Raw genomic sequence first — 288,358 nt, 5'->3', positions numbered from 1 at the left:
AGTTAGTTTTTCTTTGACATTCTTTCGGGAGCAGCGATCTGTGACGCTCCAAGGTCGTTACTGTGGGAAGTAAATTACAATTATATTGATATAATATTACCTTATTCAGACTTACAAGCACAACGCAACGAACAATTGTTCGAAATGAACTTTCCATCTCCATTACAACACTATTTTTTTTGGTGCTAGTGAAGTAAAACTCGTCAAAATATTGCGCACTAAAATTACTTGCCATGGTGTACAAGTAATAGATACTTTTTTATAATTTAAACATGAAAATTCCTATTTGAGTTATTCCTATACATAAAGGTAATTTTTGCATCACCTTGTTTTCGGCAGTGGGTAATTTATAACGAAGTTCAAATCTCAAACGCAACGCACATTTTCAAAAGATAAAAATAAATACAACACGATTAGTTTATTTAAAGATGCTCTTTATATATATTGTGGCGGATTTACTGTTATACATTTATTTTAATATCGACGTATGTTTTAGTTAAATATGTATTTAAAATTGCATGTAATTTATACAATTAAATTCTCTTCTATTCGCTAAAGTTGTATAGGAGATTCAAGTGTAGAGGTCAACAATGTACACATGTAAATACCAGTATTATTTAGCTTTAATTTCTAGAATCTCGCCTAACGCTAATAAACCAACGCGACGCGCCAAGATACAGTATATATTATTGGTTTGCTACTATTAGCATACTATAAACCTTGGCAGATATAAATAACTAATTAACTTTTATTAATCAGAAGCTTCAGTTATTGACCAGAAGCGTTTATAGATTTTGATCATTAGAAACAGTTTAACTCCAGTGAATTAATACTGGACGTTAGTATTTTTAGAAAGTCATTATATAATTTCAGTAGTGAAAAACTCACGTGTGATCAGCAATGAGTTACCTAGTTCCCCGTTAAGTGAATTTTGCATATAAACTCGAAATTAATTTGTTCATTGTGAACCCTCGATAGGATATAAATGAAGTCCCGGAACAAATGGAAGACAATATTATTGATACGTTTGTATAACGCTTCTATATATAAATCATTATTTGTCATTATATTTGTCAAATCATTATATATATATAAATCACTATAAATTTTATTACTGTTTGTATATTAAACTATTTGTATTAAGAAAACTGTGTATAAATCTTACTGGCAAGTATCATAAATTCAATTCAACTCGACATGTCATTAACTTCTAAATTTAAATTATAATTTAACTCAGTTCCAGGCTATTTGAAATTATAATACGCAACAATAAATTGGAATCTCTTCCGAGATAAATTATAATATGTAACGTAAGAATATAGTGAGATTTATAAGGTTAAGGAATACAGGGGTACAATTTTTAATAATAACAGCATTTAGTAATTCAGTAACTGGCTCCAGTGAAATCGGCTCCCATGGTATCACTAGAACTGGTGTTGATGGTAAAAACAAATTTAAATTTAATTCAGTTTTATTAAAGGTGTATTTAACTAAAAAAAAAACAGTCAATTATTCACATCCCTATACAACTCAAACAAGAAACTGCTATGCCCTTTAAAGGAATTGTCTTGGCTAACACAAACTAGACTGTTGCCAAAAGGAAGACCTTTGCTCTTGACAAAAGACTAATTACGGTATAACAAAGGTTTAATATGCGGAAGCTCACAGTACCAAAAAATATACGAGAATACTGTACAAGTTTTTCTGCCTTTTACTAAACAAAATGTTTATTACTTATTATTATCAACCTAAAAATGAACTTCAGTTAAATAAAATTTGGCAACAATGTTGGTTTGTTTTTGTTGATGCTGCTGTTGTTCTTTGGGGAGGGGTGAATATTTAAACATCTTTTCAACCAATCACTTATTGTTGGAAAACAGATGCAAGTTACAGTTAAATGTAAAATTCAAGTAAAATAGTGTTAAAAGCAAGAAATCAATATGTTTTAACTTTAATTTATCATTGATTTAAACCTAAAGCGGATTTAATTAAATGTAGGGACGTGCCATCCTAACATATTACCAATCATCCTGGTCTATACGACGAGCTATCTTCGCCAACAATGAATATTTTGTATAAAGTATACACTTGCATTTTGATTCGTCACTTTTTTATGATTAGCAACGTTTAAAATATGTAATAAACTTTTGTGTGACTAATTGCACATTTACAAGTTTTAAAAATAACCACAGTAATAATTTAAATGTGTGTGTTTTTTTACTGGTATTAGTGTTAACCAAAACTATTACGATTTTATTTCCCAATTACGAATCCACCTATTCGGTGCCATGCCTATAGGACCCTAAGGACTATCGGTCCTATAACTAGTTTTTTTTTTTAATGGGATGAGGGGTGATGGATTTAATTTTTGTTCTGTAGTAAGTAGCAGGTTGGGAAAAGCAAGTCGAAGAAAAAGACCAGTAAGTCCAGTAGCAAGTTAGTATTCTGTTTCATTTCATAATATATCAAGTTGTCAATAAAACAAATGACATTTCTTACCCTTCTCTAAAATATTTCGATTCTGTGTAGCAATTGCAACAAGATCATTCAGAGTATCTTTTGTAAGTTGCATGTTATCTGATTTGATTTTCTTTTAACGTTACTAGTCCCTTTAATAAGTTAAAATCAGTATTTCGGTCTTCATTCTAGCAGATACTGTGAATATATCTAATAAATGGTTGCACTAGAATTTCTTAATAAATCTCACTGAAATGTGTTCACTTGATACACTACAAAGTATGCAATTCCATACTAGTTAATTACCTTCTTTTCCTTTTTTTTTTTCTTTTTTTTTGCTTCCACATGCAGAAATGCACCTTTATTTATAAAGTCGGAAGAAAGACTAGATTACATACTAACGTGAATCCTAATTACAGCCAATGGATCTTAGGGTCAATGGTATCTAGATATATAGGACAGTTCCCTATATTACACCACCCTTAATTTTGAATTACTAGCTATAATGTAGGCGCCTAACCAACCAACCGTCTCTATCATATTTGTGACATCGCACGGGTTTGAACCAGCTTCGCCAACTCCAAAATTTTGAGCAAGTTAAAAAAGGAAAAAGAGGTAATAAGCGAAAAAGCTTTTATTATAAATTATAATTTATAGCGTCAAAAATTTTCGTTTCCTTAATATCTGTTAACTTAATTTCTGATTTATATTCAAAAGAACATGCTGAAATTCACCCAATTACTAAGCATTTACCACTTATAAAGTTTGATATGCCAATTTTACACACGTAAACATTTAGTGACATTAAAAGCAAATCTTACACAACAACTTTAGTCTTTAGATTTTACTAAGAAAAAAAATCTTCGATAAAAAAAGAAAGAAAAAAGGTTCAGGTGAACATAGAACGACACACAAGTTTTAGTCTATTTTAATATTATAAAAATAAAAACGTACAGACAAATTCTAACTTACCTATTCACTTTCTTATATGTCATATTTGAACAGAAATTAAAGACTCAAGCTTCCCAATGAATGTTTAGATCTAATTTTTCTGAAAAAAAAAAAAATTCTTTGCGCCTATTTTATGTTCAATATTATGAGCTCACCACTCCCCAAGCCACTGATTAGTTATTTTACAGTATCTTATTTACGAAATAAATCGTGTGTGAATGGAAAAGATAGTCCTAATACGCTTGAACTTTGCAATTCCCACTCTCACATGCTATCATCTGGCGTTTCACGAGAGAACATTCAAAAATCAAGCCTACACTCATGCTACTAGCAACAAGTCCTATGTTCGCCAGCCCAGTGACATACTTCCATTTAGGGGCAGGTGGCGCTCTACGTTCATAACCAAATAGGCAACCTGTTATACGTAATCAGACGCGCTGCACGATTTTACCTTTTTTGTACACAACCTGCTCCCGCTCTGTGAAATGGAAAGACGATTGGTCCAAATCTACAAGTTATGGTGTATATCGTCTACATCCCTTCCGCACTAAGCGTCCAATCGGTACCAGCCTAGGTTTTCTTTAACCTGTTAACATTTATATTTTTTATTACAAAAACAAGTCGTCAAAAATATAGTGAAAGCTTGAACCAATTCAATTAAAACACAGATATAAACCATTTGTCATTTATTTTTAATCCAGGAAAAAACCGATTCATTCGAATATTATTACTCAAAATCGTAATTTTCACACTATGTATTATCTCAACTGTAGATAATTAATTAAAAATACTATAAAATAAGTCGAAAATATGGCGTTCTTTTGCGAAGGTAACTTTGTTTTATTTAAACTAAACTACTTGATATACAGGTTCTATAAAGTAAAGCATGCAGGGTTAAAGATGGAAACTCAAGTGAGGTTGAAACAAAGGTAGAGAAAATGTAAATTTGTAAACTATCTAAAACTTTTTGGTTTGTTTTGAATTTCGCGCAAAGCTACACTAGAGCTATATGCGCTAGCCGTCCCTAATTTTGCACTGTAAGACTAGAGGGAAGGCAACTAGTTATCACCACCCACCGCCAACTCTTGTGCTATTCTTTTACCAACGAATAGTGGGATTGACCCTCACATTATAACGTCCCAACGGCTGAAAGAACAAGCATGTTTGGTGTGACGGAAATTCGAATCCGCGACCCTAGGATTACAAGTCGAGTGCCTTAACCACCCAGCCATGCCGGGCCATCTAGAACTTAGGGCATTTGAACTGTACGATCAATACGTATACCGTTATCACTAAATTTGATAATTTGGAACAATGGTGACAAATAACACTCAAATGTGAAAAACTAAAAAAATATCTTAAGATATAGTTTACACGTATATTTTATTTATCTGTTCATTCGTAGTATCAGAAAAAAAAATTCAACAGGCAATACACTGTTTAAGAAAAAAAAAATCGAATTTCCAATCTGAACGTCATCTTATGCATCATGTGGAACAAAGGCCAACTACCTTTCAGATGGAAGTATAAACGTTGTTAATTCTTAACAAAGGTTTTGTCCGGCTCCTTAACACAGTAATATAACTTAATGTCAGTTCTGCAGCACGTTTCGAGCTCTGGATCTTTAGATACGCAGCTTACCACGGCAACCAATAGATCATACCTACGTCTAAAATAACGAAACATCACGAAATAGAAAAAAAAAAAAAAGCATAAGAATTCTTAGCGAATAAGAAACAACCTATTCATACATGCAAACATCACTCTCAATCATCATTTAACCCTAGTGAGAAAACACCACTGGCATTAATTATTTTCCTTAATTTCTAGAAGTAAAAGTGTGAATTTTGTTAATATTCATGTGGATAGGTTCCGAAAGCGTTGACATCAGGCGCAATTTAATAACAAATCAGTAAAGATACTAAAAATGAAGGGGAAAAAACTTTAAGATAAGAAAACTAGTTAACTTCACCCAGATCTACAAAACGACACTAAACTTCATGTCTTTAGATGTCACACACCAGCGAACCTTGAATCCTTGTCATTCTCTTCCCACTACCAGCATATTATCGATGTACTCAACGACACTCTTGGAATGAAACATGTTCCAAAACTAAGACATGAATTTTATTTCTTTCCTATTTATAGAGAAAAAATTGTTAACGTTCAACCTTTCTTCACGTGATGCATCGAGACACTCGGTGTAACATTTTAATAAAAATAATTACTATGCGTCACATTTAGCATACAATACGATTATCTAAGTCCAATTAATTACTTTTTTAACTAATTAGTTTACACCCTACTTTGCTTTTGACACTAATCTTTTGCCACTTCCAGAGAAGTTTTGAGAAGCGCTTATTTATGCATTGATTGCAGGTGCAGAGAACCGATTCTACATCCTTGTTAGAAAATTTGATGAGCTACATGTTCGTAAGTTAGATCTTAATAAACTAACGACCATCTAAGCGTCATTATTAGTTCGTTTTTTATTGTTTTGTTTTACTACACACTAATTAGTATCTTATATATCAGTTGGTAATTTACTGCTGTCTGCATGAAAATTCCGAAGGGTGTGCGCGGTGGTACGAGACAAGTGTATAACCAGTTAAATAGATTTAAAACATTCTTTAATCTTTGTTTGTGAAGTTTGATCCATATCGACTGAAATTACAAAGTTGAGCAGTGGATTCAAACTGGTTTGATATCAAGTTATTTTGAATAAACTGAAAATAATGAAGGTTGATTTCTTTTAAGTTGCACAGTTGTGTTTGAGCAAAATATAAGTACATAGCCCAAAAGTCTGTCCACGAAGAGAGATTTGTTTTTCGGAAATTATAATTTTAATATTATGGGATGTTAAACCTAACACAAATTTTGAATAAAGTTCCATTGCCCGTTATCCAAGTTTGATTCAACTTTGGGATCACTTTACAACTAATATAAAATTACTTTTATGTCAATCTCTCTGATATATGGGTTGAACTATAAAAAATGAAAATTACTAATAACAAGGTATAAAGTACAAGTTGTTCCTGGCAGACGGTTTTCTTTGTATGATCGGTAGTTAATAACTGGGGAACACACAGCCTTGTCTGGCTGCGCAATGTCAAACGTGCTGTAATAGAACTCCTCACAACTGAAAGGAGGAGAGCCTGTGCTAACTCTTCTGGTGTGTATGTATATATATATATAACCACAAATTGTTCATTTTTCAAATTCATTTTTATTACATTTGGCATAAAACTTTGGACAGTTACTAGTGTTGTTCTGTGAAACTATGCATAGTAGACACAATAAGTATATTTGTGAACTTTACAGACTGCTTAAAGAAAAAGAGAAAATGTCTCAGCTTCCACATTGGAGATTCTTCATCGGTGGTCCATTGACTCCTTGGGGGTTCTACAGAAAGGCTTCAGGTGGTCTGTGAACTGAGGGCAAAAAATTTATTTTTTTTCCTCTATTATTTTGTTGGTATGTGTTTATGTGCATTTTTCTGGGGAGGAGGATCCACAGCTTTCGAATTAGATTCTTAAAAGGGTCCATGACCCAGAAAAGGTTAAGAAACACTTCTATACTGAGGCATTCCTTCAGGTTTCATTTTCATTCAACAGACAGTTGCAGTTCATTAAAGTTATTAGTGATGACAATAAACATAATACTCTATATCCAACTGGCACATTCCAACATAAAGCTCCAAATAAAGAAAATAAATTATTCTCCACATGCACATGAATATTAATGAAATGCAACGATTTTAGGATATGATACATTAATTAATGTTTATTAATTCACTGAGAAAAGAACACAACAATAAATACCAGTGTCTAAATTCTGTTTGTATAAAACGAAGTTATTAATAAAAAACGTAAATTTTCTAGACTTATGTACAATAATGAAATTGTAATACTGTTCATAGAACTTAATATTTTTATACCTAATGTACTCCCTGAAGTAAATATTGTTCTGAAGGTTAAAAAAAAAAGACTTGTTCTAAGAAATTACTGAATGCAATGAGTAAGTTTGAAAGTTAAAAATACAAGAGTTATATCAAAGTTTAACTTATCAGATCATAAAAATATTGTGAGGTGAAGAAAACAAGTTTTTTTAAGAGAATGTAAAAGTTGTAAGTAGTATTATAAATTGAAAAAAAGTACTGGCTTACATTGGTTAAACAGGCCAAACACGAAGTTAGGCATTGATTTAAAGATGCATCATACAGTGACTGTTGCTTGTAAAAGTATGGAACATGCTAAGCCCATTAATTCTATTGTTTGAAATTAAGCAAAAAGCTACACAAAGAGTCACCTGTGCTTTGCTCACCATGGGTATCAAAACCCAGTTTCTAGTGATGTAACTCTGCAGACATATTGTCATGCCACTGGGGCTGGGTCCATTAAAGGATTTAATTTTTGATAAGACATGCATACATATTGAAGTTTATCTAATGTATGGTATTTACTAAGAATTTAAATGCAACCAACACTTTCAACTGTATATGTCTATAGCTTATATCCAACGTTACAATATATTCATATTTCAAAAAATAAAAAATTTCATTTGACATGAACACAAGAAAAAAATATATACTAAACTAGATAGATATTACAAAGTTAATTTACAAGGTGTGAAAGTATAAATATAATTGCAAGTAAAAAATTAATATTCAATTTTTGTAATACATTGGCAAACAATAATTTACTATGTTGATACAAGTGGTTTAATTTGTACCACTAAATACTTCTTACAGTACATGTTTCAACATTAAAAACAAGAGCACCTTATTCTTGAATGGACAAACCAATACAAAATTTTAGTGATCAAAAAGAGTAGATCCATATGAAACAATTGTTATGCTTACAGTTCAGATTATGAATGTATGTGTTAGAGTTCATCATCGAACTTGTGAGTGTTATACAAGTGTTCTCCAAAATCTGTAACCTCACTTCCAACAAAATTTTCGTGGTGGTCTAAAATTTCCTGAACTGACAATTTCCCATCTTTGTTGTCATCAGACTCTTCAATCAGGTGATCTGCCTCATTCTCTGCCACTTCACTGAGAAACAAACTTTTATGTAATATAACAAATTACATATACTGATTAGGTTCTCTATGAGTTTAATAAGTGTTTTCTACTATAGTTTTGTTGCTTTAAAACTAGCTAATAAAAGTTGTTATGAAATCTGCAAAAATGAAAAAAGATGCAAGAAAATTGAAGTTCAAATTTGCTAATATTTATACTGCTTTAAAAACATAACTTTCCAATAAATAAAAGTAGTATGCCATGATATAAATTAAAAAAGGGTGTAAATGTTGCCATTATTTGAAAATTTTCAAATATTATCAACTAGTTGGAGTCAGACTTTAACCTCATAAACCCTTTGCTAAATCCTTATACAAATATAAATGTATATATTACAGCAAAAACCTAAAGTATGGCCAGTACAATTTATGTTATGGCCTGCCATTATGAACAATGGCCAGAAATCTTGACCAATGTCTGATATAATTAGAAAAACCAAGAATTTTGATTTTTGCCAGGTACTATTTCTAATGACCAGCTTTTATCAGCAAAAGTCTGAAATGTTTGAGGCTAAGGTAGATTGAAAGTTTTATTTTTTATGTTGAATATATTTATTTTGTTTTTTACTTATTGAAATATCTTTCTGTATTACATCACTTGTTGTAACAGGCACTTTGTGGCACTTTAAATTATGCAAATCGCAAAGAAACAATACAAGAACTTAAACTGATTAATACACGTGGTGTTTAGTCTTAGCACCTGACATGTTTAGTTACCAATACTTGTGCTATTGAACTGCACATCCACACAGAAACATAGCATCTTTGAAAATTAGTTTGGCCAGTGGATCATCAGCACTACTGATAATGGCTTACCAATATATCCAAAATAACTTATTTAAAACTCACTCACTGACTCTGTGTGTGTGTGTGGTAAAGACCTAAGTAAAACATGAATTAACCTTCAACAAGTACATATTAATGGTTGCTGTATAGTTTACAAATCTCTTCATACTCTCTACAATCTCATACAATAAACAAGTTTCACAGACACAGAAACAATATTAAAACAAAATAAACTTCATAAACAACAAAAGAAGAGCAATAAAAACACATCATATAATAATTGTGAATGAAGACCTAAACAGCTAAATGTAAACACTTTCCAAAGGTAAAAATGTGACAAGAGCTTTTATCCAGCAAAAACATCAATGATTATTGAAAAGCTTACCATGTAATTTTGGGTTATGTTCACATCTATTTGGTTAAAAGTACTTTAAAAATTAAGAAGTTGATAAGGAATGCATTGTTTTTTTTTAATAGTAAACAGGCTGTCTACAAGATATTTGTTTAGTGATTGTTATACATTTAATTAATTTGCTTAGTCTAGTTTCCATATATCTGCTCAACACCTTTCTCATCATTGGAGGTGTACTTAGTGCACCTACTACTTCTCTTTCAAAGAATCAAATTGATATACTTTTATATAAGTGTTTATCATAATGAATCCAACAATATATTGATCGTAGAATCTTTTTTTCCAATAAAATACACAATAAATAAACCACGTATATAATTGTTTATATTTCACCAAATGTTTCTATACTTCCTGAGAATAGAAAATGTCTAGTTGTTACATAGTTAATATTAACCTAACTTCTCTTCACTTGCAAGACAAGTTCATGGAATGTATTAACATCTGCATATAGGGATAAACACTATATCAAAAAAAATTACAATTTTTTTTCCCTGTACCTACAACAAAAAGGCTCCTAAAATTCTTCCCTAATAATTCACCTTGTTTCACAGGTTGAGAATGGTATAACAGCAGCATGGCTTAAGCAGCAAAACCAAACAGTAAATGTACATTTAATTTTTCCTAATTATCTTTATTTTTCTCCTCAATGTTTGCCCTTTTCCTTTTTTTTCTCCATTACCATTACCCAAAATTCTTCCCAAGTTTTAAAATCTTAATTATTCCAATACCTCTTGGACAATTATTTGAAAAAATCTTTATCCCTGTCTACATATAAATAAAAGAATATTTATACCCATAAAAACACAATTTCAGATATAGGTTTTTCAGAGTGGAAATGTTAACAAAAATGCTATGAAAATAGATTAATAAATATACTAAAAATGAAACAGTTTCGAAAAAGGAAGAAAGAAGTTTGGAAAAAAAAATTGTACAAAGATTTTTTCAACATTTCATTCCTAGTTCTTGAAGTAGGCATATTAAACTGATATCCAACTTACTTGTTGTCTGGTACAAGCCATTTCAAGACTTCTACTTGGTCAAGTTTTCCATCACGATTAACATCAAATTCATTTTCAAACCGATCTTTTTCCACAAAATAATTTTCAGATCCAACAGATGGAGGATTATTTGAGCCATCATTAAGAAATTCTTCAAGTGATAAATACCATCTTTACTTGTGTCTCGTTTCTCCATTGTTTGTTTGTAGAGAGTCTGAAAAAGCAAAAAAAACTATCAGAAATTGCATTAAATGCATATGCAACATACATATTCTTTCTCTTGATTCAATTATTTCAGCTTTGACAAGTGCATCTGTGATCATTGAAAAAATAGTGTATTGTGTTGTAAACACACTGAATTCTAGATTTCAAAAACAGTATAGAATCTGCACGTTTTGAAACAGCTTCTTCATCGTGTCATACCCAACATCTCATGCAGCATACAAGTTAAACATATGAACACTCTTTGTAATTATTCAAATACAAAATCATAGCAATTTGAAATCACAAACCCACTTTTCCAAATAAAACTGTCACAAAAGTAAGCCTGAATTTTCAAAATTAACCCTATTAGTAGATACCCTGACAGTGTACAATTTTGTATAAACTACTCAATAAATGATAAAACATTATTTAAGATATAGTATTGTTACTTAGATGGAGCTTTAAAAGTTTTATTTTTATAAGGATTTCAAATTGTAAACAACCTGCTTTAAAATATCCATTAAAAGAAATTTTGAAATAAAATTGATATAGCTTTTTCACTTGTATTATCTCTAAGATTATGTTGAAACAATACATAAAACTATTTAATTTCTGTAGCAAATGTTGGCATACTAGCAATAAATGACCTTATAACACCAAAATATGTTTTAGTTTGTGTTTTAGTGACTGCTCCTGAATAAGTCATAAAGCAAAATGCTGAGTGTCTAATTAAATAAAAACATTTTGGTGTTGTAAGGTTATTTACTTCAAGTGTTTAGAAGTTATAATTACCCTATACACAAAATTTGTTTCTGATAGGCACTTCCTTCCACTCACTTTCAATTCTGCCCTTTATGTACACATTTTCTTCTTTACATATGCTACAAACCTTATGCTTTTGCCCTAGTGGAAGCAAATTATTCCAATATGTCTCTCATGTAAACTATCATGTGTCACTTCTCCACCAAAAGAGCATGATATACTCACGTTACACATGTGATTCCCTCTATATGCTCTATCAAACTATCACTTTGTCATTTGGCAGAAGACAAACACCAAAGGAAAGCAGGGAGAAAGGATGGTAAGTGTGAGAGAAAGGGTAGTAGAGAAATGTATTTTCTGTAGAGAAAAATTATAATTTCCAATAAAGTACTTCTATCTTTTCAGAAGATCAGCTAGAATCCTATACTGAATAAGAGGTGGGATGGTGCAAGGAAATGAAGCAGCCCCCAAAAGCTTCCAAAGGATAACCCTGGAAAAGAGAATGAGATTTGAAGATCTGACGAGGGGAATCACACCACTTCTGAAGTCTTACCCCATCCATGAAATGTGTAGTAAATAAGGGTGGAACAATATAGAAACACATCCAAGTGGGAGAGGACAATGGAAGGATCGTGATATACAATTCAATCCTGTAAAGTACACAAGTGGATTAATTGATGGATGTGCTCCAACTTTTACAGTAACTAGAAAGTGGCAGACTCTACTCAGTAACTCAACTATATTCAAAACCCATACTGCTAGGAACCAACATCCACACATGGGGTTGGATAGGAATCATATCATATTCACCTCAAGTTCAAGAGAACAGAGGAAATCCAAAACCATTTAGACTCCTGAGCAACACAAGAAATATCTTTGATCTATTACTCTGGGGACATGATAATAGTATTGAGAGAATGTGTATAACAACACTCCCCCACCAACGAAACTAACTAGAACAATCCAAAAAGCAATAACATCCTAAGAATAACTCCTTTGTGACTGTATAATGGAGTATATCACATCACCTATACCTGCAGAACACAATTGCCCTTCTTTGTACTGAATCTTTATAGCTATCTTTGTGTGGAACCTATTCATAAGGGTGTCTATACAGTCTACCAACCCAGTGACTTGGAAATAGAAATTTGTAAGGACTCCTATATTCCATTTGAAGAAGGGAGATGAGAACATGTTGGAGAGTCTGGAGGAGCATCATCACCTGAGACAATACAATTGGTGACTACAAAACCCTATTTTGAGAAGCAGACCATATCAGGCAGGGATGAGCAACTTTCCACCTTCTGCTTTATCCATGCATTCCATGGGTGGTACAGTCTGTAACACAAGGTTATTCATCTGGAAGTGATCTTGTGGAATGCCCCATCTCAACAGTAAGTATTATGATGCCACAGAGTATAAAGTTGGAGTAAACGTGGCTTTACAGTGCAGATTTGAAATTGAAGAATATCTCCTCAGGCATTATTCACCACAGAGTAGAATCCATATATGGAATAAATAAAGCAAGGGCTCTTAAAATGATAAGAGAGCATAAATATAAACTTATGCAATCAAAATTGCACTGAGGCTCAAAGAACAGCCACATGTGGCAGATGAAAACCTCACAAAGTAAAAACTGTAATATGATGTAAGTAATGAGAGACAAACATATTAGATGTAGCCCACATGCCCAACTGTAGGATTTCCTTCAAAAACCAATGACGATGAGTTGCAAGGAAAAAGGTGAAATGTGGAATCTAAAGAGAAGACACCATGAACAATTTTCAGTGGGAATAGGACAAGTAATGTGCCAATTGAATCAAAAGTCAATTCCAATTGATGAGGATAAAAGGGAAAAAGAACACGAAGAGAGGAAGATTGCCAATGGATAAAGAAACAGGAATGAGTACAATGTAAGGTCAAGAGAAAAAGGAAATATGTTTCTGAGCACAACCATTACCAAACAAGAAGTGACAGTTTGGTAGAGACATACAGAGGATGCCAGATGTCACTTGAGAATGTCACACTCATTAGTGGAGAAGTGAAGAGAGAATGGAAGGCTTGTGACATGCATAAAAAAGTTTGCATATAGAGGGCAGCACTAAACAAGAATAGCTAGTCTTGTGAGCAGTGAGCAGAAAAATGTACCATATTTGATATGAAACTACATTTTCATTAAACATCATACATGGTAAAAGGTTAACTACAAAAATGGCTGCCTGAGAATGAAACTACATCTTGGGATTTATTAAACCAAATACTTGATGCATGTGTTTAAACTCCTCTGGCACAGCAAAAGCAGTAAACTCTGTTTTATCAAGAACACCATCTCCATTCAAGTCTGCTGCTTTAAACAGCATTCGATCTTCTTTTATCATCTGAAACAGGTAAGTTCCATTATAGCTATTTTGTTTGTTTTAAAAGTTATTTTTAGCATTTATCTTTTGTCTTATTCAAATTTTAAGTAAAATCTATGGACTACTACACAAAAAAATAATATGATATTACATCATCACAATGCATAATATGTACTTGTTCTCTAATACTTGCATTTCAAAACAATGCATTCCTGTTTGTACAATAAAAAGCAACACGTAGAGAGCAAAACAAAACAATCATTATTTATGACTAATAATGCTTAACCCACTAAGCATTAGTATCAACATATAAATTCACATAACCATAGTAGGAATAAACATCAAAAAACAAAACTATTAGCAACAGTGCACAGTGTAAGCTATTCAATGTATACACTGGGTCTTATGCTGTGTGTAATTTATATTAATGACATTGATTCTGGAATGACTAACAAAAGTTTTAGTTTGCAGATGACATTAAGATTTTTTTGGTGGCTAAATGCATCATGTGGTACAGATTTAAAGTAAAATTTAGATCATCTGATGCACTGGGCCAATACATGGCAAACAATGTTTAACTATCCAAAACATAAGACGATACATGTATCTTTTCATACTTTAAAGTATTGTTACAGTCTAAACGGAAATATGTTAAACACTACGACTGAAGAAAAAAATCTTGGTGTTGTGATTGAAAAATCATTTAAATCATCTAAAAAGTGTATTTTAGCTAGTAATAGGGTTAATACAATTTTGGGTAGCATCTATAGAAATACTGAATACAAGACAAGGGATATTAATGTTCCATTGCACAGATCACTTATAAGACCTCAGTTAAAGTACTGTGTATGGTTTAAAGCTCCTTTCCTGAAAAAGAACATTGAATTGTTGGCAAAAGTTCAGAGAACAACCACTAGAATGACACCTGGGATGTTGGGATTATCCTACAAGGGGAGTCTAAAAATCTCTATATATTTGTGTTCTCTGGAGAGAAGGGTTAGAGGAGAGTTGATTGAAGTGTTTAAGATTATTAAGGGTATTAATAATATAGATCCATTAAACGTTTTGTGTTTAGCAGTGAAAACAATAGGATAAAAGGTCATACATTCAAATTTTGGCAACACAGGAGTCATGTGCAGTTTAAACAATAATATTTTTTAAACAGAGTGTTTAGCTTTTGGAATAAGAAGCTTTTAAGGATGGTGGAATGAAAAACACTTAACTGAGTTCAAGAAAAAAATTGGATAAATACAATAACGGATGGTTATAATTGGAAGCTGGAAAGGACATCCTTGATGAGTTAATAAGCTTCTTTTGTCACTTCCAAACTTTATGAATTTATATTGTTATAAAACATAATGCTTTGCTCATGATAAAATACAACAGAAACAAGCTGCTGTGAATATGACAATGGATAACTGCATTATCCAACATGCAGTTCAAGCCACTCCAACTACTCCTAAAAAAAGACAATGGATAACTGTATTCTAATTACATACCCATCCTTTTAGTTGTTTCTGTTTTACCAACACTTCCAATCTCATCATTTAGTAGAAAAAAAAATTCTCTGTTTGGTGGTTTCTAAAGTGCACTTCTTCCTTTGTTTGGAGGTTTTAAAGCACATTTCTACATTTGTTTGCTTACAAATATTTTATTCTTATATTTAGTGATTTATTAGCAACCATAAATATCTAAATTTCATTTTATTAAGGAACATGAACATTAAGCAGAAGGTTCATTTTGCAACTTTTATTTTGCTAAAAGTTAAATTCTATTAAATTGTATGTATAGTTTCTTAATCCATAGCATCACCTTTTGTATGTGTTTAGCTGAAATCCTTTTAACCAACCACAACAGTTATGGCTGAACAGCTTACACAGTAAGATTTTGTATTAATAACTGCATTTGTAATCAAACACCAAGAAAATTGTAACTTGTTTAAAGCTGGCTGTCCACATTTAAAGTACATGTACTTTTATTCAGCTAAACACTCTGCAGTAGTTAAGTTTAATGAGTTGATTTATGTTTCTAGTGGGAAAAAAAAGAAAACAATAATACATATTTATGGTAAAATTTTCTAACAATGGATTTGTATATTTCAAAATATCACAAACAACACAGGGTTCTTCCAGTACATGCACAACAAACTTTTAACACCAACTACTAACATTTTGCTTGAAAGCTATTAACAAAATTCACAAACAAGGACAGAGAGTAGTAACTTTAAATGGTGGATTCATGTATGGCTATTATGCTTTATTTATTGTCTAGATATTTAGGTATATTGTTAAAACTACATTTACTAGATTTCAATGTTCATGACTCATCTTAAATTTTCATTTCTGAATGAATATTTTTATCACAGCTTATAATTTTGTCATCCATTTATTATTGTTACTTTCATTGTTGATAAAGCAATCATATGTCAGACAATACATAAGAACATGTTTTTATTTTGAATTATATCAATTGTTTGTTCATCTTCAAGTGATCTGATTAAGGTATTTAAGATTGTTAATGGAAGTGTGTTGTTGGATCATCTTTTTTGATATTTAATGATAAGAATGGCAAGATTAAGGCAAATATAAATTTTAACAGAGAAGTAACCTTCAGCTAATGCAGCTTTATGTTTTTAATTTGGTCGATACAATACATTTAATGAAGTTTAAGTGAAAACTTAACTATTTAACTAATGAGGGCTGAATTCAACTTTATTTTTCTTTAATTAAAAGTTTAGTTTTATTTACCAGATAGCACTACTTAGGTGGACCAAAAGGTCTCTTGCTGTCCTGTAATATTACATTATATTAAGACTATACTTGTGTTCAGTAGTGTGTCTACCTCTTGGTAAAACCATAAAGTGAAATACTGTGGAAATAAAATAATTTTCACTACCCAAAGCCTTTTGAATATTTTAATTTATTTCTAAAACTTTTGAGATACTAGCAGAACTTTTAAAAATCTGATGTGTTCTGCACATACCTACTTGTGTTATGTGTGAGAAACTTTTATTCCTCAGTACTCAAGTTTATGAAACAGCTATGGAAAAACATGGTTTGCATCAGTCTCTAATAACGTAGAACTGGTTCTCCATACTATAACATTAACACTTAGCAGTGTCTGAGAAGTAGGAGAAGTAGAAGAAAAAACAGAGAAGCAATATTTAATCCTGCTTTATACAATCAAAATTAGTCCATAAAAGTGTAAACCGCAAACTGAAAAACAAAATAGATTACTAAATAAAAGTTTTATCCATTAAAAGAACAACACTGCCAGCCAATCATGGGCAATTCCAAGCACATAAGAAAAAAATCAAGGTGAATACAAAGCAATCCATACTACCTACTAAAAAGTGCATATATAAAAAGATAAAATAAAGCCTTTCAAAAATAGATTGTTTAACTTAATAAGAGAAATTTTCATACATATCCCACAGAACATGTGTATACATATGGACACTTCTTATCACAGAGCTTAAACAAAAGGGAATTCTCAAATAGCCATGGTACTTGATTCTTTTAGGAAGGATTATAGTATATTAATCTGCAATACTTCTTTCATTTTCAATTCTATTAGCTATATTTTTGTGCACTAGAAATACTAAACCTGGGACATACATACACCTGATACAATTTTATTTCTCATCAGGATCTCTACCAGCCTACCCTCAAATTGAAATTATTATAGGCAGGATTAGAGTCAATTAATCTACGAGACCTTGAGCATGATCAAATACATCAATCAAAAGGGTGTGAACTGAGTCCAAAACTGTAATCAGATCTCAAATTGGTCAAGAGATGACAGAAAAATGAGCTAACAGTTTATACCTGAAAAACCAAACTTGGAGTCATTATACAAGTCACTATGTTGCAGCTAAAAAAACCTAAGACATGAGTTAACCTTATGAAAGACTGTACAGTAACTGACTGGAAAAGGTCTTTGAAATTAGGTCAATGATGAACCACAGATAAAATATTTGTGAAAAACAAATTTTACAGTCAATGTTATTACTTTATGTTTTAAATAAACTTTTAATTATGCTTAAAATATTGATATATGTTGTTGTATACAAGAAATGTCTCATATAAAAGAACCTGGTTTTCTTCAATAGTTCCAAGACGATCAGAATATTCATCTTCAGTTTCTAAGTCAATTCCAAAAGCTTCAGCTATATGCTCTTTCCATGTAACTTTTCCATCTCCATTTTTATCCTCTTCCTCCATTCGTTCTTGTCCTTCTTCTTCTGTTAGCATTCTATATAAGAGTGATTTTGGATGGCCATCTATCTGAATTACAGACTACGTTTAAAGTAAATTATATTTTTCTAATTATTATTATACAGTTCTTTTTCTATGTGAGTAAGAATTTTTAAAGATTTTTAATGACTTTCATGAAATGATAACCTGCATAGCACTTTGCAACTTAAAAGCAATACAATGCAACATATTTACAATATAAAGTCAAACAAATATTGTTTATTCTCATTATACAAAAAACTCACAAAAAAATGCTCAATACTAAAAACTATTTGAAATGTTCCCATTCACTACAACAAACATTGCTGGGTCAACACTTAATCACGATTATGTGAGGTAAAAGAGCAACTATTTTGTGATACATTGAAATCTATGGCACTAGACCACAGAATTACATTAAATGTATAAAAAAGAAAACTAGTTATTCAGAGTAAATAAGAGAAACTAACTTACTGTTCCTTTACAATAAATAAAAGCTTTCTGAATCTTTGAAGTAACATACAGTAAATACAATATATGTCTTTCTTACCATTTCTTATGTAGTTTCTCAAAGTTCTGAGCAAACCTCATGACTTAAAGCTATTTTTTTCCAACACTTAAAATATACTTCCAATAGGTACTTACTTAATAGTTTCTCTTGTTCAGTGCTGCACAAATTATTTTTTAGCATTGGAACCCCACCTACCCAATGTTCAACATGGTTCTATTGCATCTTCACATATATAAGCATCCCCACCAACTGGAGCAAGACACGTTCTCCTGATGCTTTCCCATACTATTTAGCCTAACCTTCACTTCAAGATTAGGCACTAATGAAGCATCAGAAGTGGAGAGAAAACATAGAACTTGTGGTATAGGTAATTATGTGTCAAACATATTTCCAGTGTAGGAAAATATTAACTTCCAATATGGAATTTTTCTTCCACTCATATCATAGTTGGAATCCAACATTAAAAAGGTTGAGGAACCAGTGCAAATATTATCTAGAAAACACCCTTCAGAAAGCATTCAAAAAATATCCATGGAGTGGGACCTCTGTCAAGAGAAGTATACATTTATAGGAGGCCACATCACATCTGTACCAGATATAATCTTTGCCCAGTGAGGTAATAAGCATTACATAAAAGGACAGAAATTAGTTACAGCACATCCTTTACTGTATACTTGTTTGATCTATCACCTAATATAAACATATGGGAATTGAAAAATGGGAGATGGCATACAAATATAGTAATGATGTAGAAAATGAAACAGATATGCCCTACGGTGTGGAATGGCTAGGGTGTGTCAGACCGTATTCAGGGGATCAATTTCAGTTCAAACCAAGGAGCCATCAATATTTATCACCTGTTCTGTGGTAGGATGAGGATCCCTACTGTCTTCTCTTCAAGCCTATGAGATAGAAAAGAATATGTTTCATTTTGTCCAAGTAAACAAAACACGTGCTCAAATCCTCAACCAACACCAGCCACTCAGGAACCAAATATCCAAACAATGGTAGGAATGGAAATACTTGTGTGGTATTCACTCAAATTCAAAACCAACCAGACTTCTAGTTCCTGGTCCAACTCCATGCTCTATGAGAACATACGAGATGCATCTCACAAGTGGCATGCTGGGGGTACCCCAGCCAACTAGAGTACCTGCCACTCAGTCCAGCTCCTTGCAATATCAAACACTCAAGCCTCAGCTTGATGGAAGGGATATGTTGGGGGTACCTCAACCAATTAGAATATTGAATCCATAGTAGGTCACATTTATGAGGATTTATGTTGCTTGGTCCAACTCTAATCCAAGCCCTTTCATCCATGAACTGACATTTAAGTGATGGTAAGATAAAGGATCCCAACCAGAAGAGAGGGGACCACAATATGGTGAATCAATTCTGGTTACAGATTTTGTAGGAAGATTACTTCAGCAGCACACCACTGCCTTACTCCACTGAATGGGAATGAGCATGTTCAGGAGGAAACCTTCTTTGCCCATCACTCCAGCAGCTTGGGACTGGTAAACAGTAAGGACTCCTGTACTCCACAAGAAAAGAGGAAAAAAATGCACTGAGAAATCCAGAGGAATACCAACACTGAAAACTGTGCAGTGTGTGACCATGGAAAGACTATTTTGACAAGCAGACAACCCCTGATTTATTGAATCAAAGGAACAGCAAAGATGCACAGCTATCCCCTTTTGCATTGATCATTATAGTCCATGAGACAGTATAGTCTGGTATGGGCATAATTATGAAGCAATACACCATGCAGAGAGCCTACCATCAATCTTGTGGAACACCCTATCTCAACTATCTGGAGTGAGGTGTATCCATCTATATATATATATATATATATACTTTAAAATTATTTTTATTATAAAATTTCGTTGTCATTTTTCAATCATAGTTTGAAAGTCATAACGGAAATTGTCTGTGGTGATAGCACTCAAAATCCAAACACAGATGAAAAAATCATTAGCAGTCATGGAAAACCAAAACTAAATGTGGAGTTGAGTGCTTATACCCACAACATCTCAGCTCCTATTGCCTTTCACTGTCTGAAGCCAGCAGTGCACAAAAATTCAAACAATAAAGTAGAAATAAAAATATCACACTAAAATATAATGTCTAGATGAAGAAGAAATGGCCATATAATGTAAGATGAAAGTGTTTTGTGCAAATCCTCATGCCTGACTGGATGATCTCTTCTAAAGAATGACAAAAATCAGCTGCCAGGAAAGAGGTAAATTGTCAAATCTGGCAAGATGTCACCTAAAATAGACATTAGGAATCAAGACATAGGGATGTATTAAATGGTTTGGTAATATGGATCCAATCCATGAGGGTATAAAGTGAAAGGTCTCAGAGAGGATGGGTTCCAGGTAGTGAATAGCTAGGAGCAAGACTCATGGAGGGAAGCTATGGGGGCATTATAACAACAAAGAGCACAAACTCAATAAAGAAGTCTATCCAAATCAGAACAAGAGAATAGCTGGGAAATGGAAGGCAGAAAAATCATTGTAAAGGAAGAATTACCCTCATGAGCTACCAATGTTTGGGGAAGAAAAGTACAATTTGGATAGAGGAGAACATAAGTGTAGTGGTAAAGTGTACACAGAACTTTAACGGCAAATATGTCTGACCTCTATAGCTCACAAGCAAAACAAAGTTGAAATTAGGTTTTAAGGGAAAGATGATACAGGGAACACATAGCCAAAGGTTCAAAGGGAGGAAGAGTAAGGGTGTGGAGAACAACATTACTACCCCAATATGGCAATACAATAAGATGAGGAAGATGATTAATCTCGAATGAATGTAATAAAAAGAAAATGGTGGGAGAAGAAAACACATTACAGTACATGGGAAAACAGAAGTGCTAGACAAGGCTGCTCAATATCCTGCAACAGAATATAGTGATTAATTTTGATCAAACAGACAGGAAAGGAATTCTGCAACATGAGGCACAGTTAGTTGGGAAGGACAGAATCAATGGTACATAGTCAATCAGCAAAAGACTACCACTTTTCCTAATAAACCATGAGTGAGAAAGGGATAATGGAAAGAGATGTAATGGATGTTATATAAGTGGATAGTGTAAATCACCTTGTGAGAAATCAGATAAAAGTTGTGCATGAAGACAGAATGTAGAATCAGTGACTGAATTTAACAGAGGGATGATAAAAGAGGAAGAAGTAATGGGATTATTAGTTAAAAGAGCATGAAAAGTGAGAACCAGAGATGTTCCAACCAGAAAGGTGCAGTAAGAAGGACCCAGTACAGAGCAGACTGGATGTTAGATATCACCCTGAATAGGAGACTGTAGGATAGTCAAGTAGGTACTAGTTGATCCAATTCTGACTGAAAGCATCTACAGCCAAGGCCTGGAGACCAGAACAAAAGAAATTTGGAGTTATGAGGTGTGGCAAATGCACCCAAATGAGGAGTATTTCATTATGTACACAGCCAATAAAAAACTTAAGGGTCGATGGACCATTCTGCGAGGAAAATCTGGTATGGGAGAGACAGACAATCTATAAACAGATGGAAAACACCTGGAACATAACACACAATGAGATGTGTGAAAAGTGTGGGCTCAAAATAGCAATTCCAACACACTGAACTTTCGCAAAGAGAAATAGATGCCACCATTTCAACTGATGTATAGGACAACTATTGAACTACTGGAATGGATCATGACCAGTTTGCCCAAAACTGAGAGAAGGAAATGATACAAAGCTTGACAAATGGCCAGTAGTTCCAAGATGTTGATGTGGAAAGTCATCTTGGTTGGAGACTAATGACTTGAAATATCCTGATGCTTGAATTTGCCCCAAAATCCTAAAGTGAAGCATTTGTGAATAAGCGTAATTTGGGACAAAATGACAGAAGAGGAACACCTAACATGGTGTTGTCTCTGTGTAGCAACCATATGAAATCACCCAGAAGGGAATGTGGGAGCTAGATAATGGAGGCCAAGGGACCCCTGGCAACATTCCACTGATCATGCAGTGTTCATTGAAGGTTTCATATGTGAGCATGACCTAAGGGCATAAGTGCTTCCATGGAAGCCTACATTCCCAGAAGAGAAAAAACCTCACATGCAGTAACAGAAGGTGAGATAAGGGCCTTGGTAACTAAAAACTCCAAAGACAAAGGGGAAAATGTTAAACTTAACTCAGATAGGAGCTAAAAAAAAAAGACTAAAAGAAGGACAAGATATTTGGTAGGTACAAGGAATAGCTTTTCCAACTTGATGATCCAACCAATGCGAGCTGCACCTCTCAAAAACAGCTGTGTTTGTGGTGTGTGCTACAAGTTATACTGAAACCAGCAGAAGACAGTCTTCTATGTAATGATGGGTGTGCAAGTCCTGATCATTTGATAAACTACAAAGTGCTGTGGCCAGCCCAAAGGACAAAACACAAAATCTAATATATTTGACACCTGTGAAAAACCTGAAAATCTGAACTGTAGATAAATAGGGATGTGGAAGTAAGCATTCAAGACATCTATCTTGTCATGAAGTCAGAGTAAATGCCCACTGTCGAGTGAGAAAAGATTCCATGGTAAAATAGGAAAGGTCTAAGAAATGGTTTAGCTGAGATACATTTATCACTGAACACCAGTTCCTGCTCTTTTTTGGAATTACAGCCAACCTAGCCAACACAGGAACTAGTGACAACAGTAGGGGGGAAAGGAAGTAGATGAAGAGCCTTTTGGAATAACATATGAAAAATTGGAAGTGAATTACAGCCATTGGTGAACAAAACTGGATAGGTGTGCACTTACCCTGCCAGAACCCAGCACATAAATTTCTGCAGCAAAAAATACAATGACTCATCATTTAAATTCTGGAGAGAGAAAAGGGTAAAAGTTGAGAATGTGTGGGATGAGTAACTGGAGAAGGAGAAGGAACAGATGAAGATCAAGACAAACTGGAAACCAAAGAACACAGACTCCACCCATAAATCCAAAATAAAATCTCCATACAAATGGTGTCATTCTAACCAAATATTCAAATTAATCACTAATAAATTTAGAGACAACTTACAGATTTCACAAATACTGAGGGATTTGATCAGTTTTATATCATTTATTTACTCATGTATTACCTGTCTCTTTAAGTAAAACAAACAATCCACATTCTACGTTGTCTTTACAGATGATATTCTGTTTCATCAGCTGATTTGCATTTCAAAAATATATTTACTTACTGATGATAAGCCACATTCCTAGTATGTAATTCAGTAACTTACTTGAATGACCTCTGAATCCACTGTGTAAGTTCTTTTCTATCAACAAGCCCATCATGATTTCTGTCCATCTTATTGGCTAGAACACTAAGACGAGCCTGAGACTCTTTAGGACTAAGATGGTCATACTCCTCAGCATCATGTCGGTTTCCTATTATAGGAATCAGCATACATCATATATTAGCCACATTATTTTTCAGATAGTATATAATTCACTCTCTTGTGAAACTCCTACGGTAAAAACATTACAGCAATTAGCTTTTATAAATATTTACAGAGAAACATAAACAGTCAATTGATTCAAATTATATAACTCACTTAAAAAGAAAACGTATAGCTCTAACATTTTCTGTTTTTAGGTGGATTTGTTTCAATTATTTAGTTAGAATAATGCCAAGTTCAGTTCACATAACAATAATGGCTTATTACATGCCATGTTTAATGAAAGACCTAATTTGGCAAAAAAATTCAAAACAAGTCACATACATCTAGCATACTCCTAAATGTGCTTGCACAATTTCCTCACCAAGTAATCAACAAAACTTATTGACTAATCATAAACTAACTAAATCACAGACAAAGCAGCTTTCTAATGATTCAGTAAAACATTGAAAACTTCACCAATTTACTGACTCTGGTATTTATGTTACCCTCTTTTTCTGTTTACTACAAGAAATTTACATTATCATCATCACCAGCTCTCTCTGTAGCAAACAAACATTTAAGGTAAAATACTATAAATATACACAAGTGAATAATATAACAATGTCATAAGGTTAAATTATGGATAAAACAAGATCAGCAACATTACTTTTACCACAAAAATTACAGAACAAGTTAGCTTTTGTGTATTTACACATTCAACAAAATAACCAACAACTTCACATGATATTTTAAGTTGGTTGATTGGTTGGTTTGGTGTTGTATGGCACAAAGCAACTGGGCTATCTGTGTCAAATGTCCAGTAAAAAGTTAAAATTAAAGTAAAATTAGTAAAATTCATAAAAGAAAATTAAGATAAAACAAAATAAAGTTTAAAAAGCAGAATTAGTATAAAAACCATAAACTGTTACATCTAATCTACAGTAGTAAGAGAAAAATTAGAGTAATACAAGTTGTAAAGGACTTTCTGTAGCATAATCACAATTATCATAACTCACCAGGAAGACTAACAGGTAAGATCAAAAACCACTGTTAGTCACCTGAAGTTGGCCTTTCCAGTCCTGGTTTCAACTTATTTAACGTTATGGCCATTTTCTAACTTCAAATCAAACTAAATGTACTTTGATTCTTAAAAGGGAATCACATTAAAAAAGGTCTAATGTTTAAATTAAAAAAATTAAATGGCATTAAAAAGATTAATGGCCTTTAAAAACTAAAACCTTTATCAAGGTGGATAGTGTCACAATCACCAATAACACTGTCCAATGTTACGGATAAACCTGGGACAGAACATGTTTAAAATGGTGCCGCTATTGAGAGTCATAACAGCAGCAAAACAGTAAAATATGGCTTATTGTTACCTGAGTGTTACACAGAAAACACACTGGTCCATTAGTCCCAGATAAAAGAAAATGATGAGTTAAAAAACTGTGACCAATGCATAGTCTAGTTAGGACAACTTCCTCTTTTTAATCCTTACAAAAGTAAGATGGCCAAAGTCCAATAGAGGGTTTTATTTGGAAAAGCTTATTTTCACATTGCTCACTCCAAGTTGACTGCCAACTGGCACAGAGCCAAGCCTTGAATACAGGACCATAGTCCATGTATGGAACAGGCACAGCAATGATAGTACCAGAACAAACAGATTTAGTTGCAGTGTTGGCAAGCTCATTCCCATGAATACCAACGTGGCTCAATATCCAAGAAAACTGGATAGAAGTAGATGTTAAAGAGAAATGGGTGAGTCGGTTTGAATATTAGTGAGAACAGGGTGTGAACTAAAGTGAAGCGATTCCAAGTACAGTAGAGAACTAAGTGAGTCAGTATAAATAGGGAAATATGAGTACTGCTTAGCTTCTACATGATCCAGGGCAAGAGAAATGGCATACAGTTTAGCAGTGAATGCAGAAGCTGTGGAGGGGATTCTATGTGCAACCATTGAATTATGGCAGAGCCCACACAGTCACCTAATTTTCAAACCATCTGTATAAATAGGAATGGAAGGATGGTTCAAAAGATGTTCAGCAAATAACAAACAGTATTTCCAATCAGGAGTGTCTGCTTTTCACAGATGACTTAATGATAGGTCACATTTGGAGACTAAAAAGCCATGGTAGGATGGGCTGACCAGTGGATAGAGCAATGTTATCCAAGGACAAACCCAATTCATCCAACTGTGCCTGGATACAAAGGCCAAAAGGAACAATGGCAGATCATTTGTTCTGAAAAAGTATAGCCCACTGAGGAAGGAAAATACAACCCCAGGTGGGATGCTTTGGTAAGGAACAAAGTTTCAAAGCATGTAATAAAGATAGTTGCAAACAGCAGAGCTGCAAAGAAGGTTCATGAGACTATGTATAAGCTCTGAACTGAAGAAGTGATTGATTGATTGATTGATTTAGTGTTTTATGGCACAAAGCAGCGAGGCTATCTGCACCAGACATTCGGTAAAAATGTAAAAAATAAATAAAAAATAAATAAATAAATGTAGTAATAGACATAAATGGAAATGAAGGTAAAACAAAAAAGTATAAAACCTATGTTGACACCTAGTCTACAATGTTAAGATAGAAGGCAGAGTATAAGAAGTTGTAAGGTATTTACTCTAGCAAAAAGGTAATGATCATAACCCACCAGGAAGACTAACAGGTAAGTTCAAGAACCACCGTCAGTCACTTGAAGTTGGTCTTTCCAGTCTGGTTCCGGGTTATGTGTCATAGCAACCAGTATCAAAATGTAAAAGAATAGAAGTTTTAAAAGATACATAGCAAAATTGTAACAATGAGTAGCCAAATGTCCAGTAAAAAGATAAAGTCAAGCAAATGGAGTAAAATTGGTAAAAGTAAATGAAGGTAAAAACAAAACAGCAATTAAAACAGAAAATGGTGTAAAAACCAATGGTGACATCCAGTCTTCAAAGTTGTAAAATATTTACTCTAGCAAAATGGTAATGATCATAACCCGCCAGGAAGACTAACAGGTAAGTTCAAGAACCACCGTCAACGCACCTGAAGTTGGCCTTTCCAGTACTGGTTCTGGGTTGTGTCATAGCAGCTATTATCAAAATGTAAAAGAATAAAAGTTTTAAAAGACACTCCGCAAAATCGTAATAATGAGTAGCCAAATGTCCAGTAAAAAGATAAAAGTCAAGTAAATGGAGTAAAATTTGTAAAAGTAATTGAAGATAAAAGCAAAACAGCAATTAAAACAGAAAATGGCATAAAAACCAATGTTGACATCCAGTCAACAAAGTTGTAAAGAACTACCTGTAGCAGAATGGTAATGATCATAACCCGCCAGGAAGACTAACAGGTAAGTATAAAAACCACCGTCAGTCACCTGAAGTTGGTCTTTCCAGTCCTGGTTCGGGTTATGAGTCAATATGGCCAGTAATAAAAAAGTGAAGTAGTAAAAGTGTGAAATGATATGCAGCAAAAGTATAATAACAACTCGCCAGGATGACTAACGAGTAGTTCAAACGGATAGTTCAAACAGTAGCGTTAGTCACCTGAAGTTGGCCTTTCCAGTCTTGGTGTCGAGTTATTTAATGTTCTGGCCATTGTCCAATGTCAAATTGAAGGAGAGAGATTAAAACTGTAAAAAAGGAACCACAATTAAAAAGGTGTAATGAATAAATATACAACACTTATATGAGATTAAAAAGATTAATGGCCATTAAAAAATTAAAAACATTATCAAGATGGACAGAGTCACCATCACCAATAACTCTGTCCAATGTTACAGACTGACCCTTGGAAAAAATATGTTTAAAATATTGCCGTCGTTGAGAATTGTATCGATGGCAAGAAAGTAAAACGTGGCTGATAGTGATTTGAGTGTTACACAAACTACACATTGGTGCATCAGTTCCAGATAAAAGAAAATGATGAGTTAAAAAACTGTGACCAATGCATAGCCTAGTGAGAACAACTTCCTCCTTTCGAACTTTACGGAAGCTAGATGGCCAAAGTCCAATATAGTGTTTGATTTGAAAAAGTTTGTTATCACGTTGCTCACTCCAAATGGACTGCCAGCTGGCACGGAGCCGAGCCTTGAAGACAACACCATAGTCCATGTACGGAATAGGCATAGGAGTGATGGTACTGAAGCAGACATGTTTAGCTGCCATGTCTGCAAGCTCTTTCCGCGAATACCAACATGGCCTGGTATCCAGAAAAACTGGATTGAAGTAGCTGTTAATGAGAAATGGGCCAGTCGGTTTCAAATAACAGCGAGAATAGGATGTGAGCTAACGTGTAGCGATTCCAAGGCAAGTATAGAACTAAGCGAATCAGTATAAATAGTGCAGTTGGAGTACTGCTCAGCTGCAATATGATCCAGGGCAAGAGATATGGCATACAGTTCAGCAGTGAATACAGAAGCTGTAGAAGGGATTCTGCAAGCAACTACTGACCCATAGCAAACCATAGCAGAGCCCACTGAATTACCTGATTTGGAACCATCTGTACAAATGGGAACTGAATGATTGTTTGAAAGATATTCATTGAATAAAAGACGGTACTTCCAATCTGGAGTATCTGCCTTTTAGGTGACTGAAAGAAAGGTCACATTTGGGGCTGTAATAAGCCATGGTGGGATGGGCCAACCTGTGGAATCTGCAATGTTATCCAAGGACAGACCCAATTCATCCAATTGCCGGATCACGAAGGCCAAACGGAGCAATGACAGATCGTCTGTTCTGAAAAGTACTGCCCACCGAGGAAGGAAAACACATTTCCAGGTGGGATGCTTTGGTAAGGAATGAAGTTTCAAAGTATATTGCAAAGATAGTTGCAAACGGCGAAGGTGTAGAGAAGGTTCATGAGATTCAATGTATATACTTTGAATTGGAAAGCCCCAGTGCAGAGCCAAAGTCCTTGGTGATGAATGGGGTCCAGCATCTTTAAGGCGAGGGGTCTGGCAGAGCCATAGACCATTGATCCATAATCGAGTTTCGATCTAATAAGAGCACGATATACCTTTAACATTGAACAGCGATCTGCCCCAACTGGTAGAAGAGAGAATACGGAGGATGTTCAGTGCATTTGACCCGAAGCTGCTTTAAGTGTGGTATAAAGGTCAGTTTACGATCAAAGATAAGCCCCAAGAACTTGGTCTCGGGACCACTGGCAGCAAAACTTCACCGATATGAAGTTCAGGATCAGGGTGAATACCCGTCGACAGCAAAAGTGCATGCATACAGTTTTGGAGAGAGAGAAATTAAAGCCGTTCGCCAGAGTCCACTTCCGTACACAATTGAGGGCGATTTGTAGTCGCTGCTCAATAAATCTCATGTTTGACAACCGACATGAGATGTGAAAGTCGTCGACATACAGCCCATTCGCAACAGTGAGAGGGAGTTGTTCAGTGATGGCATTTATCTTTATACTGAAGAGTGTAACACTCAATACACAGCCTTGAGGGACTCCAAGTTCCTGTACAAAACAACGGGAAAGTGTCGAACCCACACGAACTTGGAATCTCCTGTCCATTAAAAATTTTTTAATAAACATGGGTAGATGGCCACGTAACCCATATGTATGGAGGTCTCGAAAAACGCCATACCTCCATGTTGTGTCGTAAGCCTTCTCTATGTCAAAGAATATTGATACAAGATGTTGGCGGTTGAGAAAGGCTTCTCTGATAGATGTTTCAAGATGAATTAGGTGGTCTGTGGTGGAGTGCTGTCGACGGAATCCACACTGGGTGAGCGAGAAGAAGTTGTTTGATTCAAGGAACCAAACAAGACGAGCATTAACCATCCTTTCTAATGTCTTACAGAGACAGCTCGTCAAAGCAATTGGGCGGTAGTTTGAAGGAATCTTGGGATCTTTCCCTGGCTTAGAGAAAGGTAAAATAACAGCCTGGTGCCAGGCATCAGGAAAAACATTCTCCTGCCAGATCCGTTTGAAAACAATCAGAAGGACATCAAGAGAAGCAGGAGATAGATGGTGCAGCATGTCATAATGAATATCATCAGGTCCAACAGACGTACTGGCAGACCGATGAAGGGCCATTTTTAGTTCCACCAGGGTAAAGGGACAATTATAGTCAAAGAAACAGTCAGTTCGAAAGGAAAGAGGTGATCGCTCTGCCCAAGTCTTGATTGCCAGGAAGGTGGAGGAACAAGCAGAAGTGCTAGATACCCGGCAAAAGCTTTCACCTAAAGTGTTAGCGATGTTCCGAACATCAGTCACCTCCTGACCATCAGAGAGTAAGATCGAGAGGGGATAGAATTGTAGTGTCCATTAACCTTTCGAATCCTGTCCCATATGATCTTGGAACTGGTGGTATAAGATATGCTGGTTGTGAACTTAATCCAAGATTCCTTCTGGCTTTGACGTCTTACCCACCTAGCATATGCACGGGCCCGTTGGAAAGCAACCCAGTTTGAAAGTGTGGGATATCTACGAAAAGTATCCCAGGCCTTCTTCTACTCAGGAAAAGTATATCTTTTGAGCCTTCCATGCTAAGTGGCAAGCAGGATTCCACCACAGACAAGGATATTGTGGAAAACGTGTCGAGGTTTTAGGAATACACTGAGCAGCTGCATGTGTAATACAGTCAGTTACCACTGCTACACAGTCGTCTAGTAATGGCTGATTTACGATGGCAGGATCAAGTTATGCGAGAGCAGTGAAAGTGGACCAGTCTGCCTGATCCAGATTCCACCGGGGCACGCGAGTAGGGTGGCATCGACCACAGCCAGTCTCTCTCAAAAGGATCGGAAAATGATCACTGCCTAGTGGATTACTGGTAACCCTCCATGAAAAATGGGAGAAGAATGAAGGGGAGCAAACTGAGAGATCAATAGCAGTAAAGGACTGACTAGGTGCATGAAAGTAAGTGGAAGAACCAGTATTGAAAAGAGAAAGATTGTGATCAGAGAGCATCTGCTCTACAGATCGGCTCCTCCCATCAATAATAGCACTTCCCCAGAGGGAATGATGTCCATTAATATCCCCTAGGATTAGAAATGGAGATGGCAATTGTTCAACGAGAGATCTGACTGACCACAGGTCTCTCCAGGCGACAGGTAGAGAAAACAAACAATGGTGGTACGACCCCTCCATGTACTCGACCATCACACAACCTGTCATTTCTGTACAGAGAAAACTGCCAAATGGAGACAGTATCAGCAGTTTTGAGAAATGTTTCTTGTAAAGAAAGACAAACAGGATGGTAGGAAGCAATCAGCGTTTTGATATCATCCAGATTAGAACGTAAACCTCGACAGTTCCATTATATCAAGGTGGCCAGTTTTATTTACGGGTATCTGAAGTGGCTGGAGAACCCTTCTGTTTACAACCATGTCTATTTTCTTTACTGTCTTTATTCAAGGGAGATCTTGACCTCCATGGATCCTGCTCTGGGTCGGGTGGGAAGGTCTTTGCTATTGGAAGGGAATTCCAGTGACTGAAGACATGAACAAATAATTCTCTTCCATCTTGGGGTGGGAGAAGAAGATGTATCCATGGAAATGCCTGCATTTGAAACCAAAGGACGGGGATCTTGAGGTTTGTTGGAAGGTATGGGAGGAACACAGAGAAATGCTGAAGTTGATTCATCAACCTTTCTAACCATGGAGGTCAAAAGGCTTTTTAACTGTTTTGAGAATGATTCTCTTGGAGGCACAGAGAGATCTGTCTGCACTCCCACTGTAGTAGTGGAATGAAGTGCAGCAGCATATGTCCGAAATGAAGTAATGAACAGCAACTTTCGAGCCTCAGGATAACTAATGTTATGTGTCATTTTCAAATGTGGCACCTCTTTTTCTTCCAACCATTTTGGGCAAGAATGAAAATAGGATGCCACTGCAGTTTATGCAATGTGGGTCCATTTCACACTCATAGGCATTGTGGTCCTTGCCACCACAACGAGCACATGTCAAAAAATCACAACAAGATGTCTTTGAGTGACCAAATCACTGACATTGGAAACACCGAAGAGGGTTTGGTATGTATGGCGAACCCTGCAATTAAGATAACCTGCCTTGGTGGTGGCAGATGAACGTGGTGATATAAATGTCAGAATGAGGACACTGATTGGCAGTGTAACTCCATCTTTGCAAGTGGAGATACTCCTCACTGCAGAAACTCCTTGGGTGGAGAAACCAGCGAGAATCTCTGACTCAGGGATGTTCTTCAAATCCCCTCAACAATAACTCCTCGTGATAAATTCAAAGCAGCATGGGGTGTAACCTCAATAGGTATATCCCCAATCGCATTTAAATGCAAGAGGAGTTCACCGTGTTGAGATGTGGATGTTTCCACCAATATGTCACCAGATCAAAGTTTCTTTACTGATTTTGGAGAGCCAGCAAGTCCCTCTAGTCCCTTTTGAATGAAAAAAGGGGACATTTGACCTAAAGGTTTGTCTGAAAGAGAATGTAATATAAGAAAATGATGTGCGTGTGTTACTGATGTTGAAGATTGCTGTTCTGAATATTCAAGATGTGGTCGATTTTAACTATGAACTGTTTTTTTACAATTTTATTTTTTTTTTGGAGGATCCATAATAAAAAAATGAAAATTTCGGTCCCCACTGACCCCACCCACCATGGAGCCCTATGAGGGGATGCACTACAATGCCAAACAAGGACACTGCAGCAAAGCCAGGGTTTTGTGAGCACTATACCCAAACACATCAGCATCTGTTGAGAACTTCCAGCACTGGTGCTTGGTTGATTCAAGCCCAAGTGGACCAGCCAACTGACTCAAGGGAGGCCACCCTAAGGCTGCCTGTCTACAGGAATTCAAGGCCAAAGTGGTGTGTTAGGGTTAGACCCCTCAACCATCAGGATCCTCTCCTCCCCTTCACAGGTTGCCATGCATGGCAAACATGTGGATGGATGTTTAGATCCCAGAGAAGGTAAATTGAAAGAACAATCTTCCCTGGGAGGTCCCTCATCACGCACAGGAATCCACACTGAGGGGCTGAAGAAGTGAGGAAAGCCTCAGTGCAAAGAAGGTTCGTGAATTCCGCGTATAAGCTCTGAACTGGGGAGGTGCAGAAAGCCCCAGTGCACTCAAAGTCCTTGATGATGAATGTGGTCCAGTATCTTTGAGGTCAAGATTCTGGCAGAGCCATAGACAAGTGATCCATAGTAAAGTTTTGATCCATAGCTGCTTGATGTGTGGTATAAAGGTCATCTTATGGTCAAAGATAAGCCCCAAGAACTTTGTCTCAGAGACCACAGGCAGCACAACATCACTGATACAGAGTTCAGGATCAGAGTGAATACCCTGTTGGTGGCAAAAGTGTATGTAAACTGTTTCAGAGAGCAAGAAGTTAAGGCCATTTGCTGTGGTGCACTTCAGTAAATGATTGAGGGCAGTCTGTAGCTGCTGCTCAATATACAGTGGAACCCCTCTGAAGCATCCACCTTCAGAACCGAGACAAACTGGCCTGATTAGAGGGGTGACCTGATTGGAGGTGTTCCACTGTACATAATTAGGGATTATGTAAACAAAAAAGGGACTGTAATTGAATGACCGCTTTCAAGGGGTGACCGAATCTGAGAGGTGGCCGCTTAGAGGGGTTCCACTGTGCCTCACATTCGACGACTAACATGAGATGTGAAAGTCGTCAACATAGAGCCCATTTACAACAGTAAGAGGGAGTTGTTTAGTGATGGCATTAATCTTTACACTGAAAAGTGTGACAATCAAGACACAGCCCTAAGGTACTCCAAGTTCCCGTAGAAAAGAGGGGGAAAGTGTTGAACCCACACAAACTTGGAATCCCTTGTGTATTAAAAATTGTTTCATAAAAATGGGCAAATAGCCACATAACCCATATATATGGAGGTCTTGCAAAATGCCATAACTCCATTTTGTACCATAAGCCTTCTCAATGTCAAAGAATATTGGTACAAGATGTTGTCATTTGAAAAAGGCTTCTCTGATTGATGTTTCAAGTTGAATCAGATGTTCCATGGTGGAGCGCTCTCATCAGAACTAAAACTGAGTGAGCAAGAGGAGGTTGTTTGATTCAAGGAATCAAACAAGACAAGCATTAACCATCCTCTCCATGGTCTTACAGAGACAGATCATCAAAGCAACTAGATGGTAGCTTGAAGAAATATCCTTCCCAGGCTTAGAGAATGGTAGGACAATAGCCTAGTGCCAAGCATCAAGAAAATATTCTGCCAGATCTGTTTACAAACAATCAGAAGAATAGCAAGAGATAAATGACACAACATTTCACAGTGTACATCACCATGTCCAACCGACGTACTGCCAGACCAATGAAGGGTCAGTTTGAGCTCCACCAGTGTAAAGGGATGATTATAGACAGAGATAATCAGCTCAGAAGGAAAGAAGAGATCACTCTGACTGAGTCTTGATGGTTAAGAAGGTGGAGGAAGAAGCAGAAATGCTAGATACCCAGCAAACGCTTTCACCTAGAGTACTGGCAATGCTCTAGTTATCAGCTACTTCCTGGCCGTCAGAGAGCAAGATCAAGACAGGGACAGAATTATGTTGTCTACTGACCTTTCAAATCTTGTCTCATATGACTTTGGAACTGGTGATAGAAGATATGGTGGTTGTGAACTTAATCCAAGATTCCTTCTGGCTTTAACATCTTACCCACCGAGCATGTGCACAGGCCTGCTGGAAAGTGATACAGTGTGAGAGTGTGGGATACCTGTGAAAAGTATCCCAAGGCCCATTTTTGAGCCATCTGTGCTATGTTGGAGGCAGGATTCCACCGTGGATGAGGATATCATGGAAAATGTGTCGAGGTTATAGGAATACACTGAGCAGCTGCCTGTATAATACAGTCAGTTACTGCTGCCACACAATCATCTTTTGATGGCTTACAGATGATGGCAGCATCAAGTTCTGCAAAAGCAGTGAAAGAGGACCAGTTTGATTGATCCAGCTTCTACTGGGGAATGCAGATCAGGTGGCATCAACCACGGCCAGTCTCTCTCAAAATTATAGGAAAATGATCGCTACCTCGTGGATTATTGTCAACCCTCCATAAAAGTGGGTAAATAGTGAAGGGGAGGAAACTAAGAGATTGATAGCAGAGTATCAATAAAGGACTGAGTATGTGCATGAAAATAAGCATAAGAACTGCTACTGAAAAGAGAAATGTTGTGATCAGAGAACATCGCTCTATGGAGCAACCCTTCCCATCAATATGAACACTTCCCCAGAGGAAATGATATCCCTTAATGTCCCCCAGGATTAAAAAGGAAGACAGCAACTGTTCAATGAGAGCATCAAGGTCTGACTGACCACAGGTCTCTCCAGGCGACAGGTAGAGAAAACAAACAATGGTGGTACGACCCAAGAAAACACAGATGGCTACGGCCTCCAAGGGTGAGTCGAGTGGCAAAGACAGGGTGGGCACATGCTAATCAACCAACAGTGCCACCCCTACATGCACTCATCCATCACACAGCCTGTCATTTCTGTACAAAGAAAACTGCCGAAAGGTGACTGTATTGGCAGGCTTCAGAAATGTTTTCTGTCAGTTAAGACATACAGGATGGTAGGAAGCAATCAGTGTTTTGATGTTATCCAGATTAGAATGTAAACCTCGACAGTTCCATCATATCAAGGTGGCCAGTTTTATTTATGTGTAGGCAAATTGGGTGAAGAACCCTTCTGTTTACGACCATGTCTATTTTCTTTACTGTCTTTATTCAAGGGAGATCTAGACCTCCATGGATTCTGCCCTGGGTCGATTGGGCAGGTCTTTGCTATTGGAAGAGAATTCCAGCAACTGAAGACATGAACAAATTGATCTCTTCCATCTTGGGGTTGGAGAAGAAGGTGTATCCATGGAAATGCCTGCACCCAAAACCAAAGGAAGGGGATCTTGGGATTTGTTAGAATGTATGTTATAAACACAGAGAAATGCTGAAGTTGATTCATCAACCTTTCTAACCATGGAGGTCAAGAGATTAACTGTTTTGAGAATGATTCTTTTGGAGGCACAGAGAGATCCATCTGCACTCCCACTGTAGTAGTGGAATGAAGTGCAGCAGCATACGTCTGAAATGAAGTAATGAACAGCAACTTTCGAGCCTCATGATAAGTAATGTTTTGAATCATTTTCAAATGTGGCACCTCTTTTTCTTCCAACCATTTAGGGCAAGAACGAAAATAGGATGCCACTGCAATTGATGCAATAAGGGTCCATTTCACACTTGTAGGCATTGTGGTCCTTGCCACCACAATGAGCCCACATCAAAAAATCACAACATGATGTCTTTGAGTGACCAAACCACTGACAGTGGAAACACCTGAGAGGGTTTGGAACGTATGGCCGTACCCTGCAATTAAGATAACCTGCCTTGGTGGTGGCAGATGAACGTGGTGATATAAATGTCAGAATGAGGACACTGGTCGGCATCATAATTCCATATTTATGAGTGAAGATACTCCTCACTGAAGAAACTCCTTGGGTGGAGAAACCAGCGAGAATCTCCGACTCAGGGATGTTCTTCAAATCCCCCTCAACAATAACTCCTTGTGATAAATTCAAAGCAGCATGAGGTGTAACCTCAATAGGTATATCCCCAATCGCATTTAAATGCAAGAGGAGTTCACCGTGTTGAGATGTGGATGTTTCCACCAATATGTCACCAGAGCAAAGCTTCTTTACTGACTTTGGAGAGCCAGCAAGTCCCTCTAGTCCCTTCTGAATGAAAAAGGGAGACAACTGCCTTAAAGGTTTGTCTGAAAGAGAACGTAGTATACGAAAATGATGTGCAACAGGCTTTACAGATGTTGAAGGCTGCTGCTCAGAATCTTCAAGATGTGGTAGATTTTAACTATGAACTGTTTTTTCAATATTTAAGTTTTTATTTGGAGGATCCATAATAAAAAAATGAATATTTGGGTCCCCACTGACCCCACCAACCATGGAGCCCTATGAGGGGATGCACTACAATGCCAAACAAGGACACTGTAGCAAAGCCAGGGTTTTGTGAGCACTATACTCAAACACTAGCATCTGTTGAGAACATCCAGCACTGGTGCTTGGTTGACCCAAGCCCAAGTGGACCAGCCAACTGACTCAAGGGAGGCCACCCTAAGGCTGCCCGTCTACAGGAATTCAAGGCCAAAGTGGTGTGGTTAGGGTTAGACTCCTCAACCATCAGGATCCTCTCCTCCCCTTCACAGGTTGCCATGCATGGCAAACATGTGGATGGATGTTTAGATCCGAGAAGAGGTAAATTGAAAGAACAATCTTCCCTGGGAGGTCCCCTCATCACGTACAGGAATCCACACTGAGGGGCATGATGTTTAAGACAGACAAAAGCCCAATATTACTTATAATAAGTAAAGAACAAAAGTATGACATACTGTTATTACTTTTAATAGATATCTGTCTCTCAAATCACTAGTGACTTATTCTGTTTCAATATCTATTTAAAATATTTGAGTGTTAAAAATTAATATAATGTTTTTCATGAAGTCTTTTGATATATTCAATAGGAGAGTTGGCCCTTTCCAAAGATATTTACACCATGCAAATGTCCTCCTTTCATCATTTGAGAAAATGTGCAAGTCTATCAGTACCTTCCACACTATCTATGACAAAAATGGATCATCTTTGCACCAAAACCTTGTAGAATGTTAGTTTAGCAAAACCATAATAAACGGGGAAGAAAAACATAGCATGAGAAAGGAGGATATTTAAAACATAAATTTTTCCAAAAATGAAGTATTTAAATATGTTCCAGTTAAAGTACAATGAAAATGAGCAGAGACCATAAAAAACTTTAGTCAGCCTAAAGTTTACCTCATTAGCCACACTAAACTAGATTGCTTGTAAAATCTGAGAGCAACCAACAGTAACTACAATAATTACTTCTTATTACAATGTAGCCAAAGGGGACTTTTTAATTCACATCAAATCAACTAACCTACATGGTTATGGTCTGTGAGCTTGAAAATACCACAGGTTTGTGTAGACCATAACCAACAGCAACTACACTAATTACTTCTTATTACAATATAGCCAAAGGGGTCTTTTTAATTCATATCATATCAACCAACCTACATGGTTATGGTCTACGCAAACCTGTGGTATTTTCAAGCTCACAGATTTTCTTCATAGTAGTCAGTTAGTACCCAATTAACTGAAGATTCAAAGTATACCAAGATAAAAGTATGTGTCTGTTTATCTCTCAGATCCTTAACTCAGTTCATTAGGAAGAAAGAGTCAACTCATTCACACAAAAAAACCTTCATTAAGAAATACAAAATACAATCACCAATAATACAGTACATGAGGACATGTGGATTTGTTGTGGCTGCATTGGTCTCACAAGAGAGCAAAAAGAAGTGAAACCTCAATAAACTCTTCTTCTCACTACTCTCGGGTGTAGTTCCTTTTCAAGTTAACTAGAATCATGTAATATTCAAGTTAAGTCATGTGGTTAAAATAATACAAAATACTGAACCACTAATTAAAATAAAAACACTTTACTAGAACTAAAAGGAAGTTAAAATTAGAATTTTAAAAATCTCACAAGAGGAAAGTTCAAAAATATATTACCAATATTTCAGTTCCATTACAATATATATATAGACACACACACAATGTAAAACTAAACTTTCTAGGAATACATCAATATATAGGTAGATTATTGGTCGGGAAAATCTGTATCATTGGCTATCGATCATTTTCGTTGTTGTAGCCAATAAAAAGCACCAATGCTTTTGCTTGTTGTCACACAGAATATTGTGATGCATAAACAGTTGAGACAAGGTGTTTAATGTATTGTGCAAGATGCAATCACTATATGCTGTAAATATGTCTCAAAAAGACTATGGTTTAGAATATTTTTTAAGGTGTCTGAAAATAACAGGACAATTGAATGCAAACTATATGCTGAAAAAATGTCTAGTGAAGGTATCACTGTGAATAAGAAGAGGAACGAATGTGCAGTAATGTATAATAAGACCGACCAAAAAAAGCCACTCATTTCACATTCCTTACCAGTAGAGAATAAAACTCCATCATTGCACATGGAGGATTCATACACAGTTAAGTGTCCATGTGACAGTTTTTTTGAAAAAGCCACAGTCAGTATGACACAATCAAAAGTACTCAGATAAGAGAATACGATTTTTATGAAATACTGAATTACCATTTTACAAGGTCTCTTAATAGCTTAAAAAGCAAGGGTCACTAAGTCTTTCCCATTATCAATTTTTTTGCCAGTAACTGTTATGGCTGTGAAAACTAAGAGGTAATTTTGTAATGTACTGCATGTATCATATGTCCCACTACCACCTAATGACTTGAAAAGCAAGAAATGTTATGACCTTTCATACTGTATAATCATCATAGCTTTGTTCTTCAAGTAATCATCATAAAATGTTGTCCACATATTTTGTCTAATTATTGCTCAGTACTTCATAGAAAGAGTTTCAACACCATCTCAGTCATTAGTTGTTTTGACTAAATCAACATGCTAGTTGACTTGCTATTTCAAATAAGCAATCAGGAGGTCAGCATCATGGTTGACCAACGTAACTGTAAAACTGTCTCTTTGTATTTACTGCTTGATCAAATCAAGCTCAGAACTATGTAGATTCATATACACGGTCCTGTCCTATACCATATCTCCACTCTAATGAAGTACTTACAAAGTCACTGGAAACACTTCAACAATAGAAAGCTTGGTGATTAGTAGAATTTGATAACTGGTTAATTCCTGGGCTCTCAAATAAAATAAATTAAAAGATCTATTCACATAAAATATCTCTTCCAACTAGTGGAAGTTGCTCTCCTCTGAACCTTTTACAATAAGTCATTATCATTTCTCTGATGACAAAAGCAAACCTATAAATAATATTAAAAATGAAGCCTAACTAGTAATCATTATTTACACACTATTACCTCTTGGGATTTGTGAATTGTATCTCTATAAATTCATCCTATAATTTTATTAGCTTTACCATTAGCTACAGAGCACTGTTTCAATCATTCGACCAAATTATCTATGACTATGTTAAGGTCACTTTTCTTTTGCCATGCTATTGAAGGGGTTCTCATATATAATAACCATATGATCCACATTATAACCCATATGTGTTACCTTGCACTTACACTAATTACAGGTCATTTAATTACCCAATTCATTTATTACAATTAAACTTTATATACACAAAAAAACACGCATATATATCATGACACTCTACCAATTATAGCTTCATGGTCAAATTCTGATTGGTGTTTTCCTTCCTTGTAATGATGATAGTCACGTGGGCTAAATGAACCATCTTCTCGCTCTCTGTTCAGTTTCTGCCCATTAGATTGAATATAACTATGAGATGAAGAATCACTTACTATTGTATGTATATGTATAGCAAAGCAGAGGAAACAGGAAATTAACATCCCTCCAGAGTTTCAAACCTTCTCTGTTTCCCCTATAGTATAAATAAAGAAAAATACATATATTTAATAAATATTATTATTAAAACATACTGTAGTCTATTGCAAGCTTATACATATCTGCATGTACATATGACAAAACTAATGCTGAAATAGTAGAAAATGTAAAACATGACTGACATTATTAAACAAATTATGTTACATGTACTTCTTGTTTCAGTGATGTCGAGAAACCCACTTGTTGAGAAATTTATATGCAAAAACGGCTCGTTTGGGTTGAGAATATTTTCTCAACCCAAACGAGCCGTTTTTGCATATAAAAGTACTTCTTGTTTATTTATCGGTGCACCATAAATATACTTCTTTTACATATCTGCATGTATGAAGACACTTCTTGATAATATATACCACGACAAACAATAATACATAAACCTACTAATACAATTTTTTATATGAATTTATGATTAAATTTCACTTTTCATCTTTTATTTCTTTGACTAATTTAAGTTTTGACAACAAATATTTTCACATGTATGCTCACTGTAAGTAGAAAAGTTCCCCAAAATTATAATTGGCTGTAAATGTTTCAAGCTACAATAATACGAATTAAAACTTGTTTGTATTATGAATGTATTGACTTTAATTAAGTGTGTCAAGAAATTAAATGAGATAAAAATTCGTCAGTGATTGGTTTAGAGATTTATTTTGAAAATGTTTATTCCAAAAATAAAATAGTGGTTGTTGGCATTTTTCCAAACGTTTTGCAAATTGATATAACTATAAATCATATTAACCCATTGAACTTTAAAAATGGATAATACGAAGTGATATCAGATGCTGGAATATCACATAATAATATAAAAACGCAAGTTTCAATAATAACTTTTAATTAAAACATGTAAAATTATTAAACAACTCACAATAATTTAGTTTTTACTAGCTAATAATTATTTATTATCATAAAAAAATATCAAGTCTAATATAATAATAATATATATAGCGTTATAAAATTTGAAATTATTAACTAATATACTTAAAATTATAGACAAATGAACCTCTCTTTTTATACCAAATAAATCAATGTAAGTTGAAGCGGAATACTGCTAATTTATTTCGTTCAGTAATATATATTTGCAATACTACTGTACTATTAATAATAATAATATTAATAGTGCAATGTAATTTGTAATTGTATCATATATGTGCACATAACGTCTCAATAATTTCTAATGCTAGCAATAGCAAAATACCAGTAATAATACTAATACAAATAAAGTTAACATGTCACTATGACTAGCCTTACCAAATTACAAACGTAATATCCACAACACCCACCACTGCTACCAGCGTATGAGAATTCAACGTTTGCACTAGATTTCTACGCTACTACCTCTCAGGTATCAAACTGGCAAATCGACACGTTCATCAATGGCGCATATTTACCTATCTGTCATTTTTCTATCTCTTTGTCATTACAATATATGTTTGAATATATGAATCATAGTACTTATTTAACTTATATATACGTATAAAACTGTATTTTTATTATTCACTTTCTACTTTTTGATACAAGAAAAACTAGCCTGGGATATTAGCAATAAATTATAGAGCATTAAAAGGTCAGATTCCTTGTCTTTATTAGCAAGGAAATACACTCTATATGATAAATATTGTATCCAACTTTATCTAAAATTTTGATAAATTTCAAGAAAATACAATTCGTAGATGAAATAAATCAATTTAGTGAGATGCGAAATTAGTATTAAATATGTTAAAAGTAAATAATGTTAACAAAATTTACGAAAATTAGCTCTGTTGCATTCTGTAATGCTTTGAGATTCCATATTTAAAAGAATGAAAATCTATTAAAGTATTAGAATAAGAATTAATATCGCTAAAAGCACATTCCAACGTATTCATGTATAACGAATAAACAGAGACTTCCAGAATTATATTTCAGACAAGGTTTTTCGATAATGTAATCTTATATATTGCAAAAAGGAAAACCGACTGGAGGCGTGAACTTACCGATAATTAACTTACACCGTTTTGGATGTGTATTATTTGTTACTAAAGGTGGTTCAATAAATTTTTGCATTTGGATCGCAGAGTAAACCAATGTGTTCTTTATTAATTTAAAGTGTAACATCACTTCAAAACGTAGTCAAAAAAGACTAATATTTTAAACTTATCAAGTTAAGAAAATTGCACATTAAGTTTGTTTTAGAATTATGCACAAAGCTACACAATGGGCTATCTGTGCTCTGCCCACCACGGGTATCGAAATCCGGTTTCTAATAGTGTACGTCTGCAGAAATTTCGCTGTGCCACTGTGGGATTGCACACTAAGAAACATTATTAAAGAATGTAAGACGGTAAATCACAATCTTCGTTGGTAAAAAAGTAGCCCAAGAGTTGACGGTGGACGATGATGATTAGCTGCCTTCCCTTTAGTCTTATACTGCTAAATTAGGGACACCCATCGAAGATAGCCCTTCTATAGCTTTACGCGAAAAATTCAAACAGACTATTATGTTTATATAGCTACATAATATTAGAGTTTCAGTGAAACGTATAACAATATTTAAGTATCGTATATTAAAACATTGCATGCTTTTTATTGCTCCATTGTGTTAGGTCCTCGGTTGGGTTCGATTCCCCTGGGTGGAATCAGCAGATAGCTCGATGTGGTTTTGCTATAAGAAAAAGGAAAAAAAAACAACCTCCTTTGGGACAGCAATAAGTCTACGAATCAGGGGTTTGATTTCCCTCTGTAGACACAACAGATAGTCCGAGATGGCGTTGCTATAAGAAAAAAAACCCAATCAAATCATTGCATTTCTCTCATAAATCTGACGCAAATATGTTGCAATATATGTGATAGGTCCGTTAGTACAACTGTTTCAGTGTAATAGAGGTTTACTGATTTACAATCTAAAATTATAAAACTGTTTTTCATGTATCGCTTACTTATTTTGAAGGCACGTGGTCGAGGGCTATCTGCGCTAGCCGACCCTAATTTTGCAGTATAAGACTAGAGGGAAGGCAGCTAGTCATGACCACTCACCGCCAACTCTTTGGCTACTCTTTTACCAACGAATAGTGGGATTGGCCGTAACATTATAACACCCCCACGGCTGAAAGGGCGAGCATGTTTGGTGCGACCGGGATTCGAACCCGCGACCCTCGGATGACGAGTCGAACGCCTTAAGACGCTTGGCCATGCCGGGCCCGCTTTGGAAAATGAAAACGGTAAGAGGGGTGATGCTGACTTTTCATAGTCTGTTTTTTTATTCAAATAACTCAAAAGAAGACTGGTCTTGGGCAAATTAAAAAAATTCTCAAGTCCATGTCAGGTCATCTGACTGTAATCATTTTTTTAAAAAGTAAACTTTCCAAGTGCATTTCCCATTTGTTATAACAAGTAAACCAACCATGGCTCATTTTATAGCAAAACGTAATCACAAAACTTTCTTGTAACGAACAGACAGTAGAAACCAGTCTTAAAATTTGTAAGCATTTTTATACAGGTGCAATGGGATTTCAAATAAAAATTCACTTCCTCGCCTGTGTTCCATTTTAAAAATTTAGTGTGTTACTTAATTGCAATACTTAATTATCGCTTACTTATTTTGAAGACACGTGGTCGAGGGCTATCTGTGCTAGCCGACCCTAATTTTGCAGTCTAAGACTAGAGGGAAGGCAGCTAGTCATCACCACCCACCGCCAACTCTTGGGCTACTCTTTTTACCAACGAATAGTGGGATTGCCCGTCACATTATAGCGTCCCCACTGCTGAAAGGACGAGCATGTTTTGTGCCACGGGGAGTCGAATGCCTTAACCCACCTGGCCATGCTGGGCCCTATAGTTATAAGCACTTAAACTTACCGCTTAGCCAACAGAGGATACTTTATCGAGTAACTTTTAATAATTTTGTCCATCTCACATTTAACTAGCTTAATAACGTTTACTGTAAGAAGACTGTACAAGTAGTACTTTAACTGCGCCTTTTTGTTGTTTGTTTAAATCGCGTTTAAGACTTTTTGAATGCTAATAGTTTTTTGTGATACGCAAACATGTGATAATAATACGTTCGTTATCTTATAATTTTAATTTTTTTATGTACATTTATTCTAAGTCTACGCAATTTTTTGCATAATGCGTGATCTAGACATTTATGTTCATTTCGTCGTAGCTGACCTCGTTTCTTATTATATGGGGAAACATCTGTTCTGCCCATGCAGAGAATGGCTGTGAAATTGCACAATGTGCAAGAATGTTGTCAGTCAGTATCTTCAAATAATAGGCCAAAAGATATCTCGAGGTTATAGACTTCCATATGTTCAATGAGAATGACTAGTTAGGTGTTAACACTAGACGCTGCCGATCTCCACTTATAAAACGGACTTACCTGACACTCTTTGAGGAAATTAGTTTAACCTGGAAATACCACAGTAATAAAAATTGATAATGTTGATAATAATAACAATGTATTAGTATTAAGCCCTATTATTAGTACTAAATTATTTGTCGTGAAGAAGAAACCTCTATAAAAATAATAGTGGTGTCTATTGTCTGTTGTATGTCCATGTAACGTATATATTTGGCTCCATTTTGATTAATCTTCATCTAATTTGGCACGAAGATTTGTTGAGTCTATTCGAAAATACATACAAATATTCAATTTGGATTTTGCGTTTTGCATTTTTACGGGCGTTTTTGCCATTTTTACAATAACATATAAGGGAAGCAACTTTTTTGTCCTAAGATAACTTTTAATTAGTCATGAATTTACATAATTTACGCCCAGAGGACGAGTACTCCAGCTAGTTTATATAAATATGATAGTACTGTCTGTTGTATGTTCATGTAACTTTCGCAGAGTATGAATGAATTTTCACCGAAATTGGTAAGGGAGTTCATTAAGTTCCTTTGATGAGTAGTTTTGCATTTTACGTTTTACGATTTTTATGGGCATTTTCGTGTTTTTTACCTCTGACTTTCTCCGTGTTGATGGATCTATCTTCACCAAATTCGTCATGAAGGTTTATTAGGTCCATACAAATACACATGCAAACTCGCCGTTTCACATTTTGTATTTTGCAGTTTTATAGACGTTTCTTACAATAACGTATAAGGGAGTGTATATGTTTTTCTTATAGCAAAGCCACATCAGGCTATCTGCTGAGTCCACCGTTGTAAATCCAAAGACTTGCCGCTGTACTAGCGGGGGGCGCATATAAAGGAAGCTACTTTTCCTGTCCTAAAATAACCTTTCCTCAAATAACTTTGTAGGCCCAGCATGGCCTAGCGTGCGACTCGTAATCCGAGGGTCGCGGGTTCGCGCCCGCGTCGCGCTAAACATGCTCGCCTTCCCAGCCGTGGGGGTGTATAATGTGACGGTCAATCCCACTATTCGTTGGTAAAAGAGTAGCCCAAGAGTTGGCGGTGGGTGGTGATGACTAGCTGCCTTCCCTCTAATCTTACACTGCTAAATTAGGGACGGCTAGCATAGATAGCCCTCGAGTAGCTTTGTGCGAAATTCCCAAACAAACAAACAAATCAAATAACTTCCGTCCAGGGAAGGGGTACTCCACCTAGTTGTTTAATATAATAAGTTAAATCTGTGTAACTGTAGAGTTTTTCTAACAAATGACAAAATTAATGTAATTTAGTTTCAGTTTCATTATGAACATTGTTAATATTACTTATAACAACGAATAGATTTTCTACGTTTGAAATAGGCCCGGCATGGCCTAGCGCGTAAGGCGTGCGACTCGTAATCCGAGGGTCGCGGGTTCGCGCCCGCGTCGCGCTAAACATGCTCGCCCTCCCAGCCGTGGGGGTGTATAATGTGACGGTCAATCCCACTATTCGTTGGTAAAAGAGTAGCCCAAGAGTTGGCGGTGGGTGGTGATGACTAGCTGCCTTCCCTCTAGTCTCACACTGCTAAATTAGGGACAGCTAGCACAGATAGCCCTCGAGTAGCTTTGTGCGAAATTTCCAAACAAACAAACAAACGTTTGAAATAGCCCCCAAAAATAAAAGAAAAATGAACATGATACTGTTGTAAGTATAACTGTTAGTTATAATTTATTTACTTTCTATAGAGAGCTATTATTAGTGATAATGATAATGATGCAATACAAATAATGTTTGAGAATCTTAAGAATTGAAAAACTTTTTGAAATATCCAAAAACAAAAATATGTTATAAATACGAGTAACGAGTACAAAATGAGAAGATAATGCGTATTCAGCGGATTTATGAGTTCAATGTTAAAGTTTGTTTTATCTCGTCTGTTCAATTTCTTGGAAAATTTAGTAGGTAATTCTATAAATAATTTTTCGTAGTCATACTCTTACCATTAGTCTCTAAATTTCGGTTGAAACGCTATTTGTGCACTTAGGCCCATAATAAATTAATTTGTTATTGTCAAATGGAAAGGATTTCGGGTTTTGTTTTATTTTGTTGTTGTTTTTTTTACAAATAATCTAAAAGAGCCCGTTCAATGAGAAAATATGTTACAGCACTGTTGTCAGAAGGAAAATTATTTCAGTAAAAATGAAATGAACTTTGATTAAACTTCAACTTTCAAGATGGGCACACGGACAAAAAGTGTGATAAGAAACCTACTAAGGATAATAAAACATTGGAAAAAGAATAAAGAGAAAGACTGGTTGATTGAAATTAAGCACAAAAGCTACACAATGAGCTATTTGTGCTAGCCCACTACGGGTATCGAAATCCGGTTTCTAGCAAAATGAGTCAAAAGTCAAAGAAATACATGTACTTTCAGTTAGGCTTAGCGCGTTAAGGCGTGCGCTTCGTAATCTGAGGGTCGCGGGTTCGCGCCCGAGTCGCGCCAAACAAGCTCGCCCTCTCAGCCGTGGGGGCGTTATAATGTGACGGTCAATCCCACTATTCGTTGGTAAAAAGAGTAGCCCAAGAGTTGGCGGTGGGTGGTGATGACTAGCTGCCTTCCCTCTAGTCTTACACTGCTAAATTAGGGACGGCTAGCACAGATAGCCCTCGAGTAGCTTTGTGCGAAATTCCAAAAAACAAACAAACAAAACAAACTTTCAGTTAATGTAATTTCTGTTTGATTATTGAATTTTTCTGAAAATCAAGACTTAATATATTTTACTGGCAAGACAGTAATATCTTAAATTGTTGTGAAATGAGTACCATTGTAGTAATGTAACTTTTCCTCCTTGTATTTTCTCGCCTCGGAGTCAAACTCGAGCCTTGATAAATACTACATGAATCCCCTAACGACTGAGCTAAAAAGTAAGTTGTCAGTCAGCCAGTTTTTAACAACGCAAGTTATCATATCACGTATAGGCAACAGTAGTGACTCCGAACAAGTTAGCTTATGCAAGATGATGCTTTTCGCCAAATGTGTGGTTTTGCTACAACTGCTCCAAATGCTGTAATGCCACTACTATTATGTTTCTAAAGAAATTTCAATACTCTTACATCATATTAGAAAAAACAGTTTCATTTCTATTTTAGATTAAGAGAAGCGAACAATCAAAAAGTGGTAAGATTATGGTTGTTGTTCACCTTCACCTTCAACAGGCAAAACACATAGTAAACAATGAAAAACTGAAATGAAACAAAAAATTTTCTTAGATTTTAACCTGAACTAGACGTTAAGAACTGTAGCACATATATTTTAATGTTTTTGTAATTTTATTTGGATAATCTTAAATTGACTACTATCCACAGCCAGTAGGTTAAAACCAAATACTTAAGGGTTTAGTAAGAGATGGAAAATCAGAAACCAGGGAATGGTGTCGTAATGTAATGAGCTGCTTTTGTGTTGATAGATTTCACAATAGCTGGAGTTCACATCCCACTTCGGATAAACCCTTAAAATAATAATTAAATCAAAAAGTACTGATATCTGATTGAATAAGTCAGCTACGTGAAAGACGTGATATTAAAAAATAAAGAGTCAAGTTGTTCAGAGACCGAGAACTTTATATTAAAACTATGTTGGAGACTCACCAAATCTTTGCATTACGTGTTACCATATTTGATCATTTTCTATCTGATGACCGTTCGTCCAGATAATAGACTTGCAGGATAGTTTTTATTGCGAAACGTTTTTTCGTAAGGATGCCACATCTAAATCATATACTCCTTCTACCTGTTAGTCTTCCTTAAGCCACGTAGTTTATAACAATGACAATTTCCAAGTGCCCAGTTCAACAGTCCAATTACACAGAAATCCATATACTCTACATTTGGCAATATAGCTATTATGTCCTCGCATGAAATAACGTGAATATCCATTTCATTCCATAACTGTTTGAGATATCCATGGTTAAACAAATATATCACAGAAGCAACTTCTATCACTTTTCCAGATGGCGATCCACACTTTCTGAAGTTCATAATCCGGGAGAAGAACAGGTACCTTAGTTTGTTATACATCTTTGAATATTTAAATTTTGTTAAAGCTCTTGCTTATAGAATTCATTTTTTATATTCATTTGGGAGGAAGGATACTTTTCATATAAAAATTTGTAATTGAACAAACATTCTCAGTTTTAATTAGATTGTTATTGGAATGGTATTTTAAGATAGTTTTAATTTTGAAATATGTGATTATTAATTCCATTATTACCTCCGCCACCTGTGTGTGTTTGTCAGCAAGATTTCTCGAAAACAGCTGAGTGGATTTGGATTAGGCCCGGCATGGCCTAGCGCGTAAGGCGTGCGACTCGTAATCCGAGGGTCGCCGACGGCTAGCACAGATAGCCCTCGAGTAGCTTTGTGCGAAATTCCCAAACATACAAACGGATTTGAATTATGACCCAACTTAAAAATGATTAGTTTTGGAAGGTTAAGATCACAGTAAGGTCAGGAAAATAAAAAAATAAAACGCTATTTGTTAATATGTGAACCGATTTTGACACTATTTTTGCTCTATAACTCAGTCAAAAATTATTGTATTTTAATGAAATTCGGTGGAAATATGTAGAATATTATTCCTCATTTTTCTGCCAAAAATGGTTCGTGTGTATTAGAAAAGATGGACATAAGGACACGTATTGGTTTTTTTTAGGGCCGACGGTGGGTGGCGAAGGTGTGTGCTCTACTAGGTGCTCATCTAGTTCGATTTATTTTCTGTAAACCTCACTGTACGATTCTTAAAAATTACATATTTCCAAGACAAATGATACTGCTGAATTCTGTACATATATTATAGGATTCACAAGCTAGATTCAGTCTAGTAAAATACTCACTGATTAATTATTAACTTCTAATTAAAGCAAGGTGTTACCTCCCTGTTGCTACTAAAATCAATCCAAAGATTTCTCCGAAAGGGGATCGAAAGCCGCTTGGATGGGTCACCTGCTTTAACAACTCGCACTAATATATAATAGTGTGTTGTCTGTTAGTCAATCAATAGACAATAAAATAGCGTTACATAAGGGACGTTTAACATTGCAATTTATACTGTCGTGACGTCAGTAGAACGAGCAGAAGCCATGAATCACGAGAACAATTATGCATTCTGTAGGCTACAACACAGCATAATATATGAGCTTCAAAAGCAAGAAATAAACATATTTGTTACTCTTACTCTGAGTTGTATTTATACTTGAAACTACTACCTTTCGGAGACCCTGCAGACGTACTTCAAGTAATAGACGGTTTTTAGCTGTGTGAGTCCGTAGACATATAGCTGTGCCACTGGTGGTAGTGGTAGGGAGGGGAGGCTGAAGTGTATTGTTGGAAGTTAATTCCCTATGGCAAAATGAATATGTCTGTAGGTGAGAAACGTCTGGTAATGCAGCTTTCGTATTTTTCAGCATAATAAAAACATACAAATTTGTATATAAATGCCATCTTATTTCTATTTATTATATTCTTGAAATGAAAACTGGAATATTTGTTGGCGTTCAGTTCTTACTGAGAGAAAGACATAATGTTTCTGGTGTTTTCGCCACACCAGACGGAAAACATGATTGGCCTATTTATTGCTTTTGTTTCCTAGTGGGACAGCGGAAGTTTTCATATTTACAACTCTGAAACACACGCACACCTGTTGTTTTTATTGATAACGGTGATAATTTATCATTCAGTTTTGGTAAATCAGATGTTTTTACATCATGTTACCCAGTTTTTATGAGGTGAAGTCACCACATGGTCACTTCTTCATTCGAAAGGAAAGAAAATATGACATATTTTTAGTAGTTTTAATTTATAAATGTACAACTGAACAGTTTTTGTACTTATATCACTAAATATTTTATCTCGATATGATTCTTGAAGGGGTATATTGTAATTCACGATCCAAATATCATGATAATAATTCTTGTTTAAATCGTTTGATTCTAAACTCAAAGTTTATTTGTAGTCAGGGGCGAATTAAACATAGCTCTATCCCCGCGAGGTAGCAACTCAACCACGAAGCTTCTCTATATCTCAATAGACACGCTGCAGTATATTCCATCATTATAATGTTGTACTAGTAAACTGTGGGTCCTCTTTAATCAAGCCTGGGCTCCTGGCGGCCGCTCACCCCTAATCCTACTCAGTTTATAATACAGTCATTGAAGGGTTAAACTTGGGAAATATTATTACTGTGATGTTTTTGGTACCGTTAGAATCGATTTGTTTGTTTAGTTTGAATTTCGTGTAAAGCTACATGAGGGATATCAACGCTAATCGTCCCTCATATAGCAGTGAAAGAGTAGAAGGAAAGCAGCTAGTCATCACCATCCACTACCATCTCTTGGGCTATTCTTTTTACTAACGAACAGTAGGACTGAACGTCACATTATGATATCCCAATAACTGAAAAGAAAAGCATATTTGGTGGAACGGGAACTCGAACCCACAACCCTCAGATTGCAAGTTGGGCGCCCTAATCACTTGGTGTCTAGAACATATTTAAATTCGTTTTGGGTAATTTTTGTTATTCATTTACCTAACTAGTCCTACTCCACATGGGAAGGAGAGGACTCATAAATTAAAATAGAAAAGTATGAAAATAATGTACAATATGGATTAAACTTAACATGGCTATAGACTAACATAGCTTTCATAACGTTTCATCTTGGCTAATTACTCTCGGACACTTTTGATGACATCATCAATATCGAGACTTGAACCAGTTTTGTCTACTTGTCTTTTCCAGCTCAGTTAACCAGATTTTTTTTGTACATTGTTGGTTCACTATTATTTGCTGCTGGGTAGTCTGTACTACAAGTTACAATATTTAAATACTTATTCGATACAATAATATTTTTATTTTACTAATTTAACATTTGTCATACCTCAGACAACGCAAAACCATCTTCACATCGTTGTTGTATTGCAATTAAGTAACACACTAAATTTTTAAAATGGAACACAGGCGAGGAAGTGAATTTTTATTTGAAATCCCATTGCACCTGTATAAAAATGCTTACAAATTTTAAGACTGGTTTCTACTGTCTGTTCGTTACAAGAAAGTTTTGTGATTACGTTTTGCTATAAAATGAGCCATGGTTGGTTTACTTGTTATAACAAATGGGAAATGCACTTGGAAAGTTTACTTTTTAAAAAAATGATTACAGTCAAATGACTTGACATGGACTTGAGAATTTTTTTAATTTGCCCAAGACCAGTCTTCTTTTGAGTTATTTGAATAAAAAAACAGACTATGAAAAGTCAGCATCACCCCTCTTACCGTTTTCATTTCCCAAAGCGGGCCCGGCATGGCCAAGCGTCTTAAGGCGTTCGACTCGTCATCCGAGGGTCGCGGGTTCGAATCCCGGTCGCACCAAACATGCTCGCCCTTTCAGCCGTGGGGGCGTTATAATGTTACGACCAATCCCACTATTCGTTGGTAAAAAAGTTGCCCAAGAGTTGGCGGTGGGTGATGATGACTAGCTCTCTTACACCTCTAGTCTTACACCGCTAAATTAGGGATAGCTAATGCAGATTAGCCCTCTTGTAGCTTTGCACGAAATTCAAAACAAACCAAACGACCAGTCTACATATTCTGGGTTTTGTTTCATGTTACCAACGATTTGTGACCAATTTTTCAAGACTACCTCACCATTATTCCTCTTACTAAGGGAGAGTCAAACTTAAGATGAAGTGAGGAATATGAGAAATCGTTCCAGTCCTTTGAAGTGTGCTTTAAAAGTAGCCTCAAAGTTGGCATATCTGCACAAGGAGAGTGAATTCCAGTGACGATGAAATCGAAGTAGTGTTATCAAAGTTACAGGATAAAGTAGAACGTGTAACTGGATATGCTAAATATAAACTAACACATCATGAGCATCACTACTATGTTTGCAGATGTTGTCTTAATAAAAAACATTTAACACTACTTATATGGTAGAACGTTTATTGTTCAAGTGAAACATATAATACTGAAGTAGTAGGTAAAATTTAAAACCATATAGAAATGATAGCATGCTGTAAAACAGAATTAATGAGGTATAAATTAATTATATATTATCATCCAGACCAAGGTCATGAAAATGCAGACAGCTTGTCTTGCTACATGGTGAGACCTTGACATTGTCTATTAGTTGAAGTTTTGGATCTTGGAAGCACTGTGGGAGTCAACTTCTTTTCTGATGTAATGATATGATACAAAAGTCTACTTGTAGATGAGTACCACAATTAATACTACTTCCATGAAAAGCAACTAAAAGATCTAACTGTAGTATAGTTGCTCTGTAACATGTAGCAAGATATAGCTTTACTGATTTAGGTTGAGGTAAGCACAAAGTGCCTGCAGCACTTGTTTGAGCAGTTATTAGTGAAGATATGAGTGATGTATTTTTTTATCAACTGCCAAGCAGTGTTTATCACCTTTTATTACAACTGGTGGACACTAGAGCTTTATGGATGGGGTTATCTAGATTTAGCATAACACAAAGAATGAGAAGCACAAGTGTTACCTGTATTAGCAATAATGCTCAATAGCAATTCTCCTTGTCACACTCAAATTGAGATTTTCAGTGCTGGTGTTAACACTGATACACTATACCACTGTATAAATGTCAGTCTTAACAAGGTAAGCTCCAATAAAAACTGTTGTTTGTCTTTTATAGAACATAGCTCTGAATTTCACTGGTCCACTCTCAGGTATGGAACAAGGTCACTTTTATATATTTATAATCATTGAATATTTCACAAAGTGGGTCATGATTTAGCTATTTTTTGATGTCAGTTAAAAGGCTTTTGGTTGGCAGCACTTTACTAAATAACAGATTCAGACTATAGCTTTGGAAAGTGATCTGAGATGAATGAGAAGCAAGTTGATCAGGAACATGTTGAAAATTATCAGTGTATTGTGATAATGTGTAATAGAAATAAGTATATATGGTCATATACACATTTCAGTAAGTACATGTGCATGTTCCCACATACATGCAGGAATATTACATGAAGGTTTTCACAATTACTGTATAACATTTATGAATCAATTTCATAAGGAAAACAATAAGTAAATTGCATGTGAATGGATTTTAACTTGTATGTTACAACTTGTTGATATCATGTTAACTGTGGTTTCTGGTTTGTAAAGTATGATTTGAATATACAGTATGCACGTTTCATTAATATTCAAATGAAAGTTTCAATTTAAACAACAAAATATCTAGTACATAGTGAACCATCATGGAAAACTGACAATAGGAGAGACACACTACATCCAAGAAAAACATCTGTGGTTTTTGGAAAACTAGTATAAGATACTTTGATCATATCAAATCAAAATGTTTGCACAGGTGAAATTATCAATAGTCAGTGGCAGCATTACAGGGGGGCATTTGCTCACCCAAATTATTTTCTTGCCAATCCCAGTTTAATTTGACATGCATAGAGCAAATGTAATGTACATAGCAATAAAACACTTTCACACATGCACTACCATTTTATGGGATATTTTTTTATCGTATATGCTAGAAATCAATTAAATATAGCCTATAATAATACGTATTTCCTTTAACTCCACATTTTGTGTTAATGGTACTACTGCACTAAATTAGTTATCAATTCACTTTGAAATTAAGTTGTTATCCCCCCTCAAAGCTGGATATGCTAGAATGGTTTAGTGCAAATAGCACTATACACTACAGATTGTAGGGTCACTAGTGGAAGACAAAAAGTAACACCTATGTGTCAACACTTTGCACATTGCACTTAACCTAGCACTAAACTTATAAGTAACTAAAAGAAGTTACTTCAGGAAATATAATGAAAGTACTAGCAGATCTTAGAGGTTAAAAATATTAGTATTGTCTAATCTGAGCTGTGTATGTGTATAGGATCCAACTGTACAGGTACATGCTGTCCATTGTCACAGAAATGGCAATAGAGGGAAGCATGGCTAGAAAAGTATTGGTCAAGCAGAAATACAATAAGCCTTTGGATAAATTTGTAAGAGAAAGGGATGTATGTTCTACAGTATTTAGGAGGATCATTTCATTAAACTCCCAAAGGAACTACTATGGGATAATGTTGCTCTGTGTTCCCAGTAAGGGTTTTAACAGAATCACACCAAGAGCTTCAAGGATGCAGTCAACAATAGAATTTGAAACGAAGAAGCAAATTTCCATCACAAAAGATTGTGCACAGGTCATATTCCTACACTATGCACCATAGTGGAGTAGTTCATCAAATGGAATTCATCTCTGTATGTGAACTTTATTTACTAAGAAAAGGCTTTCAACAATATGGATCGAAGGAAACTATTAGGTACCAGATAAGTACTTATATCTGATAGAAGCCACATACTATGAATGTTTTGCAAGGGTGTGCATGGGGTTAGCTACACGTAGTTTTGAAGAATAGGTGAAGAATAAGGTATAAAAAGGATGTCTTCTGTCACCCTTCTTTTCAGTGAGAGACTAAATGATGCAACAATATAAGAGAAAGAAGTGAAATACAATGAAAAATGTGAAGCCAATTGACTGATTTGGAGTTTACTAATGATCTGGTACTCCTCTGATACAATCACAGGAAAACAGAGGATAAAACAACCAACCCAGCCGAGCTGATGAAATACAACAGAACTTTATAACAGGCCAGCCCTTCTGGGAGTAGAGCCTTTTGAGGAAGTCATCTTCTTTACCTACCTAGGTAATATCATTGACAAAATAGGCAGCATAAAAACGGAAATAAAGGCCAGGATCAGTAAAGTGAAAGCAGCCTAGCTAACTTTGGGAAATATCCAGAAGTCCAAAGAAATACAAACTGTGAAAAGAGGGAAGATTTTTTAAATTCCATTGTGAAATCTGTGTTGTTGTGCAGGTCAGAAAGATAGAATATGACAAAAATTTTGGTCTAAACGTTAGGGACTTTTTAACAACTGCCTACTTAGGGTACTAAATGTGAGAGAGGCAGACCTAGGAACACCTGCTGAGGAGACAAACTTAGGCAGACATAAAGAGAGTATGGTATACCTGTAGATAAAGGAAGAAAAGACAGATCAGAGTCAAATTAGGTAGAGAAGAGTTGTCAATAGCCCGTGCTCCTTTTGGTTTGGCAGTTTAGGTAAGTAAGTATAGTTTGTAGTTACAAGTTTGGGAAGTATATATTTGGTAATATCAGTCTGAATAAACTACTTATGTCAGTACACATGAGCTAAACATCCAGGTCAGAGACCCCATGAATTCAGTTATAGCTATACCTAATTTTGAACTACTGGCCACAAATGAGGTGGCCAGTCATTAATGCTCTCCGCCATAAATCTTTTGGCCAAATAATGGGACTGACTCTCACTTTTAAAATGCACCCACAGTTGTTGGTGCATATGCATATTCAGAGATTTTTTTTAGCTTAAGTAATATATAAATATATACATATGCACACACACACACACATACAAGCAAATGAACCCTTATCTTGTTACAAGGATTGTTGCTATGTTAAACTTCATCAAGAATACCATCTTCACAGAATGTAGAGTAAGTAGTAACCTATGTGTTTAACCATTCAGTTTATTTACAAGCTGACACCACATCTTTGTAGTACATCTGAGTTGTTTTACTTTGTATGATTATTAAGATCCTAATAACTTTTCTAATTATATTTATTTGTTTAAACATATTTGCTAAATTACAAGCTTTTATTGAAAAAGTATGTTGTTACTAAAGATATGGGCACAAGTGCATAGGTGTGGATCATGATTTTTATCTGATGCCTTATGATAAATATCCTCAGTAAGAGAGAGAGAAACCAAAAGCAAGATTGACAAACCTTAGGTACATTTGAGCTGTTTTATGATATCTGTATAATTACTAGTATGGTATATTAAGTGAAATCTTTTTTATTTCTTGCTATTTTTCTATAGTTCTCTTGAGGGACATGATAAGAGAAATTCAACAGTATATGTTAAACTTTCTAAGGCACTGCTGTGATTTCATATGTGATCTCACTTTTACGTGAACAATACAGGTTTATGATTTCAGACAAACTAGTGGTATAAAACTTTGACTCATTAAAATTGATATCACAATTATTAACTTTATTTGACATCTGTAGTACATACCCATTGTTTGGTTAGTGTTTGAATACTACATCTTAAATCATAACATACATGACATGCAAGATTACTTATTGGTATTTTAGTATCATCTGTACTTTAGCATTCAGATTTAATTTATAAATAAACAATAATAATGAAACAATAACTTCATAATTTCTTTTTATAGTCACAAGTTTCACATTATTCTGTAATTTTACAGTAATAACTTTTCACAGTCAACGTAATGGTTCTCAGGTAAAAAAAAAACCACAACAACTGTATTTGGTTAAACAATTTGTTGTAAATGGTAGTACAGTGAGAACACAAAAATCTGAGTCAAAAATATAAACACTATACAAACTTTACAAGGTCTTTACAACAATAACATTTTATAATAATTTGTATGTACATATACATTTTTCTTCTGTATGAAATAGCAATTTTTTTTATATATTTGTTTTTCCATTCCAACATTTATTCCAGTCTATCCTGGTAACCTGAAAAATTGCCAACATAGACAGTTATGACCTCTACAAACACTATTTGTTAAAGGAATAATCACTATAAGTGATACAATGAACAATATCCTAATAAAAATGAAGGAAGATATTTTTTAATCAGTTACTTTTTCTATATAATATTCTATGATAAGAAAGATATAAACAACTCTTTATAATACCCTCAGTTAATTTGGCTGATGTAAATGATTTTCAGGTTTATAGAAACTAAAAATAAATATTAAAATACCATATAGAGAACTTCATGTATTCTTTCATGAACAAGTATCTTTGCAATAAGTTTTATCTTTTATAATCTCATTAAAAACGTGAAATTCAGATTAGAAAACTGTTTGAATTTGTTCAGACTTACTGAAAAATAAAAATTATAACCACCCTATACTAATTTTCTAACTTTTTTTAACCATTACAAGTTAAGATATTATGAACTAGATTTTATAAAATGATAAAAGAATCAGTATTGAGAAAATATATGAAGGTTCATACTGCAAATGTATATTTTGATTAGCAATTCCTACTATTAATATAATAGGTTTCTACTGCCAACCAAAAACACTAAGATGCAATAAAAGGCTATTTGGCCTACAGTAACTACAAATTAATCTCTTAAACATTCTTTCATACCACATAACGGTTAAATTAAATGTTTTTCATCAATAAACCATCCAACAACACCTTAGAATCACAAGGACTATCACCATAATAATTTCATCAGATAAAATGCTCTTAAATTCATAGTGAGTTAATTCTGTCAAATATGAAGTATGTAAATTTGAATCAAAAAGGTTTATTTATCATTTACAATAAAAACGTCTGGTATAATACAAAATGATTTCATTTATAAAGATTAAATTGATCAGATTAGAGAACAAATGACTTGTTATAAGTGTATAAGTACAGTTATTTGTTCACTATAATTATTATTTACTAACCAGTGGAACAGTTTTCAAATACTATTATCTAGTATAATAATAATTAAAAAAAAAAATTGAATGTTAAGGTTTTTCAAAAATCATGTCTTTGATTCTGATGGAGTTGTCTTTTACTTGATTTTCTTTTTCATCAGAAGGTTGTACAATACATCAGCTATCACCCTAATAGATGATTCCATCTAGTTTTGGACTTGATTTATTTTCTACTTTAAATATTACTTGTATTATCCCAAGCTGCTTTATTTTCTTGCCCATTTATACTCACTGGAGAGACTAACCTCTGTCCATTAACTGTTACATTAGCATAAATAGGTTGTGGATTTGCACTAAATGTTACTAGTCCATTAGGATTGTGACGAATAGCTCCACTTTCACTCAAATTATCTGGGTCTCCTCGACCATCTGTTTCCATACTGAAGTTGGAGTATGACAAGACAGAAGCTTGTTTTCCTTGTGTTCTGTGAACTGGCACATTTTTTGAGTTTTTAATTAGCCTGCCCTTCTTCCTGTAATTGCCAAATTTGACATTATGAGATTAAATAATTTTTAATTGCAAAACACAAGCTAGGATAATAACAAAAGTGAGAGTGTACAAACTTATAATTTGTGATGGATTTACTGTTATATATTTATTTTAAAACTGATGTTTGCTACAGTGAAATATACTTTTAGAAATGTATGTAACTTATGCCATTAAATTGGGAATTTTATATTCGAAGATTCTGGAGTGTAAGAATTAACATTGTACTATATATATGTAAATACCAGGAATGTTGTTTAAATTGAAACTTATTAAATCTTGCATAACAGTTATAAAAGGTAGTCATCAAAACATGTGGAGAGACAGTACGTATTGTTGGTTTGCTACAGTTGGTATACAATAAATTGTAGAAGCTATAACTGTGATTAATGCTAATTAATCAGGAAACTACAGATATTTGATCAGAAACATTTGTAGATATTTAATATTACAAACCATTTAACTACATCAGATTAACATCAGATGTTAGTATTTGTACAAAGACATTGTGTAACTTCAGTGGTAAAAAATTCACACTTGATCAGAGAAAAGCTAGTTAGCTCCCCATTATGTGAATCACACCTATATCAACTCAGAATTAATTTCCTTATTGAGAACCATGAATAAAAAACATCCAGTTCCAGCCCAGATAGAATACACAATATTTTTTGCAACTTTGTAAAGCTTTTGTATGTGAATCATGATTTGTAATAATTGTTTGTAATTATGATTGTTATAAATTGTGTTAATGTTCATACACAAAAATATATTTGTATTAAGAAAAAAATCTGTGTATATCAATCTTGCTTGCAAACATCATAAATTTGATACATCTCAACATGGAGGCCTGGCATAGCCAAGTGGGTTAAGGCATTCAACTCATAGTCCAAGGGTCATGGGTTCAAATCCCCATCACACCAAACATGCTCAACCTTTCAGCCATGAGGGCATTATAAAGTGATGGTCAATCCCACTCTTCGTTGGTAAAAGAGTAGCCCAAGAGTTGGTGGTGGGTGGTGATGACTAGCTGCCTTCCCTCTAGTCTTACACTGCTAAATTAGGGATGGCTAGTGCAGACAGCCCTCATGTAGCTTTGCACAAAATTAAAAAACAAACATCTCAGCATTTAATTAACTTCCAAATTTAACTCAGTTTCAGGTTATTTGAAATTGTAATATGCAATGTAATAAACTGTAGTCTCATTTTAGATAAATTATAATACATAAAGTACAAAACATTTCCAAAGAACAGTGATGTAAATGAAACTAAAAGTGAGACCACGTAATGTTTGATTCTTTGAACTATAAAAAGAAAATAATACTTGTTTAAAATTACACAAGTGCAATAAAACAGTGTTTGATTCTTTGAACTATAAAAAGAAAATAATACTTGTTTAAAATTACACAAGTGCAATAAAACAGTGCTGCATATGTTTTAGTAATATCAGATATCATTCAAAAGTACACATAATCAAATATCTTCACGTATAATTATTTTTCAAATGTTCTTTTACATGCTAAAGTAAAATGTGTTTATATAAACCTCATCATCTTGGGCTCAAAGAAAAACTAAGAATACAAAATGTTTTCAAGCTCTTAGTTAAATGTTTTTTTGAAGGACAAAAATGTATTTTCATTAATACAGAAGATATTAAAGCATTTAAAAAAGAAACTGCTAACTTGGTTTAGTTAAAAAATTGATCCACTAGATTTTTTTATTTAGGCAGCTACTGCTCTAAACTGTGATGTGCCCAAGTGTCTAGTTACTTCAGTTGCTTGAAATGGAGAAGATTTTTTTTCCCATTGTCCTTTCCCAACATTGTTTTAAGAAGTATGTTTAAGCCTTAATTCTGTCTTGATTTTTTCAGATCTGAGAAGTGACTTAGTGTACTTCAAAGTCATGAACAGTCCAATAAAAACTTGCATCTTTAATGATAACCAGTGGTGTGTACTAAGTAATGAAGTGCCAGAATGAGTTTAAGTAACTGTATAGGGTGGGCTTTGTTCAAAATAGTAATGGTACCTTCCAGCAAAAGCAAGTACAGGTGCACCATTCACTATGCTTCTGATGATAACAGGGTTATATGAACGTTACAGCATACAAAAACATGTACTGCAAAAAAAGGAAAAATATGTCCAATGATATCTGATACCTAATAACTATTTCAAATTCAACTGATTCTCACAATAAAGAAGATAAAATACATGTTTGAAGTTAAATCAGTCTTCAGTACTCTCTGTAACTTTTCATATCTTTTTTACACAGACATCACAATGTAGTTTGCTGAATACATTTCTATAAATGTTTTATATATTTTTTCTTCAAAATGGTTTGAATTTTATTTTAATCTTGCAAGTCAAAGTTTCACATGACAACTATGTATCTACTTCTTTAAAACCACTTCTTACTCCTTTTAGAAAGATTATAACCTAAATTGGGCATTATTTTTACATATTCTTTTTGAAAAATCATAAAACCTTTTGTTTTAAAATAACCACAGCCAAAATCCGACAAGCAGCATCTTTTGATACTTTAAGTAAGAGAAAAAAAACAGTGTGTAGAAGAAGAATCTTTTTCATAATATAAACATATCACATTTACTTATTTTGACTAAAAATAATTTAAATTTTATTATGCTTCCTTGTACAATACTTATAAAAAATTTATATCATTGATGAAAAATACTACAATCATTTAACAATCCCAAAACTGTTTTAACAAAATGCTAATACACTACAAATTTTAACAGATGAATAACAAGGAACTTAAAAATATTTAACCTAATTTTTAAGCTTTAAAAATTACTTACAGTTTTATGCAGACAACTATTATAATCAGCACCAAGACAATGCCAATGCCAACAGCTACACCAATTCCTAGAAAAAATATTACTTAGTAAAATAATTTATCCTTTAGCACAAGTGTGAGATATAAATCGCCACTCCAGCAAATAGATCCTGTACACTACATATAGAATGATTGAACATAACATAAATAATTAGCATTTTTATCAATAACAAAATTTAAATAGCAAATAATGTGCTTCATAAATTATTTATATATAAAAATATGAATATGAATATATATATATAGTCTTATTTTTCAAGATGTGAAATATTTTGTGCAAAAATTCTAATTTTTTAGTGTAATTCTAAATTTTGTTCAAGTCTTCTAAATTACTGCTAACCTGGCTCATTTTAAAACTTGCTACTAAAATTAAATTTCTTCTGTTATGTTTTTAATCAGGTCATAAAAATATGATTTATGATAATTAATAACATCATTTTAAACTGCACTTGGCTTTTTTAAAGTTTTTATTACAATTAAACATTAGAATTTTTGACTAGATAATGGGGAGTGACGTGATGCTTTTCTTTTTTTAGGACTCAAAGTTTACCGTTCTCACAAGTATTTGTAAACTGAAATGGTGTTACTGCTTATAACAAAAATTAAATTGAGATAATTTTAATTACTATTGTACTGAACCAGTGTTAAAAGTAAACTGATGAAACAAAATCTTACAAAAACTGCTAATGTACTGATGCAGCTTAAGTCTACTTAAAATTGGGGTTAAAGTAAAACTACAACAGAAAAACACTCCATATAGATATAAGATTCACACCAATTCACACATTAATTTGGTGGACCTGATTGCAATAATTACCTATAGTTTTTGATCTGCTTGTATCATAGTCAGATGTCTGGCTATCTGAAACTAAACAAAAAAGCACTATTTACTACAAAATATCAAAGTTTACAAAGAAATATTTTAATGTATAAAAAGATAGAAAATGTTTAAGTAGAGTAAAATTAGTTACAACATATCAAACAAACAAAACTGAGTAAAACTTTTAACAACGTTTTAGACTTAACAAAGCTAAAGCTTCAACCACAAATGAATTACTTCTAAATCAACAAATGCCAAGCCACCTTAATAATATTGTATGATGTTTCTGTTCCTCAGAATCAGAATGACAATGAATATTTCTGTTCCCTATCTTCATAAGGTCCATCATGCATGCATTGCTACCATTTCAACACATCAACAGACCTTAGGTTTAAAATCAAATCACATGATATGTATTTTCATGAAGTCCACAAAAAATACATTACAAATAGTTCAACAGATGCATTGCTATCATACTACTAAGACCTGGTGAAGGCTCATGACTCTATGGATGTGCCATAATCATGTCACTATTCTCCCAGCCTCAATATTGCTATGACCTGGTGAAGGTAAAAAGCTAAAACATTTTTCTGAATAATCATTTTACTTAGAAAGTTATCTATCTGTTAAAAGTTCTTCTCTGCCTATATAAAAACAGTATATATTTTCTCCAAAAGAGAGAAGACTAGAAGATAAAAGTAATATCTCCAAGTTAATTAATATGTGATACAATTAGTGAAATATTTCCTCATAGACTACTTATCAAACTTCATACATTTGTAAGCAAGAATATTCCAGCTATAGATTAAATCAAACAAACAAAATGCACATTTATAATAGTAGTGCCTAGATATATGTATCTTACAGTTACAACTGTGATACCACCTTGTCTTACACTCTCCATCTATGATGTTTTCATTTGGATCAGAAGATGGAGGAATTTCTACAGGTAAAAACATATATATAGCATATTCCTTTAGCCTCTATTTAAGTCATTTTGGTGTTTACAAAATTTTTAAATGACAAGTCTTTACATGCATAGACAAAAAACAAAACAAATGGGAAAAGAAATAAAGCCAATAACTTCTTTGTTTTACAAATTCGGAATAATTGTGTTAATACTTTCAATATACCTAGACTCTTGGTTATATATTAAAATCAGTGCAAGCAGTGTATTACTTACCACTAAAAGCTAATGGGCTTCTATGTGTTACTAATTAGTGCAAATAAATTACTACTACATATTAAAATTTGTGCTTAGGTGTCTATCTATAAACAAAATTTACTGTGTAGAAAATAATTTTTACAGATACAATTTATTTTTTGATTAAACACTAAGTAAAGTGAATAACTTACTATAAAAATAAAATAAATTAGAAAATAATTTTCCATTAATGAAAGTTCATAGTGCCATGTATTTGAAATAAATTACTATTTATTAATATACCTAAGCTTGCTGTGAAGTAAATAACATGTGAGTGGCTACTTTGTTATATGTAACTCTGTGAGTTTCCAGCATACATAACCATGTAAACAAACTACTATTTATCAATACAACTAATCTCCTTTCTGTGCAGGAAGAAAAGTGTGAATAGCTTCCTTATCACAAATATAAATATATTCCTGCTATACACAACTAATGTTAACAAATTACTTTTGAATAGCTTCCTTATCACAGATATAACTATATTCCTGCTATACACAACTAATGTTAACAAATTACTTTTGAATAGCTTCCTTATCACAGATATAACTATATTCCTGCTATACACAACTAATGTTAACAAATTACTTTTGAATAACTTCCTTATCACAGATATAACTATATTCCTGCTATACACAACTAATGTTAACAAATTACTTTTGAATAGCTTCCTTATCACAGATATAACTATATTCCTGCTATACACAACTAATGTTAACAAATTACTTTTGAATAGCTTCCTTATCACAAATATAACTGTATTCCTGCTATACACAACTAATGTTAACAAATTACTTTTGAATAGCTTCCTTATCACAGATATAAATATATTCCTGCTATACACAACTAATGTTAACAAATTACTTTTGAATAGCTTCCTTATCACAGATATAACTATATTCCTGCTATACACAACTAATGTTAACAAATTACTTTTGAATAGCTTCCTTATCACAAATATAACTATATTCCTGCTATACACAACTAATGTTAACAAATTACTTTTGAATAGCTTCCTTATCACAGATATAACTATATTCCTGCTATACACAACTAATGTTAACAAATTACTTTTGAATAGCTTCCTTATCACAGATATAATTATATTCCTGCTATACACAACTAATGTTAACAAATTACTTTTGAATAGCTTCCTTATCACAGATATAACTATATTCCTGCTATACACAACTAATGTTAACAAATTACTTTTGAATAGCTTCCTTATCACAGATATAATTATATTCCTGCTATACACAACTAATGTTAACAAATTACTTTTGAATAGCTTCCTTATCACAGATATAACTATATTCCTGCTATACGTAACTAATGTTAACAAATTACTTTTTCACAGTTACATTTACCCTCTTGACTTTACATTAAATTTAGTTTTATTATCTTACCAAGACACATAGGTTCTTCTCCACTCCAATTACCAGAAGACAAACACTGTCTAACAGGGTCTCCAACTATTATGAACTCTGGTAAACATGTATACTCAACCATTGCTTGAAATACTGTTGTTCCATTCATCAGTTGACCTTGACCATTGGTAATTACAGCAGGCTGCCCACAGTCAACCACTGTGAAGCAAAATAAACAAAAAATGTTATAACAGTACACTTGTATAACGTTTAATTTCTTAATAGTCTGTACATTATATGATTAAGCTACTGCTGTTGCTTAAGAGCATACACTAATCCCATCAGAAAACCAAATTATTATTTTAATTATGTTGATTTCACTTTTAGAATGATAACCATCCCAAATATCTGTTTTCAAGTATTTCATTAAAAAATCAGTACTGTTAAAAAATATATTGATATTGTTAGTTTTTTTTGGGTACAAAGCTATGCAATAGGCTATTTGCATGCTGCCCATTGCAGAGAATCAAACTCTGGATCTTATCATATCGAAAGCCTGTAAACTTATTGCTGACACATTGGAATTTAAGAAAAAATATAACAAAATGTATGTGGTAGAGATGCAACCTTACTTAAAACTAATAACCAATAATTCTTGGTTGATGTTTTTTTCTTCAAAGTGATAAAAATGACTGCTATAATCTTTATGATGAATGTTCAGAAAGAACCAAAAATCTATCTCCACCACATTTCAGGTTATGACCGACAAACAATATTAATGGTGATAAAGATGGAGGACTTGTTCTTAACACAGCTTCCACTAATTACAAGACGTTTCACTTCATTTGGCCAGTTCCATCATAGTATCATAATACAAATCAAGAGTGGTGATGCAAATCAAAATTAATAATTGTTTTAAAATAATCACATAACTGAAAGTGTTGTACATGCAGACCATCCCTCAGAAGACCAAAAAAAGATAGAAATTGCAGGGTTCGAAATTAATGTTATGCTTCTAATGAAAAATTACCATTCACCTGATCACCTTAATTTCAGTCATTACACAATAAGCAATATAATTTTACACGTAATCTTTCATTGTGCAGTAAGCAAAGTGCAAACAATTACTTTGTTACATATACATCTATGTTTCTACCTATATACAAAATTAATATCAACAAATTACTTTTTCAAAGTTACATTTAGCATCCTGGTTTCATATTAAGTCTAGTTTTATTAACTCACTACTACACATAGGCTTTTCTCCACTCCAGTTACCAGAAGATAAACATTCTATGACAGGATCTCCAACTATCCTATACCCTGTTAAACATGTGTACTCAACCATTGCTTGAAATATTGTTGTTCCATTCATCAGATAACGAAGACCATTGGTAATTACAGCAGGCTGCCCACAGTCAACCACTGTAGAGAAAAAAACTGCTGTAACAATATATTTATATAGCTTTTAATTTCTGAATAGTCTCTAAATTATAAGACTAAGCTATATCTGTTGCTTAAGAGCATACATTAATATCAGCACAATAAAATACATTATTACTTTAAATGTTTTGATTTAATTTTTTTACAATGATTACAACTTAAATGACTCTATAAAGAGTTGTTTCAAAGTATTATCTTTTAAAGTGATTTTAAGAAAGTGATGTATCAGAGAGTGCTCTAGCACTCTTTATTTAGAGATGGCACAGAAGCTCATATTAAAGCAATACAAAGGTCATATCCATTTTCTTTTCTACAAGTTGCTCCATCTTTGGTATATATGCTGCTTGCAAACTATCCAGATCATCCTAAAGTCAAAAATCAGTAAACAGCCAAAACCAGAATTTCTTATTTTCATTCATTATCATCTTTCTTCAACAGGCCTAGCATCTACCTATTTGTAGAAGTAACTATAATTTTATCATTATTTGATAGAGCAAAACAATCTTCATGACCTTTACTTGCCTATTTTATAATTATTCTGTGTAAAATTTATAAATTTTTAAAATACACTATGCCATATAACGAAACTACAGAATACTGTAACCTGGTAATCCATATGTATGCCCTATCATAAAAAAGTAAACAAACAAGTATTAGGAAAAAAATTGTTACGTAGGGTTGGCTGCTGAACTTCAAAAAAACATTACCTAACAAGCTAGGGATAGAAATGGACAGAACACTAGATCCAGCTGATGATAACATAGCAAACCACACCATATTGACTTTACATGGAGAATAGAATTCATACATTACTGGCTTCTTCACTGTTAAACCAAATAGAACCAGAATTTCCAACTGAAAAATGTTACTCTATTGTAAAAGTCATAAAAGTTAGTATTCTAATAGTAGCTAAAGGAACAATATAATGATAAAAGCTGAGATCCTTTTTAAACATCAAGATTTTGATAGACAAAGTGGGGAAACCAGTAATATAGGGATTTTGTTCTCTATTGTAAAGTCAAGACATCTTAGTCTGCTGTGATAATTAGCTGCAACAAGTGATACGTCCACTTCTATCCTTATCTTGTTTGGTTCATTTTTCAAGTTCAGTAGCAAGCTCTATATAGTTTTGTTTGTTAGAGATAATTTATTTTCTTAACACGCATAATAAAACACACATGACAAACAAATAACCTGATTTAAAACATTAACAAAATATGGTATTTTTATTAACTTAGTATTTTAATAATAAAGGTAATGATTAAACCTTCAAAATGTATTATAATTTTTATAACTGATTTTCAGAAAAACTTGGAACTTTCTCCCAATAAGAAAAACATATAGAGATTATGACCAACAATCATACCAATGGCTATAAAGATGGAGAATGTGGGAGACAACACATTTCTCAACATACCTTCCATTAACTACAAAACATTTCACATTATTCTGTAAGTTTCATCACATCACTATGGTAAAAATAAAGAAATGGCAAAAAAAGTCTAATTTCATCAGTGGTATCTTGTAGTTAATACCGGGGAGAAGGTTAGTGACATTTAAACCCCAAACTTGAAAATGTAGAAGACTAAAAGAGGTGCTACTTAATTTACCTATATAAAACTTCACAACATCCACTTTTTATAACTAACTGTAAACATGTTGGTAATTACCAATTATCATCATGCCAGACAAGGCCTAGCTGCTGTTCACACTTTAAAACTCCAAATTAAGGTACATTGTTGTTATTTTTAATGAAGCACTTTATATCATTTAATAAAACTCACTTTTATTTGTTTATACCTTTCAAAACACTGAATAATTTCATACCAGCCTTTGATCACTATGACCTTGCGAGGCTTGTATGTTCCTCTTGTTGCAAATGTTTCTTAGAATTCATTTCATTCATCTTGTTAAACCTAGATTTTGTTTGGCTGTGTGGCTGGGCTCAAATTCCTTGATAAACTCATTAAGCAGAGCCACTTGGCTGTTTCCATAACAGGTATGGATAAATTTAACACATAAAAATAAAAAAAAGAAATAAAAGACAGAACTGTTTTTTTTTTTTGTTTTTTTGCCTTGCACCTTAAGATGTCATATTATACTGATGAACTAGCAGACAGCTAGACAAGAAGTTTTGGAATAATATGCAACGAAAATCGGCAGTTTTTCAAAAATTTCATGCAGAGAAAAACAAATATAGGTATTAATATGATACAGTTAATATTTTTTCATACAGTTGTCTAATTTGGAAGTGTTGTCCATGTAGGCCATTCTAAGAACACCAACAAAGATAGAAGACACAGGGTGTTATATTAGAGATATATGCCCAAGTAAAATGGACTGTCCATCTGATCTTCTTAATTTCAACCATTACACAACAAACAATTTAATGTCTGGGATTAATGCGATATATTTATTTTTACTCACTGTGCAATAAGTAAAGTGTGAACAACTTCATTGTTTCTACCTATGTACACGTCACTGTTAACAAACTGCTTTTTCGTAATTACTCTTAACCTCCTGAGTTTATATTAAGTCTAGTTTTAATAACTTACCAATACACATAGGTTCTTCTCCACTCCAGTTACCAGAAGACAAACATTGTCTAACAGGGTTTCCAACTATCCTATACCCTCGTAAACAGGTGTATTTAACCATTGCTTGAAATATTGTTGTTCCATTCATCAGGTGACCTTGACCATTGGTAATTACCCTAGGTTGCCCACAGTCAACCACTGTAGAGGAAAACAAAAAAAAACGTATTATAACAGTATATTTATATAGCTTTTAATTTTGATCATTTATTACAGAGAAACAAACTATCATATTTCAACCAAGTGCACATCAATGAGAACAAGAGTGGAGGATATAAGACACAAAAACAAATTTTATTACCAGAGTTTCCAGTTGTGTTTTTTTGGCTTTTTCAAGTATGATATGCATGCACAATACATCCAGAGATGTGAATGTCTTAAAACAATTGTATGCGATTGGATTTGTAAGAATAACATGCATTTTTCTATAACAATGAAAGTCACAGGATGCTAAGTTATGACTATATGCAGGAAATTATTGTCCATATGATTTTAACTGTAATACTTATATAACAAGCAGCCTAAGTTTAGGAATTATCATGGTATAGAAAAAGTTATTTTATTTTGATGCTAAGCTACTTGTTGGATAGAATAAAAGGAAACTATGTCAGCATTCACTATTGACACTGTTACTGAGTGATGTATAGTTGTTATTTTGGAACCACAACACGTGATTCCACCAGAAGTGATGGATACTGAACTACTAACAGTTCTCTATTCGCTGCAATTCATTCATATCTAACATGTGAGAAAAAAATTCCATATTTTTCCACTAGCAGTGGAGGGAAACTGAAATATTAACACAATTGCTTATTAGTGGCACCATAGTGATACCTAACAATGCCATTTACTTCTGATGATCCCTCATACATATATCTGACAAGAGTTTCTACCTTTTCTATATCTGCAAGCCTGTTTAGTAACGAGCAGTCCAAAGACATATTCACATTTACATACCAACAGAGCTTTCTGGTCACTCACATTTAAGCCAATGTATCTTAACGCTTTCAGTACTCTTAATAATCCTAACTATACATACACATATACTAAAACTAGTGTGAAAAACATTTATTTTTCTGAGCTATTTCCTATAAACAAAAGTGAGTGTCATTATGTTTCAATTTATAAACACACTTAACTACTTGCTAAGCACTAACTCCCTCTGTAAACAATTTTACAGTTCTTATTTACCACTGTTGATTATACCAATTAAATAAGTATCTCCTATCACCAAGGGATCCATCTATTCTCATCAGTGTAGTTTAAATAACTTACAAATACATTTAGGTTCTTGACCACTCCAACTACCAGAAGCCAAACAGTGCCTCAAAGGATGTCCAACCATCCTATACTCTGGTGAACATTTGTACTCAACCACTGATTCATATGTAGTTGTTCCATTCATTAGAAAACCATCACCATTTGGCACTATCGTAGGATGTCCACAATCAACCACTGCAGAAATACACCAAAAAAATGATATTATTCACCATTTCTAAGATTTTTCTTTTCTCAGTATTTTACAAATAACTTTAAATGTGGCTAGATCTTGGGTTTTTCAGAATAAATAAAAGCATTATTAATATAAATCAATAATCAATTAATATACAAGGGGTAGACAAAAAAGTGCCCCCCCTGAAAATGTTATTAATTTCTTAAATAGTTTTTTAGATAATACAAAAATATGTAAAACTGTATATTTTTAGAATGCACTTGCTGAGGTCTGTTCAAGTATGATCCCAAATCTTGATTTTAATACTGACTTTCAAAAGTGCCTACACCTTTCATGGTTTAAGTTACATTTTCTCAAAAACGTTTGTGCATCTGCTGTAGTTTTTTTATATCTTCTTATTCCAGTAAGCCTACAGAATGATCAAACAAGTTTCTCTGGAATAATTGAACATAAAAATGAAACTCAAAATAACACAAATCAGTTTCACAAATTAATATTTAGTTGGCACTCACTTGGATTCAGTACTGCTTCATATTGAGCAACATGCTTTCAATATATTTGTGCAGATATTTCTGAGTAATTGACTGCTATCCTTCTTTGACTACTTCAAAGATTTCATCTTCTGTGTTTGGATTGTGATCTTTCATTAAATTGTTTAACTTATGCTATAAATTTTCAATCAGAGTGATATCTGGTGATTGACCTGACCATTTAATAACATCAGTTCTCTTAGTTCTAAGACATATTTTAATGACTCCCCAATTGCAGAGAAACTTGTTTGATCATTTTGTAGGATAATTGGAATAAGAAGAACTAATAAACTACAGCAGGTGCAAAACACTTTTTATGAGAAAATATAACTAAAATGATGAAAAGTTCAGGTATTTATGAAAGGTAGTGTTGAACTTAGGATTTTAGATCATATTTGACCAGATCTCATCAAGTGCATTTTAAAAACATATAGTTTTTACATATTCTTCTGTTATCTAATAAAAGATTTAACAAATTAACAACATTTTCAAGGGGGAACACTTTTTTAGTCCACCCTCTGTAGATCAATGTAAATTATGATACTAATATTTCTTATAAGAAAAAGACACATCACCAAATTATCTACACATTTTTGAAAACAATAATTAGGAAGTTAACAACAGCTTCCTGACATTAGAGTTATTGTCATGACGAGACTGTATGACTAGTTTTTGTCAGTTGCAATTTTCATTTATATGTTACTACAGTTATAACATCACAATGCTGAAATAAGTTGGAGTTTAACAGAGAAACAGTTGATGAGATACTGTAAAAGTAATTCAGAACTAGTTATTCAAAAGTTCCAAATGTCATTCTGAAAATTAATGTTTATTAAACAAAGGTTATATTACAATGAATTTGGAACATAATAGGTAACCCAATTGAAATAACAACACTTTTACAACAGCTACCCTCTACAAAACATATTTTCTAAGCTAAAGTAGCCTTAGTGCTTTCTCGTTTGGAAAACAATTTTACTATTTAAGCAATATTTTCTGTATCTGTAAATATGTGTGTAAGGAAGTAATTACTTTCAGTACAACTTGATCTTAAACATTTCTACAAGTACAAAAACATTCTCAAGAACAATGTGTGCTCACATTTTATCAGTTTTGTGATCTTCAATACCTTAAAACATTTGTCCATAACACAAGTAATTGCACACTAAAGTAAAACAAACATATGGACTTCAACAGAATAAATATCACAGCTGTATGAAATCATTTACTGTGTCTCTGCTAAACTACCAATTTTTACAAAAGTTTTGTATTATTAGTACAATGTATAATGAACAATAAATATGCATTGAGAAAATACAACTAGACTAAAACATAGTCTTACTAATAACTTTAATTCTGCAAAGCAGTTACTTATTCCAACTTGTACACAAGCTAGTTAGTTGATATACTGCTTTATTTATACATCAAGTTAAGGAGTTTCATTTCATACTGTAAGATTGGGATTAAAGGTACTGAACAAAACTATATGACTAGCTAATACGTTTACATAAATTTGATCTCTTCTCTCTGTCTATCCTGGTTTGTTATATAACAGTCAAAGACTAGTAGAATGTGCAATAAAAAAAGCCTCACTTAAGATATTTAACTTTAGTACTTTGAAGAACTGTTATTGTATTTATTATAGAGCCTTATTCACTAAGCTTAAACTAGAATATTACAAAGTTAATGTTATTGACATTCACTATATCTAGGTCTAATTGAAGTAATATTTCACTGATAGTGTGAGATTATTTATTTTCAATAATGTGTGAGACTACATGCCAGAAAATTAACTACCCATAATATGATCAAAGCTGCATATAAGTAGCAAATAACAAAGGTCTTTTTAAAAACCTCATCATGAAATTTCAACTAGAGATTTAAAGTGGAATTTTTACTTCTAAATCTCTGTTTAATTATTAAAGAAAGCAAAACAAGAGTGGGCTCGAAAATTCAATGAGAATTCTAAATATATTACAATCTATATTTCTATATTTAAATCTATGTTCTGATTTATATATATTTAAAATATATTTATAGTTTAAAACTAATATAAAGGTTATAGAATGCTTACACTGACAGAAAGGTGTCTGCTCTGACCACTGTCCACTCTTGAGACATGAACGTACACTTTGGCCAACCACTTTATAGCCTTCAATACAAGAATAGGCAACTATTCTTCCAACAGTAAAAATGTCACCTTTGATCACAGTCATACTGTCCAGTTTATCAGGTGATCCACATGATATTTCTAAAATACAGAGATAATAAAAAGTATCACATAAATATCATCATTAACAAAGATCCTTGTGTACATTTCATAAATCTTCCTGTATGCTATCCCTGAAACATGGCAATGTTTTTATTTTAAATAAATTTAATAAAGCTAATATAATTATCAGTTGCTTTGGGACACTTAAAGGCTAACATGCTGTAAAGGATCACTTTATGAACAATTATGCATAACAATTAATACACTTACTAAATATATAAGCACATTACATCAAATTACGAAAGCAAATTTCTCAAATTTAACATTTTTGTCAAAATTCTCTGACCTATACATTTAGGATTTTTTCCACTCCACGTTCCATTGTCCAAGCATCTCCTGTTATTGGGTCCAATAATTCTGTAGTTTTCATCACATTTGTATTCTACTGATGAAGTATAGAAGGTTGCATTGTTTGGGAGAAGCCAGTGACCATGAGGTACTGGTAGTGGAAAACCACAGTCCACATCTATATGTGCAAAATTAGACTCTTATGTAATAAACAATAAATATTTCTTTTCAATCATAATATTTAAGATGACAAAAGTAATTGATTCAAAATTCAATGAACACTAAAACTCAGAAGAAATGTCTATTTTACCAAAGTATTTTGCCTATCTTATAAAAGCATTTGGATTATCAGGTTTTAGAACCATACTTTTACTTGTTAACAGAGTAAAAATATATTTTATTGATTATTAGATGAATATAATAAATCTTAAGCAGTAGTAGCTATTAAGATAAATACTAACATTTTACATAGACTCAAACAGCACCTTTTTAAAGTTCATGTTATTTGATAAAGTCCAGTAAAACATTAATATGAGTACTAAATAACAGCATTTTTTTTAAGATTCTTCACACCAAATAATTTATGTTAATGCCTTTGATTAGAAACAAGTCTTCTCTTTCAGAAAACTTATTTTTAAAAGCAACAGTCTCATTCTAGACTATTTACGTGTGGTTGATAACAATCTGCCAAACACATTAATGTATCCAAAGAGACTAAAAAAGGTATTGAAATTCTTATTTAGTCTGCTTAAAAGAAAAAAAACAGTTTTGATTCACATAATCAAAGAGAATTACAAGTATTTTAAATTTATAAATTATAAATTATAGGGGAGAAATGTACTGGTACTACTGTTTTTAATTTATTATACAATTTTAGTAACAATCCAATGGCATGCTGTTTTAACAATTAATTACTTACATTCACAAAAGGGAACCTCTCCACTCCAAACTCCTGTTTGCAGACACCTTCGTAAGGGAACTCCTGTTAAGATATGTCCTTCATGACAACGATATTGAGCATTAGACCCAACCTTGAATGAGACAGCTGAAGAACGATCATTGCCACTATACATCACAGAGGCATTCTGTGGCACTTCAGGGATTGGACAACGAATTTCTGTTAGGATATGAAAAAGTTATTGATTTAGTTAAAAATTTTATACAATTTTAAAATATAATTAAGTGAAAAAATATAAATGATTTTGGATCCATAGGTATTTTCTGATGATCATAAATGAACTGATTGCATAAAATTGCTATGATAATGCAAAAATATAAAGAAACTGTTCAAGTAAAATATTTCTTTGTGATGGTGATACAATAATTTACAATACACAAAATTACAATAATTACTAACCTATTAGATGCTGCAACTACCCAAGTAGAAACTTTGATCACTCAAATTTGGTGTCATACATGGGGTAAAAAATTCTTAAATACTGCTGAAATAGAGCTTTAGAAAATATAAATAACTCAATAGACAGAATTTTTTGATATTTCTTTTATTACTAACCCTTAAAGTTAATGATGTTCAAATGCTTTATTTTTTGTAAATGTTAAACCACATTATGTACACATGGTATTTCTATCAGTATTCAACTTCTTTTAAAAAGATAAATACCATAACAGCAAGAAAGAAAGAAACTTTATTTTTTGGTTACATCACCTACAAATTCTGTGTTTTAAAGCAAAAAGCATAATAGACTAATTTTAAAAAAATTTTTTATATATGTATTGAAGACAATTTCAGCCACTTAGCAAAGACAGAAACTGAAATAAAACTGAACTGCTAATTTGGTAGAGGTCTCTTCTTAAAAATCACAGAAGGTATGAATGTGGCTTGTGATCATTAAAGTCTGTGAGCTAAAATGTTTAGAGCATCTGCCAGATTATCAAGAAAATGGTTCAATTCCCATTCTATTTCAGTGTCCAAAACTTTATGGTTACAATATACAATCAATTTTAAAACCAGTTTTTTATGTGAACTTGATTTTCAAGGTACACTAATCAGTGATTTCTATCTTTTCTCACTTATCTGCATGCTGAGTGAAAGGTTAAAGACCACAAGACAGGACACAATTTAAAAATGAAACTGAATCTTTATGTTCACAACACTCTATGTCAGTATATAATTAAGCAGCTTTGTAACCAATTTTTAAAGGATATTTGAAACTACACTAAGAATTATCTAATGCATAAATGACCTTTCTCAATCAATTTATTCTACATATAAAATACTCTCTAAAATAAATCCATGATATCCAAATGTTAAGTGTAGCATTACTATTAGACATATAGGTTCATGCTGTAATGAGATAAAAAAATGATGTTCACTTCATAAAATATTTAATGTTTTACAAAATGCAGTTATTTTGCTACTAAATATGATATCAGGCTGACAAACTTAATAGTAATAATACTTTTTGAAAAATTAATTTGTTCCATTCTCTGCATTGTAATTTATTAAATTTTAGCTTTTCAGTTCTTTAATTGTCACTGGCTTCTATTTTATTATTTGATAAAGCATCTCACTGACCTTCACAGACAGGGGCATTTTCACTCCAATGACCTTCTTCCAGACAAAGACGCACTTTGTTCCCAATCAAACGATACCCAAAACTACATTCATAGAAGATTACACTCTGAAAATAAGTGGTTTCATTTGCATAACGAACAGCTCCCCGAGGTATAAGTGGCACTCGACCACAGTCAATAACTGGAGAAATTTAAAGTTCATTATATAGTGCCTTTTACTGAAAACCAGTTATAATGTAAAAATGGTTTTGAACTCTTTCAGTACAAATGTCCCTATCCAGAGAACTCTTTTGTATTACCATGATGAATGGGTATTCTATTTCAAATTTCTGGTCTCAAGTTTTAGATAAGTTTTTTTTTTTTTATTGCATATCGATAAAAAATGTGGCACATGGAAAGTTGTTTATCTAAAAATATAAAAGTGAAAGAGTTAAAAAAAGCAAAACATTAAAATTGTTACCAACTAGTACACTTTCACTACTTTTTAATCCATTACATAGAAATACCATCTATTTAAGACCTTCTTCCTATGGTAAGCTAACAGTTACAATTTTAAATATATTTTATCCAGCTGATAAAATTTAAAATTTACTCTATACTGAAAATGTATTTCTGATAATACTTACTTCTTTCACACTTTACCTTTATCTCAATGAAAGCTTTACTTCTATGCCCATCTAAGTATTTATACAAACCTTAACTAACTTGCTTCTGCTTTTATACTCTACTATATTGTCCATAACATTTTAAATCTTGTGATTCTCCCCACTTATGTAAAAATCACTATGCATACCAGATCCATATATAAGCTCCTCATTACTACTTCCTATCCACTTTTCAAGATGGTCCAAATTAGTAGACCTCAAATTGGCCAAATCATGGGAAGGAAAGATGGGAGTGTGATAGGAGGCAAGTATTACTGGAAATACATTTTCAGTATAAGAAAATGTTAACTTTTGAAACACTTATCTCCTCTCACACTTTAGTGAGAATCCCACACTGACAAGATGGAGGGGTCAGTGAGGGCAAGATCCACACAGAAAGTATCTCCATATGGAGGAGGTGTTTGAAAATGAGATGTAGTAATGGCACACTAGTGGGGTATGGTCTACTGGAACAGGTGTGCTCTTCATCCAGATAATGTGATAGCTAATTCCTGGGTGGTGAAGGCTGACTGGCCATAGAGGCAGAATCTAAACCCTGTTGTAAGAAGATAAGTTTGCCCATGCTCAAACCAGGTTGGCAAGGTCCTACACCTCATTGTTGGAATTTTTGGGCTATGAACCTAAACTGAGATCCAAGGCATAGTGGGCACAACCTGAAAAAGTGCAAAATGCAACACACCAAACTTAGAATTATTGGACTTATCATGTTTCACTCAACCTGAAGAAACAGACTACAAACAAAAATCCTAACTCCTCAACCTGAGAGGCAAGGTAACACTTCTTGCTCTGGGAATGATGAGGAAAATATGGAAGAAATTAAGTCCAACCAATAGTACAAGAATTGATGTTCTGTGTGCATAGTTATAAGGAATCAAGAAACCTCTTCTCTGAAATGAAAAAAAGACCAAAAAAGAAGGGCCATGCTCAACTCAATTGGTTAGAGAAGAATCATCTCTGAACTGATATTATGAAGAGGCTCCAATATAGGCTGGTCCTGTTTCTACCATACACCTGGGAAAGCCATCAAAGGTACTGGCATGAGGGAACTTAGATTCATCTTATCCCTGAGTAGAACAATAAGTTCAAGCATCACTCAGGAGGAACAAACCTCTGGTAACCATTCCAACAACTGGAAAATAGGAATGGTAAAGACTCCCATGCTCCACTAGGAGAAAGAGACAGAATAATCACTTTGGAGACCTCTGAGAAACAATGTTCCGGAAAAGGTGCAATAGTTGAAACTACATTCCTTATTTTGAAAAGCAAACTGAAATTAACGTATTCAGTCTAGGTTTCAGAAGGAATGGGCAAAATCCCCTAAAGATTTACTCGAGACAGTTCATGAGTGGCAGTCCAGTAATGTATTTATCTGTGTGTTATGATTATTTACCATCCATAAAGTGGACAAGGTGGTCTTATGGAACACCCAATTTCAATATAACTCATTGCTATCAAAAACATTTTTTCAATTTTAATCAGTCAGCTAGTAGATAGTGCAGATTTGGAAATAAGCATACCTGGCTAGGCAGCTCCCACAGGTCACCAATCATCCATCTTTTTCAGCATTACAAACAAATGGGAATAGAAACCCTCAAGAAAGGAGTCAGTGTGCTCTACAGCCTTTTAGTGCAGAAAATTCTGGATGTCTTGTGCTTGATGACTGGATATAATAAAATCCTTAAGTGTGGGAAAGACAACTAGTATGATAGATAATGGAGGAGACAGGAAATGAAGGGCCACTGCACTCACAAGAACCTGAATGACCAACTGATCAATATAAAAAATCTCTCATATAAAAACAAACCATCCAAGTTGAGCCCAAATAGGACCTGACCACAAAGAATAATCAATCACCAGTGCCATTGTTGGTACTCCATTTGAGCTAAGAATGCATGCTGACAAGGGTAAATCTCCTCTGTGTTCCAAAAGAATATGGAGCAGATGCCAAAGATTTGGAAACTCAAATGGAAGATGCAGAAAACCATCCAGTAGAAGACTAGGAAAGTTAAGAGGCTAATTTTGAAAGGGAAGAGTGGAAACAAGCCACATCTACCAGAGGTTCCATGAAACCTAGAATACCTGCAAAAATCGAATGTCTGAGAAAAGAAACTTCTCTAAGATCTCTAAGGGCTAAAGAAGGAATTCAAATACCCTCAAACAAGGCATTCTCTCCAAAAAAGCTAAGCAATAAACTAACCAACAGGCCAAGAGCTGATAAATGTATCAAAGTGTAAATTAATAAGTAACTAGGATAATCTAAAAAATGATTATGAGACCTTTCATAGGCCTCATACAACAGTTGCAAAGGTGATAAAAATGCAAAATTTTTGTAAGAAACAGACAAATCTTGAAAAAATATGTAAAGTTAAGACAAACTGAGGCATCTGACCTAGAACTCAAACTGAGAGAAGAGGAAATAACTTCTGAAAATCTAAATATGGGTCTTCCAAACAATAAAAAGCTCAGACATGCTAATCTGATAAATGAGAAAAACAAGGTATGGTAACATACTCTCTCAAGTGATTAGCAAATATTTGAGTATGCACAGCAATGCCTGATGAAGGTGGAAAGACTAGTTAATTAGCCAAATTACTTTCCCCTAACAAAGGAGGAAAAGAGTCATAAGCCACTGAAGAAATTTTCAAGACATTACAAACTTGATGTACTAGGCACAAAAAAGGTGGAAGAGGTAGGAGCATGCATCTGAGGCTCATGACCAGTTCTCTGGGCAAAGAAAAGAAATGGAAAATATACTCATAAGTCCACCCAAATTGCAAACCCAGCCTCTAAGCTAACAGGAGAAGAAATATACTCCAGAAATGGCATATTAGAAGTTCTAGGAGACTAAGAGAATTCATATCCAAAAACCATCAGGTATTTTATTGGAAGCTAAACGATAAACTCAAAACCTAATAAAACATGTCAGAAAAAAATTCAAATCATAAGTATAACTAAAGTTATACAACACATGAGAAAAACTTGCTGCAAACACATCAAACCACTGTCATAATGTTCTGTTGTCAAGAAAAGTGTATAGAAAGTAATAATGTGGAGGTTATATATGTTCCAGATATAGTAAGTGGATTCACACAGGTATAGAGAATCACAAGATTTGATTTGCTATAGGGAATATAGTGGGATATAAAGGGTAGAGCAAGCAAAGCAAGATTCATACCAATGCTTAGATGGACAGAAAAGAGAAACTTTCATCAGAGTAAAGCTAAAGTGTGATTTGGAAATATCTTTTACAAAGTTTTTGAAAGCAAGTTAAACACAATATATATACAAATTATAAAAACATTAAAAACTTAATTTCACAATTTCAAGTTTGATCAATTCAGTAGTAAACAAGCTTTGCACTGTAAATTAAGTTTTATTTTCTTTGACCTTTCTAGAAAGAACAGAATTTCATACAATTATGTAAATCCATAAATGCAAAAGGTTATAATGACTGTATGTTTTTAACACAGTTGCATATTTATATAACAAAGTTAAAAAAATTTCAAAAACCACATGCAGTGATTTCTGTGTGCTTATAAAAAAAAATATGACTTTTAACTTCAAAATACTGTTCCTGATTGTTTCTAAAATTCTTTTTGATATTTGAGCTCAATGTGAAATTCCGTGATTTTTTCTCCTAAGATGAGAACAAACCTTTTTCTTCTTTTTATGTTTTATTAATTTAATACTTACATCTGCACATAACAGCTTCACCTGACCATTTTCCATCCAGTCCACAAGTTCTATGCAAAGTTTTACTAATCATAAGATGCCCAGGTTCACAGAAATATTTAATGACAGAATGGACAGTGAATCCATCTCCTTCAACATATGACCCAGGTTTAATGTCTGGTTCTCCACAGTCAATTACTGTAGAGAAAAATATTTATAAGACTATAAAATATTTATAGCTTTATATTTCTCATTACAGCAACAGTACAAAAAGTCAAAATAACACTTCAAACCCTCTGTCGTCCCATACTTATCAACATAATAATTAAAATAGTGAATACATTAAACTGTTTTTTGGCCTTACGAACACTATAAAAACTGAGAACATGTTAATATTCCAAACTCTTTGACTTTATGCAAACCACACAAACAGCAAAAGAAAAACATACTATAAACATTTTTTAAACATGTACAAAACTGATGAGGGAGTTAAAATAATCTCTTAAAATCTACAAGTAATATGTTTTGTACATTTTTCTTGTCAATATTTGTAACATCTGTAAAGAAAATAGCCATCAAGATGCATCAAAAAATAAGTTCTTCCCAGACAAGTACTTTAAGAAAATAAAATTCATTTTCATTCAAAGTATTTTTAACTTTTCCAAATTATATAAAGATACACAATGTCTATGTTATACAATCTAAAGTATAAAATAACAATTAGTTATAGAATTTTAATTTTCACATGATAGAATGATCAGTACTTTAACACTTTATATTAAACAAGGACTAAAAGTATATGAAATTAATATGAATGAAATATTTTTCATTAAGTTACAAAATTTGTGATTTCTTTCATTAAGAAGAATGAGTAAGAAGAACTTATTAGACGAATGCCAATATAATAAATTACTTCTTCACACTAAAAATTAAAATAAGAAGTGTACAAGTGAACTCTTTAGCAATAAATAGGTCAAAATACACATGTTGCTATCTTTTACAGAGTTATAGATAAAATTTAATTAAACTACTATAAATTCAATGTACAAAAATAATCCTGGCTTCAAAATATAGTTCTTAATTTTATATTTTTTAAACCTTCCTCAGTCTCCTCCAGCATGAGAACTGTGACTTTTGCTTTCCATGTTTTCCAAGTTCTCTAATTCAGTTAATACCTTTCTATGAAGCACAGAATTTAGCATAAGTTACTTATTATATGTATTACTCAAAAAAACGTAACTTTTATAGTCTTCAATCTTACTTGTTTATAGAGCCTTAAACTAGAGTATTAAAACACATTTGTCATGACCACCAACCACAAATTACCAATAGATTTCTCTGATGTTTTATTTTGTATCATTTATAACTAATTAAAAGCCAAAGTTTTAATCTATCAAATGATATACTATATTATGTTGTTTTCTGTACACAGAATTACTTATATCACCTCCAAGTCTACATTTCATTCTCATTGGAATCAAATTGCCAAGCTTAGCTCAATTTCTAAAGGCTCTTATCACAAAGTTAGGAAGCCAGCAAAATTGTTAGATACAGAACACTGTTTTTGCATGTTATTATTCTGTGTTCTTAGGTACATTATTTAATGACATAAAAAATGATTTATTATAGTAGTACCATTAGTATAAAAAGTTTCATTAGCTTAAGTTTCATTGACAGCAGAAATGTTTTTTGGTTTTCATGTGTATTCTTTAATTATTATTATAAATGTAACTAAAAGGTAAAAAGTGTAAACTTGGCAGGTTAGGTAAGGTTATACTAAGTAAGATGAATAATAATAATGATAATAATAAAAATTCCTCATGAGATAACTAGTTAGCAGCTTGTACATTAGGTAATTTGATACAGTAATGTGCACTGCATGGTTCACTGAGTGATTTTTAGCTTGTTTGGAAGGATTATTAGTTAGACACAGTTCAAAAAGTAATAAAACAATAAAAATTAAGTATAAACAGATGTGTACTGTTACCAGCTTTAAGCTATTTAGAACAAACAATTGTAGTTCCCTATTACAATATGCATACATTTCATAAAGGAGAAAGGGTAATTTATATTATTTCTTAATTCTTTATTGTGGTTTTGATGTTAGCCAAATCTACAAACCCTGTAAAGAGTTACAATATAGATAATAAGAGGTAAAATATAAAGTTTTTCTGAAAGAAAAAACAACAGAAATTTAATTAGGAGATTTTTGATTACACAAATGAATTTTCAAAATTTTCATATATGGAAAAGTATTTTTAATTTTAGCACAAAAAATCACTTTGCACTTAGAGCAGTCAAAACTCTTACTCCATATACTGATGGACAAAGTTTCAGTAAAAATACATAATTAAAAAATTTTGGATTTTTGTCCACAAAAGACTTAATATTTATCAAATGCTTCCTAAGCTTTTTAAATATACACTAAACACTTTTAGAGATATAGTATGTATACCACCATGATTACATAGAGGTTAAAATGCTGTGTAAAATACATGAGCCTGTTATGATAGGGTTAAAAACAATTTTGTTTTTTCCTTTTTCTTACATTTACACATTGGATTTTGCCCACTCCACAGTTTTGTGTCAAGACATGTCCTCTCTTCATCTCCAACAAGACTGAAGTTCATGTGGCAGGAATATTTAATTTTGCTCAAGTAGGTGGTAGTTTTATTTATTAGGTCAAAGTTCCCATGGGCTACTGGTTCAGGTTTCCCACAGTCGATAACTGAATGAAGATTAAGAAATTATAAGTTTTCATAATTCAGTAATTAAACATTTAAGTACTCATTAAAGAAAACTTCCTCAATCACATCTATCGTATGTTAGTATGAATATTTTAGTGTGTTGAGATGAACTTCTGCTTGTTATAACTTTATTAATGAACTGAGAAAATTAAGAGGTAGACTAACTTTGAAACAAAGGTATATACAAGTTTCATTAGCTAGTGTTTATAAGCTATAAGAACTTATCACAAACAAACAAAAGCAATAAAGCAGACTTAAAATGATGATAAATTCAGAACTGTCATGCTTTTACTTATGTGTGCATGAGCAGGATTCTTTACAATAGGTGTCTGTGACATGTTGGAAATACATTTTAACAATAAACAGACTACACAATCCACTTGTTTTAAAATAAGATATTCAAAACAAGTCAAGCATACATAAAATTGTTCATTACAAAGTTGAATCCAGAACTCTGATTAATTTACTTTTATGTTAAAAATCCACGCAGACTGGTTCAGTTACTTTACAACCAAACTGATGAGACAAAGTATTCTTTTTTACTCTGCCAGTACAATAAAATATGTGATTTTCACCCTTTCAAAGTTGTCACTATACACTCTTTATGCCTAAATGTAAAAAACACAGTCTAGATCTGTTTGGATATATCTCTCATTAGCTTTGTTTCACTCTCACTTTCACTAACTTGCACTAATCACAGGTTACCTACATACATATTGCCTAATAAAGGCCTAGAACCTTCTATGCTATAAAAGACATTATGATACTTAAAGCAACAAAACAAATTCTGGAAGTTCAAGGAACATGACATCAATTCATAACAACTGAACTACACAACAGTTATGTAAGCAAATTTACCACAACTTACTTTAAAACTCACAAATTATAAGCTGCATAATGCTCTTCTATTAAACTTAAAATTAACAGCCATGTTTATCTAACAACAATTATAAAACAAACTTATTGTGTTTCCCAATAAAATCTGAACTACATCAGATTGATTCTAAAAGAAATCAAAAGATATTTCACTCCAACATCTAATATACATTAGAAAGTAAATATCCAATTTAGAGCTATATCATTCTCACGTAATTTCACATGAAAACTTTTGTTGTGCTTGACTTCGAGCAAAAAAACTTTGTTTTACTACATGAATCTTGACATGTCTTCAAGTCAATCAGCCACAGCACAGTTAGGTATGCTATCTAATACAGAACACTTAATTAGTCTCAGCAGAATTTGATAAAAATAATATATTTACATAATAAATTGATATAAACACATGTACAATGACATGACATTTACCAAATTGGAGCAACAATGCTATAGGTGTAAAAACATCTTGAATATTAAAACATGTTTGTTTTTCAGTAGAAGTCTTAGTTTAGTTTTGTATGATAAATACACAAGGTACACTAAAATTCTTTGCCAATGTTTTAAAAAAACATCAACATAAGAATGTATAAAACATGTGTAATATGTTTAACTATACAAATATGCATGTTTAGCATTAAGAGAATGTATAAAAATGTATAAATTGTTATTAATAGTACAAATGCGTGGCATCTTTGTCAATATAAGAATGCATAAAAATATTGTGTACATGTTTACCATTAATTATATGTGTTAAAACTGTTAACGTGCTAACCAATACAAACAAAAGCTAATTTATAAAGTATTCTAAATAGAAAAAAATAAATGAGAAAACTTGTTTTTTGAAAAAGAACTGCTTAGTTGAAAATCTAATAATTTTTCTTGTTTGGCCTAAAAAGCAATAATACATACTAAATGAGTTCTACTTTGAAATTAGAAATAACTTTAACTGAATACATGTAGCAAAAGCTTTATTAACAAATAGTTACAGGCACATAAATTTCTCTAAATACATTATTTTTACCTGTACTCTTTGACACTTAGATCACAAAAGTTGGCAAACAAGAAAAATACACTCAATTTACTAACTTGTTCCAAACATGTTACTTATCTCTACTTAGAATAGCTTGTGTATACTTTAATCATTCACATTTAAAACAGTTAGCATTGCTAATGGCTACAGTTATATATTGACAAATAATATACAAAAGTACAGCAGGTGTGGTTGAACAGGGCAGACAAGTCCTCAAATTAAATGTATGAATATAAACAGATTCTTAGAGTTGTTTGAATGTAATTCAAAACATATTCTAGTAAGGATACGTGCACTACAGCATCATCAATAATAATCCATACTCACAGAATTAATGTTGGTTCAGAGTTTGCTCACAAAAAAAATAATCAGTATAAGAATGTATAATATGTGATATATTTAACAAATACATTTGCATATTCAAAACATCTGTGACATGGATACCATTGAGATAATGTATAAGACATGTGTATCATGTTTTCCAACACAAAAATGCATGAAAACATTGCTGTATATTTACCAATACAATGATGTATATAAAATGTGAATATAATACAAGGAGGTATAAAAACTTTACTGCACGTTTGCCACTAAAAATATATACATATAAATGTTTACCAACAGAAAAACACCAAAAAGTATAACACTAATTGGATCTATAGTGGTCGGCCTTTTGAGACACACATCAAATTCTGATATAAAGATCATATAAAAATTAACAAAAGGAAATTAGAATTAGTTAAACCTTTGCACTTCTTTTTAGAAAAACATCCAAGGCTAACTCACAATGTTTTTAAAATACATAATACATGAGCTCTGGCTTACTTTTCAATGTTACCAAAACTGTCTATTCTGTTAAACAATAATATGATAATTATTAAAAAGAAAATAAGAATTAGTTAAACCTTTGCACTTCTTTTTACAAAACATCCAAGGCTAACTCACAATGTTTTTGAAATACATAATACATGAGCTCTGGCTTACTTTTCAATGTTACCAAAACTGTCTATTCTGTTAAAAAATCATATAGTAATTAACAAAAAGAAAATGAGAATTAGTTGAGCATTTTAACCTTTTTTTTTTTTTAAATCATCCAAGACTCATTCACGATATGTTTTTAAAATAAATGATCCATTCTGAATTTATACAATAATGTAATGTTATTAAAGATAATGTACTATATTATAAACAATTAGTTATTACCTCCATGTGTGATGTATATATGTATGATTTCTGGCTACTTAACAATTCCTAATTTAATTGTACCACTGTGTTAATTATCAGGCATGAAGATTAAATTATGACTTGAGAAAAATGATTTTCAGTATGTTTGTATGTTAATATAGACAACACTGGTGCTTTAAAATATGATAACTACTAACTTCAAACTTACATTTACACTGAGGAGCACTGTCAGTCCATTTGCCACCAAGTTCACATTTTCTAACCTGATTACCAACAAGTTTGTAGCTTTTCTCACAACTATATTTTGCTTGGCTTCCAGCTGTCTGACCTGTGACCTCCAAAAAACCATTAGGTGGTGCTTCTAGTTCTGGACACTGGTTAACTGTTGAAAATACAAGATTCTGAGATTTCTAAAAAAAATCATTTAATACAAACATTTACTAAGATTTAAGATAATAATGTTAAAACCTTGTTACATTATTTAAAATCCAACTTAGTATATCCAAATTTTAAGCCAACACATAAATAAAAACTGGATATTTTATTTATACATTTACTGTTAATTTATGTTCAACAGCTACCTTCAGTCCTTTTAACACTTTGTGGTGCAGTGCATGAGACCAGGAAAAGAAACCAAGGTACTATCTTAAATCAAATTAAGTTACAGCAGATATTTCATGTATAGAGAAAAAAACTGAGATCTTTATTGACAGGAATGGAATTTTGAGTTTTAGAATATAACATTCTGAAAGTTATTGATGTTACTACTTGAAATAGGACTGGAGAGAAGTAATGCATTTTAAAATGTCAGCCAAGTATGAATTTTTAATGCAACCTAGGCAGTCTTAAAATGAGTTATTGCATTTCAACCTTTAGGTTAAAAAAATCCTAAATGGGTTCTAAGCCTTAAATCCTGAGAAATCAGCAGAAGTTAAATACTGATTATAAGATAATTCATACCAAAATTATCTATTGATAATTCTATCTACTTCCACTGTAGTATGCATTAATAAAAAATGTTATACCTTTCTGGTAATTAAGCTACACATTAAATAAATACTTACACAAACATTTTGCTTCTTCTCCATCCCAGATGCCATCACTAGAGCATGTTCGAACTTTTTCCCCAACTAGTGTGTAGTTTTGATCACAAACATAATGTGCAGTAGCATTGAAATTTGTTCGAGCTTCTGGATATTCAACTTTTCCATGTTCAATACTTGATAAACTGCCACAGTCCACATCTAGAAGTAAATTATGCAAGTTAAATGAAAATAATAATGCTGATAAACCACCTAACTGTAAATTCTATAATTCAAAATTTAATGAAAATAGCCAATTTAAAATACTGTTTGTCCACAAAAAAAGTTGGCCTAAGTGTACCTTTTCTTTCAAAGTCATTAATGTAAAGTCTATCTTTAAAATGGCTTTCAAAATAACCTTTATTTTGCCATTATTCAGTAGTAAGGAAAATAATTCCCAAAAGTAAGTACACCAAGTGTAGAAGCAGATGCTTGACTTGGTGATGCAACAAAAGCATTCAATGGCCACGATCAATACATGATTACAAAAGTATTCAGTAACCATGATCAACAGATACTTACAAAAGCATTCAGTAAGCATGATCAATAGATACTTACCTTTCTCTCACAACTTTTACAACATATACTAATATAAGCACTAGTATCATGCAGAAGCAATTAATTCAATCTCCATACACTTCCTGTTCTTGAAAGTATCCACATCAGTAATGAATGAAAAATAATGATAATTAAAAAATAATAAAATACTCTCATCCCCTTCATCTGGACACTCTCATTCTCAGAGTTCATCTTGCATAGTGCAGCTCTGAAACTAGTGTTTCTGGCTATTTCTCACACACTGTCATCCTTCAACTCAAACACACTCTAGAATCCCATGTAATCTATGTGGTAACATATAATATTATAGCAATATCCTGAGCTGTATTATACTTCCTTGTACAAGGTGCTTACCTTTAAACAAAAACTTTGTCTAGTTAAATGATAATGATTAACAGTTAAAGTGTCTTAGGTTGATGAATACACAAAAATGCATGAAATTCATCCAAAAATGCTTGAATTAAAAACAAAAAAACAACCAAAATTATGCTTTAACTCAAACAGCAGACAATGTCTTACAAACACTTGATCACACTGAAATCAGAGCTAAGCTAAATTCAATTTTACATTACATGGATAAAATGATAGAATGTAAGGGATGCCAAGTAAATTTATTTTATTATATTTATGAGATATCATTTACTATTTGATCAAAGCAAACTTCTAGCTTTTCGTCTTTCCTACTCAACATTTTTGGATATATGTGTACATATATATATATATTTACATTGTATCCTAACTTTAAATAAAATTCATTACAGGTAATCTTGCATTTAACAGCTATAGATACTCAACAGAATTAATGAAAATTATAATCAAGAAATGCTTCATTTACAAATAAACCATTGAAACAAACCAAAAACTTTTTGTTTCACCAAAGTACAAGAATATTTAAATAATGCATACATGTCAGCTTTCATTATGGAGTCAAGAAATTACTTAATCTAATTTCTTAAAAAATGTTTTACTATTCTAAATAAATATAACAATACTGTCTGCTGTCTGCTCATATAACTACTTTGCAGAGTGTGAATGGAATCCTAATCAAATTTCATATGAAGGTTCATATGGTCCATGGGGAGATATATATAAATTTTCAGTTTTGCATTTTGCAGTTTTTACGGGCATTTTTATGTTTTGTACCACAACCTTACCTTCTCTGGATGGATCTTCATCATATCTGGTTGGATTCGTGAGGAGATAAGTAAAAATATTTAGTTTTCCATTTTGCAGTTTTATAGGTGTTTTCAAGTTTATAACTACCAAACCTCCTGTGAATGGACCTTCATCAAATTTGGCATGAAGATTTGTTAGGTGCATACAGAGATACAAGCAAATTTGCAGTTTCATATGTTATGTTTTGGAGCTGTTTTACAATTCCATATAAGTGAACTAACTTTTTATGTCTCAAGATAACCTTTCATTAATCACAAATTTACAAAGCTTCCATTAGAGGATAGGTACTCCAGCTTGTTATGAAATAATAAACAAAATTTTATTCAAATACACATTTTAATATATAAATTTTATATTTAAGTAAAATATTTCAAGCATCCATTGTTCAACAAAACCTAATGTAGCAATAAGAAACTTTCACTGAAATGGTCAAAGAAAATCAAAATTAATAAAAAATAGTTACATATTCAACTAATACATTCTTCAGAAGTTAGCATTTTTCTTACATGAAGATGTAATTCTGATAACATACAAAAGTAAATCAAGCTAAAACAATGTTCAAAAGAGATATCAAAAACTTACATAAATAAAAATGACAATGGCTCACAAAAAGTTAAAAACACAATTAAGTTGGACAGTGTCATTACCACCAATTATACTGCCCAACATCAGGGTTAAACCTGTAGAAAATATATATCTAAAATGGTTGAAAAAATGTTCAGCAAAAAGAAGATGGTACTTCCAATCCTGAGTATCTGCTTTCTAGGATAAGTCAAAGAAAGGTCATGAGTGGGTATGATAATAAGCCATGACGAGATGGGCTGATCAATGGAGCAACAACAACCAAAGACAGACCTAATTCAGCCAGCACCACCTTTAAACAAAGGCCAGATGGGATGCTGTGATAAGGATTGAAATTTAGTAGCATGCTGAAAAGAAAGTTGCAAACTTGGGAGATTAAAAGGAGATTTGTGGGATGCATGCAAACTTTTGACTGAAAAAGTGCAGAAAGCACCCATGCATAGACAAAGCCCCAGATGGTGAATTGGATCCAGCACCTTAAAGACTGAGGTGCCAGCAAAAAAAAAAAGACCAAAGATTTATAGTCTTAAGCACAGAACACTAATTCACTCCCCAAGAGGTAGAAGAGAGGACACAGAGGATGTTTTATGATCTAGTACATTTGATGCATAGTTTCTTTATGTGAGGAATGAAAGTAAGCTTATGATCAAATATAAGCTCCAAGAACTTTGCCTCAAGGACCACAGGAAGATCAACACCACTGAGATGGGGCATAGGATCAGAATGTAAAGCAAGTTGGTGGCAAAAGTGCAAGGAAATGGTTTTGGAAAAAGAAAAGAAGCTGCTTCTGAATAAATCTCATGTTCAAGAAAAGATCTTCAACAATTGAAATATATTTCAGTGACTGTGGATGCTTACAGGTAACTGTTTTGCATCTCAGAGCCAAAGAAGATGGATCCGAGCAGATATAAGAAGCCAAACCTGAAGTAGATAGTTCTAGGTTGTCACTAAAAGTAACAGAGGGGATAGAGATAGTGGTAGATGTTGATTTATTAAATTGTTTATCTATAAAGGACAAACGATTCTTCATGCAGTGAGAAAATGACTCCTGCAGAGACAATGGAAGGCCCATCTGCACACACACTGTAGCAGTGGAGCATATTGCAGTGGCACATGTATGAGATGCAGCAGGAGACTATAACTCCAGAGCCTCAGGGTACGTAATGTTACAGTTTCCAAGTGCTGTACCTCTTTCTCCTCCACCAACATAGGATAAAAACAAAAAGGGATGAAAATCATTACAGTTAACACAGTGAGGGTCCAGTTGATACTTGTAGGGATCATGGACTTAGCGTCCACAACAAGATGCCTTTGACTGACCAAACCATTAACACTGAAAACACTGGAGAGGGTTAGGAATATATAAACATACCTTATAATGAAGATAGGTTGCCTTGACAGAAGCAGACAAACATGGAGATGTAAATGCCAAAAACTTCTTGGCAAGGAGAAACTAGCAAGGATCTTTGACTCAAGGATCTTTTTCAAATGCCTGTCAAAAATAACTCCTCATAAGGAATTCAAAGTAGAATATGAAGTAACATCAATCGCTATATCCCTCAAGGTCTTTGAATTCAGGAGTTCAGTGTATTTTGGTGTAGATGTTTCCACTAATATGTCTCCAAAACATAGCTTCTAAACTGACTCTGGAGAGCCAGCAGACTCCTCTAATCCCTTCTGAATAAAGAAAGAAGGCATTTGTCCTAAAGGTTTTTCTGATAAAGAATGAAAAACAAAAAACGAGGTAGAAAATCAGGAAGGGTTGATGACTGCTGGTCAGAGTCTTCAAAACATGGTCATTTACCAATGAGCTATTTTTTTCAATATTTTATTTTTGGAGGATTTGGGGAACCATAATAAAAGAAGAATAGTTCAGTGCCTCCTTACTGTACCTTCCATTGAGTCCTGTGAGGGAATGCACTACACTGCAAACCAAGAACACTGCAGCAATGTAATGCTACATAGAATAAAATTATAAGCAAACTCCCATTAAAACCATGGTTCCTGTGGCTAAGCCCCACTAGCCTCTACCTAAATACGCTACTCTAAATGATAGTTTTAATCCTTTTAATCCCAAGAAATATCCAAAACATGTAAGCACTATACCCAAACATCAGCATCAGACACAATGTTCACAGCATCCATTGAGAATACCCAACACTGATACTCATTTGACCCTAGCCCAAAAGGACCACTTCACTGACCCTGCAGAGCCACCCCAAGGCCAGGAATTCAAGGCCAAAGTGATATACTGCAGTACCCCAAACACCACTCAACCACCAGGATCCTCTTCTCCTATTCACAGGTTACCATGCACTGCAAACATATAGGTGAATGTTCAAATCTTAGAGGAGGTAAACTGAAAGTACTGAACCTTCTCTGGGGCATTCCATTACCTTAAGGAGAAATTCGTGGCATGAAACACCCAATGGTAAGGACCCTATAGGAACATACCTGTGTTGCAAGAATAAGTGTAATAATGACATGGCTATCCAAATACTTGCATGCAAGAGGTCAGAGAGCCAATATATGAAACATGGTTGGAGAGCATTCAGATCATATCAGCAAAGTCTAAATGATGATACACTAATGCATAGGAATAAGAAGCATGCAAATCCCAAAATGAAACTGGTAGTTGTGCTTTATACTGATTGGTATGGACCCTTATATCTGGAGAGGGTGGGAAAAACAAGGTAATCTGAAGAAGGAGCAGCAGGCAAGAGGCAAAAAGAGGAATCATAAGACATGGAAAAAAAAATGCTGCATACCTGGGACATCATGTTAAGAAAGTAGGAGGTCTAGATACATCCACAGACAAAACACATTATCCAAATCCTCATCATCCTGACCTGATTCTCCAGGAAATAATATATCTGGTATTGGTCAGGAAATGCAGCAAGCTACATGATGGACCCCAACTCACCTTAGACTAAAATAAAAACCTCCTCAGCAGAAAGAATGTAGCCTGAAACTTGAGCAACTTGAGATTTAGTGGCAATAGTAACAACAGTAACAGTTGTTACAATGTGAAATTGTGAATTTGTAATTCAAACTGAGAGTGGAAATTTTCAAATCAACCGATGGTACTACATTCAAATATAGAATAAAAATTAATAACCTGGAAACAATAAAAATAGCTGTTCTACAAAAAATTGAAGTAAGCATTAGCAAAAATTAGACATCTCTGCACTCTAGTATGCCAAATCAAGAAATGAATATTAGGTTCTACAGTACAAAGGAAGTCAACTGCATCAGAATGATTTGGTGCCCTCCTATTGGTGGAGGGGTGTCACATTATTTGCTTATTTGCAAGATCAAGTACAGCTGTATCGCATATAAACACGTGGGGGTAGGTGGGACATCATAGTGAAAAGTGTGTGAAATCTGCACATATAGAAGACAGTACTGAATTACAAAAGTCACTATTTGAGAGGAAGTAAGGTATTGTATTGGAATAACATTGAGGTCTCAGTCAGGCACGGGAGCAGGAAAGTGGATCTATGAAGAAGGAAGGAGTAGAACGAGGTGGAGAGAACTGTAGAAAAAAACACCCTTTAGTATGCAGAAAGGTGAAAAGTTACTTAGAAGGCCAAAGAACAACTGGCAATGATTTAGACAGCTAATCCACAGTCAAACAGCTAGATAAAGAATGAAGAGAGATGGTTCACAGTCAGATGGTCAAGAGGAAGGTGATGACATGTGGAACAATAACAAAAAATACCACTTATGCTGGAAGTGGAAGAACAACTGAAATAAGAAAGAAAAATGATTACATGAGTGTCAAGTCTGGTTCTATATGTGAGGAGCTTGGCAAATCCCAAATGTGAAGTAGGAAGGACAAGACCCCTTAACTCTTTCAACAGGAGCTCAGACCCTGTGATTGACCTTGTAACCATTTTGTGCTTATTATAGTTTTCATGCTATAGCGTTTAAATTAGCAAGCACGTGTTAATGAAATTTGGTAGATCATTAGTAAATATTACACTACCTTCATATACAAAATATCAGATCTTTTTTATTAAGTTTCAAAGTTTATTAAGCAAAGTTTTTCTCATGCCTTTTTTTTTGTTTTGCATGTTGGATTTACAACACTTAAAGTAATTTACATTTTAAGATTAAAAATACTTTTGTGCATCAAAACATTTTCAAATTTAACATGTAAAATCTCTAGAGCGTCCAGTTTAAAAAAAAATGTATTTTATATGCTATTTTCACTAACAACTCTTTGTACAGGTTCAGTTGATTTGACCAATCTCATAATAAAATATTAAGAAATAAATGTAAACTATGTCTTTTTCATTCTAGAATGACTAGAAATTATAACATGAAAACATAAATGCTTAGACTAAATAGCTTAAATCTTACAACATTGTACATTTACATATATTTATTACTTTTATTATATTGACCTTTCAACCATGCTTGGCTAACAATACAAAAGTTACAATGATGCAGCACATGTGCACTCATATTATCATATCCAATAATATTAAATTTACCTTTAATCTTCAAAAAGTAACCTATCTTGGCTGTGTTTTAGTGAACTAGTATTTTGTAAAATACAGTCACATTTCAATTATTATACACTATATACACATGTATTTAGATTATTTGTATTTCCAAATAAGTTCTTAACTTTATTTTTCTTAAAACATAAAAGAGGTTCCAAAATAGTTTTATTACAATGTATTCAATTCTTTTTGTATTTGTTAGTATTTTGATTATGTATGTTTGTTTTCTTGGTTGTTTGGAATTAAGCACAAAGCTACACAATGGACTATCTCTGCTCTGCCCCCCATGGGTATCAAACCCCAGTTTCTAGCAGTGCGAGTCTGCAGACATGCCACTGTGCCACCAGGGGACCAGTAAAAAAAGAAGTAGAGCAAACAATTATCTCTTCTAGTTACAACCTTTGAACTCAATTGCTGTTTGTCATACTTTACTAAGCCTCAAGAAATTTTGCACTTGAAGAATTTGAAACAAAATATTTTTTTTAGGTTTTATACATACACTTGAGAACCAAAAAATCATAAATCAGTATATCTGTACCACAGAAATCCATTTTAGTTTATCACGTGTAGTAACTAAGCTGTATTTGGGTCTATAAATCATGAAATTTCAAAGAGGTTAAAGATTCAATTTATCAGCATGAAGGTTTGTCTCCAAAGAAAGAGAGAACCTCGTTGTATTTGGAAATGGCTGAGAAAAACCACTAGAGCAACATTCTGAGTTTTTCATTGCTTATTCACATCATATGTAGAAAACGTAAGTGTATATAAAGTACTGTTTCCAAAAATAGAAAGAGGTGAACTTGGCTACTGTGTTTCATTTTGTAGTGAGCAAATAGCAAACAGAAAAGAGGTTCTTATTTTATATTTTAGCTTTTCAATATCATTAATTTCAGTTCCTAATTCATACAAAACTATAGACTTTGTATTCTGACATCAAAAACATGTAATTTGAACTAGTGTTACATTCAATTGACCTCATGACATACAAAAATCAATATTTAGGTATGTTTTTAATATTTGCTTTTAAATTAAGAAATTAAATAATGTATAATATGAAAATTTGAATAGTTTGCTACCAAACTTTATGATATAAATTCATAAAATAGTAGTTTCAAAAAATTTTCAACAGGAGTCAACAAACGAAATGACATGACCTTTTACCCATGATATTTCTGGAAAGAATTAATGGAACTGTTGTGTAAGAATGAAGCAAGAGAAAGGGTATAGTGGCAGGGTAAGAGTTGGTTTAGTTATCAGGCAGTGCAGAAGAAAAAAATCAAAGCTGAACTAGCCAGAAGGGTACCATCAATAGGACCTAACAAATAGTGTCACGAATCAAGGCCAGAGCCCAATGTAAATAACAGGAAGGTAAGTATAAACAAACAAAAGATGAGACTGGTACTGACTAAAAGCACTTAAGAAATGTAGTCCATAACCACGTTCTTCATAATGCTAGGTGCATAAGATGAACAAAATGAGAACTGACCTAATAAAAGGATCTAGGGTTTGAAAGAAAAGGTTTCTAAATTGGGTACCCCTTGGCAGTTGATATATAAAAAAAACTATGGGGTTATCAGAATGGATCATAATTAAATGATCCATGAGGAAAAGTTAGAAATGGTAGTAGGTGTGATGGAGTGCCAGAAGTTCAAGCACATTGATACAGAGAGAGGACTAGTCTTACAGTTATGTATCCAATGTGTAAGTCTCATTTAGAGATGCTCCCCAACCAGAAAGGAAAGCATTGGTGAGAAGAAACAGATCCAGATTAGGTCCACGTAATAGAACTTTGCTAATGGTATTGGATCATTTCAGCTGCCAAGATAAATCCTCAAGTAGAGAGAAGAGAACAAGTGAATGATAGAGGCTAAAGCTTCACAAGAGTGGTTCCACTGGTCACACAAAGGCCATTTATGTACAACCTTAAAGGAATAATCGGTTCCAGCAAAGACAAGGACACCAAAAGTGATAGAACCTTTCATGCAGTAGGAGTAGGGTAAACTAGAATCCTGGTGACCAGTAGTCTCATATTCCATAAGTAGATGTAAAAAAGTCGATACAGATTGGAAAGGAGTTGATAAGCAGTTCCAGGTGAGTAAGTTATTGTGTGGAAGAGAAGAAAGATTTGAAAGTGCTGACAAACCATCTTCTTTAAATGTTGTAGATAGATGGGATGAAATGAAGGAGGAAAGAAAATGAGATGAAGGCTGACAAGGAAAGGAATTGGAGTGAAAGTCTGGAAAAAAAAAATTAGATTAACCCAGAGACAGATGGGAAATGGAAATCAAAAAATGGAAAATGGAGGAATTAAGTCAAGGTAGAGAGGTGGAAGATAGGGTTTGTGATAGTTTGGAAAGTGAGAATTGAGACTGAACTGCCTCCACCCATGGTTCTACAGAATCAGGAATGCCCAACACAACTGCAAGGTGAAGAAATGGGGCTAGACAAAAATTTCATAAAAAGAAAGAAGGGAACCAAAACTGGTAAAACAAAAATATCCCTACCCAATAATTTCCAGCAAATTGAGCCAAATGAACAGGGAAAGGGCAGAAACAGTAGAATGCATCACAATGGTGAAGAAAAGAGAAAAAGAATTGACTGAAAAGTCCTTTAGGCCACAATTGAAAACTTCAGACATGAGATGTAGAGAAAAGTTAGCAAAAAGGATCAAGCAAAGTTGGAAGTACTGGACAATGCAGGGCAAAATTGACATAAAAAAGTTTGCCTATCAAACAAGTAAAGATATTCCAAGTATTGGAAAATGAGTAAGGGAAACTCAAAATGAGTGTAAGCCAGGATATAAGAATTAGATAGATGAGGAGGGAAAGGCATGAGGTTGTATTAATCTAATTGGCCAAGGAAGGAGCCAGAATGAATGCCAGTGTCAATATAAGGAGGAAAAATGAAAAGTCCTTCATGTTAGAATTAGAAAGGGGAAAACAAGAAAAACTCATAAGGCATAGGAAAGGGAAAGAATAGTATATACCTGTGATAGTAAGATATGATAATGTAAGAAAGTTTCAGGATTCTCTTCGATAGGGAGAGAAGTTCCTGAAAAGTAGCTAGGAGGAAGAAACAAGTGATGAAATTCATCATCTTCAATGTCCCCTCAAATTAAAGGAAAGGAACTCCTGAAAATAAGATTAAAGCTGATGGTCCTAAGTATGTAAGGAAACACAATACCTAAGCACAATAGCCATCATGTCATTATCACTTAGAAACCATAGTTGATACATAACTTGTGTGAGGAAATTATCCATCCATACAACTAGTAAATATATTACACTAACTAGTGAGTTTATAGATTGTAGTAAAAAAGAAAAGAATATTAAGTTCCTTAAACCTCACTAACCTCATTAAATTCAAAAATAAAAAATATCTGGTGTGTTCAGTGCCAAGAAAAAGATTAAAAGATTCACAGATGCAAAAACATACAGGTAATTAGTATGCAAGAAGTATGGCTTTTGCTGCATAATGATATCACTAGGCAGTAGTATAATTCACAATAAATTCTCACAACATTAGTTGGGAGTTCAATAAAGGCAAATATGTGGAGAAGATAGATTAACTGTGTGGAGAAGTATGTGGTATCATCTCAGAATCACATTATACCACTACTGGTTATAGTTTACCTAATGGCAACATTATCCCATATGCTTCTTAAACTACACTTTCGACTGAGTAAAAATAATAATACAGAATTATTTCATTTCTTTTCAAATGTACAAAAGAGTATCATAAAATAATGCTGAATTATCCACAAAACTTGATGTATCCAATGCATGAAAGAATGCAGCTTATTACATTATTACAGAGATAAACGTATATAGAAGTTGTACAAAATGATTATGAACTTTCCTGTTTGTTCTTTTTTTCTCAATTTTCTAACCACAATAATGACTTACAATAAATTAAATTATCTAACTACTAGTTAAAGGGAAAACTTACATTTACATGATGGTGCTGACCCTGTCCAGAATCCATCTGAAGCACATGTTCTTGTTTTGTTGCCAACAAGCATGTTTCCAGTTGGACATGCATAGGTGACTTTCTGGCCTACCATGAAATTCTCTTCCAGAACTGTAGCGTTCTCCTTTCTATCAGGAGTACCACAGTTTGATGGACCTACAGAGAATAAGCTCTTCAGCATCAGATATTTCAATCACCTCTAAACATTAAACTGTATCATAACTCCATATGAAATTTACAATTTCATCATCTTACCTTTTGATCCTACTATTTACAAATGTAAGAAATAAATAATTCTGTCTTAGGAACGACATTATCAATGCTTATATCATGCTTAAAACTCTCAAAACACAGTGTCTTAAATATCAAGCAGTATTATCATTCTAAAAGCATCCTTGTCTAAACTGTTAGTATATTTTTAAGAATGGTGTGTAATACTCTTAACAGTCTGCAATCTCTCTTAGTTACAGAGTTAGTATGGATTATTGGTTTAAATTAATTTAATTTTAGAGCTCTCAAAGAAGCAAAATAGCTAAAATTTATTTGAGTTTCACATGTATGTACATTACAGAAATACAGTCAACTTAATTACCTAATATAAACACTTGTTGTGATACCATTATGTAAATCATTCATATAAACAAAATTATTGATTATATTTCAAAAATCATTTGATCATCTTAATAGATATATCTATTAGTGTTTGTATAAGGTTATTTTCATCAAACATGTTTTCTGTGTATTTTGTTACTGATTGAATTGTATAAATCCCTATCTTATGAAATAATGCAAGACCCATTGAAAAAATGCTATAATAAAATGTTCCTATTTTCTGTTGAAAACATAAAATAAAACACAGAGAAAAGAAAATACTCAATGGTAGAAAGAAATATGAAGCTTGAAAGTGAAAACAGACATAGGCAAAAAACTAACAATAAATTGGATATTCCATCACAAAAACAGAAAACAGACAATTTAAAAAAAGAATATCCAGAATATAAAGGTTTCATATAAGGATTTATTTGATTTTCAACAAACAGTACTGTTAAAAAAAAATATGCACCCATCCACAGAAACTTAATACTCTTTGGTTAAAGTAATCCAATAATTAGTGTATGTTAGGACTAAAAATTGGTAAAGGACTTTTTGAGTGATAAAAATAATAGTTGTTGTATTTTCCATGAACAAACGGACACACAATGTTATAAAACAAAACTTCCCCGATAACACAGCAACATGATCAATGACATTAAAATCAATATTATACTTCTTTTGTTCTTACTAATATCAAAATTATATAATGACACTCAATTTATTACAGTAAGTCCTTATGATAATGGCCTGGCATGGCCAGGTGGTTAAGATGCTCGACTCATAACCCGAAGGTTACGGGTACGAATCCCCATCACACCAAACATGCTTGCCCTTTCAGCTGTGGGCATTATAATGTAACAGTCAATCCCACTATTCATTGGTAAAAGAGTAGTCCAAGAGTTGGTGGTGGGTGGTGATGACTAGCTGCCTTCCCTCTAGTCTTACACTGCTAAATAAGGGATAGCTAGTAAGATAGTTCTCATGTAGCTTTGTACAAATTTAAAAACAAAACAAAAAAAAAAAAAAAACCTTATGATAATGAGAAGTCCTTTCATTGGGCTTACACCAAAAATTTAAGATTTATAGCCAGAAAAGGTTTTCATCACAATTTACTTTGGATTATTTTCATGAAGAATTTCTAACACCTTAAATATCAATAAGAAATAAGTGTTAGGATTTGATGACTATAAAATTTCCAATTAAAAGTAAATTAATACCTTACTCAGTTTTCTGTCAACAAAATATAGTATAAAAAAACAGTGGTGGATTTAAGGTTGTGTGGGTCTAGGGGCTAATAATTTTTGTGGACCCTGCATACCATGTAATTCTACATTGAATAAAATTGTAAGTGGGCTTCCATTAAGACAATGGGGCCTGTGGCTAAGACATCCCCATAGCCTCTACCTAAATATGCCACTGTAAATGATAGTTTTTATCCCAAGGAATATCCAAAACTTGTAGGACACATACAGTAAATTCTAGCCAGGTGTATATTAGGATCTGAACTTTCATTTAACTAAGTTTCATCTGTTTACTAATTTAAACAAGAGCAGTTAAAGAGATTGTATTCCCTTTTTCCCAACTCTCCTTTTCATGCTCATGAAATCTGGTATGAATCTGATCACACTTTAAAGAGTTATTAAATAAAAACTGCAAAAAAGCCCTATCTCTCCATTATAAAAAAATGCTTCAAAGTGATCCACAAGTTAGATCCAGACCAAATTTGAAAAGGACTGTCCCATACTGACCTTCCATTCTGTGTAAAAGTTTCCTGTACATTGGTCTATTATTTTGTAAAATATTCACATGGAAACATAGGCACACACACATACACAGACCCAATTGCAAATACCCTCACAGAGCAAGGGTAATAACCTTACTCACAAATAAATATTATCTAGGCTCCACTATATAAGTGAGGTTATAATATATAATAACCAATCCATCAGCCAAAGTAAGCAAATTTCAAACCCAAGATGACAAAATTGCACAGCAGCATTATAACTGAAGCATATATAGAAAAAACAACAAACAGTTTTTCACAATAGTTTAACTTTAAAAAGACAGTTATAAGCTTGTCACAGACTTAAAAGATTATAATATGAATATATCAACAATACAATTTTATTATGACAGTGCATTATACACCATAATCCAAACTCATGGCAAGCATTACAGCAACATTAGTGATCTAAATAAATATACAGTTAATGTACATTTTAATGATCTAAGTATACATGCAGTTACCTTTACATTTCAGTTAAACAATAGAAATAAACAAGAGAAATATGAAATTTAATATAAAAATAAACTTATTATGACAGAAGGGAACCACCAACCAATAAATAAAACATATAGTATAACAATAATAATAATAATACAAAGATGCTGATAATTTATTACACATATGAATCATTTCAATAAATGGATTTTACAGTACACTTTAGACATATCACCTCCTACTCATCATTTCTAGTCCTTAAAGGACCTATAATTTTGAATCTTCAAAACTAATAAATAGGCTTCAACATAAACATTGGTAGTCATAATTTGAATTCAAAGTCAGTACAACATTTTGATATTGTTTTTAAGTAATTTTAGTATTCATGAATAACAAAACGAGCCAACATTTTCTGTTCATCATAACTCTAACTAACTGCTAGTACCAACTCACTTCTCAAAAATAAGCCTTGCATCATGTTTCATCACATAAACCTTAAAATTAAGCTTTGCTTAACTTAGCAAATTAAAAAACACTCAACAGAGTTTATACTGTATCAAAAATTGTAAAAATCTGGGGCACAAATCATGGTATACTGTGGCATTAAATTTACTGCCTTGCATTGTATTACTTGCTTTGGATTAACATTTACTGTTTGTTGTATACTTCACAGACAGTCTGCATTTAACCTTTTACATTATACTAAATAAATTAATAATATTTTGTGACAAAGCAGAGTCAGATTAAAATTAATAATGAATAATGTGCTACTTTTTCATCTAAAAGTAATTTCAATGCCTAGAAGATATATTTACATGTAACACTATGCTTATAGGGCTTATCGGGCCAATACGGTAATTTTTCAAATTTTTCATTCTCATAATTCTGAGGCTCTAAAGTTAGCCTGAGGTTGTAGTAATAGAAAGGAAAAAAACTCTTGTTCACTGACCAGAGAGACTTTCTTTGGACCCTGAATAATTTTAGACAGTTCTCAAGATGTTTATGAGATTTAATTCACTTCATTTGCCAGGCAATTTCAAAAAATGATAATTATCTTTTGATGTTTTCAGTATTAAAAAAAGGATGCATGTAAAGGCTAAATGGTTGTATATTAATTGACATTAATAGGACAGATATAAAACTGTGCATATTCAGTGGTGATTTTAAGATGCTGGATTCATGGAAGAACTGTTGAAACAATATTATACAGAGTGAATCGACATTATTTTATTAATCCAAAAATGTACAAGATCATAAGATTACTGTAAGATAAAAGTTAATAAACCAAATAATAACATTCAAAATAATTTGTAAACATGTAAAAATTAAGATTGTTAATAATATACTTCCGGCATTAACTAAAGTTTCACCAAAGATATGTAAACAGGATCCATTGTGCTTTATGTAATACATCATAAAATAGAAATTGACTGCAAGTAAATGCAAAACGTAGGAATATATTAATGCCTCTGTCAAGGAGAATATGGTAATGTCTAAAGAAATATAGCTGTTTTTTTTTTTCAATTTTCTACAGTGAACTAGTCGTTTCTATGTTTTTTGTGAGATTGTAACATCATGAAATACTTTGGAATGGTAGGTAAAACACCTGGTTGAAATAAAATACTTACCATATTGGCAGATCCAAGGTAAAAAATCGAGGTCACAGGTGACATCATTCCAAAGCCATTTCCTCCCACCGTCCAGCACTACACAGTTTTGTTGATTATTGTAATTGTTGGGTTGATCAGGAGCCCACAAAAAACTTTCCACTGTCTGATCTAAGTTATTAAAATAAAATGTTAAACTAAAAGGATAAAAACTATTTACATAAAGCTGTACTTTGTTCAAAATAAAATTGTTTAACAAAGTTACATATATCTATGAATATCGTTGTTTATATTCTGGGTGATTGTTTTTAAAAATGCTTAAAACATACACCATGAAGATAAACAGTTTCACAGGTTGTCTCCAACAGGGGTGTGGATGGGGACAAATGTCCTGGACTCTCCCAGATTAAAAGACCCCCCCCCAACTAAGAGAAAATGAACGAATTAATAATTAATCAAACAATGGATGTCTCTTGAGAAACATATATTTGGAACTGTTTCATTATGACAACAACAATTTGCTTTGCTGTTTAACAAAAATATTTCTTTTCATTACTAACTTTTTTTAAAATATTGTAATTAGGCTTTTTATATTATCCACCCATTTCTTATTTTTGTGTATTCCTCAAACTATAGTTAAATAATTTTGAATTCTATTTCAATTACTTATGAAGTTCAGTTATGATGGCACCCCCTTAAAAATTACCCTTGTTTCCACAAGTCCTTAAATTAACCTGCTCCCACACCCATATTTTACATTCACTTAGGCTTATCCATCACAAACTTCAGTCTCATACCTGTATTATGAAACTTGTGCATTTTGGCTAGGGCTAAGTGATTTAGTCAGTATAATTGAATACCTATGAATAGCAATTACTTCAATCAGTATAATATACATAAATCAATTAACTGCAATTATGATTAAGTCAATTAAAGTAATGACTATAACCAAATAATCAACATTTGTTTTTCCAGTTATTGCAGTTTACAATGATTCCAACTATTGAGTAATGGAAATTAAAGTGTCGTAAAAGTTATAATTTTTCTATATTGTAAATATATTTAAGATAGATACTTACATCCTCTCATATATATAGCTACTCTTACTCTATGCTACCCTCTATATGTAAACTTTTTTTTTTACATACCATAAGTCTTGCATTCACATATGACCCACAGTTATCATGGTTCAAAGGAAACACCAGTTTTTATTGGGAAGAACAGATGGGTTGTGTGGTATAGTACATTACTTCTGCTCACATATATAGTTAGCATCCCTCACTGAAATAGAAGGACAGGTGTAAGCAATAAAAAGAGTCATCCTTCAAAGCATCCAAAAAACACCTTAAACTGATGCACCTCTTAATAGAGAACCATATGTGAGAGACCATACCACTTCTGTAACAGGTATGCTGTGGAAAAGCACAACCAAAAGGAAGAGAAGGCAGTTGGACAAGAATCTGAACTACATTATAACATAATCTCAATCCTGTCAAAAAGTAGATAAATCCTTTATAGACAGTAACATGGGGGAAAGTGAAAGTGTTCTAAGGTGTAGAGTAGCTAGGATGTGATAGATTGTTTGCAGCAGGTCAACTCCAGTCCAAAATCATGCAAAATCATAAATATAAACTGTGATCCAAGGCATGATGAGAGTCCACATTATCTTCATCTCAAGTTCAGTAGAACAGAAATATATACTGTGCAAAGGGATCTACAAAATGGGTTCATGTGCACAATCCACAACTAACTAGACATCAGGGAACATGATATCCAAATTATGACAGTAAAAGATGTTCACCTGTAGGTTGTCACATCATTGTTGGTATATTAAGATCACTCGATTGTAGGTCATTGTCTGGAAGCCTCCTGCTGATCAACTTATGCCCCATGCCATATTCAGGAAGCATCAGTGAAAAGATGCAAATCCAGGTGAGGGGAGGAAGTGGTACTACCAACAATGTGTGGGTCTTCTTCAACTACCACTGCAGATTGTTGATGAAGGAAGGAGGAAGGATAATAAAAGTATCCAAGGGATCTCTAGCAAGATTCCATTGTCATGCAAAGTCCACTGAAGAGACAACATATGTACCCAACCTAAGGGGTCAAGTGCTTCCAGAGACGAATCCATCTATAAAAGAAATAAAAACTCACAAGCAGTAAAATATGGAGCAGCAAAGGCATGGATAACTGAAAACTTCATCAAATGGAGTCAAAGAGAAGAAGGTTGGGCCAAACTGAAGTGTGAGTTGAAACAAGGCTCCTAAGCAGACAAGATATTAGGTAGGAACAATTTCTCCAACTTGATAATCCAATTTACACATGCAGCTTTTAACAGAAGGATATAAGTGTGATGTGAAGACTCCACTTCAGAATGAGTTAATGGAAGCTAGTTGTTGGTATAAGCATCCACAACTTTTGCATAAGTCAAGCAAAAGCTTTGACCACCCAAATAAAGACATTTGGAGCCGAAGCAAACACAAAAGGCAAGGGCATGAAACTAATACACAACTTCATGATAGACAAATCAAAGATAGCTGTTGCACTGAGCTGTTGCACTGAGGAGAAATAGGAATGTGTAGATAAGCATTTGAGATGTTTACTTTGGTCATCCACAATCCTGGAGATAAAGCTCACCTTGTTTGTTTGTTTGTTTGTTTTGAATTTCTTGCAAGGTTATCTGTGCTAGCTGTCCCTAATTTAGCAGTGTAAGACTAGAGGGAAGGCAGCTAGTCATCACCACCCACTGCCAACTCTTGTGCCACTCTTTTACCAACAAATAGTGGGATTGACTATCACATTATAACACCCCCATGGCTGAATGTTTAGTGTGATGGGGATTCAAACCTGCAACCCTCAGATTATGAATCAAACACCTTAATCCATCTGGCCATGCTGGGCCTAAAAGTTCACCTTACAGTGAGACAGGACTCCATTGTAAAATGGAAAGATCATGAAATTTACAGTGACAGGTAAGATCAATCACAGGATACCAGTCCATGGTTTTCTTTGGGACTACAAACAGTCTTGCATAAACAACTGGGTAAGGATGACTGACAGAATTGATAGCTCTTTGTGAAAATATATATAGGTAAAATAGGTAAACTTGGCCTGAGATAAACAGACAGGATTAACAAGATCAGCTCCCCATATAGGTAGTAGTGATTCTTACTATTGAGAATCAAGAAAGGAGCAATCTGCCTAATGGTAAGCCAAGACAAAGTCACCCATACCCATGTAGAGCAAGGCATGCTAGCAGTAGCTCACAACTGAGAAACTAAATGCTCAGCATGAACCTAAACATTGCAAGAAAGAGGGAAAACAGAGCACTGAGAGTAAAGGGAGTCATGTAATAAGGAGGGAACATGATTGTAAAAGATTAGGGAAATTAACAAAATACGACAAACCTGACAAATCATGTCTAAAAATACTGAATTAAGCCTAGCAGATCCTGCAGGAGAGACATGAAAAGGCACAACATAATTAGGAAGAAAGAAAAAAAGCTGTTAAAATCCTCATCATCATAAACAGGTTTGGTAGGTTCAGGAGGAAGTTGAGAACTATAGGAAGAAGGTTGATTAAATAATGCTTAATCCCCCAACAAATTAAAACTGAAATTTCCAGTCAAGTTCCCCCAACCAGAAGCCTATGTAATTCTGCTGATAGCAGGTGGTAGAACCTTCAAATTGGTAACATTAACTTTGATATTCATCATAAAATGATGAAAATTTCCGAATTATTCAAATAGAAAATAAGAGTAACCAAGGTAACTTATTGTTACAAACTTCAAAAAGTATAACAGTTGTAAAAGATGTAAATGATTTTTCCACTTCATATAAGAAAATAAAAAAAGACACATGTGATGAGAACATAATCAAAACATGTTTTGACTACAACAGTGCCTAATGAGAAGTGACAGCTTGCTGAAGGATTGTCGCATGATGATTTCCATGCATGACATAGCTGAACTATGATAATTGCAGGGTACATGGGAGTGTAAGGCTTGTGACCTGCAAAAAAACTTTTACATATAAAGGGTAGCACAAAACAAAATATGCTATATATGTGAGAAAAGACAATGTATCATATTGGAAATAACAATTACAGTATCCAGTTATTACTATTTTTAACTAATCCAACTACCTACATAAACGAAGTATTGTCATTATGTAATGTCAGGCAGCAGAGCTTTAGTTCTTAATGTTTTACTATTTGTGCTATTAAAATATCAAAAAAATAATTTTTATATTTGTTAAAATGAAAATTTTAATAGCTAACAGCAAGAAGCTGCTATAAGAAAGACAGAAATTCAATAACCAAACTTACTATTGACCCAATTCCATTGTTGAGATAGTGTGTCAGATTCACGCTGAGCTCCAAGCCATACTAGTTTAGACTTTAAATTACTTTTCAACCTCTCTAGTTCAGATGACAAAAAATTATGAGTTATATTACTCATGGAATGGGCAATCAATCCTCCACGTTCCTGACAATAACGGTCAGCATCTTTGAAAGTACCTCCCTTCTCACCCTGAAATTCGTAGCATGTCTGGTTGAATGTGGTTAACTTCAAGGGCTCCAACTGATTGGCACATCGCTCTGGAGAGAGTTCTAGATTAATTGGAAAAAATCAAAAGAAACTGTGTAACTTAACTAATGTTTTAAACATTAAGGCAACTTCCACATTTATTTAAACACAAAATATCATTAATCTAATTTTTCTTCTCCTTTTTTTTTCTGCTTATCAAAATGTGTTCATGGTTGTTATTAACAAGAATGATGATGCAATAATTACGGGAGATTTTAATCTCAAACCCACTGATTACGACTGTATGAAGTCAAATTCTAAGGGAGACTTATAATCATTACATAATTCTCTCATATCAGTCTGAACATTTCAACTTTATTTGAAGTTTATTCTAAGATAGTTTCCTATTTTATGCTTAGAATAGCTGTATTTTCTAATTCCATATTACTTTTCCAAATTAAAAATTAAAAATATTTAGCCAAAAGCAGAAGCCATTAGCACTGTTTAATAACACACATATAACAGCCCAAAAAATTTTTAAATACTTCCAGTCAAAAATTTAGGGTATGCAAAGCCAATGTTCAAGACTCAATTTCAAAAACAATCTGCATCTGTATAAAGCATTATAAGCAGAATGATGAATACAATCAGAGCAAACACTGAATTACCTTGTGTAGTGAAAACTAAAACTTCACAAAGTGAGAGTGAACCTTCAATGCCCACCATCTGTATGTAAACATATCGACCAATGATTGGGTACGCACACTCAAAATCTTTCGCTGTACCATCTTCTAGAAGAAAAAAACAACAACAAAGATTAACAAAACTGCTGTGAGTCAAATACAAATGAGCATAATACACTGCTTCCTCTCTGCTTTGGCTTCACGTTTGATTTGTCAAAAGCAACCATTTAATGTATGCCATACAATCAACAGCTAAGTTAAATTAATGTATGGTATGTTATATTAGAATATCTAAATATAATAAACATAGCTTAGTCAAAACATTTACACTGTTTTGTCTGTCATATTAAATATAAAAGATTGATATTTATTCTTAAAATATTCTATCATTATTTTTGCAGCTTGTAATCATATATAGTAAGATTAACATTTGATCTATACAAGAAAATGCTTAAATGACAACACAATTTCCACAGACACTATCGGGTTCCTGAAATCGGACAGAACGAAGGAGTTATTAGCATTTCTTGAAGTTAAAACAGTTATACACATTTACATCACACAGTTGAATAAACAACAGCTGAAGCCCATTGAAACTGCCTTTGACACTTAAGGAACATAAGTATTTTGAACTTTAATTACATTTTTTAACACGATTTTAATCAAAAGCCAAATATTCACTTATTCAACATAACCATATATAATAATAACTCACATGACTATCATGAATAACAACCAAAAGGTTAAATCACAGGCAAAACTTCAACAGCAAGTATCAACTCCTTCAAGATAGAATTGAATCTGCCTGATAAAAACTAATAGAGTATGCAAAAGGTTAAATCACAGGCAAAACTTCAACAGCAAGTATCAACTCCTTCAAGATAGAAATGAATCTGCCTGAAAAACTAATAGAGTAGCAATCACAGTGCATATCCTCTCTAAAACGAGTTCACCAGAAAGACAGATTCCAAGAATCAGGAAGTATCTCTCTTATAAGTGGCAGTACAAGAACACTAACAACTTAATTCTGTAAATACAAGAATAAAAACCAAGAAATATGGTACTTTACATCTAAGGTAATATGCTTCTTACCAATGAATTATATTGTTCCTACCTATATTTCTTGGATACCAGGCACACAAACGATTACCCTGTACAATGGAACTGTTTCCAATCCTGATCTCCAGGTCATGTAAAGGCTGTTGGTCTAAGAAAGAAACATAAATTACCATTACATATCTTTACATAGAAAGAAATGAATATTTGTATCACTATTATTTGTGAAGCATTTACTGGTTGGTAAAAAAGTATGGTAATTCTTATTTCTATGATAAAAGTATGCTGAAATTATATGTCCAGAGATGAAACAATTCATGATGACAAGAAACCCACTTGAAGTAAAAAGGAGAGAACTCTACTTTATTTTTAAAAAGTTTTAATACTCATACCAGCCATCTTAAAATACATGTTCAGAGATGAGTTACCAAAATCACTTCCAATAAAATTAGTTACGTAATTTGAAATAGAAAAAGAATTTTGGGAGGTTATACCTATTTGTAATACAGTTATTTGGATAAAACTTGCATAAAAACAAGTCACATCACATCAACTAAAAATAATTTACTGTTAAAACAACTGTTTAAACAGATTCTATATCTTCAAGTCTAATTTGGTTAATAAAAGATTTATTATTTTTAAAATAAATAGCGTTATAGTGGATACATTACACAGATAAAAAAGTTACAATAAACTTCAGAAAATTTTCCAAATATTTGTTTGCTATTTTTAAGCAGTGGCTCATAAATTATTAAATAGCATGTTACTTATGACCAAAGTAGAAAAATTATTATGTTGCTTAACAATTTAAATAGGTGTCCATCATTTTCACAACCACAAATTACAAGTTTGACTTATATGTGCCACTGTTCTGATTTAATGTTTGATTGATCTACTGTTAGCATAACCTATAAAAAATTATAATGCTAGAGAAAATGTTTGAAAAGATTTTTTGATATGTTATAATAATGAGACTTAATATTCTTAAGGACAAAGAAAGAGAGGTGTTGGTTTCTGAAGTTCACATAAACTACTTACAAACTTAGCAGTTTTAATGATTTTTCCATTGTCAGTAAGTTACTCAAACTGTTAATTTAATTTATTGCATAGTAGATCTAAATTATATTTGGAATGGCTTTTCTGCTCAGGCGTTTTTCACTTGTGAATTTTAACCTATGACAGCTACTCTTTATTTTACATACTGCTTCCTGTACCTTTTATCACTTTTTTAATTCTCCATTCATTTTTATTCTCCCTTCCATTTCTAAAACCATTATTTGCATATTTGCTATTACATTCTTACACATAAAATTCACCAAAACTTTTCTAAATTCTCAATATCCAACGTATTACATAAGTTGTTGTAATACAACTTGTATCCAACAGAGTACAATGTTGTATTATCTACAAATAATCCATACTATCAACTGCACAATTTACAATCTTATGACAAATAAAATGATTTATTATTAATCACTTATTAATTGAAATGATAAAAGGAACAAATGATTGGTTTTTTACCATATAACACAAAGATTCAAACTACATTATCTGCTGATTAAATGTCAAGTGCTTGCTTTTTTTTCAATTTTTGCCATTTATACTTACAGTTAAAGCAAATGCTGCATGAAATTAGTGAAATCAGATAATGGAAAATATTTCTTACATACTATTTTATTGTGAGAAAATTTACAGTGCCATTAAAATTTCAACTGACATGTACAGTCAAACAATAGAGAAAGGTTTTTGCAAACTATTCAAAATGGCTTTCTTTACCAATTAGTCAAAGAACTTACTAAAAACAATGCTATTTTAAATTTATTGTTAACTTCTAATACAGAAATTGTTGAGAGAGTGGAAATTGTAGAACACCTAGCTACAAGTGATCATTGCTGTATTTGATTCTAAATATTAAAAAACAAATTTTGAAAAGATGTGACAAAGATTATCTGTTGTGAATTGGACAGCTGAATTATTTGGAAACACTGAACAGACGTGAAATATTTATATAATGTTCAAGGTAAACATATTCCTTATAGAAAGAATATTGTAGCTGTAAGTAAAAAATGGGTTGGTTCACAAAGAGTTTAAGAAATAAAATTTTAAAAAAGCATCATAATTTTAAGAATTTTAAATTGAATGGTATTACAGAAAATAAATAAAGTTGATGAAACAGGAAATTAGGACATTAAAAAGGATGTATGAGAAAAGGCTGGCTGAAAATATAAAAAAATAGCATTAAGGATTTTTCTTAACATATTGAGGGTACACAAAATGTCATAACAGGGATAGGAACTTTGAGAGATGATAAAAAGACATAGTTGATGATTATAAGATGGCTGGATTATTAAATTTTACTTTTTCTTTGGTTTTTACTTGTGAATATTTAAGCAGTATTCCAAATCTTGATAGATGGAAACAAGATGATTGCATTAATTCTGAGCTGTTTAAAAAAAAAAAAAAGGGAAGTTTAAAGACAATAAGGCTCCTGGACCAGATAATATTTTCCCAAGAGCTTTGAAGGATGTTAAAGATTGGATATGTGAACTACTTACTACTATATTTTAGTAGTCCTTGAATATTGGGCAGGTGTTAAAGGATTATAAAATGGCTAATGCATCTCCTCTTTACAAGGAAAGAATAAAAATTGTTCCAACAATTATAAACCTATTAGTCTTACATCAGTTGTGGGTAAATTTTTGGAAAGTCTGTTAACAAATGCTTTGCAAAGACAATTAACAATGTTTAAAATGTTATTCTAAGGAGAATCTTGCCCTATAAATGTTTTCACATTCTTTGAAAAGGTTATTGTTTATGTAAACAAAGATAAGAATCCAGATTTGGTGCACCTGAATTTTCAGGAGGCATTTGATGAGGTACCATGTGAAATGCTTGTAAAGAAAATTTTCTCTATAGATGTGAGGAACAAATTAGCAACTTGGACAGAAGAGTGGCTGGGTGAAAAAAATGGAGTTCAGTCAAGCTGGATTAATGTCACAAGTAGAGTACCTCTTAGCTTGGTCTTAAGATATTTGTTTTTTTTTATTTACGTCAATGACATATATGGAGTAATGGTCAATAAATGACTTGAATTTTCAGATGATATTAAGATATTGAGTGTCGCTAGCTATGAAGATGATGATGCTAATTTACAAAAAGATTAAGATCATTTATTGAGGTGGGTAAATAAGTGGCAGATGGGTTTTAATTACAATAAATGCAAGATAATGCATAAGGGTTGTCATAAGTTCAATTATAAGCATACATTAGGTAGGAATAACCTTAACAGTGCTATGAAACAAAAGGATTGCAGTGTTGATCAGTCTTTTAAGCCATCCAAACAGTGTGCTGTTGCTATTGGTGTGGCAAATAGGATTTTAGGTTGTATCTATAGAAATACTGAATACAAGTGTAAGGAGACTATAATTTCTTTGTATAGGTCACTTATTAAGCCACATTTGGAATATTGCATTCAGTCTTTATTTCCATACCTTAGGACAGATATCGAATTGTTGGAAAGGTTCAGAGAAGGCTTACTAAAATGGTGTTTAATAGGAGTAGATTGGCCAATGGGAATATCAGCAGCTGTCTATGAGCTGATGCACTGATGCATTCTCATAAATTGATTTTAAATGTTAATTGTTTAGCAAGTATGCTGCATGCAATATTGTCAGAACTAGTCCTTTATTACCAATCCACCCCTCGTGCCTGGGATGGAGGGATTGTCATACAAGGAGATGCTGAAATCTCTCAGACTGTTTTCTCTTGAAAAAAAGAAGCATTAAGGAGGACCTGGCTGAGGTGTTTAAGTGTGTAAAGGGAAATGAGTGTTGACACATCATCTTTGTGCATATATAACAGTGAGATTATAGGACTAAAGAACACGAATATTAATTTTGGCCAAGGTAAAAATCACCTTCAGTTAAAGACAGTTTTAATTTTCTAAGATGGTAGTTAGCCTTGAAATGGGTTGCCTTTGGATGTTGTAGAGGTAGTAAATTTAAGTCAGTTTAAGAAAAAGCTTGATAAGTATGTGAATGATAAAAGATGACAATAAAAGTTTGTTTGCTTTTTAATTTAGGTACTTAAATATAGTAAAGTGGATGGAACAGCTGAAATGGACCAATAGGTCCCATGTTGTCCTAAAATGTTATATATGTTACACTCTTCTACATTTTAATACAAAATACAAAAATAAGATTAATTATTCATTAAGCATTTTCAGCATTATGTTGAGCAAAGAAATTTGAAATTTAAACCACTATTATTAAGTATTAATATTTATTATTAAACCTAATATTTCACACATTCTGTTTGCCCTTTTTGTGAGAAAAACTGCAGTATACTTATCTAAGTTATTTGTATTTTCTTTCTATTATAATTCCATAAAACTGTTTGGAGAATACCCACTATTTAAAATTGAATTAAAACATCATACATACAAAGATGTTGACAAATTATAATTTATTTTGTTATTTCATCTAAGGGACTTTCTAACTTCTAAGAGTCCATTTCAACTTTCAATATCTGGTAAAAAGCTAAATATTTTAAGTTTCATATGAAATCCCACTCTCACCTCCAAAAAAATGAAAGCAAAATTATCTTTCTAATAAAACAATGCATTCAAATATTTATAATATATAATGTAAGAAAAGTCTATTTAATTAGGTTTACTCATTACATGTTTAATTTTTAATATCATTCTGAATATGTAGCTTGCTCTGATTTGAAGTTAATACTAATAGGACACATTGTGTACTATGCCAGGTTCATTGCATGCAAACTAAATTCAATAATGTAATATTGTAGTATAGGCTCATGTAGAGTAACAACCATAGATCACATAAATGTATTCATTTCATAAAAACAACAACTTTGTTATATAAATTTCTCACAGTAACGATTTAGATGAAATTTTTGACATATCTGAAATATTGAAATTAAATATTACTAAACAGTTACATTAATAAGTGTGACAGTAAAACAAAAACATTCTATAACTCTCAACCCATGTTAAAATATTTCTGTTCAGTCATACATTAGTTTTTTCAAATGAGCTATAATTTCACCTTATTTGGTATTCCTCCTAAACATGTATCTTAATAATTTCATCTTATTTACCATTTTTTTCTTGAACATGGAACTTTGTAAATATGTTAAACCTATATTCAATTTAGTGAATCACAGTTCTCTATTGGCCTCTTCAGATTTCTTAAATTAATAGCTTTTACATAATTATGACACAGCACTGATTTTAATACTTGCAAAATTATGTAAAAAACAACTTTTGTGATACAACTGACTAAAAGTAAAGTGGCAGCTTTTAATGTTTTATATATTTATTCAAAAGTGAATAAAAAACTGTGGAGCTGTAGAATAAATGTAATAACGATGTTATATTTACTCATAATATTTTAGTCAGTTGTATGAATATTTTTGGTATACCAGTTACCATTATTTTGGACATAATTTTCCTTTGCTCTGTATGCTAGTATAAGATGTGTGCTAATGTCATTTTTACTCTATACTGGCAAACATAATGTCATATGAAATTTTTGTGATTTGTTTCTATGAAACATTTCCAAATTATATGATTTAGATAAATTGAAAAATCCACATTTTCTGTTCTATATTAATTAAGTAACAAACCCACATTTTCAATTTTTATATATGTTATTGTTTTATATCAGGGATTGAATTTAATATGAATACTTTATAGTGTCTGGAACTTATTTATATATATATTGTTTTAAATGGGGGATTGCTTTTATTCTTAATAGTGTATGGAACATATTTATTTCTATAATATTGTTTTATATTATGGATTGCTTTTCGTTTTAATAGTTAATAGCATGTGGAACTTGAACCTTTTCAGTATTTGGTTAGAATATTTTATTTGTTCTTTAATTTTCAGAAGTGAATGAGTGAATCAGTCAATTACAATTATGTGCTTTATCAGGAACTATTGACATTAGTAAGAATAAATGATTAGGTTCATTTTAAAGGTAAATACTACCATTGACTAGAAAGACATTCACCAAATGTGTTGCATTTAAAACTGCTGGACACTAAAAATATATTATTTGCAATACCCCCACCAATCAATGGACCAAACTAAAATGGGTTTCTGTCACTCTTATGTTGTTGTTGTTGATCAGCTTTGTTTTTTATTTTTCAATTAACATACAAAATTTTCACTACATATCTAAAATAAATCATGTAATGAAAACAAGTTTGCAAAAACATTAATATTTGAATTCTTGAGAGACATTTAAAAACATAAATATAGAAGTTAATCTTACCACAACAACCTCTAGTAAAAATTCTCACAACTCTTATTTCATATTCTTGTAGTAAATCCACTTGCCACCAGGGAGAGTTTTCTTTCCTTGTTTCTGAGCAAAACTTATTTTCATGTACTGTTGTTGTGTCTCCATCATTGGCATTTTGGGCACTTCCACCTCTTGTAGTGCTAGACTGATTAGCAGGCTTTCCATAAGCAACATTTACAGCTTTTTAAAAAAAAGGAGAGATAATAAGAAAATAGAAAATAGTTTTTCTAAATAAGAAAAGAGTTTTTAGTTTGTGTAATAATATTTAATCTGTAAACTAATAACTTATTTGTTTTAAGAGAAATGTTAAAAACTTTTAACTTTCTAAAACAAGCAGCAACCTTCTAAAATCCAAAGTTGACGAGAAGATTGAGATTATCTGTGCATTATTGATATAGAACCTGCTTATATCATCAGCCATTAATTTTTACTTCTGAATCTAATAATAAACTTTACATCAAACACACAAAAAAACACCATAAAACAAGTTATCTTTAAAATTTCGTTTTCAGCATGTGAAGTTGTCATTTGTCAGTTGAATTTTAAAAATATATAAAAACACCATCAAAACACTATACAGAAAATATATTATAATATTAATATCTTTATATAGATTCTAAAATAACAAAATGGTTTATTCAGTAGAAAATAAAACATTACGGTTACTCCCCTTTTGTCAGTGGTAATGCTACAAATGTATGAAATTAAATAGATAACTTTATGGCACTGATAGAAATAGAAGATTTTGATATATTGGGAATAACTGAAACATGGTTAAACATAGATTATTTTAAAAACAGAAGTTTCTTTGAAACAAATGGTTATAGTTTAAAGATAGAGTAGTAAACAGGAGAGGGGGGGAGTTGCTCTGTAAGTAAAGTGTGAGTTGTGTGAGCCATTTCTTGTTAGTCCTTGAATAGTGGACAAGTACCAACAGTTTGGAAATTAGCTAATATCACTCCTTTCTTCAAAGGAGGTAATAGAAGTTGTCCCAGTAAATACAAACCCATTAGTCTTACATCAGTTTTGAGAAACGATTTGGAAAGCCTGATGAAAGATATTTTGCAAAGTCATTTAACAAAGTTTAAAATTTTATTGGATAGAAAAATACGGTTTTACTAAGGGAAAACCTTGCCTTACAAATTTTTTGATGTGTTTTAGAAATGTCACTGCATACATAAATGAGGGTAAGAGTGTAGATTTGGTATATCTAGATTTGCAGAAAGCATTTGACAAGGTACTACATAAAAGTCTTGTAAAGAAATTTATCTCAGTAGATGTGGAGGATAAATTAGCAAGTTTGATAGAAGAGTAGCTTGATGTAAGAAAGCAGAGGGCTGTTATAAATGGAGTTCAGTCAGACTGGATTCATGTTGCAAGTGAATACTTCAAGGCTCAGTCTTAGAATCTTTGATCTTTTTTATATACATTGATGACACCGATGAAAGAATAATCAATAAATTACTTAAATTTGCAGATGATTTTAAGGTGTTGTGAGGTGTAAAGAGGATGTTACTGCTTTACAAAAGGATTTAGATCATTTACTGAGTTGGTCAGATAAATAAGAGATGAGTTTTAATCATAATAAATGTAAATAATGCATATAAATTGTCATAAGTTGAATTGAAAGTATAAATTAAATGGGAACAGCCTTAACAGTGTCACAAAAAAAATAGTTCTGGGTGCAATAATTGATCAATTTCTAAAGTAATCCAAGCAGTGCACTGTTGCTAGTGGTATGGAAAATAAAATTTTGAGTTATTTCTACAGAAATTTTGAATACAAGTATAAAGAGGTTGTAATTTCATTGTACAGATCATTGGTTAGGTTACATTCTGAATACTGTGCTCAGTCTTGAGTGCCTTAGCTTAGAATAAATATTGAATTGTTGGTAAGGATTCAGAGGAGGGTCACTATTAGATGTAGGGATTGTCACAAGAGGAGATATTAAGATCCTCAGATTTGTTTTCTCTTGAAAAAAGAAGAGTTAGAAGAGATCTGATTGAAGTGTTTAAGATTGTAACAGGAACTGATTATGATGCATCATCAGTTTTCATACTTAACAGTTATAATTATAGAACTAGGGGACAAATACAGAATTATGGAAGGTAAAAGATGTCTTCAGCTAAGACAATTTCATTTTTCAAATAGGATGGTTGGCCTATGGGATAGGTTGCCTTCAGATGCTGTGGAGGCAGTAAAACTGAGTGAATTTAAAAGAAAGCTATATGAATCATAAGGGTTGGATTTTTAGTTTGGCTTATAGCAGGGGTTCCCAACCGGTGGGTCGCGAACCCCAGGGAGGTCACGAAGCCTTGGTAGGGGTGTTGTGTAGCCTTGTTAGAAGTAGCTTGGGATAACATTAATTTTATTTCATCAATTACATTTTCAAGTCGCGAGTGCCAAAAGGTTGGGAACCCCTGGCTTATAGGATGGGACAGCCAAGATGGGCCAACAGGTCCCTAAACATTATGTTTTGTTAAATTGGGTTTCAATATCCATAGTGAATGCTGCACAGATAGCCCTTTGTGAAGCTTTGTGCTTAACAATAAGCAAATAAAAACATTGCAACTATCTTGACATGTTCATAATATATATATATATCACCTCTTAATTTTTTCTGACACTTATTTTCCTTTTATTTTGCCTTCTTCTGTGGCTCAACACTGAGCTTGAGAGCTTATGTTGGTAAAATTTGTGTTTTCCACCCCCTTTAATGATATAGTACAAATAACACATTTGGGGCTTTGCACATAAGTAAAACAAATATGAAAGCATTATTTTTTCATTCCACATACAAACAGAAAAGCACAAAATTGGTCAATAAATCAAACACAAATATTATTACTTTATAAGCCTGTGATAATTTCAAAAACAACCTAGTACATATACAAATACTGTTAGTTGATTTTTGCAACTAGTAATTTAAAGAATTTAGTGTGCAGAGGGGTACACTGTGGCAAAACTAACATGACAAGACATAGCACTGAATGTAAGAATCAAATAAAACACATTGTTAAATAAAAACTGGAGGTAAAATCTGATCACACAATGGAAGCGTTATTGCAGGATACCAAAGTTAAATATAAATTAAATAATTAGACACTTAAATGTATTTCAATAAAAGTAGTAAAAGAAAAAAACCAAAACATACATGTTCAGCAAGATTAAGAATCTATGGAACAAAAACGAAACTTAAACAGCAATATTGGACTCGTTTCAAATGAATCTGCTGAAAACTAACAAAACTCGTTTACAGTTATTTTCTCTCCATGTCTCACCAATCAGAAAAATGGATTACAAGCATAAAACTTATTTCTACTCTATGTATAAGATGAAACTCTTTCATGAAACAGCAGATACTTTTGTGATCAAACCCTATTGTAGAGAGAAACTCCTTGTCCTGAGTTTAGCACATGACCTTAATCAGATTTAGTGTGTTCAAAACTATAAGTTAGAAAAACGTATTTTTATAGACATTTGAAACTGTATGCTTAAGAAGATTGAGGTATGTAGATTTTCATAGCATTGACTTAGTTCATTTGAAAAATATTCCAATGATAGTATGTTTTTTTAAAAAAACCTGTTTACATGATAAAACAATTGTTTTTACTCATGTTAATTTTTTCACAGAAAAACTTAATTATTCAACAATTCTAATGAAGGAGGTTAAAATACTTGATTTTATTGAATAAGTTAAGTCAGAAGGGAAACCTTTCACATTTTCATTATTGTAGTTGATAACCCATACAATAATGTACTTCTAATTATTAATGACTACTTTTTTTATTAAATTGTATACTAATTACTTTTATTCTATGTTTCTGTTACTAATCTTCCGATATCTTCAAACAAGTGCTGAGAATAATTATTTATTGGTGGTAGTGGCCAAGATTCGATCCCAAATTTTCTTGATTAAAATCTAGTGCTTTATTAACAAGTCTTCCCTGTCAGAATGTAAAATAACTACTTACAGTGTATTTGAATGATTTAATGAGAATCATCCCAGTTTTGCTGGATTTAATGTTAGAATAACTGTGTTATCAGTTATCTTTCCTTTCTTCAAGTGTAATTCATATCCTAGTATTTCAATATTAGTGAATTTATTGTAAGGTCTTCTCTAGCATGATGGATTTTTTTATAGATAGGTTAATATTACTGAGTCTTGCTTGTCCAATTTGGTCTTGAATTCTAATTATTGTTTCTTAGGTCTTCTGGTATTCATATCCACAGAGAAATGCTGTAAAGTATGTTTTATCCAGCTTTACACTCAGTCTTTAAGTGGTTTGATGTGTAGTAACTGAAACTATATGTAAATTATTTACAGAAAAGCAACCAGAAGAATGAGACATGATAAACTGTTATTTTGGTAGTGCATATATGTACGTTCATGATAACCAATGATTGAAAGAGCTAATTCACTTCTGTTGTACAGCGCTGTTTAAATTACTAATATAAGTTAACAAATAATTAATGCTCTGTATGTAGACAGTACTACAGTAAAACATGCACATTTATACTAATTTAAGTTTAGAATGATGATTTGTTGACTTTTCATTGGATGTTTGGAGATTTAATGTGAACAGCTATTCAATTATTTAAGCTATATTTCATGCAAACTTGCTTCAAGATTTAGTTTCATAACACGTATTTTTTTATTTTTTTTTACAAATGATCCAGGTCCACATAGTATTTGCATGTTAACTGCACTTTGCGCAATATATGTTGGTTTTTGATCTCACAAATTAGAAGTGCCTTTCAAACATCCTGTGTTAACAATTTAAATCATTTTTGGGTATAATGTTTCTAAATGCAACAGTGAGTGAAGAGGCTAGACCATAGAAAAACAAAATTCAGTAATGAGAAAAGTAAAATGATGCGCTTATAAACTAAAAATTAGAACAGATATGTATGGTTTTTAGTGTGAAAAAAACGCTGATGTTGTCTGAAAAGAAATATATGTATATATATATTATGTGTGTGTTTGTGTAATTGTTGAATGTAATCAAAAACACCTTAGATATGTGGAAAAGGTGAAACAAAAAAACAGTTATATTATTCAGAACAGACTTATACTTGGCAGAACCAGCCAGAAATTGTGGTAGTTTTCCCCTCTAAAATAGTGTAGTAACGCATTGAAACTAGATTAAGTTTCTTTTCATCATCTGCTTACACTTTGTACAACCGCATCAAGCATCATTATTTAGGTCAATTGCTTAAGGCAATATCACACGACGCTAAACGCTATTAAATTATTATAATTTCATAAAATTTCGCAACTTTGTACTTAAAAGTTGGCAACAAATAATAACCATCCACTCGTATGTATGTTTTGAAAACTTGAGCTAAAAATTGCTAAGCTAGTTTGCTTGGCCTAACCAATACTTACGTATCTCCAAGTGTTATCACCCTATAGTTTTGCTGCTCTAAATCAGCCGTATTTAATCCGATTTTTGTTTGTTTTGTTCTAAATTTCGCGCAAAGCTACACAAGGGCTACCTGCTCTAGCCATCCCTCATTTAGCAGTGCAAGACAAAAAGGAAAGCAGCTAGTCATCACCATCCACTGCGACCTTGGGATTATGAGTTGAGCACCCTAACCACCTGTCTATTCCATGCCTCTTTAATCCGAATGACAAAAAGTCACCTTTAAGCTTAAATGGAGTGAAGCTGTGGTGAACATTTTAGACCAACAGCTCACGTAACTATTTGCGTAGGTCTGCGCAAAAGTTTTGATCAAAATTAAGTGCTTTTTTTTGTTTAATTACTTTGCACATGAGGCCTATAATTAGACAAAATTGGACACCTACTTTTAAGTTATAAAGATTTATCAATGTACCATGCTTTTAAAAAATCCATAAAATTAAATAGTGTTCTCTGTTAAATAAAGTTTCCTCACTTTCGGTAGAAGGGGAAAAAAGGAAGAAATTAAATCATAATTGAAGATTTTGTATCTCGTGTATTTCGTGATGGATTGCCTTGAAATTTGGTATGTGAAGTAATAGTCCAGTAGGGTACATACACTAAAAGTATGTGATAGTTTGGATTACGACAGTCAGAGCTACATAAATTGGAATATCGCTAAGCTGTCATCCCTGTTAAACACAAACAGTGTGCCCTACAGGTTATTTGCGTCTTGATTTAAGTGTTGAATTAAAATCAATGTTTTTGTTACCTAGTGCAAGACAGATCAAAATCATTCAAAGCACTCTGTGGATTTTTGTTTCTTTGTTTTTTTCAACAAGAATATTGATGTGCCGGAAATGCGTAGAGCCTGGTACTTAATTATTAAATTTGAGGTATAAATAGGAATTGCTTAGAAAATTATGTTATTGGTAAAGAACAAATGGCGGTATTTAATGGGATTTTTTCTAATTAGTAGAGCATGACTAGTGAAGTTTCTTAAAGAATGTCAATGAGGTTACTTGATATGTTTGTTTGTTTGCAGTTAAACACAAATCTACAAGATGGTTTATCTATGCTCTGCCCACCACGGGTATAGAAACCCGATTTCTAGCGTTGCATTCCGCAGACATACCCTGCTGTGCTACGGAGGAAGGGGATTAATTAGTAAAGGTACTGCACAAGATGATACTCAGAAAAGTAGAGGGCGTTTTCTCTGATTCTGATTATTTTTTATCATAAAAAAAGTTAGCTAAAACACTCCAAAAAAAAAAAAAAAGAATTCTGAGATTCAGGTTTAAATTTTTATCATAATTAAATAAGTAGAAAATTTTAAATCAAAAAGAGGTTTCTATGACTTTGGTTTGAATTTCGCGCAAAACTACACAAGGACTATCTGCGCTAGCCGTCCTTAATTTAGCACTGTAAGATTAGAAGAAAAGCAGCTAGTCATCACCACCCACCATCAACTTTTGGGCTACTCTTTTACTAACGAATAGTGAGATTGACCGAACATTATAACGCCCCTACGGCTGAAAGGGCGAGTATGTTTGGTATGAGGAAGATTCGAACCCACACGCCTCATATTACAAATCGAGCGCCTTAACCACCTGGCCACCTGTTCTTGCTTACAGTTCCATTTGTTTATTACACTGCAAATTTTATGACGCATTGCATTAGTTTTCGTGCTGCTAGACTACTTTGGTGGCTTTGTGGTTTCATTTCTTTTTATCATAAACACGTTAGCTAGAACTCTAATTTTAACTGTTAAAACAAAGATCAGAATATGAAAGCAATATGGGTAGCACTATTTACAAGAGCTATTTATTAAAAAGATAACAGATGGTGCCACTTACCACAGTATGGGAGATTTCCATTCCAGGATCCATCTGGCATACAAACACGACTAGGTTCACTGCAAAAAATTTAGCACGTATAATTTATTACGAAACGTCGAGTGTTAGAGTTTTATAACCTAAACAAGTAAAGATAAATATTTTCATTTAACTTTTCAACTGTTTATTCTAGTTCAAAATATAGTTGGTAAAACGACTTTTTGTTATTGTTGTTAATTATAGGAAATTCTGTTTTATGCTTTTCTTAAATACTTTACAGCTGTTATTCAAACGTGTTGTTTGTTTACTATTAAATTTGTTTTTGAGATTACTATACCGTGATATAATTTTCGCTTGTACATTTCTACATAAACTTACCAGATATTTCGAAGAGAATGTAACATGTAATGGGTATTTTTACTTCTTTATTAGTATTAATTATTCACTGAAATAAGTTTTGCTTATGAAAGCCACAAATTGCTCAAATGTAGGATAAGGTGGTATTGAAATAAACAAGATGCAATATTTGATTTTATAGCATGTGAAAAAGGAAATGGTGAATTAATCGTCATGAGCCGCAGTTCTGCATCATGTTGCCAGGCATTTAAAGTTGAAAAAATTAAACAGTGTTTGGTACGATGAGTTTACTTACAAAGATATAACATATAATTCTATGTTAATGATAATTGCAAATATAGAACTGACAATCAAGGTATACAAATACAAGTTATAGAGAGAAAAAAAAGTAAAACTGATTAGGAAAAGAGCCGTATCAGTAAAAGTACGACAAAAACACGTGGTAAAGACACGACCGTCTACGAAAAAAATAAAATTTGTTTTAAATTAGGTCCATATGTGGGTGTTCTAATCTACAATGTCTCACACCTAAATCATAATTCATTAAGTACATAAACTATGGGAAGGTGATCGCCCTAATACATTAGAGCAAGTTATCAGTTAGTAGGTGACTGATTGTTTGTTTTTTTTAATTTCGCGCAAAGCTACACGAGGGCTATCTGCACTAGCCGTCTCTAATTTAGCAATGTATGACTAGAGGGAAGGCGGCTAGTCTTCACCACCCATTGCCAATTCTTGGGCTACTCTTTTACCGACGAATAGTGGGATTGATCGTAACATTATAACGCCCCCACGACTGAAAGGACGAGCATGTTTGGTGCGAAGGGGACTCGAACCCGCCACCCTCGGATTACGAATCGAACGCCTTAACCCACCTGGCCAGGTGACTGATACAAATGGCCTTTCAGTTAAATCTTTGGGTATTATAATCTAACTAAACTAATGAGTTCGGGGTCTGAGAGAAAGTTCTTGGGAGTAGGAAGCTGCAATACACAAAATATAATTAAAATTACTAGTATAACAGTGTCATTATTCGCTGATAACTTGTATTAATAACAATGTCATTATTCGCTGATAACTTGTATTAATCCAAGTCCATCTCAATGTGGACTGTATAAAATATTTCTATGCTAACAGATACCCGCAAAATATTTACGGCAAATTAGTATTTTTATTACAAGAGTAATTCTTTAAATACATGATTCTAGAATTATACAAAATAATTCTAATCAGAAACACCGAAATCATCAAGTCAACTTGTATTACCCCCAGTATTAGTTAACCCTTTATTAAGTATGTTCTACATGTGGTAAAGCCTAAATTAACATTGTAACTTGTGTATTTTTTTGTTTCAGTTTATTAGTTAAGGCTCAACTTTACTGTATTTAAAACTATCAATAAAGAAACTAATAATCTTATTCTACGACCAAAAGCAAACATTAATAAACTTTTAATATGTTGTATTACAAATATATCTACTAAAGTATATTTATATATATCTTTTATTTACATCCATTGAAATTAAGTGAGCAGTTAAGAATTTTAAAATGCCCACGCATTTTCAGGACATTTGTTTATTTTGAATTTCGCGCAGAACTACTCGAGGGCTATTTGTCAGTACAAGACAGCTACTTGGGCTACTCTTTTACCAACGAATAGTGGGATTGACCGTAACATTATAACGCCCCCACGGCTGAAAGGGCACGCATGTTTGGTGTGACGGGGATTCGAACCCGCGATTCTCCGATTACGAGTCGAGCACCTTAACCACCTGGCCATCCTGGGCCGGTTTCTAGGACGCAAAAACTACATACTTTAATACAACAAATGACGTCTGTGAGGAAATAAAGAAAAGAGGAGACGAAATAAATGTTGGAGAATCACGTAACTGTTAATTGTCCTTTAGGTTTTTTTGTTTCCGGTTCAGTATAGAAAAACCACTTGTTACTAACGTACTTCAGAAATTTCGATCTCGATTTCTTCAACTAGAGCATGATAATTAAAATGTTCTTTGGTATGATGCTTTAACAAGCTTTAAATTATTTTTTAAATTTACGAAATTTTTCGTTTTCTGTATGAATGTGAGTGATAAAATTGAAAATTGAGATTCAGTTAGATCTTTGTGAAATTTACATCCATATAAATAAAGGCTGCTTGTTAAGCTGAGGAAGTTTTTTTCTAGAGTAGGTTTAGTAATGACAGCGTATTATGTTAAAAATAACTGTCAACACTTGAGATTTATACATGTTCACCGTAAGCTTGAGAGGTTCAATGGTTGAGTTCCTCAATTCGAAATGTATTTCCGGTTGTGCAAAATAATTATAATACTAATAATAACAAAGGCAATTTTGCTAAAAACAACATTAAGTCAGATCACAAATAATTGCAGAGCAAAACCAAAGCTATAAGTATATTATACACCCACTTTTGTTTACTAAAACAAGACTTATTTCATACGACTGTATGTCATGAAAAAATAACAAATGTTTAACATCAATAGTGTTACATTTCTTAACTCATCTCTTTTATTTAAATACTTTATTCGCAAATGTTGCAGAAAACTGGAGCAAAATATACGTTAACAAACTAATGTAGTAGTAAATTGTGCAACTGCTCCGTCCGCCCTTTGATCCAGATCAAAGGAGTGCCCCGACAAATAAAAAAATGATAATAAAAAACTGGAGGTCTCACTGAAGAATATATGCTTGCAATTGTCACTGGTAACAGCGATTTTACTCAGCTTACGTAAGCAAATAATTTTGTAATTTTATGTTGAGCATGGTCTCATAGTTGTTGTTTTTTTCAAAATATTTGCTCTGCCAGTCATAAAAAATCATTGTTATTACTTTATTATAAAGTCTAGAATCAGTAGGTTTTTTGTCATCTACCCATCAAAAATGTTTATCCATTGGTCAAACAGTAGTTGATAAATAACACTGAACTGTATTTGACTTATCAATGACGTTTAGTTGTGAAGTTCTCCCCTACATTCTGGCTTTGTGTGTATGACTTTAAAAGCAACATACCTCCGTAAATCGCAAACTTACCCAAATAATTCATAGCCTTCATCACAGCTGTAAGTAGCAGAAGCTCCAGGCAACCTAGCTTCCTGAGACAGGGTGACTTTGGAATATTGAGGTATGGCAGGGTGAGGACATTGTAGAGCTGAGGAAGAGAGAAATAATACAATAGCACTGTTGTTACCAATAAATAGGTTAACACTATCATAAATTGATAAGTAGCTATGAAACTTTATGACACATACATATAACACTAAGATAAATGTGTGGGTGACGGGACGTGCCCAGGACTTTTCTAATTGTAGCCGTATGCTGAATTATCAGTGAAAAACATTCTTGTGGACAAATTTTCTGGTGTATAAGATAAAAATTTCAAGTAAATATTCCTCGACTTCCTCGGTGCAGACAACCTAATTGCTTTGGGCCAGAAAACATCACCAACAAACCAATAGACTCCCGCGTGAAATATTATTCGTATTTACAACTGCATTCACTGAAAACCTTTACTGAAACATATTCACAAACACAACTTCATTGTATAACCTGTAATACCCTGGACTGAAATACGAACTATTGTAACAGTGAAAAAAGGAATCAAACAAGCATCTGTTAAACGATATGTTCAATTTAATATACGATCTAAACAACTATAATTTTGCAACCCTTCGATCTAAAAATTAAATCGAAATACATATAACAACATACGTGTTTAAAAGTTGTAGCTAATATTTCTTGAGGAGGCATTATAAAAGTACGGTCAATCCCACTATTCGTTAGTAGAGAAGCCCAAGAGTTGGCGGTGAGTGACGACTAGCTGCTTTCTCTTTAGCCTCACACTCCTAAATAGCGATGGCCCTCATGTAGCTTTGCGTGAAATTCAAACACACAAATAATATTTTTGAAGCTTTTTTAAATTTTTAAAACATCACCTTACATACATCAAATGATATTTGTAATATCCGAAACTTTTGACTGACATCTGATACACACATTGCTTCTCTTGACGTGTATTTGTTTACTAGACATCTGTTGGTAACACGTAAGTTTTTTTTAATGGCATCTGTGAAGTTTTTTGTTTCTTGTTGTTGTTGTTGTTGTTTTTGCTATTGCAAACACAATCTGTGACAGGTTAACTTAAAAGATTTTACGCCTCAATCGTAAAATTGTATACAACAATTACGCCATTGAATAAGTCTTTCTTGTAGCTGAAAGCCAGCTACGCTGTGGCTAGCCGCGTTCTGTCTACTGTGGTTTTTTGCGTTGTGAGCCCTTAAACGAACCACTGAGATATCAGGAAACAAATCGAAGATGTCTTCTGATATTTTTGAAAACTGACACTTTGATTTCAAGGAAAATAAGCACGTTAAGCCTAGTCGTTAGGTAGTTTCTGCTTAAATTTAAACCCAAAGCTACACAATGAACTATCTGTGCCTTGTTCACCACAGGTATCGAAACCCGATTTCTACCATTATAAGTCCACAGACATATAGCTCTACCACTTGGGAATTTTTTTTTTTCAAATTTAAAAATAAATAAATAACCTGGTAAAAAGAAATGACGTATTTCCGATACAAATAAATATTTTAGTTTTGAAATGCAAAAGTCATTTTTTGTCAAAGCGGATCAAGTATTCAATACGAGAACTATCAAATAGATACAAGAATAATCAAATAGGTACAGACGTACATTTTAGGTGGACTTGATAAACACCTGGGTACAGACGTACATTCTAGGTGGACTCGATAAACACCAAGGTGCAGACGTACATTTTAGGTGAACTTGATAAACACCTAGGTACAGACATAATTTTACGAGGGTCCTCCTCGCATTTTTTTAAAGTAGTATACATTTTTTAATTGAATAGCCTCATGCATATGCCACCTATAGAAATACTTTCCCTCCACTTTTGAAACCAAAGCCAAGTCATTGCAAGTAGGCTATGCTCCTTTATCTATATTTTTATCATTTAAAATGTTTTTCTGTTAGTCGAGAATTAGCCAATATTTTTTTATTCAATTTTAATCTGGGAGGTGTATCAAGGCTTAAGAAATCTTGGTTTTGAGGGCTTTAAAGAATCGAAAACATGCATTCTTTCTAGTATATTTTATGAGTTTTTGAAGACGAATATTTGGTACCGATATTCTATAAGTTACCCTAACATATAAAACCAAATTATAAGTAAGGGTTAATAACTATTTTAGTTTTACATTATTTTTAATTAATTCAAAACCCTTGTAATATTTTCTGATATCATTCTTAAATTCAGAAACTTTTTTTATTTAATTTTGGTATATATACGTGTGTGTATATGTTATTGTTGTCCTTTCTCATTAGTTTGTATTATTAATAATTTAAAGGTTGAATGCTCATGACGCCACGGATAATTGACGTATAATCTTCAATCACTCTGGTTGAACCGGTAATTCAGGTAACAACTGAGAAATTAAATAACAGCATCAGGTTGGAACTAAGAGCATGTATAAAATAAGAAGAAACCCAGGTTGTTTGCGTTTGGTTTAGAAACTACGTTACGAACATGCGAAGATGTTATAAACAGGTTCAAGAAACTGCATGAGGTCTCCTATTTCCGCGAGCATAGGTGATATTAATTTAAAATAATTAAAATAAAATATTGTTTTGAATTCATTCGTTACCCCGTTACAGAATGCATTTTGTTTCTCTTAAAATAACCGTTAAGCTTTGTACATCAGCTTTTTGCTGTTGTTGTTTTTTAATTCTGTACTTATTTTAAGTTAAATATGTGTAGTTACTGTTTCTTGATTTTTCCAGTTACGCACAATGCAACAATTACTACGCATCAAATATTCGATAAAATTTCCGCAGCTAAAATATTACTGGGTAGATTAACTTAATTTGTCGGTGACTAGACTCACAGTCCAGCTAACAAACAAAACCACAAGCAGAAAATAAATATGTATAACCAAAAGACACTGAGATAAACATATAAATAAAGTCACAATAAAAATTCAAGTTAAACACAGTCAAACACGTACCACAGTACTAAAACAATAGACCCTAATTATTCTTATATACAGATTACAAAAACGATATGTTGGACAATAAACACATTCGGTGTTGTGTTGTGTTAAAACTTTTAAGAACGAAGGAGAAAGGAAGCAAAGTAGGCACTGCAACACAGCTTCAAACTCTGAAAAACTAAATACGTCTTACAAGTTATTGAGTTTAAAACTTATATTAATGGATTCATCTCGTTCAAGATCGTACTTATTTATTCCTTGGTAGGTACTTAGATTACATCTAGCAAGCCCTAACAGGGATTGACAGACAACCATGGGTGGTCAGAGACGGTTGTTTCTATTCGCCCCGCAGGCGGAATTAGATTTAATAACTTGGAGCTAGGAATTTACAAGGAATGTGTAGTTTAATGTGAATTTTATATCGTCAAAGCTCTCAACTTTTAAAAATGGAAACTGATAGAGGGTTGGTTATGTTCTCTCGCTCCAGCTGGAAGAACCTTGTCAGACAATACTTCTATTTCAGTTTTATCAAGACTTCTTGGACCTATGTGTTTTTACCACATCGTGAATAATAAGATAAAGAATTTATTTTAACTCTCATCTGCCCTTCTGTCTTATCCTTATTGGAGACTCTGTTTGAACTGTCTCATATATTCATGATTTTAAAGATATCTTTCGATTTCTAAAAAGAAAAGAAAAATTGAAATTGCAGTTTTAAAACGGAAAATCCTTAAAAGAACACGTTTTTAAAGATGGATAGGGCAAGCGCTAAACCAAATAATATGCTGATTATAAAAAAAGTAGTACCGGAAAGAGCGCTGGATATTCAAGGGTGGGATCAGGGACTCACGCAGACAAGAACTTTTTTACAAAAACAGTTAAGGGGTAAATGAAATGTCCCCCATTTAACGAAGTAGAAAATCGTTTTACGAATCGTAGAAGAAATTGTTGCATTTTTTTATACGGTGTGGATGAGCGGGAGGTGGACCGTAAATGTGTCATACATCGTCATCATGAGCTTTCTCCTTATGCATTCTTTCATTTCTTAATTTTGCAATGAGTCCTGAGAAGAAGCAATTAAGACAATAAAGTACATATAAAGACATGTTTATTTGACTGATACACAACCAGGACAGATGTGTGCAAATAAAACCTGATAACAAAATGTCCTCAGCTGCCATAGATATTGAATAAAACTAAGCTTGATCTTAGGTCTCTTAAATACATAGCGAAATTAATCAAACTGAGAGTGGTCTAAACCATTAGTTTTTTTTTGCTTACTAATATAAAGCATAATATAAATACTCTTACCTTAACAGATAAGTGGCAAAAATTTGTGTTTGGGATAAATAAGTAAATCCAACAATTTTATATGCATATCACTTTTATAACAATGTCAATTATAAACAATAACAAAAATCTTTTACTTTTCATTATATTAACTTTGTCTGTAGCTCTTAAGAGAAATACACGTATGAAGCTAAACTCAGAACCTTGTGATCTTTCCATCTAGAAGTATGATACAAATCTCTTGCTCTAGCCTTTTTTAAACGAAGTATTCAGTATCGTTTAGAATATCCGAATGCTTTTACAACCGAAACAGATGAATCGTGTTTAGAAAGATCATTATTTTATTCACATAGAAGCGCTAAAAAAATTAGCACGATAAGATGACACTTGTTACCTGTTATGGAAACTGAGAAGTGTGACAATGGCACCAATACCACAGTTGAAATGGAACATTATTTTTTCAGAAAGAAAGTATTAATGTTTTTAAAGAAAAATAACAATAAAAGGGAAAATATAAACATATACTTGTAAAAAAGATAATGAAATAAGACTAAAACGATAGCAGTAATAATGCGAAAAATTACGACTACAAAGTAAGCATTTCGAGATAACGCTGTAGTAACGGACTGTGCAATTTGGAAAACAAAGCAATTAATAAAATTGAGAAAAAAATCAACTCAAGAGCCCGTGGGATTTTAATTTTATGAAAACAGTAGTTTTCAAGGAGTTTTAAAGCTTTTCTGAATCATGTCATCCTTCAGGATCATACTAGTGACTATAGCTATGTTGTCAGGCTTAACTCCAACACGGGATCTGAATTGTGTGTATTTCTTGGCATACAGAATGTGTCTGAAAATTTGTGAAGAGTGAAATTGCATTAATCTATTTAACGTATTCTCTTGAATCATGTAAGATGGAAGAAATATGTTGTCACACGTTATTTATTTGTTTATCTCAAAAATAATTATGAATTCGTAGTACAACACAAAAGATTCCATTTTAGACCCCGATATAGACATATGCATCTCTCAAATATGATAATATTTCAAGTCATTTCCTGCCATTTACACCACATAAAATAATTATAAACATATTTTTAGCAAGTTTTAGTACAAATTCTCAGTCCGGCATGGCTAGGTGGTTAAAGCTCTTGACTCGTAATTCGAGGGTCGCGGGTTCAAATCCACGTCACACCACACATGTTTGCCCTTTCAGCCTTGGGAGCATTATAATGTTACGGTCAATCCCCGTGTTCGTTGGTAAAAGAGTAACCTAAGAGTTTGTGGTGATGACAAGCTGTCTACTCTCCACTAAATTAGGGACGGGTAGCTTTGCACGAAATTCAAAAACAAACAAACAAGTACTATAAACATATTTACTACTCTGAACAAAATTTAAAAAAAAAAGTTTGTTATCAGCAGTCTAGGATGTTCTGGTTATCAGGGCATTCCATTCACAATCTGCGAACCATGAGGTCAAACCAGGTCACCGAACAAGTTGGCCCCTTCAACCATGAGACAGTTAAAAATTTAGGTCAATCTCTGTATTTGTTAGAGCCAACATTTGGCTGTGGGTGATGTTGACCAATTCCTTTTCCTCCAGCCTGTTACTTCAAAATTGAGGGCTGTTATCTCAGGTAGCCCTCGTTTAGTTTCGCACGAAATTAAACAGACAAATAAAAAAATCCTTAACAATAGTATTAATGAAAGATTTAGAACCAAACAATATTTTATTTTCTAATTACCCATTTTATCTGAAGTAATAGCAAGATACAATCATTTGAAGAAATTACTTGTTTAACTTCTTTTCACAATGACTTCTTCAAATAATTCAAGTTCAAATGTTTTAAAAAAAATTACATATGTTTTTTATATTGAATTAACCCTTTTTTAAATGTAAATAAATGATGTTTTTTTTTCAATTTTGTGAGTATCACAAAGTTAACTTTATGATATTACTGATTAGCTACTGAGCAGCTGATTTATAAGTTTATTTACTTGTATGTGTGATGTCTGTTTGAAGAATGTCTTTGACTAAAGCTACAATGCTCTTAATTATCAATTATTGAAGTTTATTAACTAATAATAATTAAAGCATTTAGCGTTCATGTTATATGTAACTTTTTTTTCTCTTGTATTATGGACATTGATTCACTATTTTCTATCGTAACGGTATTGTGTACAATTTTGAAATATGGTGTCGTTATGTCCATATTTATTTAATATTTCGAAACTATTCTTGTTATATAGTCGCTATGTTTTACCTAATTGATGTCGTTTACCGTTATATAATCATATGTGAGTATATAATTTTGTTACTTTTTAAATAATTTTCGAATTATTTATGGCCACGTAATCTAATACCATTTTGAGAATATGCTTTAATGCGGTTTATATGTATAGAGCTAGCAGTTTATAATGTTAATCTCCTCCGTCGTCGTTCGAACAGAAAGCGGGTTGCATAAATCTGTTTTTTTTTTTTTTTTTTTACTTATAGAAGCTTTCAGTGACAACTGTTTTTAGAATATATGGTTATGTTATGGCACGATTTTCCCGTGAACTCTCTAGTGACTGTACAGGAACTCCAATTTCACATTCTAAAAACCAAAATTATAATCAACCGTCCAGATCTACCTCCAAATTTCCCTCCTACGCTTTCACGAAATGTCAAACATTGAGAATTAATAGCTTTGTGTGAGTGTATCGTTTTCTCTTGATTACCGCGCCACGAAATGGTTGGAGATTCAAACCCACTTAAGTAATGTATTAAAAATGGGGGAAAACCGGGTTTACAAGAAATATAGTTTCAGAAATTGCAGTGATATTTATACGACTATAGCTACCTAATGTCTGGCTTCTTCGTCGGTTTCAAGTGGCGCAAATAATCTTCATGAGTCTCATGAAGCAGAAAGTGGTTAAGACCCTTAACCACTTGTGGAGAATTACAAAGAGTTTTTTTTTTTTAATTTCGCACAAAGTTACTCGTAGGCTATCTGTGCTAAACGTCCCTAATTTAGCATTGTAAGACTAGAGGGAAGGCAGCTAGTCATCACCACCCACCGCCAACTCTTGGGCTACTCTTTTACCAATGAGTAGTGAGATTGACCGTCACTTATAACGCCCCCACAGCTGAAAGGACAAGCATGTTTGGCGCGACTGGGATGCGAACCCGCGACCCTCAGATTACGAGTCGCACGCCTTAACACGCTTGGCCATGCCGGGCCAACTTATAAGAGACCAGTGGACTTGATCCAACCAGTAAAATAGGTAGTTGCCCTGTCGCTACCTCTCTCTTGTCGTGATTGTGTTGGAAAATGGGGCGAGGGGAGCTAGGTCAGTCTAACACTGTCGTTGGTAACTATTAACTTTCGCGTATATACACTAACTGGGAAAACGAAGGGGAGCTTGTATTCGTTCTACCAATTCTGTTAGGTGTCTATATTCTCACTCTACGTAGATATATATAGGCTAAGCGTGACATAGATTTAGTGCGCCCGAATTATGAATTTGCTTATTCGTGGTTCGCTACTCATTGTCACTAAAAAAACATGCTCTGTATTTTGGAGTGGTGAGTGCACTAGGAGAATGACATTCAAATCTTACTGTTTGGCCTCTTGAAAATAGCCTAAGAGTTAGAGACATGTATCGTTTATTAGCTGCCTTCCTTTTATTTATATGAGTTCAAATTAAGAGATGACTATTGTTCGATCACGTGGGACTAGCCTAGAAGTTAGGGGTAGGTATTGTTCATTAGCTACCTTCCTTCAAGCTTATAAGAAATTACTATTTTTCGATTACATGAGAGTAGTCCAAGAGTTAGGGGTAGGTATTATTCACTAGCTATCTTTCTTCTAGTCAAACAGGTCTCTAGTTTTACATATACGACAAGTCTTGGTTTTGACCTAATACATATTGTTAATCCCTTTATTGCAATTCTTTTACGTAGCGCCATCTTTAAAATACTGGTTGTGTTCTCAATCTTAGTTCTTTGTTTGTTCATCTGTTATAAAACACAAAGTTATACATTGGGCTCTCTATGCTCTGTCCACCGGGAGTATGGAAACCCGATATTTAGTGTTAGAAGACCACTAACCTACTCTGAGCCAACCTGAACTGAGATATAAATACGTATGATTTGTACGATTACAAGAAAAAGTGTGAAATAAAAATCTTCTCCCTCTTTCTATACGTGTACAATTAAAATTTTACTCTTTTTTTGTCCAACATTTTAAACAAATTTAAAAGAGTAAATTACCAATGCAAGACGTTTGAGAATAAAATTACGTTAAATTTTTAAAAGTCAGTGTGTATTTGGAACTAGCTTCTATGAATTCAAAAAATCTTTAAAAATAATATTAAATCTGAATGCCTTTAAATTCAGTAAATGAAATATGTTTTTAGATTGTGTGTTTCTTTTCTCGAATTTCGCACAAAGCTACTCGAGGGCTATCTGCGTTAGCCGTCCCTAATTTGACAGTGAAGACTAGAGGGAAGGCAGCTAGTCATCACCACCCACCGCCATCTCTTGGGCTACTCTTTTACCAATGAATAATGGAATTGACCGTCACATTATAACGCCCTCACGGCTGAAAGGGCGAGCATGTTTGGTGCGACCGGGATTCGAACTCGCGACCCTCAGCTTACAAGTCGAACGCCTTAACCAACCATGTTTCTTAGAAATATATATATTAAGCAAGTTAAGACTATTACTATTTATGAAACATAAGCGCCTGGGTAAGAGAAATAAGTAAAGGAAACTAGGTTATAGAACACAATATGCAAAAATTAGTCTAAACGGTTAGCGTACAACTGTAAGTAAGAAATAGAAAATGACCACACGCATCTAACTAGATATAGTTGTAACTAAAATGATTGAATTAAAAATGTTTGCAAAGCAAAAATTACACTGTGTAACAAAATTTTTACTTTTTTCTTGTTCCTGTGCAGAAAATGTTATTTCCCAATTGCTTATGCCTAAAATAAATGGAAAAAACTTATTTTTCTCTTCAAACTTTGCTTTTGTGACCTTGGTAATGAAATATTCAAATTTACCCATTTTCCAGAACATTCCAGGTAGATTTAGTGCTGAGTAGCGGATAGAGAATTTTCTCGAACTTACGAGAATTTTCAAGTACTTTCTAGAATATTGTAGAACTTACAAAAAATTTCTAAAACGTTGTTGAACTTACGACAATTTTCTAGAACTTTCCATAGTAATATATATACAGGGGCTCATCACTTCAGTTTAGTTCTAGCTGCCAATGTGAACACATAGACCTAGCTGATTTTATCAGAAATGGCATCAAGAAGCTGCAAGCATTTCCCAGACGCATTCTGCTATGTGTGTAGCCAATTTATCAAGACAAGAGTGAAAACGTACTCTGTGACAGCATCTGCTAAAATGTGTGAAGACTACAAGACATATTTCGGCATGCCTATCGGGGATCAAGACATACCCTTATCTTACCTGCAAAAAACTCTAAAAGGTAAGACGGACAATTTTTGCTTGCTTGAATAGCAAAATTTTATATCATACAAATTTTAGACCTTTTAAAATTTAAATATCTTTTAAATGTCCAATAGTATAGAAAAAATATCACATATAAAATATTTTGGATGAACCTCTTACACATTAGTTGTGAATTAAATAAATGTAACCTCCACAATAACAATTTTATTTTGCTCTTTTGCAGGATGGTACAGAGGGGAAAAGAGAGCCATGAAGTTCGCTATTCCAAGAATTTGGCATGAACCCACTGATCACCTAAACAATTGCTACTTCTGCATGCTGCTTCCAAACGTCGGACTGGCAAGAATGCATCTGCTATCATGTATCCGAACCTTCCATCGCCCCAGCGCCACACTGCCCTTAGATCCCTGTACCCACTCCGCCAGAGAAAAAGCAGCCATCCTCAGAAGAGAGCAGCAAATCAGAAGAGGAGGTAGACGTTGAAGATCCAGTTTACAATTTCAGAGGTGCAGCTGGTGAGAGAAACCCATCCTACCCCAACCAAAGAGACCTCAATGACTTGATCAGATATCTTGGTCTAACAAAGTCGAATGCCGAGACTATATCTGGGGATGATACGTGAAAATGATTTACAATGCACTCGCAAATCTCGGGAAACTACTCACTTTTAAACATTTTTGTTTATTTTTGTATAACTTTAGTATAAATACATGTAAATCTTGATTCATATGTTGTTTTATTTAGACCTTATGTAAATGAAAATGTGCAAATTTGCCCATTTTTAAATAGAAAATTGGTTAATTTCTAAATTTCATTATCCAGGTCACAAAAGCAAAGTTTGAAGGGAATAATGGCCATTTTCTGTACTTTTACAGCATAAGCAATTAAGAAATAACTCATACTATCCAGGAACAAAATTTGTGTTACATGGTGTTATCCATAACTTGAACACAATATCATGCTGCACTATATAAAACTAACGGAAGTGTGTATACTAAATGTTATACTATTCTCTTCGATAGTAATAAAGTAGACGTACGTACTGGTTAAACCGGTGTAACTAGGTCAAAATACAGACATACAGATAACGGTCAAGGCTCTTTGTTCTCTATCTTTCTAGTTGCGGAAAGTTCAGTAAAATGAGGTGTGGGGGTAAGGAGAAGTCGAATCATTATTGTCCTACACTTGGATACACACGTAGCTACAAATATGTCGAATTAAACGAATACCCTTTGTCACATTTGTTTAAAATCTTTGTCATAGATTAACTGTTTGAAATAAAATTTTCAAATGTTGTAACAAACAACTTAAGAAATATGTGAAAACTTCCTTAGGTGCATACGTCATCAATTTTAACGTTTCATGAACTGCTATAGAATAATGGAGAAGTTGTCGAGACCTTAACTATCGTCACCAGACGAGTCAAGTCATGATTTTTGTCCCCGAACATTATTTGTTATTTGTCATTTTAGTGATATTTAGTGTTGTATACAAGTTCTAAAACAACTGTTATATTAAAGAATCCAAGTTTTGAGTCTTCATTTTATCTTGTTACAAGAGTTAACTTTATATTTCAGGTTCAGAATGTACGTTATCGCTAAGCCATTAGGGGCTTATTTGTATGTTACCTGAGAATTGTGATTATAAAAATTACTTTATATACATATATATACACACATAAGATAAGATAATTTCTTATTTTTGTCGCAAAACCGGGATAGTTGCGTATTTTATTAATCAGTTTGTACATAGAAAGTTATAAAATATTTTTACAAGAAGTAATATATGTATGTAATGTTAATTATGAAACATAAATGGTCCACTATTTTGGTAACTTTTATTAAATATCATAAAGTAATATATATTTGTATTTTATAATATGCTAAAGGTGCTTTATCTATTTGCTAATTAATGTCTCTAATTTTCAAATACTGGCCAGAGAGAATGCAACTACTCAGCAACTTCCCAACATCCACCCTAAGAGTTTAACTGTCATTTTTATAAAGCATTCACAACTTAAAATGCATAGATTATTTTGTGGTATCGCGCGGCTTCGAACCTGGTACACTAAACTAACGAGATACAAAGCTCAACCAAAGAGTCAACCAACGTCCCAACGTAACAAGAAAAAACTCTCTCTTGATCCAAACCCCAAGTTTTAAGACTTTTTTTAAATATAATTTTTTTTGTAATGTCTTCTGCTACCGTATTTTCTACAAGAACTAGCAATATATTCAGCTTTAAACTCACTAGAAGTAGATATGAGTGGTAATAATCATACAACATAATTAAGAAAAGCCTTCGAAAATGTCACGTAAAGTATTAAAAGTATGTAAATTACCTCATCATTAGTAACAATAACACTTCATCTTCGGGGTTATTTGACTGAACTTGTGCATGACTGAAGATAAAATGCTAATACAGCTTACAATGAAAGAAACGTTAGCAATAACTCATGCTGATTTACTGGAAATTTTCACTTTCTATTAGAGTAAAATAGTGTAAACATCTCTGTATGGAAAAAGGTAACTCTTTAGTCACAACTAGGTGGTGATATGTTGGAGCAAATCTGAACTTGTTTAACTGAAAACAAAAATGTAATAATTCGAAATATTTAAAATCGTATGTTGCAGAGTAACTGGTTGAACTGGTTAAAAGCTGTCAGCCCGTAATAATCTATAAAATAAGGCTTAAGTCGATTATTGTAATTCATCTGAAAGACTTTTCATAAATTTCGTCCATTGGTTTGAAATTTATCTGCAAACAGATGGATGGATTCTGCAAAACAAAAACGAAAAAAGAAATACATATAAATTTAAATTATCTGCAAGTTTTGAACAGAGGATGTCCAACACACAAGTAAAAAGACAATATTACCTTTTAAACTATCGAAGTAACCTTTTTTTTTTTCCGGCACCCTAACTCATCTCTTTGTGAATTAATCATCGTAGAACTTGGAATCAGTTTTCTCTCGTGTAAAGCAACGTATTTTAACTGAATTTAGTTGGTTTTTAATACGATGTTCGATTAGATAATGTGTGGTCTTGCACAGAGCTATAAATTCTTTTCATTATATTCTTATAACATTTTGGATCCCTAGGTATGTGTTGGAACTTATACCGTTAGAAACCGAGTTTCGATATCTATGGTGGGTGGAGCACAGATGGCACTTAGTATAGCTTTCTGCTATAGTACAAAGTACTTTTACAATCTTTGGTCCATTAAGGCTCTGAACGTGTGTGTGTTTTTCTTATAGCAAAACAACAGCGAGCTATCTGTTAAGCCCACCGAGGATATCGAACCCCTGATTGTAGTAGTGTAAATCCGTGGACATACCGCTGTACTAGCGAGAAGCAGGCTGTGAAAGATACAGATTATTATACGATGTCACTTGATTTTTATTCAATTGTTTCTTTTTCATAAAGGAAACAGCTTAAAGACATTAATTTTAGGAACGAATAGAGATCCTGCAGGTACTTAGGAATGTTACCAAACATTTGCGTGGAAATCATCATCCTACATACAGGTCGATGCTCTCAATCGTCCACTTCACAGCATAAGCGCAAGACATCTAGCGAGGGTAGAAAAGAATTGTGTGTGTGTGGAACAAGCCACTCCTTAGAGGTCAGTGAGCTGTCCGACAAACCAGCTGAGTGGTACAGCTAAACATACTTGCTATTCACTTTACGAAACCAAACAGAACAGAGGATGCAAAGTAAAAAATATTAACTACTGATTATTAGTTTAGGAAAGCCTATTTCAAAGGGCACTGACATACTGCTTAAAAACTAAAGGTTGTGCTTGTTAGGATGTCCTAATCAGAACTAGTAGTATTAATTACACAGAGATGGAGTAGAAATTAATTAATAAGTAAAACTATTCATAGCTTATTTTTGTAAAGTTTTGTTTTGAAATTTCGCACAAAGCTACACGAGGGATATCTGCGTTAGCCGTCACTAATTTAACTAGAGGGAAGGCAGCTTGTCATGACCACCCACCGCCAACTCTTAGGCTACTCCTACCGACGAATAGTGGGATTGACCGTAACATTATAACGCCCCCATGTCTGAAAAGGCGAGCATATTTGGAGCGACGGGGATTCGAAACCGCGAACGTCGGATTACGAGTTGAGTGCCTTAACCACCTGGCCATGCCTATACGGACTCTAATGGTGACAGTATCAGTATTCTCTCATATCAAACCTACAATATAACTTTTCACATCCAGACTAATTTACTGAAAACATCTCACACACTGATTCTGATGGTTGCAGTATCAAAAATATAATGTAAATTATCGTACACCGACGCTATTACTAACAGTTGTATATTTTCAGATTTATCACATATATATTATAATGTGTTCCATATCCACTCAAATACTGATGGGTACAAGAGTTTACAGAAATATGCACGTACACATACAGTATTAAACATATCGGCTTTGGTAAAATTGATTACCTTGAGTCAGATTAACCCTAAAACTATGTTATTGTATTTGGATGTAGTTTATTTTGTTTCTATGGTGTTTTGAGTCCGTTTTACTTCACCATATAGTAGCCTAAATTAATTTAGGTATGTAAGTAATGTTATGACATTTCAACGAATTTAGCATTCGATATTATATAGCAGATATAATGATTGTGTTTGGGTTTTCTGACTCAAATTGTGCTTTTGAGTCTTGAACAAGCGAAACGGCAGTCCGCAGCAAAGGGTACGACCAATTAGGCATTCTGCGTCACAGATTCTCTTAAATTTTATCTCTGGTGAAGAAGAAAATACATCTTTAATGTATATGTATACAAATTGGTAGCTTCTTTTAACAAGTGATGTAGGTAAAAACTCAATATTCTCAGAACATAATATGTAACTGTTAGCATTTATTCTGTTGTTGCTTCATACTACTGATTATAGAATGCCATTGAAATCTCATAAAGGGTTACACAAGTTCACTGTTTCATTTCGGCTAATATGTATTGATTTACGTTGGAATTTTGTTTATGGGCATGCTATGGTTAAGATTTTCGTTTCACGTCATTTATACGTTCTTGAACAACGCTGTGAGATAATCCATTTTATAGTCGATTTTGCAGTATACAATTTTAGTGTAGTTCGAAACTTTTTCCTAGTATTTTAAAATCGATAAAAAAACTTTTTACTGCACTTTTTATTATTTTCTAAGCTGAATAATGGAAGCGTAATTCTAAAACAGATTGAATATATTTCTGATTTAATATCTGAGCAAGTATACATAAAAAAAAAAGAAGGCATTTTATAAATTAGCCATTCATTGACCATCAAAGTCTGTGTGAAGCAATTTGCTTGTCGGAAACGGACTTCGACCTTTCCGAGGCTGTCAAGCAAGGTATTGCGTTAACGACGCATGCGCACTTTCACAATATTTCCTTCAGGAAGTTAACTTGTTCTCCCTCACCAGTGGGTTGTCACCCATTCTTGTTTACCATACAAGGAGAGTTTTTCTTCAAGTGAAAATTATAAATCAAACTCTTGCTATTATATTTCAAATCAAACACAATCATGCTTAAAAATGGTCAGGTGAATTCTACCATATCTAGTAACAGTTGTTCAAAATCTCAAAGTAACATCTTAAAAAGTGAATAACTTCAGCGAGGTGTGTGTATGTGTGGCATAAACAAATAACATACACTCTATATGTAACAGAAATAAAAAGTTAATAAGGGCACTGTTTAAATAGTTATCCTAATCTAAATCTACCAAAGTGTCCTTCGGTGGGCAAACGGTGGCTTTGTGGACTTACAACGCAACAATCCAAGATTCGCTTTCCCGCTCTCTCTCTCCCTCGGGTTTGGATATGATATGTACGTGCCCGCGGTGGTTTGGTTTGGTTTAATTTGAATTTCGCGCAAAGCTTCACGAGGGCTATATGCGCTAGCCATCCCTAATTCTGCAGTGTAAGACTGGAGGGAAGGTAGCTAGTCATCATTACCCACCGACAACTTTTGGGCTACTTTTTACCAACGAATAGTGAGATTGACCCTCACATTATAACGTCCTTACACCTGAAAGGGCGAGCATGTTTGATGTGACGGAGATTCGCACCCGCGACCATCAGATATTTGTTCTTACCAATTGGTTTCTTTTTTTCTGAAGATGCATGTTTATTTATTTATTTTAGATGAAAGAAAAGCTTGTTCTTACATGTGTAGTGGTGTATTTGTTACCTCAAACAAGCTTTGAAAACATGCGTGAAGGTACGTTATTTGTGTGACTTGGAACATTTTCTCACTGAGGAGTACAAACTGTGACGCCTGAATTTATTTCGAGTAAACGTTAAAGCGCGCTAAGCTTTAGAATGTAGTGCTATTATTTATCTTTGCTTTCTCAAATACCACAAGTGTGCAACGTAAAAGCTAAAAAAAATGTATATTGTTATATTTTTAAGTTAACATGTCTAACTTTTGTTGTCTGTTTGTCATGATATGAAAAAACTGTTTAGTGAATGTGTTATTAATTTATTTATTTTGTAAGTGGATATTTCATGACTGTTTAGTTTTATTCACAACAAGAGAAGTAAAAGGAATTATTTTACAGCAACCGTCATGACAGATTTAGTTATGTAACTCAGTACACATCGCGCGTTGTGTTTATAATTTATTGATGTTGAGGGTATCGAACAATGCCCGAAATTTATTAGTGTCGAGGATAAAGATATTTTTAGCAAGCAAACAGAATATTAAGTGATAAATATATAAATAGTGGGAGAGGAACGGGAAAAGAGCCAAAAGTAAGCCAAGTGAAATAGATTTCCGGTCAGAGAAAAGTTAGTAAACGTAAAGATAATGGTCGTGTGAATGAACTGCCTAACAGTTGATGTGCAAAGTGAGATTAAAAGTTTTTTGACGTTTTAGGAGAAATATTTGTCTCGTCTAAGCCGTTCCCAATTTACCCCTAAAGAAAATATGTCTACCTTTTGAAAGCGCTTGGGTTATAGTTTTTTTTATTATTATTATTATTCATGTCTCTCAACACTTCGTAAACCTCCGTGTTTTTTCTAACATCATGATTGTTTTGCCAAAGAGTGTTCTAAAGGAATTGAGCCTGTCTGTATGGACTTTGACAAAAACCAAACGATTATTTGAAAATAGGCCTGTATGTAATAAACAGACGTTTATTGTAAGTAGGCCTAAATGCGAAAAGGAGCAGACGACATTTGAAGTACGAGGAGCAGATGATAACTGAAAGAGCAGTACATGACTGTGGTAACTCATACCATAAAGGAATAAATAAATTATGCACGAAATACTAGAGCTATAGAAATTCAGAAATGTAGTAAATGTAAACAGAAATTCTAAAGCAAGTGAATAAGCAAGCCTAAGTGAACTTTTGACAGAAAAAAAAGAGAATTACGTCGAGTGTTTATGATAAGTCTATGATCTCTATCGTGTAAATAATTTGTTGTACATATATTTAACCAGTTTGAATATATATATATATATTATTTTAAAGCAAGTGGGAATGCGTGTTGTTCATTTGTTTTTGAATTTATCGCCAACAAGGTCACAAACACCTACTGCAAAATAATCCTTAGCCAAACACACTCATATACTTACATTTAATATATTCTACCAAAACGTAAGTTTTCTGACACTGATATGAAGCACTCATTAATACAAGCTTTACTATAGTTATAAATACTTACATGTCAGTATGCAAGTCTAATCTTCGGAAGTACTTCATAATACTAGTACTACTATAATTAAAACTACTTAATCATAAAATTTTGAGAAAAAAAAAGCTTCAACTAAATATAAACTAAAATCCTATTGTGCACAGAATGAACAACTTTTATTTTAGTATTTTGTATAATTACACTTGCTATCAATTTTGAAAAACTCGGATTTCAATGACTAATTAATTTAATAAAAACTATTCATGAAATCGAATTTTCTCCTAACTTCATTGAAATATTTTGGTTTTGTTGTGGAAGTATTATATACAATCGCAGTGTTGAATTTAATGCATTGCAGGTTTTCACAAAAAAACAACCAAAAACAATAGTCAACATTCCTTCCATTCGGGGCCTGGCATGGCCGAGCGCGTTAAGACATGCGCTCGTAATCTGAGGGTCACGGGTTCGCATCCGAGTCGCGCTAAATATGCTCGCCCTCCCAGCCGTGGGGGCGTTATAATGTGACGGTCAATCCCACTATTCGTTGGTAAAGAGTAGCCCAAGAGTTGGCGGTGGGTGGTGATGACTAGCTGCCTTCCTTCTAGTCTTACATTGCTAAATTAGGGACGGCTAGCACAGATAGCCCTCGAGTAGCTTTGTGCGAAATTCCAAAACAAACAAAACCTTCCATTCAATTCAATCGCAGCCATTATTTGGAACATTTTATCTAAGTTTCAGTGCTCTTTAGGGTAGTTTAGTTCTATTTGGGTAGTGGCCAAAACTGTTTGGGTAATCTTTAATATAGAATCAGTTCACCTTACTATTCTTATCGTCAGGTGTTGTTTTTTCACCGTTGATACTTTTACGAAATTTTCTTGTTTGTTTGGATTTCGCGCAAAGTTACACCAGGGCTATCTGCGCTAGCTGTCCCTAATTTAGCAGTGTAAGACTAGAGGGAAGGCAGCTAGTCATCACTACCCACCGCCACTTCTTTAACCAGCGAATAGTGGGATTGACCGTTACATTATAACGCCCCCACGGCTGGGAGGGCGAGCATGTTTGATGTGACGGGGATTCGAACCCGCGACCCTGAGATTACGAGTTGAGCACTTAACCAATTGGCCATAACGGGCCACGAAATTTTTTCTCAATTAAGTGATTTTACGGACATTTTAAAAATATGTAGAATTTCATTGGACTCCATTTCACGATAATTACAGATACTGTTAACAGCTATTTTGTATAGTCTAAAATATTATTAGCATCATCCTTCTAAATATCTCTGATATAATTCTATATTTTGTGATCTTGAGTTATTTTTAAACAATATTATTTTAAAACCTCAGGTTTTTTTGTGTTATAATCTTAAATATTCTTCAACATTATGTTTTACAATTTCAGATATTATTCTTATATGGTCTAAAATGTTCTCGAACGATATTATTTAATAACATTAAGTTTTATCACGGCCTTAGGTATTGTTGAACATTGTATTTAATAAGATGTTACTATAACGATTTCAGGAATTCAATCGGTATTTATACCGGCGTAGCTAGGTGGTTAATACGCTCGACTTCTACTTTGAAGTTCGCTGGTTCGGATCCCTGTCACGCTAAATATGCTTACCCTTTCAATCGTAGGATGTTACAATGTGACGATTAATCCCAGTAGTTGTTGATAAAAAATAGAACTAAAGCTTTGGCGGTGAGGGTTGATAATTAGCTGCCTTCCTTTTAGTCTTACACAGCCAAATGAAGGGCAGCTAGCTGTGATAGCCCCGTGTAACGTTGCGCAAAATCCAAAACATTTCGCTATTTCATACAGCTTTTCAGTTATTAAATTAGTTGTTTCTGTATTGTATATTAGAATTATCCTTCTTATTTTTCTACTTTCTTAAATATAACTCTATCTCCTTTTCAATGTTTTTGTTTTGTTTGTTTGTTTGTTTGTTTGGAATTTCGCACAAAGCTACTCGAGGGCTATCTGTGCTAGCCGTCCCTAATTTAGCAGTGTAAGACTAGAGGGAAGGCAGCTAGTCATCACCACCCACCGCCAACTCTTGGGCTACTCTTTGACCAACGAATAGTGGGATTGACCGTAACATTATAACGCCCCCACGGCTGGTAGGGCGAGCATGTTTGGCGCGACTCGGGCGCAAACCCGCGACCCTCAGATTACGAAGCGCACGCCTTAACGCGCTAGGCCATGCCGGGCACTCAATGTTTTTAACGTCAAATCTGAATTGTTTTCAATTACATTTTGGAGTATTTTTATGGCCCATACTTTGTAAATCAAAACCGTTACAAACTTACAAATCTAAATTACGTTAACAATTTTACTTGGTGTATATGAAATAACTGTTTAATACATATTTATCAAAAATCAATATTTTTTCAATAATTTTCTATTAACTTTAGAAAAGGTGCAGCTATAATTTTCTTTATAACGTGATTTTTTGTAAATAACGTTTTAGTCTTTTCATAACAAATTTTGAAAGGCTGTTTTGGTACTCTTTGAATCGCCTTATTGGAAAGTTTCTTCATCAGCTTTCATAACACATTTTAAACCTATAATCAGTTTCATGATAGGAAACGATAAAATAATTTAAGAAATTTCAAGTTATTGCATTTCACGCAAGCATTCTACTTAGGCAAATCTCACAGACAGAATATGATGAAAAAGCAAACACGAATAAACCGCATATCATAAACCAGCAAATCTGCGTTTCTGGATGTGACATTTATTATTATGTAAAGTACACACACACACACACATATACTGCCCGGCATGGCCAGGTGGGTAAAGGCGTGCGATTCGTAATCTGAGGGTCGCGGGTTCGCATCCCGGTCGCGCCAGACATGCTCGCCCTTTCAGCCGTGGGGGCGTTATAATGTGACGGCCAATCCCACTATTCGTTGGTAAAAGAGTAGCCCAAGAGTTGGCGGTGGGTGGTGATGACTAGCTGTTTTCCCTATAGTCTTACACTGCAAAATTAGAACGGCTAGCACAGATAGCCCTTGAGTAGCTTTGCGCGAAATTCAAAACAAACAACACCCACATACTCGCAATTATTCTATTACGTCAGTCACATCTTTATGGTTAGAAAAAATAACAATTCATTCTTACCAGACTTGACCTTTATATTTTGATAAGCCCAGAATCCCATTAAATTACAAGGATCGTCAGTAAAATATATGTTTACACAATAAAACCTAAGTATTATTCTGCAAAATGTAGAATGAATATATATAATTTCAGAAGGTAGATTTAACTCTGTAGACAATTAAGAAATCTATACGACCACGCTTAACCCCGTTTTCTAATCAATCGAGTTACTTCTCAACTTTTAATCCATTGAAGGCGCTCGACTTTCTCGCTAAATTTGATTTCCATGTAGATGCTACCGCCACACCTATTATAAAAAATTAGTGGATAGCCTTCAAATAAGAGTTGGCGTCCTAGTTCTGTACGTTCGGATTTCACGTTGCGCTGACGATAAGAGAGAAACAAATGATGCACGTTTGCTTCTTTTCGAAAAAAATTTCATCCTATATTATTTTAAGGACACGCTTAGTTTATCCATAATGGTTATGATGTTTTGGTAAATTTCGCGCGAAACTATTCAAAGGCTATCTACGCTGTTTTAACAGTAAGATTGTACTGTCACTCTCACAACGCACCCACGATCCCAGTTTGCCAAGCGCGATTTTCTTGGGGAATGAGGGATAAAGGGGCTCGAATCATTGATCCAAAGTTCAGCACACTACTACTGGTATACGCTTTACCATATTGTTCTTTTGGAATTAAGCACAAAGCTACACAATGGGCTATCTGTGCTCTGCCCACCACGGGTATCGAAACCCGGTTTATAGTGTTATAAGCACACATATTTGCTGCTGTGTCACTGAGGGGCACTCTTCCTTATAATGGTTCCAAAATGGGTTCAAAATGTTATGTCCATTTGATTACCACTTTGACTTTATTTTAGGCCCGGCATGGTCAAGCGTGTTAAGACGTGCGACTCACAATCTGAGGGTCTCGGGTTCGCATCCCCGTCGCGCCAAACATGCTCGCCCTTTCAGCCGTGAGGGTATTATAATGTACGGTCAATTCCACTATTCGTTGGTAAAAGAGTAGCCCAAGAGTTGGCGGTGGGTGGTGATGACTAGCTGCCTACCCTCTAGTCTTACACTGCCAAATTAGGGACGGCTATCGCAGATAGCCCTCGAGTAGCTTTGCGCGAAATTTAAAAAAACCGAACCACAACCAAACCAAACTTTATCTTACTATAATTATATCGTGTGTATGGCATGCTCAATTTTAGAAACAGGTCATGAAGAAATAAAATCATCATTTCGCAATTTGAGCATGACAAAAATATCAAGGGCCGAAATTAAATGCTCATGTATAAAAATAATTTTCGATTACATATAATAACGAAAATATTGGTAATTAATCTTTTGTTGTTAATATAATTTAGCTTTTAACAAATTTTCAATCGCAATCTTTGATAAAAAACACATTAATGTAGGCCCAGCATGGCCAGGTGGTTAAGGCACTCGACTCGTAATCTGAAATTCGCGGGTTCGAATTTCCATCACACGAAACATGTTCGCCCTTTGAGCCGTGGTAGCGTTATAAGTAACGGTCAATCCCACTCTTCGTTGGTAAAAAATAGCTCAAGAGTTGGCGGTGGGTGGTGATGACTAACTGCCTTTCCTTTAGTCTTACACTGTTAAATTAGGGACGGTTAGCGCAGATTGAACTCGAATATCTTTGCACGAAATTAAAAATTAAAAAACAAACAAATATTAATGTTAAGCTAAATATTGAACTCCGAGTTTCTTGGCAGACTTCACTTAGGCCGTAATTTAAAAATTACAGTGTAAACCCAATAGTCACCGATTAACTTAAAGGGCATTTCTTCAGTTATATTTATATCACGTAACCTATACATTTGCTACCCTACTTCGTAAATTATTGTTTGGTGAAGCTTGAAGTAATAGGATGAACCTATTTTCTCTGTGTTAATAAACTGCCTTTGTAAAATGGTTCAGCTGTTTTGTAAGAACGTGTAGGTTGACCATTTCAATATGGCGTAAAAACTTATAAACTGATAATCTGTTTCTTTGTTCAAACACATATTTACCCAGTGGGTTACCTCTGCTGTGCCCACCTGAGGAATCCAACTTCTATTTTCAGCATTATAAACCCCAAAACCTACCTGTAAACTACCTACAGGACCGACATTACGGTGGGGATACACTGTCTGTCAGCTTTAATCTGCGTTTACCAGTTTCATATGCTCAAGTGATAGTACCTTGTATCGTTTTTTGTTTTCTTTCATTTTTTTTTACCTTTGGAGAGCAGTTACCTTCTCACAACTGTCTGTAGGCAGTGAAGGGTGAAATAGATGTGGACTTGAGCACTCACATCTCGATCTCCTAAATTTTATTCTTTTAATGATTCTATTTTCTTTGTTTATGAATTTCTTCATGTGAGACTGGCGAACAGAGGTTAAGACTAATAGACGATGTATCTCCACTTACATTCTCAGTCACCTCCAAATCCCAAGGTACATGGCCCGGCATGGCCTAGCGCGTAAGGCGTGCGACTCGTAATCCGAGGGGCGCGGGTTCGCGCCCCCGTCGCGCTAAACATGCTCGCCCTCCCAGCCGTGGGGGTGTATAATGTGACGGTCAATCCCACTATTCGTTGGTAAAAGAGTAGCCCAAGAGTTGGCGGTGGGTGGTGATGACTAGCTGCCTTCCCTCTAGTCTTACACTGCTAAATTAGGGACGGCTAGCACAGATAGCCCTCGAGTAGCTTTGTGCGAAATTCCAAAACAAACAAACAAACCAAGGTACATTTTATATTCCACATTATAACCTGTACCCTGGGGATTCTTTAAATTTATGTAGCGTCTTTATGCACACCACGGTCAATTATGACAAGTAAGTATGTTGTTAAATCATTTAATTACCTGCAATCAAATATATCTTAATGGTTTCCAACGTTAACGACATAAATTTAACGATTATTGAACTGAGATATCCAAATGAAGAAAAAACTAGTTGATATTTATAGAATGGCCTGTTTAGTATATAAACAGTTTTGTTACATATTATTATTTAGTTTCATCCATAAGTTCTTACACTTCTGGGGTAACTACATGAGATCCGGTAAAAAGTATTCCAAAGGAAAAGCAGCTTTAGATACTTAACACTGTAACACATATTTTGTTCCTGGATAGTATGTGTTATTTCTTAATTGCTTATGTTGTAAAAGCACAGAAAATAGCCATTATTCCCTTTAAACTTTATTTTATGACCTGGATAACGAAATTTAGAAATTAACCTATTTTCTATGTGAAAACGGGCAAATTTGCACATTTTCATTCACCTAAGGTCTGAATAAAACAACATATGAATCAAGATTTACATGTATTTATACCAGTTATACAAAAATGAACAAAAATGTTTAGAAGTAAGTAGTTTCTCGAGATTTGCGGCTATAATGTAAATCACTTTCACGTATAAGCTCCCAAATATAGTCTCCCATCCTGTTTTTGTTATACGCTTCCAGGTCAGAAGAGCAAAGTTTGAAGAGAAAAATAGGTCTTATCTATTTGCTTTAGGCATAAGCAATTGGGGAATAACACTCTCTGTCCAGGAGGAAGAAAAAGTAAAAATGTTGTTACATAGTGTTATGTTTATTGTGAGTACTCTGATTTAGTGTTCTTTTCATTGGACTTTACTTATCATACTCCTGAATGAACATGAATTGTACTATTCTTATAGTTTAAACTAATGGTATCTATTTAGTTATACAAACAAGGACGGTGTAGTGTCCTACATGTTTCCTTTTGCCTACAATTGTACACTCGTCCAACTGGTTTGTCCTGCGACAAAACGAGTTGATAATTAATCTTTGCAGTCTTTGATTTATTTTATGTTTCTTGTTATTCAATGCCATACTCTGTTTAGTATTAAAAGAACGAAACAGGAAATTTTACAGATTAGAATTTTACTTCATTTTGCAAGCTTTATTTTATTTTTTGTTTACTTAGAATCAGATCTCCTTGTTATTTCAACAATGTACTGTATTTTACTTTTCGCTACCAGAGGGAATTTAACCTCACATATTTGTTTGTTTCATGTACTTATATGCCCGGCATGGCCAGTTGGGTTAAGGCATTCGACTCGTAATCTGAGAGTCGCGGGTTCGAATCCCGGTCGCAACAAACATGCTCGCCCTTGCAGCCGTGGGGGCGTTAATGTGACGGTCAATCCCACTATTCGTTGGTAAAAGAGTAGCCTAAGAATTGGCTGTGGGTCGTGATGACTAGCTGCCTTCCTCTAGTCTTACACTGCTAAATTAGGGTGGGCTATCACAGATAGCTCTCGAGTAGCTATGTGCGAAATTCAAAAAACAAACATATACTTATATCTCAGAAGTATAAGTTTGAATAAAACCATTACACGTGTGACAATCGGGCTATCTGCTGAGCCCACCGAAGGGAGTCGAACCCCTGATTTTAGCATTGTAAATCCGTAAAATACCGTTGTTCTAGCGGGGGCGTAAAAGAATGAATAAACTACGCTTTACAGTTGGTTTTATCATGAAAACATTTCTGACATTGTTTTAAAAAATTATTTGTTTTCTTCTGTTACAGACTTTTAGTATAGAGAAGTTTTAAATTTATTTACCAAGGATTAAGGATTGAAAATTCCAGCCGGAATATTAGATAAAAACGTTACATATAACTTTTGAATTATTAAATGTAATTCATATCACCAATAAAAAGAGTAAGGTTAAAAATTCTTAGCCTTAATTCTAACTGTTTCTGTTAACTGTTAAATATTATTTACGTATATACAGTAAAGTTATATATTAAAAATAGCAACACAAATATACAAAAAAAACAAACCCATAAAAGATATACAGGGTATTCTTAAACTCTCTTCTCAAACCCTATGATATTTCGTGTTAACAAAAAAACAGAGAAAGCAAAAGGGACACACCACGCCGCGTATTTTGTATTCCCCGCCCCCAAACTTCACATTAAGATTCACAGAGGAGGCTTGTGGTTTGCATTAGTATATCATGAATTTTAGACAAATTAAACTAAGATATAAATAAATGTATATCTTAATAGAAAAAATAACTTACTTACCCCACACAAAAAATTCGGATATATATCCCAGAAGAATATAACTAACAGTGATACATATTTGAATATTCATTTCAAACAGTTGATTGAGAAAATCATGTAAGTAAATTAAAAAGTTGTCTTGGTGTCAGAGCAACACTTATGCACGTTTAATAATTAATTGTTTTTTCGTCTGACACGAAAAAAAGCAGTTGACGCGAATTGCATTTATCACAAACGCAGTATTTCCTGTGGTCTACCATCAACACAACATTCAAGAGCTATAGCACGAAGAGGTACTGTGGGGTTTTTCACCCGCAGAACAGTTATTTCAACTGGACGACTACCTGGCTTGAAATGTGGATCGGTGGGTAGTGGGTTTCAGTAGACCAGGCAGGTTCTGTTAGTAAGAAGGTCGATCACGTGAAAAGAAAAGGCAAGGGTCCTCAACAAGTTGGAGGAAATGTTGCGCGACGAGGCGTGGCGTGACACCCGTTACACCTGGCTTCCTCAATAAATCCGATAATTTTATAACATAAAGGTTTGAACAAAAGTTTAGCTTTAAATCAATATTGAACTTGAAATGTTAAAGAATTTGAGAAAACACTGAAACATAGTTCCGAAAAAAAATTCGGTTAGTGACTGAAAAGTGCTGTTACTATGCTATTAACGGAAAGATTGTTGTTGTTGTTTGACTTTCGACATAATATTACTGGTAAAATTATCAAAGACTGAAATTAAAGATAATTCTGTAGTTTACCATGTTTTCTTGTACCTCAACTTTGTAAAGCTTTCAGATCGAAGTTTAGGTTTTTATTAGAGAGTCATAATAAGAAAGCAGTTAGCAACAATTCTACCTCTTTTCTAAACCCTCCTAGCATAGTACTGTATTAAGCATTGAGAAAATACAAAAGGAAGACCAATTATTAAGGCGGTAAAATAACTTGCTTACGCTAACATCTGGGGTTTGATTTCCTGCGGTGAACATAACAAAAAAATAGCCCAGCGTGTCTTTGCTCTAAAACAAACAAATAATGCTTATCCAGCACCATTTAAATATTTTAATTAGACTATTGGACAATGAACGTCTGACCCTGTTTTGGCATTTTCCTCTCACATCAACGTTTTTACCACTTTCAAAATCACATCTTACTACAACCGACGTAGTATGTTAGTGTCTATGTATGTAATCAAAACTTTTACGCCATCTATTGAATAACACCACAAACAGCCATAAAAATTTCACACTTTGGGTATTCAAGATTCAGACAACTGGAAAAATAACTGAGGCATTATACGTAACAACCATCATTTTATAATAAAACACTATTTTAAATAAAATTGTCTTCTCACAACAATTATATAACTTTCATTAGGACTGAATATGAGGATTTGACTATATCTTTATTATTGTAATTTTTCAATTTATGTACTGAGAAACCGCAGTTTCTTAAAAATTTGTTTTGTAATAAACGGTACCATTTTTACAATATAAGAACATAATGTGTGTGTTTTTTATAGCAAAGCCACATCGGAATACCTGCTGAGCCCACCAAGGAGAACTGAACTTTTTATTTGAGCCTTGTAAATCCGAAACAGGGAGTAAGAAGATTACAGCTTATATCAGTAAAATTTATGAAAATGTTGAGCTCTGTACATATAATAATTTTCATGTTATGAGTTGCCTACGATTAAAAAGCACAATCCGAACGCTTTCCCTCGCAATACTTCCCAGTAAAAAAACGAAAACCTTTTTTTGAATAAAATGTTAACCTTTCTAATATTTTCAAAGTATAAATACGCACTTCGATTAATAATTAATATCGCAAAGTTTCCGCCGTAAGAAGGCGCCTCTGCTAGTTTATTTAATTGTCTTTTGTTTGTCATTTTGTACCGTGTCAAAGTTTTGCATGTGGTCTCTCAAAATACTAAAACCTGGTACAGACTGATACAATTTTTATTTGGATTAATCTATATCACACACAAGTAGATTGGGTATTTTTATAATCTATAATCATACATTTGCATTAGTTCAGTTCAAATCCAACATATCTAAACTAAGGTTAATAACTGTATCTTTATGATAACTCAGGATAAAAGCACTAGAAAACAGATATCAGCTATAATTACCACGATATTGATAAACAAATCTGAAATTGTTTTAATGCTTTCTCAGGATTTATGGGTGTTTGCTCTTGATTTTCTCTTTTTTATTTTCATCTGATAGAACTATTACTTCTCCAAATTCTTACGTATGTTAAAGAACATTTCCTCTTTCGCTGTAGCAAACTTTCAGTCGTTAAAAAACTCTGTGCTCTATTGGGACGACTTTCCCTTCAGTAGCACAGCGCCATGTCTGCGGACTCACGTCGCTAAAAACCGGGTTTCGATACCGTGGTGGGCAGAGCGTAGATAGCTCATTCTGTAGTTTTGTGATTAATTCTAAAACAAAGTAAAAACAAACAAATCCTCTTTGACATTTTGTTTATTTCAGGATTTATTTCTTGCTTGAGCATGTGCAGATGTGTTATTCCTGTTAAATTACTCTTATTTATATAAGTACGCGTTACAGTTTTTTTTTTTTTTGTGAATGAAGAAATTATGTTGAAAACTCGAGGTTGAAGAATGTATATCGTTTTATTTTATGTTTTATTTACTGTGATCTCAAATATTAATGTACATTTATTTTTCTTATGTCACACATTTTTCCTGTTCCTGTAATTGATTATACTCATATAACTACGCAGATGATGTAACCATATTTTTAGATGCCCACCAAATCGACCCTTCTATAAGTGTTGCGCCATTATTAACGCTGTTCCTCATGTAACGTGTTAAAACACCACATATGACGCACCACATAGTATATTATTTTTGTATCTGCGTAACAAATGTAGCTATGATCTCCTGATTCCTTATAAAAATTGTATTTGTTGAGTACTTTGTTTGTATGTTGAATTTCGTGCAAATCTACTAGAGGGCTATCTGGGTCTGCAGTCCCTAATTACTAAGTGTTTGGGCTTCCTTTTACCAACGAAATGTAGGATTGGCCGTAAAATTATAGCGTGCCAAGACTGAAAGAGGGGATGATATTTGGTGATGGGATTCGAACCCGTAGACGCGAATCGAGTGCTCTAAAACAACCCCATTTGTTAAAACCCCATAATTTAGATCCTTCTCGCGTACAAGAATTGACTTAGAATGAAATGTTCAGATTTTTTTTTGAAGTTTTAAAAAAGAATTCGTCTTAATTGTTTAATCATTTTTCGACATTAACTTGCACAATTATATTAATTAACGAAAAACTCTGGAAATTCATATATGAGAATCTAAGGAAAGAGGAAAAGAGACTTGATTTGAATGTTCTATTCTTTTAGTGGATAGAGCGTGGTTTACTATAAGTACTTGAAACAGAAAAAAAACATTAATATAAAATATCAGTTTCTTCTTTATTCTGACAAACCTTTCAGATGAGTGATTAAGAAATGTCACTAGTTTTATCTTTACTGGTATTAAATGTATCAGAAGTTTTAAATTTTCTATACTAATATTGATTGCCATCTGTGACTGTAATTATTTGTTATTTTAATGAGAATTATAGTTAAAGAAATCTTAATTGCAACAGAAAGTCGAAATTTTGATCAAGAATTTTAAACAAGCTATAAGAAAGTAATCTAAAGTGATCAGAATTTCAGAGAGAAACAGTGGCTCAAAAAATCCCCAGTGGCATAGCGGTATGTATGCGGACTTACAACGCTAGAAGTCGTATACCCGTAGTGGGCAGAGCACAGATAGCCTATTGTGGAGCTTTGTGCTTAACTTTAAACAAAGAAAAACTTTGGCTCAGTATAAAAAGAACGACAGAGTTTCAGAGAACATGGGACCAATAGCATAGAGGTTAGCATTAAACTAGTTAACACTAACATACACCCAATATCAATATAATAACTGTAAAGAAACTAAAAATGTATGCTCTTAGTACAAGAGAACATCAAGAACTACCGTCAAATAAATTCGTGATTTAAAGGTTATTATCAACTATGATCTTTTTGACAATATGTTAAGTTATCCATTCCAGTAGAAAATGAAAATAAAAACTTACAAAGATGGATAAGATAATCTAGCGTCTCAGCTAATAGGAATGAAGGCTAAATCATTTAGCGATTTGTTAGTCTACGCTTCGGAGCATTATATGTCGTGTCTGGCTGTTATAAATACGACGAAACTACAGCCGAAATTTTCGTAAAGAAATCGTTAGATGATTATACAAAATATTCCTTAGAAAAGATTTTAGTCCTGCACAGGAGTGCTCCTACTTAATTAAATGAGTAGAATTATTTTATTCTTGCCGATTTTAATGGATAAGCAACAGTAATATTTTAAAACCTTCCGTCTTATCATTTCATAATATACTGACATAAGACATTAGAATAAACTGTATGAAATGTCTCCTATAGGGAATGTAGAAACGTTTAGTGACAAGGAAGTGAAAGTTCTCAAAAGCAAGGATGGTTAAGAGGTGGTTTTTTATGAATGTAGGCCAAATATATTATAATAAAATTTTTTCCTTGCTGGTTTAATTGTTTGTTTGTTTTTGAATTTCGCACAAAGCTACTCGAGGGCTATCTGTGCTAGCCGTCCCTAATTTAGCAGTGTAAGACTAGAGGGAAGGCAGCTAGTCATCACCACCCACCGCTAACTCTTGGGCTACTCTTTTACCAACGAATAGTGGGATTGACCGTCACTTTATACACCCCCACGGCTGGGAGGGCGAGCATGTTTAGCGTGACGCGGGCGCGAACCCGCGACCCTCAGATTACGAGTCGCACGCCTTACGCGCTTGGCCATGCCGGGCCCTGCTGGTTTAAATTGCATGAAAAGTACATGATACCTGATATAAACTATAAACTTTCATTAAATTCATTATAATATTTACTGGGAGATTATGATCAAATAATTGAGATTTTGCAGGATTTTAGCAGAAATTTTAGTTAAAATACAACAGGCGATGTATTTCATAAGATAACATTGAATCTTGAGTACACTGATAGTTCACTCAAACTAAAATCGTATAAGGATTGAATTTTCTTAAATTATTTGTTTGTTTTTTGAATTTCGCACAAAGCTACTCGAGGGCTATCTGTGCTAGCCGTCCCTAATTTAGCAGTATAAGACTAGAGGGAAGGCAGCTAGTCATCACCACCCACCCAACTCTTAGGCTACTCTTTTACCAACGAATAGTGGGATTGACCGTCACATTATACGCCCCCACGGCTGGAAGGGCGAGCATGTTTGGCACGACGGGGATGCGAACCCGCGACCCTCAGATTACGAGTCGCACGCCTTAACACGCTTGACCATGCCGGGCCGTTTTTTTTTCTTAAATGTAAATAAATAAGTCTTATTCTCCTAAAGTATACTGTAATCCAGAAACTGAAGCAAAAAAGTGAGCTTCATCAATTTGATGATAACAGAATTCATGACTATAATGGAATATAGAACCTACTCGTGTACATTTGCAATGGCCATGTTCTAAAATACAAAATGCATCCATGGGAATATCAACAGCAGCAGCCAAAGAGTCACACTTGGACACTAAACCCTCAGCTTAGTTTGAGCAACATTACTACGAGACAAATATTCTAGATAACCAAGTACTACTTAGAGTAACCACAACTGTGTATCACCTCTTATATTAGCACTTGAAAGAAAGGACAGACAAAACAATAATACAGAGAACGGAATCTGTTACTTCATGGAACAGTGAGACGCGGGCCTGGCATGGCCTAACGTTAAATAATCTGATACAGCCCTCCCAGTTATAATGTGACGGAATTCGTTGGTAAAAGAGTAGCCCAAGAGTTGGCGGTGGGTGGTGATGACTATGCCTTCCCTCTAGTCTTAACTAAATTAGGGAGCACAGATAGCCCTCGAGTAGCTTTGTGCGAAATTCCAAAAACAAACAAACAAACAAGAAAGGCGCAGAAAAGGTAATTCCACTGCAAAATTATCAAGGGTGTGCAATTGATTTAGACAGATGGCATTAGGTTAAATATAAAGAAAGATTGACAGCAGGATGTGAAAGGAAGATCAGGACTGGTCAACAAAGACGAAGTCTTGGAATGGATAAACAAGCATACAAAGGAAATGTGTGAAGAGATGGTTGTCTAGTGTTCGAATAGTCAGTGATAAAAAGTGGGTGATCCGATTCATTCAAAGCAGAATGAGAAACATATAAGGATGAACTTGTCTGGCTGGCTAGTTACAGTGAAGAGCATGACAGGATTGTTCTTTAACTGATTCGCTTAGCTTCACCACTAACTGGAAACCAGATTTTGTGCAACAAAATCTGGTTAATATTTTTGAGAGGCACTGAGGGATCATCCAATAATTATCTGTATCCAGGTAAAGTAGTATATCATTTAACAAGAAAATGGACCACCTAGCTATTGAGATAAGTCCAGGGTGATATAATGGGATTTCAGACTGCAGAAAAGAAAGGGACATATGGAAGTGAAGAAAACGCGAACATCTGTGAGAACAGATGATACTTAGATCAAACTGAAATGTGAAGTATAACTAGAACAACCACAAGGAAATTACTGGAGGGAAAATAGTCTGTGTTAAAGCAGGTGTGTGTGTGTGTGTGTGTGTTTTCTTATTGCAAAACTACATCGAGCTATCTGTTGTGACCACCGAGGAGAATTTAACCCCTGATTTTAACGCTGTAAATCTGAAAACTTACCTCTGTTACAATTTTTATTGCAGCAGGCTACGGACCATAAACCATCAGATTTACATTATACGTATAGTAACTGCTAGATCATACTTGGCCGAGTTAATTTAGCATGACTATATTCTTTTGTTTTATTGTTATTTACTAACATTTATGTAAGATTATGCTTCTTTAACTCCCTCATTATTAATTAGGTTTAAATATTCATGACTTGCACAGCACAAATCGTTACGTAGCTTTTTGCTTGACACTAAGCAAACAAAAGTCTAAAATACTTCCTTAGTAATAAAAAAAAACGGTATTTGAATCCTAGAGAATTCTTGCAATCGCATTGTAGCAAAACATCCTTTGTGGAGAACCATAAGAAATTTATTAGATAATTGTCAGTATGAAGAACATGCTTCTTTAAATACTGTGAGAGTAACGAAATCAATCTTTAGCTTAACAACATTACGCTGAAAACATCGTCGGACGACAGAAGTGATAATGACTTAATAATGTTAATGTTGCAACATATTCTATCATTCGGCAGGTTATATGTTTAAAATAATGTCTAGTCCCCTTCACATAACAATAAAGAATTAAATTATTTCTTCAATAAAGATTTGCAAAATCCATTTTAGACTTAATTTGATAGATTAACTTATCAACATAAACTGATACCAGTGTAGGCCTAAGATCAAATACAAAGTTCCAACAGAAATTCCAAGATTGTATATTTGTATATATATATATATACATATTTATTATAAAAATACTTACACCTTACTTACTTATAAATTAATTTGCAAAAATAAATGGCCGATAAACAAACAGGCTGACTCATCAAACCACTCAACAGAACTTACAAGTCTCCCTAAAAACACTTTTTAATATAATTTATTATAACTTTTGTTATATTTTCAATCGTAAAGGAAAAACTACACTTTTTTAATTTGCCACAGCTACTCTCTAAAACTTATTATTAACTATATCTATTAACTCTCAAATACTTAGTTGTATATCTGTGACATTTTTATTACATTTACGTCGAATGTTTGGTTTACACTTAAATAAATAATAAATATACAATTTACTGTTCCCTACATATTCATTGTAGATATAAAAATAAACACAGTTGCAGAATTACCATTTAATCCAATTATGTCTTAGTAAGCAACTGACAAAATATAATAATGAAATAAGAAAATGTTTCTCCAAGCAATAAGATAAAATAATTGGCGATATTTTGTACTGAAAATTTGATGAACAAAATTCTCTTACTCCGCAATGTATCCCCCCTTCAAGTGGCATAGAGGTGTATATGAGGTTTGGTTTGGTTTGAATTTCATGCAAAACTACACGAGGACTATCTACGCTGTATGTATGTGGACTTACAACGCTAGAAACTTGGTTTCGGTACCCGTGGTAGGCAGAGCACAGAAACACAAACCTTTGTGTAGCTTTTCACTAACTACAAAGCAAATAAGCAAACGACACAATATTATCATTTAAATGTATACAATGTAAGCAGAGGCATCGAAAGGTGTGCAAAAGATTCGGGGCTCGGACCCATAGGCACTAGAAGTTTCGGCGTTTAAGTATGATATCAATCATGGTTTTATATTATGATTTTTCAAGAGGCCGACCGAGGCTTCGGGATAACGTTAAATAGAATTGGAGCGTGGACTCCTTACGCCATTGCCTAGTGACGCCTCTGTATGTAAAGTGAATTAATTTGTCCCTTTCTCTATTGAAAGTTCTCTTTATTTCTAAGACTGATTAGCAAGCTCTAGATAGGTTTGTTTTGGTTATTCTTAAGAACAAAGCAACACGGTGGGTTATTTATATATGTAAAAACGGCTCGTTTGGGTTGAGAAAATGTTTTTTACGTGGAGGAGCGAACAACGTTTCGACCTTTACGTGTAGCTGAATATCGGAATAAATAATATAAAATTATATATTCAAACATCTAAGCACGCCCTCTATATTCCGACACTCAGTTACACAACCCCTTTCAAACATGTGGTCAGCTTATGGTCAGTTACCTCCTTCTTTCTTTGTAAACCTGACGATGACCAAAGAAGGTCGAAACGTTGTTCGCTCCTCTACGTAAACAAATTTTCTCAACCCAAACGAGCCGCTTTTACACGTATATTTTCTCTACAAGTGGGTTTTCTCGATATCACTGACGATGGGCTATTTGAACTCTGTCCACCACGAGTATCGAAACCCGGTTTTTAGCGTATAGACATTCAGATTTACTATTAAGTATTGAGAGCCTCCATGAGGACTCGACAAGTTGTGATAATATGAAATGAAATATATTTTAATTAATCTAAGGTTTTATTGAAGCGATTTAAAATTAATTTGTTGATGAGCAACTAGAATCAAATAGAAATTAAAAAACTGCAAGATGGCAACTAATACAAATTGTACTTCTAAAGTACTCTAATTTTATCAGTAAATATTATAATATTTAAACAATTAAATTTAAAATTATATCAACTTAATAAACGACTATATATCTTAAGAATATGCGAATAAAACACATAAATGTAAAAAGTAACATGTTGTAGAAACTGGGGCGGTTTTAGTCATTCTGGAGTCCTGAGCATAATAAAGTAAATGAGGCCCTATGATAATAAAAAAATTCAGAAATAGATTAAAAGGCATAACACTGAGGGACCCTTCCATGTGTGGAGCCCCCAGGCAATTTCTCAGTTTGCCCAATAGGTAAGTATGTTTATTTGGAATTAAGCAAAAAGCTTCACATTCGGCTATCTATGCAATGTTCACCACGGATATCAAAACCCAGTTTATAGTCGTGTGAGTCCGCAGGCATACCACTGTGCCATTGGGGTGGGGCAATAGGTAAGACCGCCTATGTATAGAAAACATTTTTTTTTTTTTTGTTAATTAATGCACATGAAATAATTCTTTATATTCATTTATAGTTTGCCGCGTTCTCAGGTGGAACAGTGGTAAGTCTACAGACTTACAATAATAAAATCTCGTGTTCGATTCCTAGCGGTGGACACGGCAATTAGCCCATTGTGGCTTTGCTCTAAAATACACACACACACACATACTTCGCCGTAGTTTCGGTATTTTGCCGAATATGTATGCGCATGATGTATTCTCAAGACGGCTGATATGGGTAGTAGCATTTTACTTAAAATAAAGTGCAGAACAACGTTTCGACCTTCTTAGGTCATTTTCAGGTTAATAAAGAGAGAGTTTGCAACTTACGACAACAACATCAAAATTCTGAAAGCAGATAAAGGCCATGCTATAGTTATAATGAACATAAAGAATACATTCAAAATATGTACATAAGATTTTGCTATACCATGTGGTTAAGTAGTTCTATATAATCAATTTTCAAAATGAAATTGAAACTTCCAAAAACTTCTGAAGTTGTAATAATAATTGGATTTATCTCTTTGAGGCTTTTTCATAATATATATTTGCTAGATGTCGCTGAATATTGTTAGTGGGGGCAGAAACAGAATGTGCTGTTAAATTAAAAGTAGCATTAAAGTAAAGAGTGTTACTAATAATTGTTTGTTTCTTTATTAAAATAGAAATGGATATGAAAAATGGCACAATTTGGATAGGAGATGTAAGTATCCCAAAATATTTGTTTGTTGTTGTATTTTCCTTGTCTTGTAGTCTTCGATATGTGTGACGATTGCGATACGTATAATTTGCGAATAGAGAAATAGGCTTAAAGTAGGTCTATTGACACATATATCTGATACTTCTTTAAAATTTCGTTTAACCACCTCTTACCCTTCATTTCTCAACAGAAATTATGATACGAAATCTTAACCTATCCCTATAGGATAAACATTAATTCTATGGAGCCTGACATGACTCGATAGTGAGGTCGAAGGTGTTCGACTAACAATCTGCCAATCGTAGTATGAACATCCGTCGCCTAATATGCTCGTCCTTTAAGCTGTGGGGACGTTATAAAGTTTCGGTTAATCCCATTGTTTGCTGGTAAAGAATCAAGATTTTGGTGGTGAATTGTGTTGAGTAGCTACCTTTCTTCTTGCCTGTCACTTTAAAACTAGGGACAGTTTGTACAGATATCCATCAAGTAAATTTGCACAGAATTCAGTGAAAAATACAAGCCATCCCTGGTGTTATCATAGTATCTAGTAGCAAGAGCCTTAGTAGTAGTATTGAGTTATGTCTGTAAATCAGTGTGTTTCATGAAAAGGTAGATAAAGAGGCCAAACTTTGTGAAGCCTGACTACTAATTTAGCAACTTGTGTTAAGGTAATTACCCCTTTTGACTCGTAATCATTTTGACTGTAGATCAATCTTAATTTCTGTTAGCCTTTCTACTAGCAACAAAGCACTGCTTTTATGGCTTAAGTGACTTATCCACCATTATGCCAAAATCCTTTCCAGTTATGCTGTTGTGGGAGTTTCTGTATGTATTAATTGTGTGATTCACATTTTGATAACCCAGAAGCACTACTTTGCATTTGCTGTTGTATAATTATGACTAATTTGTCAATTATTTAACTAACTACTTAAGAAAAATTGTTACATAGTGTATAAACATGCTTAGTAGAGGGAGAAATGCCAGAGTTTAATGTTATAGCTAACTTTATGGTACTAATTATGCCACTGTCTGTGCAATTAATATAAATAAGAAAAAATAAAATAAAAACCTTAAACACCAAAGCCTGAGGCAATCTACTAGTAACAGGGATTTAAGTTGACTAGAGGCCATTAATAGAGAAAACAAATATTATTCATCCAACCACCCTTCAATTCAATTAACTAACTGATTTATGATTTCTAGGATCACTTATCTGTATTAGTGTCAGGTGCTTGCTGTTTTATCAGTTACAATTAGTGCCAAGTGTTTGCAAGTATAAAACCTTACTATTTGCTACAGTGCTGGTGTTAATCTCTAAAACTACACTGAATTGTTGCTAAGTTAATTTTTTATTCTGTTTATATTTTATTTTAACCCTGCTAATTGTGTTTTAAAATGTGTTTGTATGTTATTGTACAGAAGTAAACAGACTGTACCACACTGAATTTTCTACTTGAATTACTGGAAGCACAACTCTGCAGAATATTAAGCATTGTAGCTGTTACATCTTGATTAGTGCTTGACTTACATTGTCATTTCCATAGGATTGAGCAGCCTTTTGGTACTGCTAACTCCCATAGTAATAATAATATTGTAATTATTATTGACAGAGCTCTATTCTTGTTTCAAGAATGATTTTGTTTCAATAACTTCTGCATCATCCTGCATATTGGCTAACATACAAACAAAAAGTCTGAAACTGTAACATTATCTTTATTTAAGCTATTTATCTCATACAGTTAATAAATGTAGGCAGTGGCTATAATAAATGTATGTTAGTTGTTGTGGTTAATTGAATATGTTTTTTGCTAGTTGAAATTAAAAGAAATGTGCTATATGGCTAAGACCTTTTTAATACTAGTCAAACACAAATAGGAATAATATTGGAAACTCTCCAATTCTCAGACATCTGCCTGCTAACTTACCTACCAACCTAAAATGATTTTTTTTTCTCAAAATCTCTAAGAAAACCTGATCCTCATGCTTTATTTTTAATCTCTTAGAGTTTCTACTTATCACCAGTAGATCAGTATCAACATGATTCAAGTGAAAGTCAGGATTTTCCAAGAATGATTAGGAGTGGGGAGCATTGGTAAAATCTTGTAAAAACAGGAGAAAACATTTGAAAGCTCAGTTATTTCAGTCATCAACAAAACTTTTACCATTAGCAGTCTTTAATTAAGTGCTCAGTCCTTATTTTAACATTTTGCTTGCATTTAACACACACAAAAAATTCTTGATTTTAGTTTTAACATTACTATCAATCTGTTTCAAATAAGACTGTTTGGAGCTCCTAATTTCACTTTATAACTATTAGGTTGAGGAATAATTCGTGAGCGTTTTTAAATAATTTCATTCAAGCATTACATGCAAGACTATACAATACTTCAATGCATGAACACATTACACCCAAAGCATTTATTATGATACTTTATTTCATGTAATACCTAGGTATATAGTATGCATTGTTTTAAAAGAAATTGCAAGAAATTAAATGCGAAAAGCAGATGGTGTCGAAAATGCTCGATTTTGTCCACTTGACATTCCATTTAATGAGCTGAAAATGAAAGCAAAAATTAAAGAAATATGAAAATCAAACACACCATCTATTAGAGCAAAAAATTATCTACCAAATGACATGAAATATTTTGCGAAAGCATTTCATTTATGAATATATTTTTTTAACTTGAAAAAATGCTCATGAATTATTCCTCAACCCAATATATTCATAAACTTTCTCTAGCCTTGTAAATCTTGTAGACTTGTGTCATTTTCTTTTTCTTTATCAGTTTTTTTTCTGTAATAAATTAGAGTTGATAATCCATTTTATCCTTTTCCTCTTTTGAAATATCCTTACTCTCAGTTAAAAGCAATAATTTGTATGAATTTCTCAAATTACTTTTTATTTGATGATTTCAATTTTCCCATGATAAATCTTTTCTCACCACCTAAAAATACAGTTTTTGAAAACTAGAAACTCAAATTTCTTTCATTTTTATCTCTTCATGTAGCAAAACATGAATTATGCAATCTTCACTCTCCTTCAAAATTTTCTGAACTTTAACTCTTGCAATTACATGTTTATTAGTGTATCAGTAGTTCTAAAATGTTGTCTGTAGACCATTTGGTATAGCAAACCATTCTGAATCACTCCATGAAATATGCATCATTATTTAACTCCCTATAATCAGTACTCTTATTAACAGTGCTTAAAGTGGAGTGGGATGCTGTCAAGTGCTACAATAGTGGTTCATAATAGGTTTTTCCTGGGAATTTCACAAAAATTCTAATAGAAAATACAGGCAAAAAATTGTCTTATAAAGCAGAATTGTTCTTGAGACAACACTCAGGTTCCTCCACCTAATTTCATATCTAATTTTTTTTAAATAAGCTACCAAATCAATACAACTTGACACCATGATACAGGATGACATAAAGAATGTCATGGGGAGCTGCATCCCCTTGCATCTCATTTCATAGTAATAAAATTATTGAAAACGGTATCTCTTTCTTTACAGTATTGGAATTTTTTGTAATTTTTATTCCATTTTTAATGTTTATTATGTTAATGGAAAAAATAGAAGCACAATTTCCTATCCTTTCATCAAAAACATTTATTTCACTCATCCAATGAAAGGGTACTCCAGCTAATAACACTATAAGGATGGCTTTTAACAACATAGCAATTAAATACTTAGTAAATAATGTGCATTTATCACCAAGACCTTTGATTGGTTTCTTTTGTTTCAAAAAATCTTTCTGTGTCATAGGATTGTTTTTATGCAGTGTAACCAAGAAAAACGTGAACTAAGGTACATTGTATTGAAAAGAGTTAATGATCATGGTATAACAAAGTAAAGCTTAAGATTTTGTAATATTATTATGTTACACAAGGTATATGTTCTATATCATTTAACATATAAATGATATAGTGGATGTGGACATTGACCTGAAAAACATTGAAGGTTTCAGTTAGGCAGAGCTTGAATATTATCTTAATAAATCACCTTCTATAAAGTTGACACTTAGGTGTAGGGACAAAATCTTGTGATTGTCATGTTATTGAAGAGTTCTAATATTAATGTCATTGAACAAACAACATCCCATATACTATGCTTTGAATCCTTTAGATGTTCATGATGGAGTATGCTTTAACATTGCTGTTTAAGTGATTACAATAAAAAATAATTCATCAAAAACAATTATGTTTGTCCTGATGATTTAAAAACTGGACTTTTGTGTGATCAAAAAACTGTTAAATACCATGTGCAATGAAAAATATTTTAATTTATGTATTATGTTTTCATCAGTTGCTTCTTTTATCCCTTGGCCAGATATTAACAAAGATTTGTAGACTTCTTGGGCTGCAGGCTGTGATTGAGATTCAAAGTTGTTTTTAACAGAACCACAATAGTAACTAATTGTATAACAAATTAATTTAGAGAAACCTTTTTACTTAAGTCTTATCGATAACTGGATATTTTATGTATTACAGCTGGAGCCATATATGGATGAAAACTTCTTGAAACAAGCATTCATGTTGATGGGTGAAAACCTCCTTCATGCTAAGGTCATAAAAAATAAATTTACTGGGTAAGTTTTCTCACAATTGAACAAGTCATAAAATTGTTCTGGAAATGGAGAGATTGAAAAATGTCATTAAATATCATAAAAATTTAGATTATTCAATGCCTTATCTATTATTGATGCCAGAATGAAAGTGCATCCAGTTCTTCTGTTTTCTTTGGTGCTCACACCTGTACTCACATGTTTACATGTGGTATAGCTGCACGTTAGCATGGAAATATGGATACAACAACCTTACACCAGTAGGAGAGCAACACATCTTCCTAGTGCAGCTAGTTCCCTCTGTACTGTAAAGCACAAACATCACTTCTCGATTTGGCCTTTCAGTGTGCAGTCACGCTCAGATTTTGCTCTGCATATCTAATTCTCATATGCAACTTCAGTTAACTTTATTGCATTTTGACAACTTAGTTGTATCATTTCTGCATATGTAGTTTTTGTGGAATATTTTCCTTGTAATTTTCACATCATGAATTCTCACTTTAATGTCACTACAACAACTTTAGGACTGAATCTGGCTGTTGCTGATCTACCTACTACTTCTGTGGTTTTGAGATCTACATTTTCTGAGGAGGTCTTGGCCACAGTACATTGCAAGTTGGAAACTATTATGTGGCCTGCAATGTCTCCATAAATGCAGTCACTTTTAGTGTTCTTACAACTATCTCCATCCATTAACCATGGAGTTTTTTCTCACACTGTGTCAGGTGTTCATTCTGGGTTTGTGAATAACAAAAGTTTACTTCTCTGAAGTGTACCTTCATATTCCCATATATTCAACCTCCAAACGTTATCATTGTTGTGTTCATAGAGAATGAGTTTTCCAATTCCTCGCTCTACCTTTTTGTCTGACATCTGTTCCTTATGTCTTTGCCCACCATTTGCAGTTCCAACATTATATGGAAGATTTCCTCCTTTTAGCTCTATTCAACAAGCCCCTTGTCACTCTTACACATTTTCTCTTACAAGATGGTGCTTGTGTGGAATAGCTTGTCAAGCTGAAATCCTATTTCAACCCCACACAGTATCTAATCCATTTGAGGGTGTTTCACAACAACTTCCTCAGCAAGGATGAGCATTCTCTTCTTTGTTTGAGTTTTGGTTGTCAAAGCCAAATCTTCTTTTCTCTTATTCCACAAAATTCTATCTCTTTTGGGGGAATCCATAGAAACTTGTATCCTGTTGTTATGCACATGTGCATGGTCTTTAGTGTGTGTTGCACAATCACTGGAATTTTGCTTGGGATTCCTTGGATACTATCCTCCTCCTCCCTTTTTTCTTCCAAGAAGACATTACTTGGTGGCTAACCAGGTACGACGTATTAACTGGCATTCCTCTGCCTTCTTTCTGTTCCAATTTTCACTTCTTCATATATTATTCTCTTACAGGATGGGGGAGCATGTATGGATTCTTAGGATATCGAAGGTCATTTGACACAGGTTCAAATCTTCCATTTACAGTAACCTATTAGAACTTCTTGCAATTTATAATGGTCCATTCTCATTCTTTTCTTCAGTTTGTCCCTCTTGGATTGTTTAATGAATTTGAGGCTTTCCCTTTGGATTTGCTTAGATACCTTGCTTGTTTCTTTGAATTATCTGACCTTTAGCACATAATATCCATTCTCAGAGACTATGATTTCATTATGATATGGCCAGGTGGCTCCTTCTGAACTGGAATCAACCACTTTTACTCAGCTAGTTTCTCTGGTGGCTAAGATGGGCTGGTTAGTTAACATGTGGATGTCCTTCTTCCGACCCATTTACAAACTTGTCCAATTCAGCTTTTTTTGTGACTTAACTATCTGTCAAGCTCTGCTTTTGTAACTTAGTTTAATTGGATTTTACTTCACCACACCATTTAGGCTCAGTCACTTACTGCTCCTAAGGTTCTATTGCTTTTGGGCATTTGATCTTCCATGATATCACTAGTTCTCCTCAGTTATGCCCTTTTACAGTCTCTTCAGAAGGCATTTCATAAAAATTAGAATCTTAATCAGAACCTCATTTCCTTCTCCATTCTTACAAGACTACATTATTAGCTTGACAATGCCTGTAATTTAATGGGTGTGTTGTCTAGTTCCTTGCATTCAGATCTATGTCTTTTCATGGATGCTTTCCTTTGGCCATGGAGAGTGTGGGTTAGTCACAATGATGCTTCAAGCCAGTGATCTGTGGGTTTTGGTACTTTGCAAATAGTTGTTCTTGAACAGTGTCCATTCATTTAATATTATGTCATTTCTTTCTCCTAGCCCAACATTGCCTGGAGATGTTTGCTTCAACCACTTCTATAGAGGTGGCACATATTTCCCACTCTGGGGATTGACTGCTCCAGAAGCCTGTGTTTTGGATCTTTTCCACTGGTATCACATACATCATATTTGCATTATTATATGTTCTGTGCTGGGTGCTTTCCATCTGGTCATGAATCACCTTTCATGTTCCAGATGGATATATCCTACTGAGTGGGTATTGGTTCTCCTTGTTTTCCAGGGTCCTTTGCTATCATTGAAAGCCTCCACACATAGATGCCTTTGCTATGAGCCTGTATTTTTTCCATTGGTTCCAGCATTTGATACCTTTAGCATGGATTATTCACATAAGTATCTTTGTGTCCCATTTATCCGACCATTTTATATGGTCATTTCCTTTCTGTGTCAGTCCTTTTTGAGTTTCATTATTGCTCTTTGTTGACCAGATCAACCAGTTCCTCTGTCAATTGTCTGCTTCTCCCTTCCTTGTTTATTGACCTTGATCCCATGTTCTACACACAAACCTTTACACACTGTGTTTTTACACATTTAGTTGCTTCCTTGTTAGCTAGCTCCACCTATCCATTTTACTGTTGGTGTTGATGACACAAGTGTACAGTTTTTCCACTGTTGGTATACCATCAGGGGATTTCTAGCTAACCAGCTTACTCTGGCTTGCATGGTGGAAATTCTCACCTGGCTCTTTGACCATGGGTCTTTATTCTCATTGCTTTCCAAATATTAGGCAGTTTTTATCTTGTACCTTTCATTTTTTCTATACCACGGTGTTTTTACTTTTTTCTTCCCATGCTCATGTGTTCCTTCCACTTATATTGCCCTCACTAGTATTCTGCCCTTCTAGATTGGGTTATTCATGTGATCAGTCATTCCCTTACTTTATCTCCATATGAATCACTTACTAATGTTCAATGTTACAATTTTTTCCTATTACATAATTCCTTCTCTTATCCTATTTGCATATCATGCACCCTTCTCTCACTGTCTGTCTTTTCTTTATCTGGTTCATTCCTCCCCACACAGATCTCGAAAGCTCAGTGGGGACTTTCCTCCTTTTCTCCTATTTCCTTTCCTTATCTTCCCCATCTTTACCCTTCACTAGATCTGGATAGGCTTTTGGGTCTGGTTAAGGCTCTTTGTTTTTCAAGAGCCCATTTTACTATTTTCCTGGATACATGATAATGTCCCTCTTTATCACCTAGCAATTATTATCCTTTTTTTATTGTCACCCTGTCCCTTTACCAATGGGGTCCACATTTTGGTTTAAATGGCTTATTCTTCTTGACCATTTTTCCTCCTGAACTTGTTCCAGTCATTCTTCCATCTAATCATGCACCTCACTATTTTCCCTGCATCTTGTCTTCATCATCCAGTATGCACAGTTGGGGGAGTTGATTCCATGTGATGGATATTCCTTCAATACCAGGTGAGAATTTCCATACTGATAGATCAGTGATGGTCTTCACAATGTACACAGAAAACAGTTCATTCCAAAATTGAAAGAAAGTACTTATGTATTTTATAAATCATTTAAATTTGTCTGTATTTAAGTCAAGTAACTGTGTTTCTTCTGTACTCCAAAATAAACTAAATAAATTTGAGATGTTAACTCTTTCTTTTTTGTATTTTAAATTTCTTAAATCAAAAGTACCTATTTCCAACCTTTTCTTTTACTGTTTTCAAAATATCATTATCCTTTCTTTGGTAAGGGTGCCAAAGCAGTGAATATTATTCCAGATGAGGTTACAATAACTTTTTTCTTAACATTAAAAATTCTTGTACATGAAACTGAGAATGATTCACCATTTTCTCATTAGCCAAATGTTGCACTAATGCTACTGTTAGTTATTTTTAAAATCCCTTCTTAATTGCATGTAGCTTTGCACTTCTCAACATTGATAGTCTTTTTTCATATTTAATTATTTTTATAAAGAGTATCAAAGTGATTTTCTGTAAATGAAGTATTGTCCATAGAATCAACTCTTGCTAACATTTGATTTTTCCAACACACTTTAAGGGTTCAGTGTTTATTAATAAACACATCTATATTCTTTTTTGCATAATACCAGTACTTTAAATACCATCTTATTAACAACAGGTGGTGAAATTATTCAGACAGCTGAAAATTCCTTCTTTGTAGTTCACCCAATGAGAATAAAGGTTGTTTTCTTGTTGTAACCATGCAAGCTAAGTGTCTTAACAAAATAACAGTTTGTCCGTTTAGCTTCAGGTTATTGAAATTTATTTAGTTTTAGGATAGTTCAGAAATACTGAAATAATGATCAGTTCTTGATCATTTGCTTTACAATTTTTACAGAAGATTGGCAAAAGGATTTATCCCACTAATAGCCTAAAGTGGCCCATGTTAAGGTTTGAATGATAATATTTACAGCTGTGGTAATATATATTATAGCTTCTTGTATACTCTTAAGTATTTATCACATCATAATTCCAAATACAGTAGCTGCAAAGTGTATGAATTTATATGTTAATCAGAATATTTACAGAAAATGCTATATTTTTGTATGTCTTATGCATTATTTTATATGCTTATTAATAGGCAAAAAATATTAGTGTGTGTGTGCTGCCTTTGCAATACATGATATTTGTCTGAAACAAATAGTTTACAACAGATAACATGTTTCAGATCATCTGTGGTTATTGAAGCTACATTTCTTTTTCATTTTATATATTTTTGTTTGTGATGAAGTTAACCATGGTCGTGCCATAATACACCCATCCTGTTAAAAAGAAATTTAACCAAGCTTGAATCCATTTATGCATAAATATGAAACTGTTTCATAGTTTTTTTTGGGTGTATAACTTCTTATATTTCTTTGTATTGTAAATTAAATCTACCCTTTAAAATTTTGAAAAGTAATATAAACCACAAGTAGCACATGAATATAATGTTAAGAAATTTGATGAAACATACATATAAATATTTTATGTGAAGTAGTATCATTATTATGCTTAAATAAGTAATACTTTTTCCTTTTACTTTTCAAGTTTACTTACAGGATATGGGTTTCTAGAGTTTGGAGACGAAGCAGTAGCTCAACGTGTTTTACATCGATGCAATGGAAAAATAGTTCCAAATACATCTCCAGTGTGTACCTTACAGTTGATACCCTAATAGTTATATGATATACATAACTCTTTAGAATTATTTTTTATATTGTTTAATGTTGAATAACTTGATTTTTTTATTGAAAATGTTTTATATTCATTTTCTCTCTTGGTGTAAAATACTTTTTAATGCTTCGTATATTTGAAGCAATATATTACAGTAGTTGAGGAATTTTTCAAGTAAGGTTGAAGAAATAATCATTTTTATGTTGTTTGTGAAATGTATATTGCATTTTACACAGCATTAGCACCATGAATCTGTGCTTTTGTAAAAGTATTCTCATAGGAAATCAACATTAACAATTTCTACTGAGTGCAAGCAGCGTAGTTGTTAATTTTTCAAGTAAGGTTGAAGAAACAATCATTTTTATGTTGTTTGTGAAATGTATATTGCATTTTACATAGCATTAGCACCTTGAATCTGTGCTTTTGTAAAAGTATTCTCATAGGGAATCAACATTAACAATTTCTACTGAGTGCAAGCAGCGTAGTTTAGCAGTACCTTAAAGATTAAAGTTAAAGAATACTTTTTCTGTTGATGATTGAGGTGTGAAAAGTCTGAGCTATTTAGAAATGGTATGTAATACAGACTTTTGTAAGATCAATGAAATGTTAAAACTTTTGGTTAAAAACTAGTAATTTTATGATAACCTGTCCAAAATTTTGATAAAATATATATTTTTCTTTTTCACAGAAGTTTGAATAAATTTCATAGTTCATATTTTAAATTTAACTGATAGTCATAATAATTTACTTTTGTAAAGAAAAAATAAATATTTTTGGTAGGGTTGTTTTATGTGTACATGTTTTTCTCAGATGATATATCATTGTTTTAAAAAAACCCTTCACTTATTGAAATTAATGACTGATTGTATGAAACAGTGTAGAAGAAAATAGATTAAAAATTAAAAAGTAAGGAGTCAATTTATCTCAAGTCTTTTATTTGTAGATTTGAAATTTATATGCTGGATGATTTAATTTTACTATCAAAATTATTATAATTTATATTAATCTCCAAGGATTTATGTTTATAATGTATAAGATATTTAAAAAAGTACTACGTGACACAGACTATTTGAATTTTATGTGTAACATGATTTAACTATATTATCTTATAAACAAGCCACTGTCGCATAAAGTTGCATATTTCTCAGTTCCAAAATGATCCATTCATTTTTCTGCACCATAACTGTTACTAGCTTACGTGCCATTGAGATTTTTCACATAAGACAAGCCTTGAACTATCTTCTTCCTAAGTCGTGTGTTTTGACATGAATTATGCTAGTACATGATGTATTTATCATACACAACAGTCCTTTTCTAAAAGATGGATAATGCATCCTCTATCTGAAATAGATTCCCCATAGTCATTGCACTCAAAATTAACTTTATTCTTAAACTCTGCTGTGGCTAATACTTATCTTTGATATTGATATGATTTTATATTCTTTATTATTGTAATTACTGTTTTTCTGACTTGTTTGATTTATGCCTGTTTTCAGTTTTGATTTTTGCAAGATTTATATTTCAGTTTCTCACATTTATTTTCATACAGTGGTATGTTTCAAGCTTTTTTAAGGTTAACTTTCATATTGTTTTTCGGCCCTTCCAAATCATATTTTTGTGACTTCATTTTCCCATTCATCTGGTTCTGTTCACAAAGCCAAGAATTTCATCTGGAATGAGACAAGTTAATGTTCTCCATTATGGTTGTTTGCAGAACTCGAGACACCATGAAACACTTTGCCTTAACTTCTGACTTGTCAATGGCTGCTAAAGGTTCTCTGCCTGTGCAGGATGTTGCCAACAATTTTCATTGTTAATAGATTTTGCTTTCCTTTACAATTTTTATATCTCTTGTTTGTTTTCCATTCCTGAGCTCAATCACGAGTTTGATGTTTTCAACAAGCTTTAAATACTGCCTGGTTTTGCTTTGGCCTCATTGCTCTCTGTTGAAAAATTAGTCAGTCCTCACTCTCTTTGCTGATTTTGTTGGATTTGTACTATGCTCTACCTTTCTTCTATATTTTTTCATGATTTGTTTTCCATGTTTTCATACTGTAATTTTTCTTTCCCATTTTACGTGACTTTAGTATCTTTGCTGAGATATTTTTGTTTCAACATTTTCCCCATTCTTTCCTTACTCAACCTCCTTTTGTCTGTGATTCATTTAATGTAGCTTATGGTTGCTCCCCTTCCACCTTTTTGGATTGTCAGTCTCTGGAATCCTTCTGCATTGTTGTAGGTTGATCATTTGTCTTTAGTATCACTTGTTACAATTTGCTTCTCAGTTCACTCATTTGCTGTGAGATCTTTGGGGTGTTCCTCTCACCGTGGAGCTTAAGGCAGAAACTACTTGCTATATATTTTATCTCATTTTTTTACTCTCCCATATTGCCTTTTCTCATGCATTCTCTCCTATTATTTGCATTATTACATTTCCTCTTGCCATTTCCTTCCCATAGGGTTAGCCTTTGTTCACCTCACCAGTGACAACCTTTCTTTGTACTTAGTCATCTCAGGTCCTATGGAGGCACTTTTCATCTTTGCTAACCTGCGGACTCACTTCATGGCTGACTATTGGGTCACTCAGATTCTTACTCACTGTCTCATTTTTAACTTCTCTTCCTCCATTGTTTTTACTCTGATTTCTGATCCTTAGCATCTCATCTGTCTTAAGGACACAATGTTGGAGGTATTAGTTTTGAATGCCATAGAGAAAGTCACTTGCTTTTTTCCAGGTTGCTATTGCTCTCTCTTCATTGTTCACATAGATACTAGGGACTGATCAGTCCTCATGATACTTTTCTTAACTACTTAAGGTGAAGAAGTTTCTTTCTCTTAATAGGCTACTTTTCTTCAGCTTTAGATGAAGATGGTCCATGTCTCAAATGCTTATTTTCAAATTTCATCAGAAAATTTTTTACCAGTTTTGCAACCCCTCAGTTGAGAGTCCAAATGGACAGCACAATGCAGTGGGAATTATGGCAGCATTTTCCATGTCAGATCATCCCCTATTTTATTGTGTGTCAATTTTCTTGTGGTTTTGACTAGCTAGATGCAGCAAGGGTTCATCTCTGAAGGTATTTGTCCCTGTATGTGTGATGAGCACATTGTACAATACAACACCTACCAGTCCATATGGTCTGCTTATTACCCTAACCTCACTACACAGTATGTCCATTCAACCTGTGCAAAAACTCAGTTGGTTGTGAGTTTTTTTTTCCATCCTTACAGCATATTGGCTCATTTTTGCTTCTTTCATAATTCCATCTTGGTGAAGAGTATACACTGCCTGAAAAGCATGCATCTTCCACATGTATTATTCCTCCAGTGAGCCTTACTATTGGGTCACATTCCATGAGCTTTTCCCTTCTTATGCATTTTCTGAAGGGAGTTCATTTAGGTCTTTTGTTTTTTTGGCCCCTCAGTGTGGATTCCTGTACGTGGTGAAGGGACCTCCCAGGGAAGATTCTGCTCTTTCAGTTTACCTCCTCTGAATTCTAAACATCCACCCACATGTTTGCCGTGTGTGGCGACCCTTGAAGGGCAGGAGAGGATCCTGATGGTTGAGGGATCCAACCCTAACACTCCACTTTGGCCTCGATTCCTGTAGACGGGCGGCCTTTGGGTGGCCCCCCTTGGGTTAATCGGCTGGTCCACTTGGGCTAGAGTCAACCAAGTACCAGTGTTGGAAGTTCTCAACCGGTGTTGTGGACATTGTGTCTGATGCTGGTGTTTGGGTATAGTGCTCACGAAACCCTGGCGTTGCTGCAATGTCCTTGCATGACATTGTAGTGCATCCCCTCATAGGGCTCCATGGTGGGTGGGGTCAGTGGGTACTGAAATTTTCCTTTTTTCCTATGGATCCTCCAACAAAATATTTGAATAAAATAGTGAAAAAACAGTCAATAGGTAAATGACCACGTCTTGAAGACTCTGAGCAGCAATCTTCAACATCTGTAACACCTGTACCTCATTTTCTTTTATTACATTCTCTTTCAAAAAAACCTTTAGGGCAAATGTTCCCCTCTTTTATTCAGAAGGGACTAGAGGGACTTGCTGGCTCTCCAAAGTCAGTAAAGAAGCTTTGCTCTGGTGACATATTGGTGGAAACATCCACATCTCAACACACTGAACTCCTCTTGAATTCAAAGGCATTTGGGGATGTACCTATTGAGGCTACCCCTCATGCTACCTTGAATTCATCACAAGAAGTTATTGTTGAGAGAGATTTGAAGAACGTCCCCAAGTCAGAGATTCTCGCTGGTCTCTTCATTCAAGGAGTTTCTGCAGTGAGGCGCATCTCCACTCACAAAGACAGAGTTACACTGCCAACAAATATCCTCGTTTTGACATTTACTTCACCACATGCACCTGCCACCATCAGGGCAGGTTATCTAATTTGCAGGGTACAGCCATACATTCCAAACCCTCTTCGATGTTTCCAATGTCAGAGGTTCAGCCACTCAAAGACGTCCTGTCGTGGTTCCCTGACATGTGCTCGTTGTGGGGGCAAGGACCACGATGCCTATGAGTGTCACACGGACCCATATTGTGTCAACTGCAATGGTTCCCACTCTTTCTACTTTTGTTCTTGCCCAAAATGGCTGGAGGAAAAAGAGGTACAGCATTTGAAAACGACTCATAACGTTAGTTATCCTGAGGCTCGGAAATTGCTGTCCGCCACTCCATCTCAGACATATGCTGCTGCACTTCGTTCCACAACTACAGTGGGAGTGCAGACAGATCTCTCTGTGCCTCCAAGAGAATTGTTTTCAAAACAAATGAAAAGCCTTTTGACCTCCATGGTTAAAAAGGTTGATGAATCGACTTCTACACCCATCTCTGTTCCTCCCATACATTCCAACAAATCTCAAGATCCACATCCTTTGGTTTCAGATACAGGCATTTCTTCTGATACATCTTTTTCTCCCACCCCACAATGCAAAACAATCATTCGTTTGTGTCCTCAGTCACTGGAATCCCCTTCCAACAACAAAGACCTGCCTAATCGACCCAGGGCAGAATCGATGGAGGTTGATAGACCTCCTCCGAATAAGGAAAGTAAGGAAAAAAGACGTGGTCGTAAACAGAAGGGTTCTTCAGCCATTTTGCCTACCCGTCATTAAAAAATGGTCATCTTGATACAATGGAACTGTCGAGGTTTACATTCTAATCTGGATGATATCAAAACACTGATTGCTTCCTACTATCCTGTATGTCTTTCCTTACAAGAAACATTTCTAAAACCTGCTGATACAGTCACCATTTGGCAGTTTTCTCTGTACAGAAATGGCAGGCTGTGTGATGGAAGAGTACATGGAGGGGTGGCACAACTGGTTGATCAGCATGTGCCCACCCTGTCTTTGTCACTCAACACACCCTTGGAGGCCGTAGCCATCCGTGTTTCCTTGGGTCATACCATCACTGTTTGTTCTCTCTACCTGTCCCTTGGAGAGACATGATCAATCAGACCTTGATGCTCTCGTTGAACAGTTGCCGTCTCCCTTTCTAATCCTGGGGGACTTTAATGGACGTCATCCCCTCTTGGGGAAGTGCTGTTATTGATAGGAGGGGTCGCTCTGTAGAGCGTATGCTCTCTGATCACAATCTTTCTCTTTTCAATACTGGTTCTTCCACTTATTTTCACGCACCTAGTCAGTCTTTTACTGCAATTGATCTCTTGGTTTGCTCCCCTTCATTATTCTCCCATTTTTCATGGAGGGTTGACAATAATCCACTAGGCAGTGATCATTTTCCTATACTTTTGAGAGAGACTGGCCGTGGTTGATGCCACCCTACCCACATGCCCCGGTGGAAGCTGGATCAGGCAGACTGGTCCACTTTCACTGCTCTAACAGAACTTGATCCTGCCATCAGGAGATGACTGTGTGGCAGCGGTAACTGACTGTATTATACAAGCAGCTGCTCACTGTATTCCTAAACCCTCAATATGTTTTCCACGATATCCTCATCCGTGGTGGAATCCTGCTTGCCACTTAGCACGGAAGGCTCAAAAACGTGCCTGGGATACTTTCCGTAGATATCCCACACTTTCGAACTGCATCTCTTTTCAATGGGCCTGTGCACATGCTAGGTAGGTAAGATGTCAAAGCCAGAAGGAATCTTGGATTAAGTTCACACCTAGCATATCTTCTACCACCAGTTTCAAGGTCATATGGGACAGGATTCGAAAGGTCAATTGGCACTACAATTCTGTCCCCCTCTCCATCTTACTCTCTGATGGCCAAGAGGAAGCTAATGTCTGGAGCATCGCCGATACTCTAGGTGAAAGCTTTTGCCAGGTACCTGGCACTTCTGCTTGTTCCTCCACCTTCTTGGCCATCAAGACTCGGGCAGAGCGTTCACCTCTTTCCTTTCGAACTGACTGTCTCTTTGACTATAATTGTCCCTTTACCCTGGTGGAACTAAAAATGGCCATTCATTGGTCTGGCAGTACATCTGTTGGACCTGATGATGTACACTATGACATGTTGCACTATCTTCCTCCTTTTTCTCTTGATATTCTTCTAATTGTTTTTAACCGGATCTGGCAGGAGAATGTTTTTCTTGATGCCTGGTGCCAGGCTATTATCCTGCTTTTCTCTAAACCTGGGAAAGATTCCAGTATTCCTTCAAACTACTGTCCAATTGCTTTGACGAGCTGTCTCTGTAAGACCTCAGAGAGGATGGTTAATGCTCGTCTTGTTTGGTTCCTGAATCAAACAGCCTCCTCTCGCCCACCCAGTGTGGGTTCCGACAACAGCACTCCACCACGGGCTACCTAATTCGACTTGAAACATCAATCAGAGAAGCCTTTCTCAAATGCCAACATCTTGTTTCAATATTATTTGACATTTAGAAGGCTTATGACACAACATGGAGGTATGGCATTTTGCGAGACCTACATATATATATGTGTTACGTGGCCATTTACCCATGTTTATTAAAAATGTTTTAACGGACAGGAGATTTCAAGTTCGTATGGGGGTTCGACACTTTCCTGTTCTTTTGTACAGGAACTTGAGGTCCCTCATGGCTGTGTTTTGAGTGCCACACTTTTCAGTATAAAGATAAATGCCATCACTGAACAATTCCCTCTCACTGTTACAAACGGCCTCTATGTCGACGACTTTCACAACTTGTGTCAGTTGTCGAACATGAGATATATTGAGCGACAACTACAAACTGCCCTCAATCGTGTACTGAAGTGGACTATGGTGAACAGCTTTAATTTTTCTCTCTCTAAAACCGTTTGCATGCACTTTTGCTGCTAACAAGGTATTCACCCTGATCCTGAACTTCGTATCGGTGAAGTTTCGCAGCCAGTTGTCCCTGAGACCAAGTTCTTGGGGCTTATTTTTTACCGTAAGCTGACCTTTATACCACACTTAAAGCAGCTACAGGTCAAATGCACAAGAGCACTGAACATCCTCCGTGTCCTCTCTACCACCAGTTGGAGAGCAGATCAATGTTCTATGTTAAAGATATATCGTGCTCTTATTCATTCAAAACTTGACTATGGATCAATGGTCTATGGCTCTGCCAGAATCTCAGCCTTAAAAATGCTGGACCCCATTCATCATCAAGGACTTTGAGTGCACTGGGGCTTTCTGCACCTCCCCAGTTCAGAGCTTATACGTGGAATCTCACGAACCTTCTCTGCACCTTTGCCGTTTGCAACTGTCTTTACTGTATTCTTTGAAACTTTGTTTCTTACCAAAGCATCTCACTTTGGGATGTTTTTTCCTTTCTCAGTGGGCCTTACTTTTTCAAAACAGACAATCTGCCATTGCTCTTTTTGGCCTTCGCATGCAGGCGTAATTGAATGAATTGGGTCTGTCCTTGGATAACATTGCAGCCCCCAAATGTGACCTTTCTTTAAGTCATCTGAAAAAGGCAGATACTCCTGATTGGAAGTACTATCTTTTAATTCGCTGAACATCTTTCGAAATATCATTCCATTCCAATTTATACGGATGGTTCCAAATCAGGTAATTCTGTGGGCTCTGACATGGTTTGTTGCAGTTTGGTGGTTGCGTGCAGAGTCCCATCTACAGCTTCTGTGTTCACTGCTGAACTGTACGCCATATCTCTTGCCCTGGATCATATTGAAGCTGAGCGGTACTCCGATTGCACTATTTATACTGACTCCCTTATTTCTCTGCTGGCCTTGAAATCACTTCACGTTGGCTCACATCCTATTCTCGCTGATATTCATAACCGACTGGCCCATTTCTCATTAACAGCTACTTCTATCCAGTTTTTCTGGACACCAGGCCATGTTTGTATTCGTGGAATGCACTTACAGACACGGCAGCTAAATCTATCTGCTCTGGCACTATCACCACTGTGCCTATTCTGTACATGGACTATGGTCCTGTATTCAAGGCTTGGCTCCATGCCAGCTGGCAGTCCACTTTGAGTGAGCAACGTGACAAGCTTATTCAAATAAAACCCTATATTGGGGTATTGGCCGTCTAGCTTCCGTAAGGTTTGGAAGGAGGAAGTTGTTCTAACTAGACTACACATTGGTCACAGTTTTTTAACTCATCGTTTACTTTTATCTGGAACTGATGCACCAGTGTGTAGTTTGTGTAACACTCGAATCACTGTAAGCCACATTTTACTTTCATGCCATCGTTATGACTCTCAACAACGGCACTATTTTAAACATGTTCTGTCCCAGGATTTGTCTGTAACATTGGACAGTGTTATTGGTGATGGTGATACTATCCACCTTGATAAAGGTTTTAGTTTTTTAATGGCCATTAATCTTTTTAACCTCATTTAAGTGTTTGATATTTATTCATTACACCTTTTTAATGTGGTTTCCTTTTCAGAGTCTCAATCTCTCTAGTTCAATTTGATATTGGAAAATGGCCAAAACATTAAATACCTCAACACCAGGAATGGAAAGGCCAACTTCAGGTGACTAACGCTGCTGTTTGAACTATCCGTTTGAACTACCCGTTAGTCGTCCTGGTGAGTTGTTATTATAATTTTGCTGCATGTCTTTTAAAACTTTACCTTTTGGTACTGGCCACAATAAAACATAACCTAGAACCAGGACTGGAAAGACCAACTTCAGGTAACTGACAGTGGTTCTTGTACTTACCTATTAGTCTTCCTGGAGGGTTATGATCATTACCATTATGTTACAGAAAGTCCTTTACAACTTTGTAGACTGAATGTCAACATTGGTTTTCTGCCATTTTCTGTTTTTAATTACTGTTTTGTTTTTACCTTTGTTTCCTTTTACGAATTTTACTACATTTACTTTACTTTTACCTTTTTACAGGACATTTGGCTAATTTTTATTGCAATTTTGCTGTATGTCTTTTAACACTTTTCTTATTTTACCTTTTGATAATGACTGTTATGACAACATAACCTGGAACCAGGACTGTTAAGGCAAACTTCAGGTGACTGACGGTGGTTCTTTTACTTACCTGTTAGTCTTCCTGGTGGGTTATGACCATTACCATTTTGCTTGAGAAGTTCTTTACAACTTCTCTTACTCTGCTTTCTCTTTTAACATTGTAGACTAGGTGTCAACATTGGTTTTATGCTTTTTCTGTTCTTTAAGGTGTTTTTTTTACCTTCATTTCCTTTTATGTATTTTACTACATTTAATTTATTTTTACTTTTTTACTGGACGTTTGGCTCAGATAGCTGAGCTGCTTTGTGCCATAAAACACTAAATCAATCAATCAATAAATTTGTTTTTTGCACTGTCCTCTACCTCACATTAATGTGGTGTTCAAACTATTGTATGCAGAGTGGTCAGTGTGTTGGTTTGAAAGTGAATGGTTTTCTTACTTAAATGTATTTCCAATAGAATAGTTACGTCTCTATATACCATCTCACCTTTCCTCCCCATAACTGGTGTACATTATTCTTGGTTCATCTAAGAGTAAAGTTAATTTAAAGTTTAAGTGTTTATAGGGAACTACTGTTCATGGAACATGTGTTGCCCTGTTACTGGTGGATGATAGTTCAAAGCTAGTGGCATGCATGATATCTCACATTCAAGTACATGAGAAATAGTTGTGTCCAGATAGGTAAATGTTTATCAGGAATACATTTTTGGTAGAGGAAAATGTAAACTTTGTGCAGTAATATTGTAAAACATACATTTTCTTCTGAGGGGTAAGATCAATTTTGGAAGAATTATATCAAATCATTAATACAGAGTATATCATCTGTTTTGAAATCTCACTTTTTTTTCTCCAAAAATAAGTAAATTTCTATTATCTTAAGGAGCTAGTTTTGAGTTGTTTAAAATTAGATTCCTTCTGACTGCTGGTAAACTGTGTGGCTTCACCTGTATTAAGTTAAGGCTTAGGAGGTATTGACATTACTTTGGCATAAAAATTATGATATTTAATGTTTTCTTTGAATATTGAGAAATATATATTTTTCACTTTTTCAGCCAAAAAGGTTCAAGTTGAACCATGCCAGTTATGGTAAAGAACATCTACAGCAGTGAGTATTTTTAAACATTAACTAATTAGTCTGATTTTATATTATATAACATTATTATATTTAGCTCTGAGATTAATGAATTTTTTGTGCTACAATTTGTAGTTTCACCAAATAAGTGAAAAAAAATGACTAACAAAAATTAAACTAATAACATCCATATTTTTGGTCAGAATAAACAACAATTGTGTATCAAAGCTTTTTATTATGTTTTACCAAAATAAAAACCATTACTAAGTTTACATCAATTCAATAACACACACACACACCTGAGTAATCAAGTTTGTGCCAAAATTATTTTTATGATGTACACATTTACTAATGACAGTGTTGTTACATTTGTAATAAAATGACACAATATCACTGTGTACATTTCATAATGATAAAACATATTTCACATATTTACCAATATTACATAATTTCATCTTATATGTATATATATGTAAAAAAAATTGATACATGTGTGAAATGAAAATGTCTTCATTATGTGTACCAAGCTAATAAACAATTTGTATGTAATATTTATATCAAAATGGCAAAGGTTCAAAGAAAATTTATCATAAATAAATCAGTCTGAAAGTTTCATCATGATTATATTAAAATAACTAATTTCACCATGTTTGTATCAAAAAGACAAAATATATATAATATATGTAATAAGGGTTAATCACACTTTATTTGGAAAATATATATATTCTAATTCAGCAGTCCCTCACCAGAGGTGCAAGCCATGATGCTACAGGTGACATATCTCATTTGTAATTAATACAAAAATATTTAATGGTGCAATTCTGCCAGGTTAGAATTGTACTTAAGTGTTATGAAAAGGATTTTCAAAGAGAAGTATTTATGCAACAGACACCTGAATAATGTGTAGCTAATCATGGGTAATATAGTGGTTACCTCGGTTCTCGAATGACTCCCTTCTCAAACAATTTGGTTTTTAAACATATTGTTTGAGAAAAAAATGTCTGTGTTGTCGAACATAAACTCGGTTCATGAACCAAGCTGTCAGGGCCCGAATCCCCGAAATAACCCGACTGATGACCCGAATGACCCTTCGACCATTTTCAGCCCACGCCAAGCTTGCTCAAAACATTTTACCTGCACCTGTCGCTCAGTCCACATCCCCACTAAAATCTGCTGTGAACGTTCTTGTTTTTCTTTCTTTCTTTTGTTGTTGTTTTTCTAAATATTCTGATTAAATAAGCCACCATGGGGTCAATGAAGGATAATGAAAGCAGCAAACCAAAAAGAAAAGTTGTTGGAGCCACAATAGAGGTGAAAAAAGATCTCATAGCGAGGTGTGAGAGTAGTGTTCATGTGTCTGACCTTGCTACACAGTTTGGTATGGTGAAGTCTACAGTCTGCACCATACTGAAAAATAAATAGGTCATCAAAGGAGCTGATGTTGCAAAAGGAGTGACAGTGCTTACGAAACAAAGATCACAAAGAATGGAATAGGTAGAAAAACTGTTGTTGATTTGAGTAAATGAAAAACATTTAGCTGGTGATAGCATTTCTGAAACCATCATTTGTGAAAAAGCAAAGCAGTTGCACACTGACCTCCTGAAAACCACTCCTGGAACAAGTACTGTATAAGTGATGCCTTTAAGGCTTAGTAGGGGGTGGTTTGTAAAATTTAGGAAGAGAAGTGGCATACATAGTGTGGTGAGACATGGGGAGGGTGCCAGGCAGAAACAAACCTCATTAGACAAGATTTTAGTGAGAAACAGGTCCAGTGAGTCTCAAGCAGGTTGTAGCAGAAAAGAGAAAGAACCCCAGAAGGAGAGTTACCTGACGTTTTTATGGAAGGTGACTTCCAGACAGTAATAACACTCCTACTCTCCATGTTCCTCATCACCTTTCACTTGTGCCATCAGCTCTCCTCAGCACAGGTAAAGTACAGTTAAATTTTCATTTATTGTTTTTTTATTGTGTTTATAGTTTTTGTGGTTGACTTTATGCATGTAAGTACTATCATACAAGTATAAATAAGCAATATTTTTATTTAAATTATTCATAATGCTTAATTTTGGAGGTCTGTAATGGATTAATTAATTTACAGTATTTCTTATGGGAAAAATTGATTCGGTTTTTAAACAGCCTTCTGGAACGGATTAAGTTCGAGAACCGAGGTACCACTGTATTACTTTTTGTGAACTGGAGTGTGTGGCTACAAAAGAGAAATCTGACCCAAAAATCCATGGTATTGAAGCTATACATATTTTTTGTAACTATTATCAAGGTAATAAACAAAGATTTTAAATTGATAGTCTTGTGAACAAAATGTTTACAAGCATCTGGCCATGCCTTGAAATCAACAGTTGTTTACTTGAGATGGATGAAGAAACTTGAAACATATCAACTCCATTTAACACATACCTGTCACGTCCTCTGACACAGCTCTAATAGTCTTTTGTACCTTTCATATGCGTGATCTAAAGTTGGGTTTGCCATCTTTTCCAAAAGGTTTTACAGTGGAAATTATGGTGTGAACCATAATATGTAATGATTACCATTAAATAAAGGATGGGTGATGAAGGAATTAATTACATTATTATTATTATTATTATAAAGTGAATTTAACTGATAAAAAGTTAAATTCATCATATATTTAACCAAATAACCTAAGGATACATCATATAAATACTAATAACACAAACAGTTCATCAAAATGTTAGACAAAATTGTCACTAAGAGCAATGACAACTTTGAAAAGTATCAGCCTTAATCACAAAAAGTTTCCCTGAAGTTTATTTTATAAATAACCATTTTTCTTCATACTTGCCTTTCAGATGATTTTGGTACACACACTGTTGCAGACATTATTTCATAACAGTAAAAAAAGGTTAAACCAGTCATCATAAATTTCTTCCATCTGTAATAAGTTGTTATATACTGTGTGTGGTACATTATTATTATAGAACTTTGTATATATTATTATTTTTTAAGTGTTTCATCTGTGCTTAAACAATAAGAAGTACCAAAATACAACTTTTTAACTACAACATAGTAAATCTAATAAAAATGTGAAACCATTGATTTACATTTAATTATTTTTAGTAATGTTTACTAAATTATTTAATTTAACAAACAAATAACCTGTTGCAGTTGCCACTTTCTGTTTGAATTCATTTAAAACATGATCTTGCATCTTAACCTCAATCTAAATGTTTCAGATAGGTACAATGAGTGGCATGATGTACCATTTTGCTGGTGATGTTTTTGTTAACTGGGTTGGTATGCTTTGATGAAATGGCTTTATTCTATTATAAAGTTATTTTTATTAAGTTGTATACCTGCAGTATTTATAGTATTGAAAGATTTTAATGTAAATAAAAAAATGTAAAACTTTAGTTAGTTGGAGCTCATTCAGTGTATTGATCTCAGTGCAGCACTATGATTATTATTACTATGGTAAGAACTACTGAACCAGTCAAGCTACATTCAATAATAAACTGTACCAAAACAAACATTTTACAACTGTTAAAAGAAAGTTTTTATTCTTTTTAAATTGATAAAATCCTTAAAAGTAAATGTTGACAGGATCTGCTGGGTTGACCAATAAGTATTGACTCTGATACCTGTAATTATATTCCTTTATCTACTGTAAGTAATAAATGACTTATTATTAACAAATTATTAGAGAAAATAAAGTACCCAGTATACCTCAGAGTAGGTATTCACATTTTTTTTACACAGTTAAATTTGTGTAACTGAGGCTTAGATTTTACTGGTGTTACAATTAAACATTCGCTTACTAGAACATTTGCACTTGAAATTCTAAATAATGCAGGTTATTGATGGAGTATAATTTTTCTTTGGCTTACAAAATCATGCTCTCTCTAGCAGTCATTGTATTTATATTGTTAAAAACAAATTGTAAGTATTAGTGTATAAAAATTTCCATTGCTACGCCTTTCTAAATGCCAGTTTTCATAGTTAAGACTCGACAAATTTATACCACAACTACGTGATGAAACAAGGCATAACAAAAGAGCTTTCTAGCCATATTATTTTCTGAACATTCTACAAAACCTTGATAACTTTTAAAGAAGTTGTATGCACACATAATACCCATAATACAATCTTTAAATTGTTTATTAAAATTTTCCACTGTTTCAAGAAATCTTGTGACAAGCATAAAAGTTAAGAACTACAATTGTTTTGAACCTGAAAATAGTTAATAATTAAATGAAATTTACTTTTTTTGTTGTATATTTCAACAGAAAAGAACATTCCTTGTTTGTGGGAGACCTTAGTCCTGAAGTAGATGATTTAGCACTCTATAATGCTTTCTCTTCCAAATATCCTTCTGTCAAAGCAGCAAAAGGTATTGTTCACACTTTTTGGTTTCAGACTTTTATTATTATATTTGGTTGTATAATTCTGTGTGTGTGTGTCTATATATATAATAACCATAAATGTTTGAGCTATAAACAAAATACGCTGTATATTTTTGGAAAAGATCCTTGGGTACAAGCTACAATATAAAATGTATCCTGGGTCACCTCTAAAACCTAATGTGTTTATGGCTTAAACATTTATGGTTATAATATAACACTATATAACAGAATTTTAACTTTTTCTTGTTCCTGGGCAGAAAGTGTTATTTCCCAATTGCTTATCCCTAAAATAAATGGAAAAGACCTATTTTTCTCTTCCAACTTTGCTTTTGTGACCTGGGATTGTATAACAAAAACATGCTGGGAGACTATATTTGGGGGCTGATATGTGAATGTGATTTACATTACAATCACAAATCTCGAAAACTACTCACTTCTTAACATTTTTGTATAACTTTAGCATAAATACATGTAAATCTTGATTCATATGTTGTTTTATTCAGAACTTATGTAAATGAAAATGTGCAAATTTGCTCATTTTTACATAGAAAATAGATTAATTTCTAAATTTCATTATCTACGTCAGAAAAGCAAAGTTTGAAGGAAATAATGGCCATTTTCTGTACTTTTACAACATAAGCAATTAAGAAACAACACACACTATCCAGGAACAAAATTTGTGTTATATAGTGCAATATAAAAAGTCAAACCAAAACTATGGGTAGGAAAACACTCTAAAAACTAAGTTGCCAAATTTGGTTCATTACCTTGAAAGAGCAAGAAACGTTTTCCTTTGTCTACAGATTTACTGACAATTAAAATAACCATTAGTTTAGAGTTACACACAGAAAATCCTAGGAAAGTGGCTATAATGTCACAAGTAATGTGACTGAGGACTAGGAACACAATACAAAGTCAGCCTTCTGCAAAATACATTAATGTATTTTAATAAACAGAATTTATTAATCTAATTTCTTATGATTATTAGAAAATTAACAATACTATAATATTTAGTTCTTTGTTCTTAAGTAGAGTATAATAATAATTCGCACAGTCTCTGAAAGCAACAACAGTAAATCCATCGCAAAACTTGTTAGGTAAAACCATATGAACAAGTTTTTTCCAAACTTTGGCAAGTGTAACAGAAGATATAAGACTTATCTATAACTTTCAGTACTACATTATGTTGCCTGTTTAAATTTCTACATTTAAGGTTTTTCTTGTTTTAATCAGAAATTTTGAGGATTTTTTAAATTCTGGTGATAGAATTCTATGGCTTGCTTTATTTCTAGTATTTTACATTTATTGGTTGTACAAACTATAGTTAGTATGTTTTTTTGCCTTGTGTAGATTCTGTTTTTACATACTGTAAGTCAAGTTAGAGAACTTTGTCTTTTGATTTAAACATAAAAACAATATGTTATTTGTCTAGAATCATAAACTAAGTCCTTTGAGGTCATTATGAATAAATATTTTTCTTAACGTTGTTGATCTAAACTAAAAGATAATCTAATTTGGTCTGTGTTGCATCTTTTCCAAAAAATATGCAAGTTATTAATGATTGGGAAAATGATTAACTAAAGGCACAAATAGCTTGTAATATTAATTAATTTGGATACAGAAATAATGAAACACATTGTGTTAATATGTAACATCATTGATTTAATTATATAATAATACTGTATTTATAAAAATTACACTATGTAACACAAATTTTGTTCCTTGAAAGTATGTGTTATTTCTTAATTGCTTATGTTCTAGAAGTACAGAAAATGGCCATTATTCCCTTTAAACTTTGCTTTTATCACCTGGATAATGAAATTTAGAAATTAATCTATTTTCTATGTAAAAACAGGCAAATTTGCACGTTCTCATTTGCATAAGGTCTGAATAAAACAACGTATGAATCAAGATTTATATGTACTTATACTAAAGTTATCCAAAAATGAGCAAAAATGTTTAGAAGTGAGTAGTTTTTCAAAATTTGCAACTGTAATGTAAATCACTTCCACGTATTAGCCTCCAAATATAGTCTCCCCTCATGTTTTCATTATATGCTCCTTAGTAGCAGCATTCAAAGTTCAGTATATCTTTGTGGAAGCACTTGCCTTGCTCCTCTGAGTATGCTCTCATGTTCTCCTTGAATTTATCAAAATGAGCGACAAGGATATGGACTTTCAGGGACATCCTTCAGCCCATTTTGCCGTAGTTCTTCACCAGAACTTCAACCAGTTCCACATAATTTTTGGCCTTGTGATTGCCCAAGAAACCCCGAACCACTTCAACATAGCTGCCCCAAGCTTTTTTTTCCCTTCCTACTGAGCTTCTTGGGGAATTCTGTGCACTCCAGGATTTTCTTTATTTGTGGTCCAACAAAGACACCAGCTTTGACCTTTGCCTCAGACAGCTTAAGGAAGAAGTCTCGAAGGTGCTTGAAGGCTGCAGACTCCTTATCAAGAGCTGTGACAGATTGCTTCATAAGACCCAATTTTAAGTGCCTTGGTGGGAACAACACCTTCTGGAGGTTTACTTGTGGTTCACACGTGACATTGTGCCTCCTCACAAAGAACTCAGTCTGTTGTGGCCAGTGCTTCCTGTTGTAGTGCACTGCAGTGTCCCTGCTGTCCCAAAGGCAAAGATAACAGGGAAACTTAGTAAAGCCTCCTTGGAGACCCATCAGGAATGCCACCATTTTGAAGTCTCTGATAACCTCCAAGCCATACTCATCATACTTCAAGCCTTCTAGCAAGGTCTTGACGTTGTTATATTCCTCTTTGTGGTACACCAAATGAGCCAGGAAAAAGGGACAGATACTTATTCCTGTTATGGAGCAGCACAGCTTTGAGGCTTGTGGATAAGCTGTCAATGAAGAGTCACCACTCATTTGGGTTACAGGCAATTCCAATTGCTTCGCACAGACCGGATGCATTGTAGAAGAAGCAGAGCCCATCTTGATGAGTGAAGAAGCTTGAAAAATGTCGGTAACACTTCATCTGACTTGTGACTTGCACACTTTCATCCAACAAATTCCACTCCTTGAGCCTAGATGTCAAAAGCTCGGCATTCGACTTTGTTAGACAAAGATCTCTGGAATGTTCTGGAAAAATGGGTAAATTTGAAAATTTCATGACCAAGGTCACAAAAGCAAAGTTTGAAGAGAAAAATAGGTCTTTTCCATTTACTTTAGGCATAAGCAATTGGGAAATAACACTTTCTGCCCAGGAACAAGAAAAGTAAAAATTTTGTTACATGGTGTTATTTTTTATCTGTTGTTTCACTCTCTCTCATTTTAGTCCAACTTAGATATGCAAAATTTCAGAAGTGTTTTTGTTTGTTATCAACGTTACAAATTACAATTTACTGTTTTTTTAGTTTAGTTTCCTATCTTAATTTGCCCATATTTATGATTATAAATCCATTACCCATGTTCTTCCTTAAAACTTCTAGCAGAAGTCTTACTGGGAAAAAAAATTTTTACAAGGTATCTTATTTCCACTTACATTCATGGCTATTTTCATTTGGTGATCTGCTCTGTTTGCAAAAATTATTTCTCATGCCTCAAGCCTTCTAAGCTCATGCACCCCTCGACTCACATGGCATAAAAGATTCTTGCATGCAAGTTATCATGTGACAAACCTTCACCAATAGTAATAGCACACACCCACTTGGCTTGTGACTTCCTATATGCTAATCTACTTGTCATTTCTTGTTTGATATTGCTCTTGTTCAGTTTAGTTTGTGCTCTCTTTAAGTTTTTTTTTTAATATTTTTGTTTCATTTTCTGCCCACAAATATGCTATGTATTATAAAATAATGATATTTGTAACTTATTCCAAAATGGAATTATTTTATATTTTTCCAGTTATAGAACTTAGTACTTCATTACAAATTCTTTCTACTTTTTTTATTTCTCTCTGCCATCTTGGTTCTATTTAGTTATTCATTCAAATTATAAATTCTTATTTATAAGTTACAACTTCAGAGGTTATATCTTCTATCAGCACACTTACAGTTCACATACACTTTAGTTAGTGGTCCTTGTTTAGGGTAAATATTGGATTTATCTCATCAGGAGATTGATCATCCAGTGAGCTGTCCTTTGTTGGGCTTCAACTCAAGTTTGGGAGCCCACATATTTTGAAATGCAGTCTGCTGACTTTGGAAAGATATGGCATTATATTGGTATAGTTTTTGAATATTTTTACTGTTAGTATTATTATCTGTAGTTATTTGGATTCAATAACATAAATTTACTTAGATTGGTTAAGAGTCAGAGTCAAGTTAAGGTTTGAAATTAATGTTTAGTTGTATCATTTGTCCAGTAATATGAGGCTTAACATGAGTCTTTGTTACTTTGGGATTACTTGTAACTCATCTTTCTGGTATGTCATAAATTTGTTTAACTTTATTGTTCTTTTCTTCAAAACACCACCCACCTTGAGGTGGATTCCTTTACATGGTGGGGGAACCTCCCAGAGAAGGTTCTGTACCTTCAGTTTATCTCTTCTGGAATCTGAAAGTCCATTCATGTGTTTCCCATGCATAATGATCCATGAAGGGGAGAAGAGCATCTTGGTGATTGAGAGGACTAACCCCATCACACTACTTTGGCCTTAAATTCCTGTAGATGAGCAGCCTTGGAGTGGCCCTCCAGGGTCATTTGGCTAGTCCATTTGGGTTAGGGTCAACCGAGCACTGGTGTTGGACATACTCAGCCAACAGGTGTTGTGGACATTGAGTCTGATTCTGGTATTTAGGTATAGAATTCACAAAACCCTGGGTCTGCAGTGGGTGGGGTAAGTGTCACTGAAATTTTCTCTCTTTTAATATGGATACCCCAGTTCATGCACAAAAAATAAATAAAATTGAAAGGTATTTTTGCAGTGCACCATATTTCCACTAGCAAGGATGGAATTATGAAACCAACCAATGTTATAATTCTGACATTTACCTTACCACATATGCCTGACTCTGTAAAGATAGATTATACGAACTGTAAGGTATGCCATATATTTTCAACCTTCTCAGATGTTTCCAGTGTCAGTGGTTCAGTCACTCGAAGACATTATGTCATGGTTCTTTGACATGTGTCCATTGTGGTGGCAAAGACCACAATTCCTACGAGTATGAAGTGGAACCTCACTGTGTTAACTGTAATCGTTCCCACCAATTTTACCTTCATTCTTGCAGTAAGTTGGTAGAGGAGAGAGAGGTACAACGTTTAAAGACGGTGAAAAATATCTCCTACCCAGAGGCTCGGATGTTACTGTCCCAGACCTATGCTGCAGCACCATGTTCCACTGCTATAGAGGGAGTACAAACAGATTTCTCTCTGCCTCTAACAGAGTCATACTCCAACCACTTGGAGAGTATTTTGCCCTCCATGGTTAAAAGAATTGACAAACCAACATTTACTCCTATCTCTGTCACAACTATTCTTTCCAGTGGCTCTCCTGATCCACTTCTTTTGGCTCCTATTTCTGGTGTCTGCTTCAGGTCCATCTTCTTCTTCAGCCCCAAGATGCAGAATAAGTATTCATTCATGCCCTCAGCTGCTGGAATCTATGTCGATCGACAGAGACCTGCCCACTTGGAATAGTGCAATTCATAGAGATCAACAGACCTCCTACTTAAGAAAAATGATGTGGTCAAAAACAGAAGGGCTTTGTGTCCAGTTCTCCTCCACCTAAGTAAAAATGGCCACTATGATGCAGTGAAACTTTCAAGTTTTCCATTTTTAATTTGGATGACATCAAAGTGCTTATTGATTCTTATCATCTTATGTAACTTTCCTCATGGGAAGTGTTTCTGAAGCCTGTCAATACAGTCACCTTTCACCAGTTTTTCTTTATACCAGAATGATAGGTTGTGTGATGGACAAGTACATAGAGGGGTGGCACTGCTAGTTGACCTTTATGTACCCACTCTGTCTTTGCTACATGATATACACTTTGAAGCTGTAGCCATCCAAATTTTTTTGAATCATACCATTGCTGTTTGTTCTCTTTACCTGTCTCCTGGAAAAACCTCTGATCAATCAGACTTTTTTGCTCTCCACTAATGGTTTAGTGGACATAATTCCTTCAGGGGTGGTGCTGATATTGATGGGGAGGGGTCATTCTGTAGAGCAAATGCTTTTGAATCACAACTTTCTTCAATACTGGTTCTTATACTTATTTTCACATACCTGGTCAGTCTTTCATTGTTCTGTCTGATCCTCTTCACTTTCCTCTTGCTTATCTTGGAGGTTTGACAGTGACCCATGGGACAGTGGTTATTTTTTGGTCATTTTAAAGGAGTCTGGTTGTGGTTGATGCCACCCAACCTATGTGCCTTGGTGGAAGCTGGAACAAGCCAACTGGCCCACTTTCACTGCTCTCTCAGATCTTCATCCTGCATTGGTTGTAAGCCATCATAGATGACTGTGTGACAACAGTGATTGACTGTATTATTTAGGCAACTGCTCAATCTATTCCTAAAACCTCGACTCATTTTCTCTGGTATCCTCATCCATGTTGGAATTCTGCCTTCCAAATAGCATGGAAGGCTCAAAAAAAGGCCTGGAATACCTTTCATAGATATCCTACTCTTTCAAACTGCATTGTTTTTAGCAGAGCTGTGCACGTGATTGGCAGATACGATTTCAAAGCCAGAAGGAATCTTGGATTAAGTTCACAACCAGTTTCTCTTGTACCACCAGTTCCAAAGTCATATGGGACAAGATTCAGAAGGTCAATGAGCAGTATACTTTCGATCTTGCTTTCCAATGGCCAGGAAGTTTATCATGCCAAAAGCATCACCAGTACTATTGGTGAAAGCTTTTCTCTTAGATCTAGCACTTCTGTTTCCTCCTCCACATTCTTAGCCATTACGACTCGGGCAGAGTGATCATCTCTTTTTTTTCAAGCAAATTGTCTCTATGACTATAATCACCCATTTACACTGATGGAACTCGAGCTTGCTCTTCATCAGTCTGGCAGTACATTGGTCAGATCTGTTGATATTTACTATGAGATGCTGTGCCATCTCTTTTCTGCCTCTTTTGCTATTCTTCTGGTTGTTTTTAACCAGATCTGGCAGGAGAATACTTTTTTTGTTAGGGCTATTGTCCCTCCTTTTTCTAAGTGTGGGAAGGATCCTAAAAATTCCTTAAAACTATCATTCAATTACTTTGACAAGCTGTCTCTATGACTTTAGAGAGGATGGGTAATGCTCATATTGTTTTGTTCTTTGAATCAAACAACCTCCTCTTGCCCTCCCAGTGTGGGTTTTGACAACAACACACCACCGTGGACCATTTGATTCAACTTGAAACATTGATCAGAGAAACCTTTCTCAAGTGTTAAAGTCTTATTTCTGTGTTCTCTGAATTTGAGAAGGTTTGTGATATAATGAGGAGGTATGGCACTTTGCATTGTTATGTAACCATTTAACGACTTTTATACAGAACTTTTTAATAAACAGGTAATTCAAAGTCTGCATGGGTTTGACACTTTCCTGTTCTTTCCCATAGGAACTTTGAGTCCCTCAGACCTGTGTCCTGAGTGTCACACTTTTCAGTGTGAAGAATAATGCCATTACTGGGCTACTTCCTCTTACTGCTACAAGCAGACTCTATGTCGACCACTTCCACATCTTGTGTCAGTCATGAAGCATGAGGTTTATTGAGAGGCAGCTTCAGGCTGCACTCAATCTTTTACTGAAGTGGATCACAGCAAATGGTTTTACAACTTCTTTTTCTAAAACCATTTGCATGCACTTTTTCCACCAACAGGGTATTCACCCTGATATGGAGCTATGTCTCAGTGACGTTGTTCTTCCTGTGGTCCCTGATGCAAAGTTATTGGGGCTTATCTTTGACTGTAAGGTGACCTTCATTACACATATCAAGCAGCCACATGTCAAGTATACAAGAGCACTAAACATCCTCTGCATCCTACCTTCCATCTCTTTGGGAGTAGATCAATATTCTGTGCTAAAGATCTATCAGGCCCTCATTCTATCCAAACTGGAGCATGAGTCTGTGATCTGTGATTCTTCCACAATCTTCGTCTTTGAAGATATTGGACCCCATTCACGATCTAGGACTTGGGCTGTACACAGGGGCTTTCTACACTTCTTCAGTCCAGTGTTTGTACACCAAGTCTCACAAATCTCCTCTTTACCTCTGTTACATGCAGGTTTCTTTACTCCATGCTTCGAAACTTTGATTCTTACCTCAGCATTCAACCTGTAGTTGTGTCTCTTCTTCATTGAGCTATGCTTTTACAGAATAGACAGTCTGTCATTGTTCCCTTTGGCCTTCATGTCCAGACACAGCTGATTACATTGGGTCTATCCTTGGATGACATTGCTGTCTCCACTGATCAGTTCATCTCACCATAGGTTATTACCATCCCCACTTGTGACCTTTCTTTGAGTCACCTCAGGAAGACAAAAGCTCTAGATTAGGAGTTTTGCCTTCAATTTGCTGAACATCTTTCGAACCATCCTTCCATTTCCATTTATGCGAATGGTTCTAAATCAGGTGACTATATGGGCTCTGCCATGGTTTGTTGTGGTTCGGTGGTTGCACTCAGGATCTCCTCTACAGTTTCTGTATTCATTGCCAATTGGTGAGCCATTTCTCTTACCTTGGATCATGTAGAAGCTAAACAGCACTTGAATTGTACTATTTATACCAACTTGCTTAGCTCTCTACTAGCCCTGGAATCGTTTCACACGGGTTCTCACTTTGTTCTCATTGACAGGTAAAATCAACTGGTCCATATTTCTATCTTTCATTTAAATCCAGTTTTTCTGGATACCAGACCACATTGGTATTTGGGGGAACAAGCTCACTGATACACAGTTATGTCTGTCTGCTCTGGTGCTATCACTGCCATGTCTCTTCCATATATGAGCTGTGGTCCTGTATTAAAGGCTTGGCTTCTTGCCAGTCGGCAGCTGACTTGTTGCTCTTTGGTCATCTTGTTTCCATAAGGATCATAAGGAGGAAAGTGTCTTGGTTAGACTAAGCATTGGTTGCAGTTTTTTAATTAATAATTTTCATTAATCTGTAACTGATGTACCAATGTGTGGCCTTTGTGTTACACAAGTCACATTTTACTGTCATGCCGTTGTTATGACTGAACAACAGCACCATTTTACACATGTTTGTACCATGAGCTTACTCCTGACATTGGACAGTGTTATTGGCAATGGTGACACTGTCCACTTTACCTGTGTTTTTAAATTGTAAGGGCCATTGGCCTTTTTAATTCTATTTAAGTTTTTATTGAAAATTTGGCAATTTGTTTTCTTATTTTAATTTAATTTCTTTTTACAATAATTTTAGTTTTATTTTTTTTACCTGTTGTTTGGTTTAGATAAACTAGTTGCTTTGTGCCAATAAACAGCAACCAACCAACCAAATCAACACACCACATCTCATATATATAAATATATGTTGTCAATACATACGAGGCCTGGCATGGCCAAGCGTGTTAAGGCATTTGACTCGTAATCCAAGGGTCACGGGTTTGAATCCCGGTCGCACCAAACATGCTTGCTCTTCCAGCCGTGGGGGCTTTATAATGTGATGGTGAATCCCACTATTTGTTGGTAAAAGAGTAGCCTAAGAGTTGGCGGTGGGTGGTGATGACTAGCTGCCTTCCCTCTAGTCTTACACTGCTAAATTAAGGACGGCTAGTGCAGATAGCCCTTGAGTAGCTTTGCACAAAATTAAAAACAAAACAAAAAACTTGTAGGTAAATCAGTAATTAGGTAAATATCTTGTTTTCTTCAACACATGGTTATTTATAACTTATAGTTGTTTTACTACACAGTTATTTGAGTTTACATTATATTATTTCATTTTCATAACATTTCATTATAATTTATACTTCCAACAATTATTTTAGTTTTTGGAGAATTCTTGGGGCCAAGGTCTTCCCTACTTTCTCCCAATACTGCTTGCCTTTCTCCTGCAACTTTTAACTTAGATTTTGTCAGTATTCTACATTATTATGAACCTCCCTAGGCTCCTACTGCAGTATCATTTAGGCCATACCTTGCCTTTTTTTTTTAGATGCATTTCACAGTATAATTTCCCATCTTTCTCCATGCATTGTTTCTTGATGAACATTTTTGTCTCTGTCTTGGGTAAGGGTATTTGCATGCCTTGTCCTTCACAGGCTTTGGTTCATTTTGCCTAAGCTTACCATCAGGCAGATTTTATTCTTGATTTTATGTACTTAGAATCTCTATATCCTATGTTAGTGTAGTCTCTGTTAATCCTGTTATTTTTATCTTCACTTAGTTTTCCAGCTTCTTACACTACTAACTTCTACAGGAAATGTCCACCTTACTCCACCTATATCTGGGACATTTTAATGGGATATTTCTTCCTCATCTCCTCTGTGTGTTGGGACATTTGCCATCTTCAGCTGTTTCTCTTCACATGTGAATTTTATGCTTTTGGGATTTTCTGGGATGGGATACTGTTTTATGCCATTTGTTTACCATCAACTTCTAATACAGATATACTGTCAATTTTTCGGGGTAACCCCTGCATATTTCACATCATGTGAGGTATCTGCAAGGTTCTCCATTTATTGTGTGTGCTTGATGTTGATTGGAGTTCTGCATCAATATGTAGTCTTTGATCAAAATTGAATGGACAATTTTTGCTCTCATTTTTCACCCTTCCTCTCTGTTGTAAACTTTGTTTTTACTCAAACTTGAAGTGATAGTGAGGTGGTACAGTATAGAGGGAGCCACATCAGTCATTATGTGGGTGCGTAGCAATGATTATACTGATTTACTTGACTTGTTCACAACACATCACAATGCATTCATTCATGTTTTTTAAAAAAAATTCTTAAATGTCACTTGTATATTAGTGGTTAAAAACTTTCATACCTTAATTTATTACATTTTTCATTTATCAGTTCAAACCTTGAGCATCATTTTTGGTCTCAGCTGAGATTGAAATAAAATTGATAAAAAGTAAATTATGACGTTTTACTAATTGTTCTGTTTGTAGTTTGTTCCTTGTAATACAGTCATGTGCAAAGGGAAAATAGTTTTAGTCCTGTCATAAGATGTGATAAAAATGAAGTCAGCATTATTGACAATACACAATATTTATATTAAATTATTTTGATATGGGTATTAAATCTAATGTCTCAAACAGGTTAGTGAAGTGTTTTAAAGCTTATGTTTAAAGTTAAAATTTAGGAATTCAAGTATTATTATTCTGTTGCTTAAGATAGTAGATAAATACTGAATGAGATATCGATTATTGATACATTTTTATAAAGGAATAATTATAATTCATTAAATACTATGAATGGCCTTAGCATAAAATTGTTTAAGGCTAGTGCATTATAGTAAATACTGTTGGAATGAACCAGTTGCTAAGCTAAGCTATACATGATACTGTATTTGACACGAATGCTACAAAGTGTCTTTTCAGAAGTGTGCTGTCTTTGAGTTTAAGTTCATCAAGAGTTTTTGTACTAGCATACTATTAAATGAGAAAATGTTTATATAGAGAGATTATTTTCAGCTCAATTTTGTTCTGCAAAGTTTAAATACTTATTTGTAAGTGAAACCATAATGCTGTAAGGGATCATTTTTATAATTCTTTATTCATTGTAAGCTTAATTAATTGAATTTCTTTAGTTGTGCTTGATCAAGGAGGAATCAGCAAAGGTTATGGATTTGTTCGATTTATGCTGGAATCTGAATATCAAGCTGCATTAGTGGAGATGCAGAATGCAGCCATTGTTGGCTCCAAGCCTATCAGAGTCAGCATAGCCACTCCCAGAAGGTAAGGCTTTATTTCTTCTAGATTGATGTTTGTATGTCTAATCCCTCCTCTTGTCTCATTTGTAAGCTTGAGGACTTACAATTCTAAAATCTAGGCATAGTATGCATAGCCCTTTGTACAGCTTTGTAGTTAACATGAAACAAACAAACCATTTGTCTAAAATCTGAGATGTGAAGTCTTGCAACTAAAAACTTTAGGCTGTTCGTGATCTTATTCATTGTGAGATGGAGATGTATATTTGGTCCAGGATCTGTCCCTCTATGTGAGGAGGTTTGAGGCTGCTTTTGTCAGTGATTTAAGAGAGTCTGGAGAATATTTGCACTCTTTTTACAGTGCTTTTGTTTACTAGGTTGGTTTCTCACAAAGTCAATTTGGATCAGCCACATCTGTTCCATTTCATCAGTTTGTCCATCAAGTTTGTGAGGTTTGGGGGATTTCTCCAGTTGCCTTTGAATCTTATCCTTCCTTGATAGCTGAAAGATATAAGGGTGACTAATTAGTTTTTCCTCTTTCAGCTGATATTGCTGTTTATGCAGGAGATTTACTAATTTGTTACATGACAGGATAGATATACCTTGTCCTCCTCATTTGTCAGAGTAACATGCTTTTGCTTGCCACCAGTAGGTGGATGTATATTTAGATTCCACAGACTAGATCCACTTTTGTATATGTGGGATTCCAGACTGGACTTCATGATCATTTTGAATATATTGCATTTTCTTCTATTTGTGAGCCCCCTGCTAGTGAAGTAGTATATCTTCGGATTTACAATGCTAAAATCAGGGGTTCGATTCCCCTCGGTGGGCTCAGCAGATAGCCTGATGTGGCTTTGCTATAAGAAAACACAACACATCTTCTATTTGTTTGACCCTCACTCTGCCATCCCTCCAACAAATTTTCTTGGAAGCCTGTCAGTGATCTCCACATCAATTTGAGGGTGACTTGGGTCTTTTGCTGCTTATATCTTAGTAAGATTATCAGCTTTCCTAGTTTGTATGTTGTGAAGATTTATTGGGTAGAGATGCCTTCTTGGAGGGGGTTTGTCTACTTGCTATAGCCCTTTATGAGTTATGTGAAGCTCCTCTCCTTTACCCCAGAAGTATTGGAATTATAAATTGACATCACCCCTTTGCTTTCATCCTTGTTGTTGTTAGACTGTATACTTTCTTTGGCTCCTGTTGGATGCCATTGCATCACTATTCGTTTTGTGTTCTGACCCTGGCTTCTGTTCCTCAATCTGTTGATACTCTAAGTAGTTTCCATCCTTAGTTTCAATGCTTCTCCATTCAGGCACACTGTTGCTAATGGTGTTGGTGACTATTCTATGTGGGTGGGATCTGTGGGAGTCGGGTTACAACAATTGAAGGGCACCTAGAATTCCTTCACAGATCTATTGGCACTTCGGGTTCTGACATTGAGGTTGATCATTCTTTTAACTTTTCCACCTTAATTATCCTCCCAACCTGTGGTATTTCCATTCCCAGCATATCCATGAAGTATGGATCATTGTTCCAAGGCTATCAAAGAGTTATTGGTCAAGGGGGTGGTAGAGAGAGTCAATCCTGTTCTTCCAGGATTTTATTCACATTTATTTATTGTCCACAAGAACATGGGAGATTGCTAGCCAATCATTCATCTTCCTCATCTCAACTTATTTTAGCATTCTTCGTCAGGTCTATGGATGACCAAATTTAATGTTGCTGATGCATATCTCCACATTGTAATAGTGGAATAATCCTGCCATCATCTCAAAGGGGTCAGGTTCTGCAGGGATCTGCTCTTTGGCCTAGCGTTTGTACCATATGTCTTCTGCAGAGTTGTATGAGTTTTTCCTGTCATCTTCGTACTTTGAGTCTGTGTATACTTCACTATATAGACAACTGGTTACTTCTGACACCATCTTATCAGTTGCTGGAACAACACACCCAGATTCTCCTTTCAGAAGCTACCAAGGCTGACTTTCTTATCAGAGGAGAAATCCAGTCTCTTGTTAAATTACAATATGCTCCATTTGAGTATTTTTTTCAAAATATTTTAAGCTGAGCTCAGCCAGCTCCCATCTGGCTCCAGGCTATGGAATAGGCAATAAAACTCTTTTAAACACAGATGATTCATTTCCTAACAGATCACCTGTCTCAGCCTATCAAACTCTCCAAACCAAATAAATGCCCTATTGGGAGGTTTTCTAGTGGATTTTCTTTCAGTTCAGACTCCAATGATCAACACATTTGACATTCATTTAAACTCTAAACTACAGGCATTTTTTATCTCTGGTACCTCATCTTCAGGCTTTGTTGATGGATGCATTAAGTCAAGATATGATAGATTGCACCTTTACTCCAGTTTGTCTGTTACACACAGTTCTAGCTATGATTTGACTCTCTACTTAAGAGCTGTTGGTATCCATTGATTGGTCAGCCCAACCATGGTTTCCTCTTCTACAGTATCTTCAAACAGATACACCTCTGCATCTTCTGCTTTGACTGTTTCATTTGAGGCATCCTCGATCTAACATTCTTCACTCAAATTTTTCCCAGCTCAAAGTTCATGCATGAAAGTTATGCAGTCAATCACACAACAGTGGGGTTTAACTTCTAAAGTTGCCTTCTATGTGTCTAATTCTGTCCATAGACCCACAATTGCCATTTATCATTGCTATATCCACTGGTCAGCCCATCCCACCATGGCTTCTTACAGTCCCCAAATATGGCCTGTCTTTAAGTCATCTGAGAAAAGCAGACATTCCCAATTGGAAATACTGTCTGTTATTTACTGAACATCTTTTGAACCATCCTTCCATTCCTATTTATACAGATGGTTTGAAATCAGGTGACTGTGTGGGCTCTGCCATGGTTTGTTGTGGTTTGGTGGTTGCACACAGAATCCCCTCTACAGCTTCTGTGTTTGCTGCTGAACTTTACACCATTTTTCTTGCCCTGAATCACATAGAAGCGAAGCAGTACTCAAATTGCACTATTTACATTGACTCGCTTAGTTCTCTACTGGTCCTGGAATTGCTTCACATAAGTTCCCACCCTGTTCTTGCCGATATTCAAAACCGGTTGGCCAATTTTTCTTTATCATCTACTTCTATCCAATTTTTCTGGATATAGAGCCATGTTGGTATTAACAGGAATGAGCTCCCCGACACTGCAGCTGCATCTGTCTGCTCTGGCACTATCACTGCTGTGCCTGTTCCATACATGGACTATGGTCCTGTATTCAAGGCTGGGCTCCATACTAGTTGGCATACGGCTTGGAGTGAGCAATGTGAAAACAAGCTTTTCCAAATAAATCCCTCTATTGGACATTAGCCATCTTGCTATCGTAAAGATTGGAAAGAGGAAGTTGTTCTAATTAGACTATGCATTGCTCACAGTTTTTTAACTCGTTTTCTTTTATTTAGAACTGATGCACCAATGTTTTGTCTCTGTAACACTCAGGTCACAATGAGCCACATTTTATTGTCTTGCCATTATTATGACTCTCAACAACTGCACCATTTTAAACATGTTCTGTCCCATTGTTTATCAGTAACGTCAGACAGTGTTATTGGTGATGGTGACACTGTCTACCTTGGAAATGTTTTTAGTTTTTTAAAGGCCATTAATCTTTTTAATGCTATTTAAGTTTTTTAATTTATACATTTGACCATTTTTAAATGTGATTCCCTTTTAAGAATCAAAGTACATCTAGTTCGTGCCCCCTGCTAATACAGTGGTAAATCTACAGATTTACAATGCTAAAATCAGGGGTTCAATTCCCCTTGGTGATCTCAGCAGAATGCTTGATGTGGCTTTGCTAAGAAAAACACACACACACACATCTAGTTTGACTTTAAATTAGAGATTGGCCATAGCGTCAAATAACTCGAAAACCAAGACTAGAAAGGCCAATTTCAGGTGACTAACACTGCTGTTTGAACTACCAGTTAGTCTTCCTGGTGAATTATAATTAAAATTTTGCTCCAAGTCTTTTAAAACTTTTATTACCTTACTTTCTGAAAATGGCTATAATGTCAAATAACTTGAAACCAGGACTGAAAGGCCAACTTCAGGTGACTAATAGTGGTATTTGAACTTACCTGTTATTCTTCCTGGTGAGTTATGATAATTTCAATTATGCTGCAGAAAGTCCTTTACAACTTGTATAACTGTAGTTTTTCTCTTACTGCTGTAGACTAAATGGAAAAATTGGTTTAATGCTGTTTATGTTTTTAACTGTTTTGTTTTACATTAATTTCCTTTTGTGAATTTTACTTTAATTTTAACTTTTAACCAGATGTTTGCAGATAGCCTAGTTGCTTTGTACCATAAAACACCAAACCAACCAACCAATCTTCATTTTCCTAAGATTTATATCCAATCATTATGACCAGAAAGCTTTGCAAATTGATTTATATTGCTTCTTCTGTAACTTCTTTACAGGAAAGAAAACTTTTGAGAGCTGTATCTCATCAGTTTTGTTACACTTCTATGTCTTTGATTGCTATTTGAATTACCCACTGAAGGACATTCTGTGGGCACGTACATAGCTTTCTCCCAATACTTTTCTTTTGCATTCTTTACATGGTCTGTATTTTCTTCTTTGTTGGGTTTTTGACTACCCACTATGGTCATTTTGACAGGATTTATTAGATTATAAGGACAAGTGAATATTTTTTTCTCCTTATGTCTCTTTACTTTCCATGATTCCTTACCTCTCCTCTTTTTTTCTCTCTCTCTCTCAGTAGACTCTAATCTGTGATGAGTGTTGTTCAGATAGGTGTGCTTTTATCAGTTCAGTTCTGCACTACCAACCAGTTTAACTGTTCTTACTACCAGTTGTAACAGGCTATTTAGAAATGAGGTGTTCCATAAGACCATCTAGAACTCACCAGATAGTATGACCACATTATGCTGGACTACCACTAATAGACTATCATGAGTTAAGCTGAAAGGAATAGTGCTAGTCATTGGAATGAATAAATTGGATCAGTTTGGTTTTATAAATTTAGGGAACTTGATTTAGCTTTTGCAGTGTTTCCACAACACTGTTCCTTAAGAACCCCCAGTGTGCATCCTCTTCCCCCCCTTAGATTATACTACTGGTGATAGGGAGTTCTTACTACATCCAGTTTCCTGCCAATGGGGTGGTATACGGAGGCTTTTTCCCCAGAAAAAGTTTTCCTCCACTTTTGGTAGGAAGAGGGCAAAGTTGGGAGCCATCGTGAGTCTGTAGTGTTGCTTTACTGAATTCTCAGGTGGAGAAGGTTTATCCACTTTGGTATTGTCTACCTACTCGTTGTGATTGCAGTAGTTTTGAACTAATCACTCTGGCTACAGGTTGGAATCCAGTCAAATATATATATATATATATATATAATGTTGCAGTCCAATTGCCCCAACTACCAGTGTGGGAATTAGGGACCAAGACACCTTAATTCCAACCTTGGGTTGTAGAAACGTCATCTGTCTGGTTGAGGCTGGCCTATAGTTATAATTACTCATGTACTATTCTACAATTGATACAGGAACTAATTTCTGGATGAAGAGCATAACAGTTCTGGATGTCGCAATTTCTCCATTCAGATACCACTCTTATCTTGGTACACCCCTGATCTGTTCAGAAATTTTCTGTATAGATAATGTCCTCACTTACCCCTCCATCTTCCTAGTTTGGGATTCTAGTTGCAAGTAACATTGGATGGTATATATGTTTTGGAAGTTAACATTTTCCTAAATAGAAAATGTATTTTCAGTGATACTTACCACTCCTAACACTCTCCTGTCATTTCTTCCCACCAAGAGAAGTTGTTAGAGACTGGGATGGTGTCTTTCTCTAAAATGTTATAAAATTATCAGAATGAGATGCATATATATACAGTACCAGGAAAGAGGGTACATTTACATAGGTGGAGAGTATATCAAGGGCAACTGATTGGGGTATAAAAGACAAGCAACTGAACAAAAATCAGACCATTGCTTAAATGAACAAGATTGTAAAACCTTGGAGGTTGAGGAATAGCCTTAGGAGTATCATTGGATGTATTATTGGAAATACATTTTTAATTTAGGAAAATGCTATCTTTTTGGTAACTGAACCTTTTAAGAACTAAATCAGGAATGAAATCATCTAAAATTAACTACACAATATTTAATTTGGTATACTAGAGTTTCTTCCAAAATTTTTATCAGTTCAACCCTGAGAAAAAGAAAGGGGGAGATATACTTATTCAGTTATGCACATAAATTAGTGTTTTCACAGTAGTGAAAAGAATTTAAGCTTATACACAAGCAAATCATGTTCATCAATCAAATTACCTCACTTACCTATTACATTTATGAAAACACTGTATTATTGATTGTGTTTGTAATTACAAATTATGCTCTGTTGGTAGAAATCAATAATTGATATTGTACCATTGCTGGATTATCTTTGTGCATATTTATAAAAAGAAATAAAGTATATATATGTTTATGTAATGGAAATATAAATCAAGTGAACTTGCAATCACTGCTGTGTATACAACTCTAAAAGCTTGAGAGTGTTTGAGAACCATATTCTCTAGGCCTGAAATAATTTCTTCATTGCATGTCAGTCTTTTGATGTCTTCACATAAATCCACATTGAGACGTAATATTTATTATTATCATCGTTATTAAACAGCTTCTATAGATTGGAGCTAAAAAAAAAGATTATCATGGAAAATCTTAAGTGAAGGTTATCCCATTGCTCTAAAACATCTTGTTGTTGCATTTACAAAGCATAGCTTGCATGTTAAAGATATGATTCATCTTAGCCAAGCTATTCCACACCTGTACAAAGTTGTGATGTGTAAACAGAAAGTTTGTTTTTCAAAACTTTTCCCTTTGTTTATTTAAAGTTTATATAATTTGTTATTAAATTGTTTAATTGTTGTATCAATGAGATATTTGTTTTATTTTAATAATTTGCACTCAAGAAAAAGGTTTGATGATATGGACCTAAGAAATATATAAGAATGTGGTATTATTTAACTTATGTATTAAGTTCATTTTTAAATATTACAAATTATTTTAACATATTGTTATATGTTATGTATAAGAATGTGGTATTATTTAACTTATGTATTAAGTTCATTTTTAAATATTACAAAATATTTTAACATATTGTTATAGTTAACCCTAATTTACTGAAACTGAATTGCATCAAAAACCTAAAGTAATAGTTAACACTGGCTTTATTTAGTTAACTAACAATTTTGTGATGATTTATCATATTTTTGTAGCTTGCAGGAAGTAAGTACATCCTAAGACTGCTAATCAGTAATATTTTGTATAATCCATATCAAATATTTTATGATGATTTATTACACTTTTGTAATATACAGGACTTGATTACATCCTAAGACTGCTAATTATTAATATTCTGTTTAATACATGTAAAATATTTTATATTATGGTTTATCACAGTTTTTGGCTTGTTACTAATTTAGTATGAGGTTTAATCAGTAAATCAGCTAATATTTCTTGTAATTTAACTTTGCAGTGTACAGGCTCAGTATTATGTCATGATAATGCTAATGACTATTATTAGGTTTAGTAAGTTAACTAAAGTTGCAGGTTATCTATTGGATGCCTGTAGATATTGAACTACATTCACTTTATTCCTTTCAGTAACCTACATTTTTCAACCTTTTCCTCACAGGTCATTTGGTAGTAATCTAGGTCAGGATTATAGGAATTATTACCAATACTCTGGATATGATTATCAAGGGTACTATAACTGGCAAAATTATCAACAGCACTATTATGGTTATGAATACGACCAGAACAGTTCTATCTATGATTCGAGTTATTCTCAACAGGTAAGGATCTTAAAGAATAAAAACTTGTATTTGATGAGAAAGAAAATTATCAACTATTTAAATTATTTCACAGATTCTTTGATAGATTGTTTAAGCAGAATATTCATGATGAAACTTTGTAGAATTGACGGCAACTGCCTGTTGTGGAGACACAAGTGTAGAGGACGACATTTAGAAAGTCTTCCAATCAGAAACAGTGATAATCCACCAATCATAACATGCTCTACACAATTCACCAGGACACTATAAAAGACAGACAACACCCACACACACACACTGACCTGAAGACAAAAAGAGGAAGTCTTTCGAAATGTTGTCCTCTCTTGTGTTTCCACAACACAACAGGCAGCTGCCATCCATTCTACAAAGTTTCATATTTCACAGATTTTTGAAATTTTTTATGAAGGTTTAATCTAAACTTGAAACATTTTTTTGTCATTTTTGTACATACCTCATAATGAGGTAAAACCTAAAATATTCTATTATTATGTATATTTATTCTTTGTAAAAACTTAAGTGCTTTAGTACTTAAAATGGGAAACTATGTTAATAACTTTCTTAAATTGTTACAATGTATAAAACCATTTGGAAAAGTAATGTCACAAAACAAAAAGGATTAGCATCTTCCCACTGATTATTGATTGACTTAATTTTGTATTTCATCACACTGTATTCAGAATATGAAATAATAAACAGTATTCATTACCAACCATATCTGGTATGCATGAACAAAATTTGCAGTTTTGGATCTGCATATATTTATATTTCAATTAATTTTATACTTAATGGACTATTCTGTGCAATGTTTACTAAACTAAGGTTGAACATACATTAAGCATCTTAAATATAAATACTGTTGTGAATAAATAGCTTAATGTAAATAAGGCTGATCGAGAGTTGCTTCTCATATTGTGAGTTCATGTGAAAGAGAAGTCTTCTGTGTGGAAAACGTACCCAAAACAAAGAACTTTTTGTTTGGTAGTCATTCACAAAAGAAGTTACATCAAATAAAAGTGTAAGGTAAATTGTATTGATTACTATATGTCCATATTCATTTCAGTCATTAAAAATTTTGTTTTCAATATTGTGTGAAATTTTCTTAAATAACATATTCATTTCTTTATCAATTATTTTTTAGTGTGAAATTATTACTAGCATCCAGAATTTATTAACAATTTGGCTAAAATATGATCTTTGATCTCAAGTTGTATTTTAAGTTTATTCATTAGTACCAAACTGTTGCTTTGAATGTTTGGTGTCTTTTGTTTAAATTGCTTAAATTTAGGTAAAATACTATTTAAAATGTTTACTTAAACTGTACTGAATGAGAATCTTGAATAATTCATGAATAGTTAGGTTGTGTTTTCAATGGTACACATTTCCTTTAATTTGTTTGTGTATGTTCAAGTGAGTATGTGCAATATATTTATAATTATTTATTTTTTATTATTCATTATCCTTATTAATAACGAGCATATGTGTGATTTAGTGTCTTAAAGGTGAATTTTTCATATTTATTTCATTCTTTCAACAGTATGAAACTGGGTATGAAAATTCAGAAAATGTTATTGAAGGTGAGTTGTAAACTACAATAATACAGGGTTGTATACAAATGAATGGTGGAGGTTTGTAAGTAGATTGGGAAAGAAACAGGTAGTTACTGTGCATTGAACTTTTGCTATTTGATTTATCAACCTCAAGAGCTTTTGTAAATACAGTTTTATCTATTGGGTTGAGGAATAATTCGTGAGCGTTTTTTCAAGTTAAAAAAATATTTTCATAAATGAAACGCTTTCGCAAAATATTTCATGTCATTTAGTAGATAATTTTTTGCTCTAATAGATGGTGTGTTTGATTTTCATATGTCTTTAATTTTTGCTTTCATTTTCAGCTCATTAAATGGAATGTCAAGTGGACAAAATCGAGCATTTTCGACACCATCTGCTTTTCGCATTTAATTACTTGCAATTTCGTTTAAAACAATGCATACTATATACCTAGGTATTACATGAAATAAAGTATCATAATAAATGTTTTGGGTGTAATGTGTTCATGCATTGAAGTATTGTATAGTCTTGCATGTAATGCTTGAATGAAATTATTTAAAAACGCTCACGAATTATTCCTCAACCTAATATTTTAAAAAGGTTTTAAAGCAGTGTTACACAAAATAATCTATACACAATTAGCAGTGTGGGATAAATTATATAAATAATCAATTTCTGACTGTACTTAGTAAAGAATCTCTGGCACAACACTTTTAATTGCTCTAGTAAAGCTTTATAATAAGTGAACCAAAAATTGGCTATAATTTTTTTTATACACAATGTTCCTTACGTGGCCTCATAGAAAGAAGTCAAGAGACATTAGGTCAGGACTCCTTGGGAGCCACGTAATTGGCCCATTTCTTCTGATATGTTGTTTGGAGAATCTGGCATTCAAAGTCCTGTAAACAGTCTTGAACCACCTTTGTATGTTGTTTTCATGTGCCAGATTTTTCTTGTGCTCTCTTCTAAACTGTTGTTGGACTAACTTCAGCTCAGCTAACCACAGAATAGACGTTGCCTTTTCTTTAACGATACTCATTAGGACCCTGCAACACAAAACACTACTTTCAAGAAAACTATATAGGTATATACATGAGTGGATATGCATGTAATGCTTGTTATAATAGTAATAACATAATGACCATATTATGAAGCCACAACATTCATTTTCACACACCCTGTACATTTCCTAATTACTTATCGTATCCTTCAGAAAGTTTTCAGTATACTTTACATTATCAAAAAATAATGAAATATTTTGTTCATTCAAAATAATTTGAATCATAAAATTGAATTAGTGCTAGTAATTATCAGTCATGGGTGTTTGTCAGTAATGATAAATAGGTTAATATATTATTTTAAAATGTTTCAGTAAGCTTTACAACATTAAAAAGTAATGAACTATTTTGTTATATATGTTCATTCAAAATAAATTGAATTATAAAGTTGAATTAGTGCAAGTTGTGCTTATATCCTTAGAAATACTTTTATCTAAGGAGTCTGGATTGCATACTGGCTCTTCCATTTAGAATCAACTTGTTTTTTGCTTAGTGAAACTTTTTAATGTAATGACTATGTTATATAAAGAATGGCACGAAGTCATTGTCATCATAAGATGACTGCCTTTGATTTCAACTTTTAAGTTTTTTTTATTTGCAAAATATTGTGCATAAACAGAGCCCATCTGTAATTTCCTAAAACAAATTAACATTACATTGAATACAATTTCTGTGCACTTTCTCGACTTGTTTTGGTCTAAATTACTTATTCACAGTATGATCAAAACTATTTGCTCATCACTTTGTGAACATTCATTCAGATGTTTATGCATATTCAACTAAATTTGCCTTCATTAAGTTTTTAAATTTACTTTACTTTGCAATAATTAAACTTCAGATTGTTTCATTGACTGCTCTGAACATCTTTCAGCTATTTCTTTTATCAGTATGGGTTTTACTTTTGTTTTTATGAGTTTTTTTCTTTCAACTCGTAAAACTGTTTCATACTGAATGTCTCTCAGAATGGCTGGTATGGGTATTAACACTTATTGACAAGAAGAGAACAATGTTTCAACCTTCCTAGGTCGTCTTCAGGTTAAGAAAGAGTTTTAATGTGACTGTTGACGGAACGTCTTAGGGACGAGAGTACAAACGGGTACCAGATTGTAGGGCACATTGCAGGTGGATGTTAAGTTATTAATTAGTATAGGTATAAAGATGTTCCTTTATATTGATTTAATTTTGGTTTTAGTTGCTGTATAAGTAGGGCTTCTTTGATTTTGCATTTGTTTATATTTGTCTCCCTACTTAATATCTGGGTGTTTTCTATGGTTATGTTGTGTTTGTTTGATTTGGAGTGTTCGAAAATGTGTGAAGGTGTTTTTTGTGTTCATTGAATTTAGTTTCCATTTTTCTGCTTGTTTCTCCATTATAGAAGTCGTGACAGTTGTTGCATTGTATTTTATAAATTATGTTGGCGTAATGTTTGTCAGTGTAGTTTCTCCAAAGTATGGACTTTAGTTTTGTATCTGTTTTTGAACAAATTTGGTTTTTACTGGAATGTTGTGTTTTGTTAAGTTTTTTTCCAAATGTTTGCTATTTTTTTGCTGATTTCGGGAACACATGGTATGCAGCACTATTAGGTTTTGTAGTTTGTTGTATCTTGGAATATATTGTTTGTTTGTTTGTTGCTGGTCTAGGTGTGTGTGTGTATAATTTTTTCTACAGTATTTTTTTATTTTTTTGAGGAAATTTGTTGATGATGATGAGGTGTTGTTTTATTTTTGATTTCCTTGTTAATTTTATCGGGTGAACATAGTTTTGTGGCTGTTTATTTGGTTTCTTAATATGTTGGGCTTTTGTTCCATGTGCTGAGTCCCAGGGAATGTATGATTTAGTGTGGGTGGTTTTTCTGTGGATTTCTGTTTTGAATTATGTTTCAGTTCTAGTGATTTTTGAGGTTAAGAAATGCTATTTGTTAGTTTTTTTCTTTTCACAGTTAAACTTAATGATGGGGTGTATCAAGTTAACAGGATTGAAAAACTAAGTGTATGTTCTGTATATGTAAATCCAGCAATTGTAACATCAACATACTTGTGCCAGTAGGGTGATGGGTGTAAGGCTGAATTGATTGCTTGAGATTCATTCAATCTGTATCACAAAAATGTTGGCTAGAACTGGGGACACAGAATTCCCCATACTTAGACCATTTATTTGTAGGTAGTTTTGGTTATTGAACATAAATTTAGTTTTGGTGATAGTGAATTCTTTAATTCGCACTATCATAAACACCATTACTTGATTGTTTACTTTGTGTGTAGTTTTATTAAATAAAGTTATGCCGATGTTAGTTTATCTGTGTTTATCTGAAGCGTTAAACTTCTTCAAATAGACCACCATTTATCAATCTAAGACAATGCGTGCAAAAAACATGTAGCTTATTTGGCACACGTGAAAATGATATAATGAGGAAAATTCAAGTGAAGGGCATGAAAACTGCTGCAAGTGTTTTGTAGGTTGCTGCTGGTTATAATTATTGCAAACATTGAAACACTGTTCTATGCACAACACCTTGTCATCAATAAAATTATTCATTTCAAGAAGTTTTCATTCATTGAAACATGGCTTTCATTACATGACTAGTTATTTCATTTTCTTAATTTCATATGTGATGTTCTGTTACATTTAAAAGATTGAACTTTGTTATCTGGCACTTACACATTAGTGATTAACTATGCTCATGTACTCGAACCTTTCAAGAAATTCTACCCCGTGGTAACTGTGGGGACAGTGCAGATAGCCCATTCTGTAGCTTTTCAATTAACAACAAACCAAATCCACCAAACTTTTCATTACATATTGTTTGAAAAATGCAAATAAATAAAACAGTTCCTACATCTCTGATAGTGTTTACTAAATGTCAAGTTCTCTAGTAATAGTATGATTTTGGAAAAACAAAAATTCATTGGTCACTGTGAAAGTCTAATTCATACATTAGGTTAATGTTTGGTAAAAACTGTATAATATAGTGTTAATATAGCTACTAGTTATACAGTTAAGTAGAACAGCTAAGTAAGGAAAACATGAGTACAAATCTAACTGGAAAGCTAGATAGCCTTAAATAAATTTGACAATAAAAATTTATATTATTAAGTGTGTAAAAAAAATTAAGTCAGTCTAACTACTTTAGTTTGAAGTTGCTTAACCCTTGAGGCAATCACAAATACAGGGGCGGCTAAATTATATCGCAATATTTAAAAGTAATCTTGTGGAAGAGCTTTGTAATGTAGAGTTAATATTGCTGTTTGTTTAACTGTTAAGTATCACAGAAACTTAACTCTGAAGAAAACTAGATGCATGAAAAGAAGCTGATTAATTTATCTGTTTTATAAATATTTTACAGAACATGATATTCCTCTGGATACTGATTACTTAAATGATAGACTGATGAAGAGAAATGAGGTACGGTTTTGTTCTAATTCAGTTTATCATACTGTTTTTTATTTCTATTTTAACATGAAATATCTAACATGATGGCATCACTATAACAGCATTTTTTTTTTTCTTTTCTCAAACCAACCTTAAATTGAAATAGAGTAACTCGTGTTATTGCAGTAAAATCCGTACGAGAATTGCATTTATAAACAGGATTAATTTGTATTTCTCCAGCAAGAGTAATCATGAAAGATGTTAATTTATAGGACTGTAGATGGCAAAGTTTAAGCAAATAAATAAGAAATTGATGTGACTGGGAGTCTCAGCTTTGATCTGGTCATATGATTTTTACTGTTGATATTAGTTTAGGCATTTCTTATTACAGTCTAAGAAATCTGAAAATATGGAAAACACGAGTTCCAAATATAACTACAAAGCTAAATAACCATAAATATTTTTTACAATAAAAATTATATTATTGTGTGTATCAAAAAAAATTAAGCCATCCTCACTGCTTTAGTTTGAAGTCACTAAACATAGTTACTTGATCCTTGGAGCAGTTACAAATACGGGGTTTTTGTGAATGGGACTTAAAAGTATGTCACAGAAGTAATATAAGTAATTAAATATTCAGTACAATAATGCTTAAGGTTGGCTATGGAAGAACTTAATTACACTTTTTTAATATGTTAAACATTATTAGCATTGTACAATTTTATACACATATATGTGACACTTTTTAAGTACATTCGTGTTTGTTTTTTTATTGATAAAATTTAATATCTGATGAAAAGTGTAAAAGATATTGAAAACTAACCTGGAACTTGAACATGTTTGAGTGGTGGAATTCTTTTCTCCAGGAACTTAAACTCTTAAGAGAAGAAAAACCCATTTTTTGGAGGCATTCAAGTTTCCAGGTGATTTTCATATCTTTAACATTTGTTTTAGAGCTTCTGCTCTACTTTTATTCTTTATAAATTATATTTCTGTTCAGAGCTAGTCATTCACTGATATGAAATATAGCTGAAATATGTGGTCACTAGGATGATGCATCGTAATTGAAATATTTACACTAGGGTGATGTATTAAAATTAAATTGTTTGGGCACTAGAATGATGTATTATAAGTGAAACGTACTCACTAGAGTGACATAACTGAAATGTATGGGCACTATGATAACGTAACTGAAATGTTTTTACACCAGGGTGATGTATTATAACTATCTTGTGAAGTTACTGGTGTGATGTACTATAATTGAAATGTGTGGGCAGATGACAACTAAATTATGTTGGCACTAGGGTGACATGTTATAGCTAAGTTGTTGAGAATTGGGGTGACATAACTGAAATGTGCAGACACTAGGATGAGGTATAATTGATATGTGTGGGCACTAGAATGACAGTAATCTCATGAGCATTGTTTCTCTAACAGTATTGTTTCTTTAGATTTAACCATTATAAATATAATGTGTATAAAACTTGTTTTCATTACGTTTTGCTGTTAGCTACATGAAACTTGAGAAATACAATAATACTGTGCTTTGAAAAGTTCATGACCTAATAAAAAATAAATTGTCTTAAAGCTTTGATTTTTTTTTTCTGTAAGCTAGACATGCATTTTAAGTAAAGTCAGCTCTACTTCTAAAGTCATCCATTCTATTATGTATCATAGTAATATTTTCTGTTCATTCAACAGGAGTTTTATGCAGCTTTGGATGCTTCAAGATGGTTACCAATAGAAAGTCTGGACCCACCACTGTTACCCATAAAGTAACTTCAAACTTTGTGGCTGATGGGGGGGAAAAAAAAAGTGCTTGTAAATCTCTGTGTTTTTGTTTTGTTTTTTCTTTTGTAAATGCAATAAAAACAACTTTTTTATTTACTTTTGGTGTAATGCCCAATTATAATAGGAAACCTGTTAATGTACAAAAGTTTAATTTCAAAAACATTAAAAATAATTACACATTACTCGTTTAATTAAAAATAGAATTCCAACATCTGGTAACTTCATTCCTTCTTATGTAGTAATCAGTCAAAAGAAGGTAATTGAAACACATAAGAATTATATTTTGTAAACTTGGAAAAATGTAATGACTAATAGCATATGATAATTTAGTATTAATTGTTTAGTTGTTTTTGTAAATTTAAACAAAATAATCGTTTGTTCTTGTTAGCTGAAATTTAAAGTAGCCTGTTCCAAAGCATGCATTCAGCTCCTGCTTGTAACTATGTTCAGTATTGATTTTTGCTACTGTTTCTTTTTACAAACCTAAAACATGACATCCCATTATCTTTTACGTGTTACTGTGGTAAGTAGTTCTTTGTACAAAGAATAAACTTTTATTTTTTATAAATATTAATAACTTATTTGGTCACGGCCTTTGTGTTTTTCAATGTTTTTCGATGAAGGAGGTGATTTATACACCTTTTTGTTAACTTAAGTTCATTTTTGTGGACTTGTAAGTTTTAATTTCTGTGTGAAAACTCTCCACCTTTCGGCCTTTATTTTATAGATTTCAAGAACTTTCTGTGATGTTTTATAAACTTACCTTATTTAAAAGGACAAAAACATGGGGGTACAAACTTAACTCTGGTTTAAAGTGTGCTGTGAAACCATGTAATATTAAAGCTTTTGTTAAGGTATACAATAAAACCCACTTTTGGGTTATTTTTCCCAAAGCTATAATCTTGAAAATTCAATCAGAATGTAACTGGGATATCTTAAATTGTTTACAGTGATCACAAACTAATCAGTAGCTTCTCAAATCCTATATAAAATGTCATATGGATAATGGAAGGTTAGAGATAATTGAAATGGCAGATCATTATTTTTTTCATATGCAGTCTCAAATACTGTGATTTCATGAATCAAAAATGTATACTAAATAAGTTAATATTTTGCTTAGAAATCTTATATCTAGAGTTAAAAAATAGTATTTTATCACAGATTCCACCACTTTTAGTAATTACTCTAGCAAAACTGCTGACTTGTATGAACTTAAACCTTAATTCCAGACACTGGCATTTTAGATAACTGTGCAGGACCAGAAGTGGGGGCTCTACCTCTGTTTAATCTTTAAACTGAAGATCTTTCTAACACATTATATTTATTTATGGTATTTTTTGCAAAGTTGTTATTGATTTGTGTGTGTTGTGCACACTATTACTGTAACAGCAACTGTTTTGTAAGCAATAAAAAGCCAATAAGATTAAATATCTTTACGGTAAGTATGTAATGGGCTTCAAAATGAGATTCTGATGAAGTCAGTCAGACAGCGTATTATCAGATCGATGGTGTTTGTTACGGTGTGCAACATTCTGCGATCACATCTGATATAATGACCCCAGTTGTTGGTTTCTCTTTTTCATAAACTAAAATCATTCCAGTATAGCTTATTTGGCAGCGCCTTTAAAAATATCGTTGTTAAAAAAATTGTTCTCTGATCAGAATACCCAGAAGGGCTTTGTTACATGAGTAACCATAACTTTTGTAATATATCTAGAACTGAAAGCGTGGAGTGTATTTACCACTTTGGACCTAAAATACAGTCAGATACTAGGCTACGATCAACAGGGCAATTATGTATAGAGAAAAAGTTACCAAGTTTGACTTTAATGAAATCACGAACTTTAAGTTACATTAAAAACTTTTAATGATTTCATTGTCATTTTATTTTGAAAGTAATAGTATTTTTACAGCTTATGCAGATATTTTAAAAAGCCAATTCATAAAACTGCTTGAAATAAAGTATACGATATTAACGAGAGTTTTAAGGCGTCACTGAAATATTATTGTAGATTTGTGGATATGATTGTCACAAGATAATTTCATGAATAATTAACTCGGTACATATGAAGTATGGGATATAAATAAACTTCTAAAAATTGGCCTCCGATTAGTTATAATTGTTACCCTAAAAATGTGGTCAAACAAGTTCATTTTGTAGTTGTTACAACAGGCATATTCACTACCAGATATCTTCTACTACAGACATTTCTTATTAACGTACAAGGGAGCGCACACAATTTCGAAAAAAAAATGTAATTTAACCTCCCATTCTTATATCTTTGAGTTCTAGTTTCGGGGTTTATTTTACAAAAACTAACACCAATATATATATATATAAGCCAAAGTTGACGCGTCATTACCCGACAGTCTGTGTTAATAAACTCTCATGTAAGGAGTTTCTTGCATTGTCGGAAAGTTTAAGCTATATGAATGAACCCTAAACTAATAAATGCCGCATTCCTTACATAAGAGAAACCTCCTGGTTACTTAGAACGACTAACATGACAAAATATAAAGACAGGTGCAAAGCTTTCTTAAAAATGTATTTGTTGTTAGGACGACTTAGGCTCGAACGTAATTAGCCTAGTTTGGCTGTAAATGTTTAGCAAGTATCATCAGTCAAATTGCTATTTTATTTGTTAAACGTAAAATAAAACGCTGTACAATGTATGTGTTGTTTTTACTATTGTATTCTGTAGGATATTCTGTAAAACTTGTTAAAAATGTAAAGATGTCTGAAGTGCCTCAATCAGCACGAAAAATGTGTGGAGGCAAATGTAAATATTTTATAACTTTTGGACGCATTTCATATATTATGAATACTTGCATACAAGCTTTATCTTACTGGTAATACTGATTACGTTGGATAACTCACGGGTTCAATTAAATGACTAGAATAGTGTTTCGTTGTCTATCTATCTAACCATCCGTGTGGTTTTTCGTGTGAGGTGTTGGCAATATATTTGAATAGGGGGTTTGTGCTCGTGACCGAAACACATTACAAGTTGCAGATGAAGTTAATTTGCTTCAAGTCCCTAAAACAACAAACATTGTAGTGAAGATCATATAACGAAACCGGTTTTCTTATTAAAATCCCACCCAGTGCCAGAAAGTTTGCTTGTGAAGCACAAAGCTCCACAATGAGTTGTCTGTGTTCTACCCACCACTGCTATTGAAACCCGGTTTCTAGAGTTGTAAGTCTGCAAACTTACCGCTGTGCTGCTAGAAACGATAGTGGTAAGTCTCTAGACTTTTTACGTTAAAGAAATCAGGTTTCGATATCCGTGGTGGGCACAGCACAGGTAGCCCATTATGTAGCTTTTTCCTTTACTGTGAACTAACCAATCGTATTAAAAAGGAATCTTTTTTTTTGTTTTTCAGGAAAGCGATGCTCAACAAATATTACCTTAGTAAAAAGTAAATAGAAACACATTAACGACTGTATTTAAGGAACGAAAAACAGACTCGAATCAAAGCTATAAGTAGTGAGAAGTGGCTTGATATATCAAAAATGACGTTTTGGGGTTGATAAAAAAAATTTAAATAATGATAAACCTAGACAATTATGAATGTTTTACTGTTTTTAAGACTTCCCAAACTGCAAGTTTCTGTTCTATATATTAGTGTACTTTTATCAATATATTTTAATTATGCAACACATTATATTCTCAATACGGCTGGTATGGGTATTAAGATTTTAATTAAAATAAAGTACAGAACAACGCTGCAAACTCTGTTAACCTAAAGATCACCTAAGAAGGTCGAAACGTTGTTCTGTACTTTATTTTAATTAAAGTTTTAATACCCATACCAGCCGTATTGAGAATATATTTTTACTTCAAGTGGGTTTCTCGTCATCATGAACACATAATTATGTTATGGCTAATTGCACAAGCATTCACAGGCTAAGTGTAATAATTCATTTAATATAATTTATAATATGTATGTCACCCAACGCTTTAACAATAATCTGAAAAACTTGTAACGGTAAAATTCCAGGTTTGATCCGTGGTGGGCAAGGCTCAAATAACCCATTATGATAGTATATAAAGAATATCCGGAGCAACAGTGATTGAATCTTAGTGAAAACATCAGAAATTACCGTTTATTTTGATTCACTGGATTTGTCTATAATTATCAAGAACACACTATTCGTTTTTTTCTGACAACAGACGAGCAAGTCCCATATTTAGACAAACTGTTTCGTAGCATTTTTGCTACATCATATTACAAAGGAAATTTCTGATAAGTTACAAAAGTTATTTCGAAAACGTTGAGATTTGCGTAGTTGGGTGACCGGGCAAACTGCACAGAAACAAGTAAATAAATGAAGAAAGACGAGAGCTTAACTTAATAATAAATATATAAAGTTGAATAGTAATAACTGATCCTTTACTGTAACTGGTACTTCCATAGCCTATTACGTAGTGTTTTACGACAGATGTATTACTAGTTTAGTTTTAACGAAAAATAAGAAGTTAAACGCGTGACAGTGACATTGCGTAAAAGGCTAAACACGAAATAGTGGCGGTTATAATTATGGTGCTGACTTTGCAGTTTACATTTTTACATGTATAAGATAACAATAACTGTCGTAAAAGAAGACGTCTTACATATTTATAATCTGTGGATGAAAGATATGAAGTGACTTTGTGTTTTGTTTTCCAAAGTACTGTATCAAATTCTGGTAACTTTCAGAGATTACAGCGAACCCTAACATAATTTGTAGTGTGTGTTAAACACTATCCAGCGCTGTACAAAATAAGTAGATTCATTTTGACTTCTATTGTATAATTTCCTAACAGATTGTTGTAATTTTTTTATTTTCGAAACGTTTGCTATATTTTACATTGATCATTATGTCATCATTATTATTAGCGCCATCTAGTAATATCTTAAAACTATAGAGGTTTTATTTTCCATACCGTTATATTTATTCATTCCTGAAGTTGAACAAGTAGCCAAAGGGAATGTAGTCAGTCAGCAGTACCTTACTAAACATCTTCCAAGCTAAAGAAGTTACCGTACTTCTTATAACACACCTACAACTAAATTGGGGAAATATTCGAACCCAATAAAGAAAACCAGATCTCTACCACGGGACGAACTCGCGCCTCTTGTGTTGTTATAACAATACATTTGTTGTATAATTTGCAATTTTTATGTTTCTTTAACTGTATTATTGCATTAATATGAATTTCGCCTGTTTAATAAATCTGAAAACAATTTTCTGTAATGGATGACGCTGTATCTCTAGAAATCTACGTGACCGGCACGTTTCTTTGGACCGAGCATGATCTTTTGATTAGGGCACTCGATTTGCAATTTACGGATTACGGGATAGAACCCTGTTATATAACCTGCTTGCCCTTTCTGCTGTGGTGTCGTTACAACGTTACTTAATCCCCTTATTCTTTGGTAATAGCGTAGTCCAATAGGTGTCGCTTGAAAATTAGGGACGTCTATCGCAGATGGCTTTCAATTATCTTTGTGCGAAATTCTACAAAACTATAAAATGTTTTCTTACACATAGTTACTATAAAGCGCTTCTACCAGTATATGTTCGATTAGCACTGATGGCCTAGTTTCTACAATTGTAGTTACTGAAAAGTTATTGTGTTTGTAAGATGACTTTGTCGAATAAAGCTTTGTTCTATTTTTTACGTGTTGTGTTATTTTTGTTTTCTTAGCTACTTATTCAACAACATCCTATGTTTCACAAAAAGACAACTATGGATTTTACTAGAGCATCATCCGGCATGGTCAGGTGATTAGGTTGCTCGACTCGTAATCTGAAGGTCGCAGGTTCGAATCCCTGTCACACCAAACATGCTCACCCTTTCAGTTGTGAAGGCGTTATAACATAACGATCAATCCCACTATGCGTTGGTAAAATAGTAGCCCAAGAGCTGACGGTGGGTGATAATGACTAACTTCCTTCCGTCTACCGCCCGGCATGACCAGGTGGTTTAAGGCGTTCGACTCGTAATCTGAAGGTCGCGGATTCGAATTCCCGTCACATCAAACATGTTCGCCCTTTCAGCCATGGGGACGTTATAATGTTACAGTCAATCCCTCTATTCGTTGGTAAAAGAGTAGCCCAAGAGTTAGCGGTAGGTGGTGATAACTAGTTCCCTTCCCTCTAGTCTTACACTGCTAAATTATGGACGGCTAGCTCAGATAGCCCTTGTGTAGCTTTGCGCGAAATTCCAAAAAACAAATAAAACAAGCCTTCCCTCTTGTCTTACACTGCTAAATCAGGGACGGCTAACGCAGCGAGCTCTCGTGTAGCTTTGCGCAAAATTCATAAACAAACTAGAGTACCAACCTTTACTCTACTGTTAGAAGCCAATACTTTTAAAGATTCTGTGGTATCTCTTATTGGAAGAACAATTTCTACAGTTCGGTATAAACAAATAAAGGAAAGGTTATTATGTTAATACTAAGAATGAACTACACTTCGGTTAATGATTTCTGCGTTTTGACGTTATTTTGACTGCGCCAAACTAAAAATCACTATGACCATATCATCTGATAACTTGAAAGAGTGTACCGAGTGAAAGTTGATTCCGGAAAGATAACATCAGGGAAGAAGTAACAGAGTCTGTGCAACAACTTCAACAAAAAATGGGTTTAATTTATAACATTACAGATGGAACATGAAAACGACACAATTAATGCCATCGTGTTAAAAGCATCAAATTATACGTATTGTGTGTTTAAAACAGCTTTAAGTAAAAAAACAAAACAAAACCAAAAACTTCGAAATAAACCAGCAAATTTAACGTTTACAATAGCAAGAGATAGAATTTTATTCGAATGATTTTTTCTATTCTGTCTACGTTTATAAAATTTGGTACTATTCTCCAAACACACGATACTCACTGATATTTACAAGATCGTTCGTGATGTTCAAGTGGTCGATGTGAGCCGATCGGTTGAACACGTTTCTTGAGGAAACTTGTAGAATGATTAAGGGTAGAAGCCTAGAAAACCTTCAGTAGATTGTGAATAATTTTAAGTCCATCGTTTTAGTCTGTTTCCGAAACAAACTTATAGAATGCAAGACGTTAGAAGCTAATAAATCTCCATTAGATTTTTAACGAATAAACCGAAATTGATCGATTGAACGCGTTTTGAAAGTAAACATGTATAATGTAAGATGTTAGAAGTTCAGAATCTTCAAATAGAAGAAAAGTTTAACTGTTAGAATGACAGAGGTTTATGAAGAAAGTTGCAGACGTTTTTTGAAGACATTAAGGAGTTAAACCAGCTGAAGAAGCTTCGTACTTGACAACAGAATCCAACCTAGTAGTTTATAGTGTTAACTTGGCTTGTGTGAAAACAAACTACTAGGTTGGATTCTGTTGTCAAGTACGAAGCTTCTTCAGCTGGTTTAACTCCTTCAGTAAACTTCTTTAGAAACTGTAAGCTACCTTACTCCAACTGAAACAGATACTTTCAGTAGGATTATCCAACTAAGTGTTGGATCAGTTTTTTATATAGTAGCACAGCGGTATGTCTACTGACTTACAACGCTAAAAATTGAGTTTCGATATCCGTGGTGAGCAGATCACAAAAAGCCCTTTGTGTAGCTTTGTGTTTAATTACAAACAACGTCAATATATTTGTGTTTAATTACAAACAACGTCAATACATTTGTGTTTAATTACAAACAACGTCAATATATTGTGTTTAATTACAAACAACGTCAATATATTGTGTTTAATTACAAACAACGTCAATATATTGTGTTTAATTACAAACAACGTCAATATATTGTGTTTAATTACAAACAACGTCAATATATTGTGCAAAACATATTTTATATAGTTTGCTCCTCACTGCAAATTAATGAACCACTGGAAACTCTAGGTTATACAATTTACTTTTAAATTATGTTTTATGGATGATTTAGTGTTGAGTTAAAAATAAATTTAAGTACAATTTTCTCATAAAATTCACAAAATATTTGAAGTAATACTAGATATGAGTTGAAACGAAACAACTGAAAGGTGTAATACCTTTTATGGATAAGTTAAATTTGTTTTGTTTTATGATAAGTGCTTCATATGAAAATGCGATCAAATATACAAACAGTTTTAAACATGGAGCATATGTGTGACAGTATATTACGATAAGACTAATAATTATATAATCGGAATATCATTCACTGAAGTGTGTATCAGCATAACAGTTTATCGTTCGATGTGTACCATTGTTCCATTGTTTGCAAAAGTTTCACTCAATACAAGAGTTTAAGAGACCTGCTCGTTGTTTAAAATTATTTAAAAATGTATGTGTGTGTGTGTTTTCTTATAGCAAAGCCACATCAGGCTATCTGCTGAGTCCACCGAGGAAAATCGAACCCCTGATTTTAGCGTTGTAAATCCGTAAACTTACCTCTATACTAGCGGGAGGCAATTATTTAAACCACCAAATTCTAGCACAAGTGTTAATGGGTTCTTTTGACACTTGTCACACAGAAGTATAAGGGGCACATGCCTACATTTGATAAAGTAATAGTAAACTATATATTTTGCACCCCCAACGTTGTCACTTAATGTACACAATTATTACCTCCTGCTTTGTTTTTAGCGCTAAGCTAAATAGGCTATTTGCGCTTTGCCCTCTGTAAGGAATCGAAGCCCGAATTTCAACGTTTTACTTATATAAAGTTATCGCTGATGCATTGTGGGGACATTAACAAATATGTTAGATTAACAAAATAACCATCTCACGATCAGTTGTTCTCTGGTGGAACAGCGGTATGTTAAGGGAGTTACAAGCTATAATCCAGGGTTCGATTGCACGCAGTGAACATTGTAGACAGCTCTAAAACAACAAATAAACACGATTAGATATGCAATGATTTGACATAACAAGTATCTGAGGTGCTTTTTATCAGTAACATTTAAAAACGCTAATGTCTCCTGTACACTCAGTGGCTTGGTTTGTTTGTCGAATTATGCGCAAACCTTCACGAGGACTATCTACGCTAACCGTCTCTAATTTAGCAATGTAAGACTAGAGGAAAGGCACCAACTCTTGGGCTCCTCTTTTACTAACGGAGAGTGGGATTGACCGTGACATAATAACACCCTCACGGCTGAAAGGGCAAGCATGTTTGGTATGACGGGAATTCGAACCCGCGACCCTCGGATTACGAGTCGAATGCCTTAACCACCTTGCCATGCTGGGCCAGGCTCAGTGGTAAGTCTGATAACGCTAAAAGTCGATACAACACAGCTAGCTCATTGTGTAAGTTTGCGCTTTAAAACAAAGAAACGAAAGAATGATACTTTATGATGTACCACTGAAAATTATGTTTCATTCGATTGTCAGTGCCACAGATTTTTAATAATTGTGTAAATTAAAGTTGCTCAGTGTATTTTTCTTTACCTTTCAACTTTTAACAATGTCAAGCACCCCTAAAGGGATTGTAGGACGACCTAGGTGGCGTAATGTAGTTTAGTTTAATTTTTGAACTATATAAATAGTACTTACGTATTTTATAGACAAAGCAGTATTAAGCACAGCAACCCTCTCAGTTCTTAGTTTTTTTTCAGGAACTTTCTCTCCTAATATAATTTTAGGGCTCGTATATAAATAATTTTCTTGAGTTGTTTTTAATCTTTAATTCCCCCTTGGTTGCAACATACAAAGCCTTAGTTAAAACGCTATTTATATCACTCGTTTATGGAACAAGTCTTTGGAAGAAAAAAGACCTATCTGGGGATCGTGAAAGTTAGTAGAAAGACTTGTGTCATATTTAATCAACATATTAGTCTTAGTGCGTTTTAATATCAGACAAGTTTTCTCACTAAATGCCACGTCTCTCAAACAAAGACCTCCTATACCGCAAAAGTAGACTTTTGTTATTGCTATGTGCCTCACATCTGGTTTGTTTCAAATTTCGCGCAAAGCTACTCGAGGGCTATCTGCACTAGCCATCTATAATTTTATCAGTGTAAGACTAGAGGGAAGCCAGCTAGTCATCATCATCCACCGCCAACTCTTGGGCTACTATTTTACCAACGAATAGTGGGATTGAGTGTCACATTATAACGCCCCCACGGCTGAAAGGCAAGCATGTTTATTGTAAAGAGGATTCGATCTCGCGACCCTCAGATTATGAGTTGAGTTCCTTAACTATCTGACCATGCCGGGACGCCTCACATTTGACCTGTAAAAGGAACAGAAGAAGAAGTACAGCTAAGACTGTTAATCTTAGAACAAATTTTATTTTATTCAAAAGTGTGAGGGTCTTTAGAAACGTAATGACATTCGCCTTTCTTTTTTTCCCTGAATTAATGATTTTCGTATTTCTTCAAAAGGTCTTTTATTTGTATCCATCTTTTTAGTAACGGATAGAAATGTAATGTTTTAAAACCTTTCGAACCATGTTCAAAAATAGGTAGCAAATTAGGTGATGAGCGCCTATTAAGGGATGAATTGTTAGAGTACTGGAGTGTATCCAAGGCTTCAGAATTCATGATCCTTGTCGAGACAGTACGCTTGGAATAAACTGCAGCCATTAAGGAAAGTAACGGAAAAACAACTCAGTTGTTATTTTCAAAGAAAAATGCAATGGTTTCTTGAGTCATTATGGCTGCCTATCTTCGGTTTCGAGTATTTGTGGTTTCCATACATTTGTCGTTGTACTAAGTATATGTGTAAAAAATCATTGCAGTTTAATATACTAAGTTGTTTCTAAGATATTATAGAAATACGGCGAACCGTTTGATGTACAGTTGAAACGTTTTGTGCACATGCACAGTAATTAAGTAAGTGCAATCACTGGCTTGTGGAAATTGTGCAAAAGGCATATTTGTAGCAACTTCAATGTAACCGCATTTATTTTCCGTTGCTGACAATAGTACTGTATATTGCAGCACATAACACCTCCCCAGGAACCGCACAAATATCTGACCTAGTGACATTCTTCTTTTCGAAAATGATTACTATATTATTATAAAAAATTCGCATTTACAGAAATTTCCACGTAACTGGTTGTTAGCAGGATGGCCATACAGAAGTGGCTCTTGAAGACTTCATCCTCACCACATTCGTTAGGTCTAGCTATCACGAGGCCTTAACCTGAATACTGAAACACCAAAAATGTTGGCGACAGTATTGGTCAGTTGCAATCAGAGCATTCCTAGTGGAAGTTCATAAAACATTAAACTGCACCTAACGTTTTTGTTTATGTATGCTGCGAATACGTCTCTCGCATGCTACGTAATTCGTTTTACAAGTATATTTGGTCTTTCCGACACATAAATTAAGCTTTTGAGTCTGTTCAGATATTTCAAATTTTAAGCAGAGCCATTTCTAAGGTAAACTTGCAATCAGTCACCAGTACCCAGCTTCTATACAACTAAATAAAGCGGAATAGTTTGGTTCGCGCGAAGTTAAAAAAATGACTACCCGAATTAATCATTCCTAATTTTGAAAAGATGTATTATAGAAGCAGCAGGTAGTCAACGTCATCTACCGAAAACTATTGTGATATTATAATTAAATATCAGTATTTGATTGTCACTCTTCTTACACACTAGTAATTAAAAATTGCAGAAAAGGATTTTTTTCAGCAACGGGATACGGTAAAGAGATCTTTGGATTCACAGACCATAGCACTAACCACGCCTGGCCCATAGCAGAATAGAGCGTTATCATTGTCACCCTCGCACAGTTGAATGTGGTGAACATGTTTAGCAACATATCGAACTTCGAAAAATGAACCTTACAGTTCTCTCAGTTCACAACCCTAGTCATAAATGTAGGTCCTGAAACTGTTTCAAATGCTCATATGGATATTATAATAAACCTATACAAAATTTAATCTTTTTTTTAGTTATTATTTTTTCTCTTCAGAATTCTTTATTCCAGTTAAACAATTAAAAATACATTGACGAAGAATTATTAACTCAATGTTACAACAAAGCATTTGAGTTAAACGATCTAAGTACACATGGTTTACATGTATGTTGACGTTATTAATTGAGATGCGTCAAGACATATGGTCACAGCATATCTCAAGTTTCTGTATAAGCACATACATTTTAAAGTTATTGGCTGTTCAGATATACGTCACAGCGATCCTTCTTTGCAAGTGATATTCGATTCGTTATTGGCAGTATATCAATTTTGACAGAATACAGATAAAAGGTTGTGCGTGTAAGTCAATTTAAATAGCATGAAGTCTTTTATAAATTTTCTATACAAAAAACTCAGATGCTTTCGACTTTCAAAAGTACTGAATCTTTTGCTGGTTTTTTTGTTTTTATATAATCACTTCATACCCGTCGTGGGCAGAGCACGGATAGCCAGTTGTGTAACTCTGTGCTTAACTGGAAGCAAAGAAATTATAAAGAAACAAAGTGTTATCATAAAAAATGAAGTACATGAGAGAGAGTTCGTATGAATAGTAAGAATAATAGCCAATAAGAATCTAAAAGCATATTTTAATTTTTCTTTAAAAATCTCAAAGTTCGTAATTATAAGATTAGCTAATCTCGATAAAGGACACGTTATTGCCTGTTAATGGATACCGTCTAGAATAATAGATTACCATCAATGTGTTAACTGTTACGTGCAATAAGACATAATAATAATAATTAGAAATAAATTATAATTTATTGACATAATATTCATTGTTTTTATAATAATTTTATTTTAATTATATTGTTTTAAATAAGTTACTGCATTCTGAGGGCACGAATTGAAAATATTATTATGAATTTTATCCCATAAAAATAACTTGGTTTTGCATTTGTCCATTTACATTAAAGTTTAATATTTGCTAATCTGTTTTCATATCGTAATTCAAAAATAATTTGAAATGGTCCCTATTTCTTAGTTTAATGAAAGCGACCTCTTTTGGTAAAACGCCCCTCACTCGAGCATGTGGTCTCCTTTCTGCTTGTCATTGATAGCGTGGATTTAGTTGAAAAGGAAGTGCGTTGCACAAGGTAGAACGTGTACTGCCGACGAGGACGTCATTCTTCAAAGACTCCGTCATTTCATATTTTGACGTTTGTTAGGAAAGAACACTTAACAATAGCAAGCATAGAAAGTATATCCCGAAGTTACTAGAAGAAAACATTTCGCAAAATGAAAGCTAAACGTGGTAAGTTATAAAAACGTTGTGCGTTTGTTGAAGTCGTGTTTTTTGTTTCGAATTAATAAGCCACGTGGTCCAAGCTTTTTGGATTCTGTACTCTCGTCTACGTGGACTGTGTGGCTTCCATATGCTTGTTTATACTTTTTGTTAAGCTGTTTTGCTTCTTTGCCAGTTTTTTTTCACTTTAAACAAAAGGATTTAATGAAATGGTTTGAAGAGTGCTAGTTCTGTAGTACTATTACTAACGCTGGAAAATATGACGTTTTGATCAGTACGGACTTCATTTGGCTAAATTATCCTATTGTGTGTTATTCCTACTAATAATAATAAAGTGACTTGTGTGAATTGAAACAAGCTTCGGAAATAAGTATGATTAATCTAATGAAAATTAAACTTGTATTGTATTTGTTGTTTGCGAGGTCATTATTTTTTTACATGTTCATGTTTTCTGTTTTTTTAACTGAAGATATATGAATGTTTTGCGCACCGTAAGTTATGGCAACGAATACAACTTTTGTTTTCGTGGTTAGAAAGCTTAACTGTGTTTTCTGAAAAGGTTAATGAAAAATAAATGTTCGACCCGCAGAAAGATTTTTTTTTACCATAAATTGTCATAAATAGATGTTTTAAGATACTTAAGTAGTCTTGCTGCATTTAAAAGGTACCTTCAACATGTACTTTTAGTTAGTCTGGCGAGTTTTGTTTGTTTTTTAACGAGCAAGATATGCAAAACAAAATCGGAAGTTCACGTAGGTGAAATTACAAGGAATGTAATGTTGCCGCATGATGCAGTAACAAGACCGCGTTGTCCCGAATCGATCCTGCCGCATAATCGCAGTGCGCGAAAAGTATTGCATTGAGCAAATGGCCCACTCTACTTCTCTTTTCAATTTCAAATTTACCTTAAAATCTTGATCGTTTCATTCAGTGCTCACTCTAATGAAATTACGGGTGAATGAAGTGAAATGATCGTACCTTGCATGTCCGATATACGAATGGCGTGAAATAACACGAAATATAATTGAAAATAATTTTGAGTTGTGATAGAACGGTTACTTTTAATTGTTCGAATGTGCCTTTTTGTACTTTCTTTTAGAACACTTGTGGTATGTAATACGTTTACTCGAAGGACGCTTAATGACATATTTACAGAAAATAGCTTTATTTTAGAAATTGATGTTAATGTAATCTAATTAATGCCAAGTTATACTAGATTGTTAGACAAAAGAAACAGTAATATTAAACGTATTGATGATATTCAATAGTCATTTTTATCTAATAGGAAATGTAGCATATAGCTTTATATTTTACAACTTTTTATCGGTGTCACGTTAGTAGTTGGGAATTTAAACATGCGTCGGACAAATAGAATGATAAATTTTGGAGAAGAAAAATGTTTATAAATAATCCTGCGTTAGATGTATACAGGAAAAAACGGCAAGTTTCATTATCATAAGTAAAGGATGCTTGGAACCACTAGACCAAGTCCACTTATTTCTTGCTGAAATTTAATTTGAAGGTTTCTCTCTGTTAAAGCTCGACCTACCACAGTAAATGTCAACTACCAAGACTTCCGCGAGCCCGAGTGAGAGATAGAAATGCGTAGTCACGTGCGTCAGTCACATGCCACGAGAAATGGCAGTGACGCGTAGGTATATAATGTAACACACGGAAAACGTCATCTTGGGAGCTATCACAGGAATTACTGGCCATTAAAGCAGATTACTCTGCCATCAACCTCAACTGTGTAATTTCAAGTGTTTAATTTTTAGTCACTTCATACGTCAACTACTCCAGTTTTAAATATATTTTAGAAGGTTATTTTAGAGTTAACTCGAAAGTTTCGACTCTACACTTACATATTAGGCTTTATAAGTAGCCTAGACTGAGAATGGAGTAAAAAAAAAAAAAAGAGATTGTATGACATGTTTCAAGACTAATGCTGGATTTAGGCCTAAATATTTAATAAAATAGTTTAAAAGTTTCTTCCGTTGTAGTTCATGGGTTCATGTTAAAAATAACAAAAGTCAACGGTCATACAAAATGTGGCAAGTTTCGGCGTGTCTTCGTACTACATACTATAGATTTACGTAAAAATCCTTTATACGAACATGGCATTTTGCCAAAAAGTTATGAATAAATCAATTAAGTGAGTGAACGACATTTTTCGTTTTAACCTAGTACATATCAAAATAGTTAGATTTGAGCTTTATTTTTGTTGTCAGTTTTTTATAGGTATGGGCAGCCACTGAATTTGTTGTAGATTGTAATGTAGTGTTGCAGGCTGAGAAATTTCTTCTCAAGATACTTTAGTAAGCGTTGCACAGTTAATGCAACCCTGTTTTTTCGTCATAGTTTCATAGGAATATTTTTCTTTATTTTGCTTATAATGTGAACACGTGTTTTGATTTTAAATATTTTCTATGACTCCTATTATTTACATTTCCAAAAGAAACCGAAAAATACAATTTTCTAAGTTATTTTCATTATCCCAAAATCCTAGTTTTTTTCTTTTACACTTATTTTGATCCTGTTTCATGATCCGGAATCACGTTAACGTTGTGCTACCTAACTGTAGTACAGCTACGTTGATGCGATTAAAACCGCGTTCGCGTTACTTCATAACATGCAATAATTGGTTGTAATAGTTGTTTACTATTCTTGTATTTGTTCAGAACACTCCCTCATATTTCAAAACGACTCCTCAGTAAACAACAACGAAAACGGATAATATTCATGCTAGTAGATTTTTAGAACTAAACATAGTAACGATTTTTCTCTGTTGGAAAGTTCAAATGTAATCGATTGTTTGTTGTGCTTGATAGCCGACTTTTCCCTAAACTAGGGTTTAACGGTCGAATTTGTTAATGTTTTATAACACATTACATTGACTTGTTACTATTTGTTACTATTTCGAAGATAGTATAATCATTAATATCACCGAATTAGTGTTACACTGCTGTCGTTGACGTACCTCACATATATAGCTTTTCATAATGAACGTTTAATGTACACACACACACACACATTTACTACCCTTTCGACAAAATGTCAACATAGCAATACGAAAAACGTGAACAATGACAGGAAAATAAATGACGTCCAAGATGTAACTTGTGCTGTCATAAGCCGCGTTTTTATCGAAAGTTAAAATTTATGAAATTGTAGATGTCAAATATATTTAATTCAAACCGTAAAAAACGCAATATGTGATATTAAAAGCTTGCCGTGTATATCATAATGTTAACAACGAGTACAATATGTTACTTCAAACACTGTTGGTTATATCGAAGATGTTAGTATTAGAACGTATACACGGTATTTTAGTGTTACTAATCGATGTTTGTCATTTAAATAGATTAGAAAAAACGGATGAATCCGTAAGATAACGTGATTGAATATGCCTTCCATTTTTATAAATCGTAACTGTAGCAGTCGGGGGACTCTCGTAGGAGATTTATATATCTGTAACGCATGGTCTCATAACTTTCTTTCCACGTTCGTTCAAATGTTGAAGTAGTATTATGCAGTAAAGGATATGGTAGCGAATACTTTGATGCCTAAACAGAGATGTGTTTGTTTTTTAATATCATTTTGACGTATTAAAGTTTGTTTGTTTGTTTTTTGGAATTTCGCACAAAGCTACTCGAGGGCTATCTGTGCTAGCCGTCCCTAATTTAGCAGTGTAAGACTAGAGGGAAGGCAGCTAGTCATCACCACCCACCGCCAACTCTTGGGCTACTCTTTTACCAACGAATAGTGGGATTGACCGTCACATTATAACAATGATAGACAAAAGCTATGTTGTAAATGCTGGTAAAAATTACTTTTTAAACGTTTGTTATTGAGAGGTTTATTCCAAACAACCAGTAATTTGTTCGTTTTTCAAACATGTGTAAAAATAAATGTATGTTCCAACTTAGTTTATACCATACGAAATTAACTTAATAATCCCTGAAAAGATAACTTATGAAACTACAGGTTGAAACGCCCAGAAAACCTGGAATCAGGTAACTCTTTGAAAAATATCCGGTAATCTGTGTGCCTTTTCAGGTAATAAAACAAAAATTAAATGGATCACAAATATTAATGTTCTCTTAGTGTTCTTTATAGTATACAAACATTCTTAAATTTAAGCTCTACAGCTCTGTTTCAGTTTGTTAGCATGGTTCGCTTTCTTTATGCCCACAGAGGTCGACACAGATACTCAAAAATCCGAATACATGTAGAGCTGATACAATGTATCAGTATGTTTGATATTGTAGAAAAATTACTGAAGTGCTATAATCAGTTGGTGGTGAAGCGTAATGTAAAAAAAAAAAAAAAAAAAAAAAGATATTTCCTTTTCAGTTGTGACAAAAACAAATCCAACTGATCCAGGAATCTGTTCAGAATAACGAGTATATTGTATAAGACCAGCAAATTCGACGTTTATTGTCAAAGCTAAGTAATGCGTATTTCACTCCCTTCAGTGTTTAAAGTTTGGCAAGTGAAATATTTTGTGGTGATATTTTTATAGATACGAGCCATCACGAAGAACTCGCGTACCGTGGACTTCGGAATTTACATTGGAAAAATTGTATGTATTAAAAATGTCTTGCCACCTTCATGTAAACAATCTTAAAGACGGCAATTGACAACTGCAGTGATTTTAATGACGAATGTTAGTATTATATTTGTTTTCGTCTCTTTAAGGGGTGAAGAACGTGAGAGATGGCAGAGCATGACTGTTAGTAACTGCAAGGGTATTACATCATAATATAATTGATAGTAATTTGTTTACCGGCCCATAGCGTATTTCCAGTAGGAACTATGAATAACAGCGCTTCAACTATAGTTTAGCCCAGAACTAGGGAAAGAAAAAGGCAAACAACGTCCATAAAGACCACAAATGCAAAACTGAGAAGTTTTCAGTATTTCGTCATAGACACAATGAATCTCTATACCAAATTTGGTGAAGATCCATCCAATCCCAGTGAAACACTTATATGGACATACAACAGGCAGTATTGTTATATTATAAAATATTTCTTATCTTTCAGATTAATTGTGATAAAACAACCTGATAATTTTCGCGCGTCGTACAACAGGAATTTTGCCTAAAGTTTGGAATATTCATTAGCCACAAGCTTGGAACACAATATTAACTGTTTTAGTAGATTCCTACGTAAGCGGCTTCTCTTGCGTAATGTTTTCAAATTTGTTGTTTTTTTTAACACTGCAACATACTCAAAGGTAAGAGTTGGTTTTGGTGGTATAAAATAAATGGATTAACGATTAGAAATCTGGTTGAAAGAACGACTCTATCAGTTGTCCCTGTCTGGTGACTTTTGAACCACATTCACATGTTTGCTTTCGCCAACAGAACTATCGCCTGGGGTTGTTTTGGCGCCAAAATGACCTATATAATTGCTTCCGAAATACCACGTGACGCCTCGTCTTTCGCAGGTTTTGAACAAACAAACCACTACACTTAAATACTTTCAGATTATTTCTTAAAAAAAAAAGGGGAGAAAATTTTGTGCGAAGTTCTTAAATGTTTTAATGCTTTTTCTTTCTTTTTTTAAATTGAATTTGTATTGTCGCTCTGTGGTGCAAACGTTAAGATTCATCCAGTTATCTTCTATACTTTGATGTATTGTTGTTTTAACATAAAGCTACACAATGGGCTATCTGCGCTTTATCCACCTCTGTCAAACTCTAGATTTTAACATTGTAAATCCATACACGTAGAACTGGCCGGTCAGGGAACTGTAGAAATTTAATATTGTGGCTAACATTTCATCAGTCGAATACGCAGTTAAATCATGATTGGCCTTTCTTACATGAACCAATCTTGTTTGTTTGTTTGTTTGTTTTTGGGAATTTCGCACAAAGCTACTCGAGGGCTATCTGTGCTAGCCGTCCCTAATTTAGCAGTGTAAGACTAGAGGGAAGGCAGCTAGTCATCACCACCCACCGCCAACTCTTGGGCTACTCTTTTACCAACGAATAGTGGGATTGACCGTCACATTATACACCCCCACGGCTGGGAGGGCGAGCATGTTCAGCACGACGCGGGCGCGAACCCGCGACCCTCGGATTACCAGTCGCACGCCTTACGCGCTAGGCCATGCCGGGCCGAACCAATCTTACCAAAATAATCAGTTTTATCAGAGCTGGAAAGGGGTGACCACGAATAAAAGAATAATCAAAATTGAATGTCTTTTTAAACAACTTTTGCAACTGTCACTATAACAGCAATTCCAGTCGTTTTATATAAAGATGTATTTTTTATTAACGTGTTCTTAAAGGTTGCGTGATCATTTAACAAAACTCACTGTCATTAAATTACTATAAATATTAGATTTAACATTTTTTGTAGTATTTACCCATATCTTGTATTGTTAAAACTTTAGTTAATAGTTTTGAACTGTATTTGGCTCATTTTTGAAGTACAGTTCTGAATTTCCATTTCCTACATATTTTGCTGTGAAGGCTGCCTCCCCCCCAAGTTCTTAATACAACCCTGTATTTTATGATTAACATGTGATGTTATGTAACCAAAAAAAGTAATGAAGTAGCATGTCACATTATTCTTTTTGTCATGCGTACTTTGTGCTTTCAGGATAAGATAATTTGAACGGAATACTCTAGTAGTAGTAGTAATAAAAAAGGGCTATAACGTATTTAAGATATCTATCGCAACTGGAATTGTTGGCATACATCCAAAAGTAGAAGCGTTACTGAGAGATATTCGATATACGTCGTAGTTTGTCTGGCTTTGTACTTTGGTAATCTCTAGAGGACTAAGTCGCTTAAGTTAAAATTGATTGTTGTCTTAACAGTTGAAATAGGATTAATGAATTTTGTACCAGGACGCTTTAAAAAGCGGAGAAAACTTTTATTCTAAAATTTTTAAAAAGTTAAACATTCAGTTTTCAAATCAAATGTAACAACAGAATCCTATCAATGACCAAGTGAAATCTATGGCTTAGGATAATATTAATAAATATTGTCATTCATATTAAGTTAATTTTATCGTTGTTTTCAATGTGTACGTAAAACGAATCGAACGTTTGCAAAACGAATAAAACATCTGAAAAAAAATGCTAGGACTACTTCTTTGAGAAACTTGACGTATGTGTAGTTCATATGATCTTTCAGTGAAAACCTTGTATAAACTAACGCAGGTGGGTCCAAGAAATAACAGTATGTTTAATGTCTTGAGATAAATGGTGAAAAGTAAGTGCTTTCTTGATCATTTTGTTACTTAACCTGCAAGACAAGTCACTTAATGTTTGTTACGTAATCGTGTTATGTTAGTAAAAGAAATAAAACAACTTGTTATTTCTTGAAGTTATGTAAGAGACTAAGTGATTTAAGGTACTGTTTGATTGGTAAAAATAAATGAAAGTGTCTGTAAACACAAAGATATTTCAAGTTGTTTGATTCCACCAAAACGATCAACTTAGTTCCTGTTTGAACTTCGATTTTATTCCTCATTTAATCATTTATTTTGTGGGTTTAGAATCCGATATTTCAAAAGGACGTAGTTCAAAAATTTGAATGTAAAAAGCAACTACATACGTAGGCCTAATATTCATTCAGATTGTTATATTACACGTATGTGTGTAGGGTTACATTAGGGACATAAGCGTGGAAAATTGAGGTACTTGTAATCATTTTGTATCACTGTTACTCGTAAATAAAACTTTCTAATTTAGGAAAAAAATCTCGTAGTAATAATAGTAATATCATTATTATTATTCGTGGAATACTACATATCATCATTGTAAAATTTCGAAATATTGACATATCCCCATTTTGTGCTACGAGTGTAGAATGATAAAAAGTGTATCCATTTTTGTTTTGTTTTTTCAACACACGACTACTAGAAAATTTATCAGAATTTTCGAACATATTTCCTCAACTTCGGTGAATGAGATGAGCTTAGTCGGTAAGGCTTGTTAGAATCGGTTACCAATAACTCGCACTAATATCTCGTATATAGTTATGCAGGTTCAAAGGACCTTTAGATAAACAAACAAGTGTATTTGTCGTTTTAAAAAAAAAAAAAAAAACGAATAATATTGTTTAAACACGAAACTCATCAAAGTTGATTTATTTCCCTTTATAAGTTTGTGTTCTCATAAAATTTTCGCTACTTTGTAAAAACGTTGGTAAACATAATTACCAAAATAAATTTGATACGTAGCTCAGTGTATCCTGTGTTGTTGAATTGGAAGTTAACAGCGAGTTTGAAATTTAATTTAATGGCCATTCTTAATGAAGCTGGAGTTTGTTTTAAGAAATGTACAAGAAAGAATACCTTCAAGGCATATGAAGGTTATATTTACAACAGTTATAAATACAATGAGGTTCAAAGTGTAATAGTTATTGTTTATCTATTATTTGCTGGTAATTCCTACTTAATCCTGTACTGAAGCTTTTTAAAGAAACACCAGATTTGTGTAAAGAAAGCTAACTTCGAGGGGTAATGATAGCATCGTTTACACTGGACCTTAGTGTTTAATTATTATCAGTTAATATTACTTAAAGTGGAAACTTGCCAACTTTGACTTTGGTTGACACCAAAGTTTTTTATCTTTTGAGCTATGTAATAAGAATGAAGAATAATAAATAATAATAAATTAAAACTTTCTGATATTTAGACATTTCCAGAACTTCTGACTCGGTCATTACATACTTGTAAAAGTAAACATATTATAATACTTTAAGGTTCTGATGACCCATTAAGGGGATATTTAAAATATCACTACTATAAACAATACGAGCCATCCTAACGTAAGCAGTGTTATCGCCTGCCACATATTGATTTCTTAGAACCAATAAATTATTAATGAACATAATCTTAAAATAGGATTATGGTAGATTAAAATGAATTAAATGGAGTATTTTATTTAACGTATATCCAAAAAGCAGATTGATTTTGTTTTTATTCTAACGATATATTATTGCTTTGCGGGTAATTTCATCTTCGGTACCAAAGCTTCAACACGTCACTTCAGTTTTTAATATATAATACGTACTTGTGAGCGTAGGTAACATAACTTGCCTCACAGGGAGTGTTTGATTACGCAGACAACTTCTTGATATAAACTTTAGCATTCCTAACCAGCATAATCTTTCAAGTTAATGGCACGATAAATGATGTTACATTTTGTTAGTCATTCAGATCGTTTGGCTAAAGTGAGGATACCATGTTAATATTAATATATTCGCTTCTTAGTCTTCTCGACTGTTTCTACTACTAGAGGGAACAATTGAATGACGTTTCTTATTGCTCATATATTACTACCTTCTACATTAACAAAAGTGTTTCAGATATAAAAACTTCCCCATTATCTATTGAAAATTTCCTCTCTTAATGGGATTACAATTAAAAATCTTTTATATTGACATTTTTCCTAATTCGGTCTTGAGATAAAAAAAAAAAAGGTTAAATGTTATGTGAAAGCTTAGTTTTGCAGCGACATATTTGCTGAACTGAGGGGGTACTGCATGATGTAGAGGGCAGTATATGATCATTTTACAACTTTTACATGTGAAAAATATTAACATTGTAGATTTTGTACAACGAACACATTTGTTTTCCATTTTAGTTAACCATGTGTAATGGGGAAAGATTTAGATATTTTTATAACAAAAGATGCACATTTTGAAATATTATCATTCCGAAATACCTTTCATTGGACTAGAGAAATATGATACAATTTATGTTGACCAATGAGATGATACTGACTAACCTATTGGGGTTGTGAATTATAAGACGATGGCGAAACTCGATCAGTATTTGTGTGGCTCTTAGAAATGAAATTGTGCTTGGGTTAAATATGCTAATTTTTTTTTCCAAGTAAACAATTGATAGTAATACCCGTTGATACCATTGCTTAATGCAACAGCCAGTTCTTTATTAAATCCTAGATATTGTATTAATTTGAGCTAAGGAAATTCTTGCATTTAATTTTAAAAAAAATACTTTTTTTAATCGATAAGTGTTAATTAGGTATTTATATAAAATTATTCGAAGTCTATCACATTAACGAGTGTCATAAAACTCATTTGGGCCCGGCATGGCCAGGTGGATTAAGGCTTTCGACTCGTAATCTGAGGGTCGTGGGTTCGAATCCCCGTCGCACCAAACATACTCGCCCTTTCAGCCGTGAGGGTATTATAATGTGACAGTCAATCCCACTATTCATTGGTAAAAGAGTAGCCCAATAGCTGGCGATGGGAGGTGATGACTAGCTGCCTTCCCTCTACTCTTACACTGCTAAATTGGAGACGACTAGCGCAAATAACCCGCGTTTAGATTTGCGCGAAATCCAAAAATAAAAGAAACACTGGACTAACTTCTGGTGAGTTTGAAAATCTACATAAAAAGGCAATATTTGCCATGCGTAGTAGTTTGGAACAGTTTATCGCTTTCATATCATGGTTCTTCTTTTTCTTTCCTCCTTTTCCACCCCCATTCTAGGGTCGCGGGTTCGAATTCTCGTCACACCAAACACGCCCGCCCTTTTAGTCGTCGGGGCGTTAGAATGTGACGGTCAATACTACTCTTCGTTTGTAAAAGAGTAGCCCAAGAGTTGGCGGTGGGTGGTGATGACTGCCTGCCCTTCTAGTTTTACACTGCTAAATTAGGGATGGCTGGCGCAGATAGCTATCGTGTAGCTATGCGCGAACTTCAAAAACAAACTCCCATTCTTCTAACCCGTTTTCTTTCCTTGCGGAGTTATACCTTAATAATAATTCAACTCCTTTCAGCTGTAGACCGTTCTCTCGATAACATTCTATTTCTAGTGTGCTGGTTGAGTGTGCAAGGAAGTGGAAACAGATATTTATATCTCATAGCTCTGCATGTCGAAATAATACTACAGTGGTAATACAACTTAAGTATCTCCACTGTAACATTTCTTCTCTCGATCCTCCACCTTAGGGTCGTTGGGTAATTTAACATTTTTGTATATCCCATGATCGAATGTGGTATTTCTCGCATGTTAAGCGAGTGCTCTTCCATCTGGCGAATGCTTTTGTTTTGTTTTGATGGTGAAATTGAAAGTTATTTGAATAGTTTTTTTTAACAGTCTAAAGATATTTGCACAAAATAAATAAGCCTCCTCACGAGTATCAACTTATTATGTTGAGAATAATATAGGTTCTAATAATTTTCTACGCTTATGCAATAAAGAAGCTGACTTATCTCTACGCTCAACCGCTTTTCTCTTGGTAACGTAAAACGATAAAGGTTAATTTAATTTATGAATAGCAAGCGCTTACATTGTAATATGGTTAATCAGCTAGCTAATCTCACAAGAGTATTATATTTGGATCAAGCTTTATCAGGGGTTAAGTTGTAAAAGCAAAACAGATGTGAAAACACGAAGTTACTGTGTTTTTAACGAAAATCGTGTTTACGTGGTTGGGCGATGACGCGACATCGATAGTAAAACTGTTTCATTTTTCCTATTGGCTGAATGCGTAAAGCTAGGACTAATTGATGAAAGAAACGGCTTACATGTGAAGTAATTTGAACTGTTTTGGATGACTGAATTTGTATGAAGAAGTATTTGACGTGGGAGTGTCAAAAAGTCATAACATCACCGATGATTGACAGCTATAAACACTGAATAAAGGACAACTTAAAACTATCGTTTGATCGACAACAGGAGAAACAAAATTCGAAGCTACTTGCATTTATTTCCTAAAACCCACTTCTGGTATTTAATCGGAACTGATGCTTGGCAGCACAGAAAGAGTGAAATTAAGAAGTTAAAGTTCAATATTTTTTTTTTCGTTTTTGTTTCGTAAACAACTTAACTGAAACGTATTGGTTGAATTTTTGTGGGTGAATGTAGGAATTTTGAGTAGACCTTTTTTTCTCTTCTGGATTTCATGAGTTTTAAATTATTACACAATTTAGTCTCGTAGTGCATGGCTATAAAACAGTGTATTTCACCCTTTTTTTATGTACTGTGGCATAGAACGATTATGTTAGTGGTTGGTCTTAATGTTGTGGATTAGCATGTTGTAATATATTTTCTTTTATAAAATTCATCTGTTGTTATAACCCGATCCTAGTAGTTAGCGTCTCGGGTTACGGATGAAAGTGTCCGTGGTTTTCAATGTTATGCCATTGAACACGCTCGTCATTTTTTTGTTGTGGGTGAGTTATAACTGTAACAATCAACCTCATTTGGTGCAAAGAGCCGGACAAAACTGTTGTCAGGTGCTAATGTTCAATAGTTCATAACTTGGTCCTAGGTTTGAAAATGCCAATATTTTGTTTTCTTGTCATGAGCTTTAAAACTTTTTTTTTTTTTTTTCCTTTTCAGTTCAAATCTTTGATCATAAATTTTTAATAATTATTTACTGAAAATTTTATTCACTGTAGTTTACCTTAATTTAAGCCAGATTGCTCTGGATCTTAAGAATAAAGCTGGCCTAATGAAAAATTTTATAGAACTTCTAGAAGATTAGGGTCGTTATGGAATTGATCGTGTCGTGATAATGTTAGGCTTAACGTTCTTTTAAGTAGCACGACGCAAACGAAATTTGCAAAATGACTTATGATGAAAAAATTTTGATTCTTGGAAGAGACGTACTTTATGAAATTGCTACAGTTAATTACGGAACTTGCAAAAGTGGGTTTTCAGGATTTAATTGTATATATTTGTAAGTTCTATCATGGATAATTGGACCTAAACAATAAAATCAAATTTCAATAAACAACAATATTCAACCTGTTTCTCATGAAGAATAGACGGCTGGCTGCTGTTGAATTAATTACTGGTGAACTTGTTAACGTTTAAATACTTTAAGGCCTATTGATTTTTGTTGTCTAAAATTTGTGGTCATACGTGGCAATCTTGAAGTTCTTGTGGTGTGAAAAAACAATGTAAACTTAACTACTTTATTACACAGCTTTTCTAATGCTTTGTTGTATTGAAATCAGTGTGCCTTGTGACTCACTGATTTGTTCTAATATATAGCATATGATTTTTCTATATATTAACCGTTATAGTTTACAATGAATGTTGTTTAATACTTCAATCCATCACGCATTTTGTGGTTTAGAAATTTTTAGCAACACTGTTGGTATATTGTCAGTGTGCTTTAAAGGGGTTCTGGTACTCGCTCGTGAATCGGGGATTTCTTTACCTGTGTTATTATTGTTATTCTCAATGTGTTTTAAAGGGGGCTCACTCATGCTATTTTGCTGCATTGTAGCTTAAACCCCGTTTTCTATTTTTCTTTCGTTATCATTTACGAAGCTGAATAGATACCCACTGTACGTTTTGAGAGTGGAATAATCCGAGACCTCTTTTTTACTTTAAAACCAAACAAACCCGTATCAAGTTAAGCCTTTTGACATGTAGTAATCTGAGACCTCTTATCTACATAAAGAAATACCTGTTTACAAATAAAGCATTTCAATACTTCTCAACCCTCAACTGTTTCTCACGACTTTAGAATATTATTAAAATATTTAGAATGTGTTCTCCAACGTTTCAGAACTCTTTATAACTTTCCATCTCCATTTAAATCAACGTTGTTCGAACAGAGCGATTTGATTTTTCTCTTGTATATTTATCATTTGACAAAAGTCGGCGTGCCAATTTATAACTATCAAACCGCTGGACCAAGTATCATTAAACCTGGCATGTAATCTAAGGACCCCCTGGGGAGTGGTGTAGGGAAGTTGGTGTTTGCATTTCACTAACTGGAAGCGTCCGTGCGTTGAACGAGTATATCTGTCACTCAGTTATTTACATAATGATTGTAACTCACTAGTGTTTACTAATTGTCTGAAGTATAACTAAGCTGCAGTTCCATTCTATTTAGTTTTTTTTCGGATGTATTTTAGGTTTTTTCATTTACATTGTCGATTAAACCATTAACTATATCATTTAGTACGCATTACACACACACACACACACACACACACACACACACACACACACACACACACACACACAAATCTATTGTAACTTGATTTTTCAGTCAAGTCTTTCAGTATTTTGCGAGATATGTGTTTCCGTTAAGAGTCTGGCTACATTTAGTTAACATTTGAAGCTTACATTAGACATATTTCTCCATTAAAAATGCACCATGCCATCTACATAATCGTCTTACCTACTGGGCAAACTGGACAATTGCCTGGGGCCCCACACATGGTAGGGCTCATGATGATATGCCTTTTACTATGCTTCTGAGTTTTGTTATCCTTATGGAGGGGGAACATTTAGTGAATTCTGCCCGGGACTCCAGAATCATTAAGAATGCTCCTGTTTCACGTTGCTTAAAACGTTAATGAAATAGTTACATTAAAAGTGTATTCATAGGAACCGTACTATTAATTTCAAATCACACTTTAGAAATTAACTTCAAGGAATTTGCTGCTTTTTTGTTTTAATGCATTGTATTTTGTGTTTATACATTTTGTAATTCTCTGGATAGGTGTGTATCACTTTATACTCCAGATCATTGAAAACATCTTTACGAATTTTGTGGAATGTCCGCGCGCTCCTAAAGGTTTGATTTTACTAAATATAAAAGATACACGCTTAAATGTGTAAATAAATCATTTTTAAACTTTAACGGGGAGTATAACGTGCATAGGAGAAATTTTGAGATAAAATATCGTTAAATTATTGTATTAGGCTGAACTGTTCGTGACGACGAGAAACCTACTTGAAATAAAAATGTATCTCAAGACAGCAGGTATGGGTATTAAAACTTTTAAGATAAAGTAGAGAACAACGTTTCGACCTTCTCAGGTCATCTTCAGGTTTAGATACATAGGCTGGACTGTATTTTAAGGAAATATTTCGTATCGTTATTTAGATAGTTGTTTGGATTCTATAAATTACTTTGCGGTGATGTATTCCATTTTTGTAATCTTAAACATAGCTCAAAAGATGAGTTTTATGTCAGACATCTTAATCTTTCATAAACCTTTCAAAGTTGCCTGATTTCATAATATTTGTTTCAAAGTAGTTTGTCTTTGCTTAGATTCTTATTGGGGCAGTTTTTTATTCAGAATACCAGTTCGTTGCATAAAAAATAATTCTATAGTTGTACTGGTTTTATTGGATAACATCGATCGTCTAGATACTTCGGAACTAGATAGGTATTATAATTAAGAAAATAATAAATATCAACCAGAATTACAGATTATGGCTACTGTATAACATATTCCCGTCAACACTAGACCGATGTTATACTTAATGACAACAATCACTAACAACTAGGATCACAGACTGTGGCGACTTTATAACATTCTTTTTTCTAGCATTTTGTTTCGTGTCGTATTTATCAGATCTATGCGATTCTAAAAAAAATTATATACCTGGTCGCCAAAAAGTTTGCTTTACGAATAATACTAACAGTTTTGTTTTTTACAGGTGTAAGAGTTTATTTTAAAAAGCAGCGTAACTAGATAGTTACTGGGTCAAATAAATTATCTTGTCTTCTACATTTTCCAAACTGTGAAAATTGTAAAACTGGAAGATGCTAGTGTGTTGTTTACCTGACTGTTTGTTTTGAGATCTTGTGCACCGTTCTAAAAGTATCTTTCTATTAAATAATATCGCTCTATTTATTTTTTTCTTTATTGGTTTCCTTATTTTAGTTCCTTGTCCGATATTAAGATGCAGTACAACGGATCAAGTTTATGTACAAATGTTGTGATCCTTCTAAGTTTTCTTGGTCAAGTAGTCCTAACTTATGGGATGGTGAAACGAACGATTGAAAATATACTTCGGAAAAGAATAATAGTTTTCTTTTGATGACTGAAAATTGGAATTATAAGAGCTTGATCGAAGAACGTAATATTATGTCAGTCATTTATGCTCGGTACCGATAAGGCCTTTCGCGCAATACCAGGACTCACCATCCGGCCTGTACAATTCAGTGACATTGGAGATAAGTGACCAGTAAAGAGGTTTTGAAAGCCGGCTTGCAAAGATGAAGTAATAATGTTGTGAACCACGATAGTGGCCCATAATAGGGATAGCGAAGAATTGCACAAAATCGTAATATAATTGGGGCAAGAAGCGTCTTAAATAGTAAAGATTTAGTTCAAAGAATACCTTTTAAAACCTTTTACTATTGACTTGTAAGGCTGCAAACAGAAATGCACAAAAAACGCACACGTTAGACTAACAATGAAAATAAAATCTGTTCAAAACGGACCGTTACTAGTTCTTATTCTCTTGTCAGCCTTCAACAAAAATAACTCAGTTTATTGTTACCCAAGTCTTTTGTAAGATGCTAAATAATGTACTGCGAAGGTTATAGAAATATTGAAAAGTCGATAACATAAGCTACAAAACACCACAATTCTTGTGAACGATGTTATCATTATTTCTTGAAGTCAGCTTTCTTACAAGTATATGTTGTTCCTTTAAAAAGCTTGACGGAGTGAAAAGAGAATTATCAGCCACTAACAGGGGAACATTAGATAACTAACATGCAAGTACTCAATGCTTTGTACACTATACAATCTGTATCTTTAGGAAACCAAAACCTATACTGTGTATGAAGTGAAGGAGTAAAAAAAAAACAAAAAATCAGTACACTTAATATTGAATTCTGTTGCACACATTCGTAGAATGTAAAAGACAAGGTTTATTCAAAGCGATTTGTTAGGCGTATAATTTCTAATTGAAAATACTTCTTTTCTGCTGGTAAAAATTTATACGCATTTTAGTGGGGATTATTAATGTGATAAAATCAAATCTAATGTCATTCTATGTAACAGCATATAGCCAAATTAAAGGTCTGTAGTTTGAGTTAATAACTTCTATAGTATCTCCAGCCTTATTCCCTTACTTTTTACGAACCCTAGTGGCAGGTTTTTAAATTCCGATTTTTTTCCAAATATTTTGTCTTGTATCCTATAGTCGACACACGATCTCGATAATAAGCGCAACTTTTTATTGGTAGTCTCTGTCATAAGGTGTATGCCTACACTTTTGTAATGGGCATAATTAATGTATAGTGCACATGATACTCGAAGTTGGAAGTAAGCCAAGTTAAAGTACCTGAGTAAAGAAATGTCCGAATTAAAACTAGATACTAATTTGGTTTGTTTTTTAGAAATTTTTATCCAATCCTACTATTTTATTAACAGCAAAATAAGTAAAACGTTTATTTATATTGACGTAATCTCGTTTAATTACAGTAAAAGAGTACTGAAAACTGTCTTGTAGTACTGGGTATGTAGCACTTTTCACTTGGTTACAGAAAACAAGTTTTTGGTGTGAAATACATACGGTAATGTAGTATGATCCACCAGTAGGTAATATACGTGATATCACACTACTAAATTGGTGAGTTTAAAGCACATTTTCTACAGAGTGCATGCAGTACAGATTTTAAAATAAATTTAGTCACTTTAGTGTATAATAACATTTTGTTTTACGTTCATGTTGAGATTGCGCCTTTTGCTTAATACAGTGCTCGTCAGACCAGCTGCAATTTACACCAACTAGTCTTACTATGTAATAATAGATCATATTTCGTCATTGTAGGCCTTCTATACCGCAAAACGTTTGTTTCATAAGCTAAAACCATAGTACTTATTAGAATTAAAACCGGCATTTTTACAGTGGGTGTACATTCACAAGTAACAAGTTCCAAGATTGGAGCTTATGCGTATATTGTTTTAATGAAATTTATAAATTCTTTAGAGCTACAGTGTGGTTTAAAGAAAAGTTTCGAAACGTACCATGTAAAATAAACTCCATTTTCTCGATTTAAGTTATGACTGTAAATAATTTTTATTAATTGTTACTGGCATTTTCAGCTCTTCAATTTCTTTTTGGACGTTTTAAGACTTGGTAAAATATAACACTTTAAAAAAACTCGTACTAGTTTCATTAAGTGTAAATATTTATACATGAATAGCTTCGTTTTAACGCGTGTTAACACACAACATAACGTGAGACTAGGACAGATGCTTTTCCTAGTGTTGGAAAACAGGAGACTTTTAAAACAAAAATAACTTCTGTGATGGTTAAATTTAGACTTAGGACCATGTTGTTAAGTTAAAACCCCACTTGTATAAGTTCTTTAGAACCTATCTCTTCTTGGCCCTGACAAACGGGAACAATGAGTCGTTAAGATACATGTACTCTTGAAGGTGTTGGGGGGGGGGGGCCGATGATCAACATTTTAACTCCAGGAGAGAACCCAGTTAAAGAAATAAAAAAAACATAATTTATACAGGTGGTGACGTCTAACAGATCTTTACGTTTATCTAATACTTTTTGCGATCCTCATGTACTAAGGTTGGAGCGTATAACGCTACTGTTCCTCATGAGATACAATACCACTAGGTGGCGTATGACCAAAATAACATGTACATCTCGGCGGTAATTCGAAGTTTTCAGGCAAAAGAAGTCTATTGTTCCTTTTCACTATAGTAGATGGGTCTGTCATGATAAACAGCAAGATTTCGTCACTTGTCGCATAATTACGGTAGTAAGACAGTGACATGAAACAATTATTTTGGTATTTACAATGAAATTTGTGTCACAGAATGACGAGTACTCTTATAAGATAACCATACGAACCAGCTATATTTAGACATCTATAAATTGATTTCGTAGACCGAAAACCAAGATGTAACACTAGTTTTGATGACGAGGTGTAAACGGTTCGATAGAAGTGAGAGTGTCAGCAGTGAAATCCATGTATGATGTACTGTTGTAAGATCATCGAAGAGCAGTGAATTGTTGTGATTGCGTATTTCTCAGTCTGTTGAGTTGACTCTTAGGAACTTCATAGTTTCACATTGGAAAAAACAATGCATATGTTTACAGGTAAGATCTAGCGCTATTAAACGTGTTTAACATTTGCTTTTCTTAAAGAAATGTTTTTATTTTCAAAGATTTTGTTGAAATGTGCACACGGTTTATTTACCGTGATACTGTTTTCTTAATAAAATACAATTTATCGTGGTGCTCTAAAACAGTCTTTCTCAAAATGGAAGTCGTGAAACTTTTGTTTGGGGGGGATGCCGCCAAAAATGTGCGGAAAACAAAGGTGCTGAATTAAGTTGAATTCTAAATAAATAATTAACTGATAACAAATGATATTGAATTAATTAAACGATATGTGGAAATGAGATTTTATTTTTACTACGGTCCTGTTTTTCTATCACCAAGTTAAGGTTACAGGTTTGGGATCCTCTTTTTTTTCTTTTTTTTTTTTTTCTTATCAAGAGAACCTCAAACTAAAGGTTTGGGTATCTAAAAGACTACAGGAAACTTAATATTCACAATTACGCACAAACTATCTAAGTGTATGGGATATGTTTCAGATGTGTTAGTTGATAGAAAAAAACTATGAATCTTTCATCAACATTAAATCTTTTGACCTTACACCAACAGTGTTCCACAATGTGGAAACTTGCAACATTAATCGACACGGTTTTTATGGTATAATGCGTTTTTTACTTCTGAACTTTTTGCTGAAATGTATAAAATCTTGTGTCAGAATGAAAAAAACCGGAAGGAGATCGACAGATGTCTAATCACAGGCGCAACCTTTCGGTGGTTACGCGCAGGAGAAAAATATTTTTAGTTTTTACATGCATACTTATAAATTTGCTAGTAATACAATAGTAGAAGATTGTAGATTCAGTGAAAGTCAAAGGGGTTTTCCGTTATGTTCCTCTTTCGAGGTGTTGAATAACATTTGTTGGTTTGAAAGAGGTTAGTTAAATAATACTGTGGCGATGATTATCCTGCTTTCCATATGCAATAATGTTGATCTGGTTAGATCTAGAGGCTAGTAACCATTGGTAACCATCTATTACTAATAATAAAAAAAAAGAGACATTTCTACATTAATCGTAATTTAACTTTCAACCTTAAAGCATCGTTGTACTCGTATCGAAGTAATTGTTTATTCTTAATGTAACTTAAATTACGTTGACCAGCAGAGGTGACATCATCCTTGGATGAACATTGGTGGTAATCTTCAACCTTTTTTTTTGTAAGAGAGAATACAGCCCTCGATGAATATTCCGTGTGAAGAAAATGTATAGACGACTCCTAAATTTGCCTCGACAAGAAACAATGAGGTTTGAAAATGAGTTTTTTGTTTTTTAGCGTAATCATATTTAAAAGTTATACGATCCAGTGTATGTATAATGTAGATAACATTAAGTTGTTTTTTTAAAATCGCACTTCAAAAGATGTATAATGTGGTTTAGCATAAGTGTTTTAAAAATTGTGCATTCTAAAAGACGTAAGATATACATAGGTAACGTTTTTTTTTTTTTTTAAATCACGCACGCACACGTTCGTAGATGTACAACATACTTCACATCAAATGATGTATTCCATTGTGTATCTTCGCTGCTTATGCCATATATTTCTTCAAAACATGCATATAGATGTTGTTTTGAAGAGATATAACAATTTACAATTTACAAATCGGGCAAATATTGACCGAGTTGTGACTGGTCACATAATTGTCAGAAACCCTATAGTCAATGACGCTACATGAGCCTTTTTTCTTTATTTGCCTGTCATTCCTCCTGGGTGTCATGATAAAGGTCTTCAACACGGCTCCCAGCCCTGCTGACCGTGACTAGAACTTTGCTACTCTTCAGCATGCCGTAATCCTTCACCATTATTCCTTCCATTATCTACATGTGTAAGATTTCAATATGTTTTAACTTGCAACCAGTGTAGTTGATGTGGATGTGATTATGATGCAATTTTTTGGTAGCCTTTGTTGAGACAAATCCATCTGCGTCGGTACTCAAAAATAGGCTTATTACTGACACAGATAGAAGTGGTGTTAGTACTAGCTTTAAGTTTGATCTCACACTCAAGAACAAAGACTTAGACAATGAAAGAGTTGCATAATTTGAGAATAATTAGTCTAACTCTTGTATATTAGGTGGTGCGGCTTCTCCGAAACTCTGCTCACAAACCCAACCGAAATACTTTACTGTCATGTGGATATTTGGATACAACTGTTACTGGACGTTCCAGTGGCTTATGCAACACCACCGAATTACCAATTTTTTTTCATCCTTGATCTATTGCCTAGTAACACATTTCAATGCTGTTTGAGGGAGAGGCTCTGTGTTAAGTTTATTTAAAGGGAACTATAACATTAAAGTACACTTACACGAATGTATATTACGTTTATATCATGTTTCTTCCAAATATATCTTCGTAAAACTCCTAGACAATTCATTGTTTTCTAATAGAAGAACACTTCAATGCGCGCGCTCACCCGTACACGCTCAGGTAAGTAATAACGATTGTTAGAATAAAAAAAACAAACAAACAACAAAACACTAAAATTCTCTTCTGGTCTTCTTAAGAGTAATTTTCTCAACCTTTTTTCTCCCCACCTTGATTAATGTACTTGAATTACAAGAGCCACGTATGTGCAACGCTGTCGACAAACATTTACCCTTCGTTTTCAAATGAAAGATTGATTTGAAAGTGTTTTTTTGTTTGTTCTCACATGGCCACGTGCACATACACCTTCAACGCCGTATCAGGTAAATGTTTATTATCGCGTGGCCGTGCACATGACTTAACGATTATTTATCAGGCAGGCTTGGAATGCTTTCTGTCTTGAAAACAACTCTAAAATACTATCAACTGATACTGAATTACATGTCCACTACTATCCGTATGTGGATTGCTATTATCCTAGCTGGCAGGCTATGAATAACACCACTAGAAATGCATGTTTTTTACTTTAAGTTGGAAGGATAAAATATTCGGAGGTTGTAAACTTGAATACGTAAATATTTAAGGAAATATGAACAACTTCGTAGTTCGTGACTTCGTCTACACAATTAGTACGTCATTCGTTACACAGCAGATTTTTACCAGAACCATTTGCAGTTGTATTGTGGCGAAACAGTGTTGATACCGGCATATCATTCATTGTCTAGTTCCAGTGGACATTTAGACACGTGCAAAAGTCAGCTGTAATAGTTGGTAATTATTGTTCTCAATATTCCTCGGGATGCAACTATAAAAATGACTAATTATTACGTTTTTAAAATATACACGAGTATGCGCTCGTTTTATCTTGTTATTTTTTTTAAAATAAGTTTGGGCAAATACGCACATCCTAACTACAACCGATACGTTTCTATTGTCGCTAGGGGCGCATTTCAGTACCAATGCGATCTATCCAGAATTTAAATTACGTATTTAATTTTTTTTTTTGTATTTTAAGGTATGAAATATGGGTGATTTATACATGTCTATCTTTTAACATTTGGCTGGATTTCATAATAATAATTACACTATTTATTTATTTATTTATTTATTAACCCACTTTCCTAAACCAGTTTCATATGTATCATATTATAGATATATTTTATCCTTATCCTATAATGAGATGACTTTCTGATTGCTATTCCAAAAATTTGCGACAATAGACATGCGACTTTGTAAGACACCCACAAACTACTGAAGTTATGGGGGGGGGGGATAATTAAACGGTTTGAACACATTTAGTAACTGGAAGAATTGTTCTTTACAAGTTGTGTGGCTTTTATCGCGGCTCTTCAAATTTAAAACATTCATAAAGATACCGACATGCTAGCTGCACATTAGTCTCCGTTGTAAGTAGGTGTGCCGATTGTCGAGTGCTCATACGTATTTATATAGGAAAACTCTTACTTAAATCTGTGTTCATGGCTGCAGAAAACGAGGAAGTACTTGAGTTAAAGGTAGATTCTCAACGTAAGTTGTATGTGGTCTTTTAAAATGCTAATTTGTGTGTATTTATTGTTTAATGTGGTTATGTAATTCTTCACTACGACGAATCTTGTGGTAAGATGTATGCATTAAGTTATTTTTGTATCGCTTAGTTTTTTCATACCATGAACAGCTCCAGTATTTCTAAGTCTTTATTCCAGACTTAAATTTACAGGCATATTATTTCATCTGTAGAGTTAATACTCGGGTTCATATCACAACAATTATTTAAACTTTTTACTGGTGTTTATATTACAATTGGCGTGTGGTTCTTTTGAGATGACTTTGTTGGTTAGCCTTTGATTACATGAATCAAACATGAAAATACTACCATTATTGCATTAATGTAAGCCTTAAACCATGGAGTTACGTAGGGAATAGGAGCTCGAATTTGACGCTCCTACATCACCCTTCCTAGAAGCTTCTATTTCTTCCTCTGATCACTTAGAACTGATGAACAGCTAGACTGATTGTCATCGAACCGGATATGTTTCTTTTAAAGTCCCATGTGTCACTAGAGTCGGTGTTCAGAGCCGACTCGCCTCCCATGTTATCCTGGATAGTATACATATCCTATCTGTGCGTTAAACTTCTATGACAGTTAATAGCACTAATTAATGTAGGAGTTTAGTTCCTACACAGAAAATTAGTGATTTCTTCCGATGTTGGACCCGAAATGGCCAGGAGGTTAGAGTGCTCGACTTTCAATCTGTGGGTCGCGGTTTCGAATGCTCGTCACATCAAACATTCTAGCCCTTTCAGACGTGGGGGCGTTATAAAGTGACGGTCAGTCCCTCTATTCGTTAGTAAAAGAGTAGCCCATGAGTTGGCGGTGGGTGGTTATTACTAGCTGCTTGCCCTTTAGTCTTACACTGCTAAATTAGGAACAACTAACGCATATAGCCCTCATGTAGCTTTGCGCGAAATTCAAAACAGAAAACATCAGAAGATTGTTTGTATCATTTTCTTACACTGAGTGTTTTAGCAGTAAAAAACCTAAAAAGGACCCAATATATGGGTATTACCGGTATTAAACATAAAAATAAGCATATACTTCTGAGGTTAACATTAAACGTTGCTATCCAATACTTCCTTGTAACAGTATAGTGTCAGCTGCATGTTTTCAGTTTCGTAATGATCCACGAGTTATTTGTTCAACTGCTTTAATTAATGTGAAAATCGGCTTCTCGTGTAGTCAACGTTGCAAACTACTATTTTAAAGTATCACTGTATTTTGGGCTCATGCTACTAATGGGTCGTTTGTAAGAAGGTACTTGTACTACACTCGTTCGATTTGTGCATCGCTATCGAGCCTGCTCTACACGTATACCTTGGGATATTTTGACTTGCACGTCTATTGTTTTTGGGCGATAGGTTTCAGTGTAATAAGATAAGCGCATAGCACAATAACTAGAATTTCTTTTAAGTTTAGAAAAGGATTTTAGCTGTATAAAAGGTGAAGTTACATTTAAGTTATCAGTAAGTTATCAATTGAGTCTAATTGTTTGATTTAGCGCTTTAATTTTTTAAAGTTTGTTTTAACGAAGTGCTTCAAATTGGAAAGAAGTTAGCAAGTAGGTGTTTAGCGTAATTGTGATTTGTAAGCATTAAGTTACATGAAACTTGTACTAGTTGTAGTCGAAGAAATAAAACGCTTTTATTATTAAGTTAACTGGGTTTTGCATTGTTTCTACCGAATCACCCAACACATCTCATTCAATAGCAGAAACCGTTACATAATACGTGTGTGTGCGGATTAACGGACGCACATTCTAATACAATAAAAATGTTTGTGTAAATAAATGAAACGAACTAAATAACGTGATTTGAAATATTCAATTAGTTATTTTGGTTATTCATTTAAACATAGTACTATAATTTTAAACGCTTTAGTATTTCGAATTAACGCAGGGAACTCGTGTAATGAGCCGTTTCCGTTGACGAGAGTGGCTCATTACGTAACTGAAAGTATGACAGTTAACAGCAGTTAAGCTGGATGATTAATTTTAGCGATACATTGAGGAATTTGGAGATTTAGTTTGTATTCGTGCGAGTTAGCCCTGATAAGTTAAATTTGTACTTGGTTATGAACACAAGTTTGAACATAATATCGAATATGATTTGATTTTGTATAAATTCAGTATTGACGTTTTTTATTAGTGAGATTTGCTTCCGGAAGAGTTCGATATTTCAAAATTTAGACAAATCCCTTTTATTTCGGCTTTGAGAAGGCTTGTGCTAAAATGTCCTTACTTCTTGAAGTAAAAAAAAAATCCTATTTTAAAATATCTGGTTGCATTCTAATAAATTGATAGTTTGTGTAAACTAAGTTGTTTTTTTTGTGTATTAAGTTGGTTGAAAAAATGAAAGGCGAAACTTTATTTTATAATTATTATTTTTTCTAAGCATATATATATTTTCTGAACTTCATTATCAGCTTTCAAACAGCTGGTCCTGTAATCTCAAGTCGTGGTATCTTTCATTAGTTTACATTAGCAAATTCCGTGCGAAGTAAACTTGTTATTTTCGTTAGGTTTTAAATTTAAAGTTTACGATAATTCGAGTTTGACTAGAAAGAAAGAAAAAAAATGAAAGGTTGTTCACTTGTATTGTTCGACATCTGTCGAAGTTGAACTTCTACCGCGCTTTTAAAACGTACAATATTACACGATTTGTGTAAATCGTCTGAGGAGAATAAAGATTTGATTGGTTGTGTAACATGCATCTTTCTTAGTTACTGATTCTCTTCATCGATTTCGGTGAGATTACTTGTATGCCTTTTTCTGTGAAACAATTTTTCGAAATAAATCGTAAGCTATTTAGAGGGTAAGAAATAAAATATACAATGATAAAGCTTATTAATTTATGCTAATGTGAGACAAGAAAAAATATCTTAATATTTTGATAATTCTTGACTTCTTTCAAAACGCATACTTGTTTCCCTTTCTCATAGAGAACCATGGAGTTGCTTTCGTTTGGACGATTTATCTTAAATTTGAAATATAATATATAGTTTTTTATATCAATCATTTATTTGTGCGACGTTGAAGTATATAACCGATTGTTGCACAAATAAGTTCTTTCAATCACAGCTTCGGTTGACTAGACCTCATCTCTTGGTCGGTAAGCACAGAACAGATTGTTCCTCTAGATTTCTGTTAGAGTTGTGTCTCGACTACAGTATGGATTTACTACAAGGATATAAAATAGTATCTACCTATTGTAAAACGGAAAATTAGCTTTCACATGTGTGTTATTAATCCATATAATTTAAAATGCAGATATGCAGAGTACATTAAATTTGAAAAAAACTGATTTTGTTCATTACGTGATTCTAAAGGTTTATTTTAAAGCTTCTTTCATAAGCGCTAGTACTTCAGAAAGTTACGTGGTTACCCCCAGTGGTTAAGAGGAAAGCTTGAGGGCTTATACACGTAAAAATCTGGGTTCGATACTCGTGCAGAGCACAGCGCAGATACCCTATTCTGTGGCTTCACGCTTAAACGCAAAACAGACGTACAGTTACGTAGGCTTAACTACATGTATACAAAGCGTTAAAAGTTGATTATAAAAATCCTCATTCAATAACGTTATTAAGAATATACACCCTCCCCCCCCACTCCTCCGTATCTGCACTGTTGAACATGGAACTTTTATCAGGAAAGTCCAATGCATATGGCTTATGTAATATTTCGACGCAGTTGCGGAGGTATCCCGTGATGCCAAGTGAATTATCTGTTCTAATCTTTCAAGTAACGGACAAGAAACAAGGTCATTTCGACATGAAAGAAGTAAAATATGTTACACACGTAATCCTTGCATTTCGTTAACGTCTTCCTTAACCGAACAAGGACAGGACAAGTTGAAATTCCAAGAAACCATCATCTTTGTAGTTAAAGTTGGGGAAACGCCACAAGCTTTCTTCAGTGTTAATTGAGGGTCATATGCAACTTTATTTTAAATAGTAATACGACCGATTGCTCTTTCTAACACCTATTTCTGTATGTTGCCAGTTAAAGCCCCTGAAATCGTTTACTTATGTTTATGACCCTTAATAAATTGACCTGACAGCTTGTGCAACCTTTGGCAGTATCGTTTTCATAAGTTAAACACGTTAGTGTTTGTAGATATACGATAATTATATAATAACTCGGTTGTAAAATTTACAACTACATTACTATGTATTAAAAATAATTATTACACTAAATAAATATATACACGGATGTATATGAAACAGTTATATAATAACTCAGTTTTGAAAAGAACATCTACGCTGCCTATTAAATCTATATACTCGTATAATAATAGATAACTGTCTCTAGATATTATAGCTTTTCAAGTTATTCCAATTGGAGTTTTACTGAAATATCGCATGATATGTGATGCCACTATCAAATTAACATGGCTCTTGATACAGATAAGTCCCGGAAGTCAGTGTGAAACCGGAAATTGTAGGGATGAGCGTAAAACTGGGAAAAAAAATTTGTGTGTTTCAAGGCATGTGAAATATCTTGGTTTACACCTTTACTTAATGTCATGACTGTAGTTGGCATCAAGTGCAAGAGAGCGCTGAGAAAGTTTTAAAATTTTCGGTCACTGCAGAAGACTTACACCCTTGTCTTTAATGTTTTGTTTTTTCTAAAGAGCGTGTAATAATTGCATTCTTTTCTTTTTGTCGCCGTATTGTAATGAAATAGGGTTCTTTCATTCAAAATTTGCAGATTAAACTTTTATTCGACGCAGTCTTTCGCCCGCAAGTCTTTAGGAGGTGATGAAGACTTTTATGAAGCCGAAGCATTGTGTTGAATGAATGTCATTCTATATGGAATGTCAGATTCATTTTAATTGAAATTTTTGAATATTAGTATTCCACTCAATCCTCAGAAATATAAACTTCTGAAAGCTTATATGGGGTGATTTTGATGGGCTAATAGGTTTTGATTGCACCGTAGTGTTTTTTAACTCTTTTAGTCAAACCTCTGACAGGGAAGTAGAGCTTTCGTTGCTATTAGTAACTGAAATACTAGTAGGATCGTAAGCCTTAACTACACGCGTGCTATTTCTAGAAATTCCAAGACCGAACTGTCTCACTATAGTTTGTGAGGACCATACTAGTCTAGAATGAAACCTGAATATGACTGGCTTCTGTAGAGTATAAGAACTACCAAAAGTTGCACCCAACTCCAAAGTATTTACTGCTATTAAATAGTTCTAACACTGTGAATTATGGCAAGACTTCTTATGTAAAAAAACAAAAGTTTTTTTTGTCTATAGTTAACCGTACACTATTGGCTAGCTGGGATATGCTCACATCGACCAACGAAACTGTTTTATAGCGTTATAAGCCTTCAGACTTCTGCTATTGGAGGGCTCATATGAAGCAAAAAAGCAGAAATATATTTAAGAATACAGTTTAATGCTCTGCGAACAAGTTTTTATTGACAAGCGACTCTCCCAAAGCTAGATCTGTTTTTTTAGATACACAATAATAATAACAATGAAAATACGCAGGTTAATATTTCATTACTTTAGTGAAACTTTAGTAAACCTTGGGAGGTTTGGAGAGGGAATACCCCCCTTCATGACGATACGAAATTCCAAACTCTCATAGCTGTGCTTTAGAGGGAAACAGATACTCCAATAACAGTGAGAGTTCAGTCCTCTGAACCAAATATACAATTTGGACAACTTAAAAGCTTCCTTTATTTGGTGATTATCTTAAAGATAACACTAGAAAATGTAGTAAAATTTCGGGATACAAAATACATAATTTACCAAAATGACGATTTTAGGGCTGAAAATGTTTGTTTCGACGAATGGTGTTTTTATTTGTCTCTGAATTTCGCGCAAAACTACACGAGGGCTATCTACGCTAACCGTCCCTCATTTAGCAGTGTAAGATAAGAGGGAAGGCAGCTGGTCATCACCACCCAACGCCAACTCTTGGGCTACCCTTTTACCCACGAATAGCAGGATTGTCCGTGACATTATAACGCCCTCACGGCTGAAAGGGCGCGCATGTTTGGTGCGAGGGAGATTAGAACCCGCGACCCTCGGATTACGAACCCATGTGGTGTGTGTATTCATAACGTTTGCTGAAATTATAATTATGAAATACGCCCGAACTAGAGATAAGGATAATATATTAATGGATTTTTATACTCAAAGCACTGAATTGTTAGTCTAAAATATTAGTTAAAACTTTACTGGGGGCTCGAGATGCGTACCAGTGACGGAAAGACTAGTCCCAATTCTCACTAGTGATACTAGTTTAATATTCTTGGTGTTCCTTCACGTGCTTAATGACTCATCACTTTTAAGGATTTATTATTAACCAGTAGCATTCGTATAATGTCTTATTTTGAAACGTTAAACGTGGTACTTATGTTATCGAAACATGAAAAATTAGCGTTTGCGCAGTTATTGTTCTACGGTTTTCATATATATATATATATATATATATATATATATTTGTTATTTAACAGCTGCCAAGTCTCAACGTCCTAGTATTTTTAATTAATCAGTAAAGCTAGCACATTGATGGTCTCTGACAGTAGTAAGCGATAACGTTATTGTATCAGTTATTACACACCATTGGCACTGTTGCAATCCCCATCACGTGGTTTGTTACATTAAGAAATACTTTACTACTACTCTAACCGAGTGAAATACTGAATTAAACGTACATTTTCCTTAACGAAGGTTTCCGTTTATCTGTTTGAAATAGCACACCGTGTGAGGAGGTTGTCGAAAATGCAAGCAATGTTACTATCGGTAACATGGACACAAATGAGGTATGAATCATCAAAACAGTTTTTTCTACCAACGTTTACGAAGTGTAAAACAGTTGGAAGACCTAAAGACAGCACGTTTTTCACCTGAGGTACAAACTAATGAATTGCGCAAACACGCATGAACAAAGCTGTATGTAGGAGGGGAAGTTCGAGATGGTTATTATTAGCTTAGAACCACTTGATATTTCTAAGTTTTCAACATCAGTGAGTTATTTTCATGTGGTATGTTGGAATTCTTAAACAGTATTTTTCGTGCTGCAAATTTTTAGTTGCTCTTGTGAACTTTTCCTTTACATTTTACCCTCAAATATTTATTTTTAAAATGCCCTTTAAAATGCCCAATTTTCTCCTACCATCTGACAACGTAGAGGACGTATAAAATAGTGATGTGTAATGCTTATAAAGTTAATGACAATAAACCTAAACCACGTTTAAAGCCTTGTATCACCACTAAATATTGATTCAATAAGAATAACATTATTTAACACTAACTCGGACATTAACTTGTCATGAACTCTTGTGCGATTAGGTTTTTTTATTTTATATAAAATATTTAAATAACTTTTCCACAGTGAATAATTGGTTTTATTTGTTTTCCCAGCGTTCCATGATTTTCATTACTCAGTATTTAGCTTTTTCCTACTCCCTTTTTATTATGCCGGAAGAGCAACATACTGCCCTTTCAGGTTTTAAGAATGCAGCCAAAAATGGCGCGCTATAGGAGGTGAGGTATATTTAGTTATACTACACCTGGTTTTGTTTCAACCAAGTACCAAGAACGATCCGTTACCATAGAAGTTACTCTCAGTTCGTGATTCGCATGCTTAGTGGTGGGACATCTCACAGGACGCGCATTTGTAATTAATTTATATCTATAGTCTCCTCTAGGGTTTAATGTCGTTTTTATTTTTTCATACTAAAACTCTCATCACCTCTCTGGACATACCAAAGGTCTTGTATATATCCAGATAAATAATTGCTTATGTGTGTATTTGGAAGGGCACAATTATTATTCGTATTTGAAAGTGCAGATCAACAGTGAATACTATTAGGACAACCAGAATATTATCGTTTCCTCAAATGACCAGTTATTTGGTATTATGAATATTTATTAATTTGTAGTTTTCTTGTTGTTTTTTACGATAAATTGCATATTTGTTTCTTCCATACAAATCAAAACTATAGCACTTAACGATCGATAGTTTCTCACGTTTTATGGTACCATAACTCCCCCCCCAAAAAAAAAAGCCCTGAAAAAATTAACGAAAATTTGTTAATCTTGAAAATCGGACCAAAATAAAGTTTCATTTGAAGGTGTGTAGCACTAGTAAGATTATTATTATTATTTTTTTTTTTTTTGCTTTAAGGGCTGACACTGAATGGCCAGATGGTTAAGGCGCTCAACTCATAATCCGAGGGTCGCGGGTTCGAATCCCTCTCACACACTAGTAAATTAGGAACGGCTAGCGCAGATAAACCTCGTGTAGTCTTATATATGTTGCCGTTTTTACATGTATATTTTTTCTCTACAAATGGGTTTTCTCGTCATCACTCGTGTAGCTTTGCGCAAAATTTAAAAAAACAAAACAATATGAGGGCCATTTGTGCATAGGTATCCATAATCTTGAACGTAGAGCCTAGAGAGAAGGCATGTAATCAATAATATTAATTTAGTAAACCTTTGTTTTGTTGAAAAGACTAATAGGATAGTAGTAGGTAACTTAATGTCATTTACTTAACCTTTATCAGATCAACAAAAATGGTCTAAAGGTTTATCTCCTAAGTCATTGGATTAAATAACTTAGTCAATGGCTAATAATTTTCTTTATTTCATATTTCCTTTTATTCTAGCGTGTTTCTGTATTGAAAAGTAATGCTAAATATTTCCTTGTCTATCTGAGCATAATATTTATAAAAAATACAGGAAGTCAACTTATCAAATCAGCTTAAGTAATGAGGACTAAGACTACCGTCCAAGCACGCCAACCATTAGGTCTCGGTTGATTCTGTTAGTAACATTACAACAAAGTAACAGAAATCGTCACAGAACACCATTTCAAAACCAAACGCATTTATAATCCCAAATAAAAATGTTAAGACTACTAACCCTAAATTGAATCGCAAATAGTTGCTCTGAGGAGTAAGTCTTAAGAACGATCTTCCTGAAGATTACTGAATCTTCCAACTGTTTATGTAGAAAATGTCACGAAAAAGAAGATCAAAGTGTAAATTATTTAACTCTTTTCTTTAGCGCGAGAAATTTGAATACCATTTTTGTTTTGTATGGTATTTTAGGCAGTGTTTTAAACAATAGTTTTGAATTTAATGGACTGCTGCTGCTGCGTATTTCGAGTGTAGGACAACGTTTTGACTACATCGAGGCCTTTTTCGACATGGATCCGTTTTAATATGGTCACTTACTTGCAATGAAAATTAATGATCTGGTTAAAAATTAAAACAAAAATTAAAAATGCACTTCCCAAATTTACGTTTGTTCTGTAATATATTTTTGGCAGTTTGTTCAGATAAACTGGACTTCGATTTTAATCAGACGTCGAAATGTTCATAATATTTTGTATTAGAAACCATTTTGTGAGACTATAGAAAGTTGTGCACAATTTGATACAACTTTTTTAGGTACTTCTGTCGCTAATATTTCAGATACGCAGTTCACTTACTCTTGCAGCTCGAAGATTGTTTGTTTTGAATTTCGCACAAAGCTACTCGAGGGCTATCAGCTCGAAGAACCACAGGCATAAGACGTTTTTGACGCTATTTGCCGTCATTAAGAATTATCGCATTGGTTGTAATTGGCATAACCCCATATTATCTTGGGTCATTTTTATCACTGCTTCATTTGAAGGTTTAATGATTATTTAAAGAAATAATAAGATTTTAGTGCAGAATTTCTTCAGATGTCACCTTAGTTACAGTTAATAGTCATGCTTGTCTTCAAACATCACTTAAGATGTCCAAATAAGAACTTAATAGACCTTCGGAAAAGGTTAGTGACATACTATACACATTTCAGAAGACAATTTATAAACAAAAAAAAAAAAAACGTGAAAATTAAACTATTCCCACATTAAGCAAAACCATTTTTTGTTCATATTAACATTTGAGGCTCGCGTGACTCTTCAAAATTGAAACCAAACTTGTTAAAATGGGTGGCTTAATTTGGTATAAATAAATGAAATCCTAACTTCCTTCTCCAACATCAAAACCTTTTACCCGCCCCCTACACTTTATTAACAAGATCTTAAATCTGGATCTGTGAGATATGCATCCTATTCTTGGCATAGAAAGTTGGTTGTTTAAGGAACTATATCTTCAAAACATCTTGAGCTATTTCAGTCATCGTTTTGTAATTCGGGCTGAATAACAAGGATAGCCATATTGTATGAAAATATTGCCTTGTCTGGGAAAGCTGCGCATTGGTGTGAATAAGTGTAGAAGGTTTTGCTTGCATATTAAGCATACCACCAACCGTGATTATCCAGTTATCCAAATGGTATCAAAACGGAAATGCCTCGAAACTGTACAGACCTAACCGCGTTCGAAAAAACATTCCTGAAGATCAATATCGGATATAAAGTGTGGAGTTTTTTTGTAGTTGTAATATTTTTTTTTATTATAAAAACGACTGGCAAACCATTTTCATCCAGAACGTTTGCTATATCGATAAAAGTAAAACAAATACAGAGTAAAGCTGATTGGACGAGAAATAAAGTATTTTGATGAATGTATGAGGGCTAGAAGTTAGCTAAACACATTTTCATAGCAGGGTAGAGAGCTGGGTTGGACAACAGGCCACCTTGAACTCAAGCAGATGATCGCTATTTGGCCTTTTAAGTTTGTTTTTACCGTAAGGCCTAGGAGCTTCGTTTTATAACTCTTATCAACAGTAGTAATTGGACAACAGGTTAAAGAGTAATATCTTTCGTGTCTCGGACCTTTTTCCCAGATAAACTATTTGTGCTTCATTAACTGTGGGACACAAATGATGTACCTTGTGTTTTGGACGTTTAATCAAACGTATATAACAATACTTTGCTGCTGCTAAATTTTATACATGTACACATTTGTCTCGTTTCAGCTTTGATTTGAAGTTCACTTCAGTGATCTAAAGGACTGGATCTCGAACTTTAGATCGCGGTCCCCATCACCACTTCTACCCAGTTCTCCACATTTCTGTGGTCTGCTGTATGAGCGCTGATTTATATTGTTTATGTATTCATTTCATAAGGTACTTTTGTAGTTAAGTTTTGTCTTACTTCCTGAATCTTTGTACACACCGCCAGGATGTGTCCATCTTCTCCATACTGCACTTTTTAACGATTATTATTATTATTTTTTTAATTTCACACAAAGCTACACGAGGGCTATCTGCGCTAGCCGTCCCTAATTTAGCAGTGTAAGATTAGAGGGAAGGCAGCTAGTCATCACCACCCACTGCAAACTCTTGGGCTACTCTTTTACCAACAAATAGTGGGATTGACCGTCACATTATAACGCCTCCACCACTGAAAGGCGAGCATGTTTGGTGCGACCGGGATTCTAACCCGCGAATTCTTAACGAAGTGATATTATTTATACTAGGATCCCAAATATAAACGTGATATTACACCGGAAATTTTTATTACCCAAGCTTGAAATGGAACAATTAAAATATTAAATCTTAACATAAGGTAGTGAAAATTTCAAAGTTCCTAATGATTCTTACACGTATTTTTTTTTTTATTTCAACTAGTATACAATAGAACAAAACTCAAACATGTACAATATTCCTGAACCCACTTTTGCTGTTTATATCACGAGATATATTGTGGCCCATGGCAAAATAAATCTGGAAAGTCGTTTTTATTAATAGTTAATGAAATTTATATTTTTGCACATTATCTTCATACGATCGTTTACGTTGTCAAACTTTTTTTCTATGGTAATTTTATAGCCTGTGTTGTTTTTAAATAGTTGTTATTTGTAACTGTTTTTGTTCATTCTCACCATTAGATGATTTTTAATATGGACTATTCTTAATCAGTATGGAGACTGAGTTGTGTTTTGAAATAGCATGTTTGGTTGTATTTTGGTGTTTAATGAACATTTTCCAATTATAGACTGTTTCTGTATGTTCGTAGGTGTTACTGTATTTTCATAATTGTTTTTTCGGTATGTTTTCAGCAATAAGATATGTTGTATGCATGCTTTGTTTATTTGTAGGAATGTCTGGTTGTAGAGTAGGATTGGATTTATACGAGTTGTATATGTACTCTTATTAGTGTTTTCGTGCTGGTTTTAAATGAACAGGTAATTCAACTGAGACTAGAAATTAACCGAATTCTTCTTTTTTTTTTTAATTTTGTTAAGTCCGTACACAGACGCTCGCGCGCACGAGATTTAAAACTTGTTGGTAGACAAAATTGTTTACGTATAAATTGTTAGTGGCAGTTAGGAACAGCAATTTTTTATAGTAATGTGATCACCAACTAATATAAACGTCTTGTTTACCTTTCTGTAATTCCTTGTTTTACTGATATACAATGTCACAGGCGCACACCAAATTAAGGTAAACAATGAATTTGTTTTTCGAGTGGGAAGGCGTGGAAGGTGATACTTTGTTTTATCGCAAAGGTTTAGAGTGCAGTTATGCCTTATACGCGTAGAGATAACTTACATTTATTGTACTAGTTTTCAGCAGACTTATCAGTGTTTTTCTTTGTTTTTTCAAGTCTTCGTCCTTTTGATATTGTAACCATAGTTTCTCGTCAATACCTTTCATTCCATCAGTATCGAGACTTTTTGAAATCTTATGGGCGGCTGCCAGCATGTGTCAAGCGATTTATATTTGCATCAGGGTCACAACAACGCTCGCAGTATGAAAATAAACTTGTCTGTTTGGGTTTCAAAGGACGAATTCTTTTAGCTGAGCAGTAAGTCTTAGAGCTTTTATAATACTAAGAATAGGGTTTTCATACCTGCGGCGGGCAGAACACAGATAGCCCAATGGGCAGTACTACGCTTAACAACAAATGAAAATCCAAAGGATTAAGGATCCTCGCGTTTGTTTTCAAGCTTCCAGAGTGCTCACCTTTCTGTCTCTCGCGAATTGATTCAAACATCAAGTGTTATCTTGCCCTACTGACCTAGATGCCAGGAAAGTTCTGGAGAAATTTTAGAATGTCTCACTTGCCGACTGTCAGCGTCAACTTGAAGTCTGGCAGTAACCCAAGCTGTAAACTGTTCTCTACTCTCTCATTATAGTTAGTAGGTAATAACTAAATGTGCCATCAGTTTGGCAATAGGTGTTTAAAATCTATTCCTACAGACACACGTGAATTAATAAATAATCAGAAAGAAGCAGTTGAGGCAGTGTCGTTTATACGAGCTTTAGTACTGTATGAAGAGTTACATGTAAATTAATTCGGTAATTCAAGCGAACTCTATCATTGTTGCAGCCATTCTTATGATTCGAACTTGGTTTATTTCTGTAAACGTTATTTGTATGAATGAACAGACAGTATTCACAACCAAACTAAAAATCCTTGCGATTGACGTCTACTGGAGTATTTAATTTTTACATCGTATTTTTTAAACTGTCTGAGATATCTAGATGAAATGGTCTTAAACTAAGTTTAGTGCTAACAATGGTATATATTTTGTGATTTTATAGAACCTATTCTAAAGGAAAGCGTTGTAACTAATACAGAAGTTTAATTACTCCTATATATATAATAGAAATTATTCTTTCTGGTTTATGACTAACTTTAAAAGTTTGATTTTATTGAAGTATTTGTGAAATTACTTAAAATTGTATCAAGTTGATTGTTTCTTCGCTAATTGTTTTAATTTTGACAGAAAAGTAATAAAACCAGTTGTAATTCCAGTGGACTTCCTAACAGTTTTTCGGGTTCAGATATGACGTACTGGTTAATACGTTGGACTGTGAATGAAGTCATTCTCTTGCCTCAAAATCGAGTCCTGCTGCTTGCGTCTGTGGATGCATTATAAGAGTGATGGTCAAATTCCAATATTCGATCAGTGTAACATAAGAGTTGGCGGTTGGTGCTGTTAATTTGCTGCCTTTTTTTTTGTTTATCGGTTCAAGATTAAGGGTAGATTACCCTTGTGCAGCTGAATGTCGAAAAAACAACAAATCCCTTTTAAAATGAATACTTAGGTTTCATCTTAAGTGCAGTTCAATATTATTTCGCCCATTTTAACAAACGTGGCCTGCAGTCTTTGATAGATAAGATTGGCTTTCAATTTTCTATCTTAAAAGTTGGGTTGATCCGACCCGTGCAAATGTCGAACAGCCAATAAGATCACCTGCTGAACACTTTATTTTCTGATCTTGAATAAATATTTGTGTAAAAAAAACTTAAACATTATGGAGCTTCTGCGTTGTGAGAAAGTGTTTACTGAACATTTTGTAATAAATTCATATTTACGAACTGAGAGGCAGTACCTGAAGATGTAATCAGTTTATTGAATAGGTATTATCTGCGTCTAGCTATAAGTACCCCTTAATTTGAATTAACTTGTTATGGAGATTTGACCTTCACTCATAACGATACTTGTTACGATTGTCAGTGTAAACATATACTTTGTGTATCACCAAGTGCTACCCATTTTCCTCGGGCTGTAGGTACAGTTCCAACAGTTTTCTGCAGTTGGTATTCCTTTCCTGGATGTGTCGTATAAGCAACTTATGGCATGCGACTTATTCTTCTTGATTATGTTGCATAGTGATGCAACACCTTTTTTTTCACTGTTTTTTGTGTTCATAGATTTTCATCTGTTAAGAGACGCCGTACTTTGCTTACCGCAGCTAGGTTACGACTTGTTGCACGTGTATTTCTGGATGGTCCTGGTACTCTATATTGATCTACATTTCTTTGTCTTCTGATGCCATTAAGTACAATAGATGTCTTTATTTTGGCAAGTTCTAAATACCTGATCTGAATACATATTTATTATTAAGTGTAAATATTTTGCGTTAAATATGGATGTTACATACCATTCCTAAAAGCGATTAATTTTCGGGGACATCACATTACCCTGAGAAACGACAATATCAAAATATAGTCCTGATACAATTTACGATTTGTTTGTTTACAATTTTCGCGCAAAGCTACACAAGGGCTATCTGCGCTAGCCGTCCCTTATTTAGCAGTGTAAGACTAGAGGGAAGCCAGCTAGTCATCGCCACCCACCGCCAACTCTTGAACTACTCTTTTACCAAAGAATAGTGGGATTGACCATCACATTATAACGCCCCCACGGCTGAAAAGGCAAGCATGTTTGGTGTGACGGGGATTCGAACCCGCGACCCTCGGATTACGAGTCGAACGCCTTAACCAACCTGACCGTGCTGGGCTTACACTATGGCTATTTTGGCTTAACTATTTGCATATTCAATTTAATTTTAATACTATATTAATACTGCTTACTAGAATAATTTGAGTGTATGTGTATACATGTGTATCATTAACAAAATAAGGCCTTGAAAATGCGTCATTGATAGTAATAATAACCTATGTTAGAATAAGCACTGTAGAGGTCAATGAACGTGGAATCCTTATCTAGATACCTTGAAATCATGGGTTGTTGTAGTAACTTTAAAAAGATATTTACAAAAAAACAGTTACTAAGGTAATATTCTGCGTGGTTTGTTTCCTTACACAAATTTGCCAATAGGAATTATATTTTAAATCCTTTGAACTTACCAAATGCTTAACACTTACGAACATATCTGAGCGGGTGACATATTACGTTATTTATTACTCGTACATCAGTATCTATCAATTGATCCTATTCAGTTAAATTTTGTTATGGAATTTAAAAGTCAGATTTATGTGTATGGAAAGCTATTTTCATGTTATAACGTTAAACTTTTTTTAATTTGCTCGAGAAACACGCCTTTATTTAGGAAGTTTACGTTTTGAACTAGTATATTTCACGAAAATGTTGCAATGGTTTACAATTTGTTTGGTAATTTGATACTCTAATTCCCAGAGATATTTGACGACCATACGACATCTATTGGCCTGTATCTTCTCTCGCCTCACTCTCTAATTACTTTCGAAGTAGCCAATGACGAAGAAATAACTTGATACGCCTCCGTTACTTTATCCACACGTAGTTTCGAGTGGCTTTCGTAAGACAAAGCTATATTTCCGAAAAAGAAAATCGCGAGTATATCAGTTTGAATCAAACCGTATCTGTTATATTAACATGATAAAGTCCACTAGTAGATGTCACTAGTAGTATGTATTATGAGTTTCAACTTGATAAGGGTTATCTTGTTTTACTATAGAATTTAATTATGAATAGTAGCTGCATCTCACAATGTAGGTTAGCGTAATACATCACAATGTGTGTAACAATGCCTGCACAGCACCTGTTTCAGAATGGTATTATTCTGTCATTCTCTATCGCAAGCGTTGCGTGCTCGTTGCAAACAACTACTCTGCTGAATTCTTGTTTGCAACGAATGGCAACAAATAAGTGATGATGCTTCATCTAGTTTATTAAGTTGTTTTTCAACGAATGAAAACTGATATTATTCGAGATACCGGAGGTACGAAAAGTTGAGTGGACTTTGACTGGTTACCCGACTTTGGATCAATTGCTTTTTCATCAGAAATTGTCACTCTAGGGTGCGAAATAAGGGACTAGCCATATATTTTGCTACTTCTAAAATAAATGCGTGTTTGAAAGCTACTGATAGACATCGTTATTAGAAATGTTGTATTTTGTTTCTCTAAACAAATCTTTTCATTTTCTCGTCTCGTTTTGATTTCTTGAAAACGCATATTTAAAGATTTAATGCAGTTTTTGAACTTTGGTATCACATATGCCATAATTAGTATTTAGACAATAAACACCAATATTACCCCCAAAAAAAAAAAAAAAATAGTGACGTCAGTTTTGAATAAATAAGTATTAAAGTGTTGTGCACTCAAGTTTTTTTACTGGTGATATTTACCTTAAAAGTCTTTTAATTATTGCATCTTGCAAGTTTCTCCATGGTACTCGTGAACTAAATAGAATCTCTTCTCTCTGAAAGTATTTAATTTTGTGAGCGTAATAATTTGAAATTGCAACCAGTTCAGATAGTTTAGTTAATTATTTCACTAACTTAAATTTATACATGTATAAATTTAAAATAAAGATAAATACACTATAGAAACTTCTGCAGCCACAACTATACTAACTTAAGTAGGGGATGATGTACACTTTCAGTTTAGCCTATTTTTCAGATGTATGCGGTAAGGCTTATAGTAAACATTTTTGTACACCACATTGAAGTGTAACAAATATAGTTTGTTGTTGTTGTAGCAGGAAAAGACAAGGTTCAGCTATCGCATTTCAGTACCACTATTTCTATGATGTCCCGTAAATAGTTAGTCGTGATTTTTGTAATAACTGAAAAAAAAATCAAGCTTTAGGCCTTTTTCAGTTTTTATGATTCTATAAGAAAGTGTTAATTAAAATGCAATAATTAGTTATGAGGATAAACTGTACATTTTGACCACTTTTACTGTGTTTAATTTACAGCTTTCTAACTACTGAATTATTCGAAGTATTAGCAACTTAATGTCTAAAACGACCTTGTTTTTTTTTCTTTTTTTGATGAGACAGGAATGTCAGTGATTAAAATTGTAGACTTAGCGTGTCATACTGTGAATCTGAGGTTCTATCACTTATCCTACTTTGGAGTGGGTGCGTTATAAGAATGGCTGTCAACGTCTATTCGGCCTGAGAAGAGTTGACGGTGAGTAGTGTTGCCTGTCGAGCCTTTACTCTGTAATTTAAATTATGGATGGCTGTCGCAAATAGCGCTGAGTAGGATTGCGCGAAATTCAGCAGACTTTCTTTGTTTGTTTTTAAATTTCGCGCAAAGCTATACGAGGGCTCTCTGCGCTAGCCGTCCCTAATTTAGCAGTGTAAGACTAGCGGGACGGCAACTAGTCATCACCACTCACCGCCAACTCTTGGGATATTCTTTTACCAACGAATAGTGGGATTGACCGTCACATTATAACGCCTCCATGGCTGAAAGGGCGAGCATGTTTGGTGCGATCGGGATTCAAACCCGCGACCCTCAGATTACGAGTCGAACGCCTTAACCCACTTGGCCATGCCCGGCCCTCAACAGACTGAGTCTGGATATATCAATGTGAGGCGATGTCTCGGTCTTGCAGCTTTAGAGGTTTTATGTGGTTGTAATGAGAGCTAAGCAGTTTTACAGGCACTTGAGAGTCATTAGTATAGCTAACAGGGGCCTTAACCTCAATCGTCCTGTTAGGATTGGGCTATGCAGTCTTTGCTAATCCAGTTGGATTTTTTGGGAGTGTAGTCGTGTATAAGCGCATTAGCCTTAGGCGGTATAATCAGATAAAAAAAAAAAGCACTTTTTTTTTTAATTGGACAAGTTCAGAGATATATTACATTTCCGTAGGAATTGTGGAGTCGGTACCTAAACCTGAATCATAGTAAACGGGAAATTACGTTTAGCCATGTCAAGAACTAGAAACTTTCCAACTTAGAGGTATTTGAACTTTTGCCCAAAGGCAAGTATTTCCTGGCTACACCAGTTTTTGGAGCTCGGATATTGATGCAGTCTGTGCATTGGAAGAATTGAGATTTTTGCAGCTTTATTTATTTCAGATGCTTGGAGAGTTGTGAAGACAAAGTGAGGTAATGCAATCTCGTGCTGCATAGATACCTAATTTATGTGTAAGATCAGCGAGTTGCGTATCTGGGTTACACAGATTTACACTAGGCCTAAAACAGTCTTAAGACACATAAAATGGTTCTCAGGTAAAACATTTTGTGAATCATTAGTGACCTGATTACTAGGTACAGGTTTTAAAGAGGGCAAACGGTCCTTTGTATAATATAGCCTAACCCTTAATCACTAGCCAGTCGCATTGAAACAGTATTATTATTATTCTTGTTAGTTGAGGAGATGGGGGATAAATCTCTCGCTGGCAGATTACTAAACCACTCACCAGAGGGCCGACTAATTAAATATGTACCTTACATCTTAATAAACCTATTTTGTACAAATTTTAATACTTTTTTTTTTCCCTGTAACACCTCCTTTCGTATTCTTATAGTTTTAACTTTTAAATTTTGGATATATATATATATATATAAACATGTGCTGCTAAAAAAAGTCGTAATACACAAACTGTAACTAGTTTTTTGTTCAGTTATTATATTGTGAACATACATTAGAAATAAAAGGCATAGTTACATGCCTCAGTTATGCCGGCTAGCACAGATAGCCCTCGAGTAGCTTTGTGCGAAATTCCCAAACAAACAAACAAACTAATGTGACCCCGATGTTGCAGAGAAATACGCTACCGCGCTTTACGTACACAGTGAGAGCAACTGAAAAACATGAGAAATATGAATATTTTGGTTATTGTGATTCAGTTTTTAATAGTATATTCAACAAATAGTGTGTTGAAGTTTTTAGGTAACTTCCTCTCGTAATACCAAAAGTTGTCTAGAACTTTCCCGTTTCTACAACCTTTATGCCAGCTTTTGTTTCTCTCCGTTTAAGACACGTAGTTACTCGTCTCCAGGTATTTATTTATATGTAAACATGCGCTCAAGCTTTTCATTCTGAGGCGTATTTCAAGTTATTAGCCAGACAAAAAAATTATAAACCGTTCTACTCACTTAGGTTAATTACTGTAAAATTACGAGCTGCACTCTTCCACAAGTTTTTCGTGCCCGCGCTCACGCAGATACCTATTATGAAATTAGCTGGTCCTTTCTAGTGTCCACAATTTGCAAACTAACCTTTTACAGAACAAATGAAGTAATGCGACGGTGGGGAGAACGATTCCAGTGCCAAAAATATCACCAGAAGGCGCCGACTGTAAAATGTGCACCCTCAACATGTTAATGTGCAGTTTAATCACCACTCACGTTTAGTGTTGCTTTCACTTTTGATACTGTTTGCCTTTCAGTTGCGCTTTACGGTAAACCATACCCGAAAATCAGTAGGGGAGGATATCTGGAGATAGTGCTAGTCATGTTCGTTGAAATGTTTGATAGTTGACCATACGAAGCATGATTCAGCAGTGTCATGACAATGTGTGATGTAGCTCCATTTTTTTTTTTTTATGAAGAGTCCTTTAAAGCACAATGTTTCAAGTTACATCAGAAACTAATTCGCTTGGTTGTTGCAGGTCTTTTGAGTTCAGTGTTTTTACATATTACCTTAGTGTTGCACTAGGGTTATTACATTTATTATAATACCTTACTTGAAAAAGTCGTACGATCAGAGGTGTAAACTTCAGTGAATCATTTCTAATGGCAGAATAAATTCAGATATGATTGGTGCTGTTATTATACAGTCATCGTATACAAATTACGTTATAGCGTCCCCTACCGGGAATTACTTTTACACTGGAATCTTTATTCCCATAATCTAATTGCTTCATTTACCAAATGTTATAGCTCTACGGTGCTGAGTTATGGATGCTAGAATAAACCGACTAACTTTATAATAACCTCGTACGTCTGTGCATGAGAGAATAGAAAGGACGCGTAATGTATACATTTACAAAGTGTGTGTTCTGGAAACTTGTAATAAATATATATGTATTATCGAAGTAATGAAGAAAATCGATGTTTAACTATTCTCAGTTGAAACTGCCCTAACTCAATGGATTCTCCAGTTATAACTTCGCCATCCAAGCAAACGCAAGAGGGCGCTGATAACCAAATGATCTAGCACATATTTTCAAAGCTCGTATCTCGTTAAAAAAAAATGACCTTCAGTTTCTATTAGCTGCTGAAAACATAATGCAGATTTTCTATATGTATATTCAACACGATTCAGTAAAGACCTATTAAAATGAACTCAGATCTGATGTCAAGGGAACTAATATGACGAGTGTCAGATTTCTCAAAACATCTGTCGTCGTAGTCCAGTCTTTATCCCCTCTTAAAAACATGATATTCTGTCTCTATGCATGTATCTTAATATTTTAATATAAAGTTACAAAAGTTTGGAACGACTATAATATCTTTGGAAATGTTTTGCCGTGAAAACGAGCAAGATCGAAGAAGCGTTTCTTTTTGATAACTTAAAAAAAAAAAATGTTATGAGAGAATTGATCCGACCTTCGAATGTTTTAAATATTCCAACACATTTAAAGATCAAATAGTGTTTGCCCAAGACTGCTAAAACAAACTTAGTACGTTCAACCAAAAAGCCAATGTTTGTTTGTTTACGGAGACCGTATTGTCAGTTTTAAAGATAATGAAACAGTCCATCTATCTAGGGAAGTCGCATCAAACTGGAATACTATGTTAAAAGAAAAAAAATCAATTCTTTTTTTATAAAATTATAACTCGTTCTACATAATATTTAAGTTGTCAGATACGTCCATTTGACGCATACGAATGCATATACACACATGTAGGAGTTATAATTTTTAACACCTTAATGTATGTATCAAAACTTAATGTTAATAACATTGATAATTAGTATTACAAAATCAGTTTTAAGTCAAATTTAATTGTAGAAAAAATGGAGGGCTAATTTTAATTTTGAAATGTTGCTGAGTTTTTACGTGACACTTAAGAGTGCGTGATGACTGTTAGAAAGGCATGGTTGGGGACATGACCACTTTTTCGAGATTTGTGAGTTTCGTGAAATTTCCAAAATTCTTTGCAAGAATAAAAAAAAAAGTGGCATATATATTCTCCTATGATTGAGAACATTAGAAATTGTTTTATTTGTATTTAAATGTTCTCTGACGGTTATTTAAAGATAATTTGCATGCATATTTCTCTAACGAAGAATGCTTCACGTTTATGAGCCACGCACATCAGCTTACAAAGTATATGGGCCCGGTATGGCCAGGTGGTTAAGGCACTCCACTCGCAATCCGAGGGTCGCGGGTCTGAATCCCCGTTACACCAAACATGCTCGCTCTTTCAGCCGTGTGGACGTTATGTTATGGTCAATCCCACTATTCGTTGGTAAGAGTAGTCCAAGAGTTGGCCGTGGGTGGTGATGACTAGCTGCCTTCCCTCTAGTCTTACACTGCAATATTAGGGACGGCTAGCGCAGATAGTCCTCGTATAGCTTTGAGCAAAATTCAAAACTAAACAAAAGTATATAAGGTTGTCCTGGAGACACAGCAAATTACCCATCCAGTTAAGAACTTCTGATATGTCATGTAAACGTTCATCCTCCTTTCATTGGTTTATCTTGTGAGGTATGCAGTGTTATTCGTGCTAAAAACCTCTTCTGCTTATAATGTTTGCTGTCTAACTTCTTTTAACGGTTTAGTACATCGAAGTCTTAGTCGATATGTTTCTAAGTGTTGATTGAATCTGATTAATATTCAATGAATAAATAAGAACTTCATACTCCATGTTTGTTTAATGTGGGTGTTTAGTTGCTTATGAGACTCTATACTGAGCAATAAGTATAAGTATTGATATACAAGTTTTAATTTTATAATTGTTAGTCTTTTACTTCAAACATTATATTAGAATGTTGAAGGGATATTACTTGAGTGAAGACACCAACTCTGATAAAGAAATCCATCGTTTTAAATTAAGAATAAAGACTGGAAACTGACGTTATGTATTATGTGTAATAATTGTGTTAATTCTGTTCATTAATAGGTTGTTTAGACAGAGTATTCATGATGAAACTTAGTTGAATAGATGACAACTGCCTATTGTAGAAACACAAGCGTTAGGACAACATTTTGAAAATCTTTCGTCCTCAGGCGAAATACTTTCGAAATGTCGTCCCCTATACTTGTTTCTGTAACAGGCTCTTTCCATCCATTCAGGGGCGTAGATCCTGGGGAGATGGGGGTATGCATCCCCCCTTAATTTTAGGTGGGGGGTATGGTGCATAAAATCATCTCCCCCCTCCCTACAGTTTGGTCTGTTGAATTGTTTTATTGCATCACAGGCCTTCAAATTGTGTTTGTTCTTGTGATTCTCGAGTTCTTACCAATCGAATTACATAATTAGGCCTAGATGTAGGCTTTTTCAGTAGCCGAAATGTACATCTTTAATATAGGCGTGCGTCTAAGCTTTTCGATCTAAGCGATAGTAAGTAAGTATCAGTCAGTAGGCCTAAGTATACATGCAAGTATCGTGGCAAGAACATGTGACTGCATGTTTACAGCTTTCAGGTTCACGTAATCAGAAATTACCAATTTGCAAATTGAACAGTCCACATAAGTGGTTGCAAAAATCATCCCCTCCCCCCATCGGGTGTAAAAAATCTACGCCCCTGCATCCATTCAACTAAGTTTCATGTTCTAGCCCTACTTTTTGAGGTTGGGGTGGGGGAAAGCATCTAGGCCTCATATTACCGACTTCGTTTTCGTACTGGCGGATTCAACATAATGCATTATGTTGAGTAATTATCACCTCACTTGTTAGAATGAACTGTTAGAAATAGAGTAAAACTGTAATTCCTATCTGTATCAAATACTTGGGAAACTCCAGTAGTAATTACTGTGTCCAAAAGGATTTGCAGTACTGATGGTGTTTTAAATTTCTTTGTATGACACTTTTATTTCGCCTGTTATTAAGGACACTACCCTACACAATGTCTAGAAACCCTATATGTAGTTTTGTGACCCCATCGCTTAATTCTAGGGGTAGTTATTTTTAAATAAAACGTTTCCTGTATTTATCATAACAGCAGTTCCCAAACTGTGAGTTAAAAAAAACATTTAATTATTTATTCTTAGCATTTTCAAACAAACAAAATAATAACACAAATATAAGAGCATCACTAGAAATAAGACCACCCCCTCTCCAATGGAATATTTCTTCCAGAATATTGTTTTCCCACTGGAGTCGTAAGTTGGGACCCCTTTGATGTGGGCCTGGCATGGCCAGGTGGATAAGGCACACGACTCGTAATTCGACAGTCGCGGGTTCGAATCCCTGTTATACCAAACATGTTCGCCCTTTCAGTCATGGGGGCGTTATAATGTTACGGTCAATCCCACTATTCGTTAGTAAAAGAGTAGCCCAAGAATTGGCGGTGGGTGGTGATGACTAGCTGCCTTCCCTCTAGTCTTAGTGCTAAATTAGAGACGGCTAGCGCAGATAACCCTCGTGTAGCTTTGCGCAAAAAAAAACAAACCTTTATATATATGCGCACCTCTTTAAAAATTATTCTTTCAGTCCTACATATTATTTTTCCATATTTTACAAATGCACTTTCTTCTTAATGCATTTGGTGCAAACTTTAAACAATTAAGTATATTTGTTGATCAAGTACTTTTCGCACATTAAAAAAACAAAACAAAGAACATTAGTGTGGGTTAGTGACAAATGATAAATGTCTTGTACAATATATTCGTTGTATACAAAAAATATAAATGGTTCGCAATTCTTGGTAAGGGTTTTAAGTATAATTAATATAAGTAAATAGTATAATAAAAACTGTTTTTTGACATTGTTTTTTCCGACTGAATCATACCTACCTAGCAAGCACGCAATACAAGTAAATTTAATAAATTCGAACTTCCCCGATTTCTCACCTTTCTTTTTGTGGTAGTGAATTTGTTTCTGAAAACTACAAGTTTTGTGGGTATCGGTTATTTCTTATCTTAATCCGGTTAATTTATCATGCCAACTTAAAGCATTATAAAAACAAAATACCAGTTAAGACGTAAAAAGTAATAAGCCTATTGAAAAGGTGCCATATTGTATTGTAATTTGTAACAAAATGAATAGTTGTAAACCATAATCATTGGCAGTATAAGAAATAAGTTATGCGTGACTGGTTTATTACAGATTTTAGTTTTTTGAATGGTTATTATCGAAAGAGATATTTTGTGGCTTATTATACGTTTATGCTAATTGTTTATCTTGTTTAAAGTTTGTTTGTATAAAGGTATAACTTCCAATGAATAGTGTAAATAGAAAAAAAACACTTTTTTTGTGAATTTTACATAGCAGGTAATTATTTTAACAAACACGTCACTCTCATTATCTGAGTTAAGAGTTCTCGTAGATTAATATTACCAATCTCCGCTTAGAACATTAAACAAGATATCCAACTTGTACTTAAGAAGTATTAAAGAAACCGAAACGTTTTCTTTTTCTAGGTCGGGAGCACTTAAAGATGCAACTTTGCAACGATACGATGCCTTATCCTCAGCCTGAACTTCAGCATTCAAACTTGAACGGCCGAAAGCGTCGAGGGAACTTGCCGAAGGAATCGGTGAAAATTTTAAAAATGTGGTTGTATGAACATCGGTACAATGCATATCCTTCTGACCAGGAAAAACTTTCTCTCTCTAAGGAGGCCAATCTCAGTCTGTTGCAGGTCTGTAATTGGTTTATAAATGCCAGGCGTCGCATTCTGCCAGATCTGATCCGGAAGGAAGGACACGACCCACTGCAGTACACAATAACTAGGAAAAGCTATTCACACAAAAACCACGGTGTAAAACAAAGACACCACGGTGAAAATTCAGAGAAGTCTGACCATGACAGGCTAGCCAAACCTCTCCGGTCCTTTTTTTCTGCAACCGATGATAGCGCCACTGATGTGGAAAGTGAAGACAGTTTGAGTGAAGTTTCTCCTCTTAATTCTCTCCAGTCTGATTGCGAATTGAAAGACTGCGACTCCCCCTTGAAACTGACAAAACGTTGGCAACAGTCTCACGAGCAAGAACTCGTGAATGGAAAATGGTCAGTGAGCTCTGATTTTTCTTCCACAGGCTCGTCACCAATGCAGGTTTCACCAACGAGTGATCGTTCGGACACCAATTTGTACGTAAATCCTCACAATTACGACAGCGTTACAGAATACGATCCTTCGGTCACAGCCAGCACCTGCGAAACAAACGACGATTCGAAAGCGTTTGGTTCAACAATAAATTACAACAATACGATTGAAGATTCAAAACGGAACCCGTGGGAATCCGAGCCCAACACTCCACCGCTTACGCCACCTGGCGAAGATAAGGAAGATCCGTTCAGCTGTTTGTACTTGTTAGTAGACGCTGCAGTTGGGGAACTAGAAAAGCAGCAAGTGCAGCGTTGTCCCAATTTATGATATCACGCTCCCTTCTTATCCATTTACCCATCCAAATGTGCCTTTCATTTTATGATATGTTCAACATTTATTCGTTGCAGAGAAAGGAGAACCGCAGGAATTCTCAGTAGAGAACCGTTTACGCATTGAAATAGCTTGTATTCAAGGGCTTGTTGTTTTCACAGCATTCCGTTTCTATGCTCAAACTTTTCGTTTAAAAGTACTGTAACTGATTAAGAGCCACCACATTGTATTAGCTCGTTAATTTTGAATATCTGTCCCAATATTCCATGTAATAGGACGTGTTCAACAAAAACTACGATCGAATTTTCCTCTTCGTCATTTGAATTTGTCTAGGTTCAGCCTGCGTTACTTGTAGAATAAGTTATGGATTTAAGCACTGATTAGTGCGATTTATTCCTACAAGCCTTGTACAGGTGTTTTACAACATAGTATCTGTTTATCATTACATGCTTGAACTTGTAGTCTTGCACAGGCTTTGCGTGTGAAAACTACCTTTTAATAATAGTAAATTTGCCATGTGTATCGAGATATCGAGGTTGAATTAAATCTTAATTGTAGCTGGACGTAAGGACATAATATATTGAAACTTGTTCTTAATTAGAAGTAATGCAAAAAAAAGTCTTGCTTTTGTATTACAATTGTCGATTAGCAACATTTGAAATTAAATTTTCAAAAATGAAACTTACTTCGTAGTTTAAACATTCTTGTAATTTCGAATAAGTAATATTTTAACTGCCTACATTCACGTAACAGTAGTAACCAAGATCCAATATTATTACATTAGGAAATTTGTCATTCGATCACGCTGCTTTATCTCGCATCAAAAAAGATGCACTTGAGAAACAAATAACATTATGTCAGACCATAATTGACTTCAAGGGGCTTGTTGCTACTTTGAAGCTCAGTAAGTCAGACTATGGTCGATTTTAAGGGATTTGTTGATAGCTGGAATCAAAAATTACTATCAGCGGAAGCTCTTGTTTATGATTATAATGTAAGACTACAATCGAGTTGCTATTTTTTCTTTCTTTTTTTAAGAAGTAGACTAGTGACTAAGAGTTAACGGCAGTTTTAACAATATTTGACGTGTTATTCTGGAGAAGCTGTTTCTGTTTTTTTAGCTACTTCTGTAGGAATTGTACACCGCAGTAGGGAACAAGGACAAGGCTTAACTCCTTCCACGCCTTTTTTGTAGTGGCACTTAGTATGTTATTTCACATGTTAAACTCAAATAAGTTCTCTTCCTTTAAAAAAGAAAGTTTCAACTTCCATAAATTAGTTTTGTGCTTATAAATGGTAGTTTTAGAGTAAGAGCCAAGTAACACTTAGTTCAACTGTGTTTGAATTAATTATAATGTGCATGGAAAGCATTTGTAACACCATCCATCTCTAGACAATCAAAACAAAAGAAAGCAAGATAGAGTTAACTTCTTTCTGCAACACAACTTTTAAAAGAACTCGCACAGCGATGTTTGTTTAATCTTTTGCATTTCGTCCTTGAAATTAATAATTTAGGCTCAATACGGTATAGTTTCCCTGTATTAGACTTGGCTGCTCAAAATGAAAAGTTAATCATATGTATATACATTTAACATAGATATATATATATATATATATAGAGACATATATTATTTAGGTCCGTTCATCTTGATTGAGAAGTCTTTATTCACGGATCTTATTTTACGATTTTAGCCATAAATTTTTAAATAGTTTTTAGCTAATGTTTTTTATATGTATACAAATAATTTATCCTGCTAAATCTTCAATTTTAAGAAGGTTAGCTGAAGGATAGTCTGAAAAATGAAGTTTTTGTACTTTGTGTGCAGGAATGTTTTTGACATATCAGGTATGTCAATTTGATTTGAAGTCATGTTTTTGAAGTTACACTTTTTTGAACCATTTTTTGCATCATGAGTTTAGTGTACTCACAGTTCTGGTAAAGAAACAGCAACAACTAAAATAGTTAGATAATAGTGAACTAAAAATGTAACTTATTCTTCACTGTTTGTTTGGATTAGCACATGTGTATAAGCCATACAACTGTAGGTATCTCACCTTCTTTAAGCCTTCTTAGATACTTACGCAGTTGTATATATAATTTAAAAAATAAACCATGAAGAATAGATACGTTATGAATTAAATTTTGCAGTAGGGTTAACCAGAGGTTTGAAATAAATTTTGTCAGATCGTGTAATTCTTGAAGATGTAACTGATGTATAATTAAGTTTACTTTGTTTCGAGTTGAGAGTTGTAGTTTTTACTATTTTGGAATTAAATGATAGCTATACCAAATATTTGTTGGAAATTTTGATGATCACTACAGAATAAAATGTAGATAAAACAGAGTAACTCCCTTGTATGAAGTGTATAATTGATTTATATTCGTTATATCATCTAATTAATCGCTTGAAACAACGTTAGAAATGTTCACATTTCCGACCATTCGATTATTTGTAATATTCAAAGTAAAATGAACAGACTGCAGACTTAAACGGGCAACATAAGAGAATCAGTTTACTTTAAAAACAAACGTTAATTCGACCTTTGCCTTGAAAACAAGTTGACCTTTAAAACTAAACGACTTAGTTTTATGTAAAAATAATGTTTTTAAATACACGATTTTCGATGGAAAACGTATTTTTAGGATAATTCAAGATAAATACATTTAATATCATGAGGTACAATACATAAACGATGGCTGTAGATGAACCTATGGCATACCATGGGCAACATGGCGTTAACAACAGTAAAAACACACACAAAAAAAAATTGTGCGAAATTTTCAAACATTTTGTCACTTACTGTCAAAATGCTAGATAATGCAGATAAAACATGTACGTTATTTGATATATTTTAAGCCTAATAATTACAGACGTTTACACGATGTTTGTGTTACGAGTATAAACAACACTTATGGTACATTATTGGGGTGTATAGAGACAGTCAATCTATTATTCATATTTGACAGCATTTTTTCTGTTAAATTTGTTTAACAACAGGTCACAATTCATATATTTTAGCATGTCCTGTTGCGAAACCTTTTAAGAGGCAATTTATACGCAATAACATTACAGTGAATGCATAGTTTTAAACAACGGATGGCGTGTAACTATTTGACATCGGCAAAGTGAAGCAAACATCTTTGGCATTGGTTACGAGAAGTATGGCTTTGCGAAATTAAAAACCAAATAAACAAACGAGAAGTACGCAATCGCGAACAACGTTGCTCGTTTTAAGCATATTACTTATTTTTATTGTTTTGTCTCGGTAAAAATAACGCAGTTTTTAAATAATACATTTTCCCTTGTAGGTTATTCCTTATTAAACGTGTAATTAATATATATTTAAAACACGACTTGAAGCCAATTTCTTCATACTGAATATGAATTATCCTCTACGACCTTATTAAACGGCTCGAAGAAAAAATATTTTGTTGTTGTTTTTGGAATTTCGCACAAAGCTACTCGAGGGCTATCTGTGCTAGCCGTCCCTAATTTAGCAGTGTAAGACTAGAGGGAAGGCAGCTAGTCATCACCACCCACCGCCAACTCTTGGGCTACTCTTTTACCAACGAATAGTGGGATTGACCGTCACATTATAACGCCCGCACGGCTGGGAGGGCGAGCATGTTTGGCACGACTCGGGCGCGAACCCGCGACCCTCAGATTACGAAGCGCACGCCTTAACGCGCTAAGGAAAAAAAAAATAGTATTTGAAGTAGTGAAGCTAAATACTACATAATGATGGGGGGGGGGCGATTTATAATGAGATTTATATTAAGAACCGTTTTTCTGAATAATGTAACGGTCAATACCACTATTGATTGGTAAAAGAGTAGCCCAAGAGTTGACGGTGGGTGGTGATGACTAGCTGCCTTCCCTCTAGTCTTACACTACTAAATTAGGGACGGCTAAAGCAGATAGCCTTTGTTGCTTTTGAATTTCGTGCAAACAACTTAGTCATGTCATTTTTAATGGACATAAACTGACTCGGAAATAAGTCGCTATGAAAATTATTGTGAAAATTATTAAAGGGGGTTCTAATATTTTAAGATTTGCAGCATCACTTGTGTAGTAGTGATCTTTCCCCATAAATATGCCAATCAGCCTGTACGTAGTTATTCTGTTATATAATGTTCGTTTAGAAGCCTATACAACAATACCGACTTGCCAAAATCGTTTGGTGTATTTTTAAATTTGTTATTTTTGAATAGGTTTTTTAGTCATTTTAGCTTTATGTAGTGTTACACTGTGCATTCCACAGAGTCGCATATATTTAGGCTAATGTTTAAAAGTGACCTGATTATATTTAACTTATTTTATTTAAAACATTACGGCCCGTACAATAATCTTTCTTGCTTTTTCTTTTATGCAAGTATTACGAGTAACAAAAAAACAAACTAACTTTAGAATATGTTCAGACATTTTTAATGGAGTAAGTAGCACGTGTATTTTCAAATACGTAGTGCTAGAACATCCAAATGGAATGTTTTTGTCTCTGGGGGTACACAACAATTCAAGGTTGTTTTTGTTTTTTGTTATCTACCGCATGGCGAGGATGTAACAATAGCGTATAAACAAAAGATATTAGAGAACAATGGGTGGGTAAGTTACCTATAAAAATACCAGACACAATAAGTTATGTAGCTTTATAGACGAAAATTTTATGCTGATAGAGTTGTTGAAAATTTGTAAAATTCTTAAATTTCTATACAGAACAAGCAGGAAATTAAAAACCACATTTGAAATCTGTGAATCTTATCAATGTTATTTTGCAGGTACATTGTTTTGTAGGTACATTGTTTTGCGATGACAATTCTATTGTAATAGGATCAGATTTGTTATATGGTTTGGTTAATTTTCTTTGAATAAATTTTGAGAGGTGAATATTTGATTTGTTTGTCCTAGAAATGTTTCATGATAGCTAAGCGTTTACTGACATTTACAGTTTGGTTTGTCGTCATATTTAAAGTAGACAAAAATTTGTAAGAGGTTATCAGTATTTTGTTTTGGTCATTCATTTAGATCAGACCGGAGTAACATTCTTAGTTTTTGCATTAAAATAATTTATTGGCTGCAAGTATTTAGCTTACTCTTCCAATTCCTACAGTACAGAGATGGTTCCAAGCGAATCCAAGAATGATATTAATTATGGATGTGTATATATGTTTGTATACTGTATGCTATGTCAACCTGATAGTATTATTTATAACTGTTCAATGTGCGAATTTAAATGCACTAGGAATGAACTTGCTCTGTGCTTATTTACAAGTCTCTGATGTATATTTCTTCTTTTTATGTTAAAACATGTAATTTCAGGTCACAGGCTTTTTTCATTTTCTATAGGAATATGCAAATGCAGATTATAACCCAATTATAATTATTCATATCGAGTAACCTTTGCATTGTATGAAGTTTGAATAAGTGTGAAAATGTTCGTATACTCTACTTACAAAACTATGGTGCTAGAGTTTTAATATCCGGTTACAAAGAAGCATAGAAACTCTGTATCCATGCAAATGTATATACGTGTATTCAAATATAATTAGGAAGGAAAACCACGTAATGATATGTAACACGTATCAGAGCTGCAACTTTAAACAGTATCAGCTGAGCTGATAATGATGTTACTTTGAGATGTTGATGTCTTTAAGTGGAACTATAAAATAAAAAAAAGCTCGTACTCAATGGGAAGACACTAATACATCACTACAGCACAAAAAATTAGAATATGGCCTAAACAATTTTATTTTTTAAACAGTAATGAAATGAAATAAAAAATATATAAACTTTTTTGAAATAAGATGAGACATTTATTTAAAAAAAAAAAAAAAAAAACTTTGTCCCGTTAACATTTAAAAATATTAATGCACTGGACACTATCCTAATTTCTAATAACTTTCCTATGTAGAAGGTTTACCACGAATTAAATATATACAATTTTGTTGCTGCTATATCGCAGAATGAATAGAAATAGATCGTGGGCAACTTCGTCTTGAGTCTCACATTGATCACACGCTGGTAGTTCGTGCTATTGCCAGATAAAACGTGTAACAAAATTGTGGTTATGGAAGCTACACAGCCACTCATTTTTGAACTGAAAAAGCTTATTGTTACTAATAATGGCACGAAGCCTTGCTTTAATGACAGGCTTCATATCAAGACATAGAATGGACCGAGGCTTCACAGTGTCAGTGGAGATAAACTTGGCGGCAGTGTCAGCTATCTTATTTCTTCCGACTCGAGTGGCCAAGAATCCAGTCAAACTGAAACGATGTTGAATGACAAAGATAAATTAGCCGCTTACTTGTGAATTTCCCAAAACAGGATCAGAAATTAGTTGTTGAGTCCAAATCTTTCAAGAAGATAATTCAGTGACAGTCTTGCTTACCTTTTGTGTAATTAAGAGCAGTTGGGGTTACATCTAACTCATCTTTTAACACAGGTGCCTGAGATTGAATTCTATAAGTAACAACAGAGGCATGGGAAATTATAATAGAACCCATCGTCACCTGATTTTGTTGTAGAAAATTCGTTCTAAAAGCATTTAGTAAACAAAACTTATTACTTTCACTCTGGAGAGTCTGAATTTTGTGTATGACTCGGCGAAAGATCCCAACGAAGGGTGCTAACAAGCTATGAGAAGATTATCAGATATTATTGGATCATCAAGTGGTACACAGCATAGACTGTCAAGTATAAAAACATGTTCTTTCGTAGGGATAATAGCATTCAGCCTGCCGTAAAGAAAGTAGCAAACGTCGACTGTGAGATGGCAGCTCATATGTTGTGTGCAACCGCTAGACTGGATAAGTGCAGAAAGCACCGTAGAGCTAAAGTCCCTGATGATGCACAGAATCTAATATTTCCAATGAAGATTCTCTGGTTGAGGTATATACCACAGACTTCTGGTTGAGTTTAGACTGAATGATGGCGCATTACATTCAGTATGAATTATCTATCCACTCGAACATGTGGAAACAAAGACATGCAAAACATCAAGTGCTCTTGTACATTAGGCTTTATACTGCTTTATATGTTAACTGAAAGTCGGATTGGTATTAAACATGCGTCTTTAAAAATAATCTCAGTCACTACAAAATTCTGTGCATTTCCGAGATATAGATTGGAAGAAAATGTAATCCTCTCTAACGAGATAAATGCACAGAGACGGGTTGAAATTATGAAAATTTAAAACTAATAGCAGTGACTTGTTCAGTTAATTTATGGAGGATGGTTTAGAGCTGTCATTTGATACATCTCGCGTAAAGGAATAGGAGAGCGAATTTACATAAATTTGGATTTATCCTTTACTGAAATGTTGTGAATAAAAAAACAAACAATTAGTCGAGTTACCCTCAACAATGGAGGTCTCACAAAACACTGAACCTTCAAGTCAAAAATATTATCAAAATAAGAAATACAGAAATATGATGCTTTTTCTTGAAAACGACTTTTTTTTTTTTTTTTTACGTTTAGTCGAAACAGTTACGCTGGAAAGAGGTTGCTTGATTTTAGGAAAGTTAAAAACACTATATTTAAGAGGAATCTGAAATTCTGCCCAGATTTCTGAAAAGGAATGACATTAGCCCTCACAACACAAATCAGAAAATGTCTTCTACCAGATCTAATAGAAAGGATCCAGTATATGCCCTAAAATCAGAATAAAGATAGAATCACATGTCTTAACAGATACAATTCAATCCCATATGCAGCAACCTTGATTTTTTCCTATGACAATAAGACCAAAAAGAAAAGGATTTTTGACCTCACAGGTGGAATAAGGGGGGGAGGACTCGCCAAAAATGTAATTTCTTGTAAACAAGTCCCTTTTACTGTTGAACTGATTTCGAGACGTCTACTTTCCATTCATCCTCCAGATATTATTCCAGACCACCTTTGAATATGTGATTGAATAAATACTGGAAGTGTATTTGAATCACAGTTCTCTATGACTTTGATGTTAGATTTTCCAAGTCCAAACTCAAGTCTTATAAAAGGCTATAAAATTAGTAAAAATAAGGTATTCTTTCTGAAGGTGTCTTGCCGCTTTGAAGTTGAAGATCCATCATAAACGAATTTACAGTGGAAATATGTCGAGGCTTTAGGGACAACACGTGTAACTGTATGAATTATGTGATTTCGTAGTGGTCCACATAGTTATTAATAAACAGTAGGTTAACAAGAGCAGAATCAAGCTTTAAGGAAGTAGTAAGGGAGGATCTTTCTCAGTTTCTACGATAGCACACAAATTAAATGGTAATGACTGTGACCATTCTTTCTCGGTAATGAAGATGTTTTCTGCCACATAGATTATAATTCACCTTTCTTCCCCTCAAAAAAAAGTGAAAACACAAGATCAACAAGATCAGCGGCAAAAAATTCCTGAAGCATGGAAATAGGTATATACTCCAGAAAAGAAAAGAAAACCAAGCTAATACACCATCCATATCCCCTTTACATTAACATTTACAATACTACAAAGTGTATCACGCCCATTTAAGACTCTGGAGTGATAAAAAGAAACTGAAAATATGCAATAAGATCATGGTCTGCTTTATGAATATTTTCTCTTGGTAGTGAAAGTATAAATACAATGTATCCATACAATCAATGAAGATACTGATGGAAATACCCTTCTCACCTGTAGTGAATGTTTATCGACATTTCTCTCCATGGAGGATAATAAATCCTGTACCGGTCAGAGAAAGGCGACAGGTAAGTATCTTTAAAGCTCTATGAAGTGAAATGAAATCCAGCAGTATATACTACAGACTCCACCATGGAAAATTGGCTTTAAAGTGTCTTCTCTCACTAATCTTTGATTTTATTAGGAATTTATTTTCTTATGATCATGATGTTAAAATCGGCATGTATTGAGGTCGTAGTTTACTTACCAATTTTTGATAGCTGGAAAGCCTCTCTGAGCCCCTTTCCATGGACAAAGAAATCTCAGATAGAGATATTTCCGAAAAAGAAAGTAAAGTCAGAAAACGAGATACAGGAACTCCAGGATATGATTAACTCTTGACAGGATTGTTTGTCTTTTTTGAAACGTAAGAAGTTAATTCACCGTCCACTGACTCCATCCATCATGGACTCCTACAACAGGATCTGCCACACTGCTATAAACAATGCAACATACTTGTGAGAAAATAGAAGTTATGCTGAATAAGGGTTTCACGAAAAAGCAGAAAGTTATTTATACAGAGGGAACAAAATACACAGATAGCAGGCCCCACTCAACGACTCTGAAGGAACTCGTCGAGTAAAACGCCTCAAGTTCTTTGTTGATGTTTTATACACCTGTCTGTTCACAAAAAAAAACTCTTGCATTCAAAATAAAAAAAAAAACATTTTAATTAATGTAACATTCAAGATACAATAAGAAATTCTGTTAGTAGTAAATTTAGCTATCAGAAACTATATAGATATATATACTGGATTCAAGCCAGTGTATGTGTGTTTTGTTACAATGAAGCCAGTTCTACTGCTGTGTCTACCAAAGGGGATCTAATCTCTTATTTTATCATTGCAAATCTGAAGTTTTAACTGCTCTCCCACCGGGGGCCATTCAAGTCGGAATAATTTAGCCCTTTACCTTGGATTCTGCACTAGTTTTGCCAAAAACGTTCCATTCTCATAGGATATAATCTCTTTCACACGAACAATATTTATATAACTTCTTCTTTATTACCAGAACATAAATTATACTAATAACATTCCTAGGAATTCGAATTTTTCTAACAGGTAAGGTGTGGAAGTTGATCATAAAGCCAAATTACATATTTTCATTTATACAAGAAACTGTACAGAGGCATTTATAATTCTTATCAAAAACAAAATGAACCAGTCCTTAAGAACATGACCAGAATTAGAAAGGTTTGTTTGTTTGTTTTTGAATTTCGTGCAAAGCTACTTGAGGGCTATCTGCGCTAGCTGTCCCTAATTTAGCAGTATAAGACCAGAGGGAAGACAGCTAATCATCACCATCCACCGCCATTTCTTTTATCAACGAATAGTGGGATTGACCGTAAAATTATAACACTCCCACGGCTGAAAAGACAAGCATGTTTGGTGCGACGGGGATTCAATCTCCACGGCCCTCGGATTACGAGTCGCACGCCTTAACCCAGTCGGCCATCCGGGGCAGACTTAGAAGGAGAACGCAGGAATTTGATTTAAATGTTGTACAGAATTATGGAGTTAACTGAAAATACCAGATTACGAATTGTTATTAAAAGAAACATCACGAATTTACCTTCACATCGAAACATCCAATACGTAGTAGATTTACAGGTAAGAGATAAATACAACGATCATGTCATACTTGCTGAAAACCATATGTTTTATCTTTGTTTAGCGAATGTTGGCTACACGCATTTCAGTTGGTTGAACCGACATGGGAGAATGGTGAAATTTTCTCTAGAATGTAAAATTCATACACGATTTAAGTAGCAAAACAAATGTAAACAACTCGCTGTACCCATTTGTTTTATTTCATTGGGAAGAAATATGTTTTTCTGATTCAGACTGAAATATTTCCAAAGCATCCAACCTTTTAAATGATATCATTATATTTTGTCAGCACAAGGCCAGCTACAGTGCATGAAATTTCAAACTGTGCAGGAATACTGGAGGGAAGAAGCAAAACCTTGATGAAGGGTTCAATTGTTATCCTTCAAGGTTACTTTGTGACCACATCCAGCGATATTTTGGTGACTGAGTTTTAACAATCAGAATAAATAGGTTAGCACATGCGTGTTTATCATGGTCAATTGTGTGGATATCAAACCGTGCAGTCTCACTTCCCAGTTTCTTTCCCATCAGATCCAGACTACGTTATTGTTATAATTAGAGAGTAATGGATAGAGTATGGCTCACGATGACGTCCTCGAAGAAGGTAGCTCTGGATTAAGGTTGTTCACGATTTCATGAATATAGAATCTACATCGAGTAGGCTAAATAGGCTATTTCAACATGTCACTCTAAAGGATTCAGTACATTTCTGGTCCATGGAGGCCTATCTAATTTTTCTGCATGGGATATATACATTTTATGTATTTATTTCGATATTTATAATTTAATTATGGGGAAAGGATTATTTTGCTATACTTTAAACTGCAGTAGGAAAGGACTTTGAATAACATAAGTATAAAATTATACCAAGATTAAGGTTTTATATTGTGACTTTTCAACTACCTTTTCCTAAAAGGATGAGTAAATCGTGTAATTATTTGTCTTCGTACTACCGTTTAGTGTGATAGGGCAAGTGGTTGCAGTTATACCATTTCTTTAAGTTGCATGTGCTTAAAGTTTGATTTATTTCAGTATAGTTTTAGAATTAGGGATGACCCATGAATAAAAGGAGAAAACGTGGTACAGTACATTTTTTGTCTATATGCTTAAGTTCATTTGAATATGTTTTCGAAATTTCTGTATTTTCTTTCAGTTTAGTGTAGCCATAGAAAGTCGTTTAAGTAAACAATTAATATGTCTTAAGTTTGCTTCTTGGTAACTCTCTCCAGGGACCTCTTCGTCCGTTACTTGGCGATTAATCTCTTGCAGGGAATAGAGACATCTTTTCTATCAAAAAAAAGTTGGTATGAGCGAATAAATGTCACATGTAGAAGTTCTGATCAAAACATATAGTCATACTACGAAAACATTGTTTCGTTTGAAATAACAAAACAAAACAGTAGAATATTTGATATATAGATGAACTTGTGCTCTTAGATATTTGTTGTTAGACCCAAGTTTTATTTAAGACTTTAGTAATAACGTCACCTACACTTTAGATGAAAGTAACAATCTAACTACACTTAATCTGCAGAACAGATCACGGTGAAAGAATTATTTTGCTGTACTTTAAACTGCAGTAGGAAAGGACTGGGTATCATTTTATGCTTATTTTATTATTCAAAGGCTTAAAAATATCGATCTTTGGGTCGCAGAATCGAATCCAGTCACCAACACGTTTGCCCAATCAGCCATGGGGGCGTTATATTCTCACGTTTCATCCTGCTGATCGTTCATTAAAGAATAACCCAAAAGATAGTCTAACACTTAAATTGGGAACTGATAACGTAGATAAATAATTCTTGTGTAGCCTTGCCCAGTATTCAACTAACAAAATATTTAACTTAAGAATTAATTTCCAGTGAATTAGCCTTTCAAGTCAGTAGAGATGAAGCGTAACAACACGTTAATGCAATGTCTTTTAAGCTCTGTAAAGTAAATTTAACATTCGTTACTCTTAGCAATTATGCGATAAAATTAAACCACGGGCACAGACGCCCAATAACCCGAATGTTTCTGTGAAATTGCGACTTTAGAGAGTTCAACATCATTTGTATATTGTATCAATTTTGTGTCTTCCAAATAAGAGATCTCTTTCTTCCTCTAGATCTTTTGC

The 288,358-nt window shown here is 33.9% G+C and overlaps 4 protein-coding genes and 1 pseudogene across 21 annotated transcripts in view; 2 read left to right on the top strand and 3 right to left on the bottom strand.

The window, feature by feature from the left end:
- LOC143255748 (uncharacterized) overlaps positions 1-3,994 on the bottom strand; it is a 19,736-nt gene extending 15,742 nt beyond the window's left edge. Inside the window, exon 1 of one of the 2 annotated variants that reach the window (XM_076511922.1) lies at positions 3,860-3,994. The gene's annotated coding sequence lies outside the window, so the exon portion shown is untranslated. Of the gene's footprint in view, positions 1-3,429; positions 3,809-3,859 lie in introns of those variants that run through there. The other variant, XM_076511919.1, reaches the window with a different exon arrangement.
- Positions 3,995-6,614: 2,620 nt separating this feature from the next.
- LOC143255749 (reticulocalbin-2-like) lies at positions 6,615-42,164 on the bottom strand (annotated as a pseudogene). The gene is made up of 7 exons (XR_013030813.1): positions 41,844-42,164; positions 40,348-40,575; positions 24,011-24,158; positions 18,104-18,263; positions 13,914-14,030; positions 10,687-10,900; positions 6,615-8,464 (listed from the first exon to the last, which is right to left on the bottom strand). The product of XR_013030813.1 is annotated as a reticulocalbin-2-like (transcript).
- Positions 42,165-57,012: 14,848 nt separating this feature from the next.
- Positions 57,013-151,994, bottom strand: LOC143255746 (sushi, von Willebrand factor type A, EGF and pentraxin domain-containing protein 1-like). Of its 4 annotated transcripts, XM_076511917.1 has the most exons (25): positions 151,629-151,994; positions 126,072-126,189; positions 122,689-122,747; positions 115,401-115,610; positions 109,157-109,249; positions 108,028-108,150; positions 107,158-107,442; positions 102,853-103,002; positions 98,389-98,565; positions 87,596-87,775; positions 86,740-86,913; positions 83,242-83,421; positions 80,715-80,891; positions 76,358-76,537; positions 74,741-74,938; positions 73,820-73,999; positions 73,336-73,512; positions 70,554-70,733; positions 69,240-69,419; positions 66,487-66,666; positions 65,281-65,460; positions 62,668-62,718; positions 61,813-61,879; positions 58,762-58,989; positions 57,013-57,530 (listed from the first exon to the last, which is right to left on the bottom strand). In XM_076511917.1, exons 1-25 carry the CDS (start codon positions 151,696-151,698, stop codon positions 57,518-57,520), a joined length of 3,810 nt encoding a protein of 1,269 aa, XP_076368032.1. In that variant the 5' UTR covers positions 151,699-151,994; the 3' UTR covers positions 57,013-57,517. The 4 variants fall into 4 exon arrangements, with proteins under 4 accessions (XP_076368032.1, XP_076368030.1, XP_076368031.1 ...); XM_076511915.1 differs by having other exon boundaries at positions 57,013-58,989; XM_076511916.1 differs by having other exon boundaries at positions 57,013-58,989; positions 108,028-108,147.
- A 9,788-nt stretch (positions 151,995-161,782) lies between these two features.
- Secp43 (tRNA Selenocysteine associated protein) lies at positions 161,783-214,267 on the top strand. Its single transcript, XM_076511914.1, has 10 exons — positions 161,783-161,944; positions 166,437-166,534; positions 171,807-171,906; positions 182,365-182,417; positions 186,647-186,750; positions 198,431-198,578; positions 206,247-206,406; positions 207,941-207,980; positions 212,355-212,413; positions 214,082-214,267. Exons 1-10 carry the CDS (start codon positions 161,909-161,911, stop codon positions 214,157-214,159), a joined length of 876 nt encoding a protein of 291 aa, XP_076368029.1. The 5' UTR covers positions 161,783-161,908; the 3' UTR covers positions 214,160-214,267.
- Positions 214,268-227,074: 12,807 nt separating this feature from the next.
- On the top strand, positions 227,075-278,293 carry LOC143255743 (uncharacterized). Of its 13 annotated transcripts, none has more exons than XM_076511912.1 (4): positions 227,095-227,306; positions 245,921-246,133; positions 247,316-247,398; positions 274,986-278,293. In XM_076511912.1, exon 4 carries the CDS (start codon positions 275,003-275,005, stop codon positions 275,939-275,941), a length of 939 nt encoding a protein of 312 aa, XP_076368027.1. In that variant the 5' UTR covers positions 227,095-227,306; positions 245,921-246,133; positions 247,316-247,398; positions 274,986-275,002; the 3' UTR covers positions 275,942-278,293. The 13 variants fall into 13 exon arrangements, with proteins under 13 accessions (XP_076368016.1, XP_076368027.1, XP_076368017.1 ...); XM_076511905.1 differs by having other exon boundaries at positions 227,096-227,306; positions 247,258-247,398; XM_076511902.1 differs by lacking the exon at positions 247,316-247,398.
- Positions 278,294-288,358: the final 10,065 nt, after the last annotated feature.

Source organism: Tachypleus tridentatus, chromosome 7 (assembly GCF_004210375.1).
Source record: "Tachypleus tridentatus isolate NWPU-2018 chromosome 7, ASM421037v1, whole genome shotgun sequence".
Classification (NCBI taxonomy): Eukaryota; Metazoa; Arthropoda; class Merostomata; order Xiphosura; family Limulidae; genus Tachypleus; species Tachypleus tridentatus.
The sequence above is the reverse complement of the archived record's forward strand: the minus strand, read 5'-3'. Positions and strand labels throughout refer to the sequence as shown.

Excerpts from the sequence above, each read along its gene's own strand:
- LOC143255746 (XM_076511915.1), bottom strand. The coding sequence starts at position 151,698 with ATGAATATTCAAATATGTATCACTGTTAGTTATATTCTTCTGGGATAT. Across the intron at positions 103,003-107,157 it reads ACAATGGAATTGGGTCAATA|ATCAGACAGTGGAAAGTTTT; the intron begins GTAAGTTTGGTT and ends TTAATAACTTAG. Across the intron at positions 69,420-70,553 it reads TCAAGAACCTAAATGTATTT|TGGTTGACTGTGGGCAACCT; the intron begins GTAAGTTATTTA and ends TTTCCTCTACAG.
- Secp43 (XM_076511914.1), top strand. The coding sequence starts at position 161,909 with ATGGATATGAAAAATGGCACAATTTGGATAGGAGAT. Across the intron at positions 186,751-198,430 it reads TTCTGTCAAAGCAGCAAAAG|TTGTGCTTGATCAAGGAGGA; the intron begins GTATTGTTCACA and ends GAATTTCTTTAG. Across the intron at positions 198,579-206,246 it reads AGCATAGCCACTCCCAGAAG|GTCATTTGGTAGTAATCTAG; the intron begins GTAAGGCTTTAT and ends TTTTCCTCACAG.
- LOC143255743 (XM_076511900.1), top strand. Across the intron at positions 241,839-274,985 it reads ATGTCCGCGCGCTCCTAAAG|GTCGGGAGCACTTAAAGATG; the intron begins GTTTGATTTTAC and ends TTCTTTTTCTAG.